Source organism: Vulpes lagopus, chromosome 8 (assembly GCF_018345385.1).
Source record: "Vulpes lagopus strain Blue_001 chromosome 8, ASM1834538v1, whole genome shotgun sequence".
Classification (NCBI taxonomy): Eukaryota; Metazoa; Chordata; class Mammalia; order Carnivora; family Canidae; genus Vulpes; species Vulpes lagopus.
This window is the reverse complement of record NC_054831.1, coordinates 20,360,191-20,648,548: the sequence shown is the minus strand read 5'-3', so window position 1 is coordinate 20,648,548 and position 288,358 is coordinate 20,360,191. Positions and strand designations below refer to the sequence as shown.

Below are 288,358 nucleotides of genomic sequence, written 5' to 3'. Positions count from 1 at the left end.
GCCTCTTAATGCCAAATCATTCTGCGAGCCAGTTATTATTATCTCTCCTGTTTATAAATGCAAATTGCCTCCAACAGAGTTTGTGAAAAATAATTATTCTGTCGTAGGTGGACAGAAAAACTACTCTCTCTGTGCCCACTCTTCACTCCGTTATTATGTTCTGATCCACATCCTCTTTTCAAAAATAATATATGTACACGACAAAGTAAGTAATTAACTCACTGCAGCATCAAGGGGTTGGGATGAATTTGGGGCTCCTGAATGCTACCATAGGGCATTCTGCAGTTCTTTCTGCAAGAACTATGCATAGAAAGACAAGAACCAAAGTAGAATTTATTCATCGCCTAGAGCTCTGTTCCCACCTATGGTGTCTTTCTTTTTTTTTTTTTTTAAGATTTTATTTATTGATTCATGAGAGACACAGAGAGAGAGAGAGAGGCAGAGACACAGGCAGAGGGAGAAGCAGGCTCCATGCAGGGAGCCCAATGTGGACTCAATCCCGGGTCTCCAGGATCACGCCCTGAGCCAAAGCTCAACCGCTGAGCCACCCAGGTGTCCTCCACCTACGTTTTCTTAAACCAACTTGCTTGAGTCTAAAATGTCCAAGGGCACCTGGGGACTCAGTTGAGCTTCCGACTCTTGATCTCCTCTTAGGTCTTGATCTCAGGGTCATGAGTTCAAGACCCACATTGAGCCCCACATTAAGCATGGAACCTACTTTAAAAATAAATAAATAGCTGAGTGAAGTAAGTGAATGAAGTCATACACTGTCCAAATGAGGACAGTGTATGTTCTCATTCATTTGGAGAATATAAATAATAGTGAAAGGGAATATAAGGGAAGGGAGAAGAAATGTGTGGGAAATATCAGAAAGGGAGACAGAATATAAAGACTCCTAACTCTGGGAAACGAACTAGGGGTGGTGGAAGGGGAGGAGGGCGGGGGGTGGGGGTGAATGGGTGACGGGCACTGAGGGGGACACTTGATGGGATGAGCACTGGGTGTTATTCTGTATGTTGGTAAATTGAACACCAATAAAAAATAAATTTATTAAAAAATAAATAAATAAATAAGAAAGAAAGAAAGAAAAAGAAAGAAAGAAAGGAAAGAAAGAAAGAGAAAGAAAGAAAAAAGAAGAAAAAGAGGAAGAAGAAGTGTCCAGATTTTAAGAACAAACTCCAATGTCCACTCCATTCAGCCCCATGAACAAGGCACTGGTAAGAAAGCTGAAATTGGGGGAATCCCTGAGTGGCTCAGTGGTTTAGGGCCTGCCTTTGGCCTGGGGCATGATCCTGGAGTCCTGGGATCAACTTCCCATATCGGGCTTTCTGTGTGGAACCTGCTTCTCCCTCTGCTTGTCTCTCTCTCTCTCTCTCTCTCTCTCATGAATAAATAAAATATTTTTTTAAAAAAAGCTGAAATTGAAAGTATAATTATGGCCACACCTACTTCTCCAAGTGAACCTCATATCACAATGCAATGAGGATGGGAACTGGAGGAAGAAGAGGGAAATCCTGCCCACTAAGAATGTAAGGTCCAAGAACAACCAGGCAGAGTGTACATTTCTCCTCAGTTCGGCAGAGGTGAGGGCCTTACGAGCAAAGGACTCCAATGAAAATAAATCCAAAGTTTCTTCCTTTCTATGAACAAAGGTAGAAGTACAAGGAGAGAAGCAGACGTTCTTCCCACCCTCCCCACAGATATGTATGAGTGTAAGTTGAAAAGTAATACTTCCATCTCTAGTCCTACTTCCCTCAAACTAACTACCATTACCATTTTCTTGTGAATTCATTCACTCAACATGTATCTATTGAACATGTATTATATGCCAGGCACCATCTCAGGATCCATTAATAAACAAACCTAGGGGGAAATCCATTAATAAATAAACCCAGGGGTGTTGCCTCATGAAACATCCATTCTAGAGCATCTTCCAGAAATGCTCTGTGTGCAGGCAAACATATGGAACTTTTAAATATCTTTATAAAAGCAGAATACACAGATATTCTGATCGGTTATAGCAGATGCATTTTTATAGTTCTGTGATTAAGCAGTTGGTCAATCCCCAATTATCTTAGATCTCTGAGGTTTTGCCTTTACAGACATCCTACAAAGTTAATTAAGCAAAATCCAGTCTCTTGCCCTTTGGAAAGTTACATTTTGATATCATGTGTTCTACAAAAAGACTTAGAGCTTATTTTAGAGCTTCTAGCATATTTAGGAGCCCATAAACTTATTTCAACAGTGTTGTCACTGCTTAAAATATTTTTGGAACTCTTCAGCGATTGCCTTTGGGGTCAATTTATATACAGTACCTCCCCTAAAAAATCTCGTGTATTGCCACAAATAGTACTAGACCAGACCACGAAAGGTCTTGCTCCAACACGGAAGATGAGTCTTTTAGCTGAGGGGACAACTTCAGAGATTGGCCTTGTTTGATTCTTTGGGTGACTGGTGCTGATGCCTTGGCTAACTCCTCTGTCATCTTGTTGGCCAAACATAAGCTGGGAGAGTTAAACCACTATAAAAAGCCATTCTGCATAAATTCAGTGGAAAAAATTAGGTCAATGGTTTTCAAACTATTAAAAAAAAAACAGTGCAATCCTTTCTTTGGATGGAATCTTACACAGAAGCACAATATGGCAGAACAAAGAAAAGCAGAACAGTACTGGAATGATGTGGGGAGTAGTGTAAAACCCCAACCACACACACACACACACACACACACACACACATACACACACGACCTCTCGCTGGTGGCCTCTATGGGACCCTCAGGACTCCCTAGAGCAGGACTTATGCAGCACTGAACTGCACATTCTTCTGGGGCAATGGGTATCTTGCCTTCCCATAGCCCTGACACACTGCACTCAGCCAATAAAGGTTTTCCAAGAGCAAAAGGGGACTGGGTAGTAAAAGGGTATGGGGGAGGTGGGTGCAGTGAGATGTCTCCTTAAGCAGCTCAGTTTTTAAAGAAGCCTGCTAAAGATCAATAAAAGGCCAATTATCAAGAACAATTACCACACAGATGTTCATATCTGCCCGAATGATTTCCTAAAGGTGTAAATCCAAAACAAGCAGAATGTTATGAAGTCTGCCAAAAGAAATAGAGGTGTACTAACTCTCTTTGAATTAATCATGGGATGAGTAAGGGACAGGCCCATAGTTGGACTGGATGGCGTAGTGACAACTAATAACAGAACACAAGACAAATACTCAATTTCCATCTTGTTCCCTTCTTCTTCAGCAGAGAGAATAGTCTGTTTAAAAACAAGAAACCAAAAAAAATAAATAAAAATAAAAATAAAAACAAGCAATGAAAGGGCACCTGGGTGGCTCAGTGATTGACCTCTACCTTTGGCTCAGGTTGTGATCCCGGGGTCCTGGGATCGAGTCTTGCTTCGGGCTTCTCTCAGGGAGCCTCTCTCTGTGTGTCTCTCATGAATAAATAAAATCTTTTAAAATAACCAATAAACAAATGATATAAATAAAAATAAAACAAGAAAAGTAATGTATATGTGTTTGAGCAGAAATTCATGGGAATCATAGCCAAGGCAGGTGGGATGGCCAGGAGAGGCCCTGGCTGGGGAGCCATGGCAGCAGTGGAGAGGAGCCATGGCAGCAGTGGAGAGGACCCATGGAGGAGGAGGAACTGGGTCTCTGAGGGGGCCTAGGATCCACTATCCACCTTCCCTCAGCAAGTTCTGAATAAATTAAGAAAAAAAATTGGTCAGGGAGTGGCAATTAATTAACAATTGTTTACTACTTACCAAGGACTGTTCTAAATGTGTTGTATATGCTAACTCATCAAATGCTCCCAACCAACCTATGAAGTGGATTTGATTATTTTCCCCCTTTTATGGAAGAGAAACTAAGGCCCAGCGGGATATAGGAGTTTGGAAACATACACACACCTTAGTAGCAAAGCTAGAATTTTAAACCAGTTTCTGACTCCAGAGACCAGTCCCTTAACCAATGTGCTATGATAGCTTTGGAAATTGGACTGTCAGAGGGGAGTTTGCTAGTAAAACCCCAAGTTGTAGGATTGAGCTTATATGAACGGGCAAATGAGCTTTGTGTGGGGCTGCCCTGGGGGAAGGGCAGGCCCAGGGCCCAAGGGGTGAGGGTGCCACCTAGGAATGGCATAGCCTGGAGGGGCAAAAGACACTGTGACTCCCAGAGGCCAGCTCACTGGATAAAAGAAGACAAAGAGCCTGAGCTGAGCCTGCCCCACTTGTTTCTTCTAACCTCTTCAATCTGATTAAGCTCCTCCATGGGATGGATGGAAAGAAAGATAAAGAGTAGGGAAAAGCTCCTCCCTCTAACCCCAAGCACATAGGATGCTCTGTAAGGTCAGGGGATCAGTGGGCCCCAAGTCCAGTAAGAAGCCAAGTTCAAGGCAGTACAAAAACCCAGTGATGAAGCACAGTGGATGGGCTGACTACCTGCAAATGTCTAAAATCAGGAGCTATCCCGGCATTAAAGAAGCTGCCAAAAATGAAACTGAGGACCCTGGGCAAAGAGTCAGCAACTATGTCGCCATTCATTACATGGCTTCAAACACCTTTATGTGGCAGGTACTCTAGACACTCTGCCCAACCTGCTCTTTACAGCCAGCTTTTTTTTTAAGATTTTATTTATTCATGAGCAAACAGAGAGACAGAGACATAGGCAGAGGGTGAAGCAAGCTCTCTGCAGGGAGACCGATGCAGGACTTGAACCTAAGACCTGGGGAGCACGACCTGAGCCAATGGCAGATGCTCAACTACTGAGCCACCCTGTGCCCCTACAGCCAGCTTTTAAAGCACATAGTATGTTCCTTTTACAGATGAGCAAACTGAGGCACGGCGGGATTTAGGCACCTGTTCCATTTCCCAGCTGTTAAATGCCAGAGCCATATTTTCTCTCTGGTTCTAACGAACCTCACATTCTGGCCCAGAAGAAAGAGAAACTTGTGGCAAGGCAGACATATTCAAATGCTACCCTGAATTACAGCATTGTGCATAATAAAGCTTTTAACAAAATGTTTAGTGTATCTTCTCTGCAAAAGCATATTCGATACCTACAGTCAACGATATTTTCTCTTCCCAAAATTAAGACATGGGGTTTCTGAAGCAAGGCAGGATCTTTAGCCATGGAGCATCCCTGGACACCCTGGACATCCCTTACTTGGGGACACTAGTCCCCAGTTCACAAAGCAAGCATTGTCAGTTTAATACTGTCCCATGCAAATATCAGAAAGGGAGACAGAACATGAGAGACTCCTAACTCTGGGAAACGAACTAGGGGTGGGGGAAGGGGAGGTGGGTGAGGGGTGGGGGCGACTGGGTGACAGACACTGAGGGGGACACTTGTTGGGATGAGCACTGGGTGTTATTCTATATGTTGGCAAAATGAACACCAATAAAAAATAAATTTACAAAAAAAAAGTACAGCATAAGGGATGTAGTCAATAATATTGTAATAACACTGTATGGGAACAGATGGTGATTATATTTATTGTGGTGAGATTGATAATATACAGAATTGTCAAGTCAATATGTTGTAACCTAAAACAAATATTACATTTTGTGATAATTATATTCCAAAATAAATTAAAATAAATAAATTTTGAAAGATAATAAGTCATGGGAATGTAAATGTACAGCATAGGCAATATAGTTAAAGATATTGTAACAAATTTGTATGATGACAGATCCTAGCTAGATTTATCCTGGTCTTCACCTTATAAAGTATATAAATGTTAAAGCATCACGTTGTACACCAGAAACTAATATGAAAAAAAAAATACTCCCCCATGCTCAGCTACAGTAAGGAGCCCTCACACTAATTTCATGATCCCATGAGTGAGCTGGTATGACGGATTTGCTGACTTTCTAGAAAGAAACCAATGAGAGACCTAGCACCAATGAAATGTCAACACTCACATCAAGGCTCTGCACATTATTATTCCTTTGGCAGTCACTTCTAGCCTTGCAGCTGGAAGCCTCCTTTCGAACTCACATCTTGAAATCCTCCAGATATTACTTCCAGAAAAAGGTCCTCCTAGAATTCATCTCAAGAACACTCTTCCTCAGTACTTGCAAAAATGGCATTTTGAGTTAATACCCTTGCGCCCCACCCCCACCCCCGTTTGCTGGTAATTGGGAGTTTCTGATTTGATTACTGCTTGTTGCCTCTGGGAAGGACAAGACAGGTCCTGTGACATTATGATTAAATACTTAGTAAAGGGGGAAAAAAACCCTCCTCTCCAAGCTCGTTCCCTGTGGCCACCCAGGAATACTGAGTTATGAGAAGAATTCACAGCCACATTTGGAAGAGACATCTTCAAGTTGTAGCAGCAGGTGTAAACTTAGAGGAGAAAATGCTGGAATGAAGCAGGACAGACAAGATTCTGGTGCCTCAGGCACAAGGTCCCTGTTCAGTGTTTGGACAGCAGTCACCTGAGAAACAATCAAGAGAAATGAAAATCACGCTGACTGGCAAGCAACACTTTCCCGTGGGCTTGGGGTTAACAGCTGTCCGACAGGCAATAGAGCCCTCAACCTTGACCTTCAGAGGCCTCCTTTTGGATATGGCAAGAAATCTATGAGGCCAGGGTTCTTCAACCTTCTCACCACGGTCCAGTACCCTCGGCTCCAAATGCCCTGCCAGGTAGCCCAGAAATTGCTTCCCAAGTCTGCCCTAGCCTCTCTCCACATCTCCCCACCTCAGCCCAGGGAGCAGCTGAGGGCTAGTTTCCAGGGCTGTGGGCAGAGCCTGGACCTGTGGCCCCCAGAGTCCAGACACAGGCACATAGAGGAGTTGGGGGGTGGGAAGGCAGATGGGAGCCTCAGGCCAGGGGTCACCTCTCCAGCACAGGTTGTGCCATTTGAAGCTGCTTTCTAGGTCATTCTGAATGTATATTTGCCCTAGCGGGAGGAAGAACATAGAGTCAAATCTCCTAATTCACAGCAGTTATGTTTGATAAAGTCATCACAAATCCTGATTTAGAGAACTCCTAAGGAAGATAGAGGGTCATATTCCTGTGAGCCTTTGAGCACAATTTTTTGTCAACTCACCAGTACATAATCTTGTTAAAGTGTGTTTCTGTTTGAAAACACCGGGTGTTTTTCTGTATGTTGGTAAATTGAACACCAATAAAAATTAATTAAAAAAAAAAAAAAAAAAGAAAACACCTTAGTGAATATGTGTTGTTGACTCATCAACAATTGAACTCATGGCCAACAGCATGAAAACTCATGATGGAAGCGTCTCTAACACAGATGTTTTCTCTGGAAGGCATCACAGCCTTCTCACCCTTGGGAACACCAGATAGCACTTCAGCACTACTTTTGGAGGTGATTTTAAACAGCAAAATCCCCCCCAAAAGCACAAAAGTGCAAAAAAAGTGACACTAGCTAAGCAAAAAGGGCATTTGTTTAACACGAGAGCTGAAACAAGGAAGGCAGTGTTGCCTTTTTTGACCTCAGCTGGGAACCTACCAATGATCATAAAAATGCCACAAGTATTGATCTGGGAGCTATAAATAAATTTTAGCAAGTAGACAATTTTGCAAATACAGAATCTGGGAATAGCGAGGAGGACTGGATTTGATTTAAGATGCTGGCATTTGGGCCTCCACTGACACTCTTGCCTTGATCAGAAATGTCAAGAGTAGGCCTATGTCAAGCTAGGCCTGTCGACAAGAAATAGATTCCTCCATCAGTCCACTCGTGCAACTTTAAAATAGTGTGTCTGCAAAGAAAAAACAACATGACAGATGGTTTGAGTTTCAGACTTTCATCAGAGAAAGGGCTGAGTGGACTCCTGGGGCCGGAGCAGAGCAATCAGCAGTGAATGGCAGCCAATACGTGGACAAGCCTGATCTTGACCTACGTGAATCGAAGACCACCAGGATGACTACTGGTGTGCTTGGAAACATCAAGAAAATCATCTCCATCTTTCTTGATGGCTCCATGTTCTCAGTCTCCTACTTCGTTCCTTGCCATGGCTGGAGCCTAAGACTTTGCGAGGCCTCATGCCCCAGCTCAGTCATCCTCGCCCTGCATAGCCTCGCAAAACTGTGTGCTTCAGAAACAATCATTGCTCCCCCTATGACATGCTCCCCATGTGGCAGGCAGTATGCTAACTGCTTTGCAAGCACTACTTCTATTGCTCACAGCAATATTACAGATGGTAGTTCTAACGCACATCTTACACATCAGAGAACAGAGGTCCAGAGAAATAAAGTAACCTGCCCAGGGTCAAGCAGCTAGAGAATCAGAACTGTAGAGCGATGCTGATTGATTGATTGATTGATTGGGTTCCAATTTTATTCAGGCCCTCAACACATTGTCCCAGATCAGCATCACTTGCTTCCACTGCTGTTCCAAACCTTGGACATTCTTTGGATTCCAAACCAAGCCCTTCCTCACATCCCACACAGAAGTCCTCAATCCTTATTTCAACAGCAGAGATGAGAAGGCAGGCACTGTTTTTATTGTACCTCCAATCCAGCAAATGTATCTAAACTATACCAGGAATACAATGATATAACCGCCATGTATCAATCCCCAGGAACTTTGCAAGTTATGCTTTATTATCTTTAGAAAAAACCCTGCTGGGGAATTCATAGTATGTTTTATGACTTACTGCGACAAGCTCCCCACATGATTTTTTCCTTTTTCAAAAGCTTTTGATGAGCCTTAACCGTTTAATCTAATGGAAATTTTCAGTACCATAGAATTAGTTTGTCATGTTCTAAGAAAAAAAAATCACCGGGATTTTTTTTATTAAAATGGCATTTAGTTCATAAATTAATTTAGGAAAATTCTTATCTTTGCTAGGGGCCTTTCCTCCTGAGCAGGGACACACCTAAACCCAGCTAAGGCTGGGGATGGGAGGCAGGATTGGGCAAAGGTTCATACATCTCTCAGTGGGGACATGTAGAGGGGACATCCTTCCAAGGGCTCAACCATACCAGCCCCACAGAGGGAGAGAGGAACAGCACAAAGTCACTGAGACCAGAACAGGGGAGCCCTCAACCCTGCTGGGCTCTATTTAGTTCTTTCATAGCTAGAATTTTCTGTTATTCATTCAGAGCATGAGTTCCATAATCAATGTCCACTGTTGGACACTGAGGTTATTTCTGATTTTTGGCTTTTATAAAACACTTCTATAAACAACCTCATGGCTAATTCTTTGCACATACCCACTATTAGTTCGTGGAGATAATAAATAGAAGTGAAGCTTCTGGTTGAAAGCTCATGCCTATTTTTAAGTCTTTGATACAGATGGCCACATTGCCATCTGAAAAGTGTCAATTTACCTTTCTGCCAGCAGCATTCCCAAACACAGATGTCCCAATGCTCTCACACCACTCATGCCACTGTTATCATCCCATTTTCTTCTTTATAAATGTGATAGACCCAAATGGCCTCTTGCTATGTAAGTGTGGTTTGATTCCTAGGAAGGTGAAACATTGCTTCATAAATTCATTGACAATCTGTATATCTTCATTTCTTTGTACATCCTGTGTCTCTTTTTCCACTGTAGTGTTTGCCTTTTCTTATTAAGCTGTAAGGAATCTATATACAAAGAAATTCAACTCTCTTTTTTTATATATTCATGAGAGATAGAGAGGCAGAGACACAGGCAGAGGGAGAGACGGCTCACTGAAGGGAGCCCGATGTGGGACTCGATCCCAGAACTCCGGAATCATGCCCTGAGCTGGAGGCAGACCCAAAATTCAACTCTTATTACATATGTTGCCAAGTGCTTTCTCAGTGTTTTGCTTGTCTTAAATTGTGTTCATGTTGTGTTTTTATATGACAGGCTTTTATTTTGCTTCACTTTTTAAAAACATTTTAACCAGTCAAATGTTACCATTTTCCTATGATTTCGGATTTAGGTTACATTTTTTTAAGATTTATTTATTTATTCATGAGAGACACACATACACAGAGAGAGAGAGAGAGAGAGAGAGAGAGGCAGAGACACAGGCAGAGGGAGAAGCAGGCTCCCAGCAGGGAGCCCCATGCGGAACTCGATCCCGGATCCCAGGATCATGACCTGAGCCGAAGGCAGGTGCCCAACCACTGAGCCACCCAGGTGTCCCGATTTAGGTTACATTTAGAGAGACTTTTGCCACAACATGATTTTCACCTGCATTTTCTTCTCAATCTTTCCAGTGTTATAAGTTATATTTAACCCTTTATTCAATTTGGAATTTATTTCGGTTTATAATATAAGGTCAGGTCTAAATCTATTTTTTTAAATAGTTATCTAATTCCAAAAAATTCCAATGACTGACCTTGAGTTCTCATCACTGCTTCTATAAACCGACATGGAATAAAGAAGGTAGGCATTCAGTCCCCCAGAATTTTGGTAGATATATCTTTTCTCTTATGCCCAGAAATCTTTGAATTTTATTCATTCTGGTGTCAATGAAAATAGTAAGTCAAGAAGCCACTTCATTGGGATCCTGGCTGGCTCAGTTCATAGAGCATGCAACTCTTGATCTTGGGGCTGTGAATTTGAGCTGCTCACTGGGTGTAGAGATTACTTAAAAATAAAATCTTAAAAAAAAAAATAAGCTATTTCATATTTTCCATTTCCAAATGTACTCAATGCTCTCATCCACCCAAACGCAATAGATAAGCAAATTCAGTGTATTCCAGAGATATGAGATATTCAAAATATCTCATCAATTTTCTCACCATATTATAATTTTATATTTTAAACTGACTTTTCTATCCATTCAATGTCCTATACCTGTAGAGAAGTCATGGTACTACAAAATGAAATTAGATGCCTCTACTATAAGTTATAAAATACGAGTCATAGCAACCTTCAATCCCATCTTCTGGCTTAGCTCAAATAGAGGGTCATCATGGGCCTGGGTCTTGAGTCTGCTCCTCAGCAGGCAGAGCCAGGACATCATGTTCATGAGTACCTCTAAAACTGGAGTAGGCCAACCCTAGACAACCATCAATCACACCTTTCAAAAGCTCTGTTTTTCCTCCCAGTCTCAGAATTTAAAAAACAGAAGCAAATTCAGAATTAGATATGACTCCTTTCAGCAGCTTCCAAAACAAGCACCCATCCTTTTATTTGGCTGGATACCCTCCATGTAGGTGGGTTTCAAGACTACATACTTCTAGCACCAGCCATGGAGTATGGTTGGCACTTCACATTTCTCAAAGGAGTAAGCAGACAAAAATGGAGAGAAAGAAGAGGAAAATAATTCATGGCTTCTTTTTTAACTAGGCCAGCAACAAGTCTAAAAGAGTATTTCTCTGAACTAAAAGTCATTTGGGAGATTTTGCCCACTAAAGGGTTAAATTGTAGTTTTCTTTGGTGGGGGAGAGGCACCCATCAATGAGAGAAACTAACTTCTCCCTCATAAAGTACTATTTGAAATAGCTGTGACTATCTGAAAATTTTAGTACTGTGAATTGTGGCCCTTCTGGTTCTCAAGCTATTTCTGAGGACTCCTTATTCCTTTCAGTGTCTCTTCCAATTAAATTCCATTTTCAAAATTTCAGAGATTCTCTTTATCTTCTTCTTGATCCCTAAGTCCCTGGTACCTAAAGCCAAATTCAGTGCACGCTTTGTCCAATGCCACAGTCTCCACTCTGACTTATAAACAGGGTGCTATGATCTGAATGTTTGAGTTCCCCCCACATTCATATGATGAAAACCTAACACTCAAGGTGAGGGTATTAGGAGGTAAGGCTTTCGGGAGGCATTAGGTCATGAGGGTGGAGCCCTCATAAAAGAGATCAGTGCCTCTACTGATACTCTATAAAAGAGACCCCAGAGGAATCTCTCCCTGTTCCCACCATGTGAGGACATAGCAAGAAGTCAACATCATCTCGAAGGTGGTCCTCTTCAGAACTTCCAGCCTTCACAACTTTCTCTTGTTTATAAGCCACCTGTCTGTAGTATTTTGTTATAACAAGCTGGACAGACTATATGACATAAAGCATCTGCCATTTAGGAAAAAAACACTCTACAAATGGATGACCAGAAGCCCAGTCAGTCCCCTGCTCTTCATTCTAGAGAGGCATGTAGTAGAGTGTTTGACCTCATGGATTTTGGTACCAGACTGCCTAGATTCTAATCTTAGCTCTGCCTCTTACTAGCAATGAAAACTCCATTCTGTGCCTTAGTTTCCTCATTCGTAAAATGAGAGTGACAATAGCATCTATTTAGCAGGGCTATTGTAGGGTTTACATGAGCCAATATATATTTACAGCTTAGACACATAGGTGGCCTGAAACAGAAAAGGCACTACATGAGTGTTAGCTGTCTTTCCAGATATATCTCTAAGTAGATAACAAATACCAAGGTTGTCTAAGCTATATGCTCTTTCTGTCCCAAGTGCAACCAAGCCTGTGCTTGAGGATCTATTATCTATACCATGACCCTCTAGAAATCCCTGTCCCGATACATGAGGTTATTCTGGGGTTTGTGAGGGACACATGGAGAAGACTTTAAAAAGCACCATGGTGGCTGCAGAGTGAGCCAAGGGAATGCCCCTTACCTATGCATACATTTAGGGCACAAAGGATGTTCAATGACTCAGGGAAGCCATGATGATACTGGGCTTTTCAGCAAATATTGCACCTAAAAAGTGTTTCTGAGGACAAGGAAACGCAAAAAAATAAAATAAAATAAAATAAAATAAAATAAAATAAAATAAAATAAATAAAATAAATAATAAAAATTTTAAAAAACCCTCAAACTCTGAGTTTGAGTCCTAGGATAGACAATACTAGCACATTGGAAATACAAGCATTTATTTTTCAACATTTCTGGACTGCAGTAGTACCCCTTAAATCCTTCTTTCTGGATACCCAGGTTAAGGAACTGTCAGCCGGGTTAAGGGGCAGGATAAAGAGGAATAAAGAGATGAGAGCAATAAATGCCAAGCCATATCCAACCTTCAAACCCTACACCCTGGAGATTTTTTTGAGCTGAGTCCACTGTGGCCTTTGAATTGAATCCCTGTTTTCTGCAGGGCCAGTGCTCACCTGCTGCAGTATGGGCCTTCAGAAGGTGACTGGCCAGACTGACTCTGCTCCAGCCCTAAAACTGATTGCCCATCGCCAACAACACAACTTCATCCTTTAAGAACTTCCCCCACCATATGTGCTTGCTCTCTTCCAATGAGAATTCAGCACAGACAAGATCATCTGGTCCCACACTAGCGGGATCTGAAAGAACAAGGCAAAGCCCTATGCAGATGGCCCAGTGCCCCAGCAGTGTAAGGTTAGGATTCTGAGGAGGGGGACGCCTGGGTGGCTCAATGGTTGAGCATCTGCCTTTCGCTCAGGTCGTAATCCCAGGGTCATGGGATTGAGTCCTGCATCAGGCTCCTCGCAGGGAGCCTGCTTCTCCCCCTGACCTCTCTGCCCCTCTCTGTGTGTGTGTGTCTCTCATGAATAAATAAAGAATTTTTTTTTAAAAAAAAGGATTCTAAGGAAGGGAGTCAGGATCCAAAAATCTGGCATCTTATTTTTACCCACAACTATTCCTGCTGGGTTTCTAAGCCATTTAGGCAAGAAGAGCAAGGCCAGGCAAGTGACAACTAATCATTACTAACAAGGATTTGGCCCAAATCCCTCTCTGGTCTCCTGCCAAATCAATTATGTCACTCCCCGCTTGAAACCCTCCAACAACTTCTCATGGCTCTCAAGGAAAAATCCAGAATCTTAACAAGTCCCTGGCTGAGCAGGCCTCTCTTTCACTTCCCCCTCACTGCTCTCCTTTCACTCTGCCTTACAGCTTCTTGACTTACCTACTTCCTGCACCTGGATCTGGAAAGTTCTTCCCTGTCCACTCAGTCTCTTTCTACTCATCCTTTGGATCTCAGTTTAAGCACCACTAGATCCACGACCACGTCAGATCCTCTTTGTAGAGCTTTACAGTATCCCATACTTTTTGGTAGCACTTATTAAATAATAATTACATAACTAATTTGTAATTATTTGGCCAATATCTGTCTCTTTGACTGGACTGAATTCCATGTGGGTAGGGACCATTTCTGCCAGAATTCGGGTGGCATCCATGTGGCTGGTGCAGTGCCTGGCACATAGCAATAACTCAAAGTATCTGTTAACCAGAAGAATAAATTAAGTGGGGTTGCAGTTTTAACACTAACCAAAGAATTTCTAATTTCTTTTTCATTATGGCTTTAAAATTTTCTCACCTTATTGCAAATGACAGCCTCAGTTCCCTTAAATGGCATTTTCTTAAGCCTTCCCTAACCAGGATCACATAAACAAGCATTGGAATACCTACCTAGCCAAGCCATGTTATTTTATTCCTCTTTGTCATTCTTAAACCACATTTTCTGTTCCAATCCCCATAAATCAATCTGCCCTGCTCTTCCCACAAGACATCAGCCTTGACCTTTGCATTACTGCTATTTTTTTTTCCTAGAAAGCTCTTTGCTCTTAAAAGAAAACTGAATGCCATCAAATACTCTCCATGCCATACCATCTTTCCCTTTGTACAGCTAAAGTACTGCAGAAAATGTCTTTATTGGTAAGCCCTAGATCCCAGTCCCAGATCAGATAAAACCACACTCTAAGGCCTTAGTATGTAAGCAAACCTCACCCCTAAATTAGATGATCTCTAATAGCAATTCCAGCATTAATGTTCTACAATTCCATGATTATATGATTACTTACAGAGGAGATTGGCTAAGAGTTCAATAATCCTTTAGAGCTGAACAAACTTAGATTCTAGCTTAGGCAGTCACTGACCAGTTCTGTGATCTTGACCAATTCCTTAATCTCTAAAAGCCTGGGTAACTTCTTATGTGATAAGACGGAAGTCACTGGGGGAATGAAATGAACTGATGCCTGTAAATGTTTACAACATTTCCTAATCCTCAAAACCATAGTTGCTGTGGATGTCATCAGTATCATCATTTTCCTGAGCCATCTTCATTTATAGAATTGAATCCCCTCAGCCTAGCCCGTGGAAGCTCCTGCCTAACTCATCCTAATTCAGCAAATACCTCCAGAATGATGATGGAGATGGGCTACACTAAAAAGGAGGAGGGGGGGAAATAAGTAAACTTGTAGGAGTGTGTCCTTAAGTATTCATCCATTTTAGAAATTGTCTCATGAAATTTATTTAAATACTACTGTATTAGTCATGGTTCTCCAGGGAAGTAGGCCAATAGGACCTACATATATAAAGATTTACTATATTTATTATAAAGAGATTCATTATGAGGTATGACTCACACAGTTTGGAGTCTGAGAAGTCCCACAGTCTGCCATCCACAAGCCTGAGACCCAGGAAGGTTGGTGGTGGTGTTCATAGGTCCAAGTACCAGTCCAAGGTGGAAATTGTATACCCAGCCTGGATCTGAAGACCTGAGCACCAGGGGAATAGACACAGGAGAAGATCAATGTCCCAGATCAAGCAATCAAGCAGAAAGAGTGAATTCAACCTTCCTCTGCCTTTTTATTCTATTCAGGCCCTCAACAGATCGGATAATGCCCACCTGCACTGGTAAGGACCATCTGCTTTACTCAGTTCACCAAATGCTAATCTCTTCCAGAAACACCCTCACAGATACTCCCTGACACAATGTTTAATCAGATATCTGGGCAGCCCATGATCCACTCAAGTGGACAAATAAAATTAACCATCACACAACAGTTACAACCATTTGATTATATTTTTAAATTTCCTATTAGGATATGTATTTTCTGATACATAAATTTGGACTCATTTTTTTCAACCACTTAGTATTCATGTCACGTAGACAGAGTTTATGAGAAATAAACACAGGCACGCTGCATTGACAAAGAAGAGCTCATAGAAATAACTTGAATTGTTGAAATATATTACTACTAGCTAGCTGCTCCATCTCTAGGCTCATTACCCTTTATAATCTACCTACACATCCTCATTGCATTAGTTTGCTAGAGCTGCTATAACAAATTACCACAAACTTGGAGACTTAGAATAATAGGAATTTATTCTGTCACAGTTCTGGAGGTTAGAAGTCCAAAATTAATGTGTGGGCAAGGTTGATTCCTTCTGGAGGCTCTGGGAGAGAATCTGTTTCATGCCTTTTTGCTAGATTCTGGTAATTGCTAGATATTCCCTGGTTTATAGCTGCATCACCCAATATCTGCTTCCATCTTCACATGGCATTCTCTGTATCTCTCAGTGTCTCCTTCTTTCTTGTCTCTTATAAGGACTCTTGTCATTTGATTCAGGTTCCAAACTAATCCAGGATGATCTCACCTCAAGATCCTTAACTTAATAACATCTGCAAATATCTTTATTCCAAATAAGATGGTCACACTTTGAAGTTCTGGGTGGACATATCCTTTGGGGGGATACCATTCAACCTACTATACCCACCAAATGAATTCTTCTCAAGGATGATTTGGCAAATCTTCATTAGCAATGCATAACTTATTAATTTAACTGTAGACTGTAGCCAGTTTAGCCCAGTTTTCAGTGCCCTCTACAATCTCCTCAGCCTGCATTTCAGTCTTATGTCTCCTTTCCCTCTACCTCAAGTTGACATTTCTACCAGAATTTTCTACTCAGTACCAAGCTACAATTTTCTCTCCCATATCCACACTTAGAAAGCCTTCTCTTATTTTTCTCATCCGTTTGACACATCTTCAACCTCAACTCTCCAAAAAGGCTTCTCTGATGATGTCTGCATGAAGGATAAGCATTTATCGTTTGTATCTTCCATTTGAGGGACACTTGCACTGCATTTTTACATCTTTTATGCTAATATTTGAGCAATTACTTGAATTATGTTATTTAACTTTCTGTATTTCTTTGTCTCCCATAGTTTAAGTTCTTTGAGGTAGAATAACTTTTTTCTTAAATTCCTGCATCCCTTCCCCACAGGAACCTTTGTTACTTCAACTTAGAGAATATGTTAGTCAGAGTTCCCCAAAGATGCAGAGCCAATACAATGTGTGTGTGTGTGTGTGTGTGTGTGTGTGTGTACATGTGTATGTGTGTTTACAGAGAGAGAGAATTTATTGAGGCTGAGAAGTCACAAGATCTGCAGCAGGCAAGGCAAGCTGGAGAAGAATTGATATTTCAGTTTGAGTCTAAAGGCTGGAAAAGGCTAAAATCCCAGTTCAAGCACTCAGGAAGAAGGAGTCCCCTCCTACTCAGCCCTTTTGTTCTATTCAAGTCTTCAACTAATTGGATATGGCCCACCCACACTGGGGAGAGCAATCTGCTTTACTCAGTCTACCAATTCAAATGTAAATCTCATCCAAAAACACCCTCACAGGCAGACCCAGAATCATGTTTGACCAAATATCTGTGCACTCCATGGCCCAGTCAAATTGACACATAAAATTAACCATCATGGGGAGATACACAGAAGTAGCAATTAGCCCCAACTCTGCGGATGAGTATTGCACCACTGATCCCTAAAATCAGAGACTCAGCAACTTGGAATCATTAAATCTTTCTACAGGTTCTCTCCAGCTACAGTTTGAGTGAGACATTTTTCCAGGATCTTCTTTTTGTAATTAAAGGCAGTGTTCTTCTTCTAGTGGCTCCTGACACAGGAGCAATGAAATAAAGCAATATTTATTAGCAAACCAAATAATAATGTAAATACCAGTTGGCCTCTAGTCTTCTCAACCCACATCCCACATGCAATCAGTTCTGACAATTTATGTTTGACAGAAGCTGAGAAACCAAGCTCGTCACTTCCAAGAAGAATGTCTTAAGATTCCCTTGAGAATCATTACATGTACACTGACATACTATATCTGAAAGGTCACTTAATACATACCTAAAACCCTGTACTTTGCACATAGCACATAATAAATATTGAATCAACGAATGCAGAATATCCAATTTTACTTTTATACTCACGCTACTAAAATACTTTTCTTCTGTGAATGTGATATTGTATTTCACTTCATCATTTGGGGAGATTTATAAAAGAGAATAACACTTTGATGCTGTGATTAATACTATGAATGAAAGTGCACTAAAAATAAAATAAACTTTTACAGTCCAATAACTTATCTTCCACTGCCTACGCTTCTAAACTATACACATAATGTCTTCTCGAACACCATCATTTTTTATACCTGGCTTGGAAAGGTTTTCCTGTGACATCTCCCAGTGCTTTTGATTCCCATTTATTTTAGGATAATGTTACCCTGTATCTGTACCTGTGAATCTCCAGCAATAATTTAATTCATTTTAAGTGTATTTCTTATTCATCCATGACATGCTGAGCACTGGGCTATACTCACAGTCTTATTAAGTAAGAGTGTGCCGGCATAGGTATATCTGTCAATGTCCAGCCAGGAAAATATGCATCACTCTACATAATCCAAAGAGGGCCTGGGTGGCTCAGTGGTTCAGCATCTTGCCTCTGGCTCGGGTCATGACCGGGGTCTTGGGATCAAGTTTTGCATCAGGCTCCCCATAGGGAGCCTGCTTCTCCCTCTGCTTGTGTCTCTGCCTCTGTGTGTGTGTGTGTCTCATGAGTAAATAAATAAAATCTTTTTAAAAAGAAATAAATAATAATTCAAAGAGAAATCTAATGCAGGGAGCTAGCTTTAAATGTTCTATAATGGCTGCAAAGGCAAAAGAAAAGACTGTGGGGAAAGGCTAGGAGAGCAAAAGAAAAAAGAATTATTACCCAAATATCAGAGAGCTGGCCTGGATACCTCAGGCCCACACTTGGCTCTCAGCTACTTGAGACATGGCCACTGCTGTGAGAGGAAACATGCTGCTGGCTCAGGTCGCCAGGAGCCCGCACACCCACCAATATGACTGAAAAACACTTCTGCTGTGGAGCACGCAGATGCCTACAGTTTCTCAGCCACCTGCCAATGCAGCTGCCACTGCCCCCATGGGTCTCCTGTGTTCCTGCGTGGTTGGCTGGGCATGCCAGGGATGCAAGGCTTTGACCACCAACGAACACAAATCTGCTGATGTTCATGCAATGTGCTGTGCTAAAACTTGCCAGATTTAGCAAAAAACAGTACAGGGTGCCCAGATAAATTTGAATTTTAGATGAACAAGAAATAATATTTTTGAGTATCAGTATGTGTCAGGAGTAACAAAGCCCTTTATCTCTGACTCTAGGGACTTGATTCTTCTGCCAGATTCCACAAAACAGTAGCAGGCAAAGTTCTCAGCTTGGAGGGAGGGTAAAAATCAAATCCCAGACCTGACCTTGAGGAGCCCTCAGGACTTGGCCAACCAGATATCCAATTCTGATCTCCAGATTCAAACATGCAAACATAAGTTTCTGAAGCTTAATAATCGACATCCTCCCACCTCTGGTTGTCCAATTCTCTTGCAGGGAGGAATGTGGTATAAAGGCTTGAACATATAGCCTATGTGAACACATGTCCAGGCATGCCATCAACTCTAGAAAAAATCTACTTAAATAAATTGAAGGGGTACCTGGGTGGCTCAGTCGATTAAACACCTGCCTTCAGCTCAGGTCATGATGAGCCCCACATCGGGCTCCCTGCTCAGCCAGGAGTCTCCTCCCTCTCTTTCTGCCCCTCCTTGCTGCTCTCTCTGTCTCTAATAAATAAAAAACCTTAAAATAAATTTAAAAATAAATTTAAAACTTGAATGAGTTAATTGCTTGAGTCTCTCACTTTCAAATGATTACTATTCCATGGTTCAAACATTCTTAGTTTGCAAGCTCTTTAGCCTGGTTTTCAGTGACCTCCACCATTTGACTTCAAGCTCCCAACAGAGGGTTAGATCATTTGACTCAAGTCCAAGTACAGTCAGTACATCTTAATTGAGCTCAGCATGTGCTAGAAAATATTAAGTAGCACACAGAATTCTTGACCACAAGTAGAAGAAATCAACTCTACCAAACTTGAAGTGTATTGAAAGACTATTAACAATCTGAGAAGATTGGCCTTCCAGATGGCCTTCTGGGGGTTCAGTAGATATCACCTCTATTTATGATGCGAATTTTGAGATTGGGACTCAAAAGTCTAGAATCCAGTCACAGTTCAACTATATATAGCTGTGCGGTCATTTAGCTTCTCTAAAGTTCTTCATCTGGAAAATGTAACTCCTGGTCTCCTCATCTCTCAAGATTGTTAGGAAGGTCTCATGCGGCAGAACATAGCTTACATCACTCAGTGCCTGAGTGTGCCTCCTCCAAGGGGCCCAAAGACAGTCAGCATAGGTCCCTACAATGGCAGCTCTGAATCATCCAAGGCCCAAAGCTGGCATTTGCAATGTTGCAAGAAGTATTTGCACTTTATGGTGAAGAACAAAATTCTCTTCAAGATAGAGCTTCTCTTTGTTCTGGAAGATACCACTTTGTGAGCCCTGTTAAGTTATGGAGATGTTTTCTGCAGATGCAGGAAACAATTCACACGGAGGTGATCTAGGCTCAGGGTTAAGTGTTCTATTTAGTAAGTTCACTTAGGTTCTTTGGGAGCCTAATCATGCTTGCATCTGTGAAATCTACAGAAGTTATCCTTAAATTTTTATTTTGACTCTCAAATCCTTAAATAAATTTTTTTTTTGCTCTTGAGGGATGTGTGTGTCATCTTTTTCCAGGTATTTGCTTATCAGCAGTGCAGCCCTGGGAAGACTTGGTCTCCTCAGGAGATATGGACGCACCAGGGCCAGGCCTGCGAGGATCATAGCATAGCTTGGCTAGAGTTGTGCTGGAGGGAAACAGAGGAGGTGCTCCTCCTTGCACAGGCCAGAGTGTGGGGGTGTCCATGGTAGTCACAAACAGAGACAGGGTTTCCCAGCAAAAGAAGTGAGGCAGCAGTGCAGCAGCCACATAAGGAGCCAGAGCAGTGAGATACTGGTTCTAGATACTTGGAATCAGTGCTCTAAAATACCCTGGGACTCGAGCTAGGACAGGTCTCGCACCAAAGCCTGTGCTCCTTAGCATTGTGCTCAACTGCATCTAGAGTGAGTCACTCCTGCAAGGCTCCAGGGATACCACAGTCAGGTGGACTCACAAAACTTGGCCAAAGACTGGTCAAGTCAATCAAAGAGGGAAATCGGGAGAAGCCTTCACAACTGAAAGGAAAAACCTCAGACACTGAGTTCCCATGGAGTCAGGGCTCTGAGAGCCAGGAGTTGAACACACAGCAGAAGACAAAAGCAAGCATGCAATTATTCTGGGAAATTACATGGACCAGCCATTGTCCTGAGCCATTCAATGTGCTGCCCTCTCTCTGTGTTGGGATGGACTGAGACTTTCCTGGTTTGGCAAGTATAGGCCTTGTGATGATTCATTTTATGTGTCAATTTGACCGAATCCGGGGGTGCTCTGTTATATGGCTAAACATTATTCTGGGTTATGTCTCTGAGGGTGTTTCCAGAAAAGATTAGCATTTGAATTGGTAAACTGATTAAAGAAGATTGCCCTCCCCCGTGTGGGGGGCAATCCATTGAAGGCCCAAATAGAACAAAAAGGCAGAAGAACAGAATTCATTCCCTCCCCCGACTGCTCAAACTGGACATAGATCTCCTCCTGGGCCCCACTTGGGACTTATACCAACAGTTCCCCTGGTTCTCAGGCCTTCAGAATCCGACTCACATACACCACCAACTCTCCTGGGTCTCCAGCTTGCAGACAGCAGATTATGGGACTTCTCAATCTCCGTACTGACATGAGCCAATTCTTCATAGTATATCTTTCTCTTCTCTCTCTGCGTGTGTGTACCTCCATCCTATCAGTTCTATTTTTTTCTGGAAAACCCTCATACAAATCTACAAATAATTTGGATCATTCTTAGAGTTGGAGGTGCTTCCATGGGCCTTGATCTCGAAGCTGGGCAGAGATCCTATTGATTGACTGGGCCTGGGTGTAACAGAACCTGACCCCTCTCATGCTTCTATTTCTGAACAGATTTTACTACTTCTGTAGGCCAACAAGCCTTTATCCTTTTAAAATTCATATGTAAGTACAAGGAAATAGACAGGGGAGTATAAATTAGCATACCTTAAAGAATGATTTGGCAAATCCATATCAACATTTAAAACGTGCTTCAGGCCAAACAATTCCACTTCTATGCATTTGTTCTACAAAGTCATACTAGCACATGAAGCTGTATCTACAGAGATGCTTATTGAAACACATTTTTATATAAAAGTTTACTGTTAAAATGTGTATTACTATTTGCAATAGAGAACAACCTTCTAATCTATTAATAGGAGACCAGTTAAAAATTATGATACATCTATCCTATAAATGATATGTAACTATTTTTTAAAATGAGATACCCCTGCATTATGAAAAGATAGGTAGTGTATATTAAATGGAAAAAAACTTAATTTCAAGAGAGTATATATAAAATGATCCTACTTCTGTTTTAAAAAAGGATATATTACGATGTTTTTTTTAAAAAAAAATACTTAAAAACAGTTCCACTACCACCAGGATCCTTCATCTTGCTCTTTTGTGACCACGATGTGTCTCGATTATTACCCACCCCATCCCTAACCCCTGACAACCAGTAATCTGTTCTCTGTCTCTATAATTTTGTCATTTTAAGAATGTTACAGAGATGGAACCATATAGTAGGGAACATTTGGGGATTAGCTTTTATTCCCTCAGCAGAACTCCATTGAGTTTCTTCCAAGTTGCTATGTACATCAAGAATTTATTCCTTTTTCTTGTTGAGGAATATAGATGGAGGTACCACAGTTTGTTTAGCCACCTGGAAGGATGGCTGGATTCTTTCCAGTTTGGCACTATTATGAATAAAATTGCTATGAACATTCATGTGATTATAAAGGGCAGCGAAGAGATCTTCATGGTGATGAATTCTTCAGTATCTTGACTGGAAGTCATGGATACAAAATCTCCACATGTGATACAAATGCACAGTATGAAATGAGTACAAGCAACACTGGGAAAAATCTAAGGTTCATGTATTTTATCAATGTCAATATGCAAGTTATGATATTGTACCATAGTTCTGCTTGATGTTACCACCAGGGAAACTGGGGAGGACACATGAGATGCTTTCTACATGTGAACCTACAATTATCTCAAATTGGAAAGCTTTTATTTTTTTTTTTTTTTACTCTTTTAAGAACTCCAGGTGAAATTCACAGCTTGATTTGTCATTTCAAATTTACTTCACTAAATGCCACTGATTGTCTACTATGCATCAAATATATTCGACTTTGCTTTATAACTGCTTGATCTTCCTATGCTATTTCGTAATTTTAAAGGGCTAAATTAATTTAACAAAAAGTGTTACTAAAACATTTTTTTAAGTCACAAAAATTTGAAAGTCAGCAATATAATTTTTAAAATTATGTCAAGGAAGAAAGTCATCTTTCCCCCTCAAGTTCTCTCCCCCCATCTAATCCCCAAAGAATGCCCATTCACTACATCTCTTTCCTGGGTCTAAACCATACACATATACAGATACACACATACACATACACATACGCACACATACACACATTTTTTTAATGAAAAAGGAATTCTGCTATTCAAAATTATTTATATCCTGCTTTCTCATTTAATAATACATCTGGAATGAATAATGTATCTGGGATGAGTCATGATAGCTAGATCTACTTTGGCCACTTTTAATGGTACGTAACATAACTTATTCAACAACTCCCCTATAAGTGAACATGTAGGTTGTTTTACATTGCTTTTAAAGTAAATCTGCCACAAACATTCATATATATATATATATATATATATATATATATATATATATATCTTTACATAACAGTGATATCATTTCTAAGGAACAGATTCCTTGAAACAATATTGCTGTGTCCACATATAGACATGTCTTTAACTGTTTACTACTAAAAATGTATTATCAGGGGGCACCTGTGTAGCTCAGTAGGTTGAATGTCTGACTCTAGTTTTTAGTTTTTAGCTCAGGTCATTATCTCAGGGTCGTGACATTGGGCTCTGCATTGGGCTCCGCACTCAACACAAAATCTGAAGTTCAGGCTGGATGATTTAGATTGAGATTCTCTCTCTCCTTGAGATTCTCTCTCTCCTTCTCCCTCTGCCCTTCTCCCCTGCTTGCATGGGCTCAAGCTCTGTCTCTCAAGATAAATAAATCTTCTTAAAATGTGTCATCAGGGGTATTATAGACATTTTCTTTTTACTTTATGCACTCTTATATTGCTTAAATTTTTAATAACTTTTGTAATAAATTAAAACAATTAACCTCTTTAAAAGAAAACAAAGACTTTCATCATTTTGGATCATTCCCTATAGTCTTCTTTTCCAGAAATTTTCTCTAATATTCAGTACTCCCCACTTGAGGCATTTGGGAAGTGTATGGAAGCAGGATTTGTCTAGTTGATTGGGTTTTTGGCTAGCTAACTGTTTGTTAGGTGTGAGCTCTCAAGATGACTTGGAGTGGCATTTAGTGGGTTGGGGTCAAGTATGCCAACATCTTGCAATCCATGAGAGATTTCTGAACAAAATGCCAAAAGTGTCTGTGCTGGGAAACTCTAAATCTTGTTTGAGAACATCAGATTCACTTCTTCCCACTCTGGCTTTTGATCTGAGGCCTTTACCATTATCATCCATCAACAATAGAGGGCTGCAACACCACTGCTTCTTCTTTTTTTTTTTTTTTTTTTTTTTAGATTTTATTTATTCACTCATGAGAGACACAGAGAGAGAGACAAAGACAGAGACATAGAAAGAGGGATAAGCAGGCTTCCTGTGAGGATCCCAATGCAGGACTTGATCCCAGGACCCCAGGATCACATCCTGAGCCAAAGGCAGACGCTCAACCACTGAGCCACCCAGGCACCCATCACCTGCTTCTTGATACACAAGAGTACAGACCTCAGGAGGAGGAAAACCCTGAGATCCCAGGCTACTGAACTGAACCTGTATCTGCCCAGACCTACTGTTGGCATTGAGGCGATAGCTAAGCCACCAAACAGATCCCTGGCATCCAGACAGTATGTGGTTGACTCTTGTTAAAACAATCCAGATGGTGATGACCATTTCAATTATTGTTTCATTGCCCAACACTTGCCCATTATATTGACTGAGAAGTAAATGAATTAAAAATCATCCAGCCTGAACTTCAGTCCAATGGGAGACCTACACACAGAAAAGAAAAAGAAATGTATTTTTTAATGGACCAACAATAATACAGTAAGAGTTCTTTGCCTTCAAATGCAGAGTCTCAGGACTTGAAGTCAGGGCTTTTATGGAGCAAGTAAGCTCCCAGCCCTCATAAACTTTTGGTGAAAACCACAATTTGTTCTCAATAAAAACAGTGTCTACAAGTTATTCTATTATCAAGAGACTAGTATCCCTGTTGCCAGAAGAATACCTTCTGCAGTCTCAGGTCTGCAGTCTGGCTATTTTTAGGTGAATTCAAATCTGCAATATCACTGACTCCCTTGATATAATTCACAAAACCAAAAGAGGCAGTTACATTAAATTATGAAGCTTAATTTTCTTCTTCCTGGCCTCCCAGCATTACCCAGAGAGGCTTCTACTTCCATTAGGAAATACTCAACTATAAATTCGCCCCAAAATACATTTGCATATGGTGTGGTGGACGCTGATGGGCTCGAGGGGCCTCCTCAAAGTTACCCTCCACTCAGGTCTGAATTTCAATGCCCTTCCTGGTGCTCCCTGAGGATAGGGTTTAATAATAAGAGGGGAAGGTGCCCTAAAGAGGGAGAGCATAGGGTCCAAGGAAGGCAGGCAATCCTGCCTTCACAACCAGCTTATAAAGGAGGGGGTGGAGGCTGTTATTCCTCCAGGGGAACTCTTTCCTGAACCCCTGACACAGAGGAATGCAGTAAAAACCAATAAGTTTTATCCTCGAAGCCATCTGAGATATCCCCCGTGGTGAACTGGCTCAGGGTACACAGTGCCTTAATTAGAACCTCGCTGTTGTAATAATCGTAGTTCAGTGACAATCTCACAAAGAAGTGCCACAAAAAATGACACAGGCTTTATCGTTTGCTTGAAATTCCGTTTTTGCCTGAGGACATCTGGCGGCAATCATAATTTACTCATTTGGACTGAATGAATGGTGTCTTATTTCCTCCCCTATGTGCAAACCCTCAAGTATGGCCATTAGAGGAGACAGAGCTCTCGCATGTCATCCGATGCTGCTCTTTGCCAAGAAAGTCTTGTTCCCTATTTTTAAGCTCCTAGAACAATCCCATTTTAGGATATTTTTTATCTGGACTAGCTTTTCGATAATTTGCATCACCTGTTTTCCTCTAAAAATGATTTTGGGAAGCCTTTTTGGATTTTGTGTTGGAATATTCTTAGGATCTCCATCCCAAGTCCCTGCTCATTCAGTTAAGAAGGAAGCAGCCTTCACACTTACTGAAGGAATAAACCATACAGGCTATGTCGGTGGTTCTCGACCTTGGCAGCACATTAGAGTCATGTGGAAATCTTTTTAAAATCTCAATGTTCCAAAAATGACATACATATAATTCCATCTACATGAGGTTCTTAAAAGGTGGGGCTATAGGGACAAAGAACAGATCCATAGTAGCCAGAGTCTGAGCCTGGAGGTGGAGATGGGGGGTCTGATTTCAAAGATTGAACCAGGACAAATTGGGGTCTCATCTCAAAGATTGAACCAGGACAATTTAATCTACCCAGCTTCTTTCTTGTCTTGTCTAACAGTTTGTTAGAATTGTTCTGTATACTGATTGTGATAGGTGTTACAAGAGTCTATTACACAGGTGTTAAACTCATAGGAACCTATATCCCAAAAAAAGTGAATACTACTATATATATTTTATTTTAAATCCCAATGTCCAGGCCATATCCAGACTAATTGATTCTGAATTTCTAGGTGGGATCCATGCATCCATATTTCTTAAAGCTCCCAGGGGGTTTTGGTGTGCAGTCAAAGTTGAGAACCACTGGTCTATGTGAGTAGTATTTCTTTGACATGGAAGATTTGCTGCTTTGTTAGCAGCTAATTCCCCACCTCCCAAAAGTACTCTGTCAATCAGGACCCACCCCATTTGGGGTATAAGGTATGTTCTTGTGCTTCAATTCTTACAAAGACACTTTTCCTTATGATTAGTGTGGGTTTCTGTCTCTGAGACCCCTGCCCAGGGCCCAAAAGTAGTCCTATTAGACATAGAAGAGATGCTGTGCTTCTGAACTATTCCACATTCACTCTGGTCTCCTCCCTTCCCCCAACCATAGAGGGTAAAAGATATAAAAAATTGGCATATGTGATCAGAGACAAGCAAGAGTTTCATGATTAATTTTATACATCAACTTGACTGGGGAAGTGCCCAAAAATTATTACAGGTGTTTCTGTGAAGGGTTTTTTGGATGAGAAAAACATTTAAATCAGTAGACTGAGTAAAGCAGATTGCCTCTAGTATAGGGATGGACCTTGGCCAATCGCTTAAAGCCTAAACAGAACACTAAGGCCAACTCTCTAATGAGTAAGAAAGCCCACTTGTCTTCAAACTGGGACGATGGCATTTTCTTGCCTTCAGGCCAGAACTCAAATATTAACTGGATCTTGAGCTTGTCAGTCTGTTGACCTGTTGGGCTTGGACTACTCCATCAGATCTCCAGGTGTAGAGCAGAATCACACATCAGCTCTCTTGGTCTCCATCCTGCTGACTCACTCTGCAGAATACACGTTCTACTCTATTGGTTCTACTTCTCTGGAGAACTCTGACTAATACAGATCTCTTAAAATTCACAGCCACTGGCCAGGCCGGCCCAAACTACACTAGTTTAAAGGTAACAAGGAGCTATCAACATGGATTTTTCTAGAAATACTAGAGAAGACATGTATGCCCTGTCTATCAGGCACTTCTGTTTTAAGACCACCAAAAATCCTGAGGACATGGATCTCATTTCTTGCTACTGCCTGCCTCACTGATCACCACTCCAAAATTACGAGGAGCAAGGAGAAGAAAAGAGATCTTTTGTTGCCTTTTCCTAAAATATGGTGAAAATGTCCTCCTTGGAACAAACTCAGAAAGATTGGTTCAAGCAGATCTTCAATTATTTCCATTGTTTTGTTTCCTCCTTGAGAATATCTGTAATTCTGAGGTTGTCTCTCTTTGTTATCTTCAGGAGCTATTATCCAGTCCACATCATCTTGGTTAAAAGTCCTTGTACTTTTCCTCTGCATTCTGGAAGACATGATAACATTTGTACTCTACTTCAGTGGCCCATTGCTTTCTGCCCACCCTGTAGTTTACTGCCTTCTGTGTGGATAGTGATTGAGCCATTGCATCTTTAATTATTTTGCAATGGTTCCTTAATTTACCCAACTGCTTTCTTGTCTCATCCCCTTATATTTTCATGGAGGCAACTTTTCCTGTTATAAATGTCTATCCCTTCATCATTTAGGCCAGGTCTTCCTGCATCCTGTTATGCAGATATTCCCTGGAATGTTCTTGTACTTCGGCAAGAAGTTGTCCCAGACTGTAGTCTCCATCTGAATACTCAAGATGTTCCCTCTCCTTTCTTTGGCAGGAGGATTTCATAAGAACCCATGATGAAATGTTTTCTGTTGACTTATTCAATAGAAAAGATATCCATCTGGACTCAATGTTTACTAAAATTCAAGGTGTGTGGACTGTCCTTGGCCCTGAACTCTCCACTAGGGTGCTGACTGAATTTTATTCTCAAATATACTATTGGAGAGGAGTTGGTATTTCAGCTTCTGGATCAATTTTCCTGTCTAGGAAGCTTTTATCTGATGTGAGTCTGTTAAGCTAAAATGTAATCAAATTTTATTTCCAGGACCTGACTCTGATGCTCTGAAAGGATGAAATACATATAAAACCATAATTCTCAAAATGCACCACTATCAAGCTATTCAGACTGATTCCCACATAGAATGCTTATTTATGGGGGGCAAAGAGGGAGGTGTTAAACTTCTGCTGAGGCAACGCACCCTGGCTATCTCCTTCCCTCTTCTTTATGCAATCTGTGAGCGGAGGCAGAACAACAGATAAAGATGGGATGAGGGTGCCACTAAGAGCACTAGCCACTGAGTATAACATTTTTCATTCTTTCACTGAAGGGTTATCGAACATCCACTCTGTCTTTGGCACTCTCATATGATGAGATCACAGAGCAAAACAAAGTCTCCCCACCCATGGTAATGACACTCTGGTGGGTACAGAGCCAATAACTGGCCAAAGAGTTGATCAGGTGGGTAAGTGTCCTGAAGAACATTTAGCTGGGTAAGGGGGTAGAAAGTAATGGAGGGTCTTAAGGATTTAGGAAAGGCATCTCATTGATTGATGTTTACTAGCTTCTTTTCTTCCAAATAAGTATTATATAGAATCCTAATACAGACAATACAAAACTCACAGCTAAAATGGGCACTCAGCTTCCTTTTGTTCCCTTCAGAAGTCCTCAAGTATGTCCACAGGGCTTCAAGAGACACAGCTGGAAAGCTCCTGAAAAGAGTCCATTAGACAGATTCTCAAAAATTTTAGTGGGATTTTGATTTTTGAAACAACTGAGAGTCATACAGAATGGACCTAGTTCCTAAAGTGAATGAAAAACCTGGAGAATCTCATTTAGATTACAAATAGACTAAGAAAAATTAATTTAATAAGACCATTTTTCTTACAAAGGCTTATAAACTGACAGTTTCAGAAGGTGGCAATAGTGAAAAGAAATCTACAAACTGTTCAAACACTGGCTTCATGGTTGGAATAAAGGGACAGACTTCTAAAATGAGTCCTTTGGGGAAAAAAACTCCTATTTGAGTGAATGACATCTGATATATTTATTAAAAACTGATCCCACTGCTTAAGGAAACTGTGTCAAGTGATGGAGAAAACAAATGTTTTATGTTCAGATGAACCTGACTTTGATGCCCAGATCTGCCTCATGATACTTATATAATTATAGGCCAGATGCTTAACTTCTTTGAGCCTAAGTTTTCTTTTTTTTTTTATTTATTCATTTATTTATGAGAGAGAGAGAGAGAGAGAGGCAGAGACACAGGCAGAGGGAGAAGCAGGCTCCATGCCGGGAGCCCGATATGGGACTCGCTCCCCGACTCCAGGATCATGCCCCAGGCCAAAAGCAGGCACCAAACTGCTGAGCCACCCAGGAATCCCCGAGTCTAAGTTTTCTAATCTGTAAAATGGGCATCAGGAAACATTCTACTTAAGGAAATTCACACGGCCAATAAGCATGTTGAGATGTTCAACATCGTCTTCTTCAAAGAAATGTAATTCAAGGTCACAAGGAGATGTCAATTTACACTCATGTGGTGAGAAAAATGTAACAATCTGGCAATACCAAGTGTTGGGGAGCATGTGGAACTGTTGGATTTCCTACAGATTACTCCTTGATATAAAAATTGGTGCAACCATGTTGAAAAACAATTTGGCATGATCTCCTAAAGTTGAATATTTATGGACTCTGCTTCAGCAATTCCACTCCTAGAAATACACACGAGACAGATTGATCCACATACAGCAAAACCATACAAGATTGTTTTGTATATTTAAGAATCTGATTTCTTCTCTCTTTTTTCTTTGTTTGTTTTTTCTTAAATTCCACATATGAGTGAAATCATATGATATTTGTCTTTCTCTGATTTATTTCACTTAGCATAATTACTCTCTAGATCCATTTACATATTGCAAATGACAAAATTTTCTACTTTTTATGGATGAGTAATATTTCATTGTGTATCTATACCACATCTCTTTTATCTATTTCTCTATTGGTGATAGACACTTGGGTTGACCCTTAAATAAAAAGAACAAACAGAAAATTATCAGGTAGTTAGGGAAATGGGTGAAATAGGTGAAGGGGATTAAGAGTACACCCAACATGATGAGCACTGAGTAATGTATGGAATTGTTGAATCACTATATTGTACATCAGAAACTAATATGACACTGTACATTAATTATACTGGAATTAAATAAATAATAAATACACATGCAAAAATGTTCATAGTAATATCAGTCACAAAAGAAAAATCCTGGAGACAACCCTGGTGCCTATCAACTGAAGAGGAGACAGACCGATGTATTCACACAATGGAATAGAATACATCAGGTAAAATGGATGAAATACAACCATCCACACAACGTGGATAATTCTTAGCAAAATAATACTGGATATAAAAAGTAGGTTTTGAAAAATACAAGCTACTCTGTATACTTTTTGTAAAGTTAAAATGAGGATAAGAATACTTATAAATATAATAAAATGATGTAAAAAGGAATACAAGGTAACAATAAACACAGGGTCCAGGATGATGGTTACCTGGGTTGGGAGGGATCAGTGAGGTGGAAGCAGATGTAGTTATAGTCAAGATCCTAGCTTTTCATTTGGGTAGTGAATTTAAGGTGTTTATCACATTAATAGAAAATATCCAATTATATACATAAAAGTGGACCATGCATGATACAACAAGAATGTGTCATAAACCTAGGATTATGACTGACCCAATTCTGTACATCTGGGATCCAATAAAAAAAATAATAAAATAAAATAGAATGGGGCTGAATAAGACTTATCTAGCATTGATCTATATATGTCTTGCTAGAAATTTCCTTTAAATGCAATGTGTTGTCATTTATCATTATATTTGCTTATGATGCCAAGAAGAAAAGGAAAAAGAAAAAGAAGAAAGAAGGTGGAGGAGGATATGTACTCCCCAAAAATGGTCATAGTAGCATTATAATTGGTAATTGCCCAACACTGGAAACAAAATGCCTATAGAAGAAGCACAATTAAATTCTGGTCTGGGGGCAGCCCAGGTGGCTCAGTGGTTTAGTGCCACCTTCAGCCCAAGGTGTGATCTTGGAGACCCGGGATCGAGTCCCACATCAGGCTCCCTGCATGGAGCCTGCTTCTCCCTCTGCTTGTCTCTCTCTCTCTCCTCTCTGTGTCTCTCATGAATAAATAAATAAAATCTTTTCTTAAAAAATTGTAGTCTGTTCATCCAATGGAATACTATGCAGCAATGGAAATTTTAAGACCACAGCTACACACAGCAATGATGACACAGATGAATCTTAAAAATGTAATGCTGAACAAAACAAGCCAGACACAATATTCATTCTCAATAGTCCCATTTATAAAGTTCAACATCTGGAAAAAAAACTACATTAATTTTAGGGATGCGTACGTAGGTGGTAAATCATAAAGTAAAACAAAACAGAGAGGTTGTGATCCATGTGATGGTTAATCTTATGTGTCAACCTGATTGGGCCAGGGGACCTGGATACTTAGTCAAACACCGGTCTAGATGTTGCTGTGAGGGCATGTCTTAGATAAGATTAGCATTTAAATCAGTGTACTTTAAGGTCAGTAGATCACCCTTCATAATTTGGTTGGGCCTCACCCAGTCAGTTGAAGACCTTAAGGAAAAAAGAATGAGGTCCCCAGAAGAGGAATGGATTCTGCTTCCTGCTTGCCTTCAGACCCAAGGTGCAGCATCAGCTCTCCCTAGGTCTGCAGCCCGCTGGCCTGGCCTGCAAGTTTCAGACCTGCCAATCCCCACAATTGCATGAGCAAATTCCTTAAATTTCCCTCCTTCTCTCTTTCTCTCTCTCCCACTCTCTCACTCTCCATAGGTGTATGTACACGTTTCTTATTGATTCTGTTTTCCTAGAGAACTCTACCTAATACAGTCATCTAGAATGAGCCTGTGGGTTGCAAGGAATATTCTATTTCTTGGTATAGATGCTCACTCCTCAATAATGCATTGAGCTGTACATTTATGATTTATGCACTCTTTCTACCTTTTCACATCTCCTCAATTAGACTGACAGCTCTTTAAGAGAAAGATCTACAGGGACACCTGGGTGGCTCAGCGGTTGAGTGTCTGCCTTCAGCCCACGGCATGATCCTGGGGTCCTGGGATCGAGTCCCACATTGGGCTCCCTGCATGGAGCCTCCTTCTCCTCTGCCTGTGTCTCTGCCTCTCTCTCTCTGTGTCTCTCATGAATAAATAAATAAAATCGCTTTTTTAAAAAAGGGAAAGACCTATATTTCTTTCATTTTTGCGTCCACTTTTGAGCACAGCATTCCTGCAGAACAATAGGGATGTCTGCAGAGATGGGAAGAATATATGAACTGAGAAATGGAAGAAAGTTTTCGAATAAACAAAACCAGGTGGGAAGACTGGGCTTTATTCTCCAGGAAACAGGAGCCAGGGATCATTTTATCATCATCTTTATTTTACATGAAGACCTCACTCTCAGGAAGAACTTACAAGCTCCAGTTCTCCACGTGGCAGGACTCTTCATTACTAAAAGATCTAAATTCTTTGTTATTGTAGTTCCAATGCTACTGAAATGCTTGAATTTTCCTCTTTTTCTTTGGCCTTCAGATAGGGAGAAATATAGTTGTTACTAAGGCATGAACAGAGTACTTTAAAACAGAGAAATTATCATCTTAGAATAATGGCCTTTGGTTTCCATCATGGAAGCACAAGATTCAAGTTCTTACATTGGACACAAGATACAAATGCCTAAGATTTCATAATTGGTTAGACTGAGTTTTGACCACAGAGCTGAGTCATATTTTTCAATTATTTAGATGCTTATTTTGACATCAAGTAGACTTAATCACCCACGAATGAGACTTTCACTTCTTGTGCTCGAGTTCATGCATTTGCTGTCTAGAAAAATTAATAATCTTTATGATAATGCCAATAGCCCCATAGAGAGATTGCCAACAGTAGGGGAATGTGTTGGTCCTTGGTTTCAGGCATTTCTGTACCATTGTTCTCTCTGAAAACTTCACTCTTCTTTTTCTTTAGATATCCAAGGGCTCCTAATGCAGCTTTCTTAGCTCTATAGCTTTTTGTCTTTCAGTGTATTAATTCATAAAAGATAAAGCAGCCTTCCATAACTGAATCTTATGTCAACAAAAAAATTAAATTAAGAAAAAGTAGAGAAAATGGGAAAAGAGAAAAGTATCTGAACAAAGGGTTGAAATCGTGGGCAATTTTCCAGCTTGATTTATGCTGCTCTTAATTGCCAAGTCCCAGGAGCCTCTTCTGCCTGTTATTTAATAGGAAAGGGGATGATCTATGCTTCGACCCAGAATGAACCTGAAATGATGGATGGCGTGTGCATTCAACAATTATGCTCTTCTCATGTGTAGGAAACTTCCCCTGCCTGAGCTGAAAGCTTAGCTCAGTTGATTTGTAATTCCCGTAAAGGCCAGAGCCCACACAGTGTGCGCTGGAATGCCACAGTGTCACAGCACCAATTTTAAAGGATGGTGTTTGCTGTAGATTCTTTGTTCTGGAATTCATACAGAATATTTGATACCTCAATGCAAAATGAAAGGAAAAACACATTTAGAGGTCATTATTTTTTTTATAGATTCTTCTTTTTTTTTAATATTTTATTTATTCATGAGAGACAGAGAGAGAAAAAAAAGAGGCAAAGACACAGGCAAAGGGAGAAGCAGGCTCCATGCAGGGAGCCTGACATGGGACTCAATCCTGAGTCTCCAGGATCATGCCCTGGGCTGAAGGTGGCGCTAAACCTCTGAGCCACCCGGGCTGCCTGGAGGTCATTATTCAATTGTAAGGTGTTATGATAGTGTGTGTTTCCTTCCTTAAAAAGTAGGATATTTTGAAAAAAAAAATGATAGATATGGAAAAATACATCTATTAATTTGTTCCTATGTACTATTACAACATGTTATAGGTGACAGTGTTGTTAGGGACTGAATGTTTGTGTCCCTCACCCCCAAATTCATACACTGGAACCCTAATTCCTGATGTGACAGCATTGGGAGGTGGAGTCTTTGGAAGGTAATTAAGTTTAGATGAGGTCATGATGATGGAGCCCTCATAATGGGATTAGCATCCTTATGAGAAGAGGAAGAAACTAGAGCTCTCTTTTTCTTTCTCTTTGCACACAAAGAAGAGGCCCTGGGGTGGGGGGGGGGGGCAAGAGGACAGCAAGAAGGACAGCTCTTGACAGCTAGAAGGCAGCTGTCCAGAGCCAGGAAGCAGTTCTCACCAGGAATGAAACCAGCTGGCACTCTAATCCTGGACTTCCAGCCTCCAGAACTGTGAAACAAATTTACATTATTTAAGCCACCCAATCTATGGCATTTTCTCATGGTACCCAAAACTAACTAACACAGGTTGCTCTTGTTGTTGTTTAAGGTAGACCGATGGTTTTCCATCCCTCTCACTCTTGTTTCTTTTTTATTTAACCCATGTGAGAAATGCCCTATAAAGAGAGAATGGTTTGTCTGCTAGACATTCTTCCCTGTAGTAGATTGGCTAAAAGCAGGGGCACCAGTCTGTTTGTGTTCATATCTATTACTTATTAGCTGTGTGACATTAGGTACACTATTGAATCACTCTATGCCTCAGTTTCCTTCAGTTACATAGGATATGTACAGTACCTCCTTCAAAGGACTCTTGGAGGGATTAAATTAGTAAATGTATTTATAGTAGTTAGAACAGCATCTATTATATGGTAATCACTCCACAAGAATTCCTACTAGTGTGTCTGTTACTTCTGTGGACTTCTTGGGTGGAGCACCACCAGCATGGACCAGAAACTTGAAAAGGAGGTCAGTGAGACAGAGGCAACATGGGCGGGGAAGAGAAAAGAAGAAGAGAAGCCAGAGTGAAGAATGTATTCCGAGACAGCCACCCAACTCCATAAGGACCAAAAAAAGCAATGTAAAATATAAATTGTCCTAAGCCCAGCCTGGAACAAAACTTTTCCAGATAATGTAATTCAAAACTCATTCTGAAAGGGATGTCTGGGTGGCTCAGAGGTTGATTATACGCTCTTGGCTCAGGTCGTGATCCCAGGGTCCTGAGATCAAGTCCTGCATTGGGCTTCCCAAGGGCAGTCTGCTTCTCCCTCTGCCTATGTCTCTACCTCTTTCTCTGTATCTCTCATGAATAAATAAAATCTTTAAAAAGAACTCATTCTGAAAAGAAATTAATATTTCTGATCAAATGCTTGAGTAATTTTCTGACAAATTTTAATGGGATTAAGACTTATTCTTCGAAAAGAAAAAAAGACTTGTTCTTGGAAACCGTGCTGTGTACTATCAGTCAAGAGTCTAATGGTCATGGTTCCTTGGATGCAGGGTAAAGTCCCAGGTTCATTTCAGTGTAATCATTAATAGTGTGTCCTTGCTCTCCCAAATGTGTACCGGTTGAGACAATTAATTTTTTGGACAAGTATTCCTTTCTTTTTTATATAATATAACTTTTTATATGTAGCTTAACAATGATTAACTAACCATTCTATTTTCCCTTAAATGTGTCTTCCAAAAGTGAATCTTAGAATATATTAAAGCCTTTTCCTATGCAACAAGATTAAAATAAAACTTTGGCACATGTTCTTAACTAAACTGCCAGGAAATATTTTTACTTGACAACTCAATAGGTAAGAGAAAAGGTCCTTGGTCCCATCCTCTTATATGGTTGTGATCTGTGAGAAATAATTTGTTACCAGCAATGAATAATTGGGATTTAAGATAATAAAAAAAAAACACAAGAGCATTTTCACTAGCACAAAAAAGTGAAATATTAAGATACAATTTTTTTTAAAGTACAAGATCTACCTGAAAAAATGATAAAACTCTGATGAAAGAAACCAAAGAGGAACTCAGTAAATGAAAAGTTATAATATGTTCATGAATAGGAAGACTCAATATGGTCAAGAGTTCAGTTTTTCCCAGTTTGATCTATATATTCAACGCAGTCTCAATCAAAATCTCAGAAAGTTATTTTGTGGGTATTGATGAGCTGATTCTCAAGTTTATATGAAAAGACAAAAGACTCAGAATAGCAAACACAATATTGAAGAAGCACAAAGTCAGGACTAGCACTACCAAATTTCAAGATTTACTAGAAAACTATAGCAACCAAGACTGTGGAATACTGGGGAAGGAATAGACAAATAGATCAGTGGACTAGAATATAGAGTCCAGAAGTAGACCCACGCAAGTTACAGTCAACTGATCTTACATAAAAGATCAAAAGCAATTCAATGAAAAAAATAGCCTTTTCATAAATTATGCTGAAACAACTGTACATCCACATCCAAAAAAAATCTAGATACAGTCCTTAAATTTTTCGCAAAATTTAATTCAAAATAATTATAGAAGTAAATGTAAAATTGAAAACTATCAAACTCCAAGAAGATAACACACAAGAAATCCTAGATGACCTTGGATTTGGTGATGACTTTTTATTTATTTATTAATTTTTTTAATTTTTTTAATTCAAGTATAATTAACATGCAGTGTTATATTAGTTTCAGGTGGGCAATATAGTGATTCAACAAGTCCATACATCACTCAATACTCATCAGGATAAGTACTCTGAATCCCTTTCACCCATTTCATGCACCCCCCCACACACACACACACACACCTCCTCTCTGGTAACCATTAATTTGTTTTCTATATTTAAGACTGGTTTTTGGGTTGTCTCTTCTTTTCTTCATTTGTTTTGTTTTTTAAATTCCACATATAAGTGAAATCATATGGTATTCATCTTCTCTGAACAACTTATTTCACTTAGTGTTATGCCCTCCAGGTCCATCCAGGTTGTGATTAATGGCAAGATTTCATTCTTTTTATGACTAAATAATATGCCATCATATATAATGGTGATGGCTTTTTTAAAGCATCATATCAAAAGCACAATTCATGAAGAAAAATATATTGGACTTCAGTAAAATTAAAATCTTTTGCTCTGCGAAAGACATTGTTCAGAGGATGAAATGACAATCCACTGATGGGGAGAAAATATTTTCAAAACACATAACCAATAAAGGTCTTGTACTCAAAATATACAAAGAAATCTGAAATCTCCATGATAAGAAAACAAGTGAACAATTAAATGCACAACATATTTGAACAGACATCTCACCAAAGCAAATTTACACATGGAAAATAAGCATATGAAGAGGTGCTCCACATCATATGTCATTAGGGAATTGCAAATTGAAACAATGAGATACCACCAGCAGCATTAGAATAGCCAAAATCCAAAACACTAAAACACCAAATGGTGGCGAAGATGTAAAGAAGCAGGAACTTTTATTCATTGCTAGTGAAAATCAAAATAGTATAGCCTCTTTGGAATATAGTTTAGCAGTTTCTTATAAAATTAAACTCTTACCGTACAATTCAGTAATCATACCCCTTAGTATTTATCCAAATGAGCTGAAAGCATGCCCCCATGAAACAACCTGCACATGGATATTTATTGCAGCCTTATTCACAATTGCCAAAACTTGGAAGCAACCAAGATGTCCTTTAGTAGATAAATGGATAAGTGAACTGTGATACATCCAGACAATGGAACATTATTCAGCTCTAAAAAGAAATGATCCATCAAGCCATTAAAAGACATGTTAAAATATGTTAAATTCATATTGCTAAATGAAAGCTTATTTTAAAAGGCTACACCCTCTATGATTCCAATTCTATGACATTCTGGAAAAGACAAAACTATGGAGACAGTAAAAAGATCAGAAAGATCAGTGGGTGCCAGCTCAGAGAGAGGGAGAGTGGGAGGTACAAATAGGTGAAGAACCCAGGATTTAGGCGGCAGTAAAACTATTCTGTATGATACAGTAATAGTACACATACCATTATACATTTGCCAAAACTCATAAGTTGTAAATGCAAAGAGTGAACCCTGATATCACTGAAGGACTTCAGTTAATAATAATAATAATACATTAAAATTGGCTCATTAGTTGTATCACACGTACCACACTAATACAAAATGTTAGTAATAGAGGATACTGGAGATTGCGAGTGAATGGGCATATAAGGACTCTGCTGGCTCAGTCAGTTAAGCTTCTGCCTTGGGCTCAGGTCATGATCCTGAGATCCTGGGATTTAGCCCTGTGTTAGGCTTCCTTGCTCAGCAGGGATTCTGCTTTTCCCTCTCTCTTTCCCTCTACCCCTCCTTCTGCTTGTGCTTTCTCTCTTGCTTGCTCTCTCAAGTAAATAAATAAAAATCTTTAAAGTAAAAAAAGAACTCTCTGCGCTTTCTGCTCATTTTTCTATAAACTAAAACGACCCTAAAAGGTAAAGTCTATTAATTTAAAAAAAAACTTCCTTGTTTTCTTTTTGATGATGGACTGTGACTGCCCTGCACACTCTTTCAGAATTTTTTTTTGCAAAGCTAAAATATCAAACGGACAATAGGATCATATCAATATTATTTTGTAGATTTTATCTTTTATTCTAACTGCATATTATGAGGATTTTTCCAAGGTATATCATTTTGTCTATATTGATTTTCATTTACATAATATGATAAGTGATTATACCAATGTCTTATTTCAGATATTTAGGTTAGTCCCAGAAGCTAAATAAATAGCACTGTGGTAACATTCTTTCAGGTACTTCCTTTCAAACATGAGTGATTCTTTGACTTAAATAAGCCCCTAAAATCAGAGTTGTCTGATTAAAGTCACATACATAGTTAAGACTTTCATATTTATTGCAAAATTTCTCTCCAAAAACATGCCAATTTTTACTCCCAGCAGTCTATTCCCTTGCCAACATTAAATATTACTGTTATGGAAAATCTATGCTAATTCCATTGGCAAAAATATTTCATTATTATTAGTTTTAATTTGCATTTTACTACCAACGAGCTTAGTTTTGTTTTTTGTTTTTTGTTTTTTTCATGTTTTTGGCCATCTAGAATTCCTTATGATTTTACTGAAAAGTATTTTTTAACATTTATCAACATATATTTAATTAATATATTAAAGAGAATGTTAACCACAGACCCAGTTTTATTTAAAAAAAAAACAATAAATCTTTAAATCTATAAGCTCATATACTTAATAATGGTAATTTTTTTAAAGATGTATTTATTTATTCATGAGAGACACACAGAGATAGAGCCAAAGACATAGGCAGAGGAAGAAGCAGGCTCCCTGCAGGAAACCCGATGTGGGACTCCATCAGATCCCGATTCCAGGATCATGCCCTGAGCCAAAGGCAGATGCTCAACCGCTGAGCCACCCAGGCATCCCTTAATAATGGTAATTAATTCAAAGAATGCCTTTAAGTGTGAAAAAACAAATGATAGTAATTAATTTTCTTCAAAGAACTTTAGATTTAAAATTTCCAATCTGTTAGTGACTGTCTTTTGGTAAAAAAAAAAAATATATATATATATATATATATATATATATATATATATCTCACCTATTAAGCATCTCAATACTAGTTGGAAATTTTCTTAAATAAGATTTTGTTATACAGTACATCTCATAGGAAAGAGTCAATCTATAAGAAGACGATAGAAACCAAGTGAATGCCCCAAAGCAGGCATTTACCTTCTACACACCAACTTTTTCATTCACCAGTATAGTGCTAAAGTGGTGCTTATTGATATGAAAGAACTAGGTTTACTGTGAAGAACTGGCTTGGATTCCATGAAGTCTTAGAAATATCACCCAGATTCAATAGAATGATAAATTTCCATTTCACTTACTTTTGAAACTCACCATCCTGCTAATATAGGCTTATAGCCAAATCCTTAAAGTTTTATGACGAGAATCCCAGTAAGTTCAACTATAGATAGGCAATATTGATACATCTCTGAAAGATGGAAGAAAATGGAAGTGGGTCACTACTCAAGCAGAACTGAGCTTGCACGGCTTTAAACTCAATTACGGAAGCTCCAGGTCTGCCTTGCAGACAGGGAGGATGAGATTGGAAACTGGGCTTTAATGGAAGGTCTGTGTGTGTGTCAGGGTTCACCACTCATCCATCCCTACAACCACCACCAACCAAGCAGAAAAAGTAGATACCTATAGTCTCCTCCCCAACACAGTACCAGCAAAGACCAAAGAAAAAACAAGACATAAGCTAGGGAATGCTACTTAAAAAAAAAAAAAAAAAAATGAGCTGCCTTGTCAAGTAAGAACAAAGACAATTTGAAAGGTACTTACATAATGACTCACCCAATTAGTAGGTCATCTCCAAACCAGCCTTTTTATTGCCTCATACTGAGATATGAACAAGCAATCAAAGTTTACCAGACCTTCCTCAAATGAGGAAAACCCACAACATGAAAAAGAAAGACAGACCAAGATAAATGTGCTAGTCACAATTTCATGCAACTGGATTTCTCTTTTATTTCACCTGATATGAGCCATGAACACAATTGCAAATGTGTTTGCAAATTCCCAGTGAACATCTGGTGTTGCATCCCTAAGAACACACAGAGACCCAAGATGTCAGCTTCACCGTGTGGCAGGGCCTGATACTAAACAAAGTCAGCCAGTTAGAAGATTCTAGTCATTGTGACCGCTACAGTAGAGGGCAGTTTAGAATGCTGCACACCTCAATGCCTCACTTCATGCACAAGAGAGTCAGGGTAGCACCCACAAAATGTTTGCAAGAACTGGACTCACATTGAGTAGCTGCTGTTCATGCTTTTAAGTTTGGGAGAAAACTAAATTCAGAACTCAACAGTAAACTAGAGTGGTTTAGCTGTACTTGTAGTGATACTTGCTCTCACTGGGAGAGGGGCTGGTGTGTGACCAACTTTCATTTCCTTTGCCTGTAGGCTCATGTGTGGCCACCATTTTAATCATGGGAAGTAGATGTGGAGTGAGTGCTAGGAAGGAGACTTTCCAGTTTCCAGCAGGACAAAGCCACCACATTCCTATGATGAAATGCACGTCCTAGGCATTGAAAATGATGGTTGGACATTTCCATCCAAGCCCATTATTTTTGAGAGAAGCCAGGAATGTCATTCTATTGACTCCTTCAGTTCGTTTTTCCTTCTTTAGTTCAGGGATTTATGATGCTGTTCTATTTTGCTTTCAAAAATAGAACTTGAAGCAAGTAGCTGGTGTGCATCCTTGACATTTTCAGAGAACTATTGCAAACAAACTCTTGTATTTGCAGTTGAGTACTGGACATTCTGTCAGTGTTCAGCATAAACTATTGTTAAATTGCTTTCAATGAAATGATGAGTACCTCATTAAACGTGGTGCCAATCTCACAGTCAGGGTACTAATTTGTTCAGGAAATGGACTTGTAGCAATTAGAATGAGTTCTCAGTAAGAAGACCTGAAAGACACTCTTTGGTTCTCAATTCTGATCTAAGAAAGGGAAAAGCAGTGTTTGGATGTTTCATGCCTTTTACTTAAGGCCAGAACAAACAATTCTTGAGTAACTCCTTCCTTGCAACTGCTAAGAAGAATATAGTGGAATAGCTGTAGTGAGGGACATGAATGGGCCAGCATAAAACTTGGCTGTATGTCAACCCTGGTCATACAACATTGACAGAGGGTGTTGCTGGCATTGCTATCAATGTCTAGATCCAGAACATCTTATGCTTTAACTGGTTCTCATGAAAAGGTCATGGGATTCACATCAGACGCTCCTTCAATACACAGGGAATTTCTTAAGGAGCATATGTAGCCCAGTGTGTATTCTTGACTCTGGTCAACCCTTGTCAAGTTAAAGAGAGCACAAAGATAAACCCTTCCTTGACAGTTAACGTTTATAAATGATGCCCCCCGGTCCACTTCTTAAAATATAAGTGCTATCAGAGGCATCAGTGTCAATGAAGCACTTCTAATATTTCACTGTACTTCAGCCATAACCATATTCACCAAGGAAAGAAACTTCCAAAGATTAATTTATTAGATATTCCCTAAGTTGTAAGAAATAGCTTCAGTATTTTGTATGAATTTACTTCCTATAAGCAAGGCAAAGGCTATGGCCAATGAAAAAGAAGAGTTAGGGAATCCCTGGATGGCTCAGCGGTTTGGCGCCTGCCTTTGGTCTGGGGCCGGATCCTGGAGTCCCGGGATCGAGTCCGTGTCAGACTCCCAGCAGGGAGCCTGCTTCTCCCTCTGCCTGTGTCTCTGCCTCTCTCTCTCTTTGTCTATCATGAACAAATAAATAAAATCTTAAAAAAAAAAAAAAAGAAAGAAAGAAAAGAAAGGGAGAAAGGGAAGGGTTCATTCACATACTCTGCCTTAAACTCACTCCTGACTTGTGTAGGTATTCACACAAGTTCCCAAATATTGGTCTGGGTTTCTAGAATGGGAATTTAACTTCTACTTATAAATTCTAAGGATCTACAGGAGCAAACAACCCAATAATAACTGTTTGGCCTTTTAAATACTAAAATAATAGTAGCCAACCAACTAATTCATGACACTTAAAAATGGACATTCAAAGAAGCTTCTAAAACAATAACTCATTATTGTTAAGGACCAGAATCAAAGTTCTGAAACTTAGTCCTCCCTGAAATGTCAAGGAATCCACATAAATCCAAAACAATTTCTTGCATTTTTATATTTTGGAAGAATTAGTCACAATACTAAGAATTTCTTCACAGAGAAAACTTAATATCAGAATAAGCTTATTCTGATATTAAAAATGTCTTCTTGAAACTTAAAGAAGAGTCTTAAATCCAGACTATCTATGTTTCCTATATTTCCATCTGTACTAATTATATGACTTACTGGGTGGTATGGAGTTAGTTTATTATACAACTAAATTTTCCTGACTGTAATCACTTTCCAACAGATTCTTAGAAACTTTGCTTTCATTGTCCAAGATATAAATTAAACACTCAAACTTGTATGATTTGATTTTCTCTGAATTCGTTTCCAAGGAACAGAGATCAGATTCTAACCAAGTTCCGATTCTTATAAACAAAGTGGGGTTTGCAATAGGAGTTCCAAGTTTTCCAAAATACAAGCATTAATGTAAGAGCACGGTGCCTTAGTTCTCTTTGACATTGCAAGGAATTCTTGCCTCTACCCACTGAGAATCCATTGCTAGTAACAAACTGGTAGCAGTGCCATGTGCTGTGAGCTTCTGGCAAGAAAAGGGAACTTGGTTGGAGCATTAACAAGTGTAGACAGAAACATGTAAATGTTACTGTCATTGTCTAAGAAATAAAGTCAAAGCATTGGCACTTGTGACCTTCACCTTCTTAAATTTCAAGGGGTCTACTCCAGGTGATCTCTGCCATTTTGCTTCCCATGAGCGAAAGAATATGTTTTGTTTTTATTCTTAATCCCATAGCAGGTGCAAGGAAGACATTAACGGCCCTGGACGGCCAGCATTTAAAACAGCTTCCACATGTTGGCCTCTATTGTTTGGTACCAGCTTCACAGCTCTGGAATTTCTTCCAAGCTTGGAAAAGTCACATCAGTTGTTTCATTCATGTCTCCTTCAAAAGAATTTGTTTTTAAAGTCTTTATAGTTTCTCAAAAGAACACTGGCATATTTTTTTGTGCAACAGTCCTAAATATGGTGACCCTTCAAAACCTCCAGACTTCTCTGTCACTCTCCAGGTAGGGCACACAGGAGCAAGAGGTTGCTCTTTCAGTTCTCAGGGAATCACTGAGGAATTAATTCTAATTGCTTCTGGAAAGCTACTTCTGGAAATTGAAATAGTAAAGGCAAACATGTATGAGGCAGTAAAATGAAAGTATTAGCATGCTACCTGATTAGTCATCAGCCTAACGAACATCAGCCAAGACACCCTAGATTGTTACCTCAACCAAGGAATAGATTTAAACTCAGTTATTTCTCTCACCCAGTGGCTTCAAAATTTCCATGAGTCCTTACTAGTTCCCACTATGGGTAAAAGAATCACTGATATTCAGAACAAATGTATTTTTATAAATGAACTGGATGATGTGAGAGAGAAACACTATAGGGAACAGTGAGGGACCAGGAAAAGACAATGCAAAAACTGGAAATGTACAATAAATATGACTTTCTCTCAACTACAAAGGCATCACCTACTCCTTTCAGGCCATTTCCAGGGAGCCAATGAGGGCAAGCAAGGGGAGCTTCCCTAACGGCAAAAGAGATGGTATTCTTCTTTGGGATATTAAGCTGTACTTCTACCTTGGCAAGAAGGGATGTTGGTAGAGGTTCTAAAACCCTGCGGTTGCCTAGGATTAGACTCAAGGGCTAGAGCTTGAGTCACTTCTTTCTTGCAATTTCAAGGATTCAAGTCAAGGTATTCTGTTTCCTGGATTGTTTCCCAAGAACAAGTTTTGTAGACAGTGAAAAACAGGGTGTTAATAGACTTTTAGTGTTAGTCCTGGCCCCATGTGGTTCAGATAGAAGCTTCCACATGTTCTGAATAATTACAATTTGACTGTATGCTAGATTACCCCTGCCCCTCCAAAGAATCCACTCACACAAAGCATTAGGAACTAATATGAACTTTACTGAAGATCTCAACAAGGAGATAGCAGAGAGACATGCACACAGTCCACAGCACACTCTTTAAAATCCTCAGCTGCTGAGTGAAATAAGTCAATCAGAGAAGGACAAACACTGTATGTTCTCATTCATTCGGTGAATATAAATAATAGTGAAAGGGAATATAAGGCAAGGGAGAAGAAATGTGTGGGAAATATCAGAAAGGGAGACAAAACATAAAGACTCCTAACTCTGGGAAACGAACTAGGGGTGGTGGAAGGGGAGGAGGACGGGGGGTGGGGGTGAATGGGTGACGGGCACTGAGGGGTGCTCTTGACGAGATGAGCACTGGGTGTTATTCTGTATGTTGGCAAATTGAACACCAATAAAAAATAAATTTATTATTAAAAAAAATAAAGCTACCGGTGGCTCTAGAAAAAAAGCAAAAAAAAAAAAAAAAAAAAAGACTCTTGGCACCCCAGCCCTTGCACCCAGTATGCATTCCCAAAACCATCACTGAGGTCTGCCAATGTATTGGATCCACCCTCCTACAGAAGTAGCCAGACACCGTCCTTTGTTTTGTTACATGCTTTCAGGGATCCCATTTAAAATCCTCACCCCTGGTAGTTTATTTTTCTAAACAAATTAAGTACTCTTACAACAGAGATTATGGTGAGTGAAACTGTCTAATTATACTGATAAAGGCAACCGAGTAATCAAAATCAATGGGAAATAGGCATGGTTGTGCAATGCCAACAATAGATAATCCAATCTGAAGAGTCAGAGTCGTGATTATAGTCAGCTGCAGCACACAGATTCCATAAACAATAGAGCCCCAGTCAGTAATTGAGGGTCCTCAAGGAGCTGAACCAAGGCCTCAGGGGACTTTCATCAGCAGGAAGTCAAGGCCTAAACTATATGAAATTTGAAGCAAAGCTCCAGTTTCAGAAGGGAAATAGAGGCAGAAGTCCAGTCATAAAGAATTGGAGAAATAGGAAATGGTATGACTCAAAGGTAATATAGGTGTCCAGAAGTCCTATAAAGGAAGTACCAAAGCTTTCGTTTCTAAGAACCTTCCTACCCTTACTCAAAAGTGGGAGGTTCTAAATCAAGTTGGAGAACATCAATGACTCCCCCCTTGGAAGGCCTGGCCATTAAGAAGGGCAAAGTGGGGGCGGGGGAGACTGCTGGGCTCTATGGGCCTGGGGCCAGGCACTGCAGTCTGATGCAGATTCTTGGTAACTTAGTACAAGCCATTAAGGTAAAAAGTTATTATTTACATTCTTCTGAAAAACAGACAGTCCCCAATATTGTCATTCTGATTGACTCTTTCTGAGAATTACTTTGATGATGGACTCATGAGATACAAAAATAATACAAAACAATAGAACAATTTCTTGGATTTTTGTCTACAACTTTCAATCTCTTTGGTCTGAGATGTTCTATTGCTTGAACATCTTGACCCATTTCTCATGTCAGGAAGCTGAAGTGTGAACTAACCTCTCCCAGACGTTTGCCTAGTTTCATTTAATGAAATATTTCTCCTTTGTTATTTTGTCTTAATTTTAATTTTTTCTTCGAAAAACAAGACTTGGGATATATACTGAAATAATTATATATTCTATTTCAGAATATTTTAAAAATACATCTTTTTGCAAACAACCTAAACTCTCAATATCAGAAGAATAGGTTGGAAAAGTCTATTTCAATACAAACGAATAGAATACAGCCATTAAAAAGCAATTAAGTAGACAACAAGGAGAAAGCTGTTGAGCAACTGTTAAGTGAAAAAAAGTAAAAAGTTAAACTCTCCTCAGGATACTCCAGAGGATCAAATACAAAAACTGACATTGGAAGAAAGAGCTTATTCCCCAAATGAAGATCAAGACTATGCTCATGGAGACCAGCAGGAAATTTGTACCAAAGGGATAGAACATAACATAGGATCAGGCCCATGGTATTGATATGGTGAAATATCCGAGATGCAGGGTTTTATGTGTTAGCTACTACATCTAGAAATGGTTCTCTTGGTCTGCTTGGCTGGACAACTGAAGCCTGGACTCAGCAGTAACCTACATACACTGCAACTGGGATTCTAGAATTTTTCTGGCATAACATAGAGGAAGGAATTCAAAGGGTTATGGAGATAGGAACATTACAGTGGATTTGTCATACACAAGCTGCACACCTATTCACATCTCTTCAATGTTCCCCAAGAGAACTCAAGGGACTTCCCTCTAAGGCATCAAGAACTGCAGTGGTGAGCAAAGCACCTGCACCCTCACAAACATCATTGGTGGCTGTCTCCTAGGTGCCAAAGGGACATCTCCTGAGATGGGCTCCTTGGTTTCAGGGAATGATGGGATCTCAGAGCAGTAGAGGCTGGCGGCAGCACCTAGCTGTCAGAGACAAGGTGGCACAACTAGTGAGGGCAGCAGCGATGATGTGGTAAATCAGAATCTTTTGATCTGCATGGTCTTTGATCTCACTTTGATCACAGTATTTCTAGGAGACAGCAGGTGGACAACCTACCTTGGTCTATATAAAAAGAAAACTCGGGATCCCTGGGTGGCGCAGCGGTTTGGCGCCTGCCTTTGGCCCAGGGCGCGATCCTGGAGACCCGGGATCGAATCCCACATCAGGCTCCCGGTGCATGGAGCCTGCTTCTCCCCCCGCCTGTGTCTCTGACTCTCTCTCTCTCTCTCTCTGTGACTATCATAAATTTAAAAAAATAAAAATAAATAAAATAAAATAAAAAGAAAACTCCAGGGATCCGTGGGTGGCGCAGCGGTTTAGTGTCTGCCTTCAGCCTAAGGCATGATCCTGGAGACCCAGGATCAAGTCCCGCATCGGGCTCCTTGCATGGAACGTGCTCCTCCCTCTGCCTGTGTCTCTGCCTCACTCTCTCTCTCTCTCTCTCTCTCTCTTTCTGTGTGTGTGTTTCATGAATAAATAAATAAAATCTTTTTAAAAAAAGAAAAAGGAAGGGCTACGCAGAGTCCTCAAAACATCCCCTTTTTGCTAGGATAGCAAACGCAAGGCTTTACTACACCCTGAAAAGAATTTGAAGAAATCAGTGCCACCACCACACTTAAAGGAAGAAGGAGAGGTGGAACATATCACTTTCTTCATTCTATAGACCTGTTTGGCCCTTCAAGAGGTGGATAGATCTCAGGGAGTATCAGTCATTGTAGATGTAAATAGGTGCTGGCTTCTATTGCAGCTGCTGCTCCAGATGTGGAAACTTTCCTAGAGCAAATCAAAACAACTCACTGCATCTTGTATGCAGTGCTTGATGTGGCGGATTCTTGGTTTCTCTACCAGTTTCCAAGAACCACTAGAACCAATCTGCTTTCTTTGGCAGAGCCAACAGTACACCTTCAGGTTTTGCCGGAGGGTAGAAATATCAATGGTCTTGACATCCGATAAAAATCATACCAAATGACATTGTGCATATTAGACACAACGCACAAGAAGTAGCAGGTACCTTAGATGCCTTGGTAAGAAAAAACATGCAAGTCAGGGGGTGGAGGGAGAGATGAGCCCTGAGGTCTAAGCAGAGCATGTTGGGATATCATCTCCAAAATAGAAACAAGTTGCACCTCTCCCTCTTACCAATGAAAAGAGATGAAAATGTTTGGCAGGTCCTTTTTATTCTAAAGGGAACATGTCACATTAAATGTCCTATTCTGACCATCTCAGCTCTGGTTTTAAGTGAGGACCAGAGGCCAAGAGGGAACCAGCAGCAGGCTCAGACTCCAGGACAAGAGGCTCTGTCACATGGGCCTTGTGACATGGAACATCCATGATGAATGAAGTTTCTGTGGAAACTAACAATGTGGTAGGAAGTCTCTGAAAAGCTTCAACAGGGGTGTCTTAGAGCAGAACCTTAAGGTTTGGGAGCAAAGCCTTGCCCTGTTCCACTCATAATTATTCTTCTCTGGAGAAATGGCTCCTGGCTTTCTACTGGGTTTCATAGGAACTGAATACCTAACCATGGGATATCATATGGTTATGGGACCTGAGTCTCCCATCATGAACTGGTGTTATCTGATATACTTAGCCATAATGTTGGGGATGCACAAGATCATAGAGGCACATCTCCATATAGAAATGGTACAATGAATCAGGTTCGAGCAGGTTCAGAAGGCATGGGTGCCTCACACTGAGCCTCTGTCTCAGGCTTCCCTGACATCCCCTCCTGTTCAGTTCGCTTGTACAAGCTCATGGGGAGTTGCTTAGGATTCACTGATGGAGGTGGAGAAAGGCTCTGCCCTTGGTTCTAGTGGTTTTGCACAATACATGAAACAGAAATGGACTGCTGCTTGCTAAAGCCCAATCAAGAATGTTCCTGAAAGACGGCAGGAAGAACCCCAACCAGAACATTTGCTTTTCTCTTTGGAGAGGTAGCCAGAGGCGCAGTCTACACTGACTAATAGGGAACAACCAATGGATTGGCAGGTGTCAAGTACTTGAAAGAATTGAAAGATTGGCAACTTGCCTGTTTGGTGACAAAGAGGTATGTGGGTGGATCTCTCAGAATAAGCAAGGGGTGTGGTGATATATGTGTGGATATTAACTATGGGGCGTCACTACAGTGGAGGCTCTTACTAATTTGGTGAGAGTCAGCCAGCCTGTTTCCCACACACCCAGCTCTTTCTCTGTGCATATGCAAGAGCTGTGGTGTTGGTAAAGGGCTGTCTTAATCCACTTGGGCTGCGAGAGCAGAATACCATTGATTGAGTGGCTTCAACAACAGACAGTTCTCCCTCACAGTTGTGGAGGCTGGAAATCCAAGATCAAAGTGCCGGCACATTTGATGTCTGGTGAGGGCTTTTTTCTACATCCCAAAGGGTGACCATCTTGCTAAAGCCTCACAAGCTGCAGAGAGAGAGATAAAGCTCTTTGGCCTCTTTTTATAAGGGGATTTGTCCCATTGATGAAGGTTCCACCCTCATGACCTAATCATCTCCCTCCAAAGGCCCAACCTCCAAATGTCATCATACCAGGGATTTAATTTTGACATATGAATTTGCAGGGGGCCCCAAAGATTTCAGCCCATAAAAGGGGTTGTGCATAAACCCACCAACTTGGGCCTCTCTCCACCAAGGATAATCTAGCTACTGCCACTGCCTACTGTGAGGAATGCATCCACCAGGCACAGACACAATAACTCCATGATGCCTGCCACCAGGCCATGTTAGAGTCCTCATGCCTCAGAACAATGATTCCATGATGACCACCACCAGGCCATGTTAGGCATGTCCTCCTGCCTCCAAACCAATGGCAAAAAAAGGAACCTCCTGAATTAGCTAGAGTGATTGGTGTTGAGTCTACACAATGGAAGAAAGGGGATATTTCTGGAACCCAGTGGTTCCAATGGATTCTCCAAAGTTTTCCTAGAACACCCTTCTCAGTAATGACAGCTAATGAAAAACTACAATAACTAAAAAAACACAAGACTACGGAGGACTCAGACCCTTTAGGAATAAAAATTTGGGTCACCCTAACAGGTAAAGAATCCCAATCAGTTGAGGAAAAGAGGAACATGAAATAGCCAATGAAAGATTTTGACACACTTTTATATTAGAATATAAAAAAGAGAGTGTCTGAATCTATGCCTGTCATCCAGTTTCTCCTAATTCCATCATCTTCCACTCCCGGTATGTATGCAAAACGAAGAAAACAACATTGGTATATATTACTAGTAACTAGACTCAATTTGGGTTTCAACAGTGTTTCATCAATGTTCTTTTCTCTATCCTATTCAGTCCATAATACGATTTTAGATTCAGTTGTCATAGCTCCTTGGTGTCTTCTAGCCTAGTGATGGTTTCTCAGCCCTTCCTTGTTTTTCATGCCCTTGGCAATTGTGAGGAGTACTGCCCAGGCATTTTGAAGGATGTCCCTCAATTTCAGTCTGTCTGACATTTCTCTCAAGGTTAGATGGGGGTCATAGAATTTGGGAAATACCACTGAGATGAAGCACCTGCTTGTCACATCGTATCAGGGGGTACATGGCAATTCCATGGCATCAGGGGGGAATGCTAGCCTTCATCTCTTTGTCAAGGTTGTGTCTGCGGGGTTTCACACAGTCAAGTTGTTATTTATCCCTTTCTGTACTGTATACAGTAACAGTGAGTCCCCAGGTCCAGCCCAACCCCAAGGAACAGGGTACGCAGAACTAATCTTCCCCTCTTGGAAGGAGGACAGCACCTGCATACATTATAATTTTTCTATAAGGAACAGTTGTCTTGGGACACCTGGGTGGCTTAGTGGTTGACCATCTGCCTCTAGCTCCGGGCATGATCCTGGAGTCCCAGAATCGAGTCCCACATTAGGCTCCCTGAAGAGCCTGCCTCTTCCTCTGCCTATGTCTCTGCCTCTCTCTGTGTGTCTCTCATGAATAAATAAATAAAATCTTTAAAAAAAAAAAAAAGGAATAATTGTCTCTTCTTTTGATTTATTTATTCAGTCATTTACTTATATCAGTATGGACTCATTTACACTTGGGGTTATAATCTAATACTACTTTATATTCTGTAACTCAAACTGGTCCATTTTGGCCATAGGAAACCCTCTCAAGTTGGTCCCTAAGTCCCTTTGACATACCCGTATCTTCTTGGGGGAGGGGGATTAGCATTTCCTTACTTTCTGGCACTACAATATGCTCCAAGCTCATCCTGTGTTTTCCCTTCCCCAGATCTAAAATCCAGTTATTTCTCCAAAGAATTCTGATTCTTTTTATTAGAGAATAATGTTTGAAATCAAGATCTTAGCACTGGGTGTCCTCATTGCTACTGAGGTATCATTGCTTCTAGGCCTTCCCAGTGGACAAAGCTAAGTGACACGTGTATACATGCTACCCCATCTGTATACACACATCTATAATTGCTTCTGGATCCATCCAACTGAGTTCCTACCGATGTCTCCAATTTCAAGCCCAGTATTACAGAGTTCATTCTAGCCTTTTCCCTTTGCTTATCTATAACTTTGGGGAAATAAAGTTTTAAATATTAACTATGGTCCTATGAACAAATAAAAGAAAACAAGCACTCTAGTAGCTTATGTGTATTTTCCCTTTCTTGTGTTGTGTGTATAGTATACATTACTAATTTTCCCTCTCTCTTGCTTTCTTCTTTTTATTTCATGTAAAAATTGTTGGTAGTGGTTACCTGTCAATTTATTGTTTAGGTTACAGAATATTCCAGGGGGAATCTAACTGAATTTGGGAAGTAATAAATATCATCCAGAGATGGATGCCATGACTGACTCCTCTAAGGCTTCGTGTCTCCAGTTGGAGTGGGAGTGGGGGGAGGGGAAGAGTCTAGGCATCTTCATTTACCTGAAAGATGGCCCCAGCCACAGAGAGACCCCCTCCAAGCTCCTGCTAATCATCTCACCCCCTTCCCTCCCTTGTCCCAGGCCTAGGGGTGGGAGCTGCTCCCTGCAACCCCTGTTTGTTACCTCAGTTTCCCCTGTGTACTTAGTTCTCCAACTCCTATTTAGCCAATTCTCTATATTAAATTTTCTCCGTTAAAACAACCAGTTTAGCTTCTCTGTTTCTACTTGGATCCTTACAGATATTGATCATAATCTGTAAGCATGGAACTAAGAAACCACAAACAATATGCAAGGTAGAGCTGGTTGTATCCATGTGGCCAGTCCATGGGTGTTTCTGTATCTTCCTCCAAATATTTCCAAAGTCCTAGTGTAAATTGGTTTCATAACTCCATGCCCTTTTCAGAGGACACTGTGTACCCTGTGTACCAGGGCAAGCTCCTCCTATGTGTAATGATGAGGAGACCAGTTTATGTAACTAACTGGCAATTTCCAAATGGGAGGGGATAGAAAGCAAGTGCTAGGAGAAAAAGCAAATAGAATACTCACAGAGATGCTATCTAATGGAGAAAAAAAATGTTTTCTGGTAACAGAAAATAATCCCAGACTTCAAAAAAAAAAAAAAAAAGCACGTATTTTATAACCTTTAAAAGTTCTACTATCTTTTACTTTCCCTGACATTTAGAAATAGGTGAGGTACTCAGTAAACTGGGGTACACCCAGGAGCAACAAGCTGTGTTTCGGGAAGCATTCTGTAAGGGAAACTAATGATCTTATGGGAAGTCTCCTGGGAGCAGCATTGGAAGCATTAGTGCCCTATGTTAGTCAGGACTCTGAGGGGGAATGCACAGCACCCTGAGGTTGTTTTGGGTTTTTTTTAAGATTTTATTTATTTATTCATGAGAGACACACAGGAAGAGAGAGAGAGAGAGAGAGAGAGAGAGAGAGAGGCAGAAACACAGGCAGAAGGAAAAGCAGGCTCCATGCAGGGAGCCTGATGTGGGACTCGATCCAGGACTCCAGGATCAGGCCCTGGGCTGAAAACAGTGCTAAACCTCTGAGCCACCCGAGATGCCCCACCCTGAGTGTTATTGACTTAATCGTGTCCCTTTCAAACTCCATCTGTTAAAGTCTTAGCCCCCAGGATCTCAGAATGTGATTTATTTGTAGTTTGGGCCGTTAAAGAGGTAATTAAGTTTAAATGAAGACCTTAGTGTGGGCCTTCATGCAATGTGACTGGTGTCCTTATAAGAAGAGTCCATACACAGAGGGAAGGCCTTGTGAAGATGTAGGGAGAACATAGCCATCCATAAGCCAAGGAGAGAGATCTCAGAAGAAACCCTGACACTTTGATATTGGGTATCTATTTTCCAGAACTGTGAGATAATAAATGTATATTGTTTAAGCTACTTAGCCTGTGGTAAGTTGATTACCACAGCCCCTCTTCCTTTGACCTCTCTCTAGAAAAATGCATACTTTGTTACTTTAGGGCTGTGGCCCCAAACCCAGATCAAGTCTCCTAGTCTGGAAAATTGAACGAGACAAAGCAAGAATTGGCCTCAGGTTGTCTCAAGTCCAAGGCAGACTGGCTTTCTATTTCCAGAATAAGGAACATGAGGGGCATCTGGGGCAAACGGTTGATCTGTGGCTTCCTCAACTATCTCCAACACAACAGCCCTAACAAATTTCTCCCTTTTTGGCTTATCACAGGAATCTTCCTCCTTACCTGAGGCCCTGCATGAGCTTTAAGGGTTGATTTTATTAACTAGCAACTGATAGGTCTTAGTCATTGTGCTGACTCTTAGCCCCTAACATACCCTGACATTTCCTCCTGTGGGGAAAACCCTTTCCTAGCCTGCCCCACATGCCCCATCATCCTGGCCTGGTGTGTTTCTGCAGGACACCAAACTTAGGCTATCATTCTGGGACTCTCCTCACAGGACACAAGAATCGTCACCATGAGTCAGATTCATATATCCTTCGCCTAGTTTCCTCTCCTTGAGGAAAGTCACAAACAGAACACCAAAGTGAACAGAAATCCCTCAGTTTTAGGGTCCCTTGAATCTGCACACCCTTTGGAAATAGCAATTCCTTTGTATGTGCTTCGAACACCCTTGAATTTTGTCAAAGATGGACAACTGCGTGAGGCTGGCTACTGTCATCAGTAGCTAATTGTGAGGGTCCAGTCTTTTAGAACCGAGAGAGGCTGAGTTGTGAACTTGGGGATTGTGCTGGAAGCACCCTCTGGTGGACAAAGACAATGCTGACTTGGTCTCTGGAAAACAGAAAAATTGTATTAAACTATATTAAATCTATTTGATGACTTTAATAAAGTTAGGTACATTGTCTTGTCTTCCAAAATTGATTGGTAAGTTTAATTAATTTTACTGAAGTATCAGAGTGGCTAGGAATGTGATTTGAAGACACTCAGCCTGGGGATCCCTGGGTGGCTCAGTGGTTTAGCACCTGCCTTCAGCCCAGGGCATGATCCTGGAGTCCCGGGATTGAGTCCCATATCAGGCTCCCTGCATGGAGCCTGCTTCTCCCTCTGCCTGTGTCTCTGCTTCTCTCTCTCTTTCTGTGTCTCTCATGAATAAATAAATAAAAAATCTTTAAAAAAGAAATGAAGACACTCAGCCTGGCTTTGACTCCCAGAAAAGCCATTTTCCAGCTGTAAAACTTAGGCAAATTATTTTAGCTCTTTATGCTTCAGTTTCCTACTCTATGAAATATCTCGCTTCATGTTGTGATAATTGAACAGGTAAATACATGCAAAGTGCTTAGAACAGTGCCTAACACTACATAAATACCAATTCCTAATCTTAAAAGATGCTAAGAAGGCAGATATCTGATTCAAAGTGACCTTCCCTGGAAATTCTTTTTTATTAGCCTTGATTTGATCAGTCCCATAATGACAAGATTCCTAACTCTGAAACTGATACAATCTTTGTGTCAACACTTCAGTGGGTATTTCCTGCCCCCCATGGCAAGTTTTGCATGCCCCTGTACTGAGACTAGTCTAACCAGGCCATGGTAGTACCCCGTGATGGTGACGTGTGACTCCCTTGCTCCCCATAAACCTTACCTTGTTCCTTTCACTCGGATACCAGTCAGTTGTTCCATGTTGTGTCCCTCCCTGCCTATGTAATCTAACCTTTGCTTTCTGGGTAGTTGTTTACGTCTTTTGATCTGGGGCCCTCTTTGTTGATCCCATTCTTCATTCTTGCCTGAATCTTCCATCTGGACCACTCTACCAAATACCCACTGCCTGATCTCAGATCTCAGGTGGAATGTCACAAAATGCTGAGGGAAGAAACAGTTTCATTGAACATGGTGGTGACAAGCATCTCCATGCTTGTGCCACAAAGTGATCAGAGTTTATTTTTTATTCTATAGCTGGATGAGAAAAATGTGATTTGTCTCCACTGTCACAGAATAAATAGAAAATATATTTAAAGAAAAATAAAATGTTAGGGATGCCTGGGTGGTTCAGTGGTTGAGCATCTGCCTTTGGCTCAGGTCATGATCCCAGGGTCCTAGGATCGAGTCCTGCATTGGGCTCCCAAAGAGGAGCCTGCTTCTCCCTCTGCCTATGTCTCTGCTTCTCTATCTGTGTCTCTCATGAATAAATATATAAAATATTTTTAAAAGAAAGGATAGAAAATGTTGAAATCCCCCAAAACCTAACTCCATCATTAAAATATAGATGAAGAAAGTGAGACCCAGATAAGTGATGTCAGTTAACCAAAGACAGATAGTTAGTATTGAGAAAACTCGAATTAAAACCCAGAACCCCTGAGCCCTACTCAGCCTAGAACCAGAAAGCTTCTTTCTTTCTTTCTTTTCTTTTCTTTATTTCTTTCTTTCTCTCTCTTTTTCTCTTTCTCTCTTTCTTTCTTATTTATTTATTTTTTTGAGATTTTTTTTGTTCATCAGAGACATAGAGAGAGAGAGGCAGAGACATAGGCAGAGGGAGAAGCAGGCTCCCCACAAGGAGCTTGATGCAGAACTCAATCCCAGGACTCTGGGATCACGACCCAAGCCAAAGGCTCCACTGAGCCACTCAGGTGCCCCCAGAAGGGCTTCTTTCTAGTGCCCTCACAACCTCCTACTGCTTGATAATAACTGCATGATCACATTTTCAGTCCAAAATATACAAATACCTAAGTATCTCACAAATATGAATAATCTTATTAAATAAGTAATTCAGATTTGAATTATGATGGAAAATGGTCTCATCAACACTTTCCAGACCTAAAGGGAAATTTACAGCAGTTGACAAGAATAAATTTGAGGGAAGGCACACTAATAATCTACTTTAATCAAGAGAAATGGAATGTGAAGGAAGAATTCCTCACAGCTCATTGCAGCTCTGTTTATTTTTTAATATTTGAATATTATATTTCATCTGTTTCTGATATGCAGCAACAGATGAAATATAAGCACCAATTCTGGGGGAAATGGTTGACATAATGGGAGAGGTGACAACTGCAAAAAAAATTTGGAATCAGGAAAGCAAATGATCTGTCAAAATGGCATTATGGCATAAAAACATAAATGACTAAGCAAACTCGCAGACTGAATCATCAAGAAGGCTATTTAACATCAACATCAATCTATTTAACATTGTAGAGTGACCCCAAAACTCAGGAATTGGCAGCACCCAGATACCTTTATATTTATCCACATGGTTACCATTTCCTTTGTTATTCATTCACTTTGTGCAATCTAGATTTCCAGCTAGAAGCATTTTCTTTCTGCCTGAAATACTTCCTTTAGCATTTCTTGCACTATGAGTCTGCTGACAATAAATTCTTACAGCTTATTTTATTTCTAAAAAATTCTTATTTCATCTTCATTTTTGAACAATATTGATCTTGGTAAAGAATTCTAGATTGATGGTTTTTCTAGTAACACCTTTCTTCCTTCACTATTTTCTGGGTTTCATTGTTTCCTATAAGAAGTCTGCTGTAATTCTTAAATTGTTTCTTCATATATGTTTCTTTCTCTGACTGCTCTTTTTTATTTTTTATCGTTAATAGACTTTACTTTTTTGAAAGAGTATTTATTTGAGAAAGAATGTGTATGAGCAGGGGGAGAGGCAGAAGGAGAGAGAGAAAACCCTCAAGCAGACTCCTTGCTGAACACTGAGCCCAACACAGGACTCCATTCCAGGACCCTGAGATCATAACCTGAGCTGAAATCAAGAGGTAGCCACTTAACTGACTGAGCCACCCAGGCACCCCAATAGACTTTACTTTTTTTTTTATTTATTTATGATAGTCACACAGAGAGAGGGGGGCGGTGCAGAGACACAGGCAGAGAGAGAAGCAGGCTCCACACACCCGGAACCCGACGTGGGACTCGATCCCGGGTCTCCAGGATCGCGCCCTGGGCCAAAGGCAGGCACCAAACCACTGCGCCACCCAGGGATCCCTAGACTTTACTTTTTAAAGAAGTGTAGGTTCAGATAAAAATTGAGAGGAAAATATAGAGTTCTCATATATGTTCTCTCCTCTTCCCATACAGTGTCTGCTATTATTAACATTACTATTTACTATAGCACATTTGTTGCAATAAATGAACCAGTATTGATACGTCATTAACTAAAGTCTTTAATTTACATTATGGTTTGCATTGTACAGTTCTATCAGTTTTCATAAATGTATAATATCATGTATTCCCCATTATAGTACCATAAAGAATGGTTTTGCCAGCCTAAAAATTTCCTGCACTCCATGTATTCATCCCTCTGTCCCTCCCTGCCTCTGAACCTCTGCAACAGCCAACCTCTTTTCTGGTTTCTATAGTTTTGCCTTCTCTAATTATGTTGTCTTTCTTGTGATAAAATTTACATAACATAAAATTTATCATTTTAACCATTTTTAAGTGTACAATTCAGTGGTATTCAGTACACATTCACAGTGTTGTGCAATCATCTTCACTATCCATTTCCAGAATTTTTCATTTCAAAAATAGAAACTCTGTATCCATTAAACAATAGCTCTCCATTCTCCCCTTCCCAAACCCCCACTAAGCTCTATTATGCTTTCTGCATCTATGAATTTGCCTGTTCTAATACCTCATATAAGTGGAATCACATAATATAAATGTTTTTTGTATCTGGTTGATTTCAGTCATTATTTATTCACTAATGTCCTGAAAATTTACCCATGTGGTAGCATGTATCAGAATTTCATTTCTTTTTTGTGGTTGAATAATATTCCATTGTATGTATATATCACATTTTCTATCCATCTATTGAACAACTTGGATTGTTTTCATCTTTTAGCTTTTTGTGAATAACAGAGGTGTTTGAGTGTCTGAGTTTCTGCTTTCAATTCTTTGGGATATAAATACAAGTGAAATTTCTCTGGTGCTTTTAAGATTTTCACTTTAGGTTTAGTTTTAAGCATTTTAATTATGAAGTCCCTTGATAGTGTTTTTTGTTGTTGTTGTGCTTGGAATTCACTGAACTTCTCTGATCCGTGCAGCAATCCTTTTCATCAAACTTGAAAATGTTTCAGCCATTATTTCTTTGCATACTTTTTTCTGACCCCTCCTCTCTTCTTCTTTGAGAACTCCAATTACACATATGTTAGGCTGTTTGAAATTGCCTCACAGTTCATTGATGCTGTTTATTTTTTATCTTTCTTTTGATCTAAGTTTCATTCTGGTAGTTTCTAATGTTATCTTCAAATTTACCAATGTTTTCTTGTTAAATGTTCAATCTTCTGTTAACCCCATCCAGTGTATTTTTCATCTCAGACATTGTAACTTTCATCTCTAACTCCTTTTTCTTAATCTTCCATATATTTAGTTAACACAGCCCATCTTTCCTCAACCTCCTTGAACATATGGAGATTGGCTATAATACTTATTTTACTGTCTTTGTCTACTAATTCTATCATCTGTTTCATTTCTGTGTCAGTTTCTATTGACTGATTTTTCTCCTCATAATGGGTCATATTTTCCTGCTTCTTTGCAGGAAATAATTTTTTATTGGATGCCAGATATTGTATTACCTTGTTTGGTACTACATATATCATAATACCTACAAATATTCTTGAGATTTGTTCCAAAATGCAGTTAAATTACTTGGAAATAGTCTGATCATTTCATGTCTTAGATTTATGTTCTGTTAGGTAGAACCAGACAATGTTAAGTCTAGGGCTGATTCTACCCCAGTACTGGGGCAAACCTAACTTTCTGGGTATCCTGTTGGTTTCCCTGTGAATTATGATGATTTTTCACTCTGTTTTGTGGGAATAGGAACTATTCCTGATCCTATGTGAGCTGAATTATTGTTCCTTCTAATCCTTTTAGATTAAGTTTTCCTAAGCTTGGGGAATTTCCTCATGTGAATGCACTGATCAGTACTCACCTGACAACACAAGACAGACCCTCTGTAGATCATCAGAGCTCTTTCTATGCAGTTCTCTTCTGATTCTCTGCCCAGTGAGCTTTAAGTGTGTTTGCCTCACTGTATTCCCAGCTCCATCTCCTCAACTTTGCTTCTACAGACATACCACAAGATCAGAAGCAACAAGAACTGACACAGTCTCAGGCCATCCTCTGGGGTTCCCTGCCCATGCTCTGGCTTCTAGCTTGTCCTTGACTTCCACCTTCCCTTCCTGAATCACTAACCTGCAGACTTGAATCTCCAGCATCAGACATGGAAACAACAGACTTACAGAGACTGCTTAACCAGCTCCTCCAATTGTATGGGGCCACATCCTTGTAACAATCCCCTGATCCTCTATCCCATTGCATATTTTGATCCTTTTTCTCATGGATACTACCTCCCTGGTTGAACCCAGGCTAACACACTTGGGATTTTTAAATTATTTATTTATTTATTCATGATAAGCACAGAGGGAGAGAGAGAGAGAGAGGCAGAGACACAGGCAGAGGGAAAAGCAGGCTCCATGCAAGGATCCTGACTCAGGACTCGATCCCGGGACTCCAGGACCACGCACTGAGCCAAAGGCAGGTGCTAAACCACTGAGCCACCCAGAGATCCCCACACTTGGGATTTTAAAATGAATTTTGCCTGCCAGGGATGGGAGTGGGGCAGACTGTGCATGCAGCCCGGCTCCAAGGATTCAGAGCAGGAACATCGTATGCTGCATGTCTGGGGCACAAGAAGCCTGAAACAAGAGATAACCAAGAGTGAGCACCAAAGAGGTAGGAGCCAAGGTTTCAATGGGCAAAGCATGCAGCTGAGGGGTGGAGCCAGGGTCAATTACTACGGATCAAATTCAAAACACAAAGAACCAACTTGAGTGGCTGATGGTGACAAGTGTCACACTTATGCCATAGAAATCCACAGTGATTAAAATGGTCAGAGTTGAGTAGAATAACGATTGGCTTGGGAAGCCAGAGACCCCTCTCACTGTACCCCCCACCCAATGGACCCTGATTAGGATCTATTTACATCAGATAAATTGCATATTGTCTCAGTCATTATCAAGAAAGGGAAACAGAAACCACTCTGGATAGGGTAAAACGGGACATAATACTGCAAATCAGTTACAAATGGGTTGTCAGAACTGGAGAAGTAAAATAGGATGAGGACGGGAATTATCGAGAGATCAGGAATCTGCTACCTGAACTGGAGCCACACGTGCTGCCACTGTGGTTTCTGGAACTCTGTCACTGCTGTGCCTGCAACGATGCTGTTGGATCCCACCATTACCTGCTACTAAGGCTGCTTCCAGAGCCAGACACAGGGAGAACTTCTCTTTATCTCATGCTTTCTGGTTTCCCCACTAGTGCCTCCTGCCTACAGGCCTTACCTGGTAAACAGCTAGCAGGGGAGTCTGAAAAATGCAGTTTTTAGACTTCTGGCCCCTGCAAAGTAGAGGAGAACACAAAAAGACAGCAATGGAGCAGAGCTGACATGCATGCTGTGCTCTTGTTTTTCCAAGCTGGCCAGAGGAATAGGGAAGATGTTTTTGTGAATGGGAATCTTGGGGAGACATGTGGATAAGAGAAGATGGCATTAAATCTCTTCCCATCTGGTCCCATGGGCTGATTTGATCCCTCCTGGAGCCAAGTCTGAAAATTCAGTAGCTATTTTCTTGAAAGTCTTGGTGAACGGAAAGAAGTCAGGCCCGAGTGACAGACTGTAACAAATCTGTAGGGATCAAGTTTGTTGGATTGCATGCAAGTGCTTAAATCCCTAGAAGCATGAGAAGAGTACACAAACCTCTCATGCTAGCTGTAAGGCTGTAAGTAAGGGAGATGAAAAGACAGCTCTGCAACCAGAGGGAGTTTGTAAGTCTCTGAAGAGCCCTGTTTTATCTTGCTCGGGCTGCCATCAGACTGTGTGGTTTGAACAAGAGATGTTTCTTTCCTCACAGCTCTTGGAGGCTGGAAGTCCAAGATCAAGGTTTCAGCAAGATTGGTTCCTGCAGGCCGATCTCCTTGGCTTGTAGGTGGCCACCTTTTCACCAAGTTCCTCACATGGTCTTTCTGTGTGTACATCCTGCATGTACATCCTGTGTCTCTCTCTCTAATTTTATAAGGACACGATCATATTAGATTAATGACTAGTAACCTCATTCTAACTTAATCACCTCTTGAAAGACCCTACCTCCAAAAACAGTCATATTCTGAGGTACTAGGAGTTAGTATATGAACATATGAATTGAGGGAGGGAAAGCATTTCAGCCTCTAAGCCCAGAAGTTTGCACAGTCGGAGGAGCGAAAGAATCCTCAGGAATGACTCTGAGCCCAGAGCAGCCATGCTTCCTGATGGGAGAGACCCAGGTGATACTTTCAACCCAATTAAGACACATATAAGCACAGTAAAGTTTAAGAGGATGCATATACTATTGCAACCGAACTTATTGGATCACCGTCAGCCAATTTATAATTTGGGATGTGGGTGAAACCAGTACTTCTCAAAGTTTTGTGTGTACAAATCCTGGGAGTTTGTTAACACAGAGATTCTGATTCAGTGGGTCAGGGTGGGGCCTGAGATTCTGCATCCCTATACCCACTTCTAGGGACCACCCATGCTGCTGGTCTGCAAACCATACTTTAAGTAGCAGACAGTAGTTTTCAAACTTGACCATGTTAGAATCCAGGGGAACTTTTAAAAACCCCCAAGAGCTGAGTTATATCTCACAACAGTGAAATCCAAATGCTGATCCCAGGGCCCAGGTATTTGTAAAGCTTCCCAGGCAATTCCAATGTGCATCTTGATCTCCAAGATCAAGAATCATTTCTGTTGATGAATGCCCACTACCCAAAGTATGATGAAATTGAGGAAGAGATATCCTCCAGCTGTATTCTTCACCATGCTCTCCTCTACCAGGCAACTTTGATGCCAGGCCACATGCAGATGGCAGTCAGTGACATTGCATTCCTATGGCAATACCAGAAACAGGGGCAGGCTTCAACTGTGGCACTGGGATCGCCACCAGACGGAGAGGCAGACTGATTCCTAAGGACAGGGGGATATAGTGGGGGCTCTCTGAAATGACTAGGCCAGGATCTTAGGAAGCTCAAGTTTCACGTTGGCACATAGGAGATGGGAAGTGAGCAGAATCTGGATGGCAGTTTTAAAGTGATCACTTTCCTATCTGTAGTCTGGTGAGATGCGGGACAGTCCAGTTCCACAAGTTCAAAGGCCAGGCAGATAGACAAAGCAAAGAGAGATACGGTCGCAGGCAGGAAACAGTATGCTGTGTGAGGACCTGTCTGGCGTCTAGGAGGTAGGGACACAGTCACCAGTCTCAGGCCCTACTGCTATTGCACTGAGTGTCCTTCTGCATGAGAAGTACAAAGCAAGGAGTGCTGGTCCAGACTCAGGGGACCCTGGCCTGATGGCTGTGCATCTGCTAAAGCCTACTTCCATTGGCAGTTTTCTTTCTCAGTACATTCGGTATTGGACAAGTACAAAGGTAGTGGACACCCTAACATGCTCCCTGGGCACGTGCCTTCAGAATAAAGAAAGACACCTAATTTATGGCAAATATAAGATCAAATACTAAATGTACAGACCTTAACAGGAAGCCGAGTTTCCTCCATATCTCAATCCCATGCCCCAGCTCACAGTCTCTAAAGAAGCCACCCCTGAGCCCCACCAACAAGCCGGAATCTCAATGCCTGTCACAGACAAAGTGTGCCACTATTGCAAGCCAGGGTTGGCCAAGAGCAGGCTGTGGCAATTACATTTAAAAAATACTTTTTTAGGAGCACTGGGTGGTTCAGTGGTTAAGGGTCTGCCTTTGTCTCAGGTCATGATCCCAGGGTCCTGGGATCAAGTCCCATATCAAGCTCCCCAGAGGGACCCTGCTTCTCCGTCTGCCTGTGTCTATGCCTCTCTCTGTGTCTCTCATGAATAAATAAATAGAATATTTTTTTTAAAAAATTTTAAGTGACTATGTTCCTTCCCCATCATGGGTCCTGTTTGGGGTTTGTCCTGTTATGAATTGTGTTCACACAGAATTCATATGTTGAAGTTCCAACCCTTAGCACCTCAGAACATAACTATATTTGGAGACGGGGCCTGTAAAGAGGTCATTAAATTAAAAAAAGAAAGTGGTTAGTGGGCCCTAACCCAATATGACTGGTGCCCTTCTAAGAGGAGATTAGAACAGACATGTACAGAGAGAAGACCATGTGAGGACCCAGGGCTGTCCATATGCAAGCCAAGAAAAGAGGCCTGACACCTTGATCTCAAGCCCTTTAGCCTCCAGAATTTTGAGAAACTGAATTCTGTGGTTTAAGTCAGCCAGTGTGTGGGACTTTGCTATGGAAGCACAAGCACACTAACTTAGTCCCCAACTACAGACCAGCCTGGAGTTGGGGCAAAGGGTAAAAAAGCAGGATGTGGCATTTGGGCCGGTCCTTTTCATCGTGAAACTAGGTTGCAACTGTCAAATGGGACTTGTTTTTATTACTGAAGGCAATTCAAATGCTTCAGGTTCTGCAAGAGACACTGTCAAAGAGTAGGAAGCGCATCACAGTGCTAGTCTAAAGGCAGTGCTAGAGGGATCCATGTCCTCTCCTGTTTGGGCCCCAAGGAGTACAGCCTGTTCCATAAACCATCACACCCAGCATAGTTTCTTGTCTTCTGTTGGCCTCTTTTCTCTTCTGGGTCTTTCTTCTCTAATTATATCTTTTTGAAATCCTTTTGCTCAATTTTTCTTATTCTTGCAATTCTTTGGAAGAGAAAGAACTCTTTAAAAGATCTTAAATTTTAAGATCTGAGTGTTTTTATGTCATTTCTGAATTTTTAGTGTTCACCCATCATAGGGTAAATAGGACTTCACATCTCAAGAGATTTTTCATGAGTAATTTCTTATTGCAGCATACTCCCTCATGCTTACTTAAAGCCCTTATTTATTGAGCCATGAATTCAATTTACAGAGCCACCTTCAGGTGTGAATCATCTATATGAATCTGGACAGCAGTGTACTCTCAGCCACGAAGAAATAACAGTGCCAACTCAATGATGATCAGTTGCATTATTTCCTGGATGAAAAGGATCCCGGGGGGGAAAAAAAAAAGGAAAAGGATCCCGGGGCCATAGTAGTCAGGGCTCTTCTGTCATCAACAACAGATTTTGGTTAGTTCCTTAAAGGGGGTTCGGAATAATTGTATTGAGAAACACTGAATTAATAAGAATTAAGGACCCAAACCTTAGGAAAGATAAACTCCAGGAGCACTGAAGGAATGAGATCAGGAATGCACTGAATTTTTCCTTATGTGCTGTGTTAATGTGGCTCAGCACTACTGTCAGATTCTGCTTCTCTGTTCATATACACACAAATGGGGGCAGCCCCGGGTGGCTCAGCAGTTTGGTGCTGCCTTCAGCCCAGGGCGTGATCCTATAGACCCGGGATCAAGTCCCATGTCGGGCTCTCTTTGTGGAGCCTGTTTCTCCCTCTGCCTGTGTCTCTGCCTCTGTGTGTGTGTGTGTGTGTGTGTGTGTGTGTGTGTGTGTCTCATGAATAAATGAAATCTTAAAAAAAAAGAAACTTCAAATACACACAAATGGACTAATACTGAAACTCCAAAAGAAAGGAAACTCTGACACGTGCTATAATTAACCTGGAAACATTATTCTAGTGAAATAAACCAGTCACAATAGGACAAATACTATAGGATTCCACTTATACGAGGTACCCACAGTAGTAGGATTAGTAGAGATGTAAAATAAAAGGGTTGGAGGAAGAGAAGAATGGGGAGTTGTTGCTTCATGAATATAGAATTTCAGTTTGGGAAGATGGTAAAAATTCTAGAGGTGGATGGGGGTGATGATCTTACATCCGTGTGAATGTACTTAATATCACTGAAGTATACACTTACATATGGCAAAAATATTAAAAAGCAAAAAGAAAGAAAAAGAAAAGAAAGAAGACAAGAGAAAAGAAATAGAAATGGCTACTAAGAGGTTAAGTCACAACTCTGATTCTCTTGCCAGGAGCTAATCCCACTCTGAAAACAATAGGCTCATGTTTCAGTGTCAGACCAAACAGACCCTGAGAAACAATCAACAGGAAGTGATTTGCCCACAAAGAAGACAATGGATGTTGGGTGATGACCAAGTGCATACCCTGACATGGAGAACTGAGTGTTTATTATCAGGGTTGTAGGTGCCATGGCCTTGCTGTGCTTGCTACCTCCAGGGCAGTGACCCCTTGCTCAGGTGGGATCCTCTGTTCCCAGAAACCTCTCTCAGTTCAGTCCACTTTGTAGCAGGAGCAGGTTATCCAGCACTAAGAGGGATCTAATAACCACCATAGTTTCTTCTGCTGTTGGTCAAGACAAAGCCAGACGCCTCTGTCTTGGTCAAAGTACAGGTTATTCCTGCTACATAAAGCTATGGCTAATCAATCCTGCATGTATCAACCTGATAAAGGGAAACTCTTAAGTCAGAGAACATAGAGGGACCCAAGAGGCTCTATTGCTCTAAGCCGACCTCTTCAATATGTCAAGCAGTTAACTCTCTTCCAGTACTTACATACAAACCAAACCTTATTCCCTTAATTGCTCATATTTATAATCTAGTTATGGCTCTGGGCTCAGACAGTTTTATGGGCCAGTCTTTACAAACTTTCAAACAATAGACAATTCTTGTGCCATGTAAACTATTTTGCAGTACAGAAACAAATGGAAACAATCCAAATTAATTTAAGATACCATAGCCGAAAAAAAAAGATACCATAGCCGAAAACCAAAACCTGATAAAACAGATGCGTAAAAAATAGATCATTCTTAATAATAAGTATTGATTCAAAAATCTAAATAAAGTTCTAACAAATTGATATCATCTTTATGTAAAAAAATAATATGCATAAATTAATTTGATTTTTTACTTAAACAGATTTTTAAGCATAATTATCCCAATAGGATTTGATAAAATTTGGTATCTGTTTTTCTAAAAAAAGAAGTTGAAATAGGATTTTAAAAATCCTAACATGATAAATAATATCTATATTAACACAATACCTAAAGCCATATTTACTTAGTATATCCTAAAATATGTCCCAAATAACTTTAGTTCTGATGGATTTTATTAGTAAGTATGTAAATTGTGCTTTGAACAAATAAATCTGAGAAATAATTAACCAAATTAAACAGGTGTTTAGGGGATCCCTGGGTGGCGCAGCGGTTTGGCGCCTGCCTTTGGCTCAGGGCCCGATCCTGGAGACCCCGGATCGAGTCCCACATCAGGCTCCCGGTGCATGGAGCCTGCTTCTTCCTCCGCCTGTGTCTCTGCCTCTCTCGTGCTCTCTCTCTCTGTGACTATCATAAATAAAAAAAATAAATAAATAAAATAAATAAATAAATAAACAGGTGTTTATGTGTTTATATGAGTTTCAACTGTTTATATGTTTGTATGTTTATATGTTTCATACCCATTTGACCTTATAGGATATTGTTTTCATGGTCTCCAGACCAATATTTTACAGAAATTCACTTTGGAAAATGTTGTAGTAATGGTCTCCCCAGTAATGTGGAGGACAAAACAGAATGCTGCTGACTCCATTTTAACATTGTTCTAAAACTTCAGATTAAATTATTCTCAGCTATATCAAATTGGTATGGACTGATATAAGAAGTAGACAGATAATCAATGTGAACATTAGAAGAATTGAATGACTCTCTCATCTAATTTGACCTAGTGGCACTTGTAGGATATTCCATTTACCAACAGCAGAAGGTTCTTCTCAAGTGCACTTGGCACATTTTTCAAGATGGATCACATTTAGGTCCATAAAACAATTCTCAATAAACGTAAAGTTATTTAAGTCATAAATATGCTCAATTATAATGAAATTAAAATATAAATCAATAATAAAAAGATCTCTGCACATGATCTAAATGTTTAGAAACTAGATACCACACTTCTCAATAACTGACATATAAAAGAAAGTAAAACACTAACCAAGACAAAATTTATAGCACTAAATACCTATATTGGAAAAGAAGAAATTTTTTTTAAGATTTTATTTATTTATTAATGAGAGACACAGAGAGAGAGAGAGAGAGAGAGAGAGAGGCAGAGACATAGGCAGAGGGAGAAGCAGGCTCCTCACAGGGAGCCCGGTGTGGGACTTGATACCAGGATCCCAGAATCACACCCTGAGCCAAAAGCAGATGCTCAACCACTGAACCACCCAGGCATCCCAGATCAATTCTTTGAAAGACACAAATTTCCAAAGCATATGCAAAAAGAAATATATAACCTCAATAGCCCTCTACCTATTGAAGAAATTAAATTTGTTATCTAAAAATCTTCCCATAAACATAACTCCATGCCTCAATGGCTTTGATAGTAAATTCTACCAAACATTTTAGAAAGAAATAATATTTTTTTTTAATTTTATTTTATTTATTTATGATAGGCACACAGTGAGAGAGAGAGAGAGGCAGAGACATAGGCAGAGGGAGAAGCAGGCTCCATGCACTGGGAGCCTGACGTGGGATTCGATCCCGAGTCTCCAGGATCGCGCCCTGGGCCAAAGGCAGGCGCCAAACCGCTGCGCCACCCAGGGATCCCAGAAAGAAATAATATTAATGCTACACATGTTCTTTCAGAGATTAAGGAGAAAATACTTCAAAATTTACTATATAAAACCAACATTAAACAGACACTAAGCCAAAGACATTACAAGTAAAGAAAACTCAGATCACTGTTTCTCATAAACACAAATGTAAACATTCTAAATAAAAGGTTAGCAAATTGAATCAAACAATGTAACAGGAGGATGATACATTGGGGCAGTTTTTCCCATGAATGCAAGGTTCGTTCAACATTTGAAAATCAGTCTATGTAATTCATCATATTAACAAAAAATTTTTTTTATTTAAAGATTTAATTTGCATCGACTGGACGGCTCAGTGATTTAGTGCCTGCCTTCAGCCCAGGGTGTGATCCTGGGGTCCCGGGATCAAGTCCCACATTGGGCTCCCTGAGTGGAGCCTGCTTCTCCCTCTGCCTATGTTTCTGTGTGTGTGTGTGTGTGTGTGTGTTTCTCATGAATAAATAAATAAAATATTTTTTAATTGTGTATTTATGTATACCTGAGAGACACAGAAAGAGAAGCATAGATATAGGCAGAGGGAGAAGTAGACTCCCCATGGGGAGCCTGATGCAGGACCCCATCCCCAGGCCTGGGATCATACCCTGAGCCAAAGGCAGATGCTCAACCACAGAGCCACCCAGGAGTCCCCATCATAGTAACAAATTTTAAAATAAAAAGCATAAGGTCATCTCAATAAATAAAGAAAAAGCACTTTAAAAATCCAATGTCTATCTCTATTTTTTTTTTAATCTCAAGGAGTGACTAGGTGGCTCAGTCAGTTAAGTGACTCACCATCGATTTTGACTCAGGTCAAGATTTCAGGGTTGTGAGATTAAGCCCCATGCTGGGCATGGAGCCTGCTTAAGATTCTTTCTCTCTCTCTCTCCCTCTGCTCCTTTCCACTTCTCTCTCCCTCCCTTAAAGTAAATAAATAAAACTTAAAAATAAAGAATTTTATTAGTAGTGACTTAAAATAAAAATTCTCAGGAAACAAGGAATAGAAAGAAATTTCCTCAATCCTATAAAGAATATCTACAAAAGTCTTACAGATAACATCATATTTAATAGTAAAAGATTAAATGTCTTCCCCATAAGATGAGGAACATGATAAAGATTTCTATTTGCTTCTACTCAATAGTAAGGTAGAGGTTCTAGCCAAAGTAATAAGGCATGAAAAAGAAATAAAGGCACAAAGAGTAAAAAGAAATAAAATTATTTTTATTCTCAGACAACCTAATTGTCTTGTTGAAAGTTCAATGGGATCTACAAAAAGCTACTGAAGAAAATAAACAAGATCAGCAAAAATGTAAGATCCATATACAAATATCAACTGTATATTTAAACATGAACAACAAATTACAATTTACAAAACAATCACACTTAAAATAGCATGATGAATACAAAATAGGGAAAATATGACAAAATGAAAGATCTGTACATTCAAAATCTATATACTCTATTCTCAAAAAAGTGGCACATAACTCCCCACTCCTTAAGTTCAAGATATGAATGGTGACTTCTTACCAAAGAAAATAGTATATAAAGAAGGAAAAAAGTAATAACTCCACAAAAGAAAAACCTGAAAAACTTGCCTCAGCCAAGGTGATCAACATTCACATCAACAGTGATAAATCATGTTGATAGTATATACATTTGATGTGATGTGATGAGATATATGTAATGAGAATGACACATTACCTTTGTGATAATCCTCCCAAAACCAATAAGCCCAGTCTAATTGTGAGTAAAACATCAAACAAATCCTTACCGCAAGACATTCTTCAAAGTATCTGACCAATACTCTTCAAAATTATCAAGATCATAAAAAAAAAAAAACAAGGGAAGTCTGAGAAACTGTCACTGCCAAGAGGAGCCTAAAGAGATACGACAATTTGTCTCACTGCAGGGGATCCCATACCATAAAGGGCATATTAGGTAAAACCTATGGAATTATGAGTAAAGTATAGATTTTAGTTATCAGTAATGTATCAGTATTGGTTCATTTAATGTGACAAGTGTACCATACTTACATAAGATGTTAATGATAGAAGGAACTGCGTGTGGGAGGCATTGGAAATCTCTGTACTATCTTCACAATTTTTCTGTAACTCTAAAACTATTATAAAGTAAAAATAGATTTAAAATAAAAGTATACATGCTGAAAGTAATTTTATAAAAACCTTTTAAATGGAGAGATATACATTTATGAGTTAGAACACTCAATGTTGTAAAAAATGGCCATTCACTCCCAAATTGATCTACCACATAAATTCAATCAGGCTTTTTCTGTAAAAATTGTCAAACTCATTTTAAAATTCACATGGAAACTCAGGGGACCTTGAATAGCCAAAACAAATTGCAGAAAGGACAACAAATTTTGAAAACTAACAGTAACTGACTCTAAGACATATTATCAAGACAGTGAAATACTGGAGTCTGATACACAAATAGATCAATGCCACAGAATATGAAGTCCAGAAATAGACCCACACATGTATGAACATCTGCTTTTTAACAGAAGTATGAAGGCATTTCAGTGGAGAATGAAAAGACAATTTTACAAACTGAGAGAAAATATTTGCAAGATATATATCTGATAAAAATGTGAATCCAGAATATTTTTTAAACCTTCAAAAATTGATAATATTCAGTGTCAAAGAAGATACAAAGATGGCAAATAAATATATGAGAAGATGTTTGACATTATGCACCATTGGAGAAATACAATTTAAATATTAAAAAGACTGATTATACCACATGTTCGTTAGGAGAAGAAGCAACTAGAACTCTCATTCACTGCTGGTGGTAAAGTGGTACAACCTCTTTGAAAAATAGTTTGCAATTTTTTTTAAAAAAGGGAAACATGCCATATGATCTAGCCATTCCATTCCTAGGTGTTTCCATACAAAAGCATATGTTCATAAAAAGACTGTACCTGAAAGTTCATGACAGCTTTTATTGTAGTAGCAAAAAGGTGGAAACAATCCAAATGACTGTCAACAAGTGAATGGAAAAGCAACTTATCTATGCAAGGTTAACATGTCCAGCCAGGAAGAAGAATGAACTACTGATATATGTAACAACATGGATGAATATAAAAATAATTATACTAAGAGAAAAAAGCCAGGCAAAATGAATCATGCATACTATAAAATTCCATTTATATGAAATTCTAGAAAATGCAAATTAGCTGCTAGCGACAGAAAGCAGATCAGTGGTTGCCTGGGTATAGGGACAGAAGGCAGGGAAGAATTATACGGGCACAATGAAACAGAGGCATATGTTCATTATCTCTATTTTGGTGATGGTTTGGTGTTTGGACACCAGTATTTCATGTTTGGTGTTTGGAACTTTCAGGTACAGTCTTTTTATGAACATATGCTTTTGTATGGAAACACCTAGGAATGGAATGGCTAGATCATATGGCATGTTTCCCTTTTTTAAAAAAATTGCAAACTATTTTTCAAAGAGGTTGTACCACTTTACCACCAGCAGTGAATGAGAGTTCTAGTTGCTTCTTCTCCTAACCAAACACCAAATTGTACACTTTAAATATGTATAGTTCAGTATATGTCGATTATACCTCAATGAAGCTGTTAAAATACCAACACTTTTGAAATATTTTTAAAAAGCAAATGATGAATGGGGCAACTGGGTCAGTTAAGTCAGCCAACTCTTGATTTTGGCTCAGGTCATGAAATCAGAGTCCTAGGGTCCAGCCCCACATCACACTCCATGCTCAACAGGGAGTCTGCTTGAGGTTCTTTCTTTCCCTCTGCCCTGTCTACCTCCCCACTCATGCACTCACCATTCTCTCTCTCTCTCTCTCTCTCAAATAAATGAATAGATCATTATAAAAAAAAAAAGCAAATAATGAATTAGGGAAATATTTGCAAATACATTACAGAAAATGGGTGACAATCTGTATACAAAGACTTCATACAACTCAATGGAAAAAATAAGCACTATAAATTTTAAGTGGACAAATGACATGACTATGCAATTTTCAAAGAATAAGCACAAATATGAATAATAAATATAAAAGAATAAAATAAATAAAAATAAACACAAGAAACAGTAATCAAAGTACTATAAATAGCAAAAAAATAGAATTCTCTTGCCTGTCCTATTGGCAAATTTTGTTTTTAAAGTTAGTTATATTCAGTGTTAGTGAGGATGTGAGGGCATTCAGGTAAACACTTTCTGAAGGTCATTTTGACAATGCATACCACAGTCTTAAAATGGGCATATCTTTTGACCAAAGAACTTGGTTCCCAGCAATTTGTACTAAGGCTAAAATCATGAATGAATACAAAGATTTATCTGCAAGTGTGTTCATTAAAGAACAAATTATGATAGAAAAAAATGAAAACCAACAATAAGAATAGGGGATTGATCAAATACATTATACTTTTTTAGAATGGAGTATTAACTGGCCATGAAAAAATGACATTACTGAGCAGCCCTGGTGGCTCAGCGATTTAGTGCCACCTTCAGCCTGGGGTGTGATCCTGGAGACCCGGGATTGAGTCCCACACCGGGCTCCCTGCATGGAGCCTGCTTCTCCCTCTGCCTGTGTCTCTGCCTCTCTCCCTCTCCTCTCTGTGTATTCTCATGAATAAATAAATAAAAATCTTTAAAAAAAGAAAAAAAAGAAAAAGAAAAAATGAATTACTAAAAAATATTTCTGTATAGTATATTCAGACTGGTATCAGTTTGGGGGGGTGGGAAACACATGAATGTACATACCCAAGTGTATTGCTTTCTTTGTGCTTTATGCTTTTTTGATACTTTTTTTACATTTAACATGCCTTACTTTTGCCTTTAGTAGTTATTTTAAGATGCTTATTTGTTCTATGTTCCATTCATTTTGAGTGTTAAGCCTTAATTAGCATCGATGGTATAATAGCATCTAATGTATTACCTATCCCTTGACTCACTTAAAATACAAATAAAGAGAACATCTCTCTAATAAACGACTTTAACGTGGGAAGACCATGGTTTTTAGGGTATCCCAAACGACAATGTGTAGATCCATATCCTTATATATCAAGCATAATAAGAAGGCCTGGGCTGGGCACAGAAACAGGAACTGGGAACAGGAAAGAATTAAAATGAAGTATGGTGACCAGATTGACCAGTAACTTTACCTGTATAGACAGAGACAGAGAGAGGAGAGAGAAAGAGAGAGAGGGAGGGAGAGAGAGAGAGAGAGGAGACATCAACATGAAACACCAAAACAGGCTACAAGAGGAAACGAAGACCTCAATCCCTCTAGTCCCTGGTTGGCTAGCTGACAGCACTACTGAAAACAGTGTCAGCCACCCCATGAAATCTTACTTGATGGGCGGACTGGAGACTTTGGCCTCCAGTAATCAGCTTTTTTAGTGACTCCTATTAATTCTCCACACCGCTTTGTATTAACACATAAGTCTCCAAACCCAGAGTCATCCACCGATCTCCTCATAGTCATCCACTGGTCTCCATAAACAGTGGGCCTGTGCTTGTTTATGAATGAGCTATGCCCTGACTTAAGTGTTCCCTTCCTTTCTCTTTTCATGTGTTTCAAGGGTTCAGAGGCTTGCTCTTGCAAGCTTGTGCACTGCTGCCATCTAATGAGGAAATTGTGCAACTTGCCAGAGCGGAGTTTAATAGGCTTCATTCCAAATTCCTCAACACTTGGTCAACTGAAACCATCATGTCTTAAGCCTATCACCCAGGAGGAAAGAGGCATGGTGAGAGCAGACACAATGCCATATTAAAGTGGAGTTAAGCATTTAAAGGCAAAGGACTGTTTTTCTAAGTAAGGAGCAGAAGGACAGGATGCCATTCTGGAATGAGTGAAGGCTGAGAGGTGGGGCAGAGAAGATGGAGAAGTGGGAATGAGGAACAGGAAGGGCAGTCATAATTCCAATGGAGTCATCCTTTGTGAAAATTGTAGCATTTCAGCTAGTGTCAGGTTTGCAAAGGAGTTACTAAGAACTGACAGAAATTTCTTGGGGAATAGAAGGACCAGAGAAACAGAATATCTGGTCACCTTGGCCTAACCCAGTTACATAAAAAGCTCAAGTCAAGCATCAGATTAGTAACTTTGGAGATGAACTTGGCCTGAGGTTTAGGTAGAATGGGCCTAGAGGTTTCTGCTCTACAGGAGCAGACTTCCCCATTCTAGTCTTTTTCCCATTTTCATTGTTTAAGGCTCATTAATTCTTTGTGAAATCTTTCCCATTCCCGCAATTAGTACATCCTCCTGCTTGTGTATCTTGAGGCTTACGGTTGTTACAACACTAATCTGAATTGGTTGTTTACAAGTCTGCCTTTTTCTCTAGAATGAAACCTCATTTGATCCATTTGCTGTTGTAGGCACCTGGGTCTGATAGAGGTCCACCTCTCCACAAACTGACCACTGACGGTGAGCATAATACACACCACACTGCTCTTTTCTCTCTACCAAGTGAACCCCCAGCAAGGGGAATTTATGGATACAGCACTGAGGACCATTGTGTCAAGAGCTAAGGCCATAACCAAGAGATGTCTGAGATGCAGCTAGGGTCCATGCAGTCTGGTACAAAGAACTACAATGCTTTAGGATCATTTTCTCATTTTTCTTCAGATGAAGGTGCTAAGAGTATCACATTATAGAGAGACAGTTAGGCCTTGCCAATAATCTTTAATTAATCTGAAGGCAGTAATGTTAACAGAGTTTTCCACCTGTCTTCTGCTTGCTTCTATCACCCTGCTTACCCTTTGGGGAACCATCTCATCCCTGGTGTGGCAGAAATAATACTCTGTGTTAAGCCAAGTATTACAGTGTCCTCGTGGACACACAGGAAGCCTATATTTCCTTGCATGTAGGAAGAGTCATAAGATGAGTTCTGGCCAATGGAAAGCAAGCAAAATGACATGCATGTGTCCAGGCCTGACCTGAAAGTCTCTCTTCTGGCAATGCTGGAGACCATGTGGTAAGCGTGGTGATTTCAGAAAACTGAAGGAGCCAGAGTCACCACGTCAACACTTAAAAGAAAGACACACAGGGGAGCAAATGTTTCTGACATGGAACAACCATGCTGGAATTTGCATGACTTAAGATGAAAATGAACAGTGGCTCTGCTAGTCACTGAGATTTGAAGGTTGTTTGTTCCCAAAAGCCTGCAATCTACTTTGAGAGACAGGACAGGCACCTTAAAAAGAAGATGACAGTAAGAGCAAGCACATATACAGTGCTTATGATGAATCTGCCACTGTTCTAAGCACTTCACATAAAATAACTTCTTCAGTCCTCACTCTGAACTTCCAAGGTGGGAAATACTGATTATCTTCAATTTTTGGATGAAGAAGGGGGGCGCAGAGTGCTTAAGTCACTTGCTCAAGAGCACACAGCTAGTAAGTAGAAGGTCTGGGATTGAACCCAGATTAGTCAGGCTCCAGAGTCTATGTTCCTAAATAGTATGTTGTCTATTTACAGTGCAGTCCAAGTGACCTTTATTCGGCATCTGTCTGTGCAAGAAACCATGCTTAATGCTATGGGGGATGCGTACAGCATGTCTCTATCCTTAAAGATCTGATAAATACATATAAGGTAAAACTGAGAAGGATCCACTGAGGGATATCAATAACGGAAGAGGCCAAAGAAGGAAGAGCTGACAACACAGTGGGTGTAGCAAGAATTCACACCTATTGAGCACTTAGCGAGCACATGTGAGTTTTCACACGCCAACACATTCAAGCCTCACAAGAGCCTATGAAGTATGAACTATTTTTATCCCCATCCTACAGAGGAGGAAACAGGCACAGACTCGCTATGCCTTGCCCACGCACTCAGCTGGGAGATGGCTAAGCTAGGATTCGCACCCACACAGCCTGGCTGCAGAGCCCGCGTGCTTACCCACTAGTCTGTCGCCTTTCGTGACTCTGCAAAAAGAGCCCAGGATGGGACTCACGGATTTTAAATTTTGCCATTTCCAGGAATAGGAAGCTGGGCTCATTATTTAGCTTCCCTTAGCCTTGTTTTTGTCATCCGTAAAACGAGGCTAATGATGTCTCCTTTGCTCACTAAACTGTATTTATGGTTAGTATTATCGATATTATAATTATCACTGGAATCATCATTAAATACGGAGGCAAACAAAAGAGTAAAGAAGGATGGTGTTCTGAGCAAGCGTGTTGAGTTAGAACTACACAAACCCTGCCACAAAATGTCTTGGAAGGTCTGTCAGTTATAAGAAATAACTCAGTCTTACTAAGTCAGCTAATTGTAAATACACCTGGTGGGAATGTTACTTTATCATTTTATCAGGAGCCTTTCCATCAGTGTCAGTTTTCCTGGCTTGCCCCCAGGAATCTCTCCCCCACAATTCCTCTGCAACCTTACTTCCCTACCTTCTAACTTTGGGTCATTGGCTTCATCCTGTTCTCTCTGTGCTTGAACTAGCAAGTCCCATTTTTTTTTTATATATCATTTGCTATGGATCTTTACATTCTTCAGAGAGGAGCACTTGTATAACAGCAGGGAAAAAAGCTCAGCTTCTCTTTTGGAACATGGATCTCCTCTCATCAGCATAACTCCAAAGCATTACTTGCCAAAATGTCCCCTTCACACCAAGCATGAAGGTGAGATGGAGCAAGGAAGTGGAGGGGACAGGCATGTTTGGAAAATAATAGAGAGAGGAGTCTGGCCCAAGCAGAGATTTCATTTAGATAATGTGAAGAATTTAGTGAAAGAAAACCTTAGAAAACAAAGTTCAAATTAGCATATGAGACCTGGGGAGAAGAAACTTTATTTTTTTAACAACCAAAGCAGCTCCCGCTAAGTCTACTCATGTACCAGCTAACCTCAGTAATGGGTCCGTGCATCATGGGATTTATTGTGCAATTAATTGTATAGTTTCATCCAAATATTTTCCCAGACACTCTGCTTTTCAAAATAAGAAAAGTTTTATTTTTTTCCCTCCTGGCTGAGGAAAACCAGTCAAAAATGTAAATCAAGTCAGGAGAATTAAGAACTATGAGAAGTGACACAAAAGACATTGGATAGATTTGCCTTGGCTTTCTTTGTCCTTTTCTCTTCTGCAGCATCAAGCCTGAGTTTTGCCAACTCCTTTATTTTTTTTTAAGATTTTATTTATTTTTTCTTGAGAGACACAGAGAGAGACAGAAACACAGGCAGAGAGAGAAGCAGGCTCCATGCAGAGAGCCTGACGTGGGACTCGATCCCGGGATCCCAGGATCGCGCCCTGGGCTGAAGGCAGACGCTCAACCGCTGAGCCACCCAGGTGTCCCGCCAACTCCTTTAAAATATAGCCAAAGAGCTGGCTCAGTGGTTGAGCATCTGTCTTTAGCTCAGGGTGTGATCCCAGAGTCCTGGGATCAAGTCCCACATCGGGCTCCCCATGGAGAGCCTGCTTCCCTCCCTGCCTGTGTCTCTGCCTCTCTCTCTGTGTCTCTCATGAATGAATAAATAAAATATTTTTTTAAATGTAGCCGAGGGAACATGTATATCTGGCTCTTGAGTGAGATGGCATTTAGCTCAATTAAGTCCAGAATGATTTTGAATACCTTTCATGAGCCAGATCCTGTGATAAAATGAAGAATATAAATAGAAATAAGACATAGTCCAAGGACCTTAATAAAAAATGGGTAAATGACTTTAGCAACCATTTAAAAATATCTCTAGATGGTAAAAATGTGAAAGTATGATTATTTCAAGTGTTGGTGAGTGTGTAGAGCCACTGGAACTCTCATATACAGCTAGTCTGTGTGATGATGGTACAACCAACTTTGGAAAATAGTTCAGCAATCTCTTAGAAAATTAAACATGTACCTATATATGACCCACTCCTCTCTCTACCAAAACATATGAAAACATATGTCCACAAAAGTCAAACATAGGTCCACAAAAGTCAGTAAAAAATTCACAGCAGAGGGGCACCTGGTGTGGGTGGCTCAGTCAGTTAAGCATCTGCCTTCAGCTCAGGTCATGATCCTAGGGTCCTGGCATCCAGCCCTTCATCAGGCTCCTTGCTGAGCAGGGAGTTTGCTTGTTCCCTTCCCTCTGCCTTTCTCCCTACTTGTGCTCTCAATCTCAAATAAATAAGTAAAATCATTTTTAAAAATCAAAATTACAAAATGCACAGCAGCCTTATTCACAATAGCCAGAAACTGAAATAACCCAAACGTCCATCTCCTGGTTAATGGACAAATTGTGGCAAATTGTGGTATTTTCATACAATGGACTGCTTCTCACCAATACAAAAGAAAGGGTCACTGAATCTCACAAACATCATACTGAGCAAAAAAAGCCAGACACAAAAGAGTACATACTCTATGATTTGATGTATATGAAATTCTAGAACAGGCAAAACTAAACTATGGTGTCAGAAAGCAGAAGACTGGTTGCCCTGTGCTGCAGCCAGGGTTCTTAGGGCAGAGACTGACTAGAAAAGTATACAAGAAAACTTTCTGGGTGATGGCAATGTTCTTTGCTGGGACATTGGTTCTATGGGAGTATACATCTAGAAAAATCAAGGAATTATACACCTAAAACTGGTACCATTTTTTGTCTCTCTAAGTCAAGAAAAATTAAACAAAACAAAGACAAATGGATGCAATAAAACCTAATTATCTAGGAGAATAATAATGGTGGTTGAAACAAAGAGCAAAGGAGCAGAGGGGAAGATAATAGGAGGAATAGGGATGAGACTGCAGATTTGAGAGATACTGAAGAGGTAGAACCAAGAGACCTTCGAGGGGGTGTTTGGGGGACTCAGTAGAGCATCTGGCTTTGGCTCAGGTCTTGATCCTGGAGTCCTGGGATCAAATCCCAGATCAGGCTCCCCACAGATAGCCTGCTTCTCCCTCTGCCTATGTTTCTGCCTCTGTGTGTGTGTGTGTGTGTGTGTGTGTGTGTGTGTGTCCCTCATGAATAAAAAATAAAATCTTTAAAAAATATATTCTTGGTTTGAAGCCTGTGTTTCAATTCAATGAAACACAGAAGTTGAAACAGATTTGTGAAGGAAAAAAGACAGAGAGTTCCATATTTTTCACATGTGCTTGAGGTGACCACAAACTCTACAACCAACATCTGAGTAATAGTTAGATATATAGGTTTGACTGGAAAGAGAAATCATTATCCACACAACTTCTTGGAAGTCATTATCACATAGATAGAAAGGGAACTGTGGGAGAAGAGATTGCCTAGGGAGAGAATGTAGGGTCAAATGAAATAAAAGAGCTGTGTGACACAGCCTTGAAGGATTCCTTTTTTTTTTTTTTTTTTCAGATTTTAAATTCATCAGAGAGAGAGCATGAGCAGAAGAAGGGGTAGAGGGAGAGGAAGAAACAGACTCCCCACTGAGCGGGGAGCCCAACACAGAGCTTGATCCAGAACTCTGGGATCATGACCTGAGCTGAAGGCAGATGCTTAACTGACTGAGCCACCCAGGCATCCTTGAGCCTTGAGGGTTCTAAAATACCAAATTGAGTGATGAAGAAATGGCTGGAAAAGAATACTGAATCATGGCTACAGAGATAGAAAGAAAATAAGGCAAATGACACAAGCATTAAAGAAAGAAAGAAGTCAATTGCATCAAGTGCTCCCAAGAGGCCAGGTAAGATAAAGATGGAAACTCTTCCTTGAATTTAGTAACAGGGAGATCACTATGTGGTCCAGGCAGGACTTGAATAGGTTAAGGAGTAAATGGGATGTGGAAAAATGGATCCAGTGAATCTAGATACCTCATCCAAGAAAGTTCGCTCAGAAGAGGAGAGAAAGATGAGAGGTGTCAGAATGGAAATGTAGAATTAGAGGAGGGATTTATTAAAAAGGATATTTGAGCATGTTTCGATTTTGATTAAATTATCTGGGAGAAAGAGAAAGAGAGAGATTGAAAATATAGATAAAATTTTCTGAGAAGTTGGGTGCAGCTGGCACAGGTAGAGCGGCTGACTTAGATAAAATGTGGAATTGGAGAGGAAGATAGAGTGAATCAGGATAGCTATGATTGTTTTATTTATCTAGTAAAGAGATGTCAAAGAAGTTTCTGCTTGATGGTTTACATCTTCACTGTGAAGTGGGGGCAAGAACATCTTCTGAAGGGGACATAGGAAGAAGGGGGACAGAGATTCAAGACATGGAAAGCAGGACAGCAACCTATAAACTTTAAAAAAAAAAAAAAGATTCCTGGGAGGTGTTCACGGGTCAGTGTTCAGCTGGTCAGTCACCAGGATTTTCTCATGATAGCAACCTGCCTTGTGTTATTATCCCTAGCAGAATTATGTGGTTCATGCCCAAGTTATAGAGAAGGTTGGTTGGGTTCAGCTTGGGGTTGTGGTTTGACAAAGAGGATACCATGAAAAAGGACAAAAGGTCAAGGAATTAGGATGTTGGCAAAGAGAAGAATGAAATCATGTACCATGGATAGGGAAGGAAGACAGGAGGAAGCTTGTGAAAGAAGAAGACAGATGGAATGACGGACAGGGAGAACTGGTGCTGCCAAAGAGCAGGAGCATGGATGTTGAAGTAGCCCCTACTGATGACAGGAGTTGTGGTAGAGGGCAAAGCTACACCATGGTTTGACGCCAAATCTTCCATAAACAAGAAGTGCCTCCAAATCAGTAGATTACAGCAGTGAGTAGGGTGTGAGAGCAGCAGAGCCAAATGGAGAGGATGAAGGGTATATGGAGGCTTGAGCAGTACATCAACCCCTTACCATCCTGGAGAATGTGAGGAGTGAGATACAAAGGAACTTCCACTTGAGAAGGCTAAGGATGAAATTTCATCCTTAGAAAAGAGAACCAGGATTTCTTTTAAAATCAAAGCTATGGGATCCCTGGGTGGCGCAGCGGTTTGGCGCCTGCCTTTGGCCCAGGGCGCGATCCTGGAGACCCGGGATCGAATCCCACGTCGGGCTCCCGGTGCATGGAGCCTGCTTCTCCCTCTGCCTGTGTCTCTGCCTCTCTCTCTCTCTCTCTCTCTCTCTCTCTCTCTCTCTGTAACTATCATAAATAAATAAAAATTTAAAAAAAAAATCAAAGCTATAAGGGTACCTGGGTGGCTCAGTCAGTTAAGTATTTGCCTTCAGCTCAAGTCATGATCCCAGAATCCTGGGATCAAGCCCCACATTGGGCTCGCTGCTCAATGGAGAGACTGCTTTTCCCTCCCCAACTGCCTCTTCCCCACTCATGCTTTCTCTCGTCTGTGCTCTCTCTATATATCAAATAAATAAATAAAATCTAAAAAAAAAAAAAACAAAGCTGTAGAAGAGAATGTTCAGTGAAAATAAGAGTTTATTGAAGTATTTGAGTGAGTTTGTTGGTCATGAAACACAATGTAGAGTTTGAGAGTGGGAGGTTTGGTCAAGGGGAAGAAGCACAGAAGAAGACAGATGCCCAGAACAACACGTCTGTGGGAAAAGAACACAAGTGAGAAAAGAACAGAAGGCTAGATGTCCCCTCTTACACAATAGCACTTGGGCCTCCCAGAATCTAGCCGTAGCCTAGGGGGCGGATCATGAATTCTCATTCCTCACAATCTGGTACATGACGCGGATGCCAGGGAGCAACTAGGCAATTGTCAGGAGAGCCTTCACCCTCAGCTAGTTGTCCTTGTCCTTTGGGGTTGGTGCTCTGGATCAAGACCTGGCCGTGCCGGGGCTGCTGGCTGGCAGGGCTGCTATGATCAGGAATCCAGAGTTGGGTTTGTTCAACAGGTACAATTCAAAGACACCAGTTCAAGGAAATTGAGGGAACTAATAAGAGAGCTCAAGTGACTGCTAAGAGGTCCTGGTGGGGGACGCCTGGGTGGCTCAGCGGTTAAGCAGCTGCCTTCCGGCTCAGGGCGTGATGCTGGAGTCCTGGGGATCGAGTCCCACATCGGGCTCCCCGCGTGGAGCCTGCTTCTCCCTCTGCCTATGTCTCTGTTTCTCTGTGTGTGTGTGTCTCTCATGAATAAATAAATAAAGTCTTTAAAAAAATAAATAAGAGGTCCTGGTGGGTTGCTAGGGGGAGGCTAATAGCCAGAGAACAAGCCAGTCAAGAGACCAAAGGTGTATGACGTCGAAACATGGGTATAGTGCAAGTGGGTGCATAGGAATGCTGGTCAGGGAGTGGAAGATAAAGATGTAGGGGACCCATGTCCCTACATCTAGGCAGGACCCTCACAGTCTATCCCAGCAGACAGCTAACCCTCCTTTTTTGTTCTCTTGAGAAACAAGGCAGTCCTTGCCCACATTCTGTGCTTTCTCACGAAAACACCTAAGGAAAGATAAGAGATGTTTGTCTCCAGCAGAGGGAGCGCAACACCACAGATCAGCAGACTCGTAATAGGCTCATTGTATACTCCGAGGCCTCCCCAAGGCTAACAGATAAAAATGGCAACCGTTGGAGTGATAGGAAAAATCAAGGGGAAAAACCACCAGAAATGGAAAGTCTCAGTGTAAAGTCCACTGTTGATCTGATCTTCTCCGAAGAGGGATCAACTCTTGAGAGCTGTGAACAGCATACAAGAAATTCTCCCCTCTGGCCCACTTCTTCCCTGAGGCATCTACGCTTGGGTCCTTTCAGGGTCCCTGGGGTCCCCACAGTTGTAAGATAAGGCTGAAAACAGTTGGTCCCCAACAAGGTCATCGCCGGAAGAGGACAGGCTACATCTCTCAGACCTCCAGCCCATGCCTTGTTTCCAGATAGTTCTATGTTATGGGATGAGGTTTATTAGGAGAACAGTTTGTGCAGCTACAGCACAGACAACACTTAGCTGCCAAAATTAATCACAGAAATAATCTCAAAGTAATATATTATTGGATCATAAGACTTTATGTGCTGTGGTGTTTGGTCTTCAATCCTCCCAGAGTTCCTTCTGTGAGCCCCTCATGTTATGTTCAGTCCTGCAAGGCTTCAAGCCCTGAGTGGAGGCCACGTTCCTCACTGCTAAGGGTGGCATCTGCTGCCCCCAACCTGACTGCACCAGTCCTCTGTCGCCGCCATCCAATCCTCAAAAAACAACAATGCACTTATGTGTCTAAGTCCCTTTGCTCCTTTGCCAAGTATCTTCTTTTCTATTCTTTTCTTTCCTTTTTTAAGGAGGCTGTATGCCAGCATGAAGCCCAAGGCAGGGCTCAAGCTCATGACCCTGAGATCAAGACCTCAGTTGAGACCAAGAGTCAGATGCTCAACCAGCTGTGCCCCCCAGGTGCCCCTCAAAGTATTTTCAATAGACATGACTTTTTTCTTTCCAGATCCTTATAAAATCAATTCTCTATATACATTTGGGTGCATACACGATTTGTAATTTTTCACCAAATCAATACAATATCTCCAAATCTTCTGTATAAAACTCAACTGTACTCAAATCATTATTGTTTTCCTTTACACTTGGTGCTCTCTTCGGAACCACTTTTCTCCTAGCTCTGTGTATTTTGTAGGCCTTTCATTTTATTTCTTTTCTTTTCTTTTTTTTTTTTTAGGCCTTTCATTTCTCTTCCTTAGAGCCCATATGTCTCCCAATCGGTGCCAGCTGCATGAGATCACTGTGCTTTTTCTCGCCAAGCTCTCACCTGTCCATGATTCCTCCCCGTGAGTCTGCCTAACTGCCTGCACAGGCTCATTCTCTGCCACTTTCCCCCCTTCTCTCTTTCTCATGAGCTTCTAAGCCAAAACTTTCTTATAAGAAATTGCCCCCTCTCAGGGTGCTGCTGCAAAGCCTAACTGTGCTAATACGTGCAATGCCTTTAGAGTAGTGCCTGTCACATAATAATAAGTGCTGGCTACTGTCAGCATGACTTTAGCCAACAGATTGTTTTCTTTGACCATCGACACCATCTCTGATGTGTCATGGTTCTACAATCCCTGCCCTCAACTAAAGACCTCTGCCGTCATCCGTCATCTGCTAATCTAGTTCTATTTTAGGACAGACACTGAGGACACTGTTTCCAACAGCTTCCTATTGCTCTGTTGCAATCTTCTGCTCTGCACCATATCTGATTTACAGCTTGTCCTTTCCGGTTTGGTCCTAGGCTGGGAGTTAGATTGACAAGATAACATCATCTCTATCTTGCAGAAAGGTAAATAAGGCCCATAGAAGCTTTCCAAAAGATGTATACCTCATCAGTGGCACCATCAGAACTTATCCCAGTTGAGGAGAAAAGGATAAATCTGCTTTTTCATAAAGAATATGCATGCTAAAAAAAAAAAGAGAGAGAGAATATGCATGCTATAGAAACTTGCCAGCAGACAGAAACCCTTCCTGAAGGATATACATTCCACTTCACTTGTTTTTCTAGATGCTTTAAAATCTGTCTTTGGAGGGACACCCGGGTGGCTCAATTGGTTAAGCCTCTGACTCTTGATTTCAGCTCAGGTAATGATCTCAGGGTGGTAATAGAGCCCTGTGTCGGGCTCCATGCTCAGCACAGAGTGTGCTTCTCTCTCTCTCTCTCTTTCCCTCTCCCTCCCTCTCTTGGCCCACCCCACCCCTGCTCATGCTCCCTCACTCTAAAATAAATAAATATTTTTTAAAATAATAAAACTGAGATGCCTGGGTGGTTCAGCAGTTGAGTGTCTGCCTTCAGCTCAGGGCGTGATCCCAGAGTCTTGGGATCGAGTCCCACATCGGGGTTCCTGCCTGGAGCCTGTTTCTCCCTCTGCCTGTGTCTCTTCCTCTCTCTCTCTCTCTCTGTCTCTTATGAATAAATAGCCTGTGTCCCTTCCTCTCTGTCTCTTATGAATAAATAAATAAAATCTTTAATAATAATAATAATAAAATCTATCTTTGGATTATATCACACCGCAGAAGAGCTCTAGACCTGGTTTCATCGTTTAGCCATGTGGCACCCATGGGATTTTCTCTTCAGAGCACTTGCTCTGGCCACCCTACAATTCCCCTCAGATGGACCCATGCCTCCTCCCAGGGCCTACATGGGCCTCTCCAGACGGCAGACCTCACAGCCGGTGAGGACAGACTTGGGATGGCTGTTTGCTAGGGATTAGGAAGCCCTACTGGAACACGGCGCTGAGTTGTCCACAGGCATGAGCAGGAGCACCTTCTTGGTGTAGGATGGAGCCAAGGTGGGAATAGGAGCATGGGTTTTGGGCCTGCAATTTCCATTGTTGTCACAGGTCCAATAAATGTTAGGGTGAGCCTTTCTCCCTTCCCCTCTTGGACAGATTTGATTTTCCGGGATCATGGTGATCTGCTACCACATACGGCGAAGGCAGTAGAGCCAGCCCTAGATACACAACACTGGTGGTTCCAGGGGTCACCAAGCCTTGCCAGTAGAGCTGAGGACCGATAATCTGTTTTCCTTCTGGACTAATGTACTTCTGGTAACTATAGATGTTTTATGGTCTTCTGGCCACGCTTCCCTTTTTTTTTGTATTTGCTGCTGGAATGCTCAGAACTCACTTCCACGTTTACGACCTCATGGCAGGTGTGTGGTACTAACCCCACTGAGGCCTTACCTTATTTTTCCTTCTCTCATTTCCCCCTTCACTCCAACACTCTGGTTTATAAAGCTTAGTTTAGTGTATATATTTTTGTAAACCACTTCATATCCTGTTTGGACAGGGCTGGATAGAAAACAAAAAGAAAGGAAGACTTCACCAATCATAGGGTGGGCTTGGGGAGTCCCAAGCACACACTTACTTCAGTGTCTTCAGAACCAATATACCAGTGCCCAATTACGATAACTGTTAGAACCAAGCAGCCAGCCAGCTGGGGTTGGCATGGCTCTTGCCCCAGTGTGCATTCCTGGCCCTTGTTCTGGGGGTGGAGAACACGTACTTTGTCCTGCTTTCCTGGGCCTCAGATGCAAGTCAACACACTTTCATCTCTTACTTTGTATGCCTCCTTATAGCTTGAAGATTTTCCAGGGTGAACCAGCTGTATGGATGCAGAGGGCACGGGGGTCACCACACCAACCTATATGGTCCCCCCCTAGACTCCCACTTCCAAACTTGTGTTTGCAACTTGATTCTGAAAGATATCCTGCCCTCTCTAGGGCAGGGTCTATGAAGGTGTGACACTCAGCTCTGCCACACAGTTCTGTTTGGCAATAGACCTCAGGGGCCTGGCCATAAGCTCAAAGCTGCCTATGAGTTTACATGGGTTCACATGTAGTGAAAACTCTTGACTTGGTACCATCACCAAAGCCAGGCCATAGATGCCTGTGAATGTTTCAGGAAGGGAAGGTTCAGGTGGGTGAGGCCAAGCAACTGCCTCCTTGAACATCTCGACACAGACACACCCCTGAAACAACCACATTTTGCTTTATTAGGCGTTCCATGGTAATATAACACAGAGTTCTTAAGGAATAATAAACACGAGACTTTTTTTTTTTACCATAATTATTTTGCCATTAAGACAGTGGTTACAAAAAAAAAAAAAAAAAAAGGTACTCTCCTGGCTACACACATTATCAGCTTTAGCACTGAAAGTTCCTCCACTCATGGGTCACAATCACAATTCCAAGGATTAGAAACCATCTATTATTAAGTCCTACACTGTTTTAGAGCATCAAGTCACTGTAGTTATTCAGTTCGGAGACACTGTCCATTTATTTTAGCATTTACATATGACATTCATTTAACAGACACACAAAGCAAGCCAACAGGTAAACATGCTTACACAGCCTGCAGAAATCTTCAGGTTTCAAATGGTTTTAAGAAAACAATTAAAATAACCAAAATCACCATGACCTGGTACAGGAAAAACAGGAAGACTCAGTGAATACTAAAAGAGCTGCAAGTGTTTCTTAGAATTGAAACAAAAAAAAATTTTTTTTCCAACTTGTTCAAATTTCCTCTAAGTGCAGGTGAGAAAAAAGCAAATATATTAAGTTAACCAATTATTCTTTAAAAGTGCAATTTACTTTTAAAATAACAAATAAACAACAACAACAACAAAAAATAAACCCCAACCATAACCCCAAAGGCAAAATGTGTGGAGAGACTAGTGTAATGATGTGATCTACTTTTTTATGTTACGCTTTACAAAAGCAGATTTGGTTTGATAAAAGCCTGCATACGTTAACATTGCTTAAGAACCTGTAAACACGTTTGGAAGGAAATGCAACACAAATCAGCAAAGACAGGGCCAGGAATGAAGGCAGCTAGCAGGAAGGGTCCCGGAGACAAGGGTAGGGATGTGGACACAGGGTCATCTGTGGTCTCTATGGGGGCCATACGTTTGATTTGTAAGATTTTTCTCCCCACAACAGCTGTGACTGGACATGTTGCTCATGCAACAAATTTTTTCCCCTTACAAGGTAAAATGGACTCAAAGTCCAGTTTCCCAAAGATTTTCTGAGTTCCGAAGGCCTTTCTATATAGCATCACCCCCCCATATCTGTGGTCTTGCTTTTTGCGGTTTCAGTTCTTCAATTGAAGTCCAGAAGCAGGTGATTCTCCCTCTGATGTATTATCAGAAGGTCAGCAGTAGCTTAACACTACGTCACAACGCCTACGTCATTCACATCACTTTATCCCATCATATAACCCTTTCTTCATCTGATGTCATCACAAGGGTGAGTATGGTATAATAAAATATTTTAAGAGAGACCACATTCATATATATTTTATTAGAGTATATTATAATTATCCTGTTTTATTATCAGTTATTGTTGTTAACCTCCTACTGTGCCTTATAAATTAAAGTTTATCACAAGTACGTATGGGGGATAAAACAAGTTCAGTACTATTCAAGATTTCAGGTATCCACTGGGGGTCTTGGAATGTATCCCCCTGTATGGAAGGGGGCACCACTGTACTGCATGGATAGCTTCCAAAATAGTTGAACAAGAAAAAAATATTTTTTGTCCCAAAGCGAGAAGTCCCAGCATGCTCTGGAATCCCAAAAGACACACTAGGCTGGGAAACAGCAAGCCCCAGTGAGGGTCAGACTCCTCCCAGCTCAACACTGTGCTGGCGGCCAACTTGAGGCTGACTGGTTTGCTTGGGTCAAGGGGGGCTCAATTTGCTGATTTGATGGGTGTCTTTCTTTAGCTACTTAGCATTGCATGGAGGAAAAACCTTATGTCCTATAGCCTCAGGTTTCTTTCTGCAACATCTCAGTACTGTTTGAGGTTCTATTCTGAGCCCACAGGTGATAGTGTGGGTAGCTCAGCCTTCACTGCATCTGGAAGCATCCCAAAGTCAAACGCATATCCTGGTGGTGGTGGGTGGGTAGCACCAGTCGTGTACAGATTAGGACAGCATATTACTATGGTTGCAATGACAAAGCTCAAATTCTTCCAGGCAGGTTCTTATGACCACACTAAAACAGTAGACCCGGTCATCTGAGAAAACACTAGGGGACGGAGAGAAAAACACGGTCTCAGAGACAAGGGCTGAAGGAAACACAAAGAAAGGGACACACGTGAGAATATTCATGAATAAAAAAGCTAAAGAGAGAGAGCAGAAAAGATATTAAGAAAGGAGAAGAGAATCCTCAAAAAATGTGATCTGCAGCAAAATCTAGGCCAAAAAGAAAACCTGCCCTTTATCAACAGTTGACCCAGAAGACGATGGAATGCAGTGTGGCCATTTTGGAGCATCTCAGGAGGGACAAGAGTTTGCCAACCACCCTGAAGCAGCTCGATGGTTACATAATTGCATCATTAGGATGTCCAGTTCAAACCCCTTGTATTAACATCGAAATAGGCTTCCCAATTTAGTATTAAAAACAAAAAACAAAAAAGACTCTCCCCCCGCCCCCACCCACCTTCTCCCCAGACCCACGAAGAAAACTTTTAAAAATTTAAAAAGAAAAAGGCAGCTCTGGGCAATTCACTTTATCTTCCTCCCCGCCCCCATGAAAAAAGAAGATGGTAACAAGTACAACAGAGGTTAGAGATGAAAAACGCCCTCGTTGTGATTTGCTTTGTTTCGCATGTCTGAGTGTTGGATGCAGTTCCGTGTATGGGGTTGGTGGATAGACTTGGGTGTGATATTCGTAGATGTATAGGGAAGTGGGTGGCAAAATCAGTGACTCCGGGTGAGGGACGGAGTGCAGGGCCCTAGAGGGGGCCCCATGAACTGGCTGCCCCACAGTAACTATCACAGGCTCTTAAAAAAAAAAAAGAAGGAAGGAAGGAAGTCTCAGAATGTCCTCAGGTGTCCCATCCCCCATCCCCACGTAGGCTGCGGGGCCGGCACCTCTAGCCCAGGCTGGTGATGTTGGCACGGCCACCAGGAGGAGCCACAATGCGCTGGGTGGTGCGGCGGGGAATGTTGTCATCAATTTGAGCACCTGCAGAGGAGACAGGAGTCCAGTCAAAAGCAGTCCTACCAGTTCCCCCCAGTTCTCGAGAGTTCCCAGGAGAAGGTTCCCACGAGGGAGTTCCCACTTCAGAGTTCCCGCTTTAAACCAAAACAGCATAGGGGCACTTGGGTGGCTCAGTGGTCGAATGCCTATGTCTCTGCCCCTCTCTCTCTCTGTCTCTCATGAATAAATAAAATCTTTAAAAATAAATAAAAATAAACATATAGCACAGCCCAGGAGAAAAAGGGCCAGGCCCATACCATATACCTTATCCCTTTCTCAAAACCTCACTGCAAGTTTAAACTCCAAAAAAGAGACTGGCTTAAAATAGCCAAAGAAATCACCCACCCTGTAAAGCAGTCTTTGCAGAAGCTGGTTGGCTCCCTTGTTTAAAAGAGTAAAACTATATATAAAAATAACACTATTTCATCTTTTGCCCAAGACTACATCCTGCCCCTTTCTTCATTAGTCAGACCCAGGTTGGCTTTTCTGAAGGCCTGAACAGCCTTCTCCGCCACATTCTACTCCCCTAACTCTGCACCTGTGCTGTCTAATCAAGAGTAAGAGCAATGATGCTTCCTTAGGTTGGAATGGCCTGGTCAGATAAAAAAAAAAAAAAAGAAAGAAAAAGAAAAAGAAAAAAAAAGAAAAAGAAAAAGAAAAAGAAAAAGAAAAAGAAAAGCACAGACATTATTATGCTCATTTCATTTTCTGACACAACTAAAATCTTGAAAACTGGTAGGGGCGCCTGGGTGGCTCAGTTGGTTTAGCCTCCTACTCTCGGTTTCTTTTTTTTTTTTTTTCTTTTTTAATTTTTTTTTATTTTATTATTTATGATAGTCACAGAGAGAGAGAGAGAGAGGCAGAGACATAGGCAGAGGGAGAAGCAGGCTCCATGCACCAGGAGCCCGACGTGGGATTCGATCCCGGGTCTCCAGGATCGCGTCCTGGGCCAAAGGCAGGCGCTAAACCACTGCGCCACCCAGGGATCCCCTACTCTCGGTTTCGACTCAGGTCATCACCTTAGGGTGGTGAGATGGAGCCCTGTGTGGGGCTCCGTGCTCAGCAGGGAGTGTGCGTAAGATTCTTTCTCCCTCTGCCCGTCCTCAATTTTTTAAATAATTAATTTTTTTTTTAAATTGGTAATGCATATATACATACTGGGTAGCTTTCTGAAAACCAGTATATCCGACAAGAAAAAAAAAATCTATCAGATTAACTGTTTCTTTAACGTGGCATAGAGATTTGGATATATATCTATGGCTCAGAGAGCTTGAAAAGTAGGTTTCTAGCCACGGGCCACATGGAGGACTGGAAGTTTCAAGTAAGGAAGCCTTAAAATCTGGACCTTTTGCTCTCACCTTCCCTGACATCACATTCTATCCACACAAACAACTCACAACTATCAAATGGCTCTGTTGTAAGCATTTCACATGTACGTTAACTCATTTAATCCTCCGACAGCCCCATGAGGTAGCTACTACTCTTATGCCCATTCTATAGACAAGGGGACTGAGGCAGAGCCGCATGTGGCTACAGAGTTGAGCTATTCAAACTCCAGACTCCATAAGCTGAACCATTACAATATACCACATGCATGGGGGCAAAGAGAATTCAGAAATACAATACCCTTTTTTAGAACGGACACAAGACTTTGGAGAAACGCCCTCTTACTACACCAGGTTGTATATAAATACACAGAGAACATGCATCATAACATCATATGTGATGTAAACTCCTGTCAAGATTCTGAAACCCAACTGGTCATTGGTATGAGTTACGTCTCTGGGGATATTCATATTTGTCATGAATATCATTCCTTTCCAGTTCTGCCCCTTTAACAAAATCAATTCTTGACTTGCCTGCTCCATGAGCAGGAACCCTGCAGAACCAGGCCCTACCCAAACCATAACCGTACCAGACAAGCTGAATCCAGACTGGTGCAGGTTCCGGACAGGTGGGGCCTGCTGCTTGGCAGGAGACGTCTTAGCCGAGGAGGCCGGAGTGACTGTCTTGGGTGTCACAGACACCTCACACACGGGTCCGTCGTACAGGCCACGAGGAACCCCTCTCAGCTCTGCCAGCTGCAAAACACAAGAGCCCCTTGACTCCTGCTGCGTTCACAGAGGACATCTCCCTGGCAACCCTCCAAATGGGGAAGGAGTGGCAGTCAGGACAGGCCTGTGAGATGTTCGGAAAAAGGGTTCTCCTTATGGACACACAGAGCAGGAACAGATGTCAGCGAGGGGCCAGCCCCCACCACTCCAGGCCAACATTCTCAGAAGACAGACCATGGGTACTAGTTACTCTATAAAAACTAATATTTCTTACCATCTTTCCCCCATAGCACTTTAACTTATACCCAAGGCCAAAACTCCAAACATACTGTGAAGAGATTTGGTCTCACATTCAAGATCTGGCCCCCAGTTTGCTTTTCAATCTCACTCTCTTTAATTCCCTCACAGTTCCATCCAACCTCTGCCTCACAGTCCCAAGTACCAGTGCTATACCATGCCCAGAATGCACTATATGTCTTCCATAATCATGGCATTCTCATTCCCTTGTGTCCCCTCTTTGGCTTTTCAAACTCCTAATTAACCTTCAAAACCCAACTCAAAGGGCCCTCTCCCCATGACACTTCGGCCTAGGACTCCAGAGCAGTGGCCATGGCTGCCTGCTCTGACCTCACTTTACACTTCTCATCACAGGATATGCCACACTCTTTACTTCATTTCTGGGGCTGGCTATGGGCTTACCTGACTCATCCACTGGTATTCTGAACTCCAGAAATAAAAAAAATCATGTATCCCTTATTCCTGACCTACCCCCTCCCTCCATGTCCACCTCACTATTCTAACTCAAAGTGCCTAGTAAACATTTATGGAACTGAACTTAACCCATGATAAAGACAATTTGTAAGGATCGAAGCTACTCACTCTGCTCCTCGCCTTGATACGCTTGTAAACAAAATCAGGGAAAGGCTTCCGGGGGATGTAGCGCCCAGAGCCTTCGGTAACATGAAGGGTGCCATCCTCCAGAACGATCTTCCCCTGGCTGATGACCACCAGTGGAGAGCCACGGCACTCCATGCCCTCGAAGATGTTGTACTCAAGGGCCTAGGAAGAGACAATACGTAAACATTAGCATACACTCTGCCCAAGATCACACAGACAAAAGAAAGGCCCAGAGACGGAAGTCCCTGTCCTGACTGGCCACTCCAGCGGGCACTTAATGTCTCGGTCTTGATTTCCCTGTCTAGAATACAGAATAGTCTTTCCTGCCTCTCAAAAACTTTGGGGAAAAAGAGCTGAACAGGAACATTGTATGGAAAAGCATGAGGGTTTGGAAATGCTACACAAATATAAAGGAAATGATTCCTCGTATTAGCAGCAGCTTTATCCTCACTGATTCAAGCCCCCATCAAGTTAAAATCCAAAAGCCTTTTCTGACCAAGTTCTAAATTTCTTTCTAAATTTCTTTTTCTTTCTTTCTTTCTTTTCTTTCTTTCTTTCTTTCTTTCTTTCCTTCCTTCCTTCCTTTTCTTTCTTTCTTAGATTTTACTTATTTATTCAGGAGAGACAGAGAGAGGCAGAGACACAGGCAGATGGAGGAGAAGCAGGCTCCTTGCAAGAGCCTGATGTGGGACTTGATCCCAGAACTCTAAGATCACATCCTGAGCAGAAGGCAGATGCTCAACCACTGAGCCACCCAGGTGTCCCCGAGTTCTAAATTTCATTGCAAAATGCACCATCCATGAGCAGATCTTCCCATTGGATTTCCTGGTTTTCCAATCGTTTTCTTTTTTAAGATTTTATTTACTTATTTGACACAGAGAGAAAGACCATAAGCAAGGGGAGTGACTGGCAGAGGGAAAGGGAGAAGCAGACTCTCCACTAAGCAGAGAGCCCAATGTGGGGCTCGATCCCTGGACCCTAAGATCAAGACCTGATCCGGAGGCAGACCCTTAATCGATTGAGCCACCCAGTCACCCTGTTGTTTTTCCAATCTGTTAGCCATGTGATTCAACAGCAATCCCTGAATGAAAAAGACTGAGGGAACTGGAGGCATGCCTTCAATAAAATGTTTGAAGTCCAGTTAACATCCAGACTATGCAGCTATCCCTTTAGCTTCAAGCTTTGCAAAGTGACCCCGCTGGGCGACCTCTTGGAAAACAGGCAGGATCAGGGATCCTTGGGTGGCTCAGCAGTTTAGTTAGTGCCTGCCTTGGGCCCAGGGCGTGATCCTAGAGTCCTGGGATCGGGTCCCACGTCGGGCTCCCTGCATGGGGCCTGCTTCTCCCTCTGCCTGTGTCTCTGCCTCTCTCCCTCTATATGTATATGTCATGAATAAATAAATAAAATTTTTAAAAAAAGAAAACAGGCAGATTCTTCACATGCATGTGAGTCTGCTGTTGGCAGAGGAAGGTAACAGAAAAGAGGAGGTGCTATTCCACATGCCACAGCCCCATCCTACAGCTTCAGCTCACCCCTTGATACTTCCCCAGCTTTCACGATGCCTCACTTCTTCCTGCCTGCCCTGTTCATGGGCACAAATGGCTGTGGCTGGAGGATGAAGAGGGAGCCCTCACCATACAAAGCAGCTTGGCTTTCTGGGGAAAGTCAGACAGGTTAACAGCACCAGAGAAGAGTCTGTGAACAGAGAGCTGATAGGGTACAGTATGGCTCAGGAGAACATTTCTGCCTGACGTAGTGGCTCAGAAGGCAGGGGAAGCCCCAGGTTGGCTTAACAGCTCACATTCAGTATCAGAATGCAGTAATGTTGATTGAAAATGGCAATGAAGGACACCTGGGTGGCTCAGTGGTTGAGTGTCTGCTTTGGCTCAGGTCATGATCCCGGGGTCCCAGGATCAAGTCCCGCATCAGGCTCCTTGCAAGGAGTCTGCTTCTCCTTCTGCCTATGTTTCTGCCTCTCTGTGTCCCTCATGAATAAAGAAGTAAAATCTTAAAAAAAAAAGAAGAAAAGAAAAGAAAAAGAAAAAACTGCAATGAAGGACTGTTGGCACTGCTCTGAGCCTCAGAAAGAATCCTGTAGAAGCTCCCCAAGGAACGAGGCAGAGAGGCACCAGGGGGATCAGAAGGGATCCCACACATTCATTCCAGGACCAAAGCATGTGTCCTCAAGTCTGTGACTGTCTTCCATCATTTTAAAGACACTCCTCCCTGGAATCAGTATGTGTCTCACAACAATGGAGCTGAGCAACCCCTTGTCAGTCCACATGGAACAGAGCTCTGCCAGTGGGATCGAGCTCTGCTTTTCCCACTGGCCCGGGGGATTACCACACTGAGGCCGTATTACATGAACTGCTCAGCTTGACATTTCTCTAGACCATTCTGGCAGGAGGAGTTCAGATCGCCAGCAACCAGGAGTACCAGCTTGCAGCTCATCTTCTCAGGAGCTGTTTTTGCATGCTCGGCCCCCAATGCTGATGTTGAGACACACAAGATTCTTTGTGCCCCCCCCTTTCTCCAGGGCAGACTCACCTCATGGTTATCCTATGCGAAGCACAGGCAAGCCCTAGGTAGCACAGTGTATTTGGAAAGGAGTCTCACAGTAGACTCAGATTGGTGTGTTTTCTTTCATGGTAGTGAATGAACGCAGGGAATAGCTTCAAATCAAAGGCATCTCAGATTTGGTGAAATCTAGGAGTTGTGCGTGGAACTCTGAGCCAATCTGAATCCTGCCTCAGAACCACAGGTTCTCCAACTGCCTCTCTCCCAAGGCTTATGTGAACATGACAACACAAAACCAACATACATCCGTAGATCAAAAAGTCTGAATCCTGTCATCTCCAAAGTGACCTTTACAGGGTGTACGTCATCCTGAGGGCATCAAGCCCCATCTCTTCCGTGTCACTCCATAGCTAAGTATCCACACTCTACAAGCTCCTATTGCACCCTACTGGAGGACTGGAGACCACCTGGTACAAATCCACCCTGGGTTTGTATCCCAGGTCAGCCACACCCCAGTTGTGACTTTGGACAAGTCCCTTACACGTCTGAGACTCAGCTCCTCACCTACCGGGGTTTATAAAGCCTGCCCTGTAGGAATGATGCCAAGACTCAATGAAATAAAATGAACAAAAGCATCCAGAACAGTACTCAGCACAGAGTAGGCATTTGAGTGGATGTTCACTCATCCACTGTCTGGTTTTTTATTGTCGTTTCACAATAAGACTGCGAGCTCTTCAGTGACAAAGCTATCATAGGACGCATATGTTGAGTTTAATTGCTTATAAAGGACAGATCACAAATGCCTAAAAGGGCTCTGAACCATTCCCCATTTTTAAAAGATGAGAGGAACCAGCCCCATGACTCTAAGTGACTTTAAATGAACAAGCCCATTGGTCAGATCACAGCTCAGGGTATACGGAATCAACTTTCTATCAAACCGTGAGGCAGCGAGCCGTCGTTGTTCACCAGGTATAGACATTTTTAACCTACATCCAGCCCTGGCTCTCTGAAATTACTCATCTGGCTGGATGCCTGAAAAACCCAAGCAGAGGCTTAGCAGCAGGGCTCAGTAATAGTTAGCTAAATGCTCCAAATTAAAGCTAATTAGCCCAGTGGTATGAAACACTGTATTACACAGGGAAAACCTCTCATTTGTATTTTCCTGGATGATTAATGCTGCACAAATGTGTTTAGTGTGGACTCTTTGAATCAGGTGAGAACAGAACAGAGGTACTTTCTTTACACGGGGTTGCCTGGATGTAAAGGTAGGGCAGTGCTTTTGCTCTGGAAAGGTCTGGCAATGATGTGTGAAGGGCGGAATGTCTTCTTGAATCATCGCTCCTTCACGTCCTTTCTTCGGCCTGGAAAGGGCTCCACATGTAAACTCCCTAGCTGGGTCATCCACAACTTAAATAATGAGTCCAACTCACACATCACCTCTGTAGAAGAGGCCACAAGGGAGGGGGAGCATTCCCTCCAGGTAAGCCTGGCCAAGAGGCTACATATGCAGTGTGGCAGGGAAGGACCCTGGACAATCTGGGGTTCTAATTCTGGCTCTACCACAAAGTGGCTATATAATGTCAAACTGGTCACGTAAGCTCTTGAAGCTTCCATTTACAACCTTCGCACTAAGTAACTGGGGTAAATGGAGCCATCTCTTTACTGAGAAGGCCATGTAAAGAGTAAATGGGACTGTGTTGTTAATACATATGAACAGGTAGGTTCACTGGGCAGGACCCTAGGAGCTCTGCCCATAGGGGCCATTCTGAGACCCCAAGAGTTGTGATCTAAGTTACAAGTAGGTGTGGCTGGGGATGCCTGGGTGGCTCAGTGGTTAAGCGTCTGCCTTTGGCTATTTGTGATCCTGGGATCCTGAGATCCTGGGATCAAGTTCCACATCAGGCTCCCCATGGGAAGCCTGCTTCTTCCTCTGCCTAGGTCTCTGCCTCTCTCTCTATGCCTCTCATGAGTAAATTTTTAAAATCTTAAAAAAACAAAAAACAAAAAACGAGTAGGTGTGGCTGTAATGCTGTGCTGCGAATCTAAGTCAGCCAGTGAGGAAGAAGGAAAAAAGTCAACTCAAAGTCAATTCATTCCTTTAGGATCACAAGAGCATCTGTCATTGAGGTTTTTGTCCTGAAACACTGACATGAGAATGCAGTGGCTTAAAAGAATAAAAGTGCCCAGTGGGCACCTCAGGAGTGGACATCTGAATGTTCGTTGTGGGTCCCTTGTGGCCAGCACCGCCATGAAAGGTGCTGCACCCAACCATTCACATAGGATGGCACCTGACTTCTAGAAGCTTCTGATGTCCTGGCATGACTTTGGAGGCTCTGAAGGTCTACAGACAAAGACCTCTACCTATAAAGAACTCCAAAACGCTGAGAAGGGTTAACATTCTTATTGTCCTGACCAGAGATAAGATAGCTACTATTTTTCTCAGCAAACCTCAAGTTATACCCTGGGGGAAAGTTCATTCCTATCACAGCAAGCTCTTTCTGGGGACTCTCCCTGCCTCAGTCCCTTTCTGGGACTATAATTCACTGGGATTGGGTCCATGCAATTAACAGGACTTACGCTGTTGTGGGTCTTGGCAGAGATGGTTTTAACGCTGTCAGGGTCCCAGATAACCAGGTCAGCATCGGATCCCACAGCAATGCGGCCTTTCCGAGGGTAAAGGTTGAAGACTTTGGCTGCATTGGTGCTGGTCACGGCCACAAACTGGTTCTCATCCATCTTCCCAGTGACCTGAAGAGTGTGACACATACCCCAAAAGCAAGTTAAAAAGTTGAAGGGTGGAATACAACTTAGCGAAAATAGAAACACGCTTTGGAAACACACAACAATTTGCATGGATTTTAAGGGCATTGCGCACAGTGAAAGAACCAATCTCAAAAGGCCACATACCATATGACTTTATTTAATAATCTCATTCTCAAAAACAACGAAGATATAGAGATGGAGGACAGATGAGGGGTGAGGTGGAGACTCCTCCAGGGGTCAAGGGGTCAGTCTGACAATCACAGGGCCTCACAAAGGGGGTCCTTGGGGTAATGGAGGAAATCTGTGTCTTGACCGTAGTGGTGGTTACATGAATCACATTTGCCACATATGGCAAAATGACACAGAATCATACACACGCATTGCACCACTGTCACTCCGTGGGCTTTGATATGGTGCCAGAATTATGCATTGGTGAGAACAGATGAACTATACCCAGGACCCCTCTTTGTCTTTGTTAACTTCCTCTAAATCTATAATTGTTTCCAAGTGAAAATTCAGAGCCCTTCAGGAAACATCGTTTGGCCCAAATGACTGTGCTTTTCAAAACCACAGGCACAGCCCTAGGTCTCCAGTCTAGGACACCTAGAGGTCCCCTAGGTCTCCAGTCTAGGACACCTAGAGGTCCCAAGGGCATGTCTGGGTGTCCACAGCATGCCATAGGTGCCAGTCCCAGTCTCCTCACATCCTTCCCTGCTGTTTCTCCTCTCTACCACTTGTCCTCCTCTTCCCTTTAAATATAGAATCTGGGGATCCCTGGGTGGCGCAGCGGTTTGGCACCTGCCTTTGGCCCAGGGCGCGATCCTGGGGACCCGGGATCGAATCCCACATCAGGCTCCCGGTGCATGGAGCCTGCTTCTCCCTCCGCCTGTGTCTCTGCCTCTCTCTCTCTCTCTCTGTGACTATCATAAATAAATAAAAAATTTAAAAAAAAAAAAAAAATATAGAATCTGGAGCAGCCTGGGTGGCTCAGCAGTTTAGCGCTGCCTTCAGCCCAGAGCATGATCCTAGAGACCTGGGATCGAGTCCCGTGTCGGGCTTCCTGCATGGAGCCTGCTTCTCCCTCTCCTGTGTCTCTGCCCCCCACCCCCTGTATCTAATAAATAAATAAATTAAATAAATAAATAAATAAATAAATAAATAAATAAAATACAGAATCTGAGGAAATGACTGCCTATCTGTAGGCAACCCACTCTAAAGCTAGTAGAAAAATGAGCAAAGAAAATGAGCAAGTATTAAGAGAGCGAGAAATACAAATAGCCCATAAGGACATGAAAAAAATTCACTTTAATCAGTAATTGGAGAGAGTAAATGTAAAACAAATTCACCAGCCAGATCAGCAATACTTCTATTTTGCTGATATAATACCAATTTGGACCTCAAAGAAGACAATGTCATGCACGGCTGGCAGCATAGAAATTGGTACAATCTTTCTAGAAGGAATTTTGACGATATATAGCAATAGCCTTAAACATATACACACCCTTTGACCTATGAATACCACTTCTAGAAATTTCTTCTACAACCATAGTTAAAGATCTGTCCAAGGATGTTTATATAAGATGTTCATCTCAGAAAAAAAAAATCAGAAATAACATAAACGTTCAAAGAGTTACAAATCCAGTGTTAAGATGGAATCTTCTGCTACTAAAGACCAAGTTTTTCAAGTATACTTAAGGATGTGGAGACGTTTTCAGGATATACTGTTTCAATAAAATGGGCCACAAAATAGTATAGATAATGCCAGTGCTTCTTACACACTCACACACATACATGTCATAGACACACGTGTGCTCTTGGACTGGCAAAAACTGGGAAGACATTTGTCAAAAGGTTCATTGCAGTTATCTGAAAGATGGTGTGAAATGTGTGGTTTTTACTTCCTTATTCTTTTTGGAATGAGATTATATTGTTTCCATAATCTAAAAAAAAAAATCATTAAGAACCAGAAAATCTGTTCTGTTACTACATTTTTAAAAATATTTTTATTTATCTGAGACAGAAAGAGAGAGCGCACACGAGCCGGGTGGACAAGAGGGGCAGAGGGAGAGAAGAAGCAGACTCCCCACTAAGCAGGAAGTCCAACGTGGGGCTTGATCCCAGGACTCTGGGATCATGACCTGAGCCGAAGGCAGATGTTTAACTGAACAACCCAAGCACTCCTGCTACTATGCTTAAAACACTGAAAATGAGGGGCAGCCCGGGTGGCTCAGCGGTTTAGCGCTGCCTTCGGCCCAGGGCCTGATTGTGGAGACCCGGGATCGAGTCCCACGTCGGGCTCCCTGCATGGAGCCTGCTTCTCCCTCTCCCTGTGTCTCTGCCTCTCTCTCTGTGTGTCTCTCATGAATAAATAAATAAAATCGTATTAAAAAAAAAAAAAACACTGAAAATGAGGGACATCTAGGTGGCTCAGAGGTTTGCCTTTGGCTCAGGGGCATCATCCCAGTCCCAGGATCAAGTCCCACATTGGGCTACCTGCGGGGAGCCTGCTTCTCCTTCTGCCTATGTCTCTGCCTCTCTCTCTCGGTGTCGCTCATGAAAAAATAAATAAATAAAATCTTTCAAAAAAGAAAACACTGAAAATGAAAAATCCCAAAGGACCCCTGAAAGGTCAATATACGTTCAAAGCAGGGTTCCCAGAAGCCTGCAGTGGGCAGAAATGCCAGCTCCAGAGAGCCCTAAAAGACAGTTTGAAGAACATAAAATCCATTCCCCAAACTAGAAGATTGACTGAGACTGTCACCAGGTTGCTAAGTTTTTTCCTGACTGATCAAAAAAGTCCTATTTTAAAAAGTCTCTGGGTTTGTTTGTTTTCAGCTTCCATTGATCCACAGATGACAACAGTAAGAAATACATATAATATTTAGGAGGAAATGACCTATAAGCAGTGGTGTTGGATTCCCAAACCTAAAAAGTACTATCACTCAAGGACCAGCTTCTAGAATTTTCTCAACTACCATTTCAAGGCCTACATGAGACCCATGACCATCAGACAGGGAGGCAGGGGCAAGCTGACACGAGTCCATGAGCAAGGCCCCGGCTCCTTACCACAGCCTTATCCCAGATAACGGACATCCGCTCCTCAGTGCCATTGGTGCCTTCGGGGATCAGGGTGAAATTGTCCTTTCCTACAGCCTTCTGGGCCGTGTTGAATGTACAATGGGCACTGCCAGTGACCTGAAGATCTCCGCTGGAAGGAAAACACACAGCTGGTTTTTAACTCATCTTCAACTTCAAATCACTTTGGACATTTTTTTTTCACTTGCTAGGCCACTGAAAGTTCTTGAAAGAGCCTATCCTTCCCCCCTACCCCTGCCAGGAGATAGGAAATTCAGGAGGAAACTTCAATATAATGCTGCATGTCTAAACCCACTTTGTGAGGTATCTTATCTTACAGTGAGACTGCACCCCAGTGGAACCCTTTTGATACCTCATCCCCGCTGCTTGGCTTTCAAGACGGCCCAGGTTTTTATCTGAAAGTTCCCAGCAGAACAACATCAGAGCCATAGTTGCCTGTTCTCGCTTAGTGATCTGAATTTGGAAAACAAAGGTCTCTCTGTTTGCAAGCCTGCTTGTGCCCACCAGGCTGTACCTTGAGAATGGGGAGCGCAAGCAAGTCGCCAAGACTCACCAGGACAGCAAGGAGTTCAGAAAATCCGGAGTGGTCGGGTCAGGGCTCAGGGGCGGGGAGGTGACAAAAGCAGCGGCCTTGGCCCAGTTCTTGCTCCAGTAGTGGGAGCCATCAGTTCCCAAGCTGGCGGTGATGGGCTCCCCATACACCACGGTTCCTGACAAACAGAAAACCAAGGCTGAGTACAATGCAACCGGGGAAGGAAACCACCCTGGTGGGAGTTGCTACCCACCTGGCAGCAGGCCACACGCTCTCCCCATCCCCTGGAAGGAGGCACCAGCATCCTCTCACAGGTGACAACACCGATGGCCAGATACCACCAGCCAAAGTCACCAATCCAACATGTGCTCCCTAAGATTCCACCTTGAGCCCCGCTCTTCGACCCCAATACACACTTCCACCTCTGATACTGCTGATCCCCACGTCTACTAAACAATCTCCCACTCACACTGCATTCAAATGCCCACTCCCAAATGCTGTCTGGACTCTTATATTGGGGTGACCTCAAGCTTAACCTCATTGCTCACCAAACGCTTTCCCTTCTCTCCCAACATTGCCCAGCACCTTTGCACTTGCCCATTCTGGCTCCTGGGCTGCAAGAGAAGTTAGACATGACAGCAGTGGGCTGAAGCATAGAGAACTCATCTACAGCCCTCCAGGTAGGTCTGAGGGACAGCCTGGATCTCTGATGGCAGCTGTCCCCAAGAGCCACCAGCAGCACTGCCGATAGAAGACTGAGAAATGAAGGGTCCTGCATGGTTACACCACCGGGATGTCAGTGTTTCCAGAAGCTTAGTCTAAGTTAATACATCATCCGAGAATGTCAATTCCCTGATGCTCACTCAAATCATGTCTGCTGCAACCCAGAAAATCAGGAGTCATAATGCCACTGGAATGCCAGTGCTTCAATCCCTTAAACACATCCTTCCCTGGCCACCCCACACGTCTTCCCTTCCATCAGGCGTCTTCCTTTCTCCCCAGCCCATTCTGACAGAGCCTCTCAATTGGAGTTCAGATTTACTTTTGCTTTCTCCTCGTTCTTCCCCACCCCTCTGCTCACTCCCCAGGATACCTCCAGAGTGATCTTCCCATGCCTTTCTCTTGCAGGAACTCCTAAGCAGCCCTTCTGCCTTCAAAAATTGAAACAAACTCGACACAGAAGCATCTGATGCCCTTCATCATCCAGCTTCCTACCAAAGCTCATCTCTTCCTCAACATCATCCACAACTGGGGCATCTGGGTGGCTCAGTGGTTGACCATCTGCCTTTGGCTCAGGTCGTGATCCGGGAGTCCTGGGATCAAGTCCTGCATTGGGCTTCCTGCAGGGAGCCTGCTTGTCCCTCTGCCTATGCCTTTGCCTACCTCTCTGGGTCTCCCATGAATAAATAAAATCTTAAAATTAAAAAAAATCATTCACAACTCATCCAGTTCTCCCCTCCAATACCCCAACGATTACCCAGTTTTGAATTTTTTTTATTCTCCACCTGATGGGAGAATTCTGGAAGAAAGTGAGCCGGCCCACACACAGTAGGCATTCAGTAAGTGTCTGTCACACTGATGAAAGGGTGTGATACTTCATTAGCCCAAGGCATCAGGGCTGGAATTTGACCTCAGCCAGCCTTCACCACCACCAGGAATGTACCTCTTCTGTCTCCTCCCTTGTGCACAGGGCTGACCACTCCCCTAGTGGTTCATCCAAGGGATCCCTCTTCTCCAAACACAGGGTCCTGGAGGCCAAACACTTCCCAGTCAGGAATGCACCTCCTCTCCTTTCCCCAGCCTCTTTCAAGGACTTAGCTCTTGATAATACACCCCAACACCCTCCCCTGTTGCTCTAGAGCTGGCTCCTCCCAGGCGCCCCCCTCCAGCCTCAGGAATTTCACAAAGGAGCCTCTCTCCAGCCAGGGAGTGTTAAGAGGCCAGGGCAGGGAGCTCACTTGGAGGAAATCAGAAAAAATCCCCAGGCAGGAGGGTCAGCTCCAGAATCTCCAGGACCCCCGGGAAAGCCTCACACAGCAGGACACCCCCAGGCAGAAAAGAGCCAATGCTCAGAATCACCTGAAGGGCTCCTGAGTTCCTGACCCACTCAAAGCCTCCCGGAGCAGGATGCAGTCCCAGGAGCCAGTTTGGCAGCTACACAAACTGCTCCAGTTCATCCCAAAGTGGAAAAACAAGGCATAATGAGAAGGCCTTAGCTGCTGCCAGGGCCATTTATAAATGCAGATGGGTGAGCAGAGCAGCGCTGGGCCTCCCTCTCCGGATCTCATAGGACCCCCGGGCTCCCAGCTTTTGGTTTGCACATCAGCAGGACCCAGCTGAGCTGACGAGAGCTCTTCTGACCCAGCCAAGCCTGGAGGTCCCACTACTGCCACACAAAGGGGAGGTCTCCCTAGAGAGCCAAGGGAAACAAAGGATCTGTCACCCCAAAGGTTTCCTGGTTCTGTGGACATGAATAGGGTCGAGAGAGTGGAACTGCTCAGAGAAAAAGAGTGGTTAGACTGTCTCTGAAGATCCGTGGGCAAGCATAAACACTTTCCTGATTTTCCTGTCACTTGCTATGGGTCATCTTCTCCCTGAAGCTGCTCTTCAGTCCTGCCTTTGGAAACTTCAGAACAAGGAGGATCTGGTTCCTGGAACAACATCCTGGATCCCACGAATGTGAGTGCCCTTGATTGTGGCCTTCATCTCACTCTGCGAAATACAGCTCAGATTGCGGGGGTGGGTTAGGGGGTTCCCCATTCGCTCTGTGCTTGGGAACACACACCTCACTGCAAAGGAATGAACCCAGCCTGCAGCCCCCGGAAAGCCCAGAACTGGGTCAGAGCTACAAGGCCATTGCAGACCAGGACCCGCCTCCTGAGGCCAAGGCTGAGCTAAGATGGGGATCCTGGAGGACAGAGGCATCTTGTAGCTCATTTCTGCTTTGTCCTCTTCAAATTCCAAGGGATTCAGAGGTCCTCGCTGGCTTTTGAGTGATTTCTTTTCTTTAGCCCCCCAAAGACAGGACAGGAGTTAAACCATCCTGTGGAAGCCTCTACCTCCAGGGACATGTGGGATCACAACCTGGGGGGACGAGGGGGGCCCGGCTCTGCTCCCAGCACCTTCTCAAGGCATCTCTCCCACTTTATAAACACTATACTGGAGGGAGCCGTGGATGAGCTTTCGGACCTCAGTCAGGCCACCCCAGACACCACTAAACTGTGTGTCATAAAGAATTACCAATAATAATAATAATAAAACATGAAATAAGCTGAAATGGCCTTTACATACTCCTCTAAACACACTGCTGACTCTTTCTTGGCGGCAATTAGACCTTTGTGATTTTTTTTCTCTAGGCAAAGTCTAAACTGAAGGATGTGACCCCGAGCCAGCCTTTGGCAGGCTCTCCAGGATGGCCGGGAACTGAAGGGCCCTGGGGGGTGGTGTTTATTCACCACGAGCCTGAGTGCATTCATGAAGAATAAATGCAAGGCTCGGGTTTAGAAATGTTTGACAGCTCCCAGCTCTGACAGTTAAGTCATTTCCCATGAACGAGAAGCAGAACAAATCCAGAGTAGAAACAATGGAAAACCATGTATGTATATTTCAAAACGCAGCCACAAAAGCACAGTAAAAAACCAACTGGGACACATGCACACACACACACAAACTACACTCTCCTCTCAAGAGAGCCCAAGGCCAGAATTCCATAACCTAGGGCCTATCCATAGATAAACCTGTCAGATAACCAAGAGTGGTTCCAAAGGAAGAGAATCGAAAGTTTCCTGAACTGGTTCTGGGGTTTCTAGAAATTACCACTCTAATTTGATTTGGCTTAAAGACACTAATGCTGGGACGCCTGCGTGTCTCAGTGGTTGAACATCTGCCTTTGGGTCAGGGCGTGATACCAGGGTCCTGGGATCGAGTCCCATATCGGGCTCCCTGCAGGGAGCCTGCTTCTCCCTCTGCCTGTGTCTCTGCTTCTCTCTCTCTCTCTCTCTCATGAATAAATAAATAAAATCTTAAAAAATAAAAATGTTTTTATTTTTCTAAAAAACAAAGGCACTAATGCCTCTATTTCTAGTAGTAAAGAGAGGTCATGGCGTGTTGGGGCAATAGAGATGCACAAAATATCGACCACTGGATACTCCAATCAAATACTTCTCCTAAGAGGCTAAATCTGGGTTGACCATGGCTTTGATTCCTTAGGACATTTCTGTCCAACTGAGTATAATCAAGATTGGCTGGTTGTTCCTAATTATGCTAGACAAAGTGAGGAAAGAAAAGGAGTCCAGGGATTCAAACTCCCAGCCCAAGTGCTATAGAAATGATCGGAAAGGTTCCATATCTGTCATGAAAGAGAGCCTTATCTCTAGGAATCTTGGAGTTTAAATGGCTGAAAACCAAAGCCAGAGTCTCATCCTGCAAGCCAGCTGTGCTATAACACACTGAACTCACAACCTGGCAAGGGCACTGACTGGGAAGGAAGTCTGCCTCCAGATAGCCTTTGGGCTCAGGCCACAGCACTGACTCCTCCCTGAGGCTCCAGGCCTGCCCACCCTGCGGAATCAGACGTGAGAGCACCCACAACCACCGAGCCAATTCTTTAAGAGCAATCAATCTCCTTCTCTCTCTCCCCCTCTCTTCTTACCCCCCTTCGCCCTCCCTCTCTCTATATAGAGGCTCTGTTTCTCTGAAGAGCCTTAACCCAGATTTTGGTGAGATTTTACAACATTCCCAAGCCAATCCATGTGCCCCTCTTTGGTTTCAAGAACGTAAGGTTGTGCATTAGCTTAATGCTAAGGCTTCATCCCCAAGTTGGGTTGGTCCTTGCAGGCCCCGTGAACAGTTTTCTCATTACGCCGGAGTCATTCCAGTTGACCCACGGGACATAGAAAGTACTGGCTCCAGTTTGGGTTCTCAGGGTTTAACATCCCTCAGCAGTCACCAGCCGTTCTAAACATTTCTGCATCTGAGTTACGGGGGTGAGGCGAGGAGGAGGATGGAGAAGAATGTCCGTGAGACGTCAGATGAGGTTATCAGGCACTGTCTACATGCTACCATTCGTATGCAGAAAGTACCAGCAGCCACAGTAGATTTCATTCGTGAACAAAGTATAGTCTGAGGGAACTCATTCTAGACAAATCCTCACCTTTAATGGAAAGAGAGGTGGCCAGATGTCTGGAACTATGGGCTGGATGATCTGGGGCAAGATATTTATTTTCTGCACTTTAGTTTCTCTTCCATGAAATTTGCCTGACCAACATCGGGACATCTGGGTGGCTCAGCTGTTGAGAGTCTGCCTTTGGCTCAAGGGGTGATTCCAGGTCCGGGGATCAAGTCCCACATGGAGCTCCCTATGAGGAGCCTGCTTCTCTCTCTGGCTGTATCTCTGCCTCTCTCTGTCTCTCATGAATCAACAAATAAAATCTTTTAAAAAATAAAAATAAAAAATAAACTGACCAATCATCTTTTGAAGAGTAAAAATTGCCTAAAATATTCTTTTCCTGTGTGTGTCTTCATGGCCTTGTCTGCAGAGTGGGGGTGATGACACATGGTCCTGCTGACTGGCACAGCACGAGGGGACAGCACGAGCAACGCAGTCTCTCCAGGAAGACGGTATGTGGTTGTGGTAGGTCAAATGAGCATAAAAAATATTCACATTGAAATTCACCTCACATCCTTGCTAGCCTATACATCCTATTTTAGATTGAGGACCAACATGTTTCTAGGTGGGAAGGCACATAGACATTAATAAGATATAAAATCATGATCTTCCAATTGCTCCCATTTGTAGAGAAATGTTGAGTCTCCTTATGCAGCCTGACCTCCGAGACAGGTGGGGTGTACATCTATATATGGTGGCTCTTTCCTCTGTGCTCTAACCCTACTGGGCTTGCACCTCTTTTCTAACATTGACCATTTGCCATTGTGACTTTCTATCCAAGTGTCCCGCCCCAATGAGTGAAGGAGCTGAGGGCTAGGACTATGTCTCATCTCCAGCACAAAGGCCTGAAGTATCAAATAATAAAAGTTTGCTGAATGAATGAAGAACCTCTCCATTTTACAGATGAAGAAATGGGAGCAGCAGAAAGTTGGCAGTGCCTTAACACTTGCCACCAGGGACCAGAAGAATTCACCTAAACAGAAAAGCATCCTTAGCAAAATACCCCTATGCTAGGTCAGCAGGCATCATTGCTGTACTTCTACCAATGCTTTACTCTCTAATCAAGAGAACAGTGGGTATAGTTGTGATATACGTCTTTATGTACACATTATCTCAGTTACGTACCATCTTCAATCTATGAGATGAGTCACTATGGCTAGCCTCTCCTTGCAGATGGGAAAATGAGACCCAGCAATGCTAAGGGAGCTATCCAGCATCACATGCTAGCACACAAGCAAGCTGGGATTTGATCCAGGAAAGGACATTGATCCCAGAGTGCAAATGCATAATAAAACCCTATCCTGTTTTCCTTCTTGGGTGTTTGGGAATCTTTGCTTCTGTATTATACACGACTTTACTAGGTGTCAAGCTCCAGTTTCTACCAGGTTTGTTAAGAAACTAAATCCAAGCAGATACTTGCATTGCTCATATTAAAATAATCTCAAAACATGAAGGTATTTCAGATACTCACGTGGCTATTCAGGCCTGAAGTCAGGCACCTGACAATCAAAACCCACTCCCACCGCTCATTAGCTCTGAGCTTCAGTTTACCCAACTGCAAAGTAAAACAAAGTACAAAAACTCCTGCCCAGGCTGCCTCTCAAAGTTGTTATGATGGAGTTCCAACAACATGGATAAAGCTTTAAGAGCCCACAAGCAAGCAAGGATCTCTCATTCTTGCTCATTAGCACCCAAATGCACCAAAAATTACTTTCTGGCAGCTCAGGCCCATCTAAAGCAAAGGGTTTCACAGACTAGAGGGGGACAGTTGGAATGCAAAAGCCACCCCAGTAACCATGATACAGGCAGGCACCACTGCACTCACATGCGGAAAGTTCCAGAACAAATAGACCAAAGTAGCCCCTTTTTAGTGCTCACTGCCCACACAGGGTCAAAGTCCTAAAGACGACAGAGGGACATCATCAAGCACTGAACTGTAGAGTACCAGAGCAGGCCTGGACTCTACAGTAACACACTCCACCTCTACACCTTCAAATAAGGAAACTGAGGCACAGAAAGGAGAACCCCCAGCACTGCCAGCTCACAAGTCAGCACTCTGTGCCCGAGACCAAGGCTAGTGCCACCTGACAGGGCCAGGGTCGAGAGAGAGAGAGAGAGAGAGAGAGAGAGACTGACTCCTCCACCCTATAATTTGGACAAGTGAAAACTCTGAATCAGAAAATGGGTCCTTGGTTTTTAAATTCTGCTAACTGGAATGTTTAATCATATTAAAATTATATTAAAATGTTTACCTCTTCACTTATTATCATCATCTGGGTAGAGTACGGTTACTAAAATAAATAAATTAAGCTACCCGCTAACTCCTCCTTTTCAGACACTGTGCCAACTGCCCCCATGCTCCCTGTGAGTCATCATCCACGGTGTCTTCTAGAAAACAACTGGACGCTGATTCTGAGCAGATGCTATTACTTGGGTGAATGTTCCTTTATGTCAAAAAGGCAATTTCTACTAGCTGCCAGGAGAGGGCAGGTTTCCGGGAAGATGCGAATTTAGCCACCATGGGCCGCAAAGCCTAAGGACAGAGGCCTCTGGGAGAGCTCCAAGGGAGAGCTCCAAGGAACATGGGTCAGGAAGTGCTGTGTCCGTCTGGAAGTCATCATCTCTGGGGACAAGCTGACTCAGTGGTCATTGAGCAATCTGTTCTAGGTTTTGTACCAAGTCACCCACCAGTGAAAAACTCCTACAATCCTCCTTATCCATGTGGGTAACATCCTGCAGAAAACTAGGAACAGAAGCATAGAGGTCAAACTGCTCCCTTCCTGACAGAGAAAGAAAAATACAGAAAGAGATAAACAGATGGGGGGGGGGGGGGCAGGAGAAAGCTAGACAGAACACGAGAGAGAAATAAGCAGGCCCAGGATGCACACTCATGAAGTCAACCTCACACCATCAAGCTGGACATGAGCTGCACTCCCAAGCACAGGACACGTGGTGTGACCACTCAAGCTCACAGTCAACAGCAGGTGACGAGAGGGTTCTGCTGAATTCATAATGTATAAGGAGCTCCACGGACCAGCCTTTGGAAGCAGCAGGGGAAGCTGTACTTAGTAAATTAGTCTCCAAGAACCTTCTCAATGGTCTCCCAAGTACTAACACGGTCAATATAATTGATAGGGAGTGATTCAAGCTCCTGCAGAATTGGACCTGGGGAGGCCCCGGGGCAAAATCTCTTGCCCTTCTGTCCCCGTAAACTCTCTTACTTACCGGGCCAGCAATCACTACCAGCCACGGAGCAGGGACTCATGTGGCCACAGAACGTTCCCCAGAAGGACTCTGGGGCAGATGACGGCTGACACCATCTGTGTATGTGCCTAGTTTATGGAGATTGCATCGAACCAAGTCCAACTTTGCTCCAGAAGCAGGGGCAGGAGGGAGAGGTGCCCGCCCGCCCACTCTTTGTGGTGCGCGGCTCTAAGTAGATAGGGACAGGGCGGCGGCGGCGGCAGCGGCGGCGGCACCGAGGGAGAAACTGGAGCTCCCTGCCTCGCACCGCGGTAATTAGGTTAATGCTGGAACGTGATGAAAGCAGCCCACTTGGCATGAAGGTCTGGAAAAGAAGCCTTCCTCCCTTCTGAACCTGCCCGCCGACAGACAGCCGGTAAGGTAACACTTACCCTTTTTCCGGGCCTGGGCGATGACTTCAGCCGCGCTCTTGCTCATCACCTTGGTGACGTACAGGGGGCAGTTGGTCTGGTTGGCGATGGTAATCGAGCGATTCACGGCTTCGGCCTCGACCTACAGAGGAGCACATGGACGTGAGAACCCTGCCCAATCTGCACCTGTTCCATGAGCCCGTCTTTATGCTCAACCACCCCCCCACCCCCAAGAGGTCAAGAGGAACGAGAGGCCACTGTGTCCTCAAGGTTGCACCCTGAGCGGCACCACAGGAGGGGCATGGGACTTTCCCGGTGTCACTCAATACTGATGGGTGGAGATAGAAGGGGGCAATTCCTTCCCAGACCGAGCGAGGCACTGGAAGGGTGCCCGGCAGACCCACCACAGCAGCATCTGCCCAGGGGTGGGAAGAAATGCAGATTCTCAGGCCCTTCCCAGTCCCAAACGATCAGTAACTTTGGGGATGGGGCCCAGAACATGGGTCGTTTTAACAGCTCCTGTTGACTTTTATGCTTGCTCATGTGAGAAAACCACCAGCCACAGGAACGGATTGCTCCCACACCAGTGCGTTCATTCCAGCTGCACGGTGTTGAGTCAAGACATCCAGCAATGAGATTTTTGTGCCAGGCTTCTGTCCGACACCCACAAATGAATCCAACAAATAAGGCAACCTCATAAGCCTCTGGGAATGGAGCAGGCAAATCTGTGTCAAGCAATGGTCTCCAATATGGGAAACACGTGGCTACACACAAACTGGTAGGGCCTTCAGCACCAGATGGGAGAGCTGCTCTAATTAATAGGATTCTCTAAACCGGTACTTCAGTGAATAATATTCCAAAGAGTCCAAGTGATTACTATTAACTACCTGGCCAGGTAAGACTATGGAGACCAAGGGATATCCTATAGATATATGTGTGTTTAGAATTGGCCCCAGAAGAATACGTGGATTGTAGAATGATGGATCTCCAAAAGCCTTTTGCTCCCTCTCAAATCCTGGCAAAAGCTGTGGCTTCCACTCAAGGCAAGGGGCTGGGTTTGACTCAGAATTTTTCTATCCTCCATGCCCCACCCCCAAGAGTTCTCAGTGTAATGCCCGGTACAACAGCGGTTGCCCAAAAATGTTTACTGAACCAAAAAATTAACTTTATTTTGTTACTGGTTCAAGCTAGGCTGTGCCATGCAGAGCTGCTACTTTTCACAAGAAATAGCTGAGTTCCTAACTGAATTATCTTAGCTAACCGAGTTTCTATAGGACCCTGGCCAAGAGATGAAGTTCTGTAATTGCATTAACTGGTAATCTAATTTAATAAACGAAGACAACTTCATTCACGTTTGCCCTTTTGGGCATCAACTACGCGACTAGAGAGGTCTCAAAATTCAAAGGTAAACCAAATGGCTCTTGAAAAAAGCTCATTAAACATCCAAATGTTTTTAATTCCTGGAATAGCTGAGCCATCGGCCCTCCCGGCCTTCCCGGCCCTCCCTCTTGGCCCTCCCTCTCCGTGACTCCAATTACAACAGCAGTGCCTCTGGCCCGGGGGAGCACAGAAGAGGGATGGCCTGAATCCCTGCGGTCACTTGAAAAGTCCCCATAGTGTGAAGCACGGAAAGGACTCCTCTAGAATCCTCACGGCTTCCCGGGGGCGCCAATGACTACCCAATTTATTGGCCCAACACAAATACTTCAGAAAGTGAACAGAAAACTATTAATAACTGCATGGGAGCAATGGGCGTGGACTGGGACTGTCCTGGGTGAACTGGAATGTGGAATCAGACTAATTAGAAGTAAATGGAGCGAATGTGCCAGTTCTATGGTGGGGGTGGAGGGCTGCCCCCGGCAGGACTGGCTTCCCAGGGCCCTCTCTGGATTCGCTCATCAGTCATAAGGCGAGTTCTGAGCCCTCCTCTGTCCCAGCGCACAACTGGGTGAGGGCACAGGCCTAACTACAAGGTTACCTCCTGGAAAGACAGGGTCCCTAATCCTCAATTCTCTGCATTCCACCCAGAACCATAGAAGGATCCACATTTATCCTTCGGTGTGTACCTGCCCATGCCCCTTACACACAGTGAAGATTTAACTAAGACCAACTTAAAATATTATGAAAATAATATTACAGCTTAAAAATTAAAACATCTGACTCATTACAGAGCTATCAAGGATTTGGGGTGTATCACCTAGCCCTGCTGATTTTTAAGATCAGACACCACCAAAATCCAGAGAGGAAAGCCACCTGTCCAGGAACATGCAACAGTGTTGGTAGAGTAGTGTCTGGATACTAGTGTCAGAACACACAACACTGTCAGTACAAACAACAGGGTGCCTGGCTGGCTCAGTCAGTTAAGCGTCTGCCTTCAGCTCAAGTCATGATCTCAGGGTCCTGGGATCAAGCCCCACATTGGGCTCCCTGCTCAGCAAGAAGCCTGCTTCTCCCTCTCCCCATGCTAGTTCTCTCACTGGCTCGCTCGCTCTCAAATAAATAATATCTTTTTAAAAAAAAAAAAGAATTCCAATACACAATAGTGCCTGTACACACACAGTGTTTATACACAACAGACCCTCTATGGCCCAGCCCCCTAACTGTATGCATACCCTAGTTACAGCTCCCATTTGGCCCAGTTGGAAAGTTCCCTTCTCTGAGAAAGATTCTTCATGGCCATCACCCTCACCCAAAACACCGACTTTCTTCCAGAATGCCAGTCTTTCAGCCCAGAGCCCCTGTCGCTTTCTACCCTCCCTAGTTACTTTCCACTGGTCTCTTCCTCTCCAACTCATCCTCAATCCCTTCCTCATTCATCTGGCTGTCCCAATTGGGCCCAATCATCCATGTGCAGGGCACCATTGATGGGCAAGCTCAGGGGAAGCACCAAATATGGGGGCTGACGGAGAGCAGGTGCCTCTGAAGCAGTTAAGAAGCAGCTGACCCCGGAAAGCACCTACAACAGCCTTTTGTGAGACAAGAGGACCCTCCCCAAAAGCCAAAAACTCCTCAAACTGGGGCACCCCAGGGCTGCTGGCCCCAAAACAAGGTCTCATAATCCACCTCTGGGGACTCTGAACTTCTCCACGCAACCACGGCTATGAGAGAAATCTCCTGGGTCGAACCGCGGAAGAATGGGTTTGCCTTCTGTCGAACTCTCCTCCGATAGCTTTTGCCTGTTCTGTAAACGCAGGGCTTGCACTGTTTTCCAGTCCGCAGGGATCCACGGATGGAGAACAGACAGAAGGAGAGAGGAAAGCAAAGCCCCAGGGAGGCTCCTATAAGTTCAACAAGAGCATGGCTCTCAGAGGTAGCCTCGTGTAACAAGGTAACACACAGTACAAACAACTGGATGAGGGTGAGAGCAAACTTTCTAAGTCTGGCCCTGGGTGTCATCACCTGCTTACAGGGGCCCATCGGGTATATGGGGAGCTGAGGCTCCCGCGGGCGTGTGTGTGCATGCACGCAGGTGTACACATGTCATGCGTGCAAACGTGCACGTGTGAGCCTTATCATGTATGTATGTACAAGACTTCACATGTGTACACGTAAATACTAGTGTGTGCATGCATAGGTGTATACATGTGCATGCATGCAAACGTGCAAGTGTAAGCCTTACAATCTACATGTGTATGGGATTGCACATGTGTACACATAAATACTAGTGTGCATGCGTAGGAGCACACATGTGCATGCATGCAAACGTGCATGTGAGCATTACAATGTACACGTGTACAGGACTGCACATGTGTGCATGTATACACTCGGTGTGCATGTGTGAGCATTACAATGTATGTGTATATGAGACTGCTGTATGTGCATGTATACACTCATGTATGCACATGCAGGTGTGCATGTGTGCAAGTGTGAGCATTACAATGTACACATGTATGGGACTGCACATGTGTACATGTATTCACTCATGACAGCAGGCAGCTATGACACAAGGGCCGATAGATGCCACCTTCAACCTCCCTCACCTGTGCGCTGGCTCCGGCTCATCCCTGTGGCTTTCTAGTGTGCGTGGGCAGCTTGGATGGTGTGAAAGGAACTACAGCCCAAGGCCTGGATAGGGACCAGACAGCACTGAAAATGTCACAGCTTCTGTCCTTCAACTGACAACAGGAAAGTGTCTTCAGAGCCACAGATGGTACCTTCGGTACCCTGGTGTGTATGTGTCTGTTGTGTGTCTGTGTATGTGCACGTGCAGCTAGGACAGGACAAGGAAGTGCAAACCCTCAGTATGTGCAGGAAATTCCAAGTCCCTCCTGCTTCTTTTTCTGCCCTTTTTCTGACATTCTTTCTCCTTTTCCAGCCTCATTTCTCCCCTGGAGTCAGAGGGAAAAGGCTGTGGATACCATGCCCTCCACCCCAACCTGGACAATCTATTTTCTTCTTAGGGGGAGCTGATGCTCCCTGTATCGTGGCTCCCAGAGTGAACACTTCCCAGAGCTGGGGGGAACCTCCCCATTTTAAAGTTCTGTGCTTTGGGGGCATGGGTCCCATTCATACTCTTCTCAAGCATCTCCCTCTACTTGTTTCCAGAAGGAAAAATCCTGTTAATCCAGTTCCTTGAGGATTTTATCTGCCCTTCTCTGCCTGTCACTTCTCTCCTGTAAGAAGAAAAGTCTGTTTTTTCCATGAGATCCCCAGCATTCTATTTGCTCAGAGCAGCCAGGTCGTCAAAAGTCTGACCTTGAGCCTTTCATCAATGAGCCAATTTCTGAGAAGGTCACAAATTCTAATCTAGAAGAGCAGATTCTCCACCATCTAAGATGTGAGCACCTCCCTTCTGTCTTACAAGACTCAACATCCACGACCGTGACCCTCAACTTGTGCTCCGGATCTCAATTTCAAACCTTTCAAACCCTTCAGGTTTGAAAGATTGTCTGCTACTCTCTGCTGAAACCTGGCGCAGACTTTCCATGGAAAAACCTACAGTCCCCTTAAGCTTTTTAGCAGTGTAGAAGAGCTTTTAGATCCCCGTGACGATGTCTTGGTGGTGGTGAGATTTTGGAGGGCCCACATTGTGAACCATGAAACCCAAATTGCAGGATGCTAATAAAAAGCTGTTCATATCCACTCAAGGAAGGGCTTAAAGAATCAGACACACCACACACACACACACACACACACACACACACACAAAGAATCAGACACAGCGGAGAATCTCCAGGCTCGGACTAGTATTTCACTTTGCCTACAGCGACACCCACGCATGTACGCATGTAACCTGTGACTTCTCAGAGGGCCCAAACTCAGATCCTGAGAAGCCCCAATCTCGACAGGCAAGAAGTGGGTTCTCTGTGGCTCTGGAAGCACCCCAGGGACACCGAGTCACACATTCCATTCAACAGATGTTCACCTCCTCAGGCCGGCTCAGCACATGACCCTCGGGTCCCGTGATGCCCAGATCCAGGATCCTCTGCTGTTCCTGCAAGGTTAAAGAAAACGAGGCCGTCAGGGAGAGCTGGACTTCAGATGGCTCTGACTGCTAGAGATCTTTGATCCAAAAAGTTACTCGGACAAGACATAAAGACAGTCCTGCTGACCCCTCACAGCCCTCATCCCAGGACCTCGTGAAGAGAAGGAATCGCTACCCTGTCCCCAGTCCTGCCTGAGCTTTCCCAAGCATGTTCAGCTCTTCCCCTGGGATGCTGAAAGCCCACATGTGCCCCCCACCCCCGAGGCAGCTGCATGACCAGAGGGAAATGACTTCTCTGTGGAAAGGGAACACAGTCTGTGTGTCCCGTAGGACACAGGGAGGCAGGCACGCTCATCACTAACACCCACGCTGCCGGTAAGACTGCTAGCACTGTGCCCCCAGATGGTGGCCCTGGGTCACCCTGCTTTTCCTCCTCACAGCTGAGCTACAGAATACCTTCCCTTTCTCGAGCCCGCCTCTCACCCCGCAGGTCATGAAGAAAACACAAGAGGAAAGCCCCGTACCTCTGCAATGATGTCACCATTTTCTGCGTGGACTTGGGCAATCGCACCGATATCCCGGATCACGCTCAATACTTCATAGATCTGAGAGGGCAGAGAGGAGACGGGGTGTCCATCTTCCTGTACACAAGCACAGCCACTTCCCTCCCGGCCACTGGGGTCAGAAATGCACCCTTGGCTGCTACTACTACAGCTATCTCCTTCGACATGACCCAAGGTCAAGGCTACTGGCCACGCTTGGCAGAGCAGGAACACTCAATAACCAAGAGAGGCAGCATAACCTAAAGGACATGGAGTAGGGGAGGCTCATGGAGGACAACTGGCCCTGCACCAGGCTTGTTGAGGTGGCTCTGAGCCAAAGAGGCAGCTCAGAGGCTGACTCCAGAGCCTGGGAGAACACCAGTCCTGGAGGGCCAGGGCACTGGGATCACACCCTCCCTAAAGGTTAAAGTCACCCAGGGGCCTCATCCATTAACCATTTCCCACGGAGCTAAGGGACATACATACACCAGAGGCAGCTTCCCAGACAAGAGTATTGGTCCCAATGTACCAAATGCCAAGGCGCCTGCTCAGGAAAGCCACCTTTTCTTACCTGGGAATCCGTTAGCTGGAAGCGATCTTTGAAAGCCATGTACACAAGGAAGGAATTTACTCCTAGCAGAGAGACAAAATAGAGAGGCAGAGACCTGGCTTTAATAAACAAACCAAATAAACTGGAAAAAGAATACAAAAAGTATAATACCACGCATATATATATATATATATGTACACACACATATATATATGCCATGTATATAGTGGGCGGGAGCAGGAGAGAGACACAGAGAGGTGGAGACAGAAATAAGGATAAAACAAATGGGGTGGAATATTAACAATTAGTAAAAAAAAAATCTGGAAATAGGGACGCCCAGGTGGCTCAGCTGTTGAGCGTCTGCCTTTGGCTCAGGGCGCGATCCTGGAGTCCCAGGATTAAGTCCTGCGTCAAGCTTCCTGTGTGGAGCCTGCTTTTCCCTCTATGTCTCTGCCTCTCTCTCTCTCTGTGTCTCTCATGAATAAATAAAATTTTTTTTAAAAATCTGGGAATAGGGTGCAGAAGTTCTTAATATCTTGACAGCTTGTCTCTTTAGTTTATAACCATATTGAAATTCAGAGTTGCCCGTGTTGTACACCCATTCAAATACACAGCCAGCAGTATTCACAGCAGCCAAAGGGCAGAAGTGTCCACTGACAGATGAATGGAGACACGAAATGTCATACAGCCATACAACAGAATATTATTCAGCCTTAAGCAGGAAGGAAATCCTGTCACATGGATGAACCCTGAGGACATTATGCTAATGTCACTAGAGGACAGATAAGGAGGATTCCATTAATAGGTCAAACTCAGAGAGACAAAAAGTAGAACGGGGGTTGCCAGGGGCTGGGGGAGGGGGATTGGGGGGTTCATGTTTAACAGGTATGGAGTTTCAGTTTGGAAAGATTCAAAGTTCTAGGGATGGCTGGTGTGATGGCTGCACAACAATGTGAATGTACTGGACATTTAAAAATGACTACGATGGTAAATTTTATGCTGTGCTGTATTTCACCACAATTTAAAAAACTAAAAAGTAAAAACAAAAGTTGCCCTCGACTGTTGGGACTTTAAGAAGAATGTGAATTAGAAGATTCTGTGGATGCAGATCTATAATAAATGTCTTTTCTTTGGTAAACAGACTGCGCTTGAAGCTGACTTTTAAGAAACATTTTTAAGTAAGACAGGGTCCAACAAACTGATGTCGCAATTCTCCCCCTGGCATTTCAGAGTCCTCGTCACCCGAGACACCAGACCAAACATCCCTGCCCCACATCCATCACAATGGTAAACAACTGAGCGGACAATCTTCTAGTCCTGGAGCTTAATTCAAGCCACCTGGGGGTGCTGGATGCTGTCTGGGTTCAATGGCTCAGGACATCCCAGCCTTTCTCTTCTACCAGGCAACAGTTGCTATGGTAACTCCTAGCAGATTTGAAGTAGATTCATTTTAAATATGGAAAGTTAAACCCCCTCAAGCCTCGGTATTCTCTCAAAAGTAAGAAAGGTCAAGGGTAACCTATTTTCTTTTAGGTGGGACCTTCATACCAGGAGGAATCTCAGGATATTCTAGTCCAATACCCTCATGTGAGAGATGTTTTTTTAATTGAGACTCATAAAACTTAAGACTCCAGACTTTCATTTGGGGCGTTTTCTGCTGTATCTATGGATATCTACCTACCGTACTCGGGCCTAGAGATTTCCCTCCTGCTATTGAATCACAGCTCATGGTACTTCTGAGCTTAGAAATCTCAGAACATGAAAGCAACAGGTGCTTCCCTGACAGTTAAGATCCAGGGAGATCAACATCTCACCCCAGGAGTCTAGTCTATAGCCAACCTCAAGAAGACCCCAGAAGATGATAGAACTTGGCAATACCACCTCAACTCCCAAGGATCCTGTGGACAAAGGGGTCCCAGAGGCACCTTGAGGTCATCTAGATTCCCCTAGACTCCCCGGGAATCTTCCAGGACGCAACCTCTGGAATCCTATTTCCTAAAATAGTCCTATAGAATAAGAAAGACCCAGGGCACCTGGGTGGCTCAGTTGATTTAGTATCTGACTCTCAGTTTCGGCTCAGGTCATGAGATTGAGCCTTGCTTTAGGCTTTAAGCTCAGTGGGCAATCTGCTTAAAATTCTCTCTCTCTCTCTCTCTCTCTTCCTCTGCTCCTATCTACCCCTCTACCTCCCTCTCTCCCTCTAAAATAAATAACTCTTAAAAAAAAAAAAAAAAAAGGAAGAATAAAAGAAATAAAAAGGGATCTTTCATGTTGTCCCAGAGCCTCCTCATCCCCAAATCTATCCTGGTTCTTATGGGGTTGTAAAAAGAACTTGCCCAAGTCCCCCACTCAGTGTTCCAGGTACCTACCTCCCCATGATCACCTAGAATCATCACTAGGATAGGCATTCTCACCCTCAAGTCTCCAACCTAGCTGGGTGCAGATCCCTCAAACCAGTAAGCTGTGAATAGTTATTACTTAAGAACTCGTCCCCGTGGTATAGCTCAGGTTCTCATGTCAATGAAAGCTTCTGTTGCTGCCCCGGGTTTGGTCACCTCCAATGGGCACCAGCTACAGCTCAACCCTCTCTCCTAGCAGGCACGGAGGTAAGGCATGGAAGGGATCTGCAAGTGCTATTCACAGACCTGCACCAGCTCATGCACCGAAATGGAAATATCCCCAGAGCTGTTGGTCAGCACAACCTACCGTGGTCCTTCACCAGGGCCTCCATCTCCTCTTGGATGCCCTTATGCCATTCAGTGATGTCCACGTGCAGAGAATAGTCACAGCAGGACTTGCTGTCAGCCCATTCCCTCCACTGGTCGAAGGCTGCCAGCAGGCTTGTCCCGGGCTCGGGCACGACATGGTCAACTAGAAAAGAAGAGACACTGGCAGTTATCAACAAGTCTCAAGGGCCATGGGTCACAGCTATTTTCCCATTTCAACCTTGAGCAAGACTTCTTAGGTTCAAAATCGAGATGGTGATCTCTATAACCTGCTTCTAAGAATCCACTTAAACCAGCTGACTCCCCAAGAGGGAGAAAGCAGAAAGCAGAAACTTGGCATGGCCTGATTACTCCAGCGAAACCATGCATGAACTGCCCGGATCTGATCGCCCAGCTCAAAAGCCCTGAAAGCTCGTACCTCGGGCACATTTCCTGGACAATGAGTCCTTATGGACAATGGCAGTGTCGAATGGCCGGCCGGAGCTGCCAACCCTTTCTGTGTGTTGAGAGCTGCCAGCGAGACGCCCCTCACCAGACGGCAAGGAACTTGAAGATGCTGGACCACAGCCATGCAGACTGGGGCTCTGAAAGGTTCTAGGCATATCCAATCTCTCCTCACCGCTCATATTTCTGCCGCATAATACCACTTTGTCATTTAAGGGAGATCTTTCGTCTTAAGAGTTCAAAGTGTCTTTTAAAACAGTGGTTATTGTTATATAGTTATTGAGTTAGCCTGAGATGGAGGGCAGGGGACTTTGGACTCCGGCTGACCTGAGTTGGTCTCCTGGCTCCACCACCTACCAGCAACATGCTCTTGGGTATGCTGCTTAATCTCCACTACCCTAAATTTCTCCAGTGGTTTAAAATGGGAATATTAGCTGCTACACACATTTCTTATGAGGATTAAATGAAACAGCAGATCTACTGATCTTTTGTCATTCCCCTATTTAAATCTTTCAACAGTTTCCCCTTGCTCTTAAGATAAAGAATCAAGTCTCAAGAAGATTCGGCCCAGCTTGGTCCTTGTCTACCTCTACATCACTCTGGATTACCTCCACCTTGCACTCTGCCCTCCAACCACATTAACTTCCAGTTCCTGCTCCCTTCTGCCACAGGGCCTTTGCAGACGTACTGTATCTCTAAGTCTCAGAGAGCTCTTGCCCAGTAACCCTGATGATGAGAGGTGTACCAGAACAATTACCCCCAATCTTCTGCACAGAGACACTCAAATATGAAATGACTTGTCCGAGGTCAAACCAAACTTAGGCAGGCAGGGACGCCTGGGTGGCTCAGTGGTTGAGCATCTGCCTCTGGCTCAGGGTGTGATTCCAGGTCCCGGGATCAAGTCCCACATCAAGCTCCTTGCGTGGAGCCTGCTTCTCCCTCTGCCTGTGTCTCTGCCCCCCCCCCCCCCGCCCCCAACGTGTGTCTCTCGTGAATAAATAAAATCTTAAAAAAAAAAAGAAAAAAAACTTAGGCAAACAAAGATAAAACCCAGGACTCTAGACACCTAAAGCAATGAATCTTTCTTCTAAATAAAACATTAGGTTTTCTAGACTGGGGTAAGCAATTCTCGGCTAAGAAAATGCCAGCCCCGGCAATGCTAGTGAGCTCGAATTTCTGAAATGGATCAAATCTTGCAGATGCTGCTGAACTGTAATAACTGAGCTTGGGGGGAATCCCTGGATGGCTTAGCAGTTGGGCATCTGCCTTTGGCCCAGGGTGTGATCCTGGAGACCCGGGATCGAGTCCCACATCGGGCTCCCTGCATGGGAGCTTGCTTCTCTCTCTGCCTATGTCTCTGCCTCTCTCTCTCTGTGTCTCTCATGAATAAATAAATAAAATATTAAAAAAAAAATAACTGAGCTTGGTTTTATAGGTCTCAAAAATGTGGACAACGAAGCTGAATTTTCTTTCAACGAAATGTACTTTTAAAAATAAGCAGTAGTATATGTGATTAAATGGGTACGCGCACAGCTGGTATTGTAACACACATCATATTATCTAATGAAAGCAATGAGGATGCGCACTTGTAATGCAAGTCGGTTCCATCTGTAAAATGCTGACACAGAAACCTTGACAAAACAATTCTAATTTTCTTGTGTCCCCCCCACACCAGAAGAAGAAGGGAGGCAGGTGGGGAGGAGGAGAAGAAAATATGATTTTGTGACAATCATAATTTCGACAGACCCTCCCTGGTCACACTCCTGACTTCATCCCTCATCCTGCCACACCAACCTGCATATAAGCAGCCAGATGATCCTCTTAAATCTTTACCCAGATCCCATCACTCTGCTGATTAATCCTCTGATAGGTGTCCACTACCCTTAGGGTCAAATTCAAATCCTCTCCCTTGGGGCACCTGGGTGGCTCAGTGATTGAACATCTACCTTCAGCTCAGAGCGTGATCCTGGGGTCCTGGGATCAAGTCCCACACTGGGCTTCCAAAGGGAGCCTGCTTCTCCCTTGCCCTATGTCTCTCATGAATAAATAAATAAAATCTAAAAAAAATAATAGTAATCAAAAAACAAATCCCCTCCCTGTTCCTACAGACCCAGTCTCATCTCACCAATGTACTCTCAGCCCCTAACCCTGCTCACCACCATCAGCCTCCAGCTGTTTTCACTCAGGGACCTGCCTGACTCCTCCCCACCTCTGGGCCTTTGTACCAGCAGTTCCCTCTCTGGAAACCCATTCCTCTGGCTCTTTACATGGGCATCTCTGCCTCCTTGGGTATATGCCACCATCCCAGAATCACATCCCCATCTGCAGGTAATTTCTGCACCCGCTCCCCTCATTTGCTATCTGACTCGCCCACTAGATGTGAACTCCCTCAGCGCAGGGATTGAGGGCCTGCAAGAGAGGAAGTGCTCAATAAATGTTTTCGATAAATGAGGCAATGCTCCCTTCCAGCTCACATTCCTCCCTGCAAGATCAGGTCAAGCGCAGAAGGAGGTGCTCTCCTGGGAACATGACCAGATTTTTCTGCTCAACCTCAAGTATATGTGAGGTCGTCTGGTGCTAAGCTATTCAAACTTAAGTGTGTTTAAAAATTCTCTTGAGAGCTTACTAAAACACAGGTTCCTGGACATCATCCCCAGAATTTCAGATTCTGTAGGTCTGGGCTGGAACCTGAGAATTTGCATTTTCAATAATCTCTCTTGGAGCTGATATGTCTGCCTTAGACCACTCTGAACATCACTAACTGAGTGCATATCTCTTCCCATTTACTTCTCCTACCACCTGAATTCACGCTCATTCATGCCCATTTTACCAGGAGGGTCCTGTTTCACTACTCAACAGCATTCTCACTTGCAAAAAAACAACTGTAATACAGTCAGGAAAATGGCCTCCCTCCATTTTCAAAAACAGCTCTTAGCCTTACGAACTCTGGAAAACTCAGGGCACAGGCAAAGCTGAAGGCTCCAGGGAAATAAACATGTTTCCTCTAAGAACTAATGACACTCAGAAAAGTGTCCATGAAAAGCCTCCTCGTGTTTTCCCACAGTTCTCTTTCCATAGGAGCTGTCTCCTGGGAAGAGCCACTCCAGGGAACAGGGCAAAAAGTCATCCTCTCTTCCGGAGGAAAGAGAAATTCCCCCATTGAAGACACCAGCCTGCAAAGGATTTGCCCAGAACTCACAGGCCTTTAATCTGGTGATTTTCCTAAGCTACCTGCCCCTGCAAGAGCCTGGCTCTTGCCTTGTAGCTGACTTTTTCCCCTTGTTTAAGATGTGAGCAAAAGCTCATCAACCCAGCCTTCCAACCGGGCAGTAAAGTTAACGATCCAGGGGTTAAAAAGCTGGTTCTCGGGGCAGCTCTACCCTGCTGTATAAACTCTTTGGGAACTCTATGCCTTCATGCATAAAACATAGGCACGAAACTACCCACCGTGCAGAGCTGCAGGAGGTTGAAGAAAGCATGTATGAAAGCACCTGGCAGAAAGAACGTCTGGCACACACTGAGTCTTCATTCCCCTGAGCTGAATGCTCAGAAACACACTGTGGTTCCAGTGGTAGGCCTGCCAATCTGGTTTAGGAGGGAGCCAAGAACATGCCTGGGACGGTGGCCTGAATTTAGGCGTTACAGGCAGTACGCAAAAGTACTTACTCCTAGAAGACACCAGCTCTTTCCAAAGGGCTACTATTACTTCTCTCTAAACTGTCAAAAGACCCCCAATTTTATAAAGAGTTTTACTGAGATGTAATTCATACCACACAATGCGCCCATTTAAACTGGTACAATTCAACGGCTTCTGGGCCAGTCGGAGAGTTGCGCAACCATCACCACAATCTAATTGTGGAACATCACCCAAAAAAAGAAAGCCATACCCATCTACAATCCTTCCCCATTCCTTCCTAAGCCTGCTGCTCCCAGCCCTAAGGCAACCACTAATTTGCTTTTTTCTGCCTCTAGAGATTTGCCCAGTCTGGACATTTCGTGTAAATGGAATCATACAGTATGTGGTCTTTTGTGTCTGGCTTCCTTCACTCAGCATCTTGTCTTCAAGGTTCATCCACATTGGAGCCCACAACCGCCCTCCAATTCCTCTTTATCGCCCTAAGCACTTTCAGTACCCTATTTTTATATTTATAGGATATTGGCAAGGTGCTGGACACACGATAAACAAGCTGCTGCTTGAAAATTCAAACAAAGAACTCCTCTGGAGTTTGCAGGATTTAAAAGACCATATTTTTTTTTAATGTTTTACTTGGAAGTGTAACTGTAGATTCACACACAGTTATAAGAGGTCCTCAGACCCTCCACCCAGTGTCCCCCAGGGGTAACACTTGCTTCACTTTAACACTTCACAACCAGGATGTCCACATGGACATAACCCAAAACCCCAAGCAGTTAGTGTTTCTGATCAGCTCTCAAGGGACCCAACGTTACTGAAAACACAAGAGATGTCAGAAAAGTCATCATCATGGTCCCTGTTCGGGAATTGAAGTGGCTGAGCAGGACTCACATCTCAAAAGTCTGCCAGTTAGATAAGCAAGTGGAGCAGGAAAAAGAGGGGGATAGCTCTGCTGGGCTCCCCTTTGGCCCAGTCTCTCTGAAGCCTCACACACAATTGCAGTTCTAGAAACTCCAATTAGTACACACACCACCCCACACTCCCAGTGGTATTTACTCTATCAGAATTGCCCATCTCCTGCCTCCCATTCCAGAATCATCACTGCCTCATTCTCTAGTCCCGTCACTTAGCTGTCCGTACGTCTGCCTCTCCCTTTCTTGTCCTAGATTAATCAGTGGGCTTGAATTAAAAGCAAACCATCAGGGAGATGACAACAGAAACCACTGCTGGCTCATCCATGAGGGCATCGAGCTGCCATCTACTCAGCAAAATGCCAGTGGCCTATTCAGCAGAGAATAGCTTTTGTTGGTAGAGAGATAAAAGCCCCTGTCCTGCCAGTTAGAATAACATTGTTTTGTTCTAGAAAAAAGCAGAAAAGGAAGAGAAAGCACCTGTCCTTAGGAACATAAGGGGTACCCAGAGGAGAGGTAGTAGAGGAAGGACCAGGGTCAGATGCCCTATGCCTGGTCAGTTCCACCTTTTCATCGTGAGGTTTTCTTCAAGATACTCATCTTCTCTGGCCTTCAGATTCCTCCACCAGAAAATGGAACTAACATTAGTACCTACTCACAGGGTTCCAGTGAGATGTAAAGGAGATGACAGGGGAACTTCCTAGAAGGATGCCTGCCTCAGAGCTGTGCTCAACAACACCAGCGGAATGACAGTTATTCTCCTTTGTAAGGAAAACTGCTACACATAAACCCCTTTGTGAAGTATCTCAGGTGCCTCTAAAGCACAAGCTTCTGGGGCAACCTACCTGCCTTGCACAAATATATCGCTTCTCTGGTAATATGTAGAAGCATTTTCCCAAGAGCTGGAACTGCCTCGAATGTTTGTGCCTGATTTTTCTCATCTACAAACCAGTGCCAATAACACATCTCATAGCACTTTTGCTAGTGCCCAGTAGGATGGTATTAGTAAACAACAAAGTGCTATTCCAATGAGCACATCCTCTTCCTTGTACCCCCTAAAGCGTCAAGCAGGAGGACTGGTGCTTAATAAGCAGAGGAGAGACCAAACATCACACATGCCTCTGGCCCTAGGACTGGAAAGGCCGTGGCCAACCCTAGGACTGGAGCACCAAGGAACCTCTTTCTCCAAGAGGCCCAGCCATGGGGCTCCGGGATGAACACTCCAATCCAGGGATCCCTAGCTCTCTTGGAGCCTGCAGCTTTCCTGTCTGCCATGGTTGTTAAATCCCAGCCTTCCTGAATGCTGGCAAGGGGACCCACCACAGTGAACTACCTTTAACATAAGTCTAATTCACACATTTCAAAATGGGAGTAACAGTAAAAATAATCCTTATTGAATACTTCCTATGTCCGGTACAATTTCATGCATCTTTTGTGGATCATCTTGTTTAATCCTTACGTTGGGCCAGCATGGGCCCGTTTTCAAGTGGAGAAGCTGAGGGCAGTGGGGTTAAGTAACCTGCTCGTATTACTTAGCATGCAGAGATACATACAGAAGGTCTGCAACATTCATACCGCGTGTGCCTTGGCCAAGCAAGGCCCTTGGTAGAACTCTGGAAGGTGTGAATAATGTGGCCATAGCCAGTACTGTTGACAGGCAGAGGTGGAATGTGACCCCAGACTCTGACTCCAGAACCTCTACTCTTAAGAGTGGGGAGGAATGGATCATTGAGAAGGGAAATGGAGCCTTATCCCTTTATTTTTTATAACTACAGCATGCAATTCAATTAATTCAATAAAAAGAAAATGGTATAATTAGCCTAACAACCACAGGGTTGTTTTTTTTTTTCAACCACAGGGTTATTAACTCATGCTCCCAAGTGCTTGACCTTAGAGACACCTGGGTAATCCCTTTCTCTTTGCCAAACTTTCTTTAATGTAACCTTTCTTTTAAAGCTGAACAAGTAAAAAAATAAAATAAATAAATAAAGCTGAACAAGTATAGTCATACAAAGCAAGCTGAGCCAGGAGTAATTGTTCCGCATCCAGTGATCGCTGCTAGAATCATTAAGCCAGAATCTAGAGGGAATAAGGGCTGAAGCGAGATCCAGTAAAATGTATTTATAAAACAAGCAAACAACCTCTTATGTGATCTGATGACCAGCCAGCTTTGGAGGAAAACAAAGAGGTAGAAGATACAAACCATAGCCTTAAAATGCTTAAAATCTAGTTTCAGGGGAAAAAAAAAAAAAGGCATTACAGTGTGCACACAGGAAGGGATTTTGCTCGATCCTCAGGCTACTGTACATCCCCACTCTTCCCTTCTCAACCAAGCTCTGCAAAGAGCTGAATGCTGTTGATGCCTCACCTTGTCACCTCCCATTCACTCGTGGCCAACTGCACCCTTGGCTCTAGTGTGCCAACACCCCCGAACCAGCTCTCATTTCTCCTCATCCCCTGGGGACCAGTACCACCCTCCAAGGCCTTGGTGTGACTGCCCGCAGCGTCCGGCTGCCCACACCCACCCCAACTTCTGGACAGCACCCCACATGCTTGCCTCAGCTTCTCTCAACAACTGTCCCCTGGCCCCTCTTTTGCCCCAGTGTTTTCAATGCTGCTGTTCCCAGGAGCTCCGTCCGACATCCTTCAATTCCACTCACATGTCTGACATTTATTCAAAAGGTCCTGGGCCGGGGATCTGAACCACAGAACTGCAGGCCCTCCTCCAGCTGGCCTGCACAGGGCCCCTTATTTCTTGCTCTTGTTTCTTTTCTGGTCTTGTTGCCCCCAGCCATGTCCTCTCTCTCCTGCCTTCTGATCTCCTTCCTCCTCCTTCCTCTGCTTCCTGCTGTCTTCTCAGTGCGTCTCAGGCTCAACATTCGATGGGTGATGGATCTGGAGTCTGGGACTCTCCTGGGTCTCAGGTGAATCCCAGGATGAGCAGCTAGAAGCAGGGGAGACCCGCAGGCACCAGCACCTGTTGGGGTTGGCTTCTGCACGTGATGGGAGCTGCCCATCTAGAAGCGGGTGGCGGGCACGTGCAGTCCACGCTTCCTGTCCACCCATTTCCCTTCCTGTGGCCTGCGCTCGCTGGAATGAGATCACACTCTTTCCAGGTTGCTGGAAGACTGACTCTGGGAGTTGAGGGCTCAGAGCTGGAGTCTGAGGATGGGAAAGGAGAAGTGGGGAGCAGGGCAGAGAAGGCCCAGCTTCTAAACCCAGCGTTATCTCTGACTCTGAAGACGATCCTAGAAAGACATCTTCAGCTTTCCTCCTTTCTCACAATATAACACAGGCATGACCAGAGCTCCCCGCATTAGAGAAATATATCCACCCCCGTAGAAGTCTTTTCCAGGGGGACAATGGAACCATGTCATAAGTTCATACCACTGTTTGCATTTATGTGATGGCAATGGTATCGACCTCACATGGGTACAGCTTTTCAGCGATTCACAAAGTGCTACCATATGCCTTACCTCACTGGATGCTTTAATAGGGAGGCAGATATATTTATGGTGCTGGTGGCACAGATGAACCATGGCTGTGAGACCTGCCTGCAGTCCTGCAGACACAAACTCACAGAGCCAGAGCCCAAACCTACCGTGTTTTACCGCCTTTACTAACCACCACCTTCCCAGGGTTTCTACAAAAACCATTCACCTCAACTCTTCAAACGTAGGCTTTTTTCTATCATCAAAAACATATGCAGGTTCACTTAAGTGTGCAGCTAATGACCTTAACCTAGTGGACAGAGGAGGAAATGGCCAATGTGAGCCGGTGACAGTCAACTTGGGGTGTCAGATAAAAAGCTTGTCAAAATGTCAGCACCTCATAAAACCCTTTTCTTTGAGGCCTGGCGTAGCCTGCACATGGCCCAGTGTGCACATGGCACACAAGATCAAAGGCCAGGCTAATGAAATCTGTGTGTGGCGATGAAGGGTCATTTATAACGTGTAAATCCTGAAGAGCGACAAACCACACAATAGGCAGATAGCCTCTCTCTGACTTAGCAGGAGCAGACATGGAGAGACTGGGAGAGTGTGAGAGCCCATCTGTAGGCAGCATGGGCTCAAGCTTCCCAGGAAGGGTCCGTCAGAGTTGACCAGTGGACTTGGGGAGGGAGAGAAGAAAGTCACTTCACCAGGAACAATTTACTTCAAATTCAGCCTCTGGGGTAGTACTAAATTCACTCAGAAAGGACATGCCATGGGGGAAGGTTCTACCAAACCATGAATGGTGAGAACAAATCTGCAGGAGCATCACTTAACCACCAGAAATGTTTAAAGTTGTCTCCGACTGTTGGTGATGATCAACGATGCTCCTGAGAGCCCAGATGTCGGTCTTATTCTACCTGAAGAGGTATCCATGGTAAGAATCAGGTTCAGATCCAGGATACTTAGAAATCATTTTGTCTTTTTACAGATGAGGAATCTGAGTCCCAGGGAAGTTTCAAGAGTTGCTAAAAGATACACGAGATGAGTAACACCAGAATTAATCTGAGGTCTGAAGCTAAAACCTGCACTGTGGCCTTCACTTTTTTCTTTTATAAAAGAAGAAAATAGTACCTAAACCCCACCATCCTAATAGTAACCAGAAACCTTTTTTGTATCATCTTCCAGATTGGTCTTGTAGATATATTTTATATGGGGGGTAATGACAGGGCATGATGCCTTTTTCCTTAATACCATCTCATCCTACAATCTTCATAATACCATTATTCTAAGAGCTATTTGGGGGGAATCTTCTAGAACTTTGTTAATCACTTCCCTCTATTGAACGTATAGACTGCTTCCAGTTTTCCCATGTTACTTAATGTTCTCAGGAGTGCAGCCATGCAAATCCCTCTCTCCTTTTCTTGGTGCTTTTCTCTGGAGAGGGCCCCAAAGCTGGGATAAACTATATGGTTCTTAACACAGATGACCATGTTGCATTCCAAAAGTGTCACCCCTTCACACTGCCATCAGCAACACGCCAGGATGTCACCCCAGCCAGTGCTGGTGTTTTCATTTTATTTGCTTACTGTTTAAGGGGGTAGGAAACAAAGATCTTTTCACTCTGCTAAGCCATCTTCTCTGTTTCAGATAAATGGCCATCTTCCAAGACCCAAATAGGGAACTGCGTAATCCATGAGAGACCAGACCAACCAGCTGTACAAAGAAGTCACTGACGATTTAACAAGACCATGATTAAATGGCCATATCCGCCATCTTAGCTCTGGTCCCCCCTCAACCCATCTCGCAGCTTTGTCTCGGGAGCCCAAAGAGGACTCCCACTCAGGCTGCCTTGCCAAGCATCTGAGATGTAGGCAGAGCAGCAGCAGAGCTGGAGAGAACCCCAGCCTCCCCACGCCCCAGGTGCACAGAGAGGCTGCGCTTTGTCCCAGCTCCATGTATGTTCACAGAAAGACAGACACTCAAGAGGAAGTGCCATCCCCAAAGCACGATGATGAAATCGTGGCCCGGGGAAAAGGCGAGGAGAGCCAAAGGTGAAAATCCCAGCCAAATTCGTTAGAATGCAAAGCTTCAAACTTCAGGTCCATGGAGAATTTCTCCAAGAGATGTTGAAATCGTTGGCTAACAGCGGGAGGAGGGTTCTGTTTCCTGTAATTAGACAGGCATTCGGAGTCTGAAGAAAAGCCAGGTTTATGGCATCTCCTATCCTTGCACCGGTGGGAGAACCACAAAGTCGGCTACAGGCTAGCATTTTGATCCTGGGATTCCTCAGAGCATCATGAAGCCCCGGGGAGTGACTCCTCCCTACAGGGCTGCAGAGGCCCCTCAGGTGGCCGGCTCTCAGATGCCCTGCTCAGACCACTGGGCCTCAGCACCACTGCCTGCAAAGCTGGGCTCTCACTCATGAAGGAAGTGTTAGAGAACCAGGAAACACAGTGCTGTGTGGGAATAGTCTCTGATGCTGTGAGTGTCCATGCCGAATGCGCCAGACACAAGGTATGATGAAAACCCACAGGTGGGGGTGCCTGGGTGGCTCAGTTGGTTAAGCATCTGCTTTCAGCTCGGGTCATGATCCTAGGGTCCTGGCATCAAGCCCCAGGGGGACTCTTTGCTCAGTGGTGAGCCTGCTTCTCCCTCTCCCTCTGTCCCTCCCCCTGCTCATGCTTTCTCTCTCCCTCGCAAATAAATTAATAAAATCTTAAAGAAAGAAAGAAAGAAAGAAAGAAAGAAAGAAAGAAAGAAAGAAAGAAGAAAGAAAGAAAGAAGAAAGAAAGAAAGAAAGAAAGAAAGAAAGAAAGAAAGAAAGAAAGAAAGAAAGAAAGAAAGAAAGAAAGAAAGAAAGAAAAGAAAGAAAGAGAAAAAAGAAAGAAAGAAAGGAAACAAACCCACAGGCAGTGCAGCACTGCTGAAGTGCAGAGCTTGGCTCCACAGCTCACCTCACTGGGGTTGAGGTCATGGCTCTGCCACTGACTAGGTTCTAGGACCTTAGGTAAGTAACTTAAACCACTTCCTCCATGCCTCAGTTTCCCCATCTGCAAAAGAGCAGCAACAGTGGCTACTTCCTAGGATAGGGGTTAAAAGCATGAACTCCATAGTTAGACTGCCTGAGCTGGCACCCCAGCTCTAGCATCCATCCACAAGCTAGATAACCTTAGCAACCGTCTCCTTCTCTGGGCCTCAGTCTCCTTACCTGTAAAATGGAAATTGTAATAGTACCCACTCACAGGGTTGTTATGAAATAGTATTTATAAAGGGCTTAGGACAATGCTTACGCAGAAGGTTTTACATAAGCATTCATTAAATTAAAAGCAAAAGATTGTCTTGAGGACAAAAGGTTGCTTGAACCAGTTCCTGGCAAGAAGTTGGTCTTCCCTAAATGTTCCATTTTACTAAGAGGTATCACATGGTGGGGGGTGGGGGGGCAGCAGGGCTTAGGTCATCTTAAGGGCAGAGAATCTAGGACGTTGAGGACCTTCTCCCCAGTGCTGCTTGTCGGCCAGGGAGCAGTGGAAGGGCTCGGCGAAGTGCGCTAAGGTAACAAACCCACGAGGAGTCATATGTATGGGAAGGGTCAGGATAAAGACCTTACTGGAGGAGACAGGAGGCTCCCGGGCCACAAGAAAGGCGTGGAACTTTAGGTCTTTTGCATAAAACGGAGTAAGACCAAGACAAGCAAAACAAATCTGTCCTGTTGACATAGCAAGTAGGCATTGGCTCTAAAATAAGAGACAGTAGGGGCACCTGCGTGGCTCAGTGGTTGAGTCTGCCTTTGGCTCAGGGCGTGATATGAGGGTCCTAGGATCAAGTCCCCCCCACATCAGGCTCCCCGCATGGAGTCTGCTTCTCCCTCTGCCTGTGTCTCTGCCTCTCTCTCTCTGTGTCTCTCATGAATAAATTAATAAAATCTTTATTAAAAATGAAATAAAATAAAATAAGAGACAGTAAATGCTAGTGCAGGAAGAATCAAAGACCCTCTTTCAAGAAACATAAATGGAGACTTGTCACCTCCCAGAGAACATCCCTCCCCAACCCCTTTTAAGCCCTGGATACAGTGATGGAAATAATCTTCCTATCAAATGAAATGTATTAGGAATGAATAAACTCATCCCCCATTTTATTAGGAGTCAAATGAAAGAAAAGTGACCCAATCAGGACAGAAAACACAAACCACTAACAGAGTTCATGCAATTCCAATCACAAGCAAGGAAACCTGGGCCTACCCCAGAAATGTCAGTTCAATCTCCAGCAGACTTTTAAAACCCTGAAACTATGTTTTTTTTTTTAGATTATTTTCTTTCGGGGATCCCTGGGTGGCGCAGTGGTTTGGCGCCTGCCTTTGGCCCAGGGCGCGATCCTGGAGACCCGGGATCGAATCCCACGTCGAGCTCCCGGTGCATGGAGCCTGCTTCTCCCTCTGCCTATGTCTCTGCCTCTCCCTCTCTCTCTGTGTGACTATCATAAATAAATAAAAATTAAAAAAAAAAAGATTATTTTGTTTCAAATATTTTATTTATTTATTTATTTATTATTCATGAGAGACACAGAGAGAGGCAGAGACAAAGGCAGAGGAAGAAGCAGGCTCCCTGCGGGAAGCCTGACATAGGACTCGATCCCAGGACTCCAGGATCATGACCTGAGCCAAAGGCAGAGACTCAAGACTGAGCCACACAGGCTGCCCGAAACTATTTATATTTTCAAAAACCCAGAGGGATATGAGCACCACAGGCTAGGATCCATGATCTGGTTCTCCCCTCTCCCCTTTGGGAAAGAGAGGACCCAGCAGGAGGTGAGCTTCCTAAGAGTTGCTAGCAAAGGCAGCTCAAGGGCCTGCAGATTTCCTGAGCACACCCGCTTTCATCAGCTCTGTTTATAAGACACAATATCCTGGACATCAACAGGATGACTCAAGAGTATGTACGAGTGTGTGTGTGTGTGTGTGTGTGTGTGTGTGTGCGCGTGCACGCGCATGCATGCACATGTTTGTGTGTATGTGCATGTGCACGCCTGTGTAAGCATGCTAGGGACCAAGGGGTGGGAGGTGAGCTCCCGTGATCCCCCCAAGGCTGCTTGAAGGAAATAGATACTTCCCTGTTTTCACCATAAAGTCTGCCATAAAATAAAATCCAGACTACAAATTACAGAAAGAGTGCAGAGAAGTAAGGAGCCAAGGGGGAGGCTAGGGGCACTAGGGGGCCAGGGCATGACACCCTGCACAGTCTCCATGTGGGGCCTGGTCTGCCTCCATGCTGAAGAGCTCCACCTCGCAAGAGGGGCGGCAGCTGGCAGCACCAGGCCCAGATGAGGTGGCTGGGGAAACATGTGAGTAATGACACTTCCTCTGTTTGTCTCAGCTTTTGGTTGCCCAGGGCTACCGGACCACAGATTCAGCTCTGGCTTGCCAAAAATAAGAGATTACAGGGCTGTGCGGAACATCACAAAAAAATAAAAGTCACACTGCCAGGCTTTCACGTGCAGAGTGGGTTGGGCTCAGTTTTCCTTCCTGCTGGTCCCTCATTGGAAAGGAGATTCAACTATAAACTCAAGGACCTGCAGCTTCCCAATTAGAGACCAAGAGAAACCCAGTATTCACATAACGGGTGGAACTATGTCAAATGCTACAGCCAAAGACCCAAGGTCAAGGTCAACAACAGGAAAAAACAGGAAGCAAATTAAAGAAACAGCCATGTTTACATTCCTATTTAAGTAGATAATCTGACAAACCCTATGACCTAAATATAATCATCTTTGTGCGGAAATATGGTCTGAAATAAAAGACGTGATGTTCACGCCCACTATATTTTAAGACATCATTTATGCACATGCACCAAGTTATATAAAAAAGACAAGAGTGCCTAGTTCAAATAAGAACTGATGTGTTCACAGGACTCTTAACTAATCCACCCTTGTACAAAGCTGCTATGACAGAGTCTCACTGTATCTGGAAAAGAATGTATCAGCTCTTGGACTGGAGCTCAATCCAGAAACAAACGCATGAGGAGCCTGGTATCTATTCTGTTTATTCCAATGTTGCACAACTGTCTTCCTTGCAGCCCCTGCAAAGAAAGTCGGGCAGGGAAAGAAGAGTTGGTGATGTCATATGTTGACTGAGCCCTATCTAAAGCCAATATAATTGACGGGTGTTTTCTTCCTAGGAACCTGGACTGAATTCAAAAACATAGCCTAACATCTCTGGAGTCTGAACTATGGTCATTGTACCATCATGTGCTCTCTATCTCAGGCTGAGGGCTAACCGTTCAATGGGTCTTTTTCCCCTAGTTGATTAATAAGACTCTGAATAACAGCCAATGTATCTGGACAATGAGGTTTAAGCCTGATAAGGGAACCAGCTGTTCAAGGAGCTTTTTTTTTTTTTTTTTTTTTTTTTTGTTAAAAGAGAGAGTGAGTGTGTTCACATGAGCAAGTTGGGTGATGGGGGAGGGACAGAAAGAGAAAGAAAGAGAGAATCCCAAGCAAAAGAAAGAGAGAATCCCAAGCAAACTCCATGCCTCAGCATGGAGCCGGACACAGGGCTTGATCTCACAAACCTGAGATCACAATCTGAGCCAAAATCAAGATTCGGATGCTCAACCGACAGAGCCACCCAGGCATCCCTAGGGAGCCTTTCATTAAGCCTCACAACTGTATGGGTAGCTGAAAGTTCACAAACAAGCCAGCCTCTGCCACTGTACATAAAATTCAAACACTTCCTCACATTATGCTCTCTTCCTCCCCAGGAATGACAGGAGTAAGAGATAATATCCCAGATGCAAAAGAGAGTTCCAAGGAAACTTTTCTTTTTATAAAATTCCTTTAAGTGAAAAAGTGTTTAAATGTCAATAACCTGGAAAACAAGAATGAATTTAGGAAAAACCCAAAATGTTCTGTAATTCCATCATCCAAAGAAAATATACACTGATGTATGTCTACCCAATCTTTTCTCCTACCCACCAACACACCCACATATGTATTCTTTACAAAAGTGGTGCCCTAATTTACATAACTTACAGTATGTAAATTATATTTCAATGAAGCTCTTTAAAAAAAATAGCATCAAATTGGACATAGTGATCATGGTCTGCTTTCTTCCATCAATATACTGTGAACATGTTCATATTAATAAATATTTTCCACTGTGGTTTTTTAATGGCCATCATTTAATTGACCAATCTATTTTGCTCATTTTTAGCTTGTTTTTAATTTTTTCTCATCATAATGTTACAATGAACACCTTTAAAGGGAAATGTTGCAGATGGATATTTCAGAGTCAAAGGAGATGTGCCTTGCTTATAAATCATCAAAGCTCTTGTTAGATATTTTCTTACTACCTTCCAGAAAGGCCATACCAAAGTGAGCACCTAGCAGCAGTTTAAGAGTGCCCATTTCACATCAACAAGGATTACAATCCCTTTTAATATCAGAAAATTTAGAAAACAAAAACTTAGCTCATTGTTAGTTTATATTTTATATTACTCATTCAATTGAATATTTTTTGATAAATTTAATGATAGAATTATTTCTTCTTTTGTGAATATCATGTTCATATCCCTTAGCTTTTCTATTAGTGTTCATCTTTTTATTGAAATGTTAAGGGACACCTGGATGGCTCAGTGATAGGGCGCCTGCCTTCCACTCAGGTTGCGATCCTGGGATCTGGGATCGAGTCCCACATCAGGCTCCCTGTGAGGAGCCTGCTTCTCCCTCTGCCTATGTCTCTGCCTCTCTCTCTCTCTCAATCTGTGTCTCATGAATAAATAAATAAATCTTTAAAAAAAAAGAAATGTTAAGATTTCATATTTTCAACGCATCAACCCTTTATCATATTTGGCAAATCTAAATTCCTACTTCTGGTGTTCCTTTTAACTAGTTTACTCTGATGAAGTCTTTCTACATTGTCAAGTGCTCTGTCTTACCTGATTCTCCCTCCAATAAAATATATAAAGTACAGGACTCTTCATCTGTGTTCTCTTCTTGTTCATTTTGACCTTGTTGTTTAAATTTAACTTAACCCATCTGAAAGGTATTTGGAAATAGGATGTCAGGTAAGGAATTTATCTTTCTTTGTTTTTCAAATGGTTAACTATGCCAGCATAGTATTATGACTATGCCATCATTTCACCATGAGTTGGATATGTTCCTTTTTTCACACGCTAAATACTTAGAGTTGGTTCCACTGACGAATTTTCTACTTCATGTCATTGATGTAGATGTCTTTTCTGGAGCTAGTCCCTACCACTTGAATTATGACATTTTTTAGTTTTTTAAATATCCCATTATGCATAGCTTCCTGCCTTTCTTCATTATTTTCTTCTAAAATATTTTCTTGGCTTTTAATATCTGTTGATTCTTTCACCTGAACTTCAGAATCATTTAGTCAAGTGTCAAAAAATAAAATACCTTTTGAGGTTTTGCTTGGAATCACACTGAATTTATAGATTAATCTCTAAGGATTTTGCTTCTTTACAGTGTTAGGTCTTTCTATTCATTAACGTGGGGTTTTTTTTTATTTATTAATGTCTTCTCTCAGGTCCCATATTTAAGAATGTATTCTTATAATTCCCAGTTATTTTATATTTTGTATAGCTATTATAATTTTAAGAATACTATTGTGAATGGGATTCTTAAAACTACATTTTCCAATTGGCTATTTCTGGCATATGAGAAAGCTGTTAATTTTGAATATATATTTTTAAACTGGTCATATTAATAAACTTTCTTCTTAAATCGAATATTCCCTTCAGTCAATTCCTTTGAATATTTAAGACCATCTAACAAATAACATCCATTTTATTTTTTCTTTTCCAATATTTTTACCACTTATTTTTCTTGTCTTATTACATTAGCTAGGACTTCCCGAACAATAACTGGAGATAATAACTGGCATTCTGGTCTCTTAGCAGGGAGGGAGACGTTGAAGTATGTGTAGGTCAGCACTAGTGCTCCTGCCTGAGCCCCATGGCCCACAGACTTGATGCAAAATTAAAGTTCAAAGCAAGAGAAGATAGCAGCTTCTACACACTTTCCACAACTGAACAAAAATGCCTTTGAGAAACATATAAGATACTGGATCAAATGAAGACAATGTTAATTATTTCCTATGGTAAATACAAGACTTGACAGGGAGGGGGTTAGAACAGAGATGGCCGGATGTCAGACTTTTCCTGGGTCCTGCCATGAAGGAGTGCCAAAGCATAGTGGCCATGGAGCTCAAGGGGCAGCCAGCAGCTGATCTCCTTGCTTTGTGCTTCCTCTGATGTTCTCCATGCATTCATTCACCACCCCTTTCCCCAGCTGGGCCCATTTCCCTCTCCTCTAAGAAGTCTTCCAAGACCGTCCAGATGGAAGCTGTCCACTTGCTCTTCGAAGCTGGGAGAATACGCACCTGGCTTTCACCTCCTCCCTGGCATAATTTCCAAGGCACAAGGACATCTATCCAAATCTGGCCACCTGATTCCTCACTCAAACTCCATAAAACTGCCAAAAAAACTTCTATTCTGTCAAAACAAACTGCTCTTAGGGAAGGGTGGTTATAGAATTCAATCAACACCTGTCTCTTTCTACTTTCATACAGCAGTGAGGATCTCACTCCTTTGGTCCTCGAGTAGAAGGAAGACTTGAAACATGAACATAAATGAGGGAGGGTGGCAACCACAGTCAGATACACTAGCACTGCTAAGAAAGACAGGAAGGGAGGAGGCAGGAAAATGATGAAATGGAGACAAATATTCCCAACAGCTAGAGACCATTTGTGGGAGTTGTTTAAAACACAATTCTTTGAAAGCAGCACAGCGCTCTAACAGATCCTAGTAATAATGCAGAGCCATCAAGAGAGGCTTAAATTATGTCCCATTCCCTTCACTTAGAAGGGACCAGGCACTACTCCTGAGGAGGTATTCTTTTAAGTGTATAAGAACAGCAATTATATACATACATATATTTTTTTTTAAGTAAACTCTATGCCCAACGTAGAGCTCAAACTCATGACCCCAAGATCAGCATTCACATGTTCCCACCAACTAAGCTGGCCAGGTGACTTTGAAGAGGTATTTTTCATCAAAATAGTTAAAAATGCTTTTGTTTTAAAGAGTAAATTTTTCAGGAGAGGATGGAAGGTACCTCTCAGAAAGGAAGGGATTAACATTTATCGCGTGCCAAGCATATACTCAGCAGTTTGTATAATCTATCAAATGTAAGCTGCACAGTAACCTTGAAACCTCATATTACATATCAGAAGAATGTGGCTAAGAATTACCATATGATTCAGCAACTCCATGTCTGGGAATATATCCCAAAGGATTAAAATCAAGGACTGCAACAGATACTTGCTCATAGAAGATTGCTCACAATAGCCAAGAGGTGGAAACAACCCAAGTGCCCGTCAACGGATGAGTAGACTGAAAAATATGGAATATCCATACAATGGACTAGAACTCAGCCTTTAAAAGGAAGGAAATTCTGACACCTGCACCAACACGGATGGACCTTGAAGACACTGAGCTGAGTGCAATAAGCCAGTCACAAAAAAAAAACAAATGTGTCTGATTCAACAATCCCACAATGAAATTCTATGAATTTCAAATTCATAGACACGGAAAGTAGCATAGTAGTTGTTGGGGGTTGCGGGGAGGGGGATCAGAGAACTAGTGTTTAACAGGTATAGAGCTTCAGGTTGGGAAGATAAAAAAAGTTCTGGAGGTGGATGGTGGTGATGGTCACACACAATGTGAACGTACTTAATGCCACTGAGCTATACACTTAAAGATGGTCAAAATGGTCAACTTCATGTATGTGTTAGAGCAATTTAAGAAAATAAATTAAAAAGGAAAGAAGGAAGAAATAGGAAACTGTGGCTCAGAGAAATAAAAAATGCTTGCCCAGCTGGTGTGCAGTGAAGGGAGAATTCAAACACCATACGGCCAAATCCAGAGTCCATCCCTCCATCACAGCTCCCTACAACCAGCCCTGTGCCTAAGGCTGGAACTCCCCAAGACTTGTCCTTGCAGAATGAAGGTTTCCCATCAATGGCCTGGTTCTGCCCTCCAGGAACTGACTCTCTACAACCTGGAGTTTCTCAGCATTGCCTAGGACAGGACAGGCTGGATTTTGATAATAAATGGAAGGGAATAGAGACTGGAGAGGAGCAGGAAAAAAAATAGGTGGCAGGGGCTCCCCTCTGACCCAGAGATAGGTGGCAACACTCCTGCTGCACCAACAGGATGCTCTCTACCGTGGTCCCCTTCTCCACTGGCCTCTCCTCCCCACTCCCCTTCCTTCTAGACTCTCCCCATGCCCTGCAGGCTAAAAAAAAAAAAAAATTTAAATACCCAACAATACTGATTTACTTGTAAATTCTAAAGCATGCCAGACTCTCATTTGCCAGAGCCCACATGCCTCAATCCATTCATCCATGCCTCTCTTTTGGCTGGACACGTCCTGCTGCCTGCCCCACAATTGGACTCCAGAGCAAATCCTGACCTGCCTTCAAGCCTCGCTGGAGGTCCCCCCCTGACCCTCTCAGGCAGATTCTAAAGATTTCTTCTCCTCAGGTTCCCCTGAACCTTAGTATAGGGATGATCACGTTATATGGTAAGCTTTTATTTGTTGGGTCTTCTCAGTAGCCTGCAAGTTCTTTGAGAACAGGAACCGTATCTGCAGCTCTACTGCCTAGATGGGTATCCATCACGTGGCATAAGAAACATCAGCTGAATGGATGAATGAACAGGGTTTTCTTAGCCAGAGAAACCACAACGCTAATTAACTTTGTTTAAACAAAGTAAGAGCTGTGATGGCACTGGGGAAATAACCACATCCCCGTTATCACCCTCTACCAGCCCACATGAATGCAGCCGCAGCCACCTAGCACCATATTGTCAGTTCTCGGATCCAGCAGGTCCTCGCTACTGTTACATCAGAAATCGAGAGCACCTCAAATCGAGAGCACATACTGAGACCATGTTCACATGCCTGATGTCCCCCCTGCCCAAGGACAGAGGCCCAGCAACATGCCACCAGATGACCAGGACAGGAGTCTGCATTTGGCCTGGTATCAGTTGGGTGGCCTTGGACAAGTCACTTACCCTCTCTATTCTGCAATTTCCTCATGGGAAGTGGGGGACACTTCCCACCCTGTTTATCTTATGGAGTGTGAAAAGGAGGGTCCCAGGAGAAAGCAGCGGTGTGTAAAGGGCTTTGTACCAATCAGCACAGAAGGTCTATTATCTGTTCTATTGAGAAGTGGGGGATGCCCACCCGAGGCAGGAAGGGACTGGCCTGGGAGATTTCCAGTTCAGCCAGGAGTTCCCCAGGCCTGCAGGCTAAAGAGCCTCTGCCAACTTCCCTCCCTGGCACAGGGTAGTAACCTGCCCATCCCCCTGGAGAGCACAATGAAGGATGGTCACAGAGGCAGCAGAACAGGACTCCCTCTGGACCATGTGGGGAGACCAGAACAAATCTAGAGTGGGCAGAGGCAGCCACAGCAGCCAACCAGGACAGTGAACCCTGCTTTTTTGGGGGGTGTATCTGATTCCAGGTATTCTACTTCATTTCTAGGAGCATCCTTGTGCTGGTCACATCAGGTGCCCCTATGCAGGGCTAGGAAAACAGACTCAAAACCAAGCTCTCACATCACACATCAAGAGAAGTGTGACTAGGAGTCAGTGAACAAGCAGAGTGGCCTCAAAATAAAGCCTAAAGTCAAACCACAATGACATACCACCTCACTCCTCAACGTCTCCCCACACGGCTGGGGTAAAAACAACGGACAATAACAAGTGTTGGCAAGGGTATGGAGAAATCGGAGCCTTCCTACACCGCCGGTGGGAATGGAAAATTGGTGCCACTGGAGAAGTTTGGCAGGGTCTCAGAAAGTTAAAGATAGAATTAGCTTAAACCCCAGCACTCCCTCTCCTGAATATATACCCAAGACAAATGAAAACATATGTGCACCCACAAACTTGTCCACCAACGAACATTGTATCATTCACAACAGCCACAGAGTAGAAACAATCCAAATGCCATCAACTAGCCAATGGATAAGCGAAATGTGGTCTATCCATACAACACACTATTACTCAGCCATAAAAAAGAATGAAGTGCTAATTCATGCTACGACACGCATGAGCCTTGAAAACGTTCTGCTAAACGCAGGAAGCCAGATGCAAAAGAGGCCACGTGTTATGTAATTCCATTTATGTGACATGTCCAAATCCACCGAGATGGAGAGTAGCTGAGTGTCTCTGGCCTGAGCTGGGAGTCGGGTATAGCTGCTAGTCGGTATGGGGTTTCTTTTTGGGGGTGGTGAGAATGTTCTGACATCAGATGGAGTTATGGTTGCACAATTCTATGAATATACAGAAAACTACTTAATTGAACACTTGAAAAGAGTAAGTTTTATGGCCTATAAATTATACATATTTTTTTTAGCTTTTAGAGAGTTAATATAGCTTGTGCAAACCAACATATAAATAATGAATCAACAAATGAAGGAAGGAAGGAAGCCTTAACTAATGAGACTCTTAGCATCTTTTCTTGATGAAGTTCTTAGGAACAAGCAGAATGGATAGGCAGGGGTTTTTAGCAAACTGCCTTCAGGACAAAGAGAATTGGAAAAGGCAAGGGTCAAGCCAATCCATGAAGAGGGAATGCAATCAGGAAAATAACATTTTCTGGCACAGTCATGGATGGAAAACCCATCGGTCGCTAGGGGCCACTTTTAACTGGCAAGGAGACAATGGAAATCGGGGATTTATGTCATAGAAACAGAAATGTTGCGCAGAATGTGGTTTCGGGATCACCTGACTCTTGCAACTGAGACATGAAAGTCATATGCCTATTCACTCAAGCCAAAGGCAGCAGGAATACAGTTGAATAAAAATTTTCCATCTCCCTAGAGAGGGGAATCTCTTTCTTCTTTATCAGCCTTTCCAGTCTGTCTTTTGCTGAGGTATCTTGCCATTCCATGAAAACCCCCGTTTTGCCACAAAGAGGAATGATACCTTGCTCAGCTAGTCTCCAGAAGGTGAGCTTTCTTGTAGAGATGAGCTTTGCATGGTGGAAAAGCTTCTCCTCTTAAGAGTGAGTGAACTGCCAGCACTCACCGTTGGTAGTGAACAAAAATGCACACAAGGTACGCTAGTACAGATATAAACATGCCCCATGAGAGAAAGGGCACACCAGCAGTCTCAGACCTGTCGCCAAGGTCACACCACCCCCTGAGCTCTGGATTCCCTGCTGCAAAGTGAAGAGACAGCAGTAAACAATCTCTAAGACACAGCCCTCACCTGGAGCTTGCATTCTCCATACCCCAGTAACAAAGACTTTGGTGTTAAAATTTTACCTGTCCTTGGAGCCAGCCATTATTTAAAAGTACCTTTTTCTAATTAAACAAATGGGCCTTTTCCTAGAATATAAGGGAGAAAATGATTGGGTAGCTTAAATTTCCCACTAAGCAGGATATAAAATTCAGCAAAGCAAGTCCTCCTTTCCCAAAGTAAGATGTAAACTATGTTTCCTGGTGCCAGAGGAGAACTCTCCAATAACAGAGCTAAGTGGTCTCAGCAAGAAAAGAAGTTTAGGCGATGGAGAAGATGTGCTGCTATAATGTCCAAAATAATACGATTTCAGAGTTATGTGGACCATTTTGAGCAAATCTCAATGGAAGGAGAGATGTATATATGATGAAACGTGAGGTAACTGCTGAAGTCAATCACTACAAATGTATCCCTTCAAATACTTCAGTGTCCAGGTGTCATGATATTAACTGTTAGGAGCAAAACAGGGCTGTAGGGCCCATTCCTCCCTCAAACATAACCTGCCCAAGCCCAATCAACTACATCGCCCCCACTGAATCCTTTCTGCAACCCCAGCAGGCAAGAAAGTCTGATCCAGGCCCTTCAGGAAACCAACAAAACCAAGACACAAATAAGGGACAACCTGCCTGAGCTAATAAATATGCAGCAGGGTCAATTCCAGAATTAAGGTCTCGGATTCCTAGCGTCATGAAGATGTGTCGTCAAGAAGTGTAGGCCTCAAATTCTTTCCACTACACCTCATGGTGCTCCTTGGATTATCTCCATAAAGGAAAAAACAATGTGCAGAACAGCAATCTCAACTCGGAAAAACTGTCAGATTTTCCTCCCTGTCCTTGGTTCTCCTCAAACGATGCCATCTGCCCGAGGTGTTTCCCAATCAGCCTTGCAAAGAGCTGAGCCCAGTGAACCTCGCAGGGGACCATGCCAAAGTGAGTCAGAAAAAGGAGGAAAGACGAGGCCCAGGCAAGGGCAAGGAGACCTTTGAAGCAGCTTGCGTGACAGGACTCAGCACAATCTGGCCCCACATGGAAAAGAGCTCCTGGGCCTCCCAGAACCAGGGGTAAGTTCAGCTGATGAATGCATGGCATCGGTTACTCCTCTCGATTGCTCTCCAGATACACCCCAGGACACGGGGAGGGCGGGCGGGGAATCTAGGGCATCAATCCAGTGCTTCTGTTGGACAGCAAGATACCCTCGACCCCCATTGTGGTGAGCATCTTCCTCAACTGGACACAGCCTCCTGCTTAAGGAAGATGGTCACTATCTGATCACTCCCTCCCTGGATACTATAGAAAAAATAATTTTAAATGAAAGTTGGGGGTGCGTCTGGGTGGCTCAGTCGGTTAAGCATCTGCTTTGGGCTCAGGTCATGATCTCAGGGTCCTGGGATGGAGCCCCCCCCATCAGGCTCCCTGCTCAGACGGGCAGCTCCCTGCTCCCTGCTCTTCCTCTCCCTCTGCCTGCCATTTCCCCTACTTGTGCTTTCTCTCTCTCTCTCTCAAATAAATAATTTAAAAAAAAAATTAAATAAGTAAATAAAGTTGGATCAAAGAGCAGTATAAAGCTTTAACACCAAAATCTTTCTGTTCCTTGGGGATGGATAGTAGCCCAATGCCTGACCACAAACTCTAGGTGGGGGCTGCATCTGGGATATCTGTGAAGCACCCGACAACACTGGCACAGAGAAGCATTCATGAGCACACTTTTTAATTGTTAAAAGGCAAACAGTACCCTTTTATTCTGTGATCTGCAAGTGCCGTCAGCCCAGAGCTTGGCTCAGAATCCCAGTCCCAACATTTGCAAGCCCCATGGCTTTCTACAAGTCACCTGGCTTCTCTGGGCTTCCCACTTCCTCATTTATGGCATGAGCATAAGCCCACCTATCTTCAGGGCTAATGGAAGGACTAGAAATGGAATGTGTAGGGCTGGCCCGGCACCGATGCCCCAATAAGTAACACCAATTACCTGCTCACTCTGAATTACCCCCACATTCTTCTAACTATCTCAAGTGCAAAAGAGTCATGCAGCTCTGCCCTGTGAGTCCTTGCAGGCCAGTGGCATGGTCCAGAGAGCAGCCACTGGGTCATTCACCTTCAAGCTCATCTGAGGACAAAAGAATTCAAGGCAAGCCCCTAAGAGGAAGAGTGATGCTCATCTGGGTTTACCTGAGACCACCATGGTTGACTCCATTGTCCTCAGGAGCACCCCCTCTCGCTCCCAAACGTGCATTCACCTGGACAAAAACTGAAATGGCCATTCCACCTATAGGGCTGAAGCCCCCATATAATGGCATAAAATGACACTTAAAACATACCACCACTCCTGGGCTCGAGCTGCAACACTCTGTTGGATCTGCATATAAAATTCTAAAGCAAAAATTATATTTTCTCCAAAATACTAACTCCACCCCCCTCCACTGAGCTCTGTGTATCCCCAAAATATCTGTCCACGCCTCAGGGAATGGTTTTCTACCTAAATTCTCCTCTTGCCTTCACAATGGGTTTGTTCTACTTGTATTTTGTCACCCACGATTTTGTAGCTAATGAATCCACGCAAGAAATAAATAAATTATAAATAATAAAGACTCCCAGCTGGATGAAAGCAGCAGGAGATGTGCCAGTTGAGGGAAAAGCAGCTACTCATATCTGCCAGAACTGGCCAATGACGGATCAGGGACCAGTGCTTTCATCTCCAAGGGGTCTGACATGGTCCTTTCACTTGATGTCAAAAACAGGTCATGCCCCATGTCTGCCCGGATTGGAGAGAGCTCAGCATTCTGCCCAGACTCTCCCACCATGCTCGGAGTGTTGGGCTCTATATGGCTAAAGTCCTCCTAAGTGGGACACCCACTGGGGAGGAATTTGTCCCCGATGCCAGAGGCATGACTCTAGGCTGGGCACGGGAAGCTCGGTGAGCTGAGGGCAAGGAGGGGTTTCTGCAGGTTCAGCAACAAATGCAACCTCCTTGCAGAGACTGTAATGTATCCACCACAAGAAACAGAGAGGCCTGGGTGTTCAGCACGGTGACAACCAAGTATAAAGTTGGCCTCATCTGAATTCCTGTTTGGCTGAGAATTCCAATCTAGCAAGAGTTATTGACTTGATGAGCTGTTTCCTGGTGACATCGCTTTGCATCTGTGGGGCGGAGTGTGTTGTCAAGAAATTCGAGCTCCAAGTTTTCCAGTGATTTTTTGGAGGTGGAGCGGAAAGTGAAAAGTACAATTTTAAATTTCTGTGTAAGAAGCCATTTTAGAGGGCTTCATAGATAGGCAGACAGATAGATGGTCGTTTTCCCAAGATAGTCGTTCTTCTTACTATGTTCAGAATACAAAGTCCATTACAAAAGGGCTTGAAGACAAAATAAGCCTTGAACTCACCAAGTGGCAGCAAAGTGAGATAAGCCATCTGGAATTAGCTGGCATGTGACTGCACCCTTGGAGCAGGAGAGATGAAGAGCACATCAATAGACAGACCCTTCGATAAGTAGGTAGATATTAAATTGCATAGATGCATCAGACAGATAATATAGATTTATCTAGATGCTAGGTAAGAGATATAGCTAGATATACAGACTAGATAGAATAGATGATGTCACATATAGAGATGAGAGAGAAGATAAATGAAAGACAGACACAGAGATGAGACAGACACACAATAGAGTATTTAAGTAGATAGACAGATCAACCGATCCACACATGTACCAAAAGTGTCACAATAATCATTTCCAAAGAGTGGTACAAACAACCTTGCTTGCTGTGCGCACATAAGTCCGACGTACAGGACAGCATTGTCCCCATGTTCTAGACGTGGAAACTGCCATCTAGAACTAAGGTATCACATGACCATACTCAAGCAGCGAGTACTAGAAAGGGAAACTAAACAGAGGTCTTCGGCCCCTTGGAGCTCTGCTGCCCCAGCCCTGTTGTGTTGCCCTCTGAAGCATGGTCCAGTAAATTCCACCCACTGGGAAGACAGAGGCCAGGACAGAAAATCTGAACAGTTGCCTAAAGTCTCTGATTCTATGTTATTACCAGGCTCTTTTGAGTTCTCCCTCATAGGCTCCCCACAAAGAAGGATTTCAGTTCTGACCTATCATTAGAGGGAGATTAGGTCATAAACACTATTGATTCGATCTAAAGGCACTAGGGTTTTCTCAGGGAAACCAGCCCAGCAGGTGGCCCATGGGGCCAGGGACATCAAATACTCATCCCAGCCCCCATTCCAGCCTTTCCCCCTACCCCCGTCCCAGGCCCCCATCCCAGGCCTCCATCCCAGACCCCCATCCCAGGCCCCCATCCCAGGCCCCCATCCCAGGCCCCCATCCCAGGCCCCATCCCAGCCCCTGTCATTGACCTTCAGCATTCCTTCCCCACCTACCTTCCACCCCACTTCTGCAAGTCCTAACCAGTGCCCTACTAGGGCATTAGCCAAGTACAATCTTCCAGCACACCAAGGACAGCAACTGAAGGGAGGCCCTTGTTGGTGACATTAGCTCAGCCCCACCATGTTTCTTTAGCTTCTGGAGGACACCTGCTGGCTGCAAAATCCACACACCCCAGGTCATGACAGTGCAATCCCCCTCCCCCTCCCTTCACAAAGAGGACAGGATACAGCAGGAAATGGTGGCAGAGGGCACCTCCAGCTTTTAGAAAACCTTGACAGTGGCGCCCCTGGGTAGCTCAGTGGTTGAGTGTCTTTGGCTCAGGTCATGATCCCGAGGTCCTGAGATCAAGTCCCACATCAGGCTCCCTGCAGGGAACCTGCTTCTCCCCTGCCTATGTCTTTGTGTCTCTTATGAATAAATAAATAAAATTCTGGAAGGAAGGAAGAGAGAGGGGGGGGGGGAGAAAAGAAAAGAAAGAAAAGAAAAGAAAAAAAAGAAAGAAAGAAAAGAAAAGAAAAGAAAAGAAAAGAAAAGAAAAGAAAAGAAAAGAAAAGAAAAAAAAGAAAGAAAACCTTGACAGATATTTATTCAATTTCAGCTGAAGACCAGCTGTTGGAACAAGCACCTAGATCCACAGCTCTTAACCCCAGCCATCACCTGGAATTTTTAAAAAACTAATGCCCAGGCCACCTAGAACAATTAAGTCAGAAGTTCTGGTCTCTGCAGTTTATGAAGAGTCCCCAGGGGGATTCTAGGCGCGCCACCGAGGTTTCTAACTACTGCTCTGGCTCACTGCAAAATTCCCTTCCCTGGACAGGCAGCCTCGGCCAGAACCCCAGCCCCCCACTGCATCCTCTCTATCATTAGGGGAACATTTAGTCACATTCAAAGAGAGCTGCCTCCCAAATGGGTTAACCAGAAAGAACTCTAATTTCTACTCACTGTAATTACCCTTTATCATTACCATGGCAGTTAGGATGGATTAAAAGCAAGAAATTTGGGTAAATGGCTTCCCCCAACAAGAGCAGAAAAGTCAGAGGCAGAGCCCTCGAAACCCAAAGAAATAAATTATCATTTTCCAAGAAGAAATAGGGAAGTCTTCTCCAAGAGGAAAAAAGAGAAAAGCAGCCCAAAAGGAGTGAGGTGGGGCTAGAACTATGAATGGTAGGTCAGAAAACGCAAACACCTAGGCGAGCCACTCCCTCAGACAGGCATTTTTCTCTTTAAAACACTGTGCATCATTAATTTTGCAAACAAGGACAGAATGTTTACCTATTATGGGCTTTCATGAAAAGCCAAGCAAAGCAGTGCAAACCTATGCAGGAGAAGTGACATGGGTGCTCTGTCCCATTCCTGTCTTGAACCGAAAGATACGTTGCACAAAACCACCCCAAAGTTACAGTGCAGTTGGGAGTTTCTTAAATGACTAAGTGGGTAAGTCCCTTCTTACTGAACACCCTTTCTCCTAGAACTTAACATGGAGCTAGGCAGGGAGCAGTCACATGGCTACGTAGGGAAGGGAAGCAATGGAGAAGGCAGTAATGGAATGGGGTGGTTTCCGAACTAAGCTTCGCCAAGCACTAAGGATTCCCCAAGCGCTAAGGATTCCCCAGAGGCAGAAAGGCTGCCAAGATGGGGAACACAGTGAGAAAGGGGGCGAAGACCTGGGCCCTCCCACAGCCCACTCTTCCAGCCAGAGCAGCTCCACCTTCATCAGCCTTATCTGCCACGTGGTAGAGGGGACAGGAAGGGGGAGAGGGGAGGCCTGTCCATGTAGGATTGCACATGAGAAGAGTGGTCCCAGGACAATGATGTGAAACTATCAAGGTAGAAGCAGCAATGCAGTCCAGATGTAGGTCCAGATTCATTCAGCTCTTTATTAGGCAGCCAGCAAAGGCAGCTTCCACGTATGCAAGGTGCCATATACAATCGGATCCGGCATTATCTGTGCCCTCCAGAAATCTTTGCTCAGCTTACAGAGCCAGGACACAGAGCAAGGGTGTCCTCGGACATGTCTGTGTCATTCAGGCTCTTATATAGCCACATGGAACCCTGATCCCTCAGGATGCTGACCCCTGAAGCCTATCCCTCACATCTAGAGACTGGGAAGACCTCGCTGGAGTGCAATGTTTCCACTTCCCCTGCTACTACTCCTGGCTCCAGCCGCCATTGTGGATTGTGGGCAACAGAGTCAACAGGAAGCTCCCAAAAGTCTAAACATCCCGCTCTATGGGAAGCCAGAGAATAGGCTCTGGGTGCATCCGAGTACTGAGACTCCCCAAACTCCGTGTACAGCATTCACACACAGAGCCAGAACCGGATCATGGAGGATGCAGATGCCTTCTTAGGAGATAAAGGCCTACCTACCACCCCCTTTGCAGGCGGGGATGAATTCCAAAGTTGGAACTGCCAGCTCTCAGAGCCAGAAGCCAGCAAGAACCCCCCGAGTAGATTAGGATAATCATGACAATATCTACAGGGCCTAGAGACCCGAATGGGAATACCTCTGTTTCTAGAGGGGCCTTACCCCAAACCCACAGGACTACAAGGCTGGCTGGTCAAGCCCAACCCAATGGGTCTCCTCATCTTTTCCCTCCCTTCCTGCATTCTGCTCAGCAGGTGTTAGGTGATCAACCCAAAATCCTGCCCGGAGTAGACAGATGTTCATGGCTGAGAGTCATGGTGCCACCTGCGCAGGCCCCGCCCCTTGGTGTCTGCTCGCACAGTGACCTCACCCACGTGGGCCTGGGGAGACAGAGCAGCGGAGGGCAAGAGGCGACGAGAGCCCATCGGCTAACGTGGCTTTCTAATCGCCAGACCGCGGCCAGATTCTGTGGCCGCAACTTTGGTCCTGGACTCTGAAACTTTAGTCTGATGTGGTCGGCCGTTTTTGTAAACACTTTCTAACCCGAGTCAAATGAATGGTGCAAAGGGAATAATCAAAGTATCAATTACAGGCGATTTATATTATAGTGTGTGTGTGTGTTCACACATGTGTACTCATCAGAAGCAGGGAGTTAACCCAAATGCCACATGGATGAAAAAATGACAAGCAGTGAATGTACCACAGTGACACTCGGAGCCACGTCTCCTGAGGAAAGCCCAGCCAGCAGGGCCGTGGGAAGCCTCCTCGCCTTTCCGTCAGGCCTCCAGCCTCCAGAGGCAAGACTCTCCAGAAAGGACTGGGGTGGACCTGCCCAAGGTGTGTCAGGGTATGACTGCCCAATCTCCCACAGGAGGACCGCGTGAGTGTGTGCTACCCTGCCTCCTCCTGAAAGAACAGTCCAGGCGGAGGGGGAGAGGAAGCTGCCCCTGATCACGACCTTAGGCTGATGCATGGGCCCCGGGCTCTCCCCTCATGTTGCCCTCTCTCAACTGCTGCCCTGGGTGACTACGGGGTGGGGGCAGCAGACACAAGGGGTCACCTCTGGAGATATCTGCTTCAGTTGAAATGACCATGATGGACCTCAGACATGCTAACCCCACCCCAGGATTCTCAGTCCTCTGGCATCACGCTCAGATGAAGCATGAAACCAAGTCCCCTTAGAGTCTCCATTCATTCATTCATTCATTCATTCATTCATTCATTCAACTGGAAGCCATCAGTGGAGCACCTGAGGGGGGAGATACTGCTGGGCGGGTGGGGAGTACTCAAATGAAAGAGGTCTTGATCAAGCTGTAACACAGGATGGATGCCATACTGGCCATGGGATAAAAAACCCAGTGTCTGCCAAGGGACAAAGAGGCCACAGTACATTACAGTGAACGGGGCTCTGGGGGAGCTCTAGGACAGAGGTAACACCTAGCTGGCCCTTGAAGGGTAATTAAGATTCCCAGAGGCAAAGAAAAGAAGGTAAGGGCATCCCTGGCTGAGGTGACAACATGAGTCCAGCCTGGAGCATCAGGACTGAGTCAGGTTGTGAGGGCTCTGTTGCTTGAGCTGCGTTCTCCAGATAAGAGAGAGCCAGAGGGCTTCACCGGAGGGAGATGGCATGATGCCCACCATGCCAGACAAAGAGCCTGGGGTGCAAGGAGATATGCAGGCTGTAGAGACAGGACCCCAGAGGCAAGTGAGACTCTTCAGGAGGCTGGGGCAAAAATCCAGTACAGACAACAGAAGTATGAATGCATCAGTTGCAGTCGTGCAGTGGGTGCAAGGGATCAGAGATGAAATCCTCCCAAATCCACACAGGGTGACTTTATGGGTTCAAACCAGCATGACTGTGACAAACACCCTGTCTGGAGTTGGGCACCAAAAGAGAGGGATGGCTAGATGGAGATGCCTGAGGCACATCCAGTGGGCCCGCATCTAAAAGGTGACAAGTCCAGAACTCAGAGAGGCCCCTTCCAGTGCTCACCAGCCCTCAGCAGCAGCAGTCTGTCCTCACTTCTCTGTACTCAAGTCCCGCCCCGGTCTCTGCTGTATGGTGTTGGGGCTCCACCCCTCCAGAGAGCCTGCAGTTCAGGTTAGCAGAAGTGACAGTCAGGCTCTCTTCTCTGAGCTGTGGCTCCTGGCCCTTGGACATCTAGAATGCAGAGATCTGGCTTGGATCCCTGAGATCCGTACTCACGAACAGCTCAAGTGCATGTGACAATCACCAGAGTCAAACACAAGTTCACAGGTGCCACCAGCACACTGTCTACTTCAGTAGGTTGGGTGGAGCCCAAGAAGTTGCACAGTTTAAAATGCACGCAGGTGACACTGGAGTACACAATCTGATGACCACACGTGGAGAACCCCGCTCCCTCCTGCAGCTGGAGCTCTTTTCTCTGGCTCTATTAGGAAAGTAGAGATCCAGAGATGAGATGGAATAATTTTAACTTACCATATCCAAGTGCTTACTACAGGCCAAGTACTGTTCCAATGTCTCCAAGTCAACCTTTGTAACAACTTTACCCATTTTGCAGATGAGACCTCTGAGGCTTAAAGTCACACAGCTGGCAGATGGTAGAGCCGGAAATGTAGGTGTACTGTCTACACCTGCCACTTATACCAACACACAGGTGTCAGCAAATAATGCCCTTCCCTCTGGCCTCAGATTTCCCCTCTATAAAATGGAGGTAACCATTCCCATCTGCTTCCCAGGAGATGCTGGGTCTTAACTCTGATGATCATAAAGCTCCCAGGGAGCCAGCAGCATTTTCCCCAAGCTGCAACTCCCGCCACCTCCCTGACCCCTCAGCCAGTCTAGAAGCTTCCTGCAGGGCATGTCTGGAGGCTCCGCCCACCCATCCCTGGATGGAAAGGGCAAAGTTGCCCTGCACTGAATGCCCCTTACAAAGATCTCCTTGTGCCATTCTCAATGGGAGGCTCTGTTTGATGGCAATAATATTATTTTCTGCTGCTGACGCGTCACCTCCATTTTTAAACTTGGACTGCTCCGCTACATTTGCACCTTGGGCAGTGCCGGTTCAGACGGACCTGAGGAGCACGCAGCAAAGGGCATGTGCTTGTAGCAATGCGGGAAGATGGGAGCAAGCGGGTGTGGGCAGTGGTGCACTGATTTACTTTGATGGCTTGTTCCCCCAAGTTTTCACCCAAATCTTTGCAAGTGCCCTAAGCATTTCCTTTTGGCCTCAATACTCACTGAAGAAGCTACAGTCTCCATGAAGGAGCAGGTCAAAGGTACCAACAAAGTCACATCAAGCTAGCTCTCCCTCTTTGCAAAATAGTCTCCGCAAAGTGCCCCTGTGCCGGGCGCTCACTGGAAGCAATGCAGAATGCATGACCAGCAAGCAGAAAAAATCCTGATTTCCTCAAACCTGTATTATTACCACTTACATCTTGAGGGAAGGGCAGGCCAGCGGGAATTATATAGACGTCAATAACCATGGGTGGTTATTTGCAAGGAATATTTTTATCAGGCTATAAAAGCAGTGGAGTTTGGGATGTGACAACTCCAACCATATCCCCACCACTGCTGATTACTTTCACTCTTTGAAGTTTGCTCATTGAATTCCCCTACTCTTTGGCCTAACTGACTGCATCACAAACCCTACATTAAAACATGATCGCAGGACACCTGGGTGGCTCGGCGGTTGGCGGCGGTTGGCGTATGCCTTCGGCTCACGGCGTAACCCCAAGATCCAGGATCAAGTACCACATTGGGCTCCTTTGCAGGGAGCCTCCTTCTCCCTCTGCTTGTGCCTCTGCCCCTCTCTCTGTGTCTCTCATCAATAAATAAATAAAAACTTTATTAAGAAAAAAAAAAGAAAATGAGGCCAAAGAATGGGTCACAGGTCACATGTAAGGAGTGGAAGGCACATTCAAGGACACAAGAGAGGAGAAAACAGAACGATGGGGTCTTTCAAGTAAGTCTGAGAGAAAACAGTTTTTATGCATCTGCTCAGCGAAGTGCATTTGATCAAAGGCAAACGGTCTCTGAGCTCAGTGAATCACCAGGTGTGGGGAGCTGAGATGGATATCCAGGGTCATATGGTGCATATTCTTCATTGTGCACATTGAGCAGCCCCGCTAAGTGAAGTGACTGGCCCACAGTCACACAGCAAGTTAATGCTGGAGGGAGACCAGAATGCCAGACTCCTGGTTAGCAGCCTCTCCCCCCATGGAGCGCTCCTGCCCAGCAATCCCTCCAATGAGACATCCTTGACTACTCGCTCAGGAATATTATTTGTGGCTTATTAACACTCTGTGACCAATGTGGGGGCCTACAGGCCCCTCATGTGAACTCTAGATGGAGACAGGTTATAACCTTGGTTTGGCCCTGCAGGCTTATACCCAAGCAGCCTGTGCTCCTCAAAGCTCTAATGTGACTCTGCAGCCGGCTCTGGAGGATAGGTAGCAATGCCCACCAGTACCAAGTGAGTCCTAACAGATACCATGGACAAAATAGCAGCCTTCTCCAGGTCAGGGTCCTGAGGTGTGTGTGGAGGATCACCCCCACCTTGAGTAGCCCCCACTGGGTTAGAAGGTGATGTGCTCCGCAAAAAAAAAAAAAAAAAAAAAAAAGGTAGCAAGGCTTAAATATGCAGGCTGTGTCATTGGAAAGCTGAACAGGAGAGAACGTTCCCTGATCCTTCAATCATTCTGAAGACCAGGACTGACGAAGACCAGGGACATGCAATTTAAAATGCAAGGGAGGATCAGACGAAGAGGGGAAGGCAAGGCAATGTTCCCCTGGGCAGGGCAGTAGGATTAAAAAAAAAAAAAGGAAGCTGAGACCCTGAAGTTATAAGGGGAAAAGACCACTATTCTGAAACACAAGCAGTAGGTCTCTCTAAAGTATAAAAATAGCGGAGTTCTTTCTACTTTGACCCTCTTCTGAACTGAACTGTAAGTTTTAAAGACTATGTATTTACCTTCACTCTCAGATAAACTTTTTTTTTTTTAACCTATGTGTGTGATGGGCCGCTGTGTGTAGCTTGCCCACCTTCTCAAAGACAAGATAAGATCTGTCACAGGGACATCAAGAGACACATTGGAAACTGACATTCTACAAGCAAATTCTTAACATGTGTGCTATGACTCCAAGAAATAACACTTTAGATTCAGCTGAATGGAAAGCATGAATTCTTTGGAGCAACGCATGAAGGATACCCAGCTGTTAGTGCCAGCAATTTTCATATCTAAATGACACTTAATGATATCTGTGGCTCCCTCTCCAAGCAGGACCACCCAATTTCATTTATGTCAAAGCCAGGCCAGGATATATTCCTCCCATTTGATTTTCTTAGCAGTGGAATAGAGAGGTTCAGCCTTCCACATTTCATTTATGGCACCCCATCCTCATCCCAGGAAGAGGCACCCTCAGGAATTCTTTAAAAATGAAATTTCAAATATTTTGGAGCAAAGACTCGAAACTGAGAGCTTTGACAATTGCTCCCAACGCTGTGTGTTTAAAGTGACCACCATCAAATCACATTTTCAGGTTAAGGAAGACAAAAATTCCAGAGGTAGAAGCAAGAAGCCATTCCTTCTACCCTACCACAATTCTCTAGAACCATATTCTCAAGTTCAACTAGATGACTCCAAGTCAGACAGAAAATGAGGACAAGGAAACAGGACAAATGGTTGGCCCACTCCCACCCACTTCTGAGGTAAATGAATCCCCTGCTCGGTCCAGCAACTTTTTGAAGGAAAGAATCAAACAACAAAGACTCATTTTCAAATAATAATGGCTCCCAAGCTCTAAGATTATTATTTTTAAGCTATCTTACTGATCATGGTGGTTCCCCCAGCCAGGGCTGCCTTGGTGCCTTGAAAGAAGTCATCAGCGGAGGTCATTCCTTGGTCAGGCATCTGGAAGCGGGTATGGACATCAATCCCTCCAGGGATCACCATCCTAGAATGGGCTTCAATGGTCTTCACCCCTCCTGGCACAATCAGGTTTTCCCCTATTTGCCTAAATAAACAGGATGGATGATGACAGTTGTCAATAAACCATCCCTGAACCAAACGGCATCTGACAGGACATTTCACAAAGCCATATACTATCCTTCCCTAGGTTCTGCAGACTTTTTGGATTACTATTCATATTCACATTATGTGTGCTTCCCCAGTCCCTACTCCCAACTAAGAGGCAAAGCAGAGCATACTAGAAAAAAAAAATTTTTTTCGAAAACAAAATTTAAATAAAGTACCAGAAGCCCTGATTGAAGAGGTTTAATCGCCAAAAAACCCCTAAGATCAAATGATAACAAGGCCCCAAGATATTTATATAAAAGGCCCCAACACTTTCTCTGTAACACATATACCTGAACTAATTATCAAATAGCAAATCTCTCCACACCTGGTTATACTTTACTTTTCAACCCCAAGAAAACAGGGGTGGAAAGGTTAGCAGTAGAACAAAGGGGGGTGGGGAACATAACAATTACAACTATTTAAAAATTTGGAAGAAGGGTGCCTGGGTGGCTCAGTGGTTGAGCATCTGCCTTTGGCTCAGGGCGTGATCCTGGGGTCCTGGGATCAAGTCCTACATCAGGCTCCCTACAGGGAGCCTGCTTCTCCCTCTATCTGTCTCTGCCTCTCTCTGTGTCTCTCGTGAATAAATAAAATCTTAAAAAAAAAAATTTGGAAGCACGTGCTCAGTTACTCAGATACTAAGGACAGAACAACTAATATTATGTTGGGGGACATGGATTTGTTTCCAATTTTTAAAAAACATCTGGGCTACATCTCGCTACTAGTTTTTTCAGAAGGAAAAAAGTAATCAAGGAGGAGATGATAAAGTTCTAAAACAAATCAGTGTTGACTAAAAATAGGACACAGGCTTGCTCACTTCTAGGCCAGTATCATGCTGCCTTCTAATTGGGGGAAAATGGAACATGAAAGTCATGGTATTTGAGAGCCTGGAGCGGAGAATGTCACAAGCAAACACACATGGAGAAAACATTAAATGTGGAAATGTTAAGACCTATTTTAGGTTCATAAATCAGGGTGTGAGTTTCCAGGCAACAGACACATCCACTTCAGTTTTCCACTCCTCCAAACTGGTTTGCTGCTAGCACTTGATGAATGCTGCTTATTTAAAAGATGTCATACGCTATAGTGTTTGTCTTTAAACAGATGCGCTCCTTCTCCAGGGCCCTGTGAGCTGCCCCAGTGAGGAGGGCAGGAGGCTACTGGTATATACTCAATAGACTCAGCTCACTTAACCCTCTGTCCGTTCTCCTCTGCCACATAATATACAATACGCACAAGGGCAGTCTTCTTTGTGCTTGTTGCCACTTACAGAATGAAACCCAAAATTCCCTCAGGATGAAGCAGTACTTTGTGTGTTACTTGGTAATGAATTTGGTGTCCTTTGGCCCCAGCAACTTGGGTTCTTAATTAAGAAAGCAGATGTGTTATCTTCAGAGAAGAGGCTGTACACCACGTTTGTGTCTTCGATTGGGCAATCGACTGAAACTGCGTTCTAGGAAAACCTTTAATGTATTCAATAGATCATGAACCAAGTATTTGAACTGGCAACCAGAGGACATTGTGTCACCTCGGTGAAAATAGTAAATTACATAACACATAAGGAAATGGGTGTGCATTTAACTGTGGCTCTGAATTCCCTAAATCTGAGTTTTCAAATTCACTAATTACCACCAATCAAAATGAGCTGAAACAGATCCTAAGTTAGTAAGCCTTTGAAGTCCTTATTAAAGTTTGATGCTACAAATGTGAATTGCAGGTACTGCTTAGGAATACTGGAAAGTACACAAATTTGTCTATATGATGAATTACACTTACTTGATCAAACCATCTTCCATGTATATGTCTGCATAGAATGACTGGTCATCATTAACAATTTTACCTCCTTTGATCAGAAGACGATCACTCTGAAATAAAGAAGTAATAAAGTCACAATTCATACGTGACCTATGAGAAACACTGGTACTGAGACAATGAGCTAAGGACGTATTTTTCACTATTCAAAAGAGACGCTCAAAATATGTCAATTTTGGAAAAGCTTTAGGGACAAAGGTGAACCTGATGTGACAACTTATTCATCACTTGATGAGTCAAACACTGGCAAAAGCTCAAAGCTTATCCTAGGTTTACAAACAAAACAAAACCAAAAAAAAAAAAAAAACCATCCCTTTCCAGTGAAAGAAAAGAGAAAGAAAATGAAAGAACAATCTCCCTTTGAAGAGCAGTGGAAACATTTCAGATAAAGAAGACAATATTTTTTTAAATGGCTTTAGGTTAAACGTCATTTAAAAAAAAAATATATATATATATATATATATATACACACCCACATGTAGGGAAGTCAATTCTTGGCAAGTTTCGTGTCGGGGAAAAATTAACCAAGTCTGTTGTCATGGGATACTCTACACAAACACACTTGATTCGACCACTGCAAAGTTTCATTTCAATATGTTCTGTATATTCACTTTTTATCTTTGAGGTAAATCACAGAGATTGTAACAGAGAGGAAAAAATACTTCCAGCATACACTACTTTCACTACTAAGCTGTTAAGAAAGAGGTAGAGTTTTGTGATCAAGTAGATGAACTGGCAAGTTCCAAAATCTACGTTGTTGATGCACTTATATTTTATATTTAATTGGTGCAAAATACATTCATGTGTATATATATGACAAGCAGCACATGAAGGCCACAAATACAACAGAAATATTACATTATGACTCATCTCTATCCCAAATGCTGTTGATAGAATGAGATTATTAACGGCCTGTGTTCAGTGGATATGCACCTGTGTTCTTCCAGACTCAGTTACCAGCTGAACCACAGACTGCTCTTTTAATATACAAAACATTTCAGAAGATGACATTCACTTTGATAATGGCTAACTTAAAATCCAGTTACAAATCAATATTCTTACTAAGTGTTATTTATATTCAGCACCTATCAAAAAAAAAAGAAAATTATAACCAATCCTTAAAAAAATATAGGGGATGAGAGGTAAAAATACAAATTACATAAATAAGTAATAAAAAATACGTAAGCTGCTAGGTACCTAGGGAAAAAGATACTTTTACATATAAATGCAGACACAGCCAAGTATGGGAAGTATTTATTGTTTCTCTAACATACTGAAAAACAGTAAGATCCTTTTAATTTTGTACACGGTAGGGTCCTTCATCCTGCTATAGACTTCAGGAAGTCGAACGGGAATGAACAGTTAACAATAATTCCGGCACTTGTACAAGGTAAATGTAAAGATCTTTACAAAATCCTGCCATGCAAGTCACCAAAGCCTCAAAACACATCTGTGAGGTGGGTGGGGCCAGATTTTCATTCCTATGACCATAAGCAAACTGAGGCTGAGAGGTTAAGCCACTTGCTCAAGGTCACCTGATCCAGGGTACTTTTCTCTGTCTATAAGGATCCCCCAGCCCCCTAGTCCCCAGCTCCTGGCCTCAGGAAGCATGAAGCAGCCCTGCCCTTCACAACTAGCTCCCCTAGTCACTGCCATTACCGGTCCCAGCCAACACTGCGAATCCCGGAGCCAATATCATGCTAAGGGAAAAAAAAAAAAAAAAATGAGACATCACAGCCCCGTCCACTCTAGTGCCTTCCAGAAGGCTTCTTACATAAGATGCTGGCCATGATGATGATGGAGGGAGGGAAACCATGCTATAGGTCCTAAGATAATACAAACAGATTTTAAGGGTAGAGGGGGCGCTCTTTAAAAAAATAATAATAATAATAAATAAGGTCTCGATTGTTTGCTTTTTAAATGTGTTTCTCTCCACCCCGTCAAAATGAAACTGCCTTTTGCATTCAAGAAGACAACAAATTACTTAAGGCTTTGCAGCAAATCTGCTCCCCACCCACCCCCACTCCCCAGACTCCTTCCTCCAGAGCAGGGAACACACAACGTTGCATCCCCCTGAGCCCAGCCCTTTCGGATCCTGAGTCTTTGGCCTTCGAGAAAAAGCTAGTACCCACCCTCGCCTAGCACAGCCTGGCTCATCCCATCCAGTCCTCCGAGCACACGCCCCCTCCCCTGTGCATTTGTTTCCACGTCTCCCTCCTGCGGATGGGTGTGCCCTTGTGCATCCAGAGGAAGCCGGGGTGTCGGTGGCTGAGGAGGAAACCAGCCCCAACACATCTTGAGTTCACCAGGATTCCTCGGTCTCTGCCCAGCCACCAGCCGGCCAACTCCAACTGCACATCATTATATAACAATGAATGGCCCTCGCGTTCCTCCCTCCCCGGGATTTTATTCGGGGCTGCAGAGAGCCAGGACTGGGGGGTGGGGGGGAGATGGGGGGCAGGAGAGCTTCGGCGAAAGCAAGAACCTGCGGTTCATCGCTGCAGCACCGCAAACGCGCCGCGTCGATGCTTTTCCTCGCGATTTGCACACCAGCAGCCCGAGGCCCAGCGCCTGCAGACACCTCGGCCGCGGCGATCATTGTGTGGCCGAGGCCGGGCCGGGCCATCTGCTCCGCGCGTCGCGCAGCGCCATTAGCTCTGCAGCCGGCTCGGCGCTGTCCCCAGCGCCCACCCTCCCAGCCCGCTTTGTGTGCGCCTCTTCGGCTGCAGGGGAGGCAGAAAGACGCCCAGAGCCCCGCCGGGGTCCCCCCCCAACACCGCGGGCGAGGGAGCCGAGAGGGCCACCCAAACCCAGTCCCTGATCAACAAAAAGCCCACGCCTGACCCCCCCGCCGCCCCCGCACCCTGGTCTGCTCATCACCGCGTCCCTGTTTTTCCTTCCTCTTTCCACATCATCCTGGTCCTCCCTGCCCTTTCCAGCATCCCTCTGCTGTCATGACGCCTCGGGGCTGAAGCCCGAGGAAAGCTCCAGAAAGCCTTTACGGTGGGGGCGGGAGACACAGGGGGAATCCAGATCTCCATCCACCACCGCCACCCCCACCTCCCCATCCAGCTCCCGGAGCCCAGCCTCACAGCACGCAGCCCCGAGAACAATATCCGAGCTTCCAGCGTGCACATTCAATCTGGCATCCATTTGCTTACGCCCCGCAGGCCGGCACTGCAGCATCTCGGACTGACAATAAAAGGATACGGCGGCCCCGGCGCGCTACCTAAGACGCCCTTTCATGCACTTACGCTCCCATTTTAACGCCTTACAAATCCTGTAGCTCACAGTCCTATGTGATTGCATCTCCCACCACCACCACCACCACCATCGCCTTCTTTAGCAAAAGGGGGGGGGGGGGAGGAAAGAAAAAAAGAAAAGTTGGGTTCCTCTTCCTCCCCCTCCTTTAAAACAAAAAAAAAAAGAAAAAAGAAAAAAGAAAAACCCTTAAATGTTCTTTGCCACAAAAGGTTGCTGGCCGATCGCAGATTTCCCAGGTACCAAACTCACCGTGATGCGTGGAATATTTTTCTTCCCCTGATAAGACATCTCTCTCTCTCTCGGTTAAAAATAATAATAATAGTAATAATTTCAAGAGGACAGCTTTAAAGCCAAAATTGCCAGGAAAGAGATGGTTTTTTTTTTGTTTTTTTTTTTTTTTTTTTTTTTTTGCAGCCCTGGAAAAGGTGCAACCGCTTAGCCGGTCTTGCTGATAGCAGATTTCAGGAACGTTAAGGGATAAATGCAATCCTCTGTCTCTCTTCCTCTGCTCCAACACAGCCCCAGCTAGGGCGGAAAAAAAAGAAAGAGAGAGAGAGAACAGGAGGGAAGGGGTGGAAATAAACTACAGCAATAAAAGCCTCGGTTCAAGTCGGCCACCGCGGCGCATGCGCCGCCAGCCACTCCCTTTCCTCTCAGGCTAAAGCCATCCGCTTCGAGAGAGACGAGCCCTGATTGGCCACAGTCGTGGGAGATGCAAATGAGCGCCGGCGGGGAGGGGAGGGGCGCGGCGCGAGAGCGCGAGCGCTGCAGTGTGGCTCCGAGGGCGGCGGTCGGGGCGTGCGCCCGAGCGGGGAGCGCGCCTTTCGCGCCCTTTCTGTAGGCCGGGGCGCCGGGGCCTGGGGCTGGCAGCCGCCCCAACGCAGCATCAGCGACCCAAGGACAATGGGGGGTGGCCCTGACGGGCCGGGCAGCCCAGCCCGGAGACGGCGGGCTCCGCTGCAGCCCGAGCGGCACGCACCCGCTCGCGCGCGCCCCGCTGGATGCCCGCCCGCGCGCCAATCCGCGGAGGCCGCCGCTGCAGCCCCGCGTGGGGTGACTGCGCCGAGCCAATGGCTTTGCTGGCGGCGAGCGCGCGACTGCACCGCCGGCCGGCGCCGCGCAGCCCGGGAGGGGCGCCCGGGCCCTCCTCCCGCCGCCTTCGCCCTCCGCGAAGGCTCGCTCGGCCTCCGCCCAGGAGTCGGCGGGGAATTGGGGTGGCCGCGCGCGGAGGGAAGGGCGCCGCCGCGCCGGCCACGCCCGTGCGCCCCCGGGCCCCGGAGAGGGGCGGCTGGATGCGGGCGGGGCGGGGGCCAGCGAGCCCGCGGCCTGTCGGCGGCTGCAGAGGCCGAAGCCCTTAGTGCAGCGAGCAGGGAGGGAGGCCGCGCTGCAGCTGGGACAGAGACGGGAGAGACAGGACACACCCCGCCCTGAAAGCCCTTTTCTGTCCGCCCCCCGCGCCCCCGCAGGTTGAGGTTGAGGCCCAGCCTAGGGCCCAGCTCTCTGGAGCAGTCCCGCCCACGCCCATCTGGGGGATTACAGGGGCGCATTCCACCCCGGGGCCTGCAGATCTGTTGAAAAACTCGGGATCCAAGTGCTGTAGACGGGGCCTCCACATCATACAATGGGACAGAAAGAGGAGATGGGGAAAGCAGGAGGAGCAAAAGGTCTTACATTCCCCCCAAGAAGGGGAAACTGAGTCAGGCAGAAACCCTCCGGAATCCGAGTTAAAAGCATAGGCGACTCTTTGCCTCCCCGCTCAGAGGTGCTAGTCGCGATTTAAACGGCGCTCAAGGCCTCTCTTCTTGGCGCTAGCAGTTGAACAGGCCTGGAAGCGCCACGCACCCACCCGCTGTGCTGGTCCTAATAGCGCACTAGCGCTCTTCCTGCAGAATCCCAGTAGGAGAAATGAGCCAGCCGGTCCACTTGATCCAGAACAATCTCCCAGGGGGTCATCTCTTTGGAGATACTGCCCAAGCAGGTACAATGACTAGAAACATCTAGACAGGCTCATGGCTTTAGGTTTCTCTGCTTCAGATCAAACAATAGATAGAATCCTTCCATAATCTAGGCCATCAGGCAGCCGTGGAAAAAAAAAAAAAAAGGAATCTATTTAATTGGCTCATACCTGCTCAGCAAAGATTAGCCAGATAAATACAAAATAATCCTGGGGCTACTGTGGCCCCACATTCCAATGTCTTTCTGCTTGTGGCTGCTTTGGATGATTGTCCAGAAGGTGTAAACTGTACTCTTCAACTCCTTTTCTGGTAAATTCTAAAGTCCCAGAAGGGAGCTGTGGGGGCATGCAGCAAGCTTCAGAGCTGGTTAATTCATTCAAGTTCCAATTAGCTGTGCATCTTGAAAACAAAGTGGAAGCACTCCCCCCTCCAACTATGTGATGTGCTAAGAGCAAAATGACAATGTCAGCAGGTATTAGTGTCAGCCTGTAAGGGTTAAAGTCACAAGTCTGAGAAAGCTAAAATGTGCCCTCCTACCAGTGAAAGCCAACTGTAGGTTCCAACCCGGGCAGGGGCAAGTGTTCTATTAGATCATGAGTAAAATACCACTAAGCAAGCAAGCAAATAATGAGATTCAAATTAATTTAAAACAGATTGAATTCTAATTCAGTTGTTTGTTAATATATTCTTGTTAAATTTTCCTGCTCCTGAACGGTTTGATCTTAACGGGTTTAACTATATCTTGTTATTTACTAATTTGCCATTGAATAGTTTGTTTTGTAATAAAAGCTTTAAAAAATATATTTATTTCAGAGAGAGAGGAGGGGGAGAGGGAGAGAGAATCCCAAGCGGACTCCCTGCTGAACGCAGAGCCAGCCCCATGCTGGGCTCAATCCCAGGACCTGGAGACCATGACCTGAGCAGAAGCCAAGAGTCAGGACGCTCAACAGAATGAGCCACCCAGGCGCCTCTGTAATAAAAGCTTTTATGTCAGTCTTATTTGCATCAGCCTTATTTCTGGAGCCATCAATATGAGGTTCTTAGTCCATGATGATGGACATTTCCACTCCTACATATCCAAAGCTTTAGGGTTTAAATTCATTTGTTTAACTAGGGCCTAAGGGTATTTAGCATAAAGAAGATACCGAATAGTCTTAATTGGTCAAGGAACTGTCTGCAATCCGAGTTTCTTGCCAGGCTTCCTGCTCAGTGTGTTGCAGAAAAATAAAGGGGGCAGGGAAGAATTTTCCACCCACTCTGCACTGACAGACCTATATAATATACATTGTTTTTTTTTTTTTTTCATATTGTCTTTAGACACTTGATGAAAATTCCTGTCAGGTTACAAATCGTTCTCTCCAAACCAAATATTTTAGTCTGTTCTTGGGCAGGATTTTTCTAGAGTTTTAAGGAATTCAGTGCATATCAAACATGAAAAAAGGGCAGACTACCCAGGTTCTGTATCAGTCTCTGACCACAGCCTTCAGCGAGACAGAGGTCTCTTGACACCCATGCCTCCCTCCCTACGCTCCCATGGGGTGCATGCAGACATGGACCAGTATACACGCTGCCCCTTGAGAAGGCCATGTGCCTTCTCAAATCCGTGCCCTGCCCTATGTTGTTCCCTTCACCTCCCTCCCTCTTCCCCCAACCCTCCCTCTAAAAGTGAGCTTAAAGTTCACCACCTCCGAGAAGTCCACCTCCCTGCTGCCTCCTGTCGTATTAACCTCCTGTATTCACCGCCACTGGGACCTGCATGCTCCCATATTGTGACTCTGCTTTTCTTCGATCCGAACAGGACTCCTAAAAGCTAAGAGCCTTGCATTTCTCTTTGTGCGGTGACCAACACGCTGCCTGACCTGTGGCAGGGGCCCTCAATGTCTGATATACAGCTAAATGCTGTCGTTGCTATTCCAAGAGAAAAGAGTCCTTCCGTGTCACTGCCAGGGTGAGTTTGAATGTCACAAAATCCCCCAACTCAGCCTTTCTCATAGCCCTGTCGCCTTGCTGGGTCTTCCTTCTCCCCCCTCAAGTTCCAGAAACTGCAGGAGAACCTTATTATAATGATGCAGCTCATTATTCCTGGTGTGGGCGTAGCTGCCTGAATTTTAAGCCAAGGATCCCCTAAGCAAAGCTGCCACATACCACCAAGCCTGATTAAATACAGGAGAGAGCATCCAGTTCAGAGCTCTAGAATCCTACAAGGCATCTCTGGTCATTTTCCACCACCACCACCCCCCCTACCGCCCCGAGCACCCGTTTCTCAGATCATTCTCTTCTCCACCCTTCCATTATTCTTTGTACGTGCTGGCCTGGTACCCTTTATCGTGTTGCACCACCTACCCTATACCACCCTCACCTATACCATGATGAGGTGAGCAGGATTTTCCTTCCCCTGAGAGTTTGAGCTCACAGAGACTGGGAACTCTTTGAGACTTCTTCATGTCTTACCTTTTACAGGGCCTAACAGGGTGGTGGTGCCACCCTGGTGGCACCTAGAGGTGGTGGTGGTGTCTAGAGGGATGGGCCACCAGGAGAGATGTATGAGTGATGGCATCCAGTCAGGATTTTTTTTTTTTTTTAAGATCTTCAAATCACCCAGCCTGCCGGGAACTGGGGGTGGGGATGTGAGGTCCCGTCAGCGGGGCACTGCAGGGTGACTGGGCTGTTTCCAGTTCCTCCACAGCCGTCTCAGACCAGGCCCACCATTTCTCTTGGTTTCATCTTCCCCCTTTGGGAGGCTGCGGTAGCCAGTTCTGCTTCTGCGGCCCCCCTGGACCTCCCTCTGTGGAAGTGCGACATTCAGAATGTCACAGAGTAGGGAAGCCCCCCCAACATACATTTTGACCAAAAGAGCAGAGCCCAGACATGGCAAAGAAGAGAAATCCCCAAGTCCCCACATTGCTGCAGGACTGCCACCAAGAGCTACAGCCTCAGATGCAGTCTGCAGAGGACGTTAAAATCAATGCAGTGGTAAAGAGAAAGTACCGGAATTCTTTCTTGCCAAAAACTAAGGGCACTGATGAGGACACTTGAGCTGGAAGTGATGCCTTCTTCCCTGCAGATGGAATCTGGCCATCTCTGTGAGCATAACCCTGAAGGGGTAGTCTGCAGAGGGACAGCCAACGGCAGGCCCATCCAAGCCTTTCCAGTGGGTGCATCCAGGGCTGCAGACTGGTGACCCGTGAGGGGTGGAAGTGACAGGCCCTCTGAGCCGGATGCTGCTTTTGCGAGCACTGGAAAGACTACTGGTCAGCTCGGGATGAAAGCACCCCAACTGAGTCCTAAGTGGGTGAAGACAAGAGGCTCCTCTGTCCCAGTCCTCTCGGACACTGGGACACAGAGGAAAGCATGCACTGCAAATCAAGTAGCCTTCGGCTTTTTCTCCTCTGATGACGCCTTCATGACCTACCTTGCACATCATCCTCTGTGTGACTACAGATCTTTCCTGGGGTCTTTCCTGCCCCAGCTGGAGACAGGCAGCAGCTTGCTTTGGCCGTCATGCCTGCGGCCGCCCTCTGGTGGCAAATGAGGAGAGTGCGTTTTTGGGTCCCCTCCGTCCTCAACTCAGGATCAGGAAAGGGCCTGGTCCCAGGGTTCCTGGAGTGATTTTGCCTCTGCTTTGGAATCACCTGGGGCCCCAACTCAGCCCTTTTGATTTGAATCTCCAGAGATAAGGCCCAGTCTACCTCTGACCAGGAGCCCACCACACCCTACTTTTTAGAGAAGAGGAAGCTGGGAAAACATGGACTAGCTTGCACTCAGGTCTCAGGCCTACGCAGGACTTTTTCTCCTTCCCCAAAGTAGGGATGGCCCTTCTCTTCACCCCATGGGGACATCTTATGAAAGAGTGGTAAATATTCCCGCTATCCTTCCACCTGATTGCCTCCTAGGAAAACACTCCTTATGCAGTCCGTAGGAGGCAATTCACATTCATTGAGCACCTGTTGTAGTCTAGGCAAAGCTTTTAAATACATCTTGTTTAATCCTCCCCAAAAATCTTACTAAGGAAGTCTTTGTATCCCTATTGTATAGGGAAGAGAATAAAACTCAAAGAAACCTTTTGTTCCAGGCCCAGGTGCTGGAGAGAGAGTGAGAACAGGATGCTAACCCAGGCCCCTGCGACCCCCACAGCTCAAGGCGCTAGTTCTTTAAATGATAAAGTACTTCCATAGCAGAAATTAGTACCCAGCTAGTGAAGGAGGTGGGTGTAGGTGGCCTGCTGGATCTTTCTTTACCCCTTCCCAGTGCCCCCCTGCCACGCCAGGCTCCAAGGACTTCTGCACTTCTTCCCCATTTCCCCTTGTCTCCAAATCAATTCTCCATCCCCCTTTCTTCAGTACCCAGCAGGATTCCGTTTGTCAGTTTCTGTCAGTTTCTGTCAGTTTCTCTCATTGGAAACATAATAGATCAACACCAAGGTTTAAATGAGCAATGAACCCTGAACAATGCTACCCCTGAGCTAAGAGGGCAAGGCCCTGATGGGCTTCCTGCCTAAAGGCCATGCAGACTGTCCGGATGGCCTCCTTTCCCAGCCTCATCCTGCCCTCCCTGCCTCTACAGCACCCCTGGTTCCTGCTGCTGCTGTGGTCCCCTCCACTTTTTCCATTCACTGCAGGGAGGGCTCCTTCTCAGAGTCAGTGCCCTCTTCTGGGACACTCTCCTTGACCCCTATGTGAAGTCAGCCCACATATTTGTTACCTTCCTTATCTTGGCAGCTGCTTAAGAGCAGCGATCAACAGTGGGAAGTATTTGGCGTGTTTGTTTACATCTGTATTTTGGAATCTCCGACTCGCATCTGCAGACTCCCTGAGCCACCTGGTTCCCAGCCCCACCATGCCAGTCCTCCAGCCCAGGGGACCCAGGCCTCAGCTTCCACCTCTGCCTCCCTGATGTGCACCTGCCACCCCGCAAGTCCTCATTCACCCAAGTTTTTAAAATGCTAGATGGCAAGAATTCACCTCATTGGGTTGGGTCACAAGTGACCTGAGGACCAGCTACTTGTGGCAGCGTGTGTAGATTTCTCTCCCCCTGGGACCTGGCCTTCAGGTACCCCGGCCCTGGCCTTCCCCAAGCATGACTCCACCAGCTTGGCCTGTGATAGCTGCAGGTGGGTCCTTTGGCCAAGCCTACGCTTTGGGCTTGGGCTGCAACACACTTAGGAAATAAAGCCAATCCTCATCAGTCTGGGCCCTCTTTGGTTCAGAAGCTGTCAGTTCCACAGAGGGCTGAGACAACGTGTCAACCGGGTGTCCAGAGAGTCTAAACAATTCGTCAGGAGCTTAAGTCTCTTAGAAGAATCAAAGACTGAGAATTACTCACTTATTCAAAAACATACTGTGTGCCTCTAGCCCGGTCGCTCAAACAGGTCCCCTAGAGACCTCTTTGGGGGCGATTTATAAGCTTAGTCTGTGAATTCTTGGAAGTAGTCCATTTGGATACTGTAAAGATTTAAAGATTTGCTGGCTTTTCCCTTCATCAGATTGGTCTTCAGCTCCCCCCTCCACTCCCGCCTCACTCCCCTCTCCCCTGCCAATCACAGGGCTCCAGCCCAAGAAAACCAAAGGGTAATGGGGAGGCGAGCTCACAAGCTCCTCACCCACAGCCCCCTGGGCTGTCAGGCCTTGTGCACGGTGAGGCCATGGGGTGAGGGGACACACTGCTTCCTGGTCTCCAGAGAAACCGTGCTCCTCTGCCCTGGGCCTGGGCCTCTGCAATGTCCTCTCACCAAAGACGGGGCACCATCCAACTTCTGAGCATGCCCGGCCTCCCTCTAGAAGCAGAACAAGATCCAATGGGACCAGGCAGATAAGGAAGTCACGGAAATTTACACCCATCACACATGTGGGCCTTTAAACCGGATTCTACACCCACGGGCCACACTGACTTCGTGTAGCATGCACTCAAACCAGAAGAGGAGTCTGAGTGCCACAGGAGTTCCCTTCTCTTCCTCAGGAATTTAGGAATAAAGTTAAATTAGTAAAACAGCCCCTTTTAGGTGATTGGCTGAGACAGGAAGACAGTAATCCCGGGGGCCTGAGAGACTAAGAGCCATGGCCTCATTTGGGGTGTCACCATCTTTCCTGTGCTGAATTAAGTGCCCTGCTGCTTCTGGATCTTATGCTGTCCCAGATCAGTACTTTTCCCAACATGCAATCTGACCATGTTACTCTTCTCCTTCGAATGCTTCCATGGCTCCATGATACCTGCATGACAAAGTCCAAAATCCCTAGTACTGTGTCCAGGCTTCTTGCATAGTTTGGCTTCTGCCTACTTCTCTAGCCTTCTTGAGCGCCGTCTGCATCCCTGTGCCACATCCCTGTGCCACACCCCGTGCTCCAGCCACATCAAACTCTTCACCTTCCCTGGGTATGCCAGGCTGTTTGTAGCCTGTGTCTCAACTCATATTTCCACCTCTTCCAGCACCCCATCCCCTCCCTGACCTCTCACACCAACCCCTCCTCTCTGCAGCACTCCACAATCACCAGGTAGAGCTGACCACTCCTGTTGTGCACACCTGGGCCCTATAAAGACTCTTAGCAAAGGGCCTGAAACAGTTTGCTGTGTAATTTCTTTACGCACCCTTTCCTCCTTGACAAGAAGCATCTTGATGGCAGAAAACTATACTTTCTTTCTGCAGCATGAACCATAAGGCCATGCATACACACACAACACATTCTGAAAGAATGGATGGATGGGCAGGTGCATGGACAGATGGATGAATGGATGAATAGATGGGTGGGTGGATGGATAGATGGATGGGCAGATGGATGAATGGATGGATGAGTGGGTGATGGATGGATGGATGGATGGATGAAGAATGAACAGATGAGTAAATGAATAAGCTCCCTGAACAAAAGTCCCAGTTATATAGTTACACAGGGACTTGAGTCTAAAATGATCTTCTAAGGCACAAAGCTCACAACCAGGCTTTGTCCTCAGCCCCTTCTGTTTACTTCAAGTTCCCAGGAAGACCAGTGGGTACTCTTGAAAGCCATTCACTCCTGCCAGAGAAGACTGCAGAACTGCCACTTGGGCCTGGGTACCTCTAACTTGCTACCAGCACCACTGTGTACACATAGATGGATTAGGCACTTTCTGGGAGATACTCTTCATGTTGCAGAAAAGTCAAGGATCAGCAGACATGTCTCCAGACACTTCTCCTTAATGCAAACGGGATAAGAGACCTTGAAGAAAGGACATCTTCACAACGCTGGCATCTCCCAGGGTGACAAATATCCTTGGTTGGTATGGGGGATGTTCAGATAGGCAAAGGCAGGTTGAAGAAGTTTATACACTGTAGAATGTTCTTTCGATCCAGTACAAATATTCCTTATCCCTTATCCTTCCCCCTTCCACTATTTTTCTTTCTTTCTTTTTTTTTTTTTTTTTTTTTTTTTTTTTTTGCTTTATTAAGTCATTTGGTCATTTTTGCCTACAAAGCACCAGAAGTAGTCATCATCTTGTGGACGACCAAGGATATCACTAAAGCTGCAGGGGTCTGAATCCTAAACTTGTGACCCCCGGGAAGCCAGTGGTTTAAGACTTTCCCTTTCAGCTCCCTTTGGGGTAAGACCAGAGCTGAGAGACAGCATGAGCCCCACACTTTCCTGAGTCCTCCCATCCTGAGGAGACTAGATCTGGGCATTCACAGGACAACCTCCAAATCAGATGGTGGAGAAGAAGCAGGGAAGAATAGATCAAAGCCATTGTAGTTTTAACTAGCAAGGCTACGGCAAAATGTAAGGCTGCAACATCATAATAAAAAAAATATAGCATGCAGTATCAGGACACTAGGCCATTCCTGGCTTAAGCTGGCCCCTCAGCTATGGATAGCCACAGCCAGGTGGCCAAAATGCAGCTTGCTTGCATCATTATTTCAGACCACTGAGGTTAATGCTCAGCATAGTTCTTACTGGGACAACCTGGAAGCTTCCCCCACTAGCTTGTGCAAGTTAATTTGGTGCTCAGGATGATAGCAATGAGCAGGTCAGTAGACCGTGGGCCAACTCCTCCTCTGCATCCATCATCTTTCTAGGATAACAACCTGCCCAAATGCCTGGTTCTCCCTCTTCCGACAGTGGCAGGGACTTTCTGACAGTTTCCTCCGTATTTAACACATAAACCAAGTAGCTCTCCTGTGACCATTGTGTCTGCCCACACCAACCAGCTAACACATCCCCAAGAGAGAGACAGTATCATTTGGAGCATTACAGGCTGTGGCAATCATCAAAGCATGAGGAATAGGGAGACCCAAATGGCTTCAAGTTCTTCCTACCAAAGCCACCAAGACAGAGGCTCCAGGGGAAGAACTGAACAAAATTCTCTGCTGGTCTTTGCATCATCTTAAAAGAATCCTCTAGGCGTTAGTTTTCTCTGTATGATTATTATTCTCTTGCCTCAAATTTTCTGCAGATACCAAGAGGACCAAAAAGATCTTTTGCCAAATGTCGGGGGCTTCCTTTCTATTCCTTGTCTCATTTTTTTCTCCTTTTCCCTTCCCATCAGGTTTATGAGGTTTGCCTCAAAGCCATTATTAATGTCCATACCTGCCCCCAATTCTATGAATGCCTCATGTTGTCAAGCACATTCTTCAGTTTCCAGACAAGTCCAAATGGGATGCAAGTGTTGCAACGTGCCACAGTCAGGATTGTGTATTAGGTGTTTTCCTCTGAGACGGGATTCAGTATTTTGCAGTTAACAGTGGGCTCTTGTTCTACTCTCTTCAGTGATCGTTGCCTCCCCTCCCCCCGCAGGTACCTTTGGAGGGTGGTGGGTCCTGGGAGTTGGAGATGGGTCCCAGGCCCCTCCCAGGTGCCATCAACCCCTATGGCCTGGGTCTTGCCTGGTTCTTGCTAGTTTACCTCTTGAGGATTGAAGTCCAGCCCTGCACCCAGCCTGGTGGATTCTAGGAACTGGGATCTGATATGCACAGAAGACCTCCCAAGAAATGGCAGGTCTCCTGCAGAATGGCTGTTGTCTCCTTACCAGCTAGTGCTTCTTAGAGTGACCTACTCTTGGATCCCATCCCAGGGCTTTACTTAACTGATGGACCACTTGCCTTTGCACCTTGGCGATCCCCCTCACCCCCACCAACCACTGCCACTGCTGCCCATTTTGCTTGACATGGGACTCATGAGAGCTGAACTGTTTGATTGACTGTACTTGCCTGACTAAAGCACCAGTCCCAATCTCTGCCTCACAGTCACCTTCCTTACATATCCACTCTGGTGTAGGAGGACCTAGCCTATGGCATAGGAGGACCCTAGGGAAAGGATCACCACCCTTCCCATGGGAGAAACCAAGTCTTCCACCTGAAAGATGTTAGGATGTAATACCTTCTCCCCCCCACAGGATGTGTATCTCATCTTGTACGTTCAGAGTGCAGTGGATAGAACCAAGTTGGAGTGGAGGAGTCTACATCCATCTGACACCATCAAATCTCCATAACTCACCAAAGTTGCAGCCCAGAGATGGGAATTACACTTGTGTATGAGACAACATGAAACTCTGTGAGTCTTTCCTCTGACCCCCATCTTGGCTGTGTGACAACACCTAATTCATCAAGATAGACAAAATATAACAAATGTCTAATAAAAGGAATGATTTGTGACATGATACAACCTTTCATGTGCCTTCCATCCAGGGAGCTGTGCCTTGTAAAAGAACTTTCTTCCGTGAGTGTAATGTTCTGTATCTATTCTGTCCAACACAGTAGTCACTACCCCCACCCCCACCCATGGTTGTGTAGTATTCCAAACACAGTTAGTGTGATGCTGTGGGGGGACCCCAATTTTTAGTTTATTTCATTTAAGCCGATTTTAATTTAAATAGCTCCTTGTAGGTATTGCATTGGGTTGTGCAGATCCCAAAGCCAAGTCTTATAGCTGGCCTGAAGTGTTGGAGAATATGCAAGGCACAAACTGGTAGCTCATAGGCCAGATCAGCCCAAAGACATATTTTGTTTCACCATAGAGTGTTTTCAATGGATTTTTAACTTGGCCAAGATTTTAAAATGAGGATACTTCTCATGAAAAAGCCACATTTTTACGTGCTTTTGGAAATTCAGAAGCTCCAGGCAACTCTAGTGTCTCTTCATAGGTGGCATCAGGTGGCTGGAACAGGGTAGCAGCTGCCCCTGGAGAAGGGCCTGAGCTCTGTTTCTTTGATCTCCACACACCCCACCGGCCTCCCTCACACAGAGGCTGAGTTTCAGTTACTATCCAGCATTTACCTGGACCTTCTTCATTCATGACTGCTACACATCTACCCACCTGGCTCCAGGTAGCCTTGATGTAAGGTCTGCTCTAGCCAACCACAGACCTCACCCAACTTCTTGAACAAGATTCCTCTCTGTCTGTGACTTTGAAGAGCCTTAAATAAGCAGCAGAAGAAAAATAACTTATGAAACAGCTGCTATTCACTAAAAACTATTACATATGTTATTCACTTAATACTGTGAAATCAGTGGCATCCATCCCATTTTATAGATGAAGAGGCTAAAGGCTGGAAGAAGTTAAATAATTAAATTGAATAACTGAATCAAAATCAGATAGCCAGAAAGTAACATAGCCAACATTCAAACAGATAAATCTGACTCCCATGCACTCCATCTGTCCACCGGACAAAGTCATTTCCAGACCATCACACTCCCATTATCCTGCAGAAGCCCCACCCTCCAGTGCACTGGCATCAATCAGTTTCTGGCCATTTCTCCATATTTATTCAGGATATAAGTGATTGGACCAGTCTTTCTCTTTGTGACCCCGCAGTGTGGCAGAGGCTGCTATCTGTTCACAAAATCCATGTTCTCCTCTTCTAGGATACACAAGTGCACCACATGTCCCAGCCTACTTAGCTATTAGATGTGCCAGGGTTCTAGCACAACTGAACCTGAATGGGAGGAAGGGGAGACCTATGGTTGTTTCTTCTAGAAACAGAGCTCTGTGTTCCTCCAAGCTCCTTTTTCCTTCTGGATGACTGAGATGATGCTCCCCAGACTATCTTGGGAGCTACATGTTGGCGGGAGGGCCATCAGCAGCCTGAGTCTCTAACTGCATAGAGCAGGGACCTTGTGCCTCTCCCCACTTGCCAATCAGGAACACACACCTTGAACATCATGAATATGATACAGAAATAAACTCCTCTTGTGCTTGAGCCATTGTATGTATTGGGGTCTATTTGTTACAGCAGCAGTATTCTTTCTATCAACTCCTATCATAATGCTGTTTGGATTTAAAATTTGTGACACACACACACACACACACACACACCACATGCACATCTCAATTCCCTCACCTTCTTGACTCCAGCAACCTTGGCCTGCCCTTATCTTCAGCCATGGCTTCTAGGCTTGGTGAAGCCTCAGCTCCACACAGCATCATCAAGGCCAGCTGAGTCATCTCCATCCTGGCTGACTTCCACAGACCATCACGTGATTGACTCTCAGCAGCATCCTTCCATTATTCCTCTTACCTTGAAACCTCTGGGTCCTGGACCAACCCCAAAACTCACTATTCCTGCACCAATACTGTAAAAGGATGCCAGAGAAAACCTACCCTGCCTTAAAGATTGGGATAGATAATCTCAGAAAAGCCCTTGACTGGGTCACACCCTCAGCTGTGTGTCTCAGCAGCTGCCATGACTTTTACCACCTCCTGCCCTCTTGGACTTCATAGTCTGACTGGCATGGCAGATGCTGAGCAAGGGACTACACGTGGAATGACTATTCCTAGCAGAGACTCATGTGTGCCTGACTTCTCTCCTTGTCTACAGTCTCATTGGAAGAGGACGGTCTGTTCAAGGGTTCTTTATTAATCTATGTTGTGTCCTACCTTCTTCCTATGAACCTCATCCTTTCTGCCACTTGCTCCCGTCAGCTTGGAAACACTCCAAGTTACTATCACACACACCTAGGCCCTATGTTCTCACCAGCTAATGCCTTGGGATTGCTCTTCCCTCATAGTCAAGTGTCTCCACCTCCTCAACTTCAGCTCCCACATGCTTTTCGGCCATTGTCATCTGGTACTTCCCCTAGCTCACTGAAAGAGCTCTAGCAAAGAGCCCCCTCCTTGGTAAACCTCAGGAACATTTTGCAGCCTTCATCTTAATTGACCTCCCTGTGATACTTAACATCACCTCTACTGTTTTTCTTCAAGTTCCCCTCCCTTGCTCTTTTGATGCCTTCCCTTTGGCTCCCCTATCTTTATGCCTCTTCTCTCTCTTTTTTTAATAAAGATTTTATTTATTTATTTATTTATTTATTTATTTATTTATTTATTTATTTATGTGAGACACACAGAGAGAAGCAGAGACACAGGCAGAGGGAGAAGCAGGCTCCCTGCAGGGAGCCCAATACAGGACTTGATCCCAGGACCCCGGGATCATGCCCCAAGCCAAAGGCAGACGCTCAACCCACTGAGCCCCCCAGGGGTCCCTATGCCCCTTGTATCTCAATGTTCATCCTTACCCCATTGTAAATATTGTTGATCTTTGACATTATCTCCTGAGTTTCTTTCTGTGCCATGGTTAATAATTAACCAGAAAGTACACCCCTCAAATGTTTCTGACTTCCAAATCTTCATCTCTGACCCCTCCCAACCTTCATTCACTCATCCAACAAGGATATATTAAGTGCCTCTTACTTTCCAAGGGATAGAATTTTGGGGAAAAAAAAAACCCAGAAACTTACACATGCCCTCATGGAAGTTACATACTATGAACAGGTAAAGAACCATATACAGGATACCTATGGATTGTGCTAAGCACTATCGATGACATAAACAGAGCATGGAAAGATGGAGGCACTTTAGAAATGGTGGTCTAGGAAGGGCTTTCTGGGCAGCTGACATCTAAGTGGGGATTCCGTCCCCAGAGCAAAAATTAGATCTTTGCCTCTGGAGGGAAAATTCTGGACTTAGCCTCAGGCAGCAGAGGTCAAAATTTAGACCCCACAGGGAAAAGTCAGTTGACTGGAAAATGAATTTAGAACTTCATCTCTGGAAGGAGATATCAGAGCTTCATCACTGGCAGCCAAGTTTCAAAGTTATTCTGTGACTTGAAAATGAAGCCTTAGCCCAAACTCTGAGAAGGAGCCAACCATTCAATCACCTGGGAGAAAAAAGTTCACATCAGAGAGTACAAAATGGTGGGAAAACTTTGAGGTAAGGATTAGGTGGTGTGTTTTTAGAACAGAAAGGAATCCAGCATGACTAGAAAACCGTGAGCAGAAGAGAGAGACAAAGAATAGGTCATAAAAGACCATGTTCTGAGTTCTGAGCCACCACGTAAGGAATCCAACTACCCTGAGGTTGCCATGATGTCAAGAAGCACAAACTACATAGGAATTCCAACAGACAGTCCCACCTGAGTCTTGCTTTTCTGCCGTCATCGCCAAGACGCCAGATGATTCCATCCCCAACTGTTCAAATCACTCCAAGCTACACAAGTTCCCCCAGATGGGTCCCCAGACATTGTAGAGTAGAGACAATACATCCCTCCTATACTGTATTCAAGTTCTCAGCCCACAGGATCCCTGAGCTTAATGAAACCATCATTGGCTTTTGCCACTATATTTTGAGGTAGTTTGTTATGCAGCAATATCTCCCTTGTATGACTAAAGTGAAAGCAGTAGGGAGGGGCCACATGTGGAGGACTTTCTAGGCCATGGAAATACATTTAGATTTTATTCTGTGTTTAAAAGGAAACCATTTGGGACACCTTGGTGGCTCAGTGGTTGAGCATCTGCCTTCAGCTCAGGGTGTGATCCCAGGGTCCAAGGATCGAGTCCCGCATCAGGCTCCCCCAAGGGAGCCTGCTTCTCCCTCTGTCTATGTCTCTGCCTCTTTCTATGTCTTTCACAAATAAATAAATAAAATCTTTAAAAAAAAAATAAAAGGAAACCATTTGAGTCCTTTAATCAGGGAAACAAAGTCTAGAAAATCCAACTCATGCTTTCTAGATATTGTTTTGGTTGCCGCATAGTTGGAGGATTGTTGGGACACAGTCTATAGGAAGGAGAAGCTGATCATGGCCAAGAGTAGGGTGGGGGCAGGTAGCACTAGGAGACATGGACAGGTATGGCATTTACTTTGCAGGTAAGGTGATATTAACAGCTACCACTTTTTCAGTAATTACCCTGCCTGGCACTGTTTTAAGTGCTTTACATGTATTAACTCAGGTTAATCCTCATAACTTACATTTAATCCTCATAAAACCCCTGTGGGCGGGGGGGACATTAAGAGATCAAGGAATTTTCTCCAGGACCCAAAACTAGTAAGTGGTAGAGCCAGGAATCAAGACTCTGGGGCCAGATCAGAGTCTATGTCCTTTCTCATGGCTACGGGCAACAGCAGCCACAGCTGGATTGGACGTAGGTAGGTGCCAGAAAACTCTCACACGTGAACCCTAGATCAGAGGCTGTGGGAGAATGGTGGTGCTCCTGGTCAACATAAGAAAGAAAGACAAGGAGAGAAGCAGGCTGATGTGGGAGGGTGAGAATATGCACCTGGTCAACATTTCCATGGGAGTGGAAGGAATTTCCATTTGAAGCATGGTAATTTGAGGATGCCTTTTAGACACCAAGTGGAAATAATAAAGTGCTCAAGTGAGAAGTCAAGGTTTAGGTTGTTTAGGAGTCATTAGCTCATGGATGGTAATTGCTATAGACTGACTGTGTCCTCCTCAAATCTGTACTTGAATCTTAATCCCCAGTGTGATGGTATTAGGGGGTGGGGCCTTTGGGAGAGGATTGCATCATGGGGACAGAGCCCTCATGAACGGGTTTAGTGCCTTTATAAAAGAGGTCCCAGAGGGCTCCCTTCCCCTTCCACCATGTGAGGACACGGTGAGAAGAGCTATCTATGAACCAAGAAGCAGGCTCCCACCAGATACCAATCTTCTGGTGCCTTGATCTTGGACTTCCCAGCCTTCAGAACTGTGGGAAGTAAATGTCTGTTGTTTATAAGCCACCCAGTCTGTGATGTCCTGTTATAGCAGCCTGAATGAACTAGGGCAGTAGTCAAAGCCAGAGGACACTATGAGACCATCTAGGGACAAAGTGAGGATGGAGGAGAGAAGACAGGTCAGCTCCCATATTTCCCATGCAATTAGAAAAAGATCTGCCTGTGAAGACGCAAAAGGAGAGATCAGAGAGACAGGCAGGGGGGTGTGGTATGATGGGCACCAAAAGAAGCCATGTTTCAGGTAAGTGAGAATGGCTGCTAAGGCTGCCGGGAGGCTGGAGAATATCCCCACTCAGACGACCCACTGGTGGACCCATCAGGAACACCGAGTGACAATCCCGTGGATCAACCTTTCTCTTTCCATTTATCCCTCTGCGTCTGGAAGGCTGCTGTGGTGGGATCACAGATGTTACAGCAATGGGATAAGATAGGGTGTCATTACTATGCATGGGTGGCTGCTCTCTCCCCTTCTCTGGGAGAGTCCAGTTCAGGTTCAAATTCCTCTTTAGACCCGGAGGCCCCACATTTGTAAAACTGATGATGTTCTTTCCTTTCTGGTGAGAAATGAGGAGGATCTGCAAATTGTAACTCCTGCCAGTGATACACAGGTGGATCACACTGAGGCCCACATGCACCTTTACCAAAAGGATAAATCATATCCGTGACAGAAACAGAGCATATGATGCTTGAAAAATCCCCAAAGAAAATCTCCCTGTACCCTGAAATTATGGCTGCTCACTTTTTTTAATGCTTCTATTAAAGGACAGAGATGAACCTGCCTCAAGCAACATTATCAGGTGTCATCAAGGCATTATTGGGTATCTGCTCTAATGCTTTCCCTGACCAGTTCTCCCTGAGTCTACCCCACAGAGCCTGGTTTGAGCTGTGGACACACTCGCTTACGTCCATCCTCAAGATCAAGTCAGTGGACATCCAGAACTTCTCAGACTTTCAGACACAAGTTCATCTCACCAGCAGAGGGCTGCAACCACTGTGAATAAAATCTAAATGTTATCTTAAGCAGTAAATAAAGCAGACTCTTTGAAGGAGCTCTGTCTTGAAGTGTCCCAAGACTTGTACTGAATCCAAATGTGGCCTGGCCTAGAGAATAGAAACATACCTAGTAAAAAAAAAAAAAAAAAGAAAGAAAAAAGAAAAGAAAAGAAAGAAAGAAACATACCTAGTTTTGTGAAAGTTATAAAACACACACCCGAGATCAGTCAGGATTACCTGCCAAGACCGTGGAGCATGGCGGGGTCTTCTCATGATATAAAATTACGCGTGGTCTTTAGCTGAGTCAACTATCTCCTATGGACTAACAGTAGGAGAGCTGAGATGTGAGGCAAGAAGAGAATAAAGGTCTCCCATGGGATGTTTCAATCCAGCACAGTGGGATTACTGGGCCATCCTGGACCACTGCACACCCAGGGCACTCCTCCCTATGTCTCTGAGGAAGTTCCAACAGGAACTGATTTATAGGAGCCAGAGCACAAAAAAATGAGCAGCGGGTAGAGAGGATTTTGCAAAGCATGACATCAAAACTAAAAACCTTAAAGGAAAAGATTCATAGAAATGTCTCAGTGTTATACATAAAATTAAAAGGCAGGCGACACAGTGCCTGGGTGGCGCAGTCAGTTAAGCATCTGCCTTCAGCTCAGTTTGTGATCCCGGGGTCCTGGAAGCAAGCCCCACATTGGGGCTTCTCCCTCTCCCTGTTGGTCCCCTGCTTGTTCTCTCTTGTTCTCTCTCTCTCTCTCTCTCTCTCTCTCTCGCTCTCTCTAATAAATGAATAAAATCCTAACAAAAAAGGCAAATGACAAACTATGAAACATTTAGAACCCATGACAGTGAAGAACTAATATCCTCATTTAATTCTTTACAGAACAATAAAATAAAAGTGAACATTCCAGGGTATTTAAAGATGAAACTAAATACACATTCATAAGAGAAGAAACAAAAAGGAAAATATGTCTAACCTTACTATTATTTAGAAAAAATAGGGGCAGCCCCGGTGGCTCAGCGGTTTAGGGCCGCCTTCCGCCCAGGGCCTGATCCTCCTGATCCTGGAGCCCCTGTCGGGCTCCCTGCATGGAGCCCGCTTCTCCCTCTGCCTGTGTCTGTCTTCCTCACAGGAAGTACACTGGCACTATATTTATAGAGGAAAAAAAACAAATAAAAATTTTAATATGCATATCCCTTGATACAAATTGATTCCTTTTTGGGCACCTGGGTGGCTCAGTGGTGGAGCATCTTGTCTTCGGCTCGGGTTGTGATCCCGGGGTCCTGGGATTGAGTCCTGCATAGAGCCTGCCTCTCGCTCTGCCTATGTCTCTGCCTCTTTCTGTGTGTCTCTCATGAATGAGTAAATAAAATCTTTTAATAAAAATGATTCCTTTTCAGGACGCCTGAGTGGCTCAGGGCATGATCCTGGATTCCCAGGTTCGAGTCCCATATCGGGCTCCTTGCATGGAGCCTGCTTCTTCTTCTGCCTTTGTCTCTGCCTCTCTTTCTGTTCTGTGTCTCTCATGAATAAATAAATAAAATCATTTAATTTTTTTAAATTAAAAAATTAAAATTAAAAAAATTAATAAATAAAATGATTCCTTTTCTCGAAACGTATCCTAAGGAAATCATTGGCAGATATGCATGTTTATGGATGTTCTTTGCAGTACCATTAGAAACAGTAAAAAAGTAGAAACAATGGAGAAACGTTTAAATTCATGAGATATCCAACCATGCAATTATTAATTTTTTTAGTGTGTGCAACATAGAGTTAAGTGGAAGAAGTAAGCTACAAAAGTTTATATAATACAATCCCATTTTTTAAATTAAAAGACTTTATTTTTTTAGAGCAGCTTTGTATTTACAGGAAAAAATGAGCAGAAAATACAGAAAGCTCTCATATAGCATCTTCCCCTCCCACAAACACAGTTCCTTTATTGTCAACGTATTAACACCTTGCATTAGGAGGACAGAGCTGATGAGGTTTGTGTTGATACATCATTATTCACTAAAGTCCATAGCTAGTCCACACTAGGGTTCACTAGTCCACACTAGGGTTCACTCTTAGAGTTACACATTCTACGGATTTGGACAGATGTAGGATAGCATCCATCACCGAAGTATTACAGAATAGATTCACTGCATTTAACATCCGGTGTGTTCTACCTATTTATCATTCCCCTCCTCCTCCTGAACCCCTGGCAACCACTGTTTTTTTTACTGTCTCCATACTTTCACCTTCTGCAGAATGTCCTACAACTGTACTAGAATTGTACAGCGTGTAGCCCCTTCAGATTGGCTTCTTCCCCATAGCAATAAGCACTTAAGGTTCTTCTGTGTTTGTTCATGGCTCGATAGCTCAATTCTTTTTAGTGCTGAATAATATTTCATTATCTGGCTATACCACAGTTTATTTATTCATTCGCCTCCTGAAGGATATCTTTTTGCTTCCAAATTTTGGCAATGACAACAGATAAAGCTGCTACAAATATCTGTGCGCAGGTTTTTGTGTGAACCTAAGTTTTCAACTCCTTTGGGTAAATTCCAAGGAATGTGATTGCTGGATCATAAAAGTATGTTTAGTTTTTATAAGAAACCGCCAAACTGCCTCCCACAGAATGGCTGTACCATTTTGCATTCCCTACAAAAATGAATGAGAGTTCCTTTTGCTCCACGTTCTCAGAAGCATTTGGTGTCGTCAAGGTTCTGGATTTCAGCCACTCTGGAAGGTGTAGAAAATCATCGTTTTAATTAGTTTTAATTTACATTTCCCTAAAGGCATATGGTGTTGAGCATCTTTTTATCTCTTTTGTATAGTATCCTCAAATCTTTTGCCCATTTTTTAAATTGAGGTATTTGTTTCCGAATTGTTGAGTTTTAAAAGTTCTTTGTAGATTTTGGATACCAATCCTTTATCAGAAAAGTGTTTTGTAAAGATTTTCTCCCTGGCTGTGGCTTATTTTTTTGTATTCTCTTAAGCGTTTTTGAAGACCAGAGGTTTTTAATTTTAGTGAAGCCCAACTTATCAATTTTTTCTTTCATGAATTCAGCTTTTGGTTTTGTAACTAAAAAGTGACCTTCAAGCAAAAGGTCACCAAAAATTTCTTCTATGTTATTTTCTAGGAGTTTTATATAGTTTTGTATTTTAAAGCGAGGTCTATAATCCATATCGAGTTTATTTTTATAAAAGGTGTTAGTTATAGGGGCAAGGTCTGTGTCTAGATTTATTTTTTATATATGGATGTCCAGCTGTTACAGTGTCATTTCTTGAAAAGAAGACTTTTTTCATTGAGTTGCCTTTGCTCCTTTGTCAAAGATCAGTTGACTATGTGTGTGGGTCTATTTCTGGGCTTTTAATTGTGTTCACTCAACCTATTTGTCTGTTCTTTCACCAGTACCACACTGTCTTGATTACTAATACCTTTATATTAAGTCTTAAAGTCAGGTAGTATTGACCATTCAATTTTATTCTTCTCTTTCAATATTGTATTGACAATACTAAATCTTTTGCCTTTCCATATAAGCTGTGTGTGTGTGTGTGAGAGAGAGAGAGAGAGAGAGAGAGTGAGAGAGAGAGAGCACAAGCAGGAAGGAGGGGCAGAGGAAGGAGAGACAGAGAGAGACTCATTTTTTTTGAGAGAGAGAGAGAGAGAGACTCCTAAGCAGGCTTCACATTCAGCCCAGAGCCTGACTCGAGGCTCGATCTCACAATCCTGAGATCATGACCTGAGCTGAAATCAAGAGGAAGACACTTACCCGACTGAGCCACACAGCACTCCATTTCCATAAAAACTTTAAAATTAGTTTGCTAATATTAATGAAATAACTGATTGGGATTTCATTGATTGCATAGATTATGTTGGGAATAAATGACATCTTTACAATATTGAATTTTCTTATCCACAAACATGGATTATCTCTTTATTTAGATCTTCTTTGATTTCTTTCATCAGAGAACTATTGGTTTCCTCATTTAGATTGTACACAGGTTTTACTGGATTTATACCTATGATGCTAATAAAAAGACTACTGTTTTTTAAATTAAAAATTCCAGTTGTTGGGGCACCTGGATGGCTCAGCCAGTGAAAAGTGTCTGCCTTCAGCTCACGTTGTGATCTCAGGGTCCTAGGATCCAGCCCCTTATCAGGCTCCCTGCTCAGTGGAGAGCCTGCTTCTCCCTCTTCCTCTGCCTGCTACTCCTCCTGCTTGTTCTGTTTCTCTTTGTCAAATAAATAAATAAAATCTTTAAAAATAAATAAATTCCAGTTAGTCGTTATTGCTGAAGTAAAGCAATTGACTTTTGTATATTAAACAACTTATTATTTCCAGATGGGTTTTCTTTGCTGTTGGTTCTTTGGGATATAAATCCTGATGTAGACAATTATGTCATATGCAAACAAAGATCATTTTATTTCTTCCTTCCCAATCTATATACCTTGTATTTCCTTTTCTTGTCTTCTTGCATTAGCTAAGCCTTCCAATGTCATACTGAGCAGAAGTGGCGAGAAGAGATATCCTTGGCTTGATCCTAATGTTAGCAGGAAAGGGCTTAGTTTCTCATCATTAACTATGATGTTAGCTATATTTCTAGTTTTCTGGAAGTATTTATCGTGAATGGATGTTGGATTTTATCAAAGGCTTTTCCTATATCTCAATAGATATGATCAAATGTTTTTTTTTTTCTTTAGCCCATGAGTGTGATGGGTTACACTAGTTGATTTTTTGAATGCTGAGCCAAACTTGCATATCAGAAATAAATCCTGCTTGGTTATGGTGTAGAACGCTTTTATGCTTTGTTGGTTTTTACTTGTCAATATTTTATTGGGGATTTTTACATTGTGTTCGTGAGAAATATTGGTTTATAGATTTTTTTTTCTTGTAATGCTTTTGTCTGATTTTGGTATTAGACTAAGTACCACAGCTTCTATTTTCTGGAAGTCATTGTGAAGAACTGGTACACTTTCTTCTTATTTGATAGAATTCACTGGTGTTTTCTGTTTTATAAGATTATTAACTATTGATTACAGTACTTTAATAGATATATCTATTCAGATTATGCATTCTTCTGTGAATTTAGGTACATGTGCCTATCAAGGAATTGGTCTTTTTCATTTATATTATCATATTTGTGGATGCAGAATTGTTCATAATACTTCTTTATTATCCTTTTCAAATCCCTGGGATAAGTAGTGATGATTCTTCTTTCATTTCTGATATTAGTAATTTGTGTCTTCTCTCTTTTGTCTTCAGTTAGCATGTCTAGGGAACTATCAATTTTATTTATTCTTTTAAAAATAACAGTTCTTGGTTTCATTGATCTTCTCTAGTCATTTCTTATTCCAATTTTATTGATTTCTGCTCCAATTTTTTATTACTTACTTTCTTCTGCTTACTTTGGATTCTAATTTGTTCTCTTTTTTCTAGTTTCCCAAGGTGGAAGCTTAGACTAGTGACTTGAGATCTTTCTTCTTTTCTAACATACACACGCAATTCTATAAAATTCCCTCTATGTGCTGCTTTTTCTGCCTCCACAGATTTTGGTACGTTGTATTTTTCTTTTGGTTTAGTTCATTATTTTTTTTAATTTTTCTTCAGACTTCTTCTTTGGCCCATGTATTGTTTGCTGGTGTACTGCTTAATCTCAAGAATTTTGGGATTTTCCAGCTATCTTTCTCTTATTGACATAGTTTAATCCCACTGTGGTCTTATGTTGTATGATTTCAATTCTTTTAAATTTGTTGAGTATTTTATGGCCCAGATGTGAAGGTTGGTAAATGTTCCATGCAAGCTTGAGAAAAACACGTGTTTGGCTGTTGTATAAAGTATTATATAAATGTCAGTTAAATCTAGTTGATCAATGGTTCTCTTTGGTCCAATTATGTCCTTACTGATTTTCTGCCTGCTGGATTTGTCAATTACTGGTAGAGGAATACTGACATCTCCAACTATAAGAGTGCATTCCTCTACTTTTCTTTGAAGTTGTATCAATTTTTGCTTCACATATTTTGATGCACTACTGTTATATGCAGACACATTAAAGATTGTTGTGTCTTTTGGAAAATGAACTCCTTGATCATTATCCAATGATCTTCCTTGTTCCTGATGACATTCCTTGCTCTGAAGTGTTCTTTGCCAGAAATTACTATACCTAGTCCAGCTTTCCTTTGCTTTGTGTTGGCATGGTATGACTTTCTCCATCCTTTTAAATTTATCTCTGGGGGATCCCTGGGTGGCTCAGCAGTTTAGTGCTTGCCTTCAGCCCAGGGCATGATCCTGGAGCCCAGGGATCAAGTCCCACGTCGGGCTCCCTGCATGGGGTCTGCTTCTCCCTCTGCCTGTGTTTCTGCCTCTCTCTGTGTGTCTCTCATGAATAAATAAATAAAATCTTAAAGAAAAAAAAAAAAGAATTGGGATGCCTGGGTGGCTCAGCGGTTGAGCGCCTCCCTTTAACCCAGGGCATGATCCTGAGGTCCCAGGATCGAGTCCCACATCAGGCTTCCTGCATGGAGCCTGCTTCTCCCTCTGCCTGTGTCTCTGCCTCTCTCTGTGTGTATCTCATGAATAAATAAATAAAATGTTTTTTAAAAATTGTTTAAAATCTATGTCTGTTTTTATATTTATTTTCTCGTTTTTATTTTAATGCCAGTTAGTTATATAAGTAGCAGGTGTACAATATATAGTGACTCAACACCTGATACAACACCTGGTGCTCATCACAAGTGCACTTGTTAGTCCTGTTTTTTTATATCTACAATGAGATTCTTACAGACAACATATAGTGGGGTGTTGTTTCTTTTGTTCACTTTGACAGTGTCTGTCTCCTATTTGGTGTGTCTGGACCATTGACATTTAAAGTGATTATTGATATTCAGTACAGTTGCATTCACATCCTTCCATGTTTGCTGTTATTTTCTATTTACTGTCTTTGTTCATTTTTGTTGTTTTTCCCCCCACTCTTTTGCTGCCTTCTCTGGTTTTAGTTGAGCATTTTCTCTCTTCCTTTGCATATCAGTTTTGCTTCTTTTTTACTTTTTTTACTGGTGGTCATAGAGTTTGCAATACACATTTACGACTAATCCAAGTCTGCTTTCAAATAACACTAAGCTGCCCCACTGGTGGTGCAGGTACCTTCTAACAAAGGATTCCCAATTGCTCTGTCCCATCTCCTATATCATTGCTTTTATTCATTTCACTTCATAAAGCTGTCATTACCAATATGTTGTTGGTATTATTATTTGAACAGTTATCTTTTAGGTCAACAAAGAATAAGGAAAATAAATGATTTCATTTTTACCCTTATTTATCCTTCTCTAATGCTCTTCCTCCCTTTATGCAGACTCAGGTTTCTGACCTGTATCATTTTTCTTCTCTCTGAAGAATTCCTTAACATTTCTTGCAAGGCAAATCTACTCGCAACAAATTCCCTCAACTTTGTTTGAGAATGTATTTATTTCTCTTTGCCTTTTTAAAAAAGATTTTATTCACTTATTCATAAGAGACACAAAGAGAGGCAGAGACATAGGCAGAGGGAGAAGGAAGCTCCTTACAGGGAGCCTGATGCAGAACTCGATCCCAGGACCCAGGATCATGACCTGAGCCAAAGGTAGACTCTCAACCACTGAGCCACCCAGATACCCCTCTGCTTGCTTTGTGAAGGATAATTTCACTGGATATAAGATTCTAGATGTTGTTATTGTTGTTATTTTTCTTCACCACTTGAAATATTTCACTGCATCCTCTTCTCCTTTGCATGGGCCTGAAGAGAAATCTGATGCTATTTCTTGTCCCTCTCTATGTAAGCTGTACCTTCCCGTCTTTGGCTTCCTTCAATATTTTATTTCTCTTGAATTTTGTGCATCTTAAATATGATAGGTCTAGGGATAAATTTTTGGAATGTATCTTGCTTGATGTCCTCTGACATTCCTAGATTTGTGTTGTGGTGTCTATCATTGATTTTGAAAAGAATTTCAGTTGTTACTGCTTGAAGTATTTCTTCTGGGTTTTTTCTTTCTTTCTTTCTTCCTTCCTTCCTTCCTTCTCCCTTCCTTCCTTCCTTCCTTCCTTCTCCTTCTGGTATCCCCACTACATCTATGTTACGCTTTTTATAACTGTCCGAAGTTCTTGTTTTCTTTTTTTTAAGGTTTATTTATTTTAAAGAAGGAGAGCACGGGGTGGGGGGAAGAGCAGAGGGAAAGGGAGAAAATCTCGAGCGGGCTGCCAGCTGAGCACAGGGCCCAATGTGGGGCTCCATCTCTCAATCCTGTGATCATGACCTGAGCCAAGATCAAGTCAGACACTTAACTGACTGAGCCACCCAGGTGCCCTGTCCCACAGTTCTTGTATATACTGTTCTATCATTTTCATTCTTTTCTTTTTCTCTTTACATTTCAGTTTCATAAGTTTCTATTAAAGAGTCTTCAAGCTCATTGATCCTATTTTGGCTGTGTCTAATCTCTTGATAAGTGCATTGAAGGCATTCAATGAATTCAATTGAAGTACAGTATTTCTACTTCCTAGAATTTCCTTTTATTCTTTCTTAGAGTTTCTATATCTCTGCTAACATAATCCATCTGTTCTTGTATGTTTTCCATCTTTTCCATTAAAGCTTTTAGTTATAGTAATTGTAGTTATTTAACATTCCCTATTTGCTAATTCCAAAATCTCTGTCATATCTGAGTCTAGTTATGATGTTTGTTCTGTGACTTCAAACTATGTTGTCTTTTAGCATGTTTTGTAATTTTTTGCTGAAAGCTAGTCATGATGTCCTGAGTAAAGTAATCCACACTTGTTCTTATGGTGGACTTTTGCCCCAGAAGATGATTCTCTGTATTAGTTTATCTCTCCAATTGTGGGCACAGAAGTTTAACCTGCAACCTGGGTTACCTGATAGATCTAAAAAGAACTGCTGATTTTCCATTTGTTCAGCTCTTTTCTTATTGTGAAAACAGAAGTCATGACTCCTAACATGTTGGACCAGAAACTGGAAACCCTCTCATCTGATTCTGTTTTCTTTTTAATGTAATATACACAGTGTATATACACATGATAAATGTAAATAAATGCATGTGTATAAATTCCTTTAAAAGACTCTAAAAGGATATACTCTAAAATATTAATATTATTAGTATTTCTTGACCAGCCACTGGGTGCCAAGATTTGTTTTAAGTTCTATTTGGTAGTTAATTATTATATTATATGTCATAACTATAATGGTATTATATGATTATTTAAAATTATTAATTATTTAATTCAATAATTAAGTGATTATTAAATTCATAATTGTTTAAATATTTAAATAGTTTGTTTACTCCTGACACCAATCTCAAAGATAATTTGATATTATTGTCATTTGATTTTTATAGATGAAGAAACTGAGGCATAGAGAGGTCAAGTAACTCATCTAAGTATTTGAACCCAGGCAATCTGTCTTCAGCATCTGCACACTTAACCAGTGGTTACCCTTAGAGTGGGATTAGAGGTGAGAGTCACCTCTTTATTCTTTCCTATAATGTCTGATTTTTTTTTCCACAACGAGCATATATTACTTCTATAACAAAATAAACAAAGATATTGTTTTTAAAAGCAAGCCAAGTCGGAATGCAAAGTAGCTGGGGGAGGAAGTCACAGAAAACATTTCAAGGTCAAATCTAAATTGTTCTTACATTATCCACTGCTGAGGTCACACTACTGCTTGTCTCTACAACAGGCTGTGGCCCATATATTCATCTAGCATAAGACTTCAGACCAATATTTTGCAAACATTTGCCCAAGATTCTTAGTAGATACAAACATTTTACATCATGACCTAACATACATATGTGTCTGTGCAACTAAAATAAAACAAAATATTTTCTCTCTTAAAAATTGGTCACGGGATCCCTGGGTGGCGCAGCGGTTTGGCGCCTGCCTTTGGCCCAGGGCGCGATCCTGGAGACCCAGGATAGAATCCCACGTCAGGCTCCCGGTGCATGGAGCCTGCTTCTCCCTCTGCCTGTGTCTCTGGCTCTGTCTCTGCCTGTGTCTCTGGCTCTGTCTCTCCTTCTATCTCTCAAGAATAAATAAATAAAATCTTAAAAAAAAAAAAAAAAAAAATTGGTCACAACTAACTATGGTGATCTCAACCACCCACTACCCCCATTTGAATGACTTTTAAATAACTATAATGAAAAATAATCGGGACAACATGACTGTAAGTCCCTTTGCCTGACTTGTAGCAAAACTTGGTATCAGGAGTTTAGAGGGTGTCTATGTACACATTCTATCTTTAAAATTCATCTGCCACAGAGCTTGTATGTCCACTTAGGTGGCCAGTGCTCAAGACTGGAGGAATCCATGGTCTTTTGAGGGTCTGGGGTACTATAGAGCAGGCCAACTGCTGTAAAGCTCACCAGCTGCCAGGATCTGGACTTCGTGAAATCCTCAGAGGACATCCTCTCCAGACAAGCTCAACCATGAGGAGGAGCCTTAGGACTCCACGGAGCATAATCAGCAGGTACTGGTGTTACCCATTTACTATAGGAGATCAAATCTGACTTTAGAGCTCAAGACAGATCACTTGGATACCTACCACCCCACATCCAAGCAGCCAGTAACCCAAACTTCAAGAACAAAGACTTTGCATCAGATGAGACCCATCTGTCTACCCCAGCCTCTGCTTTTCATGAGGGACACTGCAATTACCTTCTCTCCTCCAGCCCACTCAACAAATAATGTACCAAGCAAGCTGCTACACTTAGCATGTAAAGACAGACAAGGTCCCTATTATCTAGGAACTTGCAGACTAGAAAAGGAAATAGACAATTAGATAGTCACATTAATGAAGTGAGAAGCTAGGATTACAAACTATAAGGGACATTGAAAGAACGAGCAGATGTGTGTTTTGAAGATACCTGCAGTGTGGAGAATGGGTTACAGGAGACTCAGACTGGACAAGGGGAGAGTGGATCATAGGCTACCACAGGATATCCAGGGGAGGCAGAGGGCAGCTGGAACAGTGTGACATAGTGGAAGGAGACCCAGACTACGTCTATTTCTGCCCGTGTCAGAAATGAACTGTGTCACCTTGGGCAGCAACACCTTGCTGAGCCCCAAGCTAGTAAGTGTCAATTTCACAGGGGATGATGAGGATTAAATAGGAAAAAGACCTGAAAATTATAAAATGCTATACATTGACATAAGAAGCATTATTCTTTATGGTAGGCAGACTTCTAAGGTGCCCCCCAGTAGCCCCTTCCTGCTGGCACTTACACCTTCATATAATCTCATGAGCTATTCCAGATTGAAGAATATTAAATGAATAAAAACTAAGTACAAGTCCTGACTTGCAAGGTATCTGGGCGGCTCAGTCAGTTAAGCATCTGCCTTTTAATTTCGACTTCACTGAGATCATGATCTCAGGGTCAGGAGATTGAGCCCTGGGTCAGGCTCCAACTCAGCATGGAGTCTGCTTAAGATCCTCCCTCTACCTCTGCCGCTCCCCACTCTGCTCTCACTCTCTCTCTAAAAAAATAAAATAATAAAAATAAAATAAAATCCTGATTTGGATATTAAACCCAAAAAAAGAACATTATTGGATGATTGACAAAACTTTAATGGCATCTGAAGATCAGATGGTAGTACTGCATCAACGTTAATTCTCCAATTTTGATGGTTATGCTTGGTTATGGAGGAGAGTGTCCTCGTATTTTAGGAAACACACATTAAAGTATTAAGGAAAAATGCACATTATATCTATAACTTTCAAATAACTCAGAAAAAATACATATAGGGGTGTGTGTGTATTTAAAGACAGAGAAAGAAAGAGAGAATAAGGCAGATGTAGTAAAATGTCAACAATTTAGAGAAACTGAATAAAGTTATACATAAAGTCTGTGCTATATCTGCATTGTTTCTCTAAATTTTAAATTACTTGAAAACATAAAGTTAAAAAATAGCTTAAAAGCAGAAGTTGATTTTTATTAAATACTGTGTAAATAATAATAAGGACTGCATGCAGCTATAACAAAAACTAGTCAATGCCTGGAGTAAGGGACCCTACGCTGAATCATCCTGCAGCTGCTGCATTTGCCTTAACTCTGCAGAGCGGGGGCAAACCGCCCAAATCAAGCTCCACTAAATCAGAAAGTGGAGAGCCATCACCCAGCTTCTCCCAGAACAATTATTTGCCCTAATTATCCAAATATTTAGACAGTCGTGAGGAAACTATTGCCCAATTATTTCTGTAAGAATTACTTTTAGCTCCTACAGTCCATTAACATAAATTTAGCTGTAAACAAATGTACTTATGCCAGTAATTAGAAAATTAATTTTTAAAATTTCCTATCAAATAAATATATCCTTTAAAAATTTTTTTTTAATTTATTCATTTGAGAGACAGAGACAGAGAGAGAGCCCAAGCAGGGGGAGAAGCAGTGGGAGTGGGAGAAGCAGATTACCAACTGAGCTGGAAACCTGACATCACAGGGCTCGATCCCAGGACCTGGAGATCATGACTTGAGTCAAAGGCAAAGACTTAACCATCTGAGACACCCAGGCGTCCCTAAATATATCCTTTTTACTTATCATGACCTCCCTTTGCATGCCTATCAGCTGTGAAGGGACATCAGGTTTAATGGGCATTTTTTCCTGCATTACCAAACAGAGTCCGCTCAGCGGCCTAAATCAGGCTATACTTCACATCTGACTCCTTGTATCTTCATCGCCTCTGCTGTCAATAAATCTGCAGTCAGGATCTTTACCATTTCTCTATCATATGCAAATGTTTCTCTTTTATTCCTGTTTTGCTTCTTTTAGACTTATTTCCAGATTCTTTCTTGTTCAAACACAATTTCCTGTCCTTCGTGACTCCACCATTCATGTCCAGCCCACCTAGTAATTTACCTTTTCAAAGCATGTTACCGACAGAGAACTTATTGTTTAGATGAAAGAAAGCTATCTGAACTTGTAATGATAGGGTGAAACGATAATAGCATTGTGTGTTAACATAAAGTCCCTGTTCTTGCTGAAGTGAAATATGCTGACCCTGTGCCCCGGCACATTTATTTCAAGATAATGCCAACTAATTAACAATCTCATCTTGACCAGCTCATCTAAGTAAATAACTAGTTTACATCCCAATTCATAATATTGTCCTACATGACCCCTGAAAAAAATCCAAATCTCAGTCTTTAACTGTTCATGAACAGGCCTGAAACACAGTATGTTTCTCCTTTTGTTATTGTTTTCTACCACAACTGTTGTACTTATATTCTATGAAATGAATTCAAGTTTCAGACTCGAATGGGAAAAGTTCACACAGTATCAGAGGTAATAGTTTAGTTTTTAGTATGTGCCAACTCATGCTCTAAAAACTGTACATGTATCAGACATTTAGTTCCCCTAATGGAATGAACGTTATGGGCTGAATATTTATGTCTCCTCAAAATTCATATTTTGAAATCTTAACCCCCCAGTGTGATGGTATCTGGAAGTGGCACCTTTGGGAAGGGATTAGGTCATGAAGGTGGAGCCCTCATTAATGGGATTAGTGCCTTTATAAGAAGAAACCAGAGAGCTGGCTCACTCTCTTTTCCACCATGTGAGGACACAGGGAGAAGCTGGCTGGCTCCCGACAACTTGAAGGGGGTTGTCATGAGAACCTGCCCAAGCCAACATCCTTATCTCACACTTCCAGCCTCTAAAACTGTGAGAAATAAATGTTTGTTGTTTAGGCCCTCCAGTCTTTACTTGTTATTGCAGCCCAAATAGACTAAGACACCTAAAGACTTAGATGGTGTTCTTACCTTCATTTAAGCAAGGAAATAGTCACAGAAATACCAATACCATTTACCATCGATGAAATACAGGATGCCCAGTTAAATTTGGATTTCAGGCCAACAGTAAATAATATTTTTAGTATAAGTATGTCCCAAATATTTCATGAGACAAACTAAACCAAGTAAAAAATTATTTCACATACACAAAAATACTTGACGTTTATCTGAAATCCAAACTTAACTGGGGGTCCTCTATTTTTATTTGTGAAAACTGGCAACACTGCATAGAAAGAGTAAGTAAATTGGCCAAGGTCACACAGTTGGTAAGCAGTAGCAATTGCCAATATGAAGCCAAGCAGCTGACACCAGTCCTCACACTTTTCATCTTTGTAAGGATTGAAAAAGATAGTCTACATAAATGAAGCATGGTGTCTGACACCTCGTAGGTTTCAAACACTAGTTGTTAATAATAATACTAATAACCAGTATTGTTGCTGCTATGATTGTTGTTAGTCTTAAAATTTTCAACTCCAAAGGACACTATCAAGAAAGTGAAAAGACAACCCATAGAACAGGAGAAAATATTTGCAAATCATATATTTTCTAAGGGGCTAGTCTTCAGAATATATAAAGAACTTCTGGGGTGCCTGGGTGACTCAGTCAGTTAAGTGTCTGACTTCGACTTAGGTCATGATCTCAGGGTCCTGGGATTGAACCCTGTGTCAAGTTCTGTGCTCAGTAGGGAGTCTACTTCTCCTTCTCCCTCTTCCTCTGCCCCTCCTCCTGCTCATGCTTTCTCTCTCTCCCCCTCTCTCTCTCTCTTAAGTAAATAAATAAAACCTAAAAAAAAAAGAACTCCTATAGCAATAATAAAACAACAAAGAACAATTTTTAAAATGGTAAAGGACTTAAATAGACAGTTCTCAAAAGAAGGTATCCAAATGGCCAAAAAAGCACAGGAAGAGGTACTAACATCATTAGTCACGAAGGAAATGCAATCAAAACCATAATGAGATACCACTTTACACCCACTAGGATGGCTACAATCAAAAAAACAGTGACAAGTGTTGGTAAGGATGTGGAGAAATTGGAGCCCTCACAGAATTTCTACACTATGGAAAACAATTTGGAAGTTCCTTAAAAAGTTAAACACAGCGGTGCCTGGGTGACTCAATCTGTTAAGCATCTTCCTTTGGCTTGGATCATGATCCCAGGGTCCTGGGTTCCAGCCACACATCAGTCTCCCTGCTCAGTGAGGAATCCGCATCTCATTCTTCCCCCGCTTGTGCTCTCACTCTGGCCCTCTCTCTCCCTCAAGTAAACAAATAACATCTTAAAAAAAAGAAAATTACAGGGATCCCTGGGAGGCGCGGCGGTTTGGCGCCTGCCTTTGGCCCAGGGTGCGATCCTAGAGACCTGGGATCGAGTCCCACGTCGGGCTCCTGGTGCATGGAGCCTGCTTCTCCCTCTGCCTATTTCTCTGCCCCTCTCTCTCTGTGTGACTATCATAAATTAAAAAAAATTTTTTTTTAAAAAAAAGGAAAGTTACATAGAGTTACCATATCAGCCAGCAACTCCACTCCTAAATATATACCTTCAAAAATTGAAAATATGTTCACACAAAAACTTATACATAGATATACATAGTAGCATTACTTATAATAGCCAAAAAATGGAAACAATGCAAATATCTGTCAACTGATGAATGGATAAAGAAAAAGAGGGATATCCATACAATGAAATATCATTCAGCCATAAAAAGGATAAAGTAAAATTACATATTATAACATGGATAAATCTTGAAAACTTTATGCAAAGTGTATTAGTTTGGGTTGCTATATCACAATGCCATAGACTCAGTGGGTTAAGTAACATTATTTCTCACAATTCTGGAGACTGGAATTCCAAAATCAGAGTAGCAGCATGGTCAAATTCTGATGAAAGTCCTCTTCCTGGTTTATAGACAGTCATCTACTCAACATATCCTCACATGGTAGAGGGGAGGGAGAAAGAGAAATGACTAGCTCTCTTTCTCTTATCAGAAGGGGCACTAATCTCATCTTGGGGATCCACCCTCATGACCTAATTACCTCTTTTTTTTCTTTTTTTAAAAAATATCTTATTTATTTATTCATGAGAGACACAAGGAGAGAGAGAGAGAGAGAGAGAGAGAGAGAGACAGAGAGACAGAGACACAGGCAGAGGGAGAAGCAAGCTCCATGCAGGGAGCCTGACTGTGGGACTCGATCCCGGGTCCCCAGGATCACGCCCTGGGCTGAAGGCATCGCTAAACCGCTGAGCCACTCGGGCTGCCCCTAATTACCTCTCAAAGGCCTCACCTCCTACTTCAATCTCAATGAGGGTTAGAGATTCAACATATACACCTGTTGGGGGCACGAACATGCAGTTTACAAAACCAAGGAAAAGAAGGGAAAAAAAGAAATGTGGTTAGTCCAAACTGAGATACACTGTAAATATAAATAAGATATACACCAGATTTCAAAGACTTGATATGGAAAAACAGCAACAAGATGAACAAATAAGACTTCCTTCACTTGTATCCCTTCAAAAACAACAATTTAGCATCTTTCTACAGATAGAAGTGCCTTTGTGGGAGTTATGACATCTAGCACCATGTGTGTAGGGATCCAGGAGTAGCTTTGCTCCCCTGCATGTTGGATAACAGGTACACAGACTTCAGTCCCAACTGTGGACTCTGCAGTAGCCCATTAAGCAACTCCACTCCCTTTGAGTCCCTGCCAAGAACCCCCTGGAGAACACTGTCTTAGACAATCATTCACAGATAAGGGAGCCTTTGTGTAAGCCCAGGCTTCTAGCAGAGAAGTTCCAGCATACCACTGGAGAAAAAAACAAACCCATGAGTTTGGATGCATTGGCATGGTAAGAGGAACAGCTTGACTTTACCTGCATCACACGTGCCCCAGGATGGCACAGCTCTGTGCTATGAGCCTTCCTTGGGCTGTGATTTCTCCCACAGAGAAAAGTTAGGACATATGAATGAGCTCCCAGTTTTCCTAGCTGTGTGGGATGCTGCCAAACAGGCCCTTTCTCTCTCATCCAGAGTACTAAGTCCTGAGCTGCATGACTAGGGGGTATGTAGAGGCTGGAGGAGACACTAAGAAGGCATAAAGTAGTATTAACTGCATGTAACAAGAAGTCACCCCAGGAGCCCCTGGGTATGCCTCATATGTAGACCCTCCCAGCTGGCTGACAGGTACCCTCAGTGCTGTGAGTATCTCACCCACACACATCCCACTCTGTGGCTGGCTGCCTGTGCATGATCCTGACAGTGGCAAGAGTGGCGAGAGAAAGCTTTGGCAGACAAATAATGAGCACATGTGGATAGCTGACCCAAATTTGTGGGACAAGGAGAGGACCACAAACTTGAGCTTTAGCTCCACCCTTGGGAAAGCAAAAGGGAACCCATCAGAATCTGACTTCTGCACTGCACAATCAAAAGAAAATGTAGAAGCTTAAGGATTCTGCCAAAAGAGGGAGCAGGAAGTGTGGAGCAGATATATCCACAGAAGATCTGAGGAATCGCAAAATCCCTAGCAGGGCTGACAGAGGGCACTTTCCTCCCAAAGTCAGTAAAGACTGGAAGAGGGGCATCTGGCTGACTCAGTTGGTGGAGCATGCAACTCTTGATCTTGGAGTTGTAGGTTCGAGCCCAACTTTGGGTACATAGCTTACTTAAAAATTAAAAAAAAAAAAAATCTTAAAAAAAAAAGACACCAGGAGGTGACTCATACTTCAAATATGAAAACAGCCACCTGGGATCCCTGGGTGGCGCAGCGGTTTGGCGCCTGCCTTTGGCCCAGGGTGCGATCCTGGAGACCCGGGATCGAATCCCACATCAGGCTCCCGGTGCATGGAGCCTGCTTCTCCCTCCGCCTGTGTCTCTGCCTCTCTCTCTCTCTCTGTGACTATCATAAATAAATAAAAATTAAAAAAAAAAGAAAAGAAAACAGCCACCTTAGACTTCAAAAAACATAAAAAAAAAAAATCAAAGAAACATAACACCACTAGGGAATCAAAATAATCTTCTAGTACCTTGACCCCAAAGACATGGAGACCTGCAATTTACCCAATAGAGAATTCAAAATAGCTGTTTAAAAAAATAGCTGTTTTAAGGAAGTTCAGTGAGCTACAAGAAAACACAGAAAGACAACTCAACCAACCAGGAAAATAATATATGAACAAAATGAAAAGTTTAAGAAAGAGATAGAAATCATAAAAAGGAACCAAACAAATTCTGGCACTGAAGAATACAAAAAAAAAAAAAGAAAGAAAGAAAGAAAGAAAGAAAGAAAGAAAGAAAAGAAAAGAAAAGAAAAGAAAAGAAAAGAAAAGAAAAAGAAAGAAAGGAATGAAAAATACAATATAGAACATCAACAACAGAAAAGATAAAGGAGAAGAAAGAATCTATGAATTATAAGACAGGACCTTTGAAATTTTTCAGTCAGAGGAGAATGAAGAAAAAGATAGAAGAGAGACTATGTGATCTATGGGAAACTATAAAAAAAAATGTACAAATTATTGGAATCCCAGAAAGAAAAGAGAAAGAGAAGGGGCTAGAATGTATATTATAATTGTTGTACAACTATAGAAAATCAGCTCACAAAGCAAGGCAGCAAGAGAAGAAGAAAGAAACAAAGGAACTACAATACAGCCACAAAACAATTAATAAGATGACATCCATAAGTCCTTAACTATAAATAACTACTCTAAATGTAAATGGATCAAAGTCTCCAATCAAAAAGCAGAGAATGGCTGAAAGAACTTAAAAAAAAAGAAAAGACTCAATTATATGCTGCCCACAAGAGGCTCACTTTAGCTTTAAGGACACACAGAGGTTCAAGGTGAAGGGATAGAAGAAGATATTTCATGTAAGTGAAAACCAAAAGACAGCAGGTGTAGCTATATTTACATCAGACATAATAAGATGTTAAGCCAAAAACAGTAACAAAAAACAAAGGTCATTATAAAATGATAAAAGGGCTTAATTTATCAGGGTGATATAACAATTATAAGTATATACATACTCAGCATCAGAGCACCTAAATATATTAAGCAAATACTAACAAATCTGAAGTGAGAACTAGACAATACAAAAATAGTAGGGATTTCAATATCTCACTTTCAATAATGGATAGACCATCTGCACAAAACAACAAGGAAATGTTGAATTTGAACTATGCTTTAGACCAAATGGACCTAACCCACAGAACATATGGAACATGCCATGCAGCAGCAGAAGAGTATATATTCTTCTCAAGCACACACAAAACTTTCTCCTAAATAGTTCATGTGATAGATCACAAAACAAGTCTTAGCAAATTTAGGACTGAAATCATACCAAGTATCTTTTCCAACCACAATGGTATGAAACTAGAAATCAATAAGCAGAGAAAAACTGTAAAATTAAAAAAATATGTGAAATTAACATACTTTTACACAACCAATGACCTAAAGAAGAAATTAAAATGAGGCACTTGGGTGGCTCAGTCAGCTTAGTGTCTGCCTTCAGCTCAGGTAATGATTTCAGGGTCCTGGGACCAAGCCCTGGGTCTGGCTTCCTGCTCAACAGGGAGTCTGCTTATCCTTCTGCCCCTCTCCTGCTCATGCTCTCTCTGCCTCTCTCTCAAATAAATAAATAAAATATTTTTTTAAAAAAGAAGACATTAAAATGGAAATTTAAAAATATCTTTAAACAAATGAAAATACAACATACCAAAACTTGTGGGATACAACAAAAGCAGTTCTAAGAGGAGAGTTTATAACAATAAACAGCTACATTTAAAAACATAATAATAAAGGTCACAAATAGCCTAGCTTTATACCTTAGGGAGCTAGAAAAAAAGGAGAACAAACAAGCCCAAAGGTAGAAGTAAGGAAATAACAAAGATCAGAGGGAAAATAAATGAGTAGGAGACCAGAAAAAAAACAATAGGAAAACAAAACTAAGAGCTGTTTTTGTTTTGTTTTGTTTTAAAGATAGAGAAATGGGCAAAACTGTAGCTACACTAACTCAGGAAAAATTAAAGAGAACTCAAACAAAAATCATAACTGAAAGAGGAGACATGACAACCAATACCACACAAACATGAAAGGTAATAAGAGACTACTATGAACAATTATACTTAAATAAATTGAACAACTTAGAAGAAATTGATAAATTCTTAGAAAGATAGAACCTACCAAGACTGAATCATGAAGAAATAGAAAATCTGAACAAACTAAAGAGTAAGGAGATTGAATCTAATAAAACCCACCAGGAGCACTGGGTGGCTCAGTTGGTTGAGCAAACAACTCTTGATTTTAGCTCAGGTCATGGTCTCAAGGTTGTAAGATCAAGCCCCACATCATGCTCTGCACTCAGTGGGGAATCTGCTTGAGATTCTCTCTCTCCCTCTCTCCCTCTCCCTCTGCCCTTTCCCCCCATTCTCTCCCTTCCTCCCTCTCATCAATCAATCAATCAATCAATCAATCTTTAAAAAAAAAAAAAACCTCTCCCAACAAAGAAATGCCCAAGACTAAATGGTTTTCTTTGTGAATTCTGTCAAACATTTAAAGAATTAACACCAATCCTTCTCAAACCTTTCCAAAAAAATTGAACAGGAGGGAACACTTCCTAACTTATTTTACAAGGCCACCATTACCCTGACACCAAAGCCAGTTAATGACACAAGAAAAAGAAAACCATAGGCCAATAATTCTGATGAAAATAGATACAAAAGTTCTAACAAAATACTAGCAAACCAAAATTCAATAGCACATTAAAATGATCTCACACCATGTTCAAGTTGGATTTATTCTAGGAATGCAAATATCATACTCAATACTTCCAAGTACTGGAAGTCCTACCCAGAGTACTAAGGCAAGAAAAAATTTAATAAGAAGCATCAAAATTGGAAAAGAAAAAGCAAAATTATCTCTGTTTGCTGATACATGATCTTTTGTATAGAAAATCCTAAAGACTCCACCAAAAATCTGTTAGAATTAATCAAGTAATTCAGTAATGTTGCAAGATGCAAAATTATCATACAGAAATCAATTGTATTTCTTTCTATACACTAACAAGTGGATGCACAATAAATATTTATTGAATGAACAGATGAATGAACAGATTTGAGTAAAGCTCATACATAGCCACAGAGACAGATAAAGCTGTATATTGAACAGCCCCTACAAAGAATGGGCAGACATCAAATCAAAGAGCAGGAATAGATTGAATTAACCCGATTCTCCAGCATACCCTAAAATTGCATCTGCCAGGGTACCCGCATTTCCATAAGACTAAATACTGTTGTATGTCTCTTAGCTCAAAGCATTTCTCAGCATCACCCTGGAAATGCAGAAACAGGCATGTAAATACCTGCACACATTACAAATCTACCATCATGCAGATTCAGCGTCCAAAGGAAGTGGAGTGAAATCTTAATCTGATTGTTCTAGGGTGGTCTATTCTCAGGTCTTGCGCACATTCCTTCTTGTGGATCTCCATACCTTGTGGGGAGGAGACAGATTTTTGCTGAGATGGAAGCTTCAGCTTCATATGGGATCTTTTCTCTCAAGGGAGTTCTGCTTTTTCTGGCCTTTCTATTACTTGTTTTCCTCCTGGTTTCACCTTGGAATGGCATCAGTAAGTTTCTGCCTCCACAGAATACAGCTGACGCATCTAGTCTGACGCTGGGTAGGTTAAAGGAGCTGGGCAGCCAGGGTTTCGGTCCTCTCCTTCCTTCTGCATCTCCATCTTCTTACCTGACATGGATTTCTCTAAGGAGCCCAATTCCATGGAAAAAAAGCAGCTGGGTCTGAAACCTCCCCCTAATTCTAGGGTGAAGGTGCTTATGTTCCAAATTGAAGAGTTTGAAGGAAAGGAACTCCTAATTTTAAATACTACCGATTATTGGCAAACAACTTAATTCTCAAAGAAACATGGCCTGTGGTGTGTCAGCCTCGCTATAAAGGACTGTTGGAACCCAGCTCCTAGAGCAGCGTTCCCAGTATTCAAGAGCAGTTGCATTCAAATCACGCAACAATGTTTTTATGCTGATTGCTAGGCTTTTGCTCAGACTAGTCGTCTGCGGAGGCAGGGCTGAGGTCTCTGTATGTGTAACGTGCCCTGAACACCTATGGAGATGGGTTTTTTTAAATGATGATGATGGAGCTACTGGCAGAGTTGCTGATCTGAAAATAAATAAATAAATAAATAAATAAATAAATAAATAAGGCAATCCCATTCATAATAGCCAAGAAGCCACCTTAACCACAGAGGTAGGCAGATGCCACCAGCCCAGCCTCTTTCAGAAAATCCACCAAATCACATCTTATTCCTCACCAACCTGCCCGAGGAGACCAATGAGCTCATGCTGTCCATGCTTTTCAACCAGTTCCCTGGCTTCAAGGAGGTACGACTGGTCCCTGGGCGGCACGACATTGCCTTTGTGGAGTTTGACAATGAGGTACAGGCAGAGGCCACTCGTGACACACTGCAGGGCTTCAAGATCACCCAGAACAATGCCATGAAGATCTCTTTTGCCAAGAAGTAGCACTTTCCCCCCCCTGCCTGCTCCTGCCCCCTGCTCTGGGACCACCCCTTCCCCCCTTGGCTCAGCCCCCAGAAGGTAAGTCTCCTTCAGGGGCCTTCTCAGAGCCGTGTGTGAGTGAGTGGTCACCACACAGCATTGTACCCAGAGTGTGTCCCCAGACATTGCACCTGGCACTGTTAGGCCGGAATTAGAGTGGCTTTTTTGAGGTTTGGTTTAAAAAAAAAAAAAAAAAACCCACAGAGGTAAAACATCTGTACACCAAAACCTTGTTGAAAGAAATTAAAGAAGATACAAATAAATGAAAAGATATCCTGTGTTTGTGCATCAATAGAATTAATATGGTTAAAATGTCCCGAAGTCATCTACAGATTCATTTTCACAGAAATAGAAATACACAACTGTAAAATCTGTATTGAACAACAAAAAAAACTGCAAATAGCCAAAGCAAACCTGAGAAAGAACAAAGCTAAGGCATCACACTCCCTGACTTGAAACTATATTACAAAGCTATAATAATCAAAACAGTATGGTACTAGCTTAAAAAGACACATAGACCAGTAGGACAGAATTCAGAGCCCAGAAACAAACTCATATTTGGTCCTAGGAAGCCAAGGAATATTTGACAAGGAAGTCAAAAATACTTAATGAGATAAGAACAATTTCTACAATAAATGATGCTAGAAAAACTGGATAATCAGAAGAATCAGAAGGATAAAATTAGACCCTTATCTTACAGTACTTACAAAAAGTAAAATGGAAAAAAAATTAAAATGGATTATAGATTTTTAAAAAGATTTTATTTATTTATTCATTTATGAGAGAGAGAGAGAGAGAGAGGCAGAGACACAGGCAGAGGGAGAAGCCGGCTCCATGCAGGAAGCCCGATGGGGGACTTGATCCCGGGTCTCCAGGATGATGCCCTGGGCTGAAGGTAGGTGCTAAACCGCTGAGCCACCCAAGGATCCCGGCTTATAGATTTAAATATAAGACTAGGGATCCCTGGGTGGCGCAGCGGTTTGGCGCCTGCCTTTGGCCCAGGGCGCGATCCTGGAGACCCGGGATCGAATCCCACGTCGGGCTCCCGGTGCATGGAGCCTGCTTCTCCCTCTGCCTGTGTCTCTGCCTCTCTCTCTATCTCTCTGTGACTATCATAAATAAATTTAAAAAAAATAAATAAATATAAGACTAGAAACTGTAAAATTCCCAGAAGAAAAAAAAGGGAAAAAACTCCTCAGTATTGATCTTGGCAATGCTATTTTGAATATGACACCAATAGCACAAACAACAAAGCATAACTCAAAAATTGGGACTACATTAAACTAAAATGTTCTCTGCACAGAAAAGAAACCATTAACCAAAAGGCAACGTACAGAATGGGGGAAAATATTTGCAAGCCATCTATCTGATAGGAGGTTAATATCTTAAATATATGAAGAACTGGGCAGCCCGGGTGACATGAAAAGGTGCTCAACATCACTAATTATCAGGAAATACAAATAAAGACCACAAAATATCACCTCACACCTATGAGGACGGCTATTATCAAAAAGATCAGAGACAGCATTACTGGCAAAGATGTAGAAAAAAAGGGAACCCTTGTGCATTGTTGGTGGGACTGTAAATTAGCACAGCCACTATGCAAAACTGTATGAAGTTTCCTGAAATAAAAAAAAATAGAACTATCATGTGATCCAGCAATTCCACTTCTGTGTATATATCGAAAGTAAGTAGATGAAATCACTAATTGGAATTGGCATCTACACTCCCGTGTTCGTTGCAGCATTATTCACAATGGTCAAGATGTGGAAACAACCTAAGCCCCTACTTGTGGATGAATGGATAAAGAATACGTGATACACACATACACACATGGGAATATTATTCAGCCATGAGAAAGAAGGAAGTCCTGCCACTTGTGATAACATATTGAGGGCGTAATGATGCTAAGTGAAGTAAGTCAGAGAAAGATAAATACTGTATGATATCACTTATATATGGAATCTAAAAAAGCCAAACTCACAGAAACAGTGAGTAGAATGGTGGTTGCAAGGGCTTTGGCATGGGGGAGGTGGAGGAGATATTGTTCAAAGGGTACAAATTTCTTGTTATAAGATGAATAAGGTGATAGTTAATACTGTAGTATATACTTGCAATTTGCTAAGAGAGGAAATCTTAAATATTCTTTTTTTTAAAAGATTTCATTTATTTATTCATGAGACACACACACAGAGAGGCAGAGAGAGAAGCAGGCTCCATGCAAGGAGCCTGATGTGGGACTCGATCCTGGGTCTCCAGGATCACGCCCTCGGCCAAAGGTGACACTAAACCGCTGAGCCACCCAGGCTGCCCTGGAAATCTTAAATATTCTTGCTCCAAAAAAAAAGAAACGGTAATTATATGAGGTAATGGAGATGTTAACTAACCCTATTGTGATAATCATTTTGCAGTATACACATATATCAAGTCATCACAACTTAAAGTTTCACAATATATGTCAATTATATCTCAATAAAGCTAAAAAAAAAAAAAAAAAAAGAACCCTTAGTATGAACAAAATATAAAAGATGTCATTAATAGGGTCCCTGAGTGGTCCAGTCAGTTGGGCTTCCAACTCTTGGTTTCAGTTCAGATCATGATCTCGGCTTGTGAGATCAAGCCCCTCGTCAGGCTCAACAGTTATTTTGAAATCCCAGAGTATCCTTGAGTCCATGTGGAAACATAACTAGGACTAAGTAGACTTTGTTTCCTTGTTTTACAATAATGTTTTTCAGATTTTTGAAATATTTTCTAAATTTTAAAATTCTATCTTGGAGGTGGGTGGGGGGTGGGGGTGACTGGGTGCCAGGCACTGAGGGGGGCACTTGATGGAATGAGCACTGGGTGTTATATGTCAGCAAATTGAACTAAAATAAAAAAAATTCTATCTTGGGCTTTTATTACTTAGAATATTTCATTCTGGGCAGCCCAGGTGGCTCAGCAGCTTAGCGCCACCTTCAGTCCATGTCCTGATCCTGGGGACCCGGGATTGAGTCCCACGTCTGGCTCCCTGCATGGAGCCTGCTTCTCCCTCTGTCTGTGTCTCTGCCTCTCTCTCTCTGTGTCTCTCATGAATAAATAAATAAGAAATCTTTTTTTTAAAAAAAAAGAATATTTCATTCTAAAATAAAATTTATTTATAATATTTTATTTTATCTAAGGAAGAATTGTTGACTTTAAAAAAAGATTAGAAGATTCAATTTCTAGACGTATAGTATATTGTCTACACTTAAAGATGAAAATGAAATCAATATATCAGAAAGTTCTATTACTCACTTTTCATGTAAAAGATGTTACTTATGTCAACTTGCAATGGGTTTATTACTGTTATTGTTAAATAAATGAATAAATATATTTTAACTCCCCAGCCCTAATTTCTAAGACAGTAAATATAGAGAAATATGACCTACAAAAGCAAAGACCCTTTGGGGACCTCAATTTTTCAGAATTTAAAGGCATCATGAGTCCAAAAATTTTGAGAATCACTGATTTAGAAGACAGATGAAAGGTGTGAATCAGCAAAGAGTACCGAGAGAGATGATTAGGAGGAAAACCTGACTGCAGCATCATATAAATCAGAAGAGTGTTTGAAAAAAGAGTGTTAAGTAAATGGGTTACAGATGGCCCCTTTATATTGGTCCCTATGTAGTTTTTTCTTTCCAGTATACTGGGATTTCTGGCTCAAAGTCCGCCAGCTCCAAACTCAAATTTTTACACATCTAATTGCTGTAAATATTTTTTTGTAAAGCATATTTTTAGAGACTGAGACCCTGCCTGCTTTGCAGATCCCACAGAACTGCACCCAATATCTTCTAGCCACAGATAAACCAAACCTTATGGCTACAAAGCAAACAAACAACCCAAAGCTTCAAAAAACTTTCTGACCCAGAGACACCCCACTGTGCTGCTGAGGAACACCGCCTAGACCTGGAGACCCCAACCCCACTATATATTATGTCCCTCTCCCCCAGGAATGCCCTTGCCCTCTTCCTCTTCTGGGTGGTGGCTCCACCTGTCTCTGGAATGTCTCTTGCTGTGAGCGACTTCCCCTCTCAGGCAACTTGTCAAAGGACCCACCCAAATCAGACTGTTGAGGGCTACTGCCATCTAGCGGTCACGTGTCTCCTGTACCAACCCCTGTAGCCTCAAACCCACTATGTTTGGCATGGCCCCAGATAATGACAGAGAAGGATCTATTGAATCCACTATATGAAGGATACTATGATCTATATAAGTTTTAGTAGAGATGGAAGCCATATGGAAGTTATCTGTAGTGTGCTGTGGTATCCAAAATATATAAACTCTTACAAACTGAAATTTTGTAACAAATATTCGCACAGAAAAACATCTAAGATTTATAAACAGGCAGCCCATAAAGGAAACACTATGAATAACCAGTGACCATATGAAAAGATGTTCCACCCACAAGCACAAGTGAAATTGGGGTGCCTAGCACAGCTGGTTAAGCAGTTAATTCTGGGTTCAGCTTAGGTTGTGATTCATGGTAGTGAGACAGAGCCCCAGTGTTGGGCTCTGGTGCTCAGTGTGGAGTCTGCTTGGGATTTTCTCTCCTTCTCCCTCTGTCCCTCTCCCACCCTGCACCACTCTCTCTCTCTCTCTCTCTCTCCCACCAAAATAAATAAATAGATCTTAAAAAAAGAAAAGGAAAAAGACAAGTGAAATTTATGAGATAACATTTTTAACCTGCATAACTGCAAAATTTTAAAAATTTTGGTGAAATCACAAGAAAACAAGTATGCTCCTACTTGGGTGCTGGGAATATAAAATGGACAATCCCTCTCAAAGGGGATGTGATATCCATAATAATGCTAAATGTGCTCACCGCGTGACCCAGAACTTTAACCATCCAGTGTGAAAGGACCATCAAGAAACACACACCCCTGCACAAGCAAGCAAGCATGTGCAAGATGCTCCCTGAAGCATTGTCTATTATCAACAAAAACCACGAACAATAACAAAACACCCGACTAAATCAGCCATGGTATATTCATACTGTAAGACGATGTCATGATTAATAACAGACCCTGGAGCCAAGTGCCAGATTTTATACCCTGACTTCATCATTTACTGAGCACATGACCTTAATTAAGCAAGTTCCTTAGTCTCTTTCTGCCTCAGTTGCCTCATTAAAATGGAGATAGTAGGGGCACCTGGGTGGCTCAGTTGGTTAAGCCTCGTACTGATTTCGGCTCAGATTCTGATCTCAAGGTCCTAAGAATGAGCCCTCAGACTGGCTCGAGCTGGGCATGAAGCCTGCTTAAGAGTCTCTTTCTGCCCCTCCCCCTGCTCCCACACACACACTCTCTCTCTCTCTCTCTCTCTCTCTCTCTCTAAAATAAATAAATAAATCTTTGAAACAAATAAATGGGGACAATAAACCCTACACCCCAGGACCACTGAAAGGACTAAATGAGTAACCACACATAAAACACGGGACATGGTCAGCACACAATAAATATTAGCAATTATTAATAGAACCAGAAGCTAAAAGAATGTAAATTTATGTGAAATAATATAATTTTTGTGTACTAACACAGACTTCTGAAACACAAAGAGAGAAAGGAAACAAATTGTTAACACAGGGTGGTATCATTTAGGTAAAACAAACACACAAATACTACATATTTTCGCAAGAACATAGACACCTGTAAATATGTGGAACAGGGGCTGGAGAGACATAGGGAACATATAAATCTTGGTGACCTCTGGTCAGGAGAGAGACATGACACAGAGAGTGTTCAAAGTGGGCTTTAGCCATATCTCTGTGTTTAATAATATATTTCTGTGCGATGTATAGAAAGTTAATTTTCTTTTTTTTAAGATCTTATTTATTTTTGTTTATTTATTTAGAGAGAGCATGCAAGCTGGGGGAGGAGCAGAGAGAGAGAGAGAGTCTTAAGCAGTCTGCACGCTCACTGCAGAGCCCAATGCTGGGCTCGGTCTCACCATCCTTAGATCACAAACCGGGCAGAAATCAAGAGTTGGACACTCCACCAACTGAGCCACCCAGGCTCCCCCAGAAAGTTAATACTCTAAAAAATGATTAGGGGCTAAAGACAGCAAATACAGATCAAACTTTAGAAAAGTTCTCCAAGAGTAAAAAAATAATAGGCTCTGGGGGAGACTGTGCAGTCAAGAAAGGACTCTGTGAGTTTTGTTGTTGCTGTTTTTTAATGGAGGTGATGAAGAACATTTGTATGTAGTAGAAACGATGCAGTTGAGGGGATGAGGGTGAGCAGTTTCAGGAGGTAGGAAGTGATGTACTCAGGCCATCTGTGAGCCAGTGACCAGAGACACAAGGGGGACCCTTCTTATGCTGTAAGCAGCGGGAGGGCAGGATAGTACCAGTGATGGAAGGTGATACATTTAGTGGTAAGAAGATAATGTGGGTTCCTCTCTGAAGACTTGTTCCTCCCACTACCTCCCAGGCAATAAAATGGAGTCAACCACTGATAGATGGCAGATGGAGAGTGTATAGGATTTGAGTGATGGGAAGATGTAGAGTATCTGTCTTTGTACTGGCAAAGGTTCAATGTCTGTTTGCAATTTGTCGCTTAAGATAAAAGAAAATAAACCCTTCCCACCTTGGTGTTCCCACAGTAGTGCTTCCATACTTTTGCTATTTAGACCTCATCAAGTGGTGCTCTAATTTTTCATACATATGTCCATCTCCTTACTCAGGCCAAGCATTCTACGCACAATATCCACACAATATCACAGTAACCCACAGGGTCACTATTTTGATGCCCACTTTTCAAATGAGAAAGCAGGTCTAGGGGTGCCTGGGTGGCTCAGTTAGTTAAGTGTCTGCCTTAGGCTCGAGTCCCGATCCCAGGGTCCTGGGATCAAGTCCCACGTCAGGCTCCCTGCTCAGCAGGGAATCTGCATCTCCCTCTCTGCTCTTCCTTGTGTTCTCTCTCTCACTCACTCTTTCAAATAAATAAAATCTTAAAAAGAAAGAAAGAAGAAAGAAAGAAAAGAAAAGAAATAAATCAGGTCTAAGAAATAGATGTTTTGCTCAAAGTCACCATCTGGTATAATCAAAAGGCTCGCTGTAACATGGTAAAGTCACCCTAATCTCTTACACACTAAGCTCTCCAGTGACATTCAAGGACACTTTAAGAATCGAGTGTGAAACACACAACACTGGGGGGGTTTTCCCACGGAAGTACATCTTCTTACCTAACTAAATGGCCAGAAGGAAGGAAAAAGAGCCAGTGGTGATAATGCTAAATATGAAAGAATTCTAAAAGTAGCTGAAGGTCCTGTTGGGTCTGAGAAGCTTCTAGACTATCTCTACATTGCTTTCTCTGATTTCAAACTTGGGTAATGCCTTGCAGGGCTTAATTCCCAAATCCTGCAAGATAATTTCAGAGTCTGCACCTTCATTAGGATGTGACCCCAAATATCACAGACTACTTAAAAGCTATTTCAAGAACATCACAAAGAGACCCTTCTGCCAATGTGCTGTGGTGAAGCTGAGGAAGCTGTGATAATGCCGCGATGAGCATGCTCACTGTCACTGGATGAACTCAGTCAGGGGGTCAAGCTGATCCTGCCCGGATATCCTGTTTTTGCTAATTCTGTCACTAAAGTTGGAGGAGATTTAGGACACAGAACTGTAGACGAGAGCTTTTGCGGTCAATTTTTTTCCTAGCTATCTTCACTACCATCTTTGGCATGATCACGTGCCCTGTACGAAATATAGTTCATTTATATAAATAAATAAAAAGGCCCAGCAATGGAATGAAGTTTTGGTTCCATTGTTTTTAATGACTGAGACTATAACTCTGAACACATGTTAAGTTTTTATTTTTTTATTTTTATTTTTTATTTATTTATTCATAAGAGACACACAGAGAGAGAGGCAGAGACAGGCAGAGGAAGAAGCAGACTCCTTGCAGGGAGCCCGATGTGGGACTCGATCTGGGGACTCCAGGATCATGCCCTGGGCCGAAGACAGGCACCAAACCACTGAGCAACCCAGGGATCCCCCACATTAAGTTTTTAAAAGTCAGATTATGGGTTTCCAGGCTTACAAAGGCAGTGGGCCAGAAATTGCAGATAGAACATTTTAAATAAATACTAATGAAGATCATACGAACACAAAAATGCCCCAGGACACCCGGGTGGCTCAGTGGTTGAGTGTCTACCACGGTTCAGGTCGTGATCCTGGGGTCCTGGGATCAAGTCCCGCATCGCAGGCTCCTCATAGGGAGCTTGCTTCTCTCTCCACCTATGTCTCTGCCTCTTTCTCTGTGTCTCTCATGAATAAATAAATAAAATATTTAAAAAACACACCCATGCCAAAGTGCCCAGTAATTCTGTAAACCTAAGACCACAGATGCCTGAGGACAGAGTTTTGTAAGAATCTTAGGTCTACTATTGATAGTCAGTATTGTTATATTAAATCATGTCTTTTTATGTTCTGTATTTCTGGTGCTTGGGACATCTGGGACTTTACTGACCCTGGAAAGATTGTCTCTCACAGGATTAGCTGATTCCTACATTCTGAGATTCTCCTCGGAGTGCACCTTTCATATGGAAACGTATGTTCTCTATCAAGAGCTCAATAAACCATCTACTCTTTTTCTGAAGCTCTTAAACTCAAGGCCACTATCCACCTGCCCTGATCACCCCAGGGCCAAGTATCAGACAACTAGCGACAGGCCCTATGTCCCAGGGCTCACTAAAATTATCCAAACTAAGCCTGTTTTCCTTGCCCTGCCTGTTCCTTCCCAGAAACCACAATAATGGCTGTTACCCTTGTCTTCTCGTCATTCCACTGCCTCCTGGTGACTTACCCTGGTGCTTCTCCTGGCAGTCCTGTGTCCATGCTCTGTCTCCTGTTCTAGGGATCTGTAAGGATAAAAACCTCTTCCTTCGTGATAGTCATTCCCATGTCTGTGTGTCTTACTACACCTGGTCAAAACAAATCCCAGGTGCATTTTGAAACAATTGCCTATACTAGCCTGTGAGAGGTCATGTTCCTTTACCCAACAGAGGTAACAACTTCTGGAAAGAGGCTACTCAGGAAAGGGCAGACAAGGAGAAGTAAGAGAGACACCACCTCCGCCAATGCTGGTCTGGTAGCTGATGCCAGGCTGCTTGGGGCAAAGTGTTCACACGCCTAGGTCAAAGTGAGAAAAATAAGGACAATACATGTAATTTTTCAGAAAGCTCAATTCATGCATACTTTTAAATTCTAAAGTTAATTTACCTCTGATAGTTTGGGGCTTAATTGTCCTCCCTGTTATGAGATGACATCGTGTAGTGATCTCTTTGCTTTGTTTTGCTTCGTTCTTTAGCGTCCCTATTTTGGCAACATAAAAATTGGCAACCCTTACGTTGTCCCCCAAATTTATTTTTGAAATTTAACCAGAGTGTGAAAGCCAAAGTCTGCCAACACAGCACCAGAAAATGGGAATGGGACAAGCAGCTGGTGCTTGAACCAAGCCTCAAACTATAAGCCTAATAAAGAAGATTCAATGAGTGCATGTGGTCTGGGGCCAAAAACCGTTCACACACCTTTCTGCTAAAAGCATGGATTCCGATGGGATCTCACTTTAATTGAAGGTAAAAGCAAAATTTAAAAAATAGCAAGCTTACCAAAAATTATTACAGAACAAAGGATAGAAGGTTTCATCTATACCTTCAAGGGGTATAGGGGTGGGAGAGACACATTCAAGAAATGATTTGGCATCTTCAATAGAGGGTAGGAAAATTGCTAACACAGAAACAAATAGGAAATCATATCAATTCTTGGTTTTAACACTATACTGAGAAACAATATAGTTGCCAAGAGCTGACCTGGGTTTTCTCCTGCTGAACATAAATTTCACAGAGTATTGACATCAGACAAGTCCACCCAGTGACCATGATGGATCAAGACAAAAATGAGACCCCTCCATAATCATGTCTGATAAAATACAAACATTGTCCAAGTCACAAAGTACCAAATCCCCCTATCCTAACTGCCAATAGTGCCTGCTGCTTCTTCCCCAATCACAGTTCAGCCTCTATCTAATCTGTCCTTTTATAGGTAAGATTTACTGAGATAACAAATCATAGAATTGCCTGACTTTTTGGCAGCCCCAGTCCAGAAGGAACCCTCACTTCCTCGGACACTCCCCCAAAACACCCCAGTGAAACCCAGATCTCTCTCAAATACCCTCTTACAGAGATGCCCCATGGTTCTCCAGGGTGGGTGTTATCCCTCACTACAACAAATGATAAACCCAGCCTATTCAACCGCAAGTGTGCTCATGGTGGTTGCTAGCCGGAGGGCATTATCAATAGGAGCACACAGAAATTCAGTGATTAGGTAACATGACAGAGAAACTTTCAAACACTAGTGAAGGTAAAGAGGCCTTCTTGTCAAAGTCAGAAATCAAACAGGAAACCCTAATACTGCCACCATTATCCAACATTGTTCTAGAAGCTCTAACCAATGGAGCCAGACAGAAGAAAATAATAAGTAAAGACAGTGGAAAAAAGATATAAAAGTAATATGGGGTAAAAAAAATTGTCCCAAGAGAATCAATTGAAAAATATTAGAGCCAAGAGCAAGTTAAATAAAACACTCTATTATTAATTAATATAAAACTCAAGAGTCACTCAGAATGTAAACTACACAGTATAATGTCAGTTATATTCACAATAACAACAAAGCACTGGGAATAAATGTAACAAAAAATTTCAGAGGGGGGATCCCTGGGTGGCGCAGCGGTTTGGCGCCTGCCTTTGGCCCAGGGCGTGATCCTGGAGACCCTGGATCGAATCCCACGTCAGGCTCCTGGTACATGGAGCCTGCTTCTCCCTCTGCCTCTCTGCCTCTCTCTGCCTCTCTCTCTTTCTCTGTGTGTGTGTGTGTGTGACTATCATAAATAAATAAAAAAATTAAAAAAAAATTTCAGAGGAATAGAGCGAAATACCTGAAAAAAAAAATGGCAAGCCTATACTATAAACTTAGGTAGAAAGACTTGCTATCAGGGCACCTAAGTGGCTCAGGCTTGATCCCTGGGTCCTGGGATAGAGTCCTGTATCAGGATCCCCACAGGGAGCCTTCTTCTTTCTCTGCCTGTATCTCTGCCTCTCTCTCTCTCTCTGTGTGTCTCTTGTGAATAAATAAATTAATTAGTAAAAAAAAGAAAGAAAGAAAGAAAGAAAGAAAGAAAAGAAAAGAAAAGAAAAGAAAAGAAAGTCTTGCTATTTTAAAATTAAATATATTGGGATCCCTGGGTGGCGCAGCGGTTTGGCGCCTGCCTTTGGCCCAGGGCGCGATCCTGGAGACCCAGGATCGAATCCCACGTCGGGCTCCCGGTGCATGGAGCCTGCTTCTCCCTCTGCCTGTGTCTCTGCCTCTCTCTCTATCTCTCTGTGACTATCATAAATAAATAAAAAAAATTTAAAAAAAATAAATAAAATAAAAATAAAATTAAATATATCTTCTAATTCTCTATATAAATTTCATATAATTCTGGTAAAAATCATATCAGGTTTCTGTAATTGAAAATATTTTTCATGGAAAATGCAGTTGAATGATGGCAAAATGAAAAGAACCAAAAATATTTAAAAGCAACAGTAACTAAAGCAGTATTGAACGACTACATTAGTAAGGCAAATCAATGAAACAGCAGGAAGCCAAAACTCATATCCAGACATATGTAAAAGGTGGAGTATATAAAAAATAAGTAGAGAAACATCAATTATTCACTATATGCCATTAGAACAACAGGGTATTTGGAAAATTAAGTTATACCTTATTTCAAGTTATAAAAAAATTAATTGCAATATATAAATATAAATACAGAACCCAAAAAGGTTTTAGAAGAAAATATAAGTAAATAATAATCTCAAAAGGCAGGAACATATCAGAAAAGATGAACTGATTTAATTTCAAAATTTAAATTTGGATGTCAAAAATATAAAGGCTACTAAAAATCAGATGCAAATTAGGAAAAAACGTGTAACAAGGGACACCTGGGTGGTTCAATTGGCTAAGCCTCTGCCTTTGGCTCAGGTCATGATCCCAGGGTCCTGGATTGAGTTTCACATTGGGCTTCGTCGGTTCTCCTTCTGCCTGCTGCTCCCCCTGCTTGAGCATTCTCTATCCCTGACAAATAAATAAATAAAATCTTAAAAAAAGAAAAAAGTGTAACAAGTTGATATTGAAGTGAATACATTCTAATACAGAATTTTTACAAATCAAGGTTTGTTTTTTTTTTTTTAAGATTTATTTATTTATTCATGATAGACACAGAGAGAGAGAGAGAGAGAGGCAGAGACACAGGCAGAGGGAGAAGCAGGCTCCATGCACCGGGAGCCCGATGCAGGACTAGATCCCGGGACTCCAGGATCGCACCCTGGGCCAAAGGCAGGCGCCAAACCGCTGAGCCACCCAGGGATCCCCACAAATCAAGATTTAAAATATGAATGATTTGGGATCCCTGGGTGGCGCAGCGGTTTGGCGCCTGCCTTTGGCCCAGGGCGCGATCCTGGAGACCCGGAATCGAGTCCCACGTCGGGCCCCCGGTGCATGGAGCCTGCCTCTCCCTCTGCCTGTGTCTCTGCCTCTCTCTCTCTCTCTCCGTGACTATCATAAATAAATAAAAAATTAAAAAAAAAAAATAAAATAAAATAAAATATGAATGATTTAATAGGAAAATTGGGAAAAAGCAAGTAACACTTATCATTTACAAATTTGGGAAATACCTATAAAAATGATAATACCCAGCGATGTTAGAAATGCTGAAAAACAATATTCCTCATTCATTTTTGGTGGGAGTATAAAAACTGGAAAAGAGACACCTGGGTAGCTCAGCGGTTGAGCATCTGCCTTCAGCCCAGGGCGTGATCCTGGAGTCCCGGGATCAAGCCCCACATCAGGCTCCTTACATGGAGCCTGCTTCTCCCTCTGCTTGTGTCTCTGCCTCTCTCTCTGCGTGTGTCTCTCATGAATAAATAAATAAAATCTTAAAAAAAAAAAGACTGGAAAAAATACTATTATCAAAATATTATCAAAACTTATTTCTAGATAATCAGATTATCAAGGATTTCTTTTTTAAAAAAATTGCTCATCACAGTTATCTACGATAAACACATTACTGTCATGTCATTTCTAAAAAATATGGAATAAAATAAAAATTGAATTCAATCCATTTCTCAAATCTATTTTTTCCCAAATTCAGCTTGTTAGTCACTGCCCTCCTCAACACCATCCTTGCTGCTCCCAAATAACTGGTTTTATATATATATATATATACTCACATATTTTACATATAAAAAGAAATTGAAAACGTGTGTATACTTACATACATATATTTATATACTTTATATAAATATGTATTTTTTATAAATACGTATTTATGTATATATTATATATGTGTATAAAATACCAAATATATGTGTGAATACACAAAAAGGAAACAAAATTTTTTATGTGAACAGGATCATGAAATAGATCAAACTTACGCAGTACACAAAACATTCAAGAAAACTGCCCTATTGTAAATACTATTCTAAATGAATTTCAAAGCTCCTATAAAGCAACAGGATTTAGTTACATGATTATCATTCTAAGAAATGAGACCCTGGAACGTCTTTGCTAATTTCAGATGATCCAGCAGTTTTGAGAATAGCCAAGAGTAGTTTAACACCAAAAGCATAAGCAACAAAAGAAAAGACAGATAAATCGGACTTCATCAAAATTAAAAACTTCTGTGCATCAAAAGGTACATATGAAGAAAGTGAAAAAAACAACCCAAGAATGGGAGGAAAATAGTGGTGCCTGGGTTGCGCAGTTGGTTGAGCACCCAACCCTTAGTTTCTGCTCAGGTCATAATCTCAGGGTCCTGAGATCAAGCCCCCCCCTCAGGATCCACCCAAGTGGTATGGAGCCTGCTTAAGATTCTTTGTCTTCCGCTGCCACTCCCATGTGAGAGCATGGGCTTTCTCTCTCAAATAAATAAATATATCTTTAAAAAAAAAAAAGAATGGGAGAAAATGGGATATTTACAAATCATATATCTGATAAGGGCTATTATCCAGAATATCCAAAGAACTCCTAGGGACGCCTGGATGGCTAAGTGGGTAGAGCATGGTCTCGGGTTTGTGAGTGCAAGTCTCATGTTGGGTGTAGAGATTACTTAAAAAGACATCTTAACGAAAAAAAATTGTACAACTCAACCATAAAAAGACAAACAACTCAATTTTTTTTAAGTGGCAAAGAATTCAAATAAACATTCTTCCAAAGAAGGTATGCAAATGACCAACTAGCACATGAAAAGCTGCTCAAATCGTTAGTCATTAGGGAAATGCAAATCAAAACCACAATGAGATACCACTTCACCACCACTAGGACAGCTATAATCAAAAAAAGGGAGGAATAGCATGTTGTGGAGGATGTGCAGAAAGAAACTGAAACCGTTGTATATTGTTGGTGGAAATGTAAAATGGTAGTAAAATTGTGGAAAATAGTTTGGCAGCTCCTCAAAGAGCTGAACATAAAATTACCATATGATCTAGCAGTTTCACTGCTAGGTGTATACCTAAAAGAACTGAAAACATATGTTTAAATAAAAAGTTGTAAAAGAATGATAATAGGGGAACGCCTAGGTGGCTCAGTGGTTGAGTGTCTGCCTTCAGCTCAGGTCATGATCCTGGGGTCCTGGGATCTAGGCCACATCAGGCTCCCTGCATGGAGCCTGCTTCTCCCTCTGCCTATGTCATGTCTCTGCCAGTCTCTGTGTCTCTCATGAATTAATAAATAAAATCTTTTAAAAAATGATAATGGCAGTATTATTCATAAAAGCCCAAAATGGAAACAACTCAAATGTCCATAAACTGGTGAATGGATAAGTGAAATGTAACACATACAAACAATGGACTATTGTCCTGTGAGGAAAAGGAATGAAGGACTACACAGGCTATCATGTGGGTTCACCTGAAGAACATTACACCAAGTGAAAGAAGCCAGACACAAAAGGGCACATTTCATAGCATTCCATTTATGCAAAATGTCCAGAATAGGCAAATCCATGGTGACAGAACATGGATTTGTGGTCACCAGAGGCTGGGATGGGAGGGTATTAGGGAGTAAATACAGGGGTTTCTATTTGTAGTGACGAAAATGTTCTGGAATTAGATGGTTGCATATCAGAAGTCAATGGATTGTAGACTGAAATGAGAATTTTATGTTATATGAATTTTACTTCAGTTTTGAAAAAAACAAAAAAGTACAGCCAGGGACAGCATAGCTTTCTCTCATTTCTTTAGTGGAAATGAGAGATGAAGTCTTTGGGATTAAGGCCCTACCTGATGACAGCTCAGATTAGGAGACTATGCAGGTGACACACCTGGTGACCAACAGAGCCAGAACTACAAGCTGGATTTCCTGATGCCTAGTTCAGAGTTCTTTTTTTTTTCTTTTTTAAAGATTTTATTTATTTATGAGAAAGAGAGAGAACAGGAGCAGGGGGAAGGGAGAGAGAGAAAACCAGGCTCCCCACTAAGCAGGGAGCCCGACGTGGGACTTGATCCCAGGACCCCAAGATCATGAACTGGATCCCAGGATCATGACCTAAGCCCAAGGCAGATGCTTAACTGGCTGAGCCACCTGGCACCCCCTAGTTCAGAGTTCTTTCTGCCAGAAAGCAGCCTTGAAATCAGAGACCAGGCAAGTTGTCTATAATGTCTCAAAAACATACCCCAAGCCACCAGCACCTTCAAGATCAGGTGCTTCCCTTTCCACGCAGTATTTGTCCGGAGCTCTTGACCTGTGGCACCAGCCTTTGCCATGGGTGGCAGCCAACCAAATTCAAGTGTACATCAGCCCACCTGCCAATGCTTTTATTGATGGTTCCCTCATTATTTGCTTGTAGCTCATGATTTACATTGAGTGGAAAAATCACATTGTCATCACATTGCTCTAATCTTAAAAAAGCATGTCATTCACATTATCAGAGTTGGCCTCTGTCCCAGTGATATCTGAAGACATTTCATGTACTAAAAAAAAAAAAAAAAATGGACAGAATATCAGCAGTTTAGGACACATTGATAAAGACAGATCAACAGCCCTTTTTATAAATGGCTTCAAAGAGTACACTGAAAAATGGAAAACAAAGGTAGGCACTCAGAACTATTTTGTAATAGCTAATTATTTGGAGATAAAATGAGAAAAGAATAATTTTTTTAAAGGTTTTATTAATTTGTTCCTGAGAGACAGAGAGAGAGAGAGAGAGAAGCAGAGACACAGGCAGAGGGAGAAGCAGGCTCCATGCAGGGAGCTTGATGTGGGACTTGATCCCGGGACTCCAGGATCATGCCCTGGGCCAAAGGCAGGTGCTAAACCATTGAACCACCCAGGGATCCCCGAGAAAAGAATAATTAATGTAGAAAGCAATTCAGTAATTCACAATGAGGAAAAGACTATTTCATCACATAGACCTGGGTTCAAACGCTGCCTCAGGCTTTTAATTAGCAGGTTGCTTTGCATGTTTCTTTTACCTTCAGATATTTCTTTTGCAAAATAAGGATAACAGTAGTACCTACTTAATAGAGTTACCTTAGGATTAATAAGATAGCATACATAAAGCATTTAGCACAGAACCTACAGCATAGAACATATGAAGTTTAATGGGATGTGAAATATTTTGCCTGCAAAACTAAATTGTACCTTTAAGTTCACTAACTAGGCCAGTCTGGGTGGCTCAGTGGTTTGGTGCTGCCTACGGCCCAGGGTGTGGTACTGGAGACCTGGGATCGGGTCCCACGTTGGGTTCCCTGCATGGAATGGAGCCTGCTTCTTCCTCTGCCTGTGTCTGTGCCTCTGTGTGTGTGTGTGTCTCTCATGAATAAATAAATAAAATCTTAAAAAAAAATAAGTTCACTATCTCTGGCAGTGGAATGGAGTCACAGAATGGTGTATTGGAAGAAGTATGGAACTAGCAGGGCACCTGGATGGCTCAGTTGGTTGAGCATCCTTGATTTCAGCTCAGGTCATGACCTCAGGGTTGTGGGATAGAGCTCTGTGTTGGGCTCATACTCAGTGTAGAGTGTGCTTGTTCCTCTCCCTCTGCTCCTCCCCCCTTCTCCACTTACACTCTCTTTTTCAAATAAACAAATAAAATCTTAAAAAAAAAAAAAAAGAAGTAGTACAGCACTGAATCAGGAAACCTTGGTTCAAATCCTAGGTTATACACTTACTAAAGAGCAAGGTCTTGGGACTGCTCAGTAAATATCACTAAATCTCAGTGTCCCTACTTACAAAAAGGGAAAATGCCTGTATCAGAATGTGTTTCAAAATACTATCCTCTACACATTCTAAAATATTGGCTCTAGAATATAAACGTACATTCTAGAATTATATAATGAAACTAAAATAACAAGGTTTTACTGGGATAGGACTGCAGTGAGACTGGGCAGTGAGAGGTCTCCATCCTAAACCAGAAACCATCACCTGAATTCCATGAGAGGAAGCACGATTTTTCTGGGTATCGCTTGCTCCACTGCTAGACTGAGGAGGTTGAATAATCATCACTCGTAGACTGAGGGGGTCTCTTTCAAGCTCTGACATCCAATGGCAGTGTACATTCAAATGCATGATCAATTTTGACTCTCTTTTCTTTCTCAAGAAAGAGGAGAGAGACACTGCTATTAAAGGACCCACAAGAAAAACTGGCCTGTCTCTACCAAGGGTCAGAAAATGCCCAGGCCATTCTTGATTCCCATGGCCCACGGGTTTGTGAACTATGCAACATCCAACCGGATGTTGCCACTGGAGGTTCAATGACAGCAGTTTTCTTCTCCACCCTTCAGCCACAAGGGAGACAGATGGTAAAGGCTGTTTAGCTGATGAGGGAGTTTTCTTCTATTCAGGCCTCCGGCCCCAAGCTGGAAGAGTCTCTCTCATCCCCAGTGTAATCCTTCTTACTTCTTCCCATAATTAATTCATTGCAGATCTATTAATTGGGCAATAGATTTTCAATCATTGACTTATTAAAATTTAGCTAATTGGGATGCCTGGGTGGCTCAGTGGTGGAGCATCTGCCATCAGCTCAGGGCATGATCCTGGGGTCCTGGGATCAAGTCCCACATCGGGGTTCCTGTAGGGAGCCTGCTTCTCCCTCTGCTTATGTCTCTGCCTCTCTGTCTGTGATGAATCAATAAATAAAATCTTTTTTAAAAATGTGTAACTAATTATAGGGATTTCTTCAGTCTTAAAAAAAGAAAGAAATCTTGTCACGTGCTATATATAACATGATTTAACCTTGAGAACATTATGCTAAGTGATGTAAGCCAGTCACAAGAAGACAAACGCTGTACAATTCCACTTATGGGAGGTATCTAGTGTAATCAAATTCATAGAAACAGAAAGTAAAATGGTGGATACCAGGATCTGGGGGGAGGGGAAATGGAGAGATAGTGGTTTAGTTTTTTTTTTAAGATTTCATTTTTATTTATTCATGAGACACACACACACACACACACACACACACAGAGGCAGAGACACAGGCAGAGGAAGAAGCAGGCTCCATGCAGGGAGCCCAATGCGGAACTCAATCTCAGGACCCCAGGATCATGCCCTGAGCCAAAGGCAGAGGTTCAACTGCTAAGCCACCCAGGCGTCCCAAGGGAGTTAGTGTTTAATGTTAACAGAGTTTCAGTTTTGCAAGATGAAAAGTTCTGGAGACTGGTTGCACAACCATAGGAGTATGTTTACACTACTGAATTGTATATTTAAAAATGATTAAGATAAATTGTATGTTATGTGTATTTCACCACAATCATTTTTTTAGTCTAACTAATGACATGATTATTTCCATATGACTTGGGAAGTAAAGGGCAACCAATAATTGTGGATTATCATCATTTCCTTCTCTTCCCTGTGATCCCAGATGGGTCTTGGGCTTTTTGGAATCCTGAACATACAAATGTTCATAGTTATGTCTCCTCTTTGGAAACAACGTGGCTTCTAAAGTATCAAATGAATGCCCTTGTTCTTGGCTTTCAGCCAAATCTCTACCACATACCTGGCTAACTGGATGTTCATTTTGTTGAACAGGCTAGCCTACTATCAAACAAGTATCTCTGGGGACAATTTCTGTATCAGTCGCTCACATAACAGATGGAAGTCTTCAATCATTGGGATTTCTCTCTTGCTAAGATAAACACACAAGGAAGAGATTTTTGAATGGGAGAAGCGAGGGCAAAGGAGAAGAGTGACTGTAGAACTCATTGTTTTGGAGGAAGAGGATATAGAATGGGCATCACCATCAGGATGGGGTTATGGTGGCATTGAATAGTAAGAAGACAGCAGGGTCACTGGGCATCTAGGGCTGGAGTTAGCCAATTTGGAGAGGGTATTGGGGGGCGACACAATGGCAGGGAATACCAAAAAGCATTTTACAGACTAGGGGATTTTGTCAAGTTCAGTGGAATTCCTATTATATTTCATTCACTGGCATCTGCCCTGGAGAAATGGAGAATCACTCCCCAGCCACACAGGTTTGCTGTGGGAAGAAGGGCCTGGGAGCACCTTTGGAAGAGATGCTCATGATCCAGCATCCTCAAACTATGTCTGAGGTAGAATAGAGGGAGTTCCTAAGAGGAAGGGAGGAGGCTGAGGGACCCCTGGGCACTGGCAAGGGAGAATTAGGCCAACAATACTCCCCTCTGCTCTCTCTTCCAAGAGGCTCAGAGTCCTTCACAGATAGTAATCAATCTAACCTAACCCCACTGCAGCCCAAAGTGGACCTTGCCAAAGACACAAAGGAAAAGAGTAAAGAAGTAGCTTTCCTCATTCATATTCACTACACTGGCTCCTTCCCCTCACCAAAACCTAACATCCCAGACCTAGCCACACCCATTGACCTCTAATGATTATCTGCTAGCACCTGTAAATGCAAATGCAAACATCCAGCAAACATCCATGTCCCACAAGCCGCATCTGGGCATCTCGGCTGAGGAAGCCTGTTCCCTCCTTTCCCAAATCCTTACTAGAGGAACAGCAGGCCCCTAGGGTGACAGGTAGACAAAACCACTTCTGACCAACCATACTTTAACAATACCTATAAATACAGATTTAGGGGAGGAGAGTGGGTGCAAGTCAGGGGCCCCAGGACCCACTCACTCTAGTTCTCTTCCTCTCTCTGTCTCAGGACTTCAGACTGGAATGCACTGAGATGTTGGCAGTCACACTGCTCATAAGCTAAAAATTAAAGTGATGGTTATTCAAGTCAATCAAAATGGTGGGCCTAGGTGTGCTGTTGAATATCACCATTGTTACACACACACACACACACACACACCCCAAATACCTTTTCTCTCTTGTATAGACATGAAATATTCAACCACTGTAAGTATTGATCTTGGTAAGTGCTCTTAGCCATGAATGAAAACAATCCCATAGGAACAGCTCTTATGTGGTAAGGCAAGACTGAATGAAAATCCAGGGAAGGCTGCAGAAAGCCCAAGCCAGAATCATCCTCTGTTGCTAATAACTGGGCAACTAAAGCAAATGTGGGTTTGCAGAGGCTAAAAGTGGCTGGGTTTCTGGTTGGGTATTTCCTCTTCAAATCTCCCCCTCCACACACGCTAGGTTTACAATTTCAAATTTCTACTAAAATCAGGGAGTGTTCACACAAGAAGCTGATGCTTAAACGTCTAAGCTTCCAAATGGACAGGAAAAGAGATATATTATTCAATCCAATGAAACTTTGCCTTTCAAACTTGAGTTTTAATTCACTTCCATCATTATAGGGGTGGCCATTCTCAAACTCTGCCCCCTCATCTGCCATTTTTAAAATAATCTCTTCCTTACCTCAAGGCATTTTTCTGCTCCCTTTAGGACAGTAAAATTACCAGCACAACTTGTTGAAGATGAGGATACTCACACAACCATGATGTTATATGATCATGGTTTGGCCCTCATCCAATGTATGCACATGGGAAAGTATCTCACACTCACATTTCAGTGTAAATTACATTATTTAAAACTTTTGCTTCAACTGTCTGATCATTTGGGTTCAGGTGAGTTTTTTGGATTGAGTCCTTCAGGTTGGCTGTGAAATATCCATACTGAAATATGGATATCAGGTACCCCCTATATCAATGAATTAGAAGACAGAGCTGGGAGAGGAGGAATAAACTAAGTAATTAATGGCCCCACCTTTTGAAAATGACATTAATGGTTTATCTTTCCTAGGATTGGGGCAATAAAAGTCAAAAGCTGCAAAACTCTATGCCATGTCAGGAAACGGCAATGTGTTCTGGCCATTATCACCAACTCTTAATTGTTCTCCATGCGTTCACTGTAAGCACACAATCTGAATACCAAATAAATGCTAGTGGAATCATTCAGGGAATGTGTATAGACCACTCCCAACTAGTCTGAAAGCCCCTTAAGAAGAAATCACCTTGAACTTTTTATAGCTAACCTCCTCCCTGCCCTACAAGGCAAGGCACACAATAGGTATTCAATAATCAATCATTGACTGATTTTCCATCTTCACCAGTAGGCATGGGAGAGAAACAGCAAACAAGTGTTAAAACATTTCACACTGTAATTTATCGATTGAGAAATCAAGGATGTGGGGGAAAAAAATGCACAAGTATGAAGGTCACCCTGATAAAAAAAGAAAATGTGGTGTGAGAAGACTACCGCAGTTAAAATGCACACTCTTCACAATGGCCAGAGATAACAAATATTTTGTAAAATCAAGGTTTGCCAAATTGGTCTCCTTTGTTTCTACATTAACACGGTATAGGGGGTCCAGTCCATCTTTGACAATCTATTCAAAATGTGAGGGATTTTCCCCTTTTCTTTTCTTTTCACCCTTTGAACATATAATCCACTAAGTCTCCATCCCCAAAGCACCTCCCCAATAGTGGCGGGGGGAGCACTCTGGGAAGCCCTTGCTGAGATACTTAGCGGAACTTTGTTCTCCACATGGGCTATTTGGAGCGTCTCGGGTTCCTTGGGTGACTCCACAGCCTCCCTCGTTTCACGCAGCGAGCAGGAGTCAGGGCGCGGAGATCCTCCCAGGCGGTCCGCCCAGGCGCTGACCATGGTCCTGGCCTCCGAGCTCCCGACCCGGGCGCCGAGGGCGCGGGAGAAGGTACCGGTGGGAGGGCGCGCAGGGCGCGGCGGGGAGCGGCTGTGGAAGCCCCCGCCCCTCCCGAACCCCGGGGAGCCCCCGGGCCTGCACGCGAACCCTCCACTGCACGCTCCCAGATGCATCAAAAAAGGGTGGGGCACCCAGCCACAACTGCAATCGGAAGCCGCCCAGAAGGGTTTAAGAAGAATGGAATCGGTTCAACCCTCCCCCCTGCATCGCCATACGACCCCCCCCCAACCGGGGATCGGTTCTTCCTTCACCCGCACCCCCCACCTCCCAGGCCCGGGGAGGCGCGGGCAGCCTTTGTGGGCGCACAGCCGCCCTCGCCGAGCCCGAGCCTCTCCGCGCCCTGCAGCAAGAGGGGCAAGGAGGGTGGGGTGCATGTGCGGATTCGAGGATGCAATACCCCGGCGAGGCTGCACGGAGGAGGGCACGCTGGGCTCCTCGGTTCTCCACCGAGCCGGGAGGGGCGATCCCCGCCTCTGGTCCTGCGTCTCGAACACCCCCACCCCCACACCAACCTGGTCGTAGATGTTCTGCAGCGCTTCCTTGCCCGAGGCCCGCCGGATCTCCACCTTCCGGCTCGATTCAACAGATGGCTCCCCGCCGGCGCGCCGGCCCTGCCGGGGGTGCGGCTGCTGCGGGTCCGGGCCCAGGTGGGCGACGTCCCGCTGCTGAGCCACCACCTGCCCCGAGCCCCGGCCCACAGACAGCGAGTCGAAGTCGATGGTCTTGTTCTCGGAGGACCCTTCCACTGGGCAGAACATGCCACAGAATTTCTGCCGGGGCTTGGGGCTGCCTGAGCCCAGGTTTTTGAAAAAGGCAGGGACTTCTTCATCCTCTGCCGGCTTCCCGGACTGCTTCCTCTCGGCCATGGCGCGGGGGCTCAGGGAGGGTCCTCGCGCTGCGTCCGTCTGCCGGTCCCTAGGTCGGCCTCTCCGTGCACCGACCCCCTGGCTGCCGCCGAGGCTGCCGCTCTCCGCCTACCGCAAGGTGCACAGAAAGGAAGGAGGCTGGCGAGCAGCGGCCCACCCCTCCCGGCCCCTCCCCCTGACCCCGCTCTCTCCCCTCCCTGCCCACGCCCCACGCCCCCCGCCGCCGCGCCAGCGCCCGCGAGCAGCAAAGTTGGGTCTGGGAGGGCGGCCGCTGCGGCTGCAGGAGCTGGAGGCTGCCCCTTCCCGGCAGCGGCGGCGGGAGGCAGGCGCGGGCGGGGCGGGGCGCGGGCGGGGCGGGGCGGCTCCGGGAGGGGAGGGGCGGGGAGGGGAGCGGAGCGCGGGCTCGGGAGCGGGGAGCCGGGCCGCCGGGAGCCCCGCGCTCCGGAAGTGAAGCGGCCAGACCACCCGCTAATGCATGCGGAGCGCAGGGCCCGCCGACCGCTCTCCGCTCCGGGGTAAGTCTGGGGCAGCGCACGCAGGGGCGGAGACCCGAGGGCGCAGTCCCTGGCCTCGGCGCCCCTGTCCCCCACCTGCCTGGCCCCGGAGCCTCTCCCCCACCGCATTGCAGAGGTGGGCCCGGGGCGAGGGAGGGCGCCCTCCCCCTTACGCGGGGTGTGAGCTGATGGATGCGCAGAGAGGGGCGAACCCAGTGATGCCCGGACACCCGCGGGCAGGGGAAGGGGCGGCGCTGACGATGGGGAAGGGGTGGCGCAGTCGGTTTAGGAAGGCGGGGGCCCTACGAGGCACGGGACACCGAGCCTTGTTAGCCACGGGCCTGGGGGGGCCACGCAGAGATCGAAACGCAAAGGTTCTCCTCACTCACAGCACCCACAGTGGTGGGGGGCGCCCAGCTTGGCGGGGGGAAATACAGAGGGGCGTAGCCCAGTGTGTGTGCGGGGGGCGGGAATAAAGACACAGGTCTGCGGGCTGTGGGAGTGTAGCAAAAAGTGCAGTCTGCAAATTCTGGCACGGACGGCAACTCGTAGTAAGAGTGGGTAGAGACCCGCTCTCTTGCCCGTAGCTGCGCCACTGCACCAAGAGGGGCCCGGGAGAATGCCTTGATTGGCATCTTCCACCTTCCCTGCCAAAAAAGAGGGTAAGACGCAGACTGAAGCCCACTCCCCAAGTCCCCAGCCCTTCCCCGCGCCCGGAGCGCCCCGCCTCGATCCCCCGCCCGCGTTGCGCACTGCGCCAGAGCCGCGGCGTCCCCCAGGTGGCCCGAAGCCCAGTGCCTGGGATGTAAATTGCTGGGGCGCGAGTCCGCTGATGCGGTGGGAGATCGGGTGCCGCCTGTGACTGTGCCTTGAATTGTGTGAGGCCACGCGAGGGTGCGTGGGGCTTGGTGTGTGCGGGAGGCTAAACCAGCCACAGCCACTGGGTTGGCGGGCAGGTAAGGGGCATTTAGATTTGTGCCGAGAACGCGGTCTCTGAGAGTCCTTCATTGCTTGTTCCTGTCCCCACGTCCTTTCCATGGATCAGTCCCTGCCTCTGGCCGATTACAACCCCGCCCCTCTGCCCATAGTGGCAAAATCCTGCAGAAATGATGCCCATCCTTTGGCGACTGGAGACGGAGATCTGGGCATGCTCAGTAACCAGGGTGGGTTTGGGCTGGGAGAAGCTGTTTACCGCAAGACCGGCGTGCAGGGCAGCGTGACCAAGGATTCAGTCCCATTGTCAGCTCTTGCCCCTGCAAGGATTAAGTTCGGATACCCTCCCCCCACCCCCAATCGTGAGGGACAGTTTGGGGAATGGAGTTGCATTTGGAGGACAACCGGTCACAGTTGGAAGACGAGCCCACCACGGCAGGTGGGAAGGAGGACCCTGCTGAGAACGGGAGACTGAGGAAGGAGAGGAATATTTGTGTGGAGGGGCCAAGACTTTGCACCAGATGTGCTTTGCATTTGAATAAAGTGCTTCCACACGAATTACATCATTTCCTACCCAGAGCAGGCACGCGAGATAGGAGTGCTTTTATCATCACCCATTTCCAGAGCAGGAAACAGATCTAGAGAGATTGAGGCACTTTGGCTAAGGTCACAATGTAGCTAAATGATCCAGCCAACAACGACACCTGAAAATCTGATTCCTTTTTTTTTTTTTAAGATTTTATTTATTTCTTCATGAGAGACACAGAGAGAGAGAGAGGCAGAGACACAGGCTGAGGGAGAAGCAGGCTCCATGCAGGGAGCCCAATGTGGGACTCGATCCCAGGTTTCCAGGATCACACCCTGGACTGAAGGCAGCGCTAAACACCTGAGCCACCCGGGCTGCCCGGAAAATCTGATTCCTTTTCCAACTTATCCCATCTTTACCTAAGAAAATACAAGATTTTACATTTTTGTTTAATGTCCCAATATTTTCATTGCAGGTAGAGGTTGCCTTTGGAAGAAGCAGCCACCCACAGGTAGCCTAACCTCAGCATGGCCGTTATTATGTAGACCTTGGAGATGTTTCTTCCTGGGCATTCAGTGCCTTTTTACATCTCGTATTTCCTTTAAATATCACAAGGAAAGGAATGTTACCCCCGTATCTCAGAAGGGAAAGTGCAGCATGGAGAAGCTCACTGGGCTCAGATCCCTGGGGCTGCTGGTTGAAGGTGGGACCCAGTATTTTGCTCTCTTGGCCCTCCGGCACACCCCAGGCCTTCAGCACCTTCTAGAAGGACTTGGAAAATGTGTCTGCAGCAGGAGCAGCTGCCTCTATAGCTGCAAGTTGATGTCTGGGGCATATGAACCCCGTTTGGATGGATGGGGATCTTTGAGACCTACAGAAGAATATTTGTAGCCCCTTAACACATACCCCATAGCAGTAACTGGGACACAGTAGGAGCTCTTCCCTTTCTAGGTTACCCAGACTCCACCACTCTCCATGGATGGGCTTCCTGTTTTTCTTTTTCCTCAAATGACCCATTCAAGCCTAAATGCTATGAAGCATTTTTAACATTGATCGCAAAAAAAAACAAACAAACAAACAAAAAAAAAACCATTGCATTTGTAAAGCCTGCCCAGACATAACAAAAGGGAATTGACTTGTAATTCCAGGTTTAATTTATTTGGTCCAATTTTTTAAAAAATTGTTAAACCTATACTAAATTATTATGCCTATATTATTTTATATTATAATATATTATATTAAAGTGTAGTATGTAAATTAAATTGTTATACCTATATTGGTTTTAAATGTTTGAGTGATTTCTAACTGGATTTTTTAAAGAAATGCAGCAACTTGATATCGATTAGTAGATTTCACTAAGTTGTAAAAGACTGTCATTTTTTTAATAAGTGCATTAACAGTCCTCATCACTGGATATTATCAAGCCATAAATATATACTCTTATTATCTATGTGTAACAGGGCAGTTTGGCTTGGCTGGAGCTAAGAAAGACCCAGACACACCATTGTGTGGAGTTGGGTGACATCTTCCTTTTCTAGAAGCTGAATAAATAAGCTCGTGACTCTCATGGAACAATTGGATCGCATAACAGGTATCTAGCCACACCTGATTTTGCTGTTAACATGGGGAACATCTTGAGTCCTGTCCACAATTGGGGCTCAGACATTAATTGGCATGTCTAATGAGCAAATGGTGGGGAAGCCAGATTGCAGGAGGGTCCCCAAGAGAAAAAAGTCACCCTATGCAAAGAAGAGGTCTAACAGTGGGGTAGGTGCAAATCCAATGTGAGATGGAACCCCTACTTCCATCCTGAACCAAAGCACGATGCTCCCCCAGAAGGAAAGGGCTGTGTGGTAAAACTGGCCATTGTTTCACTAGGAGTCCAAGCACCCCTGCGGCGACACTTCTCTCCAGGAGTTCTGGGTGCCAGAGTGGAGGCCTCTCCCAGTGACTAGTGCAAGAGGAGAGGTGAAGCGAGGCAGCCAAGACTTGGGAGAGTGGCAAAAGCAGCTCTTGCAGGTGCCTCGGGCAGTCGGAGAAGGGTCAACACCACCACGTGGCTGCTGGCATCGGGGAGAGCCACAGCAGCCACTGGACCGGACCGCAGAGCAAGAGGCAGTGGCGCTGTCATAACCTTGATAGGAACCACCTGCCTTGGGTCAGGTCTAGAGACATAACTGGAAGTGCTGAGTTCTTGCCACTGGGCAAGTAAGGGTTATTGGTCCAGAAGCCTTTGGGACTGCTGTTGGAGTGGCCAGGCCCCAGTCGCTGGTAGAGTATAATAAGTTCAGGAGCTCACCCAGGATACTCTGAGTCCTAAGGCAGTGCCTCGCCGCACCACAAACTATTGGGTGGCCAGAGAGTTAGGGTGAGTGATACTTGGACAATGGCGCTGGCGCTGTTGGAGGACTGGTGCAGGATCATGAGCGTGGATGAACAGAAATCACTGGTAGTTATGGGGATACCGGTGGACTGTGATGAGGCTGAGATTCAGGAGGTTCTCCAGGAGACCCTAAAGTCTCTGGGCAGGTATAGACTGCTTGGCAAAATATTCAGGAAGCAGGACAATGCCAATGCTGTCTTGTTGGAGCTTATGGAGGATGTTGATGTCTCGGTGATCCCCAGTGAGGTTCAGGGAAAGGGGGGTATCTGGAAAGTCATCTTTAAGACCCCTAACCAGGACACTGAGTTTCTGGAACGACTGAACCTCTTTCTGGAAAAGGAGGGGCAGACGATCTCAGGTATGTTCCGAGCCCTCGGGCATGAGGGAATGTCTCCAGCCACAGTGCCCTGCGTATCACCAGAGCTGTTGGCTCATTTGTTGGGACAGGCGATGGCACATGCTCCTCAGCCTCTGCTCCCCATGAGATACCGGAAACTGAGAGTGTTCTCAGGGAGCCCTGTGCCTGCCCCGGAAGAAGAGCCCTTTGAAATCTGGTTGGAACAGGCCACTGAGATCGTCAAAGAGTGGCCGGTTGCAGAGGCAGAAAAGAAAAGGTGGTTGATGGAAAGCCTGCGTGGCCCTGCCCTGGACCTCATGCATATAGTACAAGCAGACAATGCGGCCATAAGCGTGGAAGAGTGTTTGGAGGCGTTTAAGCAAGTGTTTGGAAGCCTTGAGAGCCGCAGGACCTCCCAGGTGAAGTACCTGAAGACCTATCAGGAGGAGGGGGAGAAGGTCTCAGCCTACCTGTTGCGGTTAGAAACCCTGCTCCGGCGGGCCGTGGAGAAACGAGCCATCCCCAGGAATATCGCAGATCAGGTCCGGCTGGAGCAGGTCATGGCAGGGGCCAGCCTTAGCGAAGTCCTTTGGTGCAGGCTGAGGGAGCTGAAGGATCAGGGCCCACCTCCCAACTTCCTTGAGTTAATGAAGATAATCCGGGAGGAAGAGGAGGAAGAGGCCTCTTTTGAATATGAGAATGTTGAAGAGCCAGATGAAGGGGATGGCTATGGCCACTGGGATAACGAGGCAGATGACTAAAAACCAGCTTGGAGCCAGTGCACAGCCAGTGCACCTCGGGACATTTCCTTTTATCCGGCTAAGACCGTGTGGCTATTTTTGTCTTTAAATGGATGCAACTGAAATCGAAGCTTTCAAGCCAGGTCTTGATTCTTCTTTCTAAGAAAAAAAAAAAAAGTATCCCAGAGTTTCTTGGACCCTATATAGATGATGACTAAACACTGGATTCAATTCCAAGTATGAGATAGAAAGTCTGAAGGAATCTGAAGCACTTGAAGTTTCCCCAATAGACCAAAGTTTACCCATACCATGAAAGAAAGAAATGACATGAGGAACAAAATATCTTTTGTAATCTATTTAAAAAATCCGAGCTTTTTGACTTTCCTTTCTCAAATCAGCACATTCTTTCTGAGTGCCTAGCAGTGTGAAGCACTGGTCAAGCAGGTAAGAGTCCTACACCCAGGAGCATGGGCCATGCTCTCAAGGAAGGGGCTTTACCGCCTCATTGAGGATGTGGCCTCTGCATGGGAGAAGCTAAATAACCTAATGTGTAAATAAGTCACAACCCCAATAGAAGCGCCATTGCCAAATGAATACAACCACTTCCACTATGATGTTTCTTTTTCTTTACTCGGGATGCTCTCCTCTACTTGTCCGCTAGGTGTCAGATGGTTGGTTCCAGGCACTATGATAGGCCCTCAAGATACCGATGACTCAGCCTAATCCCTGCTTTCAAGAGATCTACAGTGTGCAAGACACCTTCAAAAAAGTGTACACATTATGGGAAGGCATGCTAGAGAGGGAGGATTGGATTTTATGAGCAGACCATTCTGATCAGAGAATATTTTTAGTGGTGACAAAGGGGACAGAAGAGAGGAATGGAGCTCGTTATTTATTGAGGGTCTATTATGTGCCAGGGGTCGTACACATATCTCATTTAATGTAGACAGCAACATCAGTAGGGTATCATTTTGCCCTTTTTGAAGGAGAACGGAGACAAAACTCAGAAGAGTCAAGTGGTCTCGTCAATATCGAAATCCTGACAAGCAGCAGAGCTGACACAGAACTCTGACTCTTGCTAATCCTCTTGCCACTACAATCATGATTTTCAAGTTGTGCTGTATAGTTCTGCAGATTTTTTTTTCAGCAGTTCCATCTTTAAAATGTATTTTAAACTCTTCACATCTCTACTGAAGGACAGGTAGATTCAAGTGTGTCGATATCCAGATGTTCACACATTGGCATTCATCCGCAGGCTCACTTATGTTTCCAGATTTTTTTTTAAGATTTTATTTATTTATTCATGAGAGACAGAGAGAGATAGAGAGAGAGAGGCAGAGACACAGGCAGAGGGAGAAGCAGGCTCCATGCAGGGAGCGCAATGTGGGACTCGATCCTGGGACTCCAGGATCACCCCCTGGGCCGAAGGCAGGCACTCAACCGCTGAGCCACCCAGGGATCCCCTTACGTTTCCAGATTGACTTGTTTTGTGCAGGCCATGGAAGTAAGGTTTCCTTGTGATATCTGAGCACATATCTGGACTTCTCTTATTGTTCATGGATTTAAGAAGTTATGGCACCTCACAGGTGTTTAAATCATGTCCATGCATGCCCTGTGATGTAATGTGTGCTAATAGAGCATAAGTGAGCACCATTCAGTAAATGCTAGTTGATATACAGCATCACGGTAGCTTTTTGTATACAACAAACTTCTCTAAACATCAGTTTCCTCATCAGGAAAATGGGAACATAATAAAATAGAGTTGTTGTTAGGCTCCAATGACATAATGCCTTTGAATCACTTAGTATGATGTCTGGAACATAGAAAGTCTTCAATATATTAAGACTCATGGTTTTCATGATACTTAGTGTCTGTTCAACGCATGTTCTCTTTATTGTTCTAACAGTTATGCAGTAATAAGTAAATATGTCAGCTGTCAGTCAAGTTGTGACAACGTTGCATTAGAAACCATTTTAGCTTCTCTGGTATATTCCAGTGCTTGCTGCCTGTTACCTTTGGGATAAGCATTCCAGCAGCTGTTGACTATTGTTAGTGATTTGACTTGGAAACAATACACTATTCTTTCTGATTGTGGATAATTTTAAAGGAAGAATATCCTGAGATTGTAAGAAAAGTATTTTTGTTAAAACTACCATTTGTAATCATTTCTAAGTTATAATTTTTCAATGCTGTTCAACCAAAACGATACAGTTGTCCATTATACCATAATTTCATGTTTTTTTTGTATTCATGAAAATGGCCTCATTGTTCTTGATTATTGACAGTATACAAAGTAAAATGTTATAAACATGAAGTTATAAAATAAATACATGCTAATAAAATTCTGAGGTTTTTTTGTGTATTTCATGTATTGTGATTCTGTATTAGCTATTGCTTGAAGAAGTTTCATTACTAAAAAAAAAAAATTTAATAGACAAGGTTAGAAAATCAAACCAAATCCAAAAGGTCTTGAACTCATCTAGATAGGAAAACCTAAGAATAAAATGCTGAAATACTTGAGCTTTGTCTCCAGGGCTAAGAGAGAGAGCACAGTCCACCATGATCGATTTTCCTTTTTAAATACATGGAGACAACATATGGAGGCCTATTCCCTCAGAGACCTCCAACTCATCTTGGGCAAGTTACTGTACAGATAAATTCAGCATGTCTATTTTGCCAAGATTGAAATAACCTAGAGGTGAAATATTGTGTCTTTTGGATGAAGTCCTTTTTTTACCTTACAAATGTGTAGGAGTAAAATTCCTCTTGCCATTGGGCTTTTGAAATTGTTTCTCTTCCACTTTTCTACAGTGCAATGGGGGAGGATTCCTCATTGGGCTGTGCACAGTGCAGATCAGCCTTTTACAAGATGAGTGTCCTAAGGGAAGCCCAACACCTTCTCCCAATCACTTGAGAAAAACCTCTTAAAAATTGGCCTCATCTTATACTTACTATGTCTCTGGTCCTGACCCTTGGAGACTGAGGCCTCCAAAATTACATAGCCCACTGCTGAAAACAACTTTTCACCATGGCCATCAGCTTCTTCAGGCCTTAGTGTCATCTGACTTCTCCATCTGTACCAGCCAGTACTGCCAAGCCTCATATCCTGTGGTCATCACTGTCCACCCCAAATGCAAGACTCTGATCATTAGTTCTCATATTTTTTCTCCTGTCCATGCTACATTGTGTTTCCCCCAGTGCTGATCTTCAAGGTCCTCCAAAGTGCCTTCCTGATACTCACGAAGCCCTAGACAAATGAGCCTACATCATTAGAGTCCTTGCAAAATACTCTGGCACCGTATTCCTTAGTTGAACCCTGGGTTTTCCTGGTAACCTGCTGCTCTCACATCTCTTGAGTGGAAGCTGCTCAGTCTTCCATCTCAGGAAAGATTGAAGAGTGCTGGAGCCACTTCTTTATTTCACATCATCACCTCCTCACTTGCAAACATATTTCCTGGCATAAATTGACCCCCTCTGCCCCACAGCTCACTGTGGGTCAGTCCTAACAAGCCTGGACAGAACATTGGCAAAGCAACCCAGTGTGTGAAGAGTGTATTTAGGATGTCATCTGGCTAGATGTTATCTCTAGCAACAATAAGTAGGAAGAAAAAGATAATGAATGTAAGCCATATCTAAGGGAATCCTACAAGTCAAGACTGAGAAAGCAAAGGTGTTGGAAGTTAGATTTTGAAGGAGTGGAGCCTGAAATGAAACATAGAAATTAAGCAAGAGGATCTGAGACAGTATTGTCAAATACACTCAGAGTTCATTTTTTGTTGACCACCAGCATAATCGTTGGATGGTCTAAAGACTCATGGTCAGAGCAGATATCTCTCTTATCTCCTTTCTTTCAGGGTGGGCCAGAAGCTCCCTGAGTTGCTCGGGGAAGACTTATACTCATTGAGAAAGTCTCTTGGGAGGCAGCCCGTGTGGCTCAGCAGTTTAGTGCTGCCTGCGGTCCAGTCTGGTCCTGGAGACCTGGGATCGAGTCCCACATCGGGCTCCCTGCATGGAGCCTGCTTCTCCCTCTACCTGTGTCTCTGCCTCTCTCTCTCTCTCTCTCATGAATAAAATCTTAAAAAAAAAAAAAAAGTATCTTGGGGTGCAAGATGGTGTCCGTAGATGGGTTCACAGAAGCTGGCCTCCCCACTGTAGCAGGCTCTGGAGTTGTCCCTGGTCCTGACCTGTATTATACAACCTTCACTGTGCCCAAGTGGTCCTTGACATCCCAGATGAACATTTTCTTAAAAACTAGAGTAACTCCAGAAGTAGATGCCAAAATCAATTCAATCATAAGAAAAAAAAGGTGTAGGATTTCAATCTTTCAGGACACCAGCTGGAGATGCCCATTAAATGTGTGGTGTGCTTAAAGCAGCAGCTGAGACTTTTTCCCAATCTGCCCCACCCCCACCCACCCTTGAAGGGAAAGATTACCAAAGGGAGGCATGACCCAGACTATGTAGTGGTACTGGAGGCTAGGAGCCTAGGCAGGAAGTCCCCAGAGAAGGCAGGGAAGGTTCACCTCCATCCCATCATGTCCCAGACATGCCCCTGCTCTGCACAGCGAAAAGGCAGTCCTGCTGATGGCTTTCTTTGTCTTCTTGGTACGACAGCTTTCCCAACTAACTTAGTTACTAACATAGCTTTCTTGAAATAACAAGCAATTGTCACAAAAATAAACTTCCTTTTTTCCAGCTTTATTTAAAGTATAATTGACAAGCAAAAATTGTGTATATTTAAGGAGTGCAATGTGATGTTTTGATGTATTCATAAATTGTGACATGATCCCTACAATCAAACTAATTAGCACATTCATCACCTCCCATGGTTACCATGTGCATGGGCACACGTGTGTGTGGTGAGAACACTTCTATCTATTCTCATAGCAAATCTCAAGCACAGAGCATATTATTATTAACTATAGTCATCATGTTGTCCATTAGATCTCAGGAACTTCTGCATCCTGTATAAGTGAAAGTTTGTACCCTTGAGCAGCATATTCCTGTTTCTCTCACCTCTCGCCCCTAGTAACCACCATTCCACTCTCTATCTCCATGAGTTTTTTAGATTCCATATGTAAGTGAGCTAATGCAGTATTTGTCTTTCTGTGTCTGGCTTATTTTATTTAGCATAGTGTCCTCCAGGCTCACACATGGCAGGATTTCCTTCTACAAAAGGAAACTTTATATTGTGAGTGAACATAAGAAAGGCAGTGGAAACCAGTTAGGAAATAAGGGACACTGAGTTCTAACTAGTCATCACATTGCATTCCCTGGTAAAACCCTACACAAGGAATGGCAAGCCTCTGATGACATTAGTTTTTTTTTTAAGATTATTTATTTATTTACTAATGAGAGACACACACACAGAGAGAGAGAGAGAGAGAGAGAGAGAGAGAGAGAGGCAGAGACACAGGCAGAGGGAGAAGCAGGCTCCATGCAGGGAGCCCAATGTGGGACTCGATCCCGGGACTCCAGGATCATGCCCTGGGCCAAAGGCAGGCTCTAAACCACTGAGCCACCCAGGCATCCCTAATTTTTAAAGTAAAAAAAAAAAAAAAAAAAAAAAAAAAAAAAAAAAATAAAAAAAAAAAAAAAAAAAAAAAAATAAGATATCCTGAATTGTGAAGAAAAGTATTTTTGTTAAAACTACCATTTGTAATCATTTCTAAGTTATAATTTTTCAATGCTGTTCAACCAAAACGATACAGTTGTCCATTATACCATAATTTCATGATTTTATGTATTCAAGAATGGCCTCATTGGTTCTTGATTATTGACAGTATACAAAGTAAAATGTTATAAACAGGAAGTTATAAAATAAATACATGCTAATAAAATTCTGAGGTTTTTTTGTGTATTTCATGTATTGTGATTCTGTATTAGCTATTGCTTGAAGAAAAAAAAAATTTAATAGACAAGGTTAGAAAATCAAACCAAAGCCAAAAGGTCTTGAACTCATCTAGATAGGAAAACCTAAGAATAAAATGCTGAAATACTTGAGCTTTGTCTCCAGGGCTGAGAGAGAGAGCACAGTCCACCATGATCGATTTTCCTTTTTAAATACATGGAGACAACATATGGAGGCCTATTCCCTCAGAGACCTCCAACTCATCTTGGGCAAGTTACTGTACAGATAAATTCAGCATGTCTATTTTGCCAAGATTGAAATAACCTAGAGGTGAAATATTGTGTCTTTTGGATGAAGTCCTTTTTTTACCTTACAAATGTGTAGGAGTAAAATTCCTCTTGCCATTGGGCTTTTGAAATTGTTTCTCTTCCACTTTTCTACAGTGCGATGGGGGAGGATTCCTCATTGGGCTGTGCACAGTGCAGATCAGCCTTTTACAAGATGAGTGTCCTAAGGGAAGCCCAACACCTTCTCCCAATCACTTGAGAAAAACCTCTTAAAAATTGGCCTCATCTTATACTTACTATGTCTCTGGTCCTGACCCTTGGAGACTGAGGCCTCCAAAATTACATAGCCCACTGCTGAAAACAACTTTTCACCATGGCCATCAGCTTCTTCAGGCCTTAGTGTCATCTGACTTCTCCATCTGTACCAGCCAGTACTGCCAAGCCTCATATCCTGTGGTCATCACTGTCCACCCCAAATGCAAGACTCTGATCATTAGTTCTCATATTTTTTCTCCTGTCCATGCTATATTGTGTTTCCCCCAGTGCTGATCTTCAAGGTCCTCCAATGTGCCTTCCTGATACTCACGAAGCCCTAGACAAATGAGCCTACATCATTAGAGTCCTTGCAAAATACTCTGGCACCGTATTCCTTAGTTGAACCCTGGGTTTTCCTGGTAACCTGCTGCTCTCACATCTCTTGAGTGGAAGCTGCTCAGTCTTCCATCTCAGGAAAGATTGAAGAGTGCTGGAGCCACTTCTTTATTTCACATCATCACCTCCTCACTTGCAAACATATTTCCTGGCATAAATTGACCCCCTCTGCCCCACAGCTCACTGTGGGTCAGTCCTAACAAGCCTGGACAGAACATTGGCAAAGCAACCCAGTGTGTGAAGAGTGTATTTAGGATGTCATCTGGCTAGATGTTATCTCTAGCAACAATAAGTAGGAAGAAAAAGATAATGAATGTAAGCCATATCTAAGGGAATCCTACAAGTCAAGACTGAGAAAGCAAAGGTGTTGGAAGTTAGATTTTGAAGGAGTGGAGCCTGAAATGAAACATAGAAATTAAGCAAGAGGATCTGAGACAGTATTGTCAAATACACTCAGAGTTCATTTTTTGTTGACCACCAGCATAATCGTTGGATGGTCTAAAGACTCATGGTCAGAGCAGATATCTCTCTTATCTCCTTTCTTTCAGGGTGGGCCAGAAGCTCCCTGAGTTGCTCGGGGAAGACTTATACTCATTGAGAAAGTCTCTTGGGAGGCAGCCCGTGTGGCTCAGCAGTTTAGTGCTGCCTGCGGTCCAGTCTGGTCCTGGAGACCTGGGATCGAGTCCCACATCGGGCTCCCTGCATGGAGCCTGCTTCTCCCTCTACCTGTGTCTCTGCCTCTCTCTCTCTCTCTCTCTCATGAATAAAATCTTAAAAAAAAAAAGTCTCTTGGGGTGCAAGATGGTGTCCGTAGATGGGTTCGCAGAAGCTGGCCTCCCCACTGTAGCAGGCTCTGGAGTTGTCCCTGGTCCTGACCTGTATTATACAACCTTCACTGTGCCCAAGTGGTCCTTGACATCCCAGATGAACATTTTCTTAAAAACTAGAGTAACTCCAGAAGTAGATGCCAAAATCAATTCAATCATAAGAAAAAAAAGGTGTAGGATTTCAATCTTTCAGGACACCAGCTGGAGATGCCCATTAAATGTGTGGTGTGCTTAAAGCAGCAGCTGAGACTTTTTCCCAATCTGCCCCACCCCCACCCACCCTTGAAGGGAAAGATTACCAAAGGGAGGCATGACCCAGACTATGTAGTGGTACTGGAGGCTAGGAGCCTAGGCAGGAAGTCCCCAGAGAAGGCAGGAAGGTTCACCTCCATCCCATCATGTCCCAGACATGCCCCTGCTCTGCACAGCGAAAAGGCAGTCCTGCTGATGGCTTTCTTTGTCTTCTTGGTACGACAGCTTTCCCAACTAACTTAGTTACTAACATAGCTTTCTTGAAATAACAAGCAATTGTCACAAAAATAAACTTCCTTTTTTCCAGCTTTATTTAAAGTATAATTGACAAGCAAAAATTGTGTATATTTAAGGAGTGCAATGTGATGTTTTGATGTATTCATAAATTGTGACATGATCCCTACAATCAAACTAATTAGCACATTCATCACCTCCCATGGTTACCATGTGCATGGGCACACGTGTGTGTGGTGAGAACACTTCTATCTATTCTCATAGCAAATCTCAAGCACAGAGCATATTATTATTAACTATAGTCATCATGTTGTCCATTAGATCTCAGGAACTTCTGCATCCTGTATAAGTGAAAGTTTGTACCCTTGAGCAGCATATTCCTGTTTCTCTCACCTCTCGCCCCTAGTAACCACCATTCCACTCTCTATCTCCATGAGTTTTTTAGATTCCATATGTAAGTGAGCTAATGCAGTATTTGTCTTTCTGTGTCTGGCTTATTTTATTTAGCATAGTGTCCTCCAGGCTCACACATGGCAGGATTTCCTTCTACAAAAGGAAACTTTATATTGTGAGTGAACATAAGAAAGGCAGTGGAAACCAGTTAGGAAATAAGGGACACTGAGTTCTAACTAGTCATCACATTGCATTCCCTGGTAAAACCCTACACAAGGAATGGCAAGCCTCTGATGACATTAGTTTTTTTTTTAAGATTATTTATTTATTTACTAATGAGAGACACACACAGAGAGAGAGAGAGAGAGAGAGAGAGAGAGAGGCAGAGACACAGGCAGAGGGAGAAGCAGGCTCCATGCAGGGAGCCCAATGTGGGACTCGATCCCGGGACTCCAGGATCATGCCCTGGGCCAAAGGCAGGCTCTAAACCACTGAGCCACCCAGGCATCCCCTCTGATGACATTTGTTGAGCTTGGGAACCCTACTATTCCAAATAGTAGCCAGTGGACATTTTAAAGGTTCTAAACAGAAAGTTTCTGCGTGAGCCTAAGACAATTAAAACATCTGGCTAGATGTGCTGCCATCTACCAATCCAGAACTGCCAATTACTGTTTCAAATTATAGGGTGATTTATGGGTCTAAAATTAAGGTAGTAATCCTTTGGACTCCCAACTCCTGTCACCTGCCAGGGTTTATGACCTTCAAGTGGCAATGTAGGGTGAGGACCCAGTCATTAGAGGTTCCCACAGGCCACATTCAGGCCCTTGAATGGTCTTTTATAGATCACCAAATGGACAACTTGGCAGAGTCATGGAATCTCCACTCCCCCCAAGGACCACTAAGTTTTATCAGTCATTGAACTGTCTGGGAGCTATTCCTCCTTGACTAGGGCCCACCCAAAAGTTCTTTGATGCTTTAGAGCATGCAGTGGTATGGATCTGAAGTGTTTTCCACTGGCAACTAGAATATTTTTGGCTCAGCTGAGGAATCCATCAAAGTTGTAGTGCAACTTTGGACACATGGGTTGAGCACATGCATTTCCTCTGTGACAAGGCAGGCTGTGGTGTATGCCAGGAGAGGGCACATTAACTCAAACTTGGCTTTTGTTTATGAAGTAGACAAAACCCTCATAGGCACAAGAATTGGAACTGATAGATATTGAGGAATAAAAAGAGGAGGAGAAGGGATCATGCTTATTGTCTCCTGCCCATTCACCCCAACTCCTTTTTTTTTTAAAGATTTTATTCATTTATTCATGAGAGGCACAGAGAGAGAGAGGCAGAGACACGGGCAGAGGGAGAAGAAGGCTCCATGCAAGGAGCCCGACGCAGGACTCGATCCCGGGACTCCAGGATCACACCATAGGCTGAGGGCAGGTGCCAAACCTCTGAGCCACCAGGGATCCCTCACCCCAACTCCTGACACTTCCAATCTGTGTCAGAAACAAAGGAGAGAGCAACAGAAATTAAACCCTAAGGAGTAGAACAAAACATAAGCAAAAAAAAAAAAAAACAGACAACCCAAATAGAATAAGTATGAAGAAAATCATATATAGGCACATGATAGTCACACTGCTGTAACCAAAAATAAATTGCTATAAACCAAGAAAATCTTGAGATCCGCCAGAGGAAAATGAGATATTACACACAAAAGAATTTTCATAGGAATTCTGCTTACTTCTCACGAGAAAACGTGGCAACCAAAAGACAGGGCAATAACATCTTTAAACCACTGGATATTTTGTTGTTTTTCAGCCAAGGTTTGGTAATAATTTGCCTTTAAAATCATCTGAACCTGAAATATATATGGAGGTGGTTGACAACGTGGGGCGTTGGGACAGCTGGGGAGAAACTTCTAACTACTGATTCGATTTTTTTAACATTTTATTTATTTATTCATGAGAAACACACACGGAGAGAGGCAGAGACCTAGGCAGAGGGAGAAGCAGGCTCCCTATGGGGAGACTGATGTGGGATTTGATCCCGGGACCAGACCTGAGCCAAAGGCATCTCAACCACTGAACCACCCAGGTTCTCCTATTGATTAGCTTTCTTTAATGGTTTTTGGAATATTAAGATTTTCTATTTTTTTCTGAATTCAACTTTCATAGTTCACATTCTCTACTTTTTCCCATTTCATGTAAGTTTTTCAAATGTATATAGTCAGTGTTCTCTTCACATGTTTTAATTATTAATGATTCTATAGTTATGGCTCCCTTTTCATTCCTAATATTATTTGTTGTTAGTTTTTTATCTTTCTTTCTGGGTTAATGTTCTCAGAAATTTACCTATTTCATTAATGTTTTTCAAAGAATCAGCTTTTGGGTCAGTTTTATATTTTTATCACTTTATTGATAAATAAAGTTCTTATTTTATTGTTCTTATTTTCATTACTTCTCTCTCATTACTTCATTAATTTCTTACCTTATTTTTATTATTTCTTCCTTCTCACCCATGATTAGAATTAACATACCATTTCATTTTTTAAATTTTTATTTATTTAAAAAAAATTTATTGGAGTTCAATTTGCCAGCATATAGCATATCACCCAGTGCTCATCCCGTCAAGTATCCCCCCCCCAAGGCTATCACCCAGTCACCCCATCCCCCCACCCACCTCCCTTGCCACCACCCCTTGTTCGTTTCCCAGAGTTAGGAGTCTCTCGTGTGCTGTCACCCTTTCTGATATTTCCCACTCATTTTCTCTCCTTTCCCCTTTATTCCCTTTCACTATTTCTTATATTCCCCAAATGAATGAGGCCATATAATGTTTGTCCTCCAATTGACTTACTTCACTCAGCATAATACCCTCCAGTTCCATCCATGTTGAAGCAAATGGTGGGTATTCGTCCTTTCTAATGGCTGAGGAATATTCCATTGTATACATAGACCACATCTTCTTTATCCATTCATCTGTCGATGGACACGAGGCTCCTTCCACAGCGTGGCTATTGCGGACATTGCTGCTATAAACATTGGGGTGCAGGTGTCCTGCCATTTCACTGTATCTGTACCTTTGGGGTAAATCCTCAGTAGTGCAATTGCTGGGTCATAGGGCAATTCTATTTTTAACTCTTTCAGGAACTTCCACACAGTTTTCCAGAGTGGCTGCACCAGTTCACATTCCCACCAACAGTGCAAGAGGGTTCCCCTTTCTCCACATCCTCTCCAACATTTGTGGTTTCCTGCCTTGTTAGTTTTCCCCATTCTCACTGGTGTGAGGTGGTATCTCATTGTGGTTATGATTTATATTTCCCTGATGGCAAGTGATGCGGAGCATTTTCTCATGTGCTTGTTGGCCATGTCTGTCTTCCTCTGTGAGATTTCTGTTCACGTCTTTTGCCCATTTCATGATTGGATTGTTTCTTTGCTGTTGAGTTTAATAAGTTCTTTACAGATCTGGGATACCAGCCCTTTATCTGATAGGTCATTTGCAAATATCTTCTCCCATTCTGCAGGTTGTCTTTTAGTTTTGTTGACAGTTTCTTTTGCTGTGCAGAAGCTTCTTATCTTGATGAAGTCCCAATAGTTCATTTTTGCCTTTGTTTCTCTTGCCTTCATGGATGTATCTTGCAAGAAGTTGCTGTGGCCAAGTTCAAAAAGGGTGTTGCCTGTGTTCTCCTCTAGGATTTTGATGGATTCTTGTCTCACATTTAGATCTTTCATCCACTTTGAGTTTATCTTTGTGTATGGTGTAAGAGAGTGGTCTAGTTTCATTCTTCTGCACATGGCTGTCCACTTTTACCAGCACCATTTATTAAAGAGACTGTCCTTTTTCCAGTGGATAGTCTTTCCTGCTTTGTTGAATATTAGTTGACCATAGAGTTGAGGGTCCACTTCTGGATTCTCTATTCTGTTCCATTGATCTATGTGTCTGTTTTTGTGCCAGTACCACACTTTCTTGATGATCACAGCTTTGTAGTACAACCTGAAATCCGGCATTGTGATGCCCCGAGCTATGGTTTTCTTTTTAATATTCCCCTGGCTATTTGGGGTCTTTTCTGATTCCACACAAATCTTAAGATGATTTGTTCCAACTCTCTGAAGAAAGTCCATGGTATTTTGATAGGGATTGCATTAAATGTGTAAATTGCCCTGGGTAGCATTGACATTTTCACAATATTAATTCTGCCAATCCATGAGCATGGAATATTTTTCCATCTCTTTGTGTCTTCCTCAATTTCTTTCAGAAGTGTTCTGTAGTTTTTAGGGTAGTGATCCTTTACCTCTTTGGTTAGGTTTATTCCTAGGTATCTTATGCTTTTGGGTGCAAATGTAAATGGGATTGACTCCTTAATTTCTCTTTCTTCAGTCTCATTGTTAGTGTATAGAAATGCCACTGACTTCTGGGCATTGATTTTGTATCCTGCCACACTGCCGATATTGCTGTATGAGTTCTAGCAATCTTGGGGTGGAATCTTTTGGGTTTTCTATGTACAGTATCATGTCATCTGCGAAGAGGGAGAGTTTGACTTCTTCTTTGCCAATTTGAATGCCTTTTATTTCTTTTTGTTGCCTGACTGCTGAGGCTAGGACTTCTAGTACTGTGTTGAAGAGCAGTGGTGAGAGTGGACATCCCTGTCATGTTCCTGATCTTAGGGGAAAGGTTCCCAGTGTTTCCCCATTGAGAGTGATATTTGCTGTGGGCTTTTCATATATGGCTTTTAAGATGCTGAGGAATGTTCCCTTTATCCCTACACTCTGAAGAGTTTTGACCAGGAATGGATGCTGTATTTTGTCAAATGCTTTCTCCCCATCTATTGAGAAGATCATATGGTTCTTGTTTTTTCTCTTGTTGATATAATCTATCACATTGATTGCTTTACGAGTGTTGAACCAGCCTTGCATCCTGGAGATAAATCCCACTTCACTTGGTCATGATGAATAATCTTCTTAATGTACTTTGGATCCTATTGGCTAATATCTTGTTGAGAATTTTTGCATCCATGTTCATCAGGGATACTGGTCTATAATTCTCCTTTTTGGTGGGGTCTTTGTCTGGTTTGGGAATTAAGGTGATGCTGGCCTCATAGAATGAGTTTGGAAGTACTCCATCTCTTTCTATCTTTCAGGACAGCTTTAGTAGAATAGGTATTGTTTCTTCTTTAAACGTTTGAAGGAATTACTCTGGGAAGCCATCTGGCCCTGGATTTTTGTGTCTTGGGAGGTTTTTGATGACTGCTTCAATTTCCTCCCTGGTTATAGGCCTGTTCAGGTTTCTTATTTCTTCCTGTTCCAGTTTTGGTAGTTTGTGGTTTTCCAGAAATGCGTCCATTTCTTCTAGATTGCCTAATTTATTGGTGTATAGCTGCTCGTAATATGTTTTTAAAATCGTTTGTATTTCCTTGGTATTGGTGGTGATCTCTTGTTTTTCATTCATGATTTTATAAATTTGAGTCTTTTTTCTTTTGTTTTTAATAAGGCTAGCTAATGGTTTGTCTATCTTATTAATTCTTTCAAAGAACCAACTCCTGGTTTTGTTGATCTGTTCCACAGTTCTTCTGGTCTCGATTTCGTTGAGTTCTGCTCGAATCTTTATTAACTCTCTTCTTCTGCTGAGTGTAGGTTTTATTTGCTGTTCTTTCTCCAGTTCCTTTAGGTGCAAGGTTAGTTTTTGTATTTGAGTTTTTACCAGTTTTTTGAGGGATGCTTATATTGTGATGTATTTCCCTCTCAGAACTGCTTTTGCTGTATCCCAAAGATGTTTTTTTTGTATCCCAAAGATTTTGAATAGTTGTATCTTCATTCTCATTACTTTCCATGAATCTTTTAATTCTTCTCTAATTTCCTGGTTGACCCTTTCATCTTTTAGCAGGATGGTCTTTAACCTCCATGTGTTTGAATTTCTTCCAAATTTCTTCTTGTGATTTAGTTCTAGTTTCAAAGCATTATGGTCTGAAAATACGCAGGGGGCAATCCCAATCTTTTCATGTCATTTAAGACCTGATTTGTGACCCAGTATGTGGTCTATTCTAGAGAAAGTTCCATGTGCACTTGAGAAGAATGTGTATTCAGCTGCGTTTGGATGTAAAGTTCTGTAAATATCTGTGAAGTCCATCTGGTCCAGTGTATCATTTAAAACTCTTGTTTCTTTGAAGATGTTGTGCTTAGAATATCTGTCATTTACAGAAAGCATCATGTTGAAGTCTCCCAGTATAAGTGTATTATTATCTAAGTATGTCCTAACTTTGGTTATTAATTGATTGGTATAATTGGCAGCTCCCACATTAGGGGCATAAATATTGATGATTGTTGGGTCCTCTTGTTGGATAGATCCTTGAAGTATGGTATAGTGTTCCTCTTCATCTCTTACTACAGTCTTTGGGATAAACTTTAACTTATCTGATATGAGGATGGCTACCCCTGCTTTCTTTTGAGGACCATTTGAATGGTAAATGGTTCTCCAACCTTTTATTTTCAGGCAGTAGGTGTCCTTAGGTCTCAAATGAGTCTCTTGTAGACAGAAAATAGATGGGTCCTGCTTTTTTATCCAGTCTGACACCCTGCACCTTTTGATGGGGTCATTAAGCCCATTCATGTTCAGAGCTACTATTGAAAGATATGAATTTAGTGTCAACGTAATACCTATTCAGTCCCTGTTTTGGTGGATTGTTTCTTTGGACTTCCTCTTTCTTTTACAGAGTCCCCCTTAATATTTCCTGCAGAGTTGGTTTGGTGGTCACATATTCTTTCAGTTTCTGCCTATCTTGGAAGTTCTTTATCTCTCCTTCTATTCTGAATGAGAGCCTTGCTGGATAGAGTATTCTTGGCTGTATGTTCTTCTCATTTAGGACCCTGAATATATCCTGCCAGCCCTTTCTAGCCTGCCAGGTCTCTGTGGAGAGGTATGCTGTGAATCTAATACGTCTCCCCATTTAAGTTAGGGATTTCTGGTCTCTTGCTGCTTTAAGGATTTTCTCTTTATCTTTGGAATTTGCAAGTTTCACTATTAAATGTCAAAGTGTTGAACGGTTTTTATTGATTTTAAGGGGGGTCTCCTTATCTCCTGGATCTGAATGCCAGTTTCCCTCTCCAAGTTAGGGAAGTTCTCAGCTATGATTTGTTCAAATACACTTTCTGGTCCTTTGTCCCTTTCAGCTGCCTCTGGAAACCCAATTAAACGTAGATTTTTCCTTCTGAGGCTGTCATTTATTTCCCTTAACCATTCCTCATGGTCTTTTGTTTTTCTCTTTTTTCCTCAGCTTCCTTCCTTGCCATCAACTTGTCTTCTATGTCACTCACTCTTTCTTCTACCTCATTAACCCTCGTCATTAGGATCCCCAGTTTGGATTGCGCCTCATTTAATTGATTTTTAATTTTGGCCTGATTAGATCTAAATTCTGCAGTCATGAAGTCTCTTGAATCTCTTATGCTTTTTTCCAGAGCCACCAGTAGCTTTATAATTGTGCTTCTGAATTGGCTTTCTGACATCGAATTGTAATCCAAATTCTGTAACTCTGTGGGAGAGAGTACTGTTTCTGATTCTTTCTTTTGTGGTTTTTCTTTCTAGTCATTTTGCTCAGTGTAGAGTGGCTAAAAACAAGTTGTACTTTTAGAAGCGCAAACTCTTCTTTCTGTAGCGTTCCAGTGTTCTCTCTTTAAATCTCAGGCCGAATTCATAGGTTTTCAGGATGACTTGAAAGTTATCTAGGTAAGTTGGTGGGGACAGGTGACTTGGGGACCCTACTCTTCCACCATCTTGCCCCCCCATTTCATTTTTATCTCCTTGAGGATTCTTCCTTGTTTTCTGTGTTTCATGATGTTTCAATAAATGTACTTAAGTGTAGAAATTTATGTTTAAGTACAACTTTAATTATATGCCATTATTTTGCTAAGTGATATTTTAAATATTTTCATTATGACTTTTTTCATTAAGGCATGAATTAGTTTTGGAGAGAAGCGAAGTAATTAAAGGTATTATTGATATTGTGATTGGTAATAAATATATATTTTGGTCCTCCAGCCACAGTTTCTTGCTTACAGCTCGCCAAACCCTTGGAATTTCCTAATTGATAAGAACAACGGGAAGCATCTTTTGTTCTTTCTATTTGATCTCTTTGTCATCTGTTTCTTAAGTGACTTCAGAGCCATAAAGGTGAAAGGGGTGTCTCATTCACAACAAGCTCCATTCAACAACTGAGTTTATGTTAATAATATGACTTTTGAAAATCCCCTGAAGATGGGTGGAGCTGGCTGCCAGGGGAACCAACCATGAATAGAGGGTTGGAACTTTCAGTGCTGCCCCCAGATTTCCAGGCTGGGATAGGGGCAGGAGGTTGAATCAATCACCAATGGCCAAGGACTTAATCAATTGTGCCTATGTGATAAAGCCTCCACAAACAAAAGAAAAGGAGAGGGTTCAGAGACTTTCCAGGGTGGTGAACCAGAATGCTTCCTTGTGCCAAAAACATCAAAATAAATTCCTAAGGCACAAATATCCAGTCACAGTGTGAAGCAGAATCACAAAAGGACTCTTTGAAAGTGAAATGTGATCCTGGCCATTTATATGATGACACGGCCCCTTGTGTTAGGAAGCTTAAAAGGAAAAACCTGCCTCTGGCTTGATATAATTTTCTAGGGAGTTTAGGTCAGGTATCTTCCTGAGTATTTTGTGTTGCACATCCAAGCCAACTCGAGTTCCTAAAGTTGACTGTGCAGAAATCCTATTTCTTCTCTGGAAAAGCCCAGGCAAGATTATCATAAATTCCCCCAAACAACCACCATCAATAAAAAATTATGGTAAAGCCTGTGAAAAGACAGCTTGTTATTTTTTTTTAAGATTTATTTTTATTTATTTATGATAGACACAGAGAGAGAGAGAGAGAGAGAGAGAGGCAGAGACACAGGCAGAGGGAGAAGCAGGCTCCATGCCGGGAGCCTGACGCGGGACTCCATCCCGGGTCTCCAGGATCGCGCCCTGGGCCAAAGGCAGGCGCCAAACTGCTGAGCCACCCAGGGAATCCCCCAGCTTGTTATTTTTAATGTTAGTATCATCATATATGTGAATAATTTAGAGTATAAACTACTGTTATGTATACTTTGGTTCTCCCCAATAGCCTGTGACATAGATGTTTTCTGAAAGATTTGAAATAATTTCCAAGGTTGTATAACTATGAAGTAGCAGAAGTAGATGAGAAACTAGATATTCTAATTCCACAGCCCATGGCATGTTCAATAAGTATTTGGTAGTGTCAAGATCTATACAACCTATACAACAGTAATGGCTTTAAACCTTCCACAGGCTCCTCAAACCCAAATTTTGCTTCAGTTTGCTAGACTGTACCAGTGAAGCCAACAGGACCTGGAAACTGACTTAGGGAAAGGTTTTAATTATTATTATTATTATTATTTTTAAAGTAGGCTCCCTGCCCAACCTGGGGCTTAAACTCAGGACCCTGAGATTAAGAGTCTCATGATCTACCCACTGAACCAACCAGCATCCCTAGAGAAAGGTTTTATTTATTTATTTATTTTAATTTTTCTTTTTTGAGAAAGGTTTTAATTAGAAATTCAAGTCATTCCAATTTTCTATTTTGTATTGAGTCAATTCTGGCAATTTCAAGAAATTTGTGCATTTCATCTAAGTGTTCAAATTTGTCAAAAAATTTATTGTCATAATAAACATACTGTTCACAATACACCCTTTTCCAAAACCATAGGAGCCCTAATATTCCTCCCACTTTCATTCCTGACATTAGTATTTTGCATCTACTTTTTTCCCTAGAGGTTTGTCAGTGTTATTGACCATTTTAACAAGACGATTTTGGTTTTATTGATTTCTCTATTTGCTCATTTTCTATTTCATAGATTTCTGTTTTTATATAAATTACAATCTAGAACAAGCAAACTATGCTAAACCATAGGCAAGTCCCAGAAAACAAAGCAGAGAAATGCTTTTTTATAGAGGAAAAGGGAGTCTGGGGGGACTATTATAAACTAAAAGTTCATTGGAGTAAACTGGGAGGTCAGACTATAGTTGTTTCTCATTGGCTGAGCTGTCACTGTCTCTCACTGGCTGGGCTGTTACCAGGGTAGGAAGAAGTCTTTCTTCTCCTGCAGAATAGTGCTATTGACTTGCAAGATCTCTCTCTTCCTCTTGGATTTACAATTGACAACAAGTGCTGGACATGACCGCTCCCCCTATTAGCTTCCTGATGCCATTCCAAATGAGTTTTCTTTTTATTAATTTTCATTTTTTAATGGAGTCAAGTTGGTTGAAAAGATTGACAATTTTTCTATTTTCTTACTCATCTTCTGTCTACATGTTTTATGAATTACTGAGAAAGGAGTATTACAATATCCAATTATAATTGTAGATTTGTCTATTTCTCTCATTTAGTTCTTCCAGTTTTTGCTTCTTTTTTTATCTCTTTTGCATATGGATATCCAATTGTTCCAGCACCATTTGTTGAATAGACTATCATTTCTCCACTAAATTGCCTTTAAATCATTATCAAAAATCAGTTGACCATATAGGGAGGTGCCTGTTTCTGGATTCTATTGTATCCTGTTGATCTATTTGTCTATCTTGACACGAGTATCCACTGTCTTATTTACTGTAGCAATATAATGTCTTGATATCAAGTAGTGTAAGTTCTCCAATTTTGTTCTTCTTTTTCAAAGTCATTTCAGCTATTCAAGATCCTTTGCATTTCCATGTGAATTTTAGAACCAGTTTTTCAATCTCTAGCCAAAAAGACTTCTGGAATTTTGTTTCGATTGCTTTTATTTTATTTTATTTTATTTATTTTTTTTATAAAAGATTTTATTTATTTATTCATGAGAGACAGAGAGAGAGAGAAAGAGGCAGAGACACAGGCAGAGGGAGAAGCAGGCTCCATGCAGGGAGCCTGATGTGGGACTCGATCCCGGGACTCCAGGACCACACCCTGGGCCGAAGGCAGATGTTTAACCACTGAGCCATCCAGGGATCCCTGGATTGCTTTTAATCTATAGATCAATTTGGGGATAGTTGACATCATGACAATAGTTAACTTCTGATCTATGAATTTCTATTTCTTCATTCACTAGGTCATATTTAATTTTTTATAGCAATGTTTTATAGTTTTGAGTATTGATGTCTAATGCATATTTTGCCAAATATATCCCTAAGTATTTCATTTTTTAATGCCATTTTAAGTCATATTGTCTTTTGTTTGTTGCTAGTATATAGAAATAACAGTTAATTTTTATATATCAGTTTGTGTCCTGCAAGCTTGCTAAACTCACTTATCAGTTGCAGTAGCTTTCTTTTTTTTTTTTAAGATTTATTTATTTATTTATTCATGATAGACATAGAGAGAGGAGAGAGAGAGGCAGAGACACAGGCAGAGAGAGAAACAGGCTCCATGCCGGGAATCCAACGTGGGACTAGATCCTGGGTCTCCAGGATCACACCCTGGGCTGAAGGCGATGCTAAACCACTGGGCCACCCAGGGATCCCCAGTAGCTTTCTTTTTTAAAAAAATATTTTATTTATTTGAGAGAGAGTGAAGGATTACATGAGCAGGGGGGAGAGGCAGAATGAAAGGAAGAAGCAGACTTCCCGCTGAAAAGGGAGCCCAACATGGGGCTCAGTCCCAGGACCCGGAGACCATGACCTGATATTTAACGGACTGAGTCACCGAGGCACCCTGTAGTCACTTTCTTAAAGATTTCATGGGACTTTTTTTTTTAAGTCTTTATTTATTTATACATGAGAGACAGAGAGAGAGAGAGAGAGAGAGGCAGAGACACAGGCAGAAGGAGAAGCAAGCTCCATGCAGGGAGCCCGAGGTGGGATTAGATCCTGGGTGTCCAGGATCAGGCCCTGGACTGAAGGCGGCGCTAAACCGCTGAGCCACCTGGCCTGCTCCTATGGGACTTTTTACAGAAAAAATCATGTCATCTTAAAGACTTCTTTTCAATCTGGGTATCATTTCTTTTTCTTGTCTTGCACTGGCTAGAACCTACAGTACCATAATGAATAGTAGTGATAACAAAAATTCTTGTCTTGTTCCTGACCTTAAGGGGAAAGCATTCCATTTTTTTCAACCATTAAGTTTGATGTTAGCTAGGTTTTTCATAGATACTTGTAGTAGGAAGAATTTCTAAAATGGCTCCCCAAAGACGTTCCTCCTAATCCTTTGAAAAACTGAATAAACAACACCCAGACCATGTATAAAAGTAGAACTCTGACCCATAACTTCTGCAGCAACTAGCCCAAAATAGTCAGCGCTTGGTCAGTAACTGCAGCTTCCCTAATTATTTCCCACTTCCAACTTAAAAACAATAAGCCAAATATGCTCCCCTCAGAAGCCACATAGAATGTTGTGCTTCTATTTGGCCTACTTCCAGGTTTCCTCCACCAGAAGTCTCCAATCAGAGCATACCTTAAGCCTTCTCTTTTTCCACTATAAAGCCTTCCACTTCCCCAGCCTGACTTTGAATGTCTGCTAAATGCAAATGATAGTATCTGATCCTGCAAGTGCTAAGTAAATGGCTTTTGTTTGTTCTTATTTGGGTATTCTTCATTAATCCCATGCCCTGGCACCTGTGATTATAATGAAATCTCACTCCAGAAATTATGTTATGCTATATGGCGCAATTGACCTTAAGAGGGAGATTATCTGTGGGCCTTATCTAATCACAGGAGCCCCTAAAATTAGAGACCTTTATGAGATTTTTTTTTTTAATTTTTATTTATTTATGATAGTCACAGAGAGAGAGAGAGAGAGAGAGAGGCAGAGACACAGGCAGAGGGAGAAGCAGGCTCCATGCACCGGGAGCCTGATGTGGGATTCGATCCCGGGTCTCCAGGACCGCGCCCCGGGCCAAAGGCAAGCGCCAAACCACTGCGCCACCCAGGGATCCCAGAGACCTTTATGGAATAAGGACCTTAAAAGACACTTTACCAAAGAAGATATATGGATGACAAGCATGTAAAAAGATGTTCCCCATAATGTCATCAAGGAAATGAAAATTAAAGTGACAAGATACCATTACACACCCATCAAAATGGCCAAAATCCAGAGTACTAACAATGCCAAATGCTGAAGAGGATGTGGAGCAACAGAAACTCTCATTTATTGCTGGGGGGAATGCAAAATGAGTGCAGTCACTTTGGAAGACAGTTTAGCAGTTTCTTACAAAGCTAAACATACTCACCAGCAATCAAACTCTCTGGAGGAGTTGACAACTTATGTCCATACAAAAACCTGCTCACGGATGTTTATAACAGCTTTATTCATAATTGTCCAAATTTGGAAGCTACCAAGATATCTTTATGTAGGTGAATGAGTAAATAAACTGTGGCACATCCAGACAATGGACTATTATTCAGTGCCAAAAAGACAAATAAGCTCTCCAAACCCTGTAAAGGACATGGAGGAAGATTGAATGCATATTACTAAGTGAAAGAAGCCAGTTTAAAAAGACTACTTACTGTATGATTCCAACATGACATTCTTGGATATAAAACTATGGAAACAACTTAAAAAAAAAAAAAAGAAGAAAGCAATGTTTGCCTGGGGTTAGGGTGAAGGGGAGGGATAAACAGGCAGAACACAAAGGACATTTTTGGACCGTGAAAATACTCTGTATGATATTATAATGGTGGATACATATCATTATACATTTGTTCAAACCCATGGAATGTATAACACCATGAGTGAGTATAAGGTAAACAATGGGCTAATGATGTGTCAGTAATGATCCATCAATTGCCACAAATGTAGGGAATGTTGATAATGATAGAGGCTATTGACAGGAGGGGCTCTGATAATGGGAGAGGTTTTGTATGAGTGTGGCAGAAGGTTTATGGGAAATCCCTGTAACCTCTCCTTAATTTTGCTATGAATCCAAAACTATTCTAAAAAAAATAAAAAGTCTTTTCAAAAGGTTAGGGACCTTTCTATGGTTGATAAAAAGAGAAGTCAGATTCAAAGTATGAGTGGGAACTTGACAAATGATTGCTGCCTTGAAGATGGAGGGGCCATTGAGAAGAAACGTGGACCTCAGGGAGGTGATGGCAGGCCCTAGCTACCTATCAGTCAGCTATAAAACATAGATCTCATACCTAAAACCTAAAACCTACAACTGGGGTCTGCCAACAACCTGAATGAGCTTGAAAGTAGATTCTTCCTCAGAGCCTCCAGATGAGAACCCAGCCCAGCCAATACTGTGAATGTGAGATTCTCAGCAGAGAATCTATGCTGGCCCACTCTGATTTCTGATCTATGGAGTGTTGGGTAATAAGTGGGTGGCATTTTAAGTCTCTAGTTTGTGATAATTTGCTACACATCAACAGAAAACTAATTCCATACACTCTCACTTTGAGGATGTTTTTAACACTAATGAATGTTGGATTTTGTCATTGCATCTATTCAGATAATCATATGGTTTTCTTTTTTAGTCTGTTTATGTAGGGAGTTACCTTCAGTGATTTGCAAATTTTAAACCAACCGTGCATTCCTGGAATAAATCTCACGTGGTTAGGGCCCCTGGGTGGCTCAGTCGGCTAAGCATCTGCCTTCAACTCAGGTCGTGATCTTCCTCTCCCTCTGCCTGCCACTCCCCCTTGCTTATGCTCTCTCTCCACTTCTATTAAATAAATAAATAAATAAATAAATAAATAAATAAATAAATAAATAAAATATTTATTTAAGAAAATCTCACTTGGGGACACCTCGGTGGCTCAGCAGTTGAGCATCTGCCTTTGATTCAAGGCATGATCCTGGTCCCAGCATCAAGTCCCGCATCGGGCTCCCTGCGGGGAGCCTGCCTCTCCCTCTGTCTATGTCTCTGCCTCTCTTTCTGTGTCTCTCATGAATAAATAAAGCTTTTTTAAAAATAAAAAATAATAAGTAATTAAAAAATCTCACTTGGAAAAAAAAATCTCACTTGGTTATAATGCACTAGATATCTTACAAATTGCTGAATTGGATTAGCTAAAATTTTAAGAATTTCCTCACCTATTTGTAATTTCTTTGTCTAGTTTCAAAAATGACAACAATGCTGACCGTATAGTCCCTCTTTTTGAGTTTTTTGGAAGAAGTTGGTTAGAATTGGCATTATATCTTTCTTAAATGTTTGGTAGAATTCACCAGTTAAATCTTCTTGGACTGGAGCGTTCTTTATGGAAACATGTAGGAAAGATTTTAACTACAAATTTAATTCCTTTAATATATGTAGGTCTACATAGATTATCTATACCTTCTTGTGGAAGTTTCAGGTTTTATCTCTTTCAAGAATTTTTTTAACATTTATCTTAGTTGTCAAATATATTGTCATAGATCTTTCAAAATATCCTTACTGTCCTTTTAGTATCTGTGAAATCACCTCGTATTCTTCTCTCATTGGTTAATTGTGTCTTCTCTCTTCCTGATCAGTTTAGCAAGAGGTTTATCAATTTTATTGCTGTTCCCAAAGAAGCAACTTTAAATTATATATTTATTTTCTCTAATGTTTTTCCACTTCGTCTTTCACTTATTTCTGTTCTGATTTTACTAAATTCTTCACTTTCTTTTCTGCTCACATGGATTTTATTTATTTTTCTTTTGCTAGTTTTTTTTTTTTTTGAGGTGGAAGCTAAGATCATTGATTTGAAACTTGCATTCTTTTATAATATAAGTGCTATAAATTTTCCTTTCAGGACTAAATTTTGCTGCTTGTGCTGCATCTCACAAATTTTGATGTGATGTATTTTGAATTTCATTCAGTTCAAAATACTTTTCATTTCCTTTTTTACTTTTTCTTTGACTCATGGGCTTTTTAGAAGTGTATTATTTTATTTACAAATATTTACGAATATTTACAAATATTATTTATTTACAAATATTTATGATTTAATTCCTTTATGGTTATTTAGAGTCTTTTCAAGGGCACCTGGCTGGCTCAGTCAGTAGAGCATCTGATTCTTGATCTCAGGACCATGAGTTCAAGCCCCACTTTGGGTGTAGAGATTACTTAAAAAACTTAAATAAATAAAAATGCTGGTAAACTCTTTCCAGATTTATTGGCATTAGTTTATGTCTAATAATATGTAAATGTTTCATATTCAGTTAAAAGTAACATGAATTCGGCACTCTTTAAGTGGAGTGTTCTATAAATGTCAATTAAGTCAAAAAGTTGATAATATTGTTCAAGTTGTCTCTAGCCTTGCTGAACTTGTTTACTTTTTAAGTGAATTTTTTAAAAAGTTTTAAAACTTTGACCAAGCTATGAATATGTCTATTTCTCTTTGCAATTCTATCAGTTTTGCTCCATCCATTTTGCTGCCCTGCTAGGAGGTTTATAAAAAATAGGATTGTTGTCTTCTTGATTAATTGAGCCCTTTATCATTTTGAAACTACTGTAATTATTTCTGGTAGTATTCATTGCTGTGAAATCTACTTTGTCTCCAGCCTTCTTTGATTAGTGCTAGCACAGTAGATCTTTTCCTATCCTTTCACTTATGACCTATTGCATCCTTTTAATTTAATGTATGTTACTTGCAATGTATCATGTAGCTGGATCTTCTTTTTTTAAAAAAAAAAAAAGAGTTTATTTATTCATGAGAGAAACAGTGACAGAGAGGCAGAAACAGGCAGAGGGAGAAGCAGGCTCCATGCAGGGAGCCCGACATGGGACTCGATCCCAGGTCTTCAGGATCACACCCTGGGCTGAAGGCAGCACTAAACTGCTGAGCCACCCGGGCTGCCCTCATGTAGCTGGATCTTAATCAAACAATCTCAGCTTTTCTTTAGCCATTTAAATGATCTGCATTTAATGTGATTGTTGGTATTGGTGTATGGTGTTTATTTGACCAAATATTTTCTGTTCCCTTTTCCCTCTTTTCCTACCCTCTTGGATTGAGTATTTTTTTTAATGATTCATTTTATTTCCTTTGTTGGCTTATTATTAAATAAAACTATTTTTTTGCATTCTTTTAGTGGTTGTTTTAGGGTCTATCATATCCATCTTCAACTTACAACAACCTAACTTCAGTTGATGTTACATCATTTCACATGTGGTAATGTTTCTTTTACCTGTGACTACTTTTGAGATTTTTATCTTTATCTCTGGTATTAAGCAATTTTATTATATGCCTTCATGTAGATTCTTCTTTTAAAAAAAAAAAACGATTGTATTTATTTATCTGACAGAGAGAGAGAGAGAGAGCACAAGCCGGCAAAGCTGCAGGCAGAGGGAGAGGGAGAAGCAGGCTCCCTGCTGAGCAGAGGGCCCAATGCAGGGATGGATCCCAGGACTCTGGGATCATGACGGGAGCAGAAGGCAGACATCAACCCACTGAGCCAGCAGGCACCCCAGATTCTTCATATTTCTTGTGCTTGCAGTCCATTAAATGTCTTTGATCTATTTATAAGCATATAATAACTTTCATTACATTTGGGAAAACATTTTTTAAAGATTTTTATCTATTTTATGAGAGAGAAAGAAAGAGAGAGAGCAGGGGGAGCAGCAGGCAGAGGGAGAGAGAAGCAGGCTCCCTGCCAAGCAAAGAGCCAGATGCAAGGCTCAATCCCAAGACCCTGGGACCATGATCCAAGCTGAAGGCAAATGCCTAACTGATTGAGCCACCCAGGCACCCCTGGAAATTTTTGACCATCACTTCCTCAAGTATTTTGTCTGTTTCTTCTTTCCTTTGGTGATTCCAATTGTATGTAGTTTAGGCCACATAAAACTATGCCCCAACTCATTGTTGCTTTTGTGTGTGTGACCTTTTTAAAAAAATTTTTTTAATCGATTTATTCATGAGAGACACACACAGAGAGAGGCAGAGACACAGGCAGAGGGAGAAGCAGGCTCCATGCAGGGAGCCCGACGCGGGACTCAATCCCAGGTCTCCAGGATCAGGCCCTGGGCCACAAGCAGCGCCAAACCGCTGAGCCACCCAGGTTGCCTTTTTGTGACCTTTTTACTCTTTGGTTCCTTTTTGGTTTGTTTCTATTGCTGTGTCTCCTAGTTCATTAATTTTTTCTTCTGCAATAGCTAATCTTATACTGATCTCAGTGTATTTTTTTATTTCAGCTTATTTCTAGTTTTCCATCTCTAAAAATTTAATTTGGGCCTTTTTTATATCTTCCATATCTCCACTTGTTATTTTTAATCTTTCTTTTTTTTTTTCAATTTTTATTTATTTATGATAGTCAGAGAGAGAGAGAGAGAGGCAGAGACACAGGCAGAGGGAGAAGCAGGCTCCATGCACCGGGAGCCCGACGTGGGATTCGATCCGGGTCTCCAGGATCGCGCCCCGGGCCAAAGGCAGGCGCCAAACCGCTGCGCCACCCAGGGATCCCATTTTTAATCTTTCTTGTAGCTTCCTAAACATATGGAAAACAGTCCTAGTAATTGCTTTAATGATCTCTTCTACTAATTCTATCTTCTGAGTCATTTCTAGGTTAGTTTCAATTTATTTTCTTCTCGTTGTAAGTCAAATACTTCTAAATCTGTGTATGCCTGATGGTTTTTGACAAACATTCTGAGTTTTCCCTGGTGAATAATTTTTTAATATTACAAATAGTATTGAGCTTTGTTCTGGGATATGGACAAGTTACCTGGTAGCAGCTTTATCCTTTTGATCTTTGCTTTTAAACATTGTTAGGCAACACCAGAAGAATAGAGTTTAATCTAATTTAACCCAATACATCAAATTTGCCTTCTAAAGGCAAATTTCATCAAATTTGCCTTCTAAAGGCAAAACCTTTAGAAGTACTCTACCTAAGTCCCCATGAGTTAAGAGACTTTCTACTCTGGCTTGTGGAAGCAGGCACTATTCCTGGACCTGGTAGGAGGACTATGACTGTTCTCTGTAATCCTTTTCTCAGCATTAGATAGTTTCTTCACACACATGTACTAATTGATATTTAGCTGGATCCTTGGGGGGACCTTCTGCAGATCTCTGGAATTCACCCTGTGTGAAAGCTTTCTTAGCCCCAATACCCCAGCTTATGAATTTTATGAATTCTCTCTGTGGTCCCAGCTCCATGTATTTAACTCAGGGAACCCAACCCACCAAGCTCTACGTGGGTTCCTTCTCCCTAAACTGCAGCTGAATTTCTCTTCAGGCAGCAAGCTGGAGCAATTATGGGGATCGCTTCATTTGTTTCCTGATTCTCAGGGATCACTGGCCTTGGATACCTGGTAGTCAATATCTTATGAATTGTTATTTCATTTTTTTTTTTCTGGGTCTTTCAGACCAAAAGAAAAAGTAAATCCAATCCCCTGTTAATCCATCTTCGTTGAAAACAAAGGTCTTCTGGGTTCAATTTTCTTTTATGTAGATTTAAAAATTAGAACAAATGTCTTTTAGTTTTAATATTTTTAGCAGTCCTCATTTTTTTGTGTATAGTTGAGTTTCCATCTAATAGCCTTTCCTTTCAGCTTGAGGACACAACAGTTTCTTTAGTGCTAGTCTATTGGCAATGAATTATCTTAGCTTGTTTATATGAAAATGTATTTTATCTATACTTTTAAAGAATATTTTTACTAGATATAGAATTCAAGGTGGGTAATTTTTTTATTGTAGCACACTAAAAGCCATTTCTTATCTTCTGGCTTGCACTGTTCTTGACAAAAATACTGTGGTAGATCTCATTTTGTTCTCCTGTATATAATACATTTTTTTCCTCTAGTTTCTTTAAAATTTTCTCTTTCTCACTGTTTTTCATCAGTTAGATTACACTGTGCTTTGATGTGGTATTTATTCTGCTTGGCATTTGTTGAGCTTCTTGAATATTAAGGATTATATTTTTCATCAAATTTGGAAAATTTTTGACTATTTTTTCAAACTATTTTCTGATTCCACTCTCTTTTTGGAATTCCAGTTGCTCATATGTTAGACCACTTGATACTGTACTTGCAGTCATTGAGACTCTGTTCCTTTTGTTCAGCTGTTTTTTTCTTTCTGTGCTTCGACTTTGAGAGTTTCTGTTACTATGTCTACAAGTTTATTAATTTTTTTCTTCTGTGGTCTCTGATCTATAGAGAAGCCCATTTGGTGAATCTTTCATGTTAGATATTTTATTTTCAGCTCTAAATGTTTAATTTGGTTCCTTTTATGTCTTCTATTTATTTTATTAACTTCAGTTTTTCCTTTAAAACTTTAAGAAGTTTATGAATCTTTTTAAAATAAAGTAGTTTTATGTATCTATCTCTTTTTTTTAAGTAATCTCTACATGCAACATGGGGTTTGAACTCATGACCCTGAGATGAAGAGTCACATGCTCTACCAACTGAGTCAGCCTTCTTTAAATTCTAAAGTATGTTTATTATGGATTTTTAAAAGTCCTTTTCTATTAATTCCATAATTTCTATCATATCTAGGTTTGTAATATATTTTTTCCTGGTTATGGGCCCCATTTTCCTGCTTCATTGAATGTCTAAGTTTTTTTAATGGGTGTTGCTGAATGAGGTGGCTTTGTGATATGTCAGGTTGGCTAGGCTGAACTACACTCCCCAGAATTGTTTTTCTAGTATGTTTCCAATTAGGATAGGGTGCAGGGCATTTGTCTCATGGAAGTTGGAGTATAGAAGGAAAGTAGTGGTGATTTTGTAAGACACAAACACCTTTTCCAAATTATTCAATCCAACACAAATCTAGGTGCTGTTTTGAAAAGAAATTTACAGATGTAATTCAAGTCTCTATTCAGTTGTCTTTAAGTTAATAAAAAGAAGATTATTACTAGTTGGCCTGACTTTATCATTTGGAAGCCTTTAAAAGAGGGCTCAGACGTCCCTGACCTCAGAGGCTCCAAACAACAGCTGGATCTGAAATTATTCTTCTTTGTTCTTTCTTCTCTTGCTTCTAGCCTGCTGTGATCTCTCCTTCCTGACTGTCTGCACAATGGACATTAAGCTTGCTTAGCCAGTTCCCATAATTATGTAAGCCCTCTTCTAATGAATACACACACACACACACACACACACACACACACACACAACTTCTTTATTATTATTATTATTATTACAGTCTTGAGAGTTTTTATTTGTTTGTTTTTATTTTTACACCTATCATGCTACAAATTCATAAAGATTGGGTTCCAGCAGTGCAGGCTCCTTTCTCAGGTTCTCACAAAGTGCACTTCTCTGGGTGGAGCCAGCTGGTGATTCAATTGAACCCAAATATCTTTCTCTTTGGCTTTCTTCTTTTTTTCTAATGATTTCACCTCACACACTTCAGGAAGCCATCTTGGCTCTTTGAGGGCTTAATATGCTCAATATGCACATTAGTCTCTTGGGAAGAATCTTGCCCTTGTTTGTTTACAACAATGCCAACAGCATGCTGGGTAACATTGTAGACTCTTCCAGTTTTGCCCTGGTAACACTTGTGGGGTATTCCTTTTTGAACAGTGCCCATTTCCTTAACATCTACAATATCACCTTTCTTGTAGATTTGCATGTATGTGGCCAAAGGAAAAACTCCATGTTTTCTAAAAGGCTTAGAGAACATATGGTGGCTGCCTCTCTTCTTTCCCTTTGTGTTGGTCATTTTGGTAAATTGCTGGAAGATGGTGGTTCCAGCTGAAAGGCACACATACATATTTCTTGCACACTGACCCTTGAGCAATGCAGGGGTTAGGGATGCCAACTCCCTGCATGGCCAAAAGTCTGTATAAAACTTTTGACTTCTTCAAAACTTAACTACTAATAGCCAATTGTTGCCAATTGTTGACTGGAAGCCTTACTGGTAACATAAACAGTTGATAAACACATATTTTGGGGAAGCCCAGGTCACTCACAGGTTGAGCGTTTGCCTTCAGCTCAGGGTGTGACCCAGGGTCTGGGATCGAGTCCCATGCTGGGCTCCCTGCATGGAGCCTGCTTCTCTCTCTGCTTGTGTCTCTGCCTCTCTCTCTGTCCCTGTGTCTCTCATGAATAAATAAATAAAATCTTTTTTTTAAAAAAAGAGAACATTATAAGGAAGAGAAAATATACTTATAATAGTGTACTGTATTTATTTTTTTAAGAAATCTGTGTATAAATGGACCCATGTAGTTCAAACTCATATTATTCATCAGTCAATTAGATAGATAGATGATAGATATATAATAGTCTCCTACTCAGTCTTTTTCTCTGGACTATTTAACCCTGACAATACACTGGTCATTGTAAATGTTAGGTTGTTGAATGTCTGGATTTTGTTCACTTCCTTTAAAGGGTGTTGAAGTTAGTTCTGGCAGATAGATAAATTCTTTGTGAAACAGCTTTAACCTTTTGAGGCTTGTTTTTAAACTTTATTAAAGGGAGTCAACTAGGGTTAATTTAAACCTAGAAGGAAATACATGATCCTCTGCAATCTACTGAATGATCCAGGTGCTCAAAGAGATTTCTCTTTTTCAGTTAGTCATAACTTAACTCCAAGCCCTGTGTGAGCTCTAGGAATGTTTAGTTTTAGGAACTGCAGCTTTCTTTGTCTGGTCATGTGGAAACATAACTATTTAGCCAAAGATTCAAGAGGATACTATGCTTATATCTGGAGCTGTTTCTCCACACAGCTCCCTTCTAATACTCTGCCTGACAAATTCCAATACCTTGGCCTCCTTCAAGTCAATGAGACTGCCGTCTCTGCTTGACTACCCTTCCTTGTCCTTCATCAAGAAAGTGTCTCTGGGAAGAAAGCCAGGGCAATCCTAGGGCTCATCTCATTTGTCTCCTATCTATCAGGAATCAGAATCCTGCACTGCCTACAATCTAATGTCTGAAAACACATTTTTTAAAATATATTTTATCCAGTTTATTGATATTTACAGCAGGAAACTTGAAGATGTGAGCCTCTTCAGGATGGACAACCAAGGAAGAGAAGGGTGATCCAAATCTGGTAGAACAAGCAGAGCAGTTACCACTGATGCATTTTTCTGAGACTAGAGAGGAAACTGAGCCAGCTACAGCAAAGATTCTATCTGTGAAGACTAGAAATTAGAGAGCAGGTTCTGGAGAACCGTGAATGCTGGGTGGGGAGGTGGGGAATGAAGAATTCTTTCTTTAAAAAAAAAAAAAGATTTTACTTATTTATTCATGAGAGACATAGAGAGAGAGCGAGGCAGAGACATTGGCTGAAAGAGAAGCAGGCTCCCCGCGGGGAGCCCGATGCAGGGACTCAATCTTAGCATACCCCAGGATCATGACCTGAGCTGAAGGAAAATGCTAAACCACTGAGCCACCCAGGTGCCCCAAGAATTATTTCTGCTTTCATTTCTCCACTGATTCATTTCTTAAGTGTACTGAGAGCTTACTATATGCAATCTCTTCGCTTGCAACTATGGACATTGGTGGTCAGTAAGAGTTTGAATGAAGGGAATGGAAAGATGGAACTGGGAACTCCTAGTAAGTACACAGAGTAATAGCAGGTCCTTTGAGATACAACAAATATGTTCACACTCATTTGCTGTTCCTGAGACAATCCTTGACTGAAAATATAGGTGTTGTTCTTGTCCTCCTGAAGCGGGTGTACACACAGTGAGCCGTGCATTAGGCTTACTAAATGGCAGAGCAGAAAGATTCCTGAGCTGAGATCCAGGAGATCTTAGTTTTAGTGCTGGTTCTGCCTCTTGGTGCCTTAGGCAAGCCACTACACTTCCCTAAGCCTTTCTCTTCTCTTATAAAAACAAAAAACAAACAAAACAAAAAAAACCACAAAAGATTAGGAACAAAAGATCATCAATTTTCTTTTCTTTTCTTTGTAAATGATTTTATTTATTTATTCATGAAAGACACACAAAGAGAGGCAGAGACAGAAGTAGAAGCAGGCTCCCTTCAGGGAAACTGATATGGGATTCAATCTCAGGACCCCAGGATCACACTCTGAACTGAAGGCAGACACTCAACCACTGAGCCACCCAGGTGCCCCAATACCACCAATTTTCTTTCTCTTGGCCAGAAGAAGATTCACTCATGTATTCAGAACCACTTACTCAGTATCTTCATGCTAAGTACAGTGCCAGTGGCCAGGGTACAAAGGGGAAAAAGATAGCATCCCAGCCTTCAGGAACCCCATCATGGGGTTTCACATACATTAAATATATGGGAGAGGTGGGTATGTGGAAGAACTAAGGATACAACCACTTATGTGGTCCAGGCCTCCCTAAGCTGAGTCCCTCAGACCTGCCTTTTTGCCTCCTTTTGCTGTGAATGGTGGATGGCTCGGCCTTCATCAGCAACGTCACAGGATGCTGCCTCCAGGGAGAAGAAAGACCTTTAGCCATGTCAAAACACAAGTGTATCATGTCCTACAGTGAAGGCAGTGAACGTGCTGGTGCACCTGGTGGTCCCCATCCCTCTCTGAACTGGACTGTAAAGCAGAATGATTTGAGGTTGACTTTCCTAAGTCTGCAACCCAGGGGGAAGTCATGCATGTGCTTGGGCCACCATAACAAAGTACCACCGACTGGGCGCCTTAACCATCTATTTCTTATAGCCTGGAGGCTAGAAGTCCGAGATCCACATGCTGGCAGGTTTGTTTTCTCCTGAGGCCTCCCTCCTTGGCTTGCTGATGGCTGTCTTCTCTTGGTGTCCTCACACGGCCTTTGCTATGTGCTTGCACACAACTCGTGTCTCTTCTTTGTGTTCAAATTTCCTATTCTTATGAAGACATCACTCAGATGGGATTCGGGCCCAGCCAGATAGCTTTGTTTGGACTTCTTGAAAGGCCCTGTCTCCCCAGGTCACAATCTGAAGGTCCTGGGCTTTGACCTAAGATTGGAGGTGAGAGGCACCTCCACATGTAACAGGAGTCATGTTTGGGTCTGTCACTGCTCCCCACTGTGGAGACAAAGATAGGGGGCAGGGGCCAGGGGCAGCTCTTCTCTGAGGGAAAAGCACTGCCCATGTGTCAAGATTGACAAAGAACCAAAAAGGGGGAAGGCAGCCGGTTCCAGGGCCGGAGCTGATGCTCAGAATGTGCGGGAACGTGGCCCTCTTCCAAAATTAGAGAGCTCTTGCTGCTACTATGCTGCTCTAAATAGCGCCTGTTGATGCCACTGTCAGCTTTTTTACAGACCTCGTCTTTTAACCCTTTGGTGACACCAGCGTGGCCCTCAGGAGGCCCCCGGAGATAGATGTGCGTCCAGGGCCAGGAGAGCCCCCTGCGGCCTGCTGGCTCCGCCTGTCTGGGCGCTCCCTCCTTGTCTCATCCCATCTCATTTCCAATGCTGGCCATTTCGCTCAAGAAGAGAAAGGCGGGGGCCTGGCACTCCGAACAAGAAATTATTTCAAAGAAAGCCCGTTGCCATGGGAACCGGTTGTCAAATGCTTTTCTGCGAGGGAGGTGTCAAGAGCGGGGCCCAGCCGCCTTCCCTAAGCGCTGCCTGCCGGCTTTGCCTCTTCATTTGCAACCAGAACAATGAATGATTGGAGAGGGGGTTGGGGAAGAAAGCACTCAAGTGTCAGGAACTCGCCCTGAAAGGGAGCCCCAGGGCTGAAGGTATGGGCTGCTCTAACGGAGCCTTCACACCGCAGCGCTTAGGGACCCGGCTGGGGAGGCGCAGGACAGGGCGAGGAAGCGGTGGGAAGCCACCTGAGATGGATCAGAAAGCGTTCCCAGGGCTTCTGCTCTGTGAGCAGCCTGGGCCCAGTCTCTGTCAGGGATGCTGAGAAAGTCAGACACAGTCTGCAGCTTTGGAGAGCTGGTGGGCTCCTGGGGAAGGAGAAGCAAGCAGCAGAGAAGAGGAAGGCCTCCCCCTCCCTGCCCCTGGGCTCAGGCGCCCCACTGGGCCTCTCCAGCCCGGACACCAGGCGTTTCCACAACTGCCCCTGGAAACTCTATCTGGTTGTAGCTCTCTGTAGCTTCAGATGTGCTTACCCTCTTGGGCTCAGGCACTCCCCAGCATCTGGAAAACAAGTGTGTCCATACAGTGTCAGAGGCAAGGGAGGAAATGCCTCCACTCAATTTCTTTCTTTCTTTTCTTTTCTTTCTTTCTTTCTTTCTTTCTTTCTTTCTTTCTTTCTTTTCTTTTCTTTTTTTCTTTTCTTTTCTTTTCTTTCTTTCTTTCTTTCTTTCTTTCTTTCTTTCTTTCTTTCTTTCTTTTTTTAAGATTTTATTTATACATTCATGAGAGACACACACAGAAAGAGAGGCAGAGACATAGGCCGAGGGAGAAGCAGGCTCCATCAAGGGAGTCTGATGTGGGACTTGATCTCTGTACTCCAGGATCATGCCCGGAGCTGAAGGCAGACGCCCAACCGCTGAGCCACCCAGGTGTCCCTCAATTTCTTTCTTAAGTTATCCAGTTATGGGTTCCGTTGCCTGCCACTAAGAACCTTTATAATTTGGGAATGAGGGGGCCGTGGGTTACAGGAAATGACTTTCTCTCATAAGGCAGCAGCAAACTCTGTATCTGAAGACACTGGGGATGAGGCGAGTCCCACAGAGAAGTGCTAAAGTGCAGCATTATTGATTTTTGTTTTTATTTTTTATTAAGTAAACTCTAAGCCTGACGTGGGGCTTGAACTCACAACCCGGAGATCAAGAGCCCTATGTTCTATTGACTGAGCCAGCCAGGTACTCCTGAAGTACAACAGCATTAATCATATACAAGGTCAATATTAATTATAAGGAAGTCTAATAATTCAAATGTTCAAAGCCAATCCGTCCGAGCTTCTTTGGGAAAGGATGCATTTGAATTATCAAAGATAGGCAACAGTTCTCTTCATCTCCTGCTTTTCCCAACTCATTGAGCCTGAGTCCCCACCTACATTTCCTGCTGACTGCTGGGTACATGCTTGCTTCAGTTAGAACCCCCAATGAACCAGGAAGAGGAAAGGTGGGTGTTATGGTTGAATCAAGTCCCCCCCTCCCCCAGCCAAGACTCATATGTTGAAATCTGAACCTCCAGTATCTCAGGAAGTGACCTTATTTGGAAATAGGATCATTGCAGATAGAATTAGTTAAGAAGAGGTCATACTGGAGCAGGATGAACCCTTAATCCAATATGACTGGTATCCTAATAACAGACATATGGGGAGACACAGAGGCAGAGACTGGAAAGATCCACCTGTAAGTCAAAAAAACATCAAGGATTGTCGGGAACTACCAGAAGCTAGGGGAGAGGCATGAAGCAGCCTCTTCCTTACGGCCCCCAGAAGGTGCCAACCCTGCAGACACCCTGATCTCAGATTTCCATCCTCTCAAACTGGGATACAATACACATCTATTGTTTTATGATTTCACTCATATGTAGAATTTTAAAAAACAAAACAGATGAACATGGGGGAAGGGAAGAAAAAATAAAATAAGATGAAAATTGAGAGGGAGCCAAACCATAAGAGACTCTTAACTCTAGGAAACAAACTGAGGATTGCTGGAGGGGATGGGGAGGGGATGGGGTAACTGGGTGATGGGCATTAAGGAGGGTACGTGATGTAGTGAGCACTGGGTGTTAAATGCAACTGATGCAGCACTAAACTCTACCTGAAACTAATAAAATAAAAAAATAAACATCTGTTGTTCAGCCACTCGGTTTGCAGTACCTTCTTATGGCCTTATTGGCCATCCCTGCTTCAGTTCCTTAAGGAGAGTGACACAGCAGATCGGCCTTGGCTTCTGCTTTGCTCAGCCTTCCCCACCACCACCCGGCTCAGGCTCACCTAGACTTTGGGTCCCTGGCTAGCTCAGGAGTTTGTCCCTCTGCCCTGGTTGAGGGCTCCCATGTATACTCTTTTTTCCTCACACTAGCTTTCCTGGCCTCAAGACACTCATGGACCACCTCAGGGAGTTCAGAGGTCCCCTCGCCTAGCTTCTATCCCGAATGATCAAACATGAACACGGTCTGTACTAAGCTGTGTCTTCCCATTTAGAGTGAGGTGGTGGAGTGTCCACCCTTTCCTCCACTGGGATGGAACCCTCTGCTCCCTGGGTCCAGGCTCCCTGCTGATGGAACAGTACCCCAGAAAAGGATGGGTCACCAAAGCCACCTGAGCTGCAACATGCTCCCTAGGGAGGCCCCGGGCTGGCCCTGCTCACCCTCCCATGCCAACTTCATCTACTTGAATTTGCCAGAGCCAAGACATTTTAATAGGGGGAGCAGAAGGGCAGTCGTCTCATTCGGAAATGCCAGACACTAGGACAGCTGGTGAGGAGAGAGATTTGGGGGCTGGAGATCACACCTTACACGAGGCTCCCTGTGCTGCCTCACAGACTGCAGCCCTGATCCCAACACCAAGACCTTTCAGAGACCAGAAGTGACTTCAGTGGGGCTTTGGCTTTCTCTTAAAATTAAGGACTTTGTACACGTTGAGTTAAAGGTCTTGTAACAGACGGAGAACCGACACCAAGGGAAGTAGAACAGGAGGATCAATTAAGGCATTGGACAAACATAAGTTATCAACACAATTGAATTCACAAGGGGGAAGAACATCAACTTACTTTTGCTAGGTTGCTCTGTCTTCTCGACATACATTATTGTCGCTCCCGTTATGTTTTATCAGGTTTCCCCCATAGGAACCTCATGCTTGCACATCTTCTTGCAACAAAAGAGAGCAGAGAGGACCGGGGCAGGATGGAGAGGTGAGTGCTAACATACAAGAAGCAGTCTACCTGTGGGGTCCACCAGGGGCTGGGGGTACCCCTCTGCTGCGTGGCAGAGGGGTGTCAGTGGAAGGAAAGTGCAATTTGGTTGTCAAGTTGGTTCCCAGATGACAACTGTTCCAGGTGGGGAGCCAGGCAAACAGTTGGCAGGAAGTTGGAAGTGGGTGGGTGGGGTCTAAAAAGTAGAAAAGAAGGGACTGATCCTTATTTACCTCTTCCCATATGCCAAACACTGTGCCAGCAACTTTGCAGATACTACTTCATTTAACCTCATGGAAATCTTTATGAGAGAGTTCCCGTGTTATAGACGAGGACACTCAGACCCACAGCTCACCCGGCTGGTAAGTGACAGGGTTGAAATTCCACCCAGATTCCTGACTCTGAGCCCAGAATCTTTCTGCACAGTACTGAGAAGTGAGCTGAAAGGTACTGGAAACACAGGGCAGGTTCCAGTCCTTATGAGGAAATCTGGAAAGAGAAAGATCATTCTCCTCCAGCTATGGGACCAATGTACTCAAGAGTCACCAGGACAGGAAGCAAAGGGCAGACCACCTAATGGTCCAGTTATAACATGTGGGGCTGGAGCTGCTTAAATCCCTCCTGCCTTAGGTCTGAATCCCCTGCAACTTATATTTTCCCACTGTGTGTCTTCCTTACTAAGTCATGAGTTCCGTTCATGTTCTTTGTGGTACAGTATCTGGCACTGGCTGGATGCTCCCTAAGGGATGATGGAATGAATGAATGAATGAATGAATGAATGATTGATTGATGAATCCTTAGCTGAGGGGCAGCACCACAGAGATCAGGGAGTGCCTGGGCAGACGAGGTGTCAACTGTCTGCACAAATACCAGTGGCCCTCATTCAAATTCTCTCCTAGGACTCCTTGTACTCTTACGTGGGTTTGATGGATATGAGTTTTTAAAACCCACACATACTCGGTTTATAAAAATAAGCACAGATTTGGGTTGTTTTTTTTTTTTTTTTTTTGACACGCTGAAGACCAAATTGACTTAATTTTTCATTTCACTGGCTTTTTTGCATGTGCGGTGGGAGGGGCTGTAAACAGTGCTGGAGAAGGTAGAGAGAAGGTTCTGGGCTTCTCAGAAGCATCCAGTCCATTGTTTATCCAAGGCCACAAAGAGCCCAGAATGCCAGCATCCTCCTTCTGAGTCGTTCCCATGGAAACCATGCTTGTGCTGTGCATACAGAAGGGCGACTTCTAGCGCCATCAGCTCCGGCTCCTGAGAGAATGTAGTGCCTGAGGTGGGAAATTGCAGACAAGCCACGAGGAGGGAAAAGCAAAAAGATTGCTGCTCTGTCCCCAGAACACACACCTTCCGCTTCCCTCCCCCGCCCCCTTTCCCCGACACCCCAGTGGGAATCGTGCCAGGCCCTCAAGGACACTGAGCACAGACCTCCCCTGGACTGAGTGACGGTCACGCAGGCATCTGCTTACGAGGGCTCCGAGGTAATTGCACGTGTCATGTCAGAGGAGGAAAGACCCGGCGCTGAGGAGCAGAGAAGGAATTCCGCCCGGGGCAGTGACTGAGGCATCGGGTGGCCTGGACAGATGACGGTCAGGCCTCCCCAGGACAAGAGAGACATGCCACTGCCTTCCTGGACAGGGAGACAGTGGCCACCCAGCTGTCCCCATCCACTTCTGGTCAGTCCATCAGGCTTTTAGGCAAGAGCCCTTGGGGGCTCTTTCTTTCTTTCTTTCTTTCTTTCTTTCTTTCTTTTCTTTCTTTCTTTCTTTTTCTTCTTTCTTTCTTCTTTCTTTCTTTTAAAGAATTTATTTATTAATGAGAGACACAGAGAGAGGCAGAGACATAGGAAGAGGGATGAGAAGCAGGCCCCATGCAGGGAGCCCCATGCGGGACTCGATCCTGGGACCCCAGGATCACGCCCTGAGCCAAAGGTGGATGCTCAACCACTGAGCATTCCCCCCAGGCGTCCCCGTCTTTGTTTCTGATGCCAGCCCCCTCTCTGTTTCCGCGCCACCTACTAGCTGTGTGACCTTGGGACGTGGCATGACCTCTCCGAGCCCCTGTTTCCTTGTCGGTCACACAAGGATAATAAGATCCGCAGCATAAGGTTCTTGAAATTCAAAACAGAGTTGATAAACAGGAGGTTCTGGGCACGGGACTGGGTACGAATAAGCATTCGACGGATGTTGGTGTCCTCTTCCCGGTCCACCTGCGCGCCGCCGTCCACTCTGTCGGGGGAACTGGAGCTTTTTCCTTGAAAGGCCTCCCAGCACGGCCCTCCTCCCCGCCTGCTCTGTATCTGCTCATAGGGAACAGGCATCTGCCAAGGAAGTGCTCAAGTGCAAATTAGCATCTATGGAAGGATGCAGGGCTCTCTTGAATACTGGGATGGGAAACACAGCCAGGCCTCATAAAGGCCCAGAACCGGGAATGTGGAGCAAACGGTCCCTTGTCTTCCCTCTTTCTCTCTGCTTGTCCGCCTGCCCCGCCTCTCCGTGCACGTGGAAGAAACAGTCACGCCAGCCCTGACTCCACACGGCCTTCTGACTTGTCTGTTCGATGGCAACTACAAGAATCTCAATGCCAGCCCCCAATTCCAGGAAGATCATCTCATTTACCCACACTTGGTCAAGTGTCCCCCTGCGGTCCATTCAATCATGGCCACAGACAGGGCCAAAGGTCAGATCTTCCCCTTTCGCAGGAGGAATTTACAGAGAAGGAGCACGAAAAGGAGCAGCCACCCAGAGTATTCTTTGGTTCTTCAAAGCCCACCCACCCCTCCCACAACTGGCCCTGCCTTAGTGGATTTGTTCCTAAATCTTAGGACAGATGACTCAGCAGGAAGGTTCTGGTCCAGACTTTCTCCTAACACATGCCCTGTCCTGGATGAGACGAGCTGTAAGTTCCTGGAAGAAATAGAGGCACCCATCTGTACTCATCATATGTCCACATCATCCATATGCAAGAGGAGGCAGACAGAGCCAAACCCAGGAACTTCCCTCCTGCTGGTCATATGGTAGGGTGCAGAGATGCAGATCTTACAAATGTGCCCAAATGTTGGCATCTGGAATACTGAGAGCTTTCCTTAAGCTCTGAGGAAACGGTGATGATGTAAAGTATGTGCTAGATTCCAGGTACAGTTGTGTGCTGAGACAAAGAAACTGATTTGGTTGTACTGGATCCTTTCACAGAAAGCCAAAAGCCATTCTCCATAGCAGAGTTTTTAATAGGATTTATGTGTTTTAGAGTCGCTCGCATTTTGCAGTGTTTTTTTTTTAAGTATTTTTATCTATTTATTTGAGAGTGAGAGAGAACACAAGAGGAGCAGCAGCAGACAGAGGGTGAAGCATACTCCCCAATGAGTAGGGAGCCCGATGTGGAGCTCCACCCCAGGATCATGATCTGAGCTGAAGGCAGGCACTTAACTGACTGAGCCACCCAGCTGCCCTTGGGGTGGTGGTTTACTTGTATTATTCCAGCAGCCGAGAGGCTCAGTCCTGTATGTAGAATTCTAGGCAGAAGTGATTCATTTACTCCCTCGTTCATTCAGCAAATATTTATTGGGTGCCTACTATGAGTATGACAGTGTATTAAGCACTGGGGACAAAATGACGAGCAAAAGCAGGCAAAATCTCCAATTTCATAGAGTTCATTGTCTAATGGTGAAAGTGCACTACATTAATCACACAAGCTTTACAAAATTGCAGCTGTGACAGGAGTCCCACCGGAGAGGGAGCCTGAGCTGTAAGAGGGAGCCTTGTCCCACTCAGGGAGTCAGCTTCCTTGTCAAGTGACGCTTGCTTGAGCTGAGTTATGCATACTGATTAGGTGTCCTCAGGTATTGAAGCAAGGAAGGATTCTAAGAGGAAACTGCACTTGCAAAGGGCCTGGGGTCTGAGGGACATGGAGAAAAGGGACTAAATCAGGCCACGGTGAGTGGAGTGGGGAAGGGTAGTTGTGGAACAGGGACCATGTTAGGGGTTTTACATATTCTGGAAGCAGGAGGGTGACATGAAGAGATTTGCATGTTGAATCTAGCTATTGTCCTACTTGTAATAATTCAGGTGAGAAAAAAAATATGTCCTGAACAAGGTTGTTATTGTTTTGATTGTGGGGGTGGCACTGGAGACGAGTGGATTTGAGAAGTATTCTGGAGTTATAATTGACCACACCTTGTATACAAGGATGAGGGGAAAGGAGGTGAGGGTGGCTCTGAGGGCTCTGGTACCCAAGTGGATGGTGCTATGCACAAGGAGTGCCAGAGGAGGGCCAGGATTGGGTGCTGAGCATTAGAAATGTCTCCACTTCTGGGGTGCCTGGGTAGCTCAGTCGGTTAAGCATCTGCCTTCTTCAGCTCAGGTCATGATCCCAGGGTCCTGGGATGGAGTCCTTCATCAGGCTCCCTGCTCAGCAGGGAGTCTGCTTCCCCCCCTCCCTCTGCCTCTCCCCTGGCTTGTGCTCTCTCTCAAATAAATAAATAAAATCTTTTAAAAAAAATCCTTCACTTCTATCAGACTTTCCTTGTCTAATCTAGTTTAGATTTCCCTCAAAGAGGGCTTAGCACTTTCACAGAGCTTAGAATAAGAGGGTTAATAAATCTTATCGGACTTCAAGGGACCAGAAGCCCCAGCTGTCAGCCGGTTACACATTTTATGGAAGGAGACAGATGGCAAATAAGCATATGAGCAGATGCACAACATCATATGTCATGAGGCAACCGCAAATTAAAGCCACAAGGAAACACCACTGCACACCTATTAGAATGGCTAACATCCAAAAATCTGACAATATCAAATGTTGACAGAGCCACAGGAACTGTCATCCATTGCTGGTGGGAACGCAAAACGGTACAGCCACTTTGGGAGGCAGCTGGACAGTTTCTTACAAAATTAAACCTACCCTTACCATACCATCGAGAAATCATGCTTCTTGGTATTCACACTCAAGTGAGTTGAAAACTCGTGTCCACCTGCATACAGATATTTATAGCAGCTAGAGTTATAGTTGCTGAAACTTGGAAACTACCAAGATGTCCTCTGGTAGGGGGAGGGATAAATACACTGTGCATCCAGACAATGGAAGATTATTTCATGCTAAAAAGAATGAGCTTGCTAACCATGAAATACCTGGAGGAAGATTAGTGCATATTACTAAGTGAAAGAAGCCAATCTGGGGATCCCTGGGTGGCGCAGCGGTTTGGCGCCTGCCTTTGGCCCAGGGCACGATCCTGGAGACCCGGGATCGAATCCCACGTCGGGCTCCCGGTGCATGGAGCCTGCTTCTCCCTCTACCTGTGTCTCTGCCTCTGTGTGTGTGTGTGTGACTATCATAAAAAAAAAAAAAAAAAAAAAAGAAGCCAATCTGAAAAGGTGCATACTGTATGTTTCCAACTATTTGACATTCCAGAAAAGGCAAAACTATGGAGACAGTAAAAAGATCAGTGGCTGCCCAAGGGTTAGGTGGTGGCAAGGAAGAGGAGAGGGATGAGTAGGTGAAACACAGGCAATTTTTAGGGCAGTGAAACTCATCTGTATGACACTGCGCTAGTGGACACATGTCATTATACATTTGTTCAAACTCATGGAATTCTTTGTACAACACAAAGAGTGAAACTTGATGTGAACTACAGACTTTAGTTAATAGTAGTGTATCAATACTGGTCCATTCATTGTCAGGGATGTACTACACTAATGTAAGATGTTAAAAATAGGAGAAACTAGAAGATGGGGGTAGCATATAGGAATTTTCTGTGCTCTCAATTTTTCTGTAAACCTAAAACTCCTAAAACATAAAATCAATTAGTTAAAAAAAAAAAAAGAGAGCACATAGACAATGTTTATCTCTGTGCTGAAACTGTGACATGTTTTTCTTTTATATTTGGCTATAATCTCAAAATTAAATCTCTAAAAAAGGTTTTATCGTTGGGGGACCTGGGGGCCTCAGTCCTTTAAGCCTCTGGCTCTTGATTTCCACTGAGGCCATGATTTCAAGGTTGTAGGATAGAGCCTCATGTGGTGCTCATGCTGGATGGGGAGCCTGCTATAGGCTTCTCTTTCTCCCTCTCTGCCCCTCACCCCCACGTCCCTGTCTAAAAAAAAAAAAAAGATTTTGTTGCTACGTATCTTAAAAATTGTTAATTACCTGATTCATACACAAATACTTCCTTATTGAAAATATTTGAAACAGGGCAACCTGGGTGGCTCAGTGGTTTAGCACCACCTTCCGCCCGGGGCATGATCCTGGAGACCCGGGGATCCAGTTGCACATCTATTGTATCAGTTAGAAATGTGGTCATTTAGAAGTTTTTACAAAAAGTAAATTTTTAAAAAATGGAGATTTTATTTGATTTGTAATCCAAGAATTCTGGACACAAGTAGTCCTAGAATTTGCTCAGTGGCTCCATGACATTAGGCAGCACCACTGTCCTGATGATTCTCTGGAGCTTTCACCCATGTTTTTGACCTTGTAGCTGCAAGAGGACTCTCCTCTTCCCACAGCCCACCTGCTACATGTCTGTGTTCAGACTGGAAGAAGCGGAAAGGGCTGCTGTAGCTGATCTTTTTATTTATTTATTTATTTATTTATTTATTTATTTATTTATTTACTTGAGAGAGAGAGAGCACAGAAGGAGAGAGAGGGAGAGAGAGAGAAGCAGACTCCCTGCCAAGCAGGGAGCCCAATGCAGGCTTCGATCCCAGGACCCTGAGATGATGACCTGAGCCAAAGGCAGTCACATAACCGATTGAGTCATCCAGATGCCCCTGTATCTGACTTTTTGATCAGAAAAGCAAAAATTTCCCAGAACCCTACCAATAGAATTCCAAATAAGTTTCATTTGCTAAATGTGTCATGTCGCCATCTCCAGCCACAGAAGACTGAAAGGCTAGGACCTTCCAACCACTAGAGCAGTTGGCATCAAGGAGGCAGTATGGCAATTGCTTTGGGGTCTGCCAACAGACAGACAAAGCAGCTATTTTTTATCTGACAAAACAGCTATTTTTTTTTATTCATGTATGTTTTCAACTAATAATACATCTTGGAGATTTTCTGCAAGTGCATTTATATCATTCTTTTAAATTCTGCATGATATTCCATAGGATAAATGCATGATGAGGGATGCCTGGGTGGCTTGGTGTTGAGGGTCTGCCTTTGGCTCAGATCCCGTGGTCCTGGGATTGAGTCCCACAAGGGGCTCCCTGGAAGGAGCCTGCTTCTCCCTCTGCCTATGTCTGTCTCGCTCTCTGTGTGTCTCTCATAAATAAATAAATAAAATCTTTAAAAGAAAAATAAATAAATGCATGATGATTTTTGTTTTATGTTGATAAATATTGAGATGACTCTTAAATTTCCTGATTTCATACAATGCTGCAATGAACTCCTTGTACAAGTTTCTTTGGGAACAGGCGACAGTATCATTCCAGGATTAGCTACAAATGCAATGGTTTGTCAAAGGATAAGCGTTTTTAAAATGTTGGATAGATTCTGCTGAATTGCCCTTAAAAATGGGCCGATTTATGTCCCCACCAATACTGTGTGAGTGCCTGTTTCCCATATCGCTACAGAGGACATTTCTAAATTTTATCCAAATAAGGAGTAGAAACATCACATTGTTTTATTCTTATTTGTTGGATTAGTGAGTGTTTCAACAGGTTCTCTAGGATATTTGTAGTAGATAATTATAGTAACTGCAAATAATGATCTTCTCTCTTCAACCTTTGAAACCTATTTTTATTTGGATTAGCCTTTCCTTTAGTTTTGAGGGGGCCTTTAAAAAGCCTCTTTCAGTTGAATGCTTAGTTCCCTTATCCTCAATGTTCACCATTTTTTAATATGTGCATTTGAAGCTATACATTCCCTCTGGCTACTGCTTTGTATTCATCTTCAGGTTTTGAAAAAGAATGGCATTTTGCTCATTATATACCTTATTCATTTATTACTTCATATATTTGTTACTTTAGATGCTTCAGAATACTTTACATACTTTACACACTGATGTACTTAGATTACTCTTGTACCTAATAAAAAATTCAAGCAAATAGGGATCCCTGGGTGGCGCAGCGGTTTGGCGCCTGCCTTTGGCCCAGGGCGCGATCCTGGAGACCCGGGATCGAATCCCACATCAGGCTCCCGGTGCATGGAGCCTGCTTCTCCCTCCGCCTGTGTCTCTGCCTCTCTCTCTCTCTCTGTGACTATCATAAATAAATAAAAAATTAAAAAAAAAAAAAAAAAAAAAAAAAAAATTCAAGCAAATACTTCATGCATGAGGCTAAATGTAAAAATTTCCAGACCCACGTCTAATTCTCCCCCCCCCCAAACAATCACTACCAACAGGTTTTGATTCTTTCTTAAATTAACATATGAATGTTTTCATTTGCAATCATTTTCATTGTTGTGGCCGTCCTGCATTTTTGGTATTGAGATTTTCTTTGGGATTTGGTAGCTAATTTTTATTCATGTATGTTAAGTGTGTAAAAATAATGTAGTTTCTCTTTGTTATGTATAAAATTCAACATATAGTCATTTGTAAAATGTGTCCATTTATTCAAACCCTCTGCATCCTCACTTAAGTTTTACTTACTTAGTCAATATCTGAAAGAGATGTGTTTTTGATCTCCCACTATGATTATGAATTCTCTCATCTCTCTGTATACTTCTGTCAGTTTATGCTTACTATATTTTGAAACTACACTATTAGCTGTGTGTTTAGAACTATTATAATTCCTTGATGAATTATAACTTTTACAAATAAAAAAAACTTCTCTCATAATAATTTTCACATTTTTTTTTAAGATTTTATTTATTTATTTGTCAGAGAGAGAGAGAGACAGAATAGCAGGGGAGCAGCAGGCAGAGGGAGAACGAAGCTCCCTGCAGAGCAAGGGGCCCAATGTGGGATTCGATCCCAAGACCCTGGGATCATGACCCCAGTCGAAGGCAGGCACTTAACTCACTGAGCCACCCAGGCGTCCCAAAAATTTTCCAACTGAGCCACCCAGGCTCCCAATAATTTTCACTTTGAATTCTATTTTAGTCTGATACATTTTATTAACATTTGCCTAAAACATCTTTTTGCACGTTTTATTTTCAACTATCCTAAAGACATTTTATTTTAAGAAGTTCTCTTATAAAGTGTATATTCCTGGATTTGAGATTTTCTTTTTTTAACTCAATCTGAGAGACTTTTAATAGAGTTTTTTTAACCCACTTTCATTTCATTTGTTGTGATTACTGATGTACTTAGATTTGTTCCTGATTATTTTTTATGTATTTTACTTGCCATGCTTTCTGGTTTTCATTTTATTTCTTTTCTGGCTTTTATGAGATTGCATTTTGCTTCTAAGGATTTGGAAATTTTACATTATGATTCTATTTTTTGACTGATATCCTTTAACTGATTTTTTCCCATAAAAATCTAGTGCTAATCAGAAATATATCATTTTTTAAAAGATTTTATTTATTTGAGAGAGGGCTATAGAGCAGGAGCAGTGTGGGGGTTGGGGGAGCAGAACAAGAGGGTCAAGCAGACTCTCCACTGAGCAGGGACCTTCTGAGTGGGCTCAATCCCAGGACCCTGGGTTCATGACCTGAGCTAAAGGCAGATGCTTAACTGACTGAGCCACCCAGGTGCCCCAGAAATACATCATTCTTCTAAATGCTCTTGGTACAGATAAAGGGGAACTAGTATGTTTGTACTTGGAGGCCTTCCCTGGTAAAGACATTTTTTTTTTCCACTTCACTGCATTTGGAATAAGAGAATAAATAGATCCATATATCACTTTGATCCTATCTCTATTCTTTTATTTTAAGGGGAAAAGCAATTGAGAAAGCATATTTCAAAACAAAAAAAGAGACAGAGAGAGAGTAAGCAGAGGATGATGCTCAAGGCAAAAGAAATGATTTGGTGACGGGAAAATTTTAAGCATCAGGGTGAGTTTATTTGGGGCTTGGAGCCTTTCTAAGGCAACTTAAATTACCCTGTGAAGGTAAACTTCTCTTCCAAGCGTAAGTTCAGCTCTGCTTATTGTGTCTGGACTGACACAGGCTGAAAAAAAGCAGATAGTCTGAAGAGCCAGGTGACAGGCTTAATCTCTGACTAAAGAGTCGAGGCCAAGAGCAAGGAGCCAAGTTCTATTTTGAGCGTCACCAGGAACTGCCAAGATTTGAGCCAAAGAGAAGCTATAAGATGTTGTAAATTGTATCTGGGATTGTTTTTTTGTTTTTTGTTTTTTCTGGGATTTTAAAAATCAGGTATAGTGACTGTCATGAGGAAGAAGTTTTCACACTCACACACATGTGAAGTGAGGGGACACAGCATGCATACAGGGCCACAGTGGGAAGCACCAGGGTCAGACAAGGAGAAGCAGCAAGGGAGAAATGTGGGCAAGAGCATTTATTGTGGCTTTTGCTGGAAATGCAAAGCAAAGAAGTAGGTTTAGGATTGGCTAATCTGAGTAATTTGGGTGGCTCTGGGGCATAGGAGCTGTTCCTAGTTGTCCAATACCTGGCCCTCGGGTGATTAGGGTAAGTGGATAGTGGCCCCAAGTGTGAGAATCTGATTAAGGAGATTGAGGTGTGGGCTTTGGATTGGTCAGATTGCTTATGGAAGGCGAACTTGCAGGCAGGTGTTTGCTCTCTCTAGAAATTGGCCAGCCCTGGGTGCAGCAATCCCTCCAGCATCAGCAAGGCCCCAGATGTCAAACATCAGAAAATAAACAGCATGATTAATACAAAAGTCTCAGTTCAAAGTGGGGATTGAGGAACAGGAACCAGCAACTAAGTCAAAGTGCCAGCAGACTGGAAGATAAGAAATGTTTGTGTAGAGACCTACTATTCACCAAAGAGGACCTTGGGAATGTTTCAAAACTCGGCCCACACATGGGCTCACTGTTGCCTCTGCTGTCTGTCTGTCTTAAAGGCAAAGCCTGATGTTGCTCAGAAATGCAAAGTTGTGTTCCCAGCTGGAACATCTTATCTCTCAGTTTCCACGTAGCTTAGGTAACACAAAAACAAGGAAGGGCAAGGGGCTGTCTGAAGGATTTTTTAAATTAGTGAATTTACATTTAAAAATACTTTACAAAGATATAACATTTACATCATGTTTAACTGCTAAGTCTAGCTCTTAATCTCCATTCCAATGAATAAACTAACCATCATCTGAACTATTCCAGGAAAATCCAGACCTAATTCAGCCTGTTCCTCTGGGTACGTGGAGGTCTGGTTTCCACTAGGTGATGGACAGATCCAGCTCCCCCTGCTGATGAGCTTCCAAGGAGAAGGCAGCCGCAGAGGGAAGCCGCCAGGCCAGCAGACGGGCACACACACAAGAGGCTAATGTGCAAACCCACCGCGGTGGACCAGCCCGGTTCCCGGGGATCTCTAACTCAGCCAAATCCAGCTGAGATGTTAAACAGAACCCATCAGTGACAGGAAGCCCGGCCAGCCCAGAGCCAACACGTCTGGTCTAATGAAAAGGCCTTTGGCTGGTAGCACTAGAGGCTACAAGTACAATCCTCTGAGATGTCTGAGGCGCCTCCTTCATTCCCTTCCCCTGCAGTCTTGGCAGCTGCATTTGCTCCAGCACAATGAAATGCTGAAGCAGCAGGACAGCTATGACCCAGAGTTTACAATTCAGAGAGGGCAGGAGAAAGAAGAGCTCTGTTAATTCCTTTTCAGCTTCCCATCAGGGAGAGACAACAAAACCAGTGGCTATGGATTCTCACTCATTTTTATAACCATCAAACATTTTTCAGGCCCCTCCAAGCCGGGCACTGGACACTCAAAGCATAAAATCCAGGCTCTGCCCTTTGCAAGCTCACAGACCAGAAAGGGGATGAGGTCAGCACACAAGACTCAGACAGATGGGGAAAGGGAGTCAGAAATGGCCTCACAGGGAGGCAAGGAGTCCCCCTAAACCCAGCAACACCCTACTGCTGGTTGGACTGGACTGTACTGGGAGCCAGAGCAAGTACCCTCTCCACCCTTGGGAATTCAGTCTAGTGTGGGGACCAAAGGAAGGAATGCAAACCAGTACCTCCAAGCCAATGCTGTATGTACAGTCATCGCAGTGTGGACGAGCCACAGAAATAGCAAAGGGGAGCATTTGAGCTGGGTTTTTTTTTTTTTTTTTACATTTTATTTATTTATGAGATACACAGAGAGAGAGAGAGAGAGAGAGAGTGGCAGAGACACAGGCAGAGGGAGAAGCAGGCTCCATGCAGGGAACCCGACGTGGGACTTGATCCTGGGTCTCCAAGATCATGCTCTGGGCTGAAGGTGGTGCTGAACCGCTGAGCCACCCAGGCTGCCCTTGAGTCAGGGTTTTAAAGCATAGGACTTCGGGACGCCTGAGTGGCTCAGAGGTTGAGTGACTGCCTTTGGCTCAGGTCCTGATCCTGGGGTCCTGGGATTGAGTCCCACATCAGGCTTCCTGCAGTGAGCCTGCTTTTCCCTCTGCCTATATCTCTGCCTCTCTCTTCCTGTGTCTCTCATGAATAAATAAAACATAAAAAAATAAATAAATAAAGCATAGGACTTCAACAGAGTGGGGAGGAGTGAAAATTGATGCTCTAGCCAGAGGGAGCAGTGCTTGCCAAGACAGAAAGGCCAGGATGTTCAGGGCATGTCCAGGTTAGGTAATTGAGAGAACAGACATAGGAGGGGCTTGAAAGGCCAGGCAGGGTGCAAGAGAACGATTTATTCCCTCAATCCACCAGTCATTTTTTAACATTGTGGTGAAAAGCACATGACCTAGAATTACCATCTTAACCATTTTTTAAAATTTATTTATTTATGATAGTCAGAGAGAGAGAGAGAGAGAGGCAGAGACACAGGCAGAGGGAGAAGCAGGCTCCATGCACCGGGAGCCCGATATGGGATTCGATCCTGGGTCTCCAGGATCGCACCCGGGGCCAAAGGCAGGCGCCAAACCACTGCGCCACCCAGGGATCCCATCTTAACCATTTTTAAGTACAGTTCAGTAGTGTTAAGTATATTCACATTATTGTGAAACAGATCTCCAGAATTTTTTCATCTTTCAAATCTGAAACTGTACGTAGTCAACAACAAATCCTCTTCCCTCCCTACGCCCTAACACCAGGTTACTCCCATTCTAGCTTCTGCCTCTATGAATTCGACTGGTCCAGGTACCTCATTTAAGCGGAATCACATAGAGTTTGCTTTTTTGTGTGACTGGCTTTCTTCACTTAACATATCTTTAAGATTCATCCATGTTAACATGTGACACGGTTTCCTCCCTTTTTAAGGCTGAATAATATTCCATTATAGCTCTAGACCATATTTTGTTTATCTATTCATCTGTTGATAAACACTTGTGTTGCTTCCACCTCTTGGCTATTATGAATAATGCTGCCATGAAGATGGGTGTGCAAATTCTCTTTTGAGTCCCTGCTTTTAACTCTTTAGGCATATAGACTCAGATGGCTGCATCATACCGTAATTCTATTTTTAATTTTTTGAGGAACCACCGCACTGTTTTCCATAGTGGCTGTGCCATTGTATGATCCCACCCACACTGCAGAAGGCTTCGGATTTCTCCACATCCTCACCAGCATTTGTTACTTTCTGTTTTTGATAGTAGGCATCCTCCTGTGTCTGAGCATCATTAGTCATTTCTGAGTAGAGGCGTGATGAACCAGAGCTGCATGTCAGAGGTTCTCTCTGGCAGCAGAAAAATTGACAGGCAGAAGATGGTCAAGGTTTTGGCAGTGGTGAAACTGGAGGGAGGGACTCTTGACGAGGCCTGGCAACAGAGAAAATCAGAGCCACCGAAGAAAAGAAGTAGCCAGACTCAGAGAAGGAGATGGGATGCTAGAGAGATGGAGGAGCTAAATGAGACTCTAGTTGCAAACAAAAAGACTGAGAAAATAGGCGTGCCTGGGTGGCCCAGTCAATTAAGAGTCTGCCTTTGGCTCAGGTCATAATCCCAGGATCCTGGGATCAAGCTCCATATAGGGCTCCCTGCTCAGCAGGGAGTCTGCTTCTCCCTCTCCCTCTGCTGCTCCTCCTGCTTATACTCAATCTGTCTCTCGTCAAAAAAAAAAAAAAAAAAAAAAAAAAGATAAATAAATAAATAAATAAATAAAATAAAATCTTAAAAACAAAAAAAGAAAGAAAAGACTGAGGGGCACCTGGGCACCTGGATGTCTCAATGGCTAAGGGTCTTCCTTGGCTCAGGTCATGATCCTGAGATCCTGGTACCGAGTCCTGCATCAGGCTCCCCGGAGGGAGCCTGCTTCTCCCTCTACCTATGTCTCTGCCTCTCTCTGTGTCTCTCATGAATAAATAAATAAAATCTTTAAAAAAAAAAAAAAGACTGAGAAAATACCAATACAGTGAGAAAAATAGGAAGTTGGGAGAGGGTGCTGCTTGTAGGGAAATGTTGAGATGTGAGAGGTGCCTGCAGGTGACAGGTTAGTTGTTGATGCAGGACTGGTGTCCCAAAGAGAGGCCAGGGCTAGACCCAATCATGGCATCCATTTGTACAGCACTTTTATTTACATGAGCCCCTCGATGCTCATGACATCTGGTAAGGTAAGTCTAAGCAGCTGTCATTTCCATCAGCTGAACAGTGAGAAATCAGGTAGTACAAGGGACAAGCCAAGGCCACATCATACATCAGACCATATCGGAGCCTGGGTAAGCTCCTGAGTCTGCTTCTAATTAATTGGCCTTTTCTTTTCCTGAGATAAGACTTGCCTAGGAGCACACAGAGGTCCGATCAGTGGAAGGCACATAACTCATTGGACAAATTTTGAGTGCCAGGTAGTGTTCAAGGTGCTGGCGATTCACTAGTTAATAAAACAGACAGAATAGACATGATCCTGCCATCATGGAGCCTATATTCTTGTAGATGGTGGAACAAACCAACTAGCCTTTTCGCAGTTTTCCAAGAATTCCCAGGAGAAGGGTCTTTGGCTGTTGCCCAAAGTATTCCCAGAAGTGTCCCAAGGCAAATCTGTGTCTTGAAGAGAAAGGTGGGGATCCCTGGGTGGCTCAGCGGTTTGGCGCCTGCCTTTGGCCCAGGGCGCGATCCTGGAGACCCAGGATCGAATCCCATGTCGGGCTCCCGGTACATGGAGCCTGCTTCTCCCTCTGCCTATGACTCTGCCTCTCTCTCTGTGTGTGACTATCATAAATAAATTTAAAAAAAAAATTGAAGAGAAAAGTGCTCCGCTCCTTTTGTCATGTTAACTCAAGTTGGACACACTTGCAGTCTTGACAGACCATATTCAGGACAACAGCAAAGGAGAGCACTGCCTAGAATAAGTCCATAAAGTATTTAGGTACAAAGCATACTGAAAGTTGATTTTTCAGGAAAGCATTTCTTTCTCCCTATTTTCCTTCCCTTTTACTTGAAACTCACCAGCCAAATTTGTTTTCTTCACTAAATACCAATAATCTACTTCTATAAAGGAGGTTTCCAGTATATTCACATTTATAGCAGCATTATTTACAATAGTCAAAAGGTAGAAAGGACCCAAATGTCCATCAACAGATGAATGGATAAACAAATTATGGTATTTACATACAATGGAATCTCATTCAGCTTTACCATGGAAGGAAATGCTGTCACAGGCCACACCATGGACAAACCTTGAAGACATTGTGCTAGGTGATATAAGCCAGTCACAAAAAGACAAATGTCATATGATTCCATTATATATGAATATAAGATTCTAGGCACCTAGAGTAGTCAAATTCATAGGAACAGAAAGTAGGAAGAGTAGTTACCAGGGTCTGGGGAGGGAAGGGGGAAATGGGAGTTATTGTAATGGGGACAGAGTTTTGGTTTATGAGAATGATGAGAAATTTCTGGAGATGGATGGTGGTGATGGCTGCACAATATTATGAATGTATATACTGCCCCAGAACCATACACTTAAGATGGCTAGAAGGGTAAATTTGATGTTACGCATTTTACCCTGCTGCCAGTAGGAAAGTCAGCAAATCACTTCCGCATCTTGTCCTTGTCATCATCTCTAATAAGAGGGGCTGACTAGCTGTTTCTTGGTCTACGATCTAATGTTCCCATGGTAACCACTGTAAGGCAGATAGACATCTGGTGGGCAGGATCTCACCATCAGATCAGCAGGGTTCACCGTACTGGCCTCTCTCCTACGTGCTCCTGTCTCTAAGCTGCTCCACAGAGAGCTAAAAATCAGTGTCAAATTGTGTGTCTCTCTGCATCTCACACCATCCTCAGCCACTCTGAGGCTCTGTTCTTTGAGCATTCTACATGATAGTTTGCTCCCAGCCAGTCACACACACTCTTCTTTCCGCTCCAGGACATCTTCTCCTTCTCCTGCCCCACTCCCCTACCATGTTCCTTTACTAGCCCTTCCTCCTCCTCAGAATTCTTCAGGGCTCAGGTGAGATGTCTTTTCCTCCAGGAAGACATCCTCTCCTGAATGCCCAGGTGATGTTATATCCTACGTTCCATGCTCCTGTGGAACAAACCGCCTTGAAAGAGAAAATCAGGCAGCAGGAGAGAGGGAGTCATTCAGATGTTTTCATTTAAATTAGACAGAGTCTGTGAACATAATGGACTTCGGATTCAGAACCCATCGACTGGAAACCCCAGATGTCCTGTTCACCAGCTGTGTAACCATAAGCAAGCTACTTAATTGCTCCAAGTCTGTTTCCTCTTCTGTAAAGCCAGGATCAAATGTCTTAACTCTCCAGGGTGCTGAAAGGAGACTTGGGGGTTGGGGGGGTGGCATATCCCAACTGTTCTTATCTTGGGCCACTCCTCACTGGTTAAATGTCCTCACCTAACTCCCAGATTCCTACCTGCCCTCTACTCTCCCTCCAGCCCACTTCTCAGGTTGTAGTTGGAGCATCTCTAAACTGCATATGCCTGGCACCTGCATGGTACAGTCAATTAAGCTTCCAACTCTTGATTTGGACTCAAGTCATGATCTCAGGGTCATGAGATTGAGCTCTGCATCAGGCTGCATGCTCAGCACAGATTTTGAGTGCCAGGTAGTGTTCGAGATTTTTCTCTCTCTCTCCCTCTGTCCCTCTCCCTGCTAGCTCGCTCACTCTAAATAAATAAAATCTTTCAAAAAAAAATAATAAACTGCACATGTGACAACCTCCTGCTTGCCTGTAGTCTTTCTCCATTGACTTCAGGAGAAAATCCACATTCCTAGTTGGACTCCGGCTTCTCTCTCTGGTTCTACTGTGTCACTACTGCCCTGATGGCCTGAGTTCCAACCACGTAGAGTTCCAGCCTCAGACTCTTTTGGGCCTGTGAGTCTCCTCACAAACATTTCCTCCTCCTTAGCAAAGACCCTGTCCTAGTCTGCCTTCTGCCTGACAACTCTTATTCTTCCTCAGGTAGCTTCTTCTGTGAAGCCTCATCTGACCACCACCACTTGTGTGCACAGCCCCATTTCGTGCCCCTGGGGAACCCTATGATTTTCCTGCCTCTTACTTACTGGATTTTTTTCTACACATTAATTTTGTTTTAACTTTGGCTTTAACAACTTTACTAATGTGCAATTGACATGTAATAAGCTGTACATATGTAAGTATATAACCGAATTTTTGAAATACATAAACACCCATGAAAGAATGACCACAGTCAAGAGAAAGGATTTATTTATCACTCTCCAAATCTCCCTGCACCACCTGGTAATTTTTTCTTCCAGCCTTCCCTGGCCTTTCTCTCATTTGCAGGCAACCACTGATTGACTATCACCATATATTAGCTAGCATTTTCTAGAATTTTGTATACATGTAATCATACAGTATATACTCTTTTTTGCCTGGCTTTTCTTTCCCAGCATAATTATTTTGAGATTCATCCATGTGATAGCAATGTTTACCCTTTTTCTTTTATTGTTGAGTAGTATTCTATTGTATGCCAACCCAGCTGATATTTTTAAGGGTGAATAATAATCTTTTGTGGTATATACATTTTGCTTATCCATTTATCCATCAACAGACACTTGGGTTGCTTCCACCTTTTGGGCTTTTGGAAATAATGCTGTGACAAACACGGGTGTACAGATATCTGAGTCCCTTATTAATTGCATTTTAAATTTTGCAGTATGTTTTTTATCTAATTGCAATTTTTAAATTTTTTTTGAGATTTTATTTATTTATTTGAGAGAAAGAGCAAGAGAGAGTACATGCAGGGTGTGGGGGCACAGGGAGAAGCAGACTCCACGTTGAGCAGGGAGCCCAACATGGGGCTGGATCCCAGGATCCCGGGATCATGACCTGAGCCAAAGGCAGATGCTTAACCGACTGAGCTACCCAAGCTTCCCTCAGCTGCATTTTAAAAAAGATTTGCTATTTATTTGAGAGAGAGAGAGAGAGAGAGAGAGAGAGAGAGGGAGCGTGTGAATGGGAAGAGGCACAGAAGGAGAGGGAGAGAATCTTCAAGCACACTCCCCGCTGCGTGGGGACCTGCGCGTGGGGCTCCATCTCATGACCCATGAGATCATGACCTGAGCCAAAATCAAGAGTCAGATGCTTACCTGACTGGGCCACCCAGGCACCCCTCTCACTTGCATGTTAATGTTTGCATCCCATTGCCTACCACAGAGCCTGACATGTAGCAAGCATTTAATAAATGTTTGTGAAATTACTAGCCAAATGAATGACTGACTGAGTGCATATATGGGTGATTCCCACCCTGGGTGCCAGATCACACACAGCTGCATCGTTCGTCCTGTAGGTGTCAGTCACGGAGTCCTAAGACCAGGCTGCTGAATCTGTGGAGAAGCCAATCTCTTTGAATCCCTTCCAAGAAGTGAAGAAAACACTTCCTCTGACTTAGTTTGTCACCCTTGCCACCACTTGTTGCCCCATGGGAGGCCCAGCTGCCTAAAGTCTCTGGGTTAGTCATGAGCTACTAACTCAGGGGGAGGCATAGCTGAGGCTACTCCCGAGAAGGAATTATTTCCTCTGAGACATCTGGGGAACCACTCACTGCATTTCTTCCCATGAGATCATAACAATATCAACAGCTCACATATTTGTGTGCTTGCTCTGTGTCAGGTGCTCTAGAAGCAGTATCTCATTTAACTGATAAACAGCCCCGAGTTAGGCACTGTAAGATTCCTCACTTTATAAAAGAAACAAACAAAGGCACAGAGAAGTTAACTAACTTACCCATGGTAAGCTGGGAAATGGAAGAGCCAGGATCTGAATCCAGGCTCTCTTCTCCAGAACCTACCAGGCAGAAGAGGAAAAAACAAAAAAAACAAAACAAAACAAAAAACAACCCACAACCAACCACTCAGGCTGAAAGCAGTTTGCAATGAATTATGTTGAAGTTAACCAGGGTCTTTCTAAAAACACTTTTTTCTAAGTTTGATTAATATTTATTGAATATGTTTTGGAAAACACATTAAAAACCTTTGAGTCGGGATCCCTGGGTGGCGCAGCGGTTTGGCGCCTGCCTTTGGCCCAGGGCGCGATCCTGGAGACCCGGGATCGAATCCCACATCGGGCTCCCGGTGCATGGAGCCTGCTTCTCCCTCTGCCTGTGTCTCTGCCCCTCTCTCTCTCTGTGTGACTGTCATAAATTTAAAAAAAAAAAATTTAAATATAAAAAAAAATACTAGTTTAAAAAAAAAAAAAAAACCTTTGAGTCACATAAGCCTACTGAAAAAAAAGATAATCACTCTTAACACATTAAAATGTTTCCTCCCAGTTTTTTTTAAATCTTACTTATATATTTTAATTCAGTTGATATGAGTCTTCACTCTCTTAAGAGGCATCAGTCCTCTTGACACATCTGCCATTTGCACCTCTGCCTTCTTTCTGGAGCGTCTCTAATGCATTCCTGACAAATGATGCAGTAAAGATGGGAATGTTAATGTATAGTAACGATGATGGCAGTTGACAGTGAGTGCCCACCATGAGCCAGGCCCTGTGCTGAAGAAGCACCCTGAGCTCATGTGGTTCCTAGCAGCCGTATTAGGTGGGAGCCATTGTTACGCTCATTTTACTGGATGAGGAATCAGACTTTTAACATTTAACACATGTGGCTCTTCCTCCTCCCCTTTCTTTCCTGAAAGCTTATTCCTAACACCCCTGGCTGAGACCTAGAAAGGTATGTGTCCACTCGGGGTGGGGTGGGTAGCAAAGGGTCGAGACTGGGCTGTCAGAGCCTTCACTTCCACCCCAAGCAGATGTACAGCATGTCTGCAGGAGGGTAGAAGAGCTTCTTGGCTCAGGGGGTGACTCAGTGTGGGGTATTTGACCCTGAACAGGGTGAAAAGAGTCAACGGTGGTATGGGAGGGTGCCCCAGCTTGGCGGGGGGGTTGTCAGAACCTGAGCGGATTGAGGAGGGAGACCTTGCAGGAAGTATAGGGGCAGCATGAGGTATGAGGTCCTGAGCAGGGTGAGGAAGGGGACTGCAGGTGGGAGTGGGGTGCTGGAACCCAAGCCAGGTGAAAATGGCATCCACATGGAGGAGGGATACAGTGGCAAGGGGATATCAGTGACAGGAAGGGGAGGCAATCAATAAATAGTCCTATGACACACAACACAAGCCAGATGTGTCTGTTAAAGAACCGCAAATAAGTAAACGGAGGTAACTAGAGAGTGAATCCCACAGTGCTAGACTGGCATTGAGGTATTGGTGTGAGGTCGCTGTTTTCAACAGTAGACACAGAAATATATGTGTATAGGTGTAAATACATGAATGTATCTTCATGTGTATCCCTAGCTTTGTTCACTGAGAGGGCCTGGGAGCCACAACACCCTAACAGTGACAAGCACATTTACCACCCGAATCTTGGTTTCTGAATTCATTCTCTGCTAAAAAGAATCCGTGCTACCGGGACAAATGACCAAGAGAGGATAAGATGTGCCTAGAATATTCGTATGCCATTCATATAAGGAAGTGAGATATTTCAACAAGTCATAGGAGTCAGCTCAGAGAGGCTCCTGCTGGCCCAACAGAGGACAATATGAGTATCAAAACTATAAAACAGGGCAGCCCTGGTGGCTCAGCTGTTTAGCACCTGCCTTCGGCCCAGGGCATGATCCTGGAGTCCTGGGATTGAGTCCCATGTCGGGCTCCTTGTATGGGGCCTGCTTCTCCCTTTCCCTGTGTCTCTGCCTCTCTCTCTGTGTGTGTCTCTTATGAATAAATAAATAAAGTCTTAAAAAAAATCTGTAGTGATGGACAACATACAACCTATTGAACAACATAGGAATCCATGATCCCTCACTCATGTAAATAGATAAATGAACTAAAGTTTCATGTAGAACAGATTTTAAAGGAACTCCCCACAAAATATGTAATAATTACAATGGAAAAAATAACTCTAGGGGCACCTGGGTGGCTCAGTAGTTGAGTGTCTGCCTTCAGCGGTCCCACATCAGGCTCCTGTGGGTTTCTCATGAATAAATAAATAAAATCTTTTAAAAAAGAAAAAGTAACTTTACTGTGGAGCAAGCTTGGCCGGCACCACCTTAATCAAATGGCAAAAGCAATCATCCCAGTAATGGTTCGAACTGAAATCAGGAGCAGCCTGATAGGTGAAACAAAGTGAAAACAACACAGTCACTTGTGTGATGTTCCTGCCAAAGGTTCATAGCCTGAATCCAGTGAAGAGGAAACACTAGACAAACCCAAACTGAGGGCATTCCACCAAGCAACTGACGTGTAATCTACAGAAGTTTTAAGCTTATGCAGATCAAGGCTGAAAAGCAGTTCCACTTTGAGCCAAATGCAACATGGGAGCTTGGATTGGATCTTTTGCTATAAAGAACGTTATTAGAACAAAAGATAACTCTCCAGCCTAAAGATTAGATAGTAGTAAGGTAGTGTTAATCTCCTGACTTTGATGGCTGTGTCCTACACAAGTGACAGGTCCTTATTTGTGGGAAGTACATGCCAAAGCACTGGGGCATGGTGCAGCAGAGCACCTTATTCTCAAAGGCTTAGCAGGGAAAAAAGAGGAATTTTTGTTTTACTTGCAACTTTTCTGTGAGTTTTTTACTTTTTTTTTTTTAAATGAATTAACATATCCAAGGTCACCTAACTAGTTAGAGGCAGGATTCAAATCCAGGTCTAGAAATCAAGCTCTCCATCTCTAAATTGTTCATTCACTGGGGGTGGGAGCCCCATTGAGCTGGCTTCTGTGTCTTTTGAAATGTCCCCATCGACCTTTGAGCACTTCCTTATAATAGAATACTGTGGGCTCCTTTTGTCCTTTCTTGCTCCAGCCATTTGCCCTAGGAGCAGTGGTTCCTCTTGGCTTGTTGAGGGCAACAACAAGAGCGAGCCCTGGATGGCCCTG

The 288,358-nt window shown here is 43.1% G+C and overlaps 2 protein-coding genes across 4 annotated transcripts; one reads left to right on the top strand and one right to left on the bottom strand.

Moving 5' to 3' along the window:
• Positions 1-86,786: 86,786 nt before the first annotated feature.
• On the bottom strand, positions 86,787-223,676 carry DPYSL2 (dihydropyrimidinase like 2). Of its 2 annotated transcripts, none has more exons than XM_041766354.1 (14): positions 223,261-223,676; positions 157,015-157,103; positions 154,992-155,176; positions 119,664-119,828; positions 116,979-117,040; positions 116,390-116,470; positions 115,806-115,874; positions 110,462-110,582; positions 101,681-101,837; positions 101,098-101,239; positions 97,846-98,016; positions 92,734-92,913; positions 91,716-91,881; positions 86,787-89,785 (listed from the first exon to the last, which is right to left on the bottom strand). In XM_041766354.1, the coding sequence occupies exons 1-14, from the start codon at positions 223,612-223,614 to the stop codon at positions 89,694-89,696; spliced, it is 2,034 nt and encodes a 677-aa protein (XP_041622288.1). In that variant the 5' UTR covers positions 223,615-223,676; the 3' UTR covers positions 86,787-89,693. The 2 variants fall into 2 exon arrangements, with proteins under 2 accessions (XP_041622288.1, XP_041622289.1); XM_041766355.1 differs by lacking the exon at positions 223,261-223,676 and adding an exon at positions 160,564-160,974.
• A 344-nt stretch (positions 223,677-224,020) lies between these two features.
• PNMA2 (PNMA family member 2) lies at positions 224,021-231,339 on the top strand. 2 transcript variants are annotated; one of them, XM_041765160.1, is made up of 3 exons: positions 224,021-224,129; positions 227,028-227,158; positions 227,446-231,339. In XM_041765160.1, the coding sequence occupies exon 3, from the start codon at positions 227,954-227,956 to the stop codon at positions 229,046-229,048; it is 1,095 nt and encodes a 364-aa protein (XP_041621094.1). In that variant the 5' UTR covers positions 224,021-224,129; positions 227,028-227,158; positions 227,446-227,953; the 3' UTR covers positions 229,049-231,339. The 2 variants fall into 2 exon arrangements, with proteins under 2 accessions (XP_041621094.1, XP_041621096.1); XM_041765162.1 differs by lacking the exon at positions 224,021-224,129 and adding an exon at positions 225,050-225,064.
• Positions 231,340-288,358: the final 57,019 nt, after the last annotated feature.

Bases quoted from the DNA above. Each gene is read 5' to 3' on its own strand.
- DPYSL2 (XM_041766354.1), bottom strand. From the start codon at position 223,614: ATGGCCGAGAGGAAGCAGTCCGGGAAGCCGGCAGAGGATGAAGAAGTC. The intron at 119,829-154,991 runs GTAAGATAGCTT...CTTCTTTTCTAG, and splicing joins TGGGGGAACCACCATGATCA to TTGACCATGTCGTGCCCGAG. The intron at 98,017-101,097 runs GTAAGGAGCCGG...CACACTCTTCAG, and splicing joins TTATCTGGGATAAGGCTGTG to GTCACTGGGAAGATGGATGA.
- PNMA2 (XM_041765160.1), top strand. From the start codon at position 227,954: ATGGCGCTGGCGCTGTTGGAGGACTGGTGCAGGATCATGAGCGTGGAT.